The 288,358-nt window shown below is 40.3% G+C and overlaps 3 protein-coding genes, 1 non-coding gene and 2 pseudogenes across 8 annotated transcripts in view; 3 read left to right on the plus strand and 3 right to left on the minus strand.

Annotated features, from left to right (window-relative positions):
• DNAH9 (dynein axonemal heavy chain 9) overlaps positions 1–57,450 on the plus strand; it is a 376,337-nt gene extending 318,887 nt beyond the window's left edge. The window contains exons 62-69 of the mRNA XM_025361667.1: positions 11,512–11,639; positions 17,834–18,061; positions 20,024–20,215; positions 21,911–22,102; positions 24,724–24,894; positions 29,759–29,941; positions 49,453–49,842; positions 57,033–57,450. Coding sequence (XP_025217452.1) covers positions 11,512–11,639; positions 17,834–18,061; positions 20,024–20,215; positions 21,911–22,102; positions 24,724–24,894; positions 29,759–29,941; positions 49,453–49,842; positions 57,033–57,260 — 1,712 coding nt within the window. The 3' untranslated portion in view covers positions 57,261–57,450. The remainder of the gene's footprint in view (positions 1–11,511; positions 11,640–17,833; positions 18,062–20,023; positions 20,216–21,910; positions 22,103–24,723; positions 24,895–29,758; positions 29,942–49,452; positions 49,843–57,032) is intronic.
• A 2,493-nt stretch (positions 57,451–59,943) lies between these two features.
• Positions 59,944–80,597, minus strand: ZNF18 (zinc finger protein 18). 3 transcript variants are annotated; one of them, XM_025362168.1, is made up of 9 exons: positions 80,360–80,459; positions 79,915–80,198; positions 78,677–78,798; positions 75,530–75,998; positions 74,044–74,233; positions 73,543–73,631; positions 67,369–67,453; positions 66,554–66,664; positions 59,944–61,252 (listed from the first exon to the last, which is right to left on the minus strand). In XM_025362168.1, the coding sequence occupies exons 4-9, from the start codon at positions 75,914–75,916 to the stop codon at positions 60,465–60,467; spliced, it is 1,650 nt and encodes a 549-aa protein (XP_025217953.1). In that variant the 5' UTR covers positions 75,917–75,998; positions 78,677–78,798; positions 79,915–80,198; positions 80,360–80,459; the 3' UTR covers positions 59,944–60,464. The 3 variants fall into 3 exon arrangements, with proteins under 3 accessions (XP_025217953.1, XP_025217955.1, XP_025217952.1); XM_025362170.1 differs by lacking the exons at positions 78,677–78,798; positions 79,915–80,198; positions 80,360–80,459 and adding an exon at positions 80,518–80,597 and having other exon boundaries at positions 66,554–66,661; XM_025362167.1 differs by lacking the exons at positions 78,677–78,798; positions 79,915–80,198; positions 80,360–80,459 and adding an exon at positions 80,518–80,597.
• A 30,715-nt stretch (positions 80,598–111,312) lies between these two features.
• On the plus strand, positions 111,313–232,481 carry MAP2K4 (mitogen-activated protein kinase kinase 4). 2 transcript variants are annotated; one of them, XM_025362288.1, is made up of 12 exons: positions 111,313–111,490; positions 122,706–122,738; positions 144,898–145,000; positions 170,995–171,169; positions 184,619–184,738; positions 196,886–197,005; positions 199,469–199,520; positions 202,350–202,477; positions 215,426–215,503; positions 219,288–219,436; positions 228,514–228,559; positions 229,817–232,481. In XM_025362288.1, exons 1-12 carry the CDS (start codon positions 111,376–111,378, stop codon positions 229,928–229,930), a joined length of 1,233 nt encoding a protein of 410 aa, XP_025218073.1. In that variant the 5' UTR covers positions 111,313–111,375; the 3' UTR covers positions 229,931–232,481. The 2 variants fall into 2 exon arrangements, with proteins under 2 accessions (XP_025218073.1, XP_025218074.1); XM_025362289.1 differs by lacking the exon at positions 122,706–122,738.
• Positions 126,917–127,056, minus strand: LOC112610482. The gene has a single exon (XR_003116379.1). It is a non-coding gene; the product is annotated as a U11 spliceosomal RNA (small nuclear RNA).
• On the minus strand, positions 166,685–166,762 carry LOC112610530 (annotated as a pseudogene).
• LOC112609482 lies at positions 205,607–206,294 on the plus strand (annotated as a pseudogene). Its single transcript, XR_003116206.1, has one exon. The product of XR_003116206.1 is annotated as a dynein light chain Tctex-type 1 pseudogene (transcript).
• Positions 232,482–288,358: the final 55,877 nt, after the last annotated feature.

Raw genomic sequence — 288,358 nt, forward strand, 5'->3', positions numbered from 1 at the left:
CATCTTAACAATGTAAGTCTGATCAGTGAACATGGATTGTCTTGCCATTTATTTAGCTTTCTTTAAGCTCTTTTAACTATGTTTTGTTGTTTTTAGTGTACAAGTCTTGCTTTTCTTTTATTAAATATATCTCCAAGACTTTTTTCTTTTAGAATCTGTTGTAAATGGAATTGTTTCCTTAATTTCAGCTTCTCTTTACACACTGATCTTCTTTAAACTTGCTGAACTTCCTTGTTAGTTCTAATAATTCTTTTTAGTGAATTTCTTAGGATTTTCCAGATACAAAACCATGTTATCTGCAAATTCAGATATTTGTGTTTCTTCCTGTTTTATCCTCACATGTTCTTTTTTTTTTTTTTTTTGAGATGGAGTCTCACTCTGTCACCAGGCTGGAGTGCAGTGGTGCAATCTCGGCTCACTGCAACCTCCACCTCCCAGGTTCAAGTGATTCTCCTGCCTCAGCCTCCTGAGTAGCTGGGACTACCGGCACATGCCACCACGCCCAGCTAATTTTTGTATTTTTTTAGTACAGATGGTGTTTCACCATGTTGGCAGGATGGTCTTGATCTCTTGACTTCGTGACCTGCCCACCTTGGCCTCCTAAAGTGCTATCCTCATAGTTCTTATTTCTTTTTACCTAATTACCCTGGCTAGAATTTTCAGTACACTGTTAGGTAGAAGTAGCAAGTTCAGACATCCTTGTCTTGTTTCTGATCTAAGGGGAAAAAAATTCAGTCTTTACCATTAAGTATGATATTAGCAGTGGATTTTTTGTAGATGTCCTTTATTGGATTGAGCAAGTTGCCTTCTATTCCTAGTTTGTTGAGTTCTGCTTTGTTGTGAAAAGTTGTTGGGTTTTGTCAAATGCTTTTTCTGCATTTTTTGTAGTAATAAGATAGTTTTTTCTTTATTCTATTAATATTGCATATTATGTTATTGATTTTTAGAAGTTAAACAGACCTTGCATTCCTAGGATCTCAATCAGTACTAGTATATAATTCTTTTTATGTATTACTAGATTCAATTTGCTAACATTTTGTTGAGAATATTTACATGTATATTCACAAGGTATATTAAGCTGTTGTTTTCTTTCTTTGCAATGTCCTTGTCTGTTTTTGGTATCAGAATAATGCTAATAATCTATACATCAGAATTAGTTGGGAAGTATTCCCTGTGCTTTTATTTTTTATTTTTTGAAAGATTTTGTAGGCTGGGTGCAGTGGTTCACACCTGTAATCCTGGCACTTTGGGGAGGCCGAGGCGGGCAGACCACCTGAAGTCAGGAGTTCAAGACCAGCCTGGTCAACATGGTGAAACCCTGTCTCTACTAAAAACACAAAAATTAGCCAGGTGTGGTGGCACATGCCTGTAATCCCAGCTACTTAGGAGGCTGAGGCAGGAGAATTGCTTGAACCAGGCAGGCAGAGGTTGCAGTGAGCCAAGATCACACCACTGCACTCCAGCCTGGGCAACAGAGCAAGACTGTCTCAAAAAAAAAAAAAGAAAGAAAGAAAGAAAAAAAAAAAAGAAAGATTTTGTAAAGTGTTGGTATTAATTCTCATGAATGTTTGGTAGAATTCAGTGATGAAGCCATCTGGACCTGAGTTTTTTGAGTAGCAAGTTTTTAAATTATTAGTTCAATTTATCTTTACTAGTTATATATTTACTCAAAGTTTTTTTTTTTTTTGAGACGGAGTCTCGCTCTGTCACCCAGGCTGGAGTGCAGTGGCCGGATCTCAGCTCACTGCAAGCTCCGCCTCCCGGGTTCACGCCATTCTCCTGCCTCAGCCTCCCGAGTAGCTGGGACTACAGGCGCCTGCCACCTCGCCCGGCTAAGTTTTTGTATTTTTAGTAGAGACGGGGTTTCACTGTGTTAGCCAGGATGGTCTCAATCTCCTGACCTCGTGATCCGCCCGTCTCGGCCTCCCAAAGTGCTGGGATTACAGGCTTGAGCCACCGCGCCCGGCCTCAAAGTTTTTATTTCTCTTTGAGTTAGTTACAGTAATTTATTTCTTCCTAGGACTTTTTCCATTTCATCAAAGTTATATAACTTGTTGATAAACACCTCCTAAATTTTGGTATCTATTTTACAGTGTTTAGATCATCTATTGGATATGTTATAACTAAATGCTGTTAGAAAAACAATTTCTTATTCCATAAATTTTAGAAAATTCTTTTGACTTTCTAGGTAAGCTAAAGCTTGTGTCAGCTATGTCTTTATTTTTGCATAGTCAAGAATGAATGCATATTCATTGTACTCTGTTACATCATTAATTTCATGCATGCCTAGTTTATGAGTTAATTTTTAAAGCTGAAAGCCAATAAACAGCATGTATATCCTAAAATCTCTAGGAAGTCTCTAAAAGAAGAATGTTCTTAGCATAGAGGTTCAAAACATGTCAAATTTCAGTTTGCTTTATAAATGATGATAATTTTTGTAGCTTTTAGTTTTCTTTGGAGTTGCAAGTTGCCTTTTATTTATCTTGGGAGAAGAACTAAATGCCTCACTTATCATTGTGACTACCTTTTTATTCGTTCTATGTATTGAAAGACTGCACTTTATTCTTGAAGGCACTCTTCCTGGAGCTCACTGACATCTTCTTCTAATATAGATAAATTGTATTTCAGCCTTCTAGGAAGCTATCATCCTGGGACCTATTTTCTTTATATTCTAAATTAGTTCTACTGTCTTTATATCCCCTGTCTTTTATTTTCAATTTTTCATCCTTATTTTGCTGGCATAAATTATCAGGAAAGACTCATGAGAAGTAAAAATTCGGAATCCTTTGGTGTCTAAAAATGCTTTAATTTTGCTCATATAGTTGTCTGATGGTTTTTCAAGATCCAAAATAGTTTTTATCAGAACTTTGGATACATGATTCTGTTATCTTCTGGAAGCCAGTTTTGTTCATAAGATATCATATGCCAGTGAAATTATATTCTTTCTTTGTTTCTTTGTTGGTGGCCTATTTCTATTCCCTGAAAACTTTAGAATAATCTCTCTACCTTGTGTTCTGAAATTTCATAAGCTGTGCCCAGTTGTGGGTCCTTTTCATTCATCTGCTGAGCAGTCATCCTGTCATTTCAAGTGGAAGAGTCACTAAAACCTTTGAGCTCCAAAAATTTTTCTGTTATATTTAGTAAATGCCACCACCATTTACCAAGTTTCTCATGCCAGAAACCTGGGTGTCAGTCATCCTAGACACCTCTTCTACCACCTACACCACATTTAATTCTATTGATTCCACCTCCTAAATATGCTTCAAATCCATCTAATTGTCTCTATTTGCATGATTACCATCCAAGTCTGAATCACCATAGTCTTTCATCTGGCCTATTACACTAGCCTCCTAGCTCATCTCCACTCTTCTCCCTCTGCAAACCCTTGCCATTCTGCAGTCAGAGTCATGTTGCTGAATCTCAAATGTGATTGTATCACTCTTCTACTTACAACTTTCTAGTGACTTCCCGGCCAGGCGCAGTGGCTCACACCTGTAATCCCAGCACTTTGGGAGGCCAAGGCAGGCAGATCATAAGGTCAAGAGATCGATACCAACCTGTCCAACATGCTGAAACCCCATCTCTACTAAAACTACAAAAATTAGCTGGACATGGTGGTGTGCCCCTGTAGGCCCAGCTACTCAGGAGGCTGAGGCAGGAGACTCGCCTGAACCTGGGAGACGGAGGTTGCAGTGAGCCGAGATCGCGCCACTGCACTTCAACCTGGCGACACAGCGAGACTCCGTCTCAAAAACAAACAAACACACACACACACACACACACACACAAACAAAACAAAAAAAAACTTTCTAGTGACTTCCCATTAGTATAGTCCAATATTAACATGATCTGTGTGGCCTGCATGGCATGGCTTTTCTGTCCAGCTTTTAGATCCTGTCATACCATGAGCCTTCCTAACCTAGGACATTGGCACAAATTGTTCCTTCTATCTGAAATATTTTCAACCATCCAATGCCTACTCATCCTGCAAATTACCAGCCATTTCTGGCCTCCCTGGAAGACCATTTGATTCCCAACTAGAGATTCTTACAGCACTCTATATATTTGCTTGAGAGCATTTAATACAATTTTAATGTATTCATTTTATTATAATTGTAACATGTTTTGCTTACCTGCTTGTCACTAACATCCTTGATGATCATGTCATCTTGTTCATTTTTTTTTACCACTGCCTAATAGCTTAACTAGCACAGAGAATGTTAGCAGAACTGTTATCAGAGCTAAGTTATTCCTGACTTTCACACTTTATAATCTGTGTTCCTTCTGTCCCCTGGAGGCTTTGTTCCTTTTATACAGATAAACTTAGTTTCCTCATTTTTATTCAGTATTTTCCCTTTTGGAAGCTTTCATATACCCTGTTTATGAGCAATTTCCTATTGTTCTTAGCCAATTGACCTCGAACTACTCCATCATGTAGTTTGCAGCTTCCTGTCATCTCAGGCAAACTGACCCTTCCCTGATTTCTGTGCGTTGTTTGTCTCAGAATACGTTATCTCAGCCCTGCCCTTGGCTTAATCTTAATGGATATTTTCTTACCAGAAGCAATATTGCTGTTCATCAACTAGAGATTACTTAGGCACCTGTGCCTCTCTCTCTGTCTCTTCCTTCCTCCCTGCCTTCTCGGTACTTTGATTTATTTTCTAATTCACCTATTTAGGACATATATTCTGGTGACATCCACATTTCCCACATCTTGAATCTAATCAGCTTGCCTGATGGGCTCCTAGTCTCAAATCTGGAATCCAAATGGCTGATCTAAACACTTTCCCCATGTCCCCAAGCCCCAGTTTATTAAGTAAACTTACTGTTTTATTGCTTGTGCAGAGTCTGTGTATCACACAGTGCACTGTCTTCCTCCATTTAGACTCTTAAAAAGCTTGGAATCATTTCCCCTCTTTGCATATTTGATTTAAGTTCTTTACTCCATTTATGTATTCTTTTGCTTCAGCAAGGCCGTTCTTAATATTGGGTAGAGTTTTAAAACCCCTAGACTCAGATTCAAGATTTGCTCCTTTGTCCTTCCTCCACTCTCGAAAAAAGTGCACATACCCACAGACACACAACATTCTGTATACAATTTTGAGCATTTCTTCAGCCCCTGAAGTTTATCCATTGGCCAATTACTAATTCCCTTGATTAGGAATCTATAATTTGTAGGCACTTTTGTGGCACTCAGTCTCCTCCAGGATTCTTCTTCTTCAACAATTGTGAGGGAGGAGGAGGGGAAGGAAAGGAAAGTGGAGAAAGAAGAGCGGAGGAGAAGCAGGGATGGAGTGAGGAAGGGGGAAATTCCATCCACTCTTCTTGGCCTCTGTTTTCTTTTTTCTTTTCTTTTCTTTTTTTTTTTTTTTTTGTTTGTTTGTTTGAGACGGAATTTTGCTCTTGTCGCCCAGGCTGGAGTGCAATGGCACGATCTCAGCTCTCTGCAACCTCCACCTCTGGGGTTCAAGTGATTCTCCTGCCTCAGCGTCCTGAGTAGCTGGGATTACAGGCGCCCACCACCATGCCTGGCTAATTTGTGTATTTTTAGTAGAGACGGGATTTCACCATGTTGGCCAGGCTGGTTTGGGACTTCTGACCTCAGGTGATCCACCTGCCTCAGCCTCCCAAAGTGCTGGGATTACAGGCATGAGCCACCACGCATGGCTGGCCTCTATTTTAACACGAAAGCTGCCACTATCCACCCTCACTGCTTTCCTTCTTGCCATCTCTGATTAAGCCTTTAACAGAGCTTTCACTGTACTCGCCTCTCTTTTCTCATCATCTTTTTCCCTAAAGGAGTCACACTTCCTTATTTGCTTGTTTATTTCTGCTTTTGCTTCATCTACTTCCCCCTTGTTCTCAGTCACTCATGATACCTGCCTCCTTGGGTTACTGGGAAGATAAAAACAAAATCTCAGATATGCAAAGGCTTTGAAAAGCCCAGAGTACAGTAGCATTGCACGGCGTTACGATGTTGATGATGGTGCATCTGTTCTTTGGGGCAGCTCAGTTTGCCCTTCCTTCACATCTTTTTGTCACATCCTCTCAAAGAACAGTCTCCTCCTCGGCCCTCCCCTTCCTACCCTGACGCCAGCATCTTCTCTGGTCTTTCTTTCACTTGTCTGCAGCATGATCTCGCTTGGTCTCCGTCCTTCTTTGCCCAGTTACCTGACTTTAGCAAAATGAGTTCTGTCTTTCCGTTTTCTGATCAGAAAGAAGCTGTGTATCCCGCCTTTGCCTTCTACTGTCTCCTTTTCTCTCCAACGTTCTGAGATTTTTGTAGGCCTGCTACCAGATATGTTCAAAGAAACGGTTTTCCATTCAGTGTCTTTGCAGCCGATTATCGAAATTTTGCTTTAGGCCTCATTTTCATTGTTCCTGGCCCCATTCTGTTTTCTTGTATTTGGTTGGGTTTTTTGTTTGTTTGTTTGTTTGTTTGTTTGTTTGAGACAGGATCTCACTGTGTTGCCCAGGCTGGAGTACAGTGGCACAATCTTGGCTCATTGCAACCTGTGCCTCCCAGGATCAAGTGATCCTCCCACCTCAGCCTCCTGAGCAGCTGAACTATAGGCATATGCCACTATGCCTGGCTAATTTTTTGTATTTTTTGTAGAGATGGGGTCTCACTATGTTGCCCAGGCTGGTCTTGAACTCCTGAGCTCAAGCAACCTGCCCACCTCAACCTCCCAAAGTGCTGAGATTCTAGGCATGAGCCACCACACCCAACCCTCTTTTCTTTAAAAGGCAAGTAAAAGATAGATAAGCTGAGGCAAGTACAGTCTTTAGAGAGAGGATTCAGGATTCATGGAGTATTGTGTTTTTGTGATGAGTGAAACTGATTTGTGGATGTGCTGGGGAGCAGAAGAGTGAATAGAGATAAAGGTTAAAGATACAAAAAGAGGGCCGGGCGCAGTGGCTCATGCCTGTAATCCCAGCACTTTGGGAGGCCGAGGCAGGTGGATCACTGGAGGTCGGGAGTCTGAGACCAGCCTGGCCAACATGGTGAAACCTCATCTCTACTAAAAATACAAAAATTAGCCGGGAGTGGTGGCACGTGCCTGTAATCTCAGCTACTTGGGAGGCTGACACACAGGAGAATCACTTGAACCCAGGAGGAGGAGGTTGCAGTGAGCCGAGATCTTGCCACTGCACTCCAACCCGGGTGACAAGAGAAAAACTGCGTCTTAAAAAATAAAATGATAATAGTAATAAAGATACAAAAAGAGGGATTTAAATGACAGATAACGTGACAGGCAGGAAGGGAGGAGGACATCTTTTCCATTGAGAGGGCGGTGTACAGAGAGGCAGACAAAATGGCAGTAAATGGAGGAGTGTCCACCAGAGGGCGTACGTTTTTTCAGGGAATTAGTAGAGCAAACTGCTGAGCATAAGAAGAGAGGTCCATCAGGAGACATAATGACAGAGAGAAATGGGTAACACAGCCGGCTTCTGGACACATCGAAAGAGTACCAAATCGCTTCGAAAGAAAGAGTACCAAATCGCTTCGAAATTGAGAATCACAAGCTTGTGATGGTGCCAATCCACCAAACATGTGAATTACCCCTTTCATTAATATTTAAACCCAGAGTTGGGGTCTTAGAAAGTTGAGTAGTCAGTGCGGAAGTAGAAGGAGGCAATGAAGTTGAGGATTTTGGCTCAAATTAAGGATTATTGGGTCCATATTAAAATAAGAGGAGGTAAAGGTGAAATTAGAAAAAAATGAAGGGACCAAAGGACTCAACATTTCACTGAAGTAGAAAAATAGATGGGGAAGAAATAAGAAGGTAAAAATCTGGGAAGTAGGAAGTAAAAGTCATGAGTGGACTTGGAAGAATCACGTTTCAGACACAGGACAGATTCTCATGATGGGAGAGCCCTGGGTGTGGCCACTGGGAGTCGGCAGCAGAAATGAAATGGAGTTAAGTTCTTTCTTTCTTTCTTTCTTTTTTTTTTTTTTTTTGAGATGGAGTTTTGCTCTTGTGGCCGAGGCTGGAGTGCAATGGCACAATCTTGGCTCACCACAACCTCCGCCTCCCGGGTTCAAGCAATTCTCCTGCCTCAGCCTCCTCAGTAGCTGGGATTACAGGCATGCGCCACCACACCCAACCCTCTTTTCTTTAAAAGGCAAGTAAAAGATAGATAAGCTGAGGCAAGTACAGTCTTTAGAGAGAGGATTCAGGATTCATGGAGTATTGTGTTTTTGTGATGAGTGAAACTGATTTGTGGATGTGCTGGGGAGCAGAAGAGTGAATAGAGATAAAGGTTAAAGATACAAAAAGAGGGCCGGGCGCAGTGGCTCATGCCTGTAATCACAGCACTTTGGGAGGCCGAGGCAGGGGAATCACAAGGTCAGGAGTTTGAGACCAGCCTGGCCAACATGGTGAAACCCTGTCTCTACTAAAAATACACAAATTTACCAGGCATGGTGGTGGGCGCCTGTAATCCCAGCTACTCAGGAGGCTGAGGCAAGAGAATTGCTTGAACCTGGGAGGCAGAGTTTGCAGTGAGCAGAGATCACACCATTGCACTCCAGCCTGGGTGACAAAGCGAGACTCTATCTCAAAAAAAAGAAAAGAAAAGAAAAAAAGAAAGATGAGGAAGCATGAGTCTGGCTGTTGTCTGAGTCATCCATAGTGCCATTAGAGTTTACCAACATGATAATGAAACAGGAACCAAGTTCCAAAGCCCCTAATACAAATGAGACTCACTGAAAAGTTGGTAGAAGGCAGAGAACATAAAAGTCAGTAAATTATAAAACCAGATGACATGCGCTTTCAGTGAGAAAGGGACTTTTGGTCGAGCGCAGTGACTCACACCTATAATCCCAGCACTTTGGGAGGCCGAGGTGGGTGGATCACTTGAGGTCAGGAACTTGAGACCAGCCTGGCCAACATGGTGAAACCTCGTCTCTACTAAAAATACAAAAAGTCAGATGTGGTGGCGGGCACCTGTAATCCCAGCTACTCAGGAGGCTGAGGCAGGAGGATCGCTTGAATCTGGGAGGTGGAGAGTGCAGTGAGGTGAGATTGTGCCACTGCACTCCAGCCTGGGTGTTATCCCAGCTACTTGAGAGGCTAAGGCAGGAGGATCGCTTGAATCTGGGAGGTGGAGGTTGCAGTGACATGAGATCGTGCCATTGCACTCCAGCCTGGGTGAAAAAAAAGAAAAGAAAAGAAAAGTGTTTTTGTTGTTGTTTCATTTTGTTTTGTTTTGTTTTTATGAGGGCAGAGAAGAAATAGCCTCCAGGTAGCAAGAAAACACTAGAAAAAATGTTCCCCTTCCAACGCCAGCACCATACGGGTATGGAACTAGGGAGAGGACTGTTGAAGTTGCACTGTCCTCAGAGAGACTAGAGGTCGGTGACACACACTGTAAAGATGTTAAAAGAGGTTGACAGTGGGGCACAGTTCCAGGTGACACCACCATATGTAGAGCTGGAAGGAAAGTCAGAAATGGAGAGATGAGTCACAAGCAGTAGGGGTAGAGGCATGGAAGCACCAACATAGAACAATCTGAAGGTGAAATCCTGAGAAACTGGAGGGACTTGCTCAAGGCCCAACAAGCCATCTAAGAGCCTCACAGTTGCAAAGGGAAAGACCTCACAAGGTTACCTCCGCACCCATGAGGGTCACATGGGATGCGGCCACCTTTGGCTGAGTGTTCAGTCTGTGAGAATCCCATCCATTTTTCCCCTTCTCAATGTTTCCAAGATCTATTTCTTTCTTTTCTGCCTCATTGTCATGCCTCAAGCCCAAATTAATGCAGACTGATCCCAGCCGGGCTCTGCAGTGCTAAGCTTTGCCCAGGATGATCCCTCCAGTCTGGAGTTTTCAAACTAATCTTTATTAAATAACCTCTTTGCCCATATCCTTCTGTTGCTAATAAACAAAATAAACAGGCCCTTTTGTGAGCAGAAATGTCACAGAAGACATCTAAAAATCCCCACACTTTTTATCCTGGTATTTTCTCTGGAATGAATTGTTTATCTCCCCACTTCCAAAGCTGACATCAAATGTTTTGCCAACTAAGATTTATAATTTAATAACGGTGTTTCTTGGGTTCATCTCAGTTAAGTCTCCAATATCTATTTCTTACTACAAAAAAGCCATCATCTTGCATTGTCCTGTACATTTCAATGACAGTCTATACACTTTTTATATTTAAAAGAAATATTCAATATTAACCTTTATTTCCAAAAATTTTCTTGCACACGTATCAAACTACACGTTCAGTTTTAGTTCCTCAGAAACTAAATTTTTTTTAAGTATGGATTTTTATTGTTCCTCTTTTTCCATTTCTCCCCTTTTGTCTACTTCACCTTGCTAGAAACGTTGCTTAGTGATTCCTTCACGGCATTATACATTTTTATGATTCTTTTATCTAAAGAATATTATGTAATTTCTCTACACTTTATTGGATTGTGCCAAGAGCTAATATTCTCTGTATTAGGATCATTTCTTTGGGTTGTTTCCCTTGGGCTTGGAGAGCAGCTGAAGCCCATTGGCCTTGCTCCAATGGTATGGCTGCCACGTTTGTGTGTATGGTCATTCCTCAATCCATCTGCAACACCAGCAACCCTGATATACATCCAACAGAAAATTCACACCTACACAACTAAACAGCTTTGTGTCTTGCCCCTCTTCACTCTAATTCGTGCAAAATGATGAGATAACACTTTTCTATGTGTTAGGAATGATAGGAGAGGAAGTTAATAGGGCAAAAAGTACAGAAAGCCAGAACTCCCTGAATCCTGCCCCTACTGGCCACACCTCCCAGTAAAGTTCCAGAGAAGACACAACATTTATTCAGAGGACAAGGCAAGCCACAAAGGACCACACCCACATGCTTGCTACTCTTCCACCCTTCTCTCATCAGCACTCCCTAGAATCGTGGATCAATGTCTGGTCTGCAGATAAGACACGTAAAGAATAGCATCAGCAATCCTACCCCTCTTTGGGGATTAAGTGCAGAGGGAAGAGTGAAGTGATTTTGGTCTGAACAAGTGCTTCCTCTTTTTTTTTGAGACAGAGTTTCACTCTTGTTGCCCAAGCTGGAGTGCAATGGCATGATCTCGGCTTACTGCAACCTCCGCCTCCTGGGTTCAAGTGATTCTCCTGCCTCAGCCTCCCAAGTAGCTGGGATTACAGGCGCCTCCCACCATGCCCAGCTAATTTTTTGTAGTTTTAGTAGAGATGGGGTTTCACTGTGTTGGCCAGGCTGGTCTCGATCTCCTGACCTCAGGTCATCCACCCGCCTCAGCCTCCCAAAGTGCTAGAATTACAGGCATGAGCCACCACGCCCGGCTCAAGTGCTTCCTTTTATATGAGAACCAAAAGCTAGAAGAAGTAGCCTCCTGTGAAGGAAAAGGGTCAGTATATGAGGCTTGGGTTATAGATTCGGGCATGCCTGTGTTTGAGAGGTGATCTGAGCGTGTGCATTTCTTTATGAACGTCAAACATCCATCATTAGACCCAAGAAATAATAACGACGACTCCATCCCCCTTGCAGGAAGAAAACTTGGATACACCTTCAACAATCAGAACTTTCACAACGTGTCTTTGGGGCAAGGACAGGAAGTGGTGGCTGAGGCTGCGCTGGGCCTCGCTGCCAAGAAAGGTCACTGGGTTATTTTGCAGGTATGTTCCTCTACCCTGTGGTTATCTCGACCCATACTTGCCTCATCCCACGCTCACTGGGCATCTCCATCCACTCTTAGCTTCTCCCCACCTGTCCTTTCACACTCTTGTCTCCTTCATTTCTTCATCTTCTCTCTTGCCAGTTCTCCTCACTCATATGTTCTCTTCCCCAGACCACATCCGGGAACAATCCTTCTCCCCTCACCTGCTCTGCCACTCTCTCTAGTTTAAATAGCTCTGCTTATAAAAGGAACAGATTCCCACTCTGATAGGCATTCAGGAAGTTAGCATTTACGTTGAAGGCCCTGGCAGCTGGATGCTTTCAACAGCTGGTTTCTTCCTGTGAATTTCATGGCACGTTCCTCTGCTGTGCCTTTCTGTTGGGCTGTGTGTCATATGCTCTTTGTCACGGGCATGACTAGGATATGGGAGCAACCTTAGCCTCTTCACTGAGAGCTCATGTTGGTGTTTGGAAATCTGGAACCCCTACTATGGATAATTTCACCAAACAGTTACAAGGAAAAAAAGCCTACCTCTCTTCTATCAGAAGAGAGGGTTAAAGAATTTAGCCCTCTCTATTAACCCCTATTACATTTTATTTAACCCCCTTTAAATTATTTCATTTAACCAATTTTCATTTCAGCAATTACTACTAACTCTTTTTTTTTTTTTGAGATGGAGTCTTGCTGTGTTGCCAGGCTGGAGTGCAATGGCGCAATCTTGGCTCACTGCAACCTCCGCCTCCCGGGTTCAAGCTATTCTCCTGCCTCAGCCTCCTGAGGAGCTGGGATTACAGGAGCACACCATCACGCCCAGCTAATTTTTGTCTTTTTAGTAGAGACAGGGTTTCACCATGTTGGCCAGGCTTGTCTCGAACTCCAGACCTCAAGTGATCTACCTGTGTCAGCCTCCCAAAGTGCTGGGATTACAGGCGTGAGCCACTGCACCCAACCTAACTACTACTAACTCTTACATAGCATTTTACAGTACACAAAACCTTTTCAGATCCATCTATGAGGGCCTGCCTGCCTATTCCTCTTTTATGCCACTTGTATAGATGCTGGAGTTGTGGCAGAATACACAGCTTGCTCCTCTTTTCTCCTAGAACATTTTGGAATCTTCTATTAGAGCTCCATTGCTATGTTGACATGATTTATTTTATGATTGTATTCTCCACTAAACTTTTTAGGTAAAGAGATGTTCCTTCTTTACCTTTTATCACCGAGCCTACTGCCTTGAACATAGCAGACACTGAAACAAAAGGCTGGTGGGTCAAGGAATCCATGAGGAAATTTAAAAAAGAATAAATGCAAAAGCCAGTCACTCCCATTCTTCCTGGCTTTCACTGCCATGAACCTCCCCCATCTCCTGATTACTGGTGACATCACATCTTGCTGCTGGGTCTTTGTCCTTAATTATTCTATTATTTATTTGGAGCCTAGCAACTGAGAGATCTGCCCCTCCAGGGCCTCCTTTTCCAGAAACATCAGGAAGTTCAGGAGAAAAGATAATAACAGCTGAGTTTCCTCCTTCCTCCCTCATGGGTCAGCACAGTGCTTGAAGATATGACCTCCCCACCCTCTCAGGCACATTTGCCAAGAGACCTCTCCAGACACCAGTGCTGGGAACCCAGGCACTTGTCATGGACATCAGAGTCTGTTTCTGAGACTGTGGTGCTGCCTCTGCTGCACCCATTGCCCCCCAGCACCTACTGGCCTTGCAGGGCACCAAAATCTTGTACTGATGTGGTTGCTCGGAGCTCTCCAACACTGAACTCGGTGTTTCCTCTTTATTTCCTGGTGATTGGACATTTCCAAAGGAAAATTGTGCCAAACAGTCTGGAGGCCTGCCTTTCCCCCTGAATAGAGCATTGGAGTATTGAATAGACATCATCTGTCCAAACTGTAAAGTGCTATCAGAAACGAAAGATCCTCACTGGTTTGTGAAATCTCTTGTAGGAATCATAGCTACCTGGTTCTAAGAATTTCCTGACATACTGAACTAGACTGGACCGGAATCCTACCCAGCAATGTTTCCCGACCTGTAAACCTGAGAGATTATCTGAAAAAAAAAAAAAAAAAAAAAAGTTGGGGAGGAATACACTTAAATTCCTATTTCAAACATTGGAAAATACTACATACAAATTCGTTTTAAGGATTTTTTTTTTTTTTTTTTTTTTTTTTTTTTGACAGAGTCTCGCCCTCTGGCCCAGGCTGGATGGAGTGCAGTGGCGCCACCTCGGCTTGCTGCAAGCTCTGCCTCCCGGGTTCACGCCATTCTCCTGCCTCAGCCTGCCAAGTAGCTGGGACTACAGGCACCCGCCACCATGCCTGGCTAATTTTTTGTATTTTTAGTAGAGACAGAGTTTCACCGTGTTAGCCAGGATGGTCTCGATCTCTTGACCCCGTGATCTGTCTGCCTCGGCCTCCCAAAGTGCTGGGAGTGCTTGGCCTCCCAAAGTGCTGGTGTGAGCCACTGCACCCGGCAAGGATATTTTCAATGATATCAATAGGATAATGGTTCTGAGAATCCTTTGGTATAGAAGTCTTATTCCATCCAGTATCTCCCAAATTCCATTGAACACAGACCTTCTTTTTTTTCTTCCTCAACTTTTGTTTTGAGTTCTGTGGTACATGTGCAGGATGTGCAGGTTTGTTCCATAGGTAAACGTGTGCCATGGTGGTTTGCTGCACAGATCAACCCATCACCTCGGTATTAAGCCCAGTATCCATTAGCCGTTCTTCCTGATGCTCTCCCTCTCCCCACATCCCGCAACAGGCCTCAGTGTGTTTGTTCGCTACCCCATGTGTCCATGTGTTCTCATTGTTCAGCTCCCCCTTATAAGTGAGAACATGCAGTGTTTGGTTTTCTGTTCTCCCATTAGTTTGCTGAGGGTAACGCCTTCCAGCTCCATTCATTTCCCTGCAAAGGACATGATCTTGTTCCTTTTTATGGCTGCATAGTATTCCATGGTATATATGTACTACATTTGCTTTATCTAGTCTATCATTGATGAGCATTTGGGTTGATTCCAAGTCTTTGCTACTGTGAATAGTGCTGCCATGAACATACGTATGCATGTATCTTTATAATAAAATGATTTATATTCCTTTGGGCTTATACCCAGTAATGGGATTGGTGGGTCAAATGGTATTTCTGCTTCTATATCTTCCACAATGGTTGAACTAATTTACAGTCCCACCAACAGCATAAAAGGGCTCCTTTTTCTCTGAAACTTCACCAGCATCTGTTGTTTCTTGACTTTTTAATAATCCGTGTTCTGACTGGCGCGAGATGGTATCTCATTGTGGTTCTGATTTGCATTTCTCTAATGATCAGCAATGTTGAGCTTCTTTTCATATGTTTGTTGACCGCAATGAATATCTTCTTTTGAGAAGTGTCAGTTCATGTTCTTTGCCTATTTTTTAATGAGGTTGTTTGTTTTTTGCTTGTAAATTTAAGTTTCTCGTAGACTCTGGACATTGGACCTGTGTCAGATGGATAGATTGCAAACATTTTCTCCCATTCCGTAGGTTGTCTTTTCACTCTGATGGTAGTTTATTTTCCTGGGAAGAAGCTCTTTAGTTTTAGATCCCATTTGCTAATTTTTGCTTTTGTTGTAATTGCTTTTAGCATTGTTGTCATAAAATCTTTGCCCATGCCTATGTCTTGAATGATATTACCTAGATTTTATTCTAGGGTTTTTCTAGTTTTGGGTTTTACATTTAAGTCTTTAATCCGTTTTGAGTTAATTTTTCTATAACATATAAAGAAGGACTGTAGTTTCAATTGTTTGCATATGGATAGCTAGTTCTCCCAGCACCATTTATTAAATAGGGAATCCTTTCGCCATTGCTTGTTTTCATCAGGTTTGTCGACGATCAGATGGTTGTAGGTGTGCAGGAACACAGACGTTCTTTATGGATCTAACATCTTTTAACATCCCATGGCGCACTTTTGGGAAATGCTGCCCGAGGACCCTGACCCAGATGAGCTAGGGGTTCTATTTTGGGAGAGTTGGCTTCTCTGGTCCTCGGTGAGAGAGCAAGGCTCACAGTCTTCCCGCTCTTCCTTCCTGGCTGTAGGAGCTGTTAGGTGGTTTTCCCAACCCAAGCCCATCAACCCAGTGGGGCAGCCTCGAGGATCTCTGAATCCACCCCAGGGTTCTATACACAAACAGCAGACATTCTTTCTGCCAGACCTGCCCAGTAGCAGAACTTGGAGTTTCGAAAGGAGGAGCCAAATTACCCACATGTGGGTTGCTGGTGATGCTGGCCACGAGGAACCCTGGATCTCAAGTAGCCCACTAAACACTCTGCTCCAATTGATTTGATTATAAGTAAATTCTTTAATTTAACCAATTTTCATCTCAACAACTACTACTATCCTTTACATTGCATTTTACGGTATACAAAACCCTTTCTTTTTATTTTTATTTTATTTATTTATTTATTTAGTAGAGTAGGGTTTCACTGTGTTGGCCAGTCTGGTATCGAACTCCTGGCCTCAAGTAATCCACCCACCTTGGCCTCCCAAAGTGCTGGGATTACAGATGTGAGCCACTGCACCCAGTCCTACAAAACCCTTTCAAATCCATTTCTTTGGTTATCTGCAGCCACTCTGTGAAATAAGTATGGCAGATGTTATTGTTATTTCTCTTCTTATAGAAGAGAAGGCAGAACTCAAAAGACCAAATTACTGTGGACCAAGTGCTGGGCTCAGCTCTGATCTGTGTATTTAAGGCTTTGCATGCTTACTTCCTCAAATATTTATCAAGGAGCTTTTATCTATCCATTATAATGAAACACATTGCAATGAAGCCAGGTGACTCTCCTAACTACAGTGAAAGGTGCATTCTGCAAAGCAGTGGTAAGAAACAAATGTAGGTTTTGACAGATAGACAGATAGCAATCAAATGTCGGGGGAGGAGACAAGCTCAAAGACCAGACGGAGGAGCTTGGGATTAGAGTAGAGAGCCTGGTTCGGTCTTTGAGCAGCAGTGCCTCAGTGTGTTTTAGGAAGATAAGTTTGGCAACAATTAACAGACTGGTTTGGAGAGTGGAGACAGAAGACAAAGGAAAGCTAGCTGGAAAGAGTTTAAATCAGTGCCTTTCAAATGTTAACGTGCGTACGAATTACCAGAGAATCTCATTAAAATGCGCTAATTCAGTAAGTTTGGGCAGAACCTAAGCTTCTGCATTTCTCACTAGCTCCCAGGTACTGCCAGCAATGTAGATCCATGAGCTCCAATTTGTACCATCAAGGTTTCAAGTAATCTAGCTGTCGGTAATGGGGAGTTAGACTTGGAACATTACCATGTGTTACATTCTTTTTTATTATTATTTTTATTTTTTATTTACTTATTTATCTATCTATTTTTGAGATGGAGTCTCGCTCTGTCGCCCAGGCTGGAGTGCGGTGGCGCCATCTCGGCTCACTGCAAGCTCCGCCTCCCGGGATCCCGCCATTCTCCTGCCTCGGCCTCCCGGGTAGCTGGGACTACAGGCGCCCGCCACCACACCCGGCTAATAATGTTTTGTATTTTTAGTGGAGACGGGGTTTCACCGTGTTAGCCAGGATGGTCTGGATCTCTTGACCTCGTGATCCCCCCGCCTCGGCCTCCCAAAGTGCTGGGATTGCAGGCGTGAGCCACCGCGCCCGGCCGTGTTACACTCTTAGTTTGTGGTCTCCGGACCAGCAGCATCTGCATCACCAGGGAGCTTGTTAGAAATGCACATTCTCAGGCCCCATCCTGGACCTGCTGAATCTGAAACTCTGGGCTGGGGCACAAGAATCTGTATTTTAAGAAGCCCTTCAGGTTATTCCCATGCACAGGCAAGTTTACAAACATGATGCTGGAAAGCCTTAGGCTAGTGAGGGATAGAGTTTAATTGCAGAATACTAGGAGATCCTCACTACTGGGCATCCCAGAACTCTTTTCTATGATGTGGTTTAAGACACTTCTGCCTTTAAAAGTCATTGAGTTGCACAACATGTGAGTGCATGTAACGCCATTAACTGTACACTTAAAAAGGGTTTGAGGTGGTAAATTTTATGTTATGGCTTACCACAATTTTTAAAAATTATTTGATGCTAAGACCAGTCCCCATTCTGGCTGCCTTCCTGACAACTGTTTACTGCTAACAGAACTAAGCAGATGCCTGTATTGGCGGGGCCTCCTTCCTTCCCACTAGAACATTCACCTGGTGGCCAAGTGGCTCAGCACCCTGGAGAAGAAGCTGGAGGAGCACAGTGAGAACAGCCACCCAGAGTTCAGGGTCTTCATGAGTGCAGAGCCGGCACCCTCCCCTGAGAGCCACATCATCCCCCAGGGCATCCTGGAGAACTCCATTAAGATCACCAGTGAGCCCCCCACGGGCATGCATGCCAACCTACACAAGGCCCTGGACAACTTCACTCAGGTACTGCCCCGGGAGGGAGGCAAAAATAACAGCCCACCTCGCAATCAGCTGATGCAACCTGGTGGGGGGAGAGCATGCAACTCAGAAGGGAGTGGGGTGCTGGTTAGGCTACGGAGCAATGCTGATGTGGGTAAAATGTTCCCACCTGATACCCACTCAGGGCAACCCCACTCTCCGTTGCCAGATAACCCCAGAGGAGTAGAGGTCAGGACATTTCTTTGGCAAGAGATGTGGGGAAGCCTTCTGCAAGTTTACTGTTACCTAATATTCCAAGATGAAAAAGGGCGCGTTGCTATAAATGTAATTGATAAGATACACTGGGTCACACACTGGCGGGCTGTCTTCAGGTAAGGGGATGACACTGTCAATCAGATGATATCACTTGACATCTCCATGAATCTTGAGTATCAAGGGTTCAAAGAATCCAGGTGTCAAGTGGTGGGGATATGGATTTGAGATGTAACTGCATGTTAGACCCCTTCAAATATGGCCCCTGGACCAGCAGCAGCAGCAGCACCTGGAAACTTGTTAGAAATGCAGATTTTTTTTTTTTTTTTTGAGACAGAATCTCGCTCTGTAGCCCAGGCTGGAGTACAGTGGCGCAATCTCGGCTCACTGCAAGCCTAAAGTAAGATGAAGGCCGCGTTAGCCAGGATGGTCTCTGTCTCCTGACCTCGTGATCCGCCCACCTCAGCCTCCCAAAGTGCTGGGAATATAGGCATGAGCCATCGTGCCCGGCCAGAAATGCAGATTTTTAGGCCCCGATCTGAAACTCTGGGCTGGGGCCCAGGAATCTGTTTTAATGAACCCTCCAGGAGATTCTTATACACAGTCAAGTTTGAGAACACTGCTCCAGGGAGACCCAGAATACGAAGGCACGGTGTTCAAATGCAGACCGCTACATTTCCATGACTGGGAATTCCAAGGCTTATGTTGTAGCATATTTATTTAAAGCCAGGTCCAAGCCCATGGTGGCCAACTTTGTATATGAAGTTGCACTGTCAAAGTCTGCGGCTCAGGCTTCTTTCATCTTCTCAAGAAGGCACTATTTCTTGTTGGTTCTCTTTTGGGAGTTCCACCTCCCTGGGCAGGGGAGTACCCAAAGGCATGAATCGTAGCAGGGTGGGGGCCATGGGATCACCTTAAAAGTCCATCTGCCACACCACGCTTTGGGGGAATCCAAGGAGAAGGTTCCAGCAGCTGCTGCGGAGGTTTTCTTCTCGGTTGTCGTCTTGTAATAGTACCAGTGTGTCTCAGGTTTCCCAGAAGCCCTGCCAGCTCGCATGTGTCAGATGGGGCATTCAACAGGATGACTGTGCCAGCTAAACCAACATAAACCTTTGGGGCCTGGTTGAAACCTAAAGGAAGATGAAGACCACGTGGCAGTCAGAGTCTCAGAAGATTTTACTGACTGCGTGACACTCTCATAGTGTAGGAGTCCAGCAGCCCAACTCTGGGCCGGGGGATGTTTCCACAAAGATTCGAGAAGCAAAACGCATTCAGTCCCCTCTGTACTCTTTTTCCAAGCTTAACTCCAAGGCAGTGATTACACCTGCTAAGGTTCCACAACAGGCAAGAAAAGTGTGGTAGGAAGGGAAGATATTGGAGATGTCGCCATGGGATGTGCACCCACACCCCACACCCCGGTACACAACATTCTGGTTGCATGTCGCCCTAATCCCCATCAGCTACAGTAGTGAACCTTATTAGCACGTTCATATGCACAAACTTGAACCCTAAACCAAACCCCATTATAACCTGAATCTAAACCTTAATTCAATGCTCAACTAAAGCCTGACCCCTCCACACGTTCCCCCCAGGCTGTCGTCTCACTGTAACTCAAACCCAAACCAGAATATATGGTAACGTTTTCCAACACGAACCCTGATTGTAACCCCACCCTAGCCAGCCCCGTATAAGAGAAGCTATGTGTGAACATTCAGAGCGATGCTGTCATTTCAGGACACTCTGGAGATGTGTTCTCGGGAGACAGAGTTTAAGAGCATCCTCTTTGCTCTTTGTTACTTTCACGCGGTGGTGGCGGAAAGACGGAAATTTGGGCCCCAGGGATGGAATCGCTCGTACCCCTTTAACACCGGAGACCTCACTATCTCCGTGAACGTCCTCTACAACTTCCTGGAGGCCAACGCAAAGGTAAAGGCCATGGACGTTCAGGAACTAGCCAGGTTGGGAAAGGGTTAAAATTATTTGATTTTGAGGGGTGAATCAGAGGGGTCTGGGATGGGGCTTGAGAATGTGCATTTCTAACAAGCTCCCCGGTGATGCAGATGCTGCTGCTTCGGGGACCACAATTTAAGAGTGTAACCCATGGTCAGGTTCCAACTCTCACTCCCCATTACCTGACAGCTAGATTATTTGAAGCCTTGATAGTACAAATCAGAGCCCATGGATCAACATCATTGGCAGTACCTGGGAGCTAGTTAGAAATGCAGAATCTTTGGTTCCGCCCAAACGTACCGAATCAGCGCATTTTAATGAGATTCTCTGGTAGTTCGTATGCACGTTAAGGAGGGCCACCTCTCCCGAGGGTGATGCAGTGCCATCCCACAGAAGGGGCATGTGCACACTGAAGGGCTGCGCGCCTCACAGCTGGGATGAGGCAGTGCCAACCCCAGGACTAGCCCAAAGGCTGAGGATAGTAGAACTGTGAGGTGAGAGCCATGGATGCTCAGGTCGTCTAACTAGAGACTCACACAGTGAGTCAGTCCCATGAGAGAGTGTCCTGGGCCCCAGCAGACCACACCTGTGTCCTCACAGCGTGGCAGGTAGGCTGTGGATCGGCAGGAAGAGACCACATTCGCCTAACGTAGGTTCCCAAACTGATGCTAACAGTCACTGCTCTTCCAGTTAAGGGACTATTCACCTCATCAAGGTTATTCTAGTTCAGGAACCAAACACAGAGTCAGCAGGGCCACCACCTCTTCCTTGTGTGGAAAATGAACCAGGCCCAGATGCCCTGAGAAATCCTTCTGTCTCCAGCCCTTGGGCCTGGGAAGCCCACGCCTCTCAACAGTATTCTTTCATTGCTGGCTTTCCTCCAGTGACCTCCCTCCCTAAGTTTCACACCAATGAACTTGTGGGCTTTGTTTATTCACTTTGAACTTCCAAAGGGGACAATTAATCTTGCCATTAAATGCAGAAAATTAGAAAAGTACTCTGGTCCTCACTTTTCTCCTTTTGACATTCACCTATTTAAATTGTTTCTAGGTAGAGCCTGACTTCATTTTCACAGTTAATGATCATGAAAGAGGGAAGGCATATCTATATGTGGGGCGTGAGGCTGGCATCTTTCCTCTCTTCACTCTTTGATGTAATTATTCAAGCTTTTTTTTCTCTCTCTTTTTTTTGAGAAGGGGTTTCGCTCTTGTTGCCCAGGCTGCAGTGCAATGGCGTGACCTCAGCTAACCACAACCTCTGCTTCCCGGGTTCAAGTGATTCTCCTGCCTCAGCCTCCCGAGTATCTGAGATTACAGGCATGCGCCACCACGCCCGGCTAATTTTGTATTTTTAGTAAAGACAGGGTTTCTCCATGTTGGTCAGGCTGGTCTTGAACTCCCAACCTCAGGTGATCCGCCCGCCTCGGCCTCCCAAAGTGCTGGGATGACAGGCGTGAGCCACTGCACCCAGCCTTCTTCAAGCTTTTAATGAACTCCCCAAACACCCCTAACCCTGCTGGGCACTGGGGGTATGAAGATAGATAAGACATCACTCCCAATTTCAAGAAGCATCCCCTCTTGTGACTTTCTGTGCTGCCCAGATGGCAGGCCAGCCCCAACGCCTATGTGGAGATCTTCCTTCCTTCCTGTCTTTCCTTCCCCCGTCACTCAGGTCCCCTATGATGATTTACGCTACCTGTTTGGAGAGATCATGTATGGAGGCCACATCACAGATGACTGGGACAGAAGACTCTGCAGAACCTACCTGGAGGAATTCATTCGACCGGAAATGTTAGAAGGAGAACTGTCTTTGGCCCCAGGGTTCCCACTCCCAGGCAACATGGACTACAATGGTTATCATCAGGTGAGGCTCTGCTCTGTGCTTCTGATGGCGTGAGGGTGCTCACAGGGACCTGGGTGTTCCTCCCACGCGGACCTGAACCACCAGGGAAGCTTCTGCCGGGCCACCACCATGGCTGCCAGCAGGGGCTGGGACAGAGGGGCTTAGACAGCTGAGCTCATGCCAAATCTGGTCCTATGCCCCAAGCCTGCCCTGTTTAAGTTGAGAGATACAGGATTTCTGGCCTCAAATTAATAATCAAATGGAGCCTTTGGAGAGCTTTCCATTCTTGATGTTTGCTTCAGTCGTTCTCTGTGTTGCTATTTTCTACAAATAACATCTGGGACAGTTATTTGGTGGTTTTTACTTGGAATGTTGACAAAGCCATTTGTCATGGAGCAAAATTTCAGGCAAGACCTTAGCCAACTTTTGGTAAAGTTTCTGTCGGTGATTCTAAATATCCCTGGAGGAGAATGATCTTGTGCCAAGATCACTCAGATCACTCACCCCTCCCACTCCCTGTTGGTGGCTGTGGGCACAGGCACATACCACATGCGTATGCCACAGTCAGCATTCTCATGAAGGTTTTCTTTTTTTTTCTTTTTTGGGACTGAGTCTTGCTCTGTCACCCAGGCTGGAGTGCAGTGGCGCGATCTTAGCTCACTGCAACCTCCACCTCCCGGGTTCAAGCTATTCTCCCTGCCTCAGCCTCCTGAGTAGCTGGGATTACAGGCGCCCACCACCACACCCGGCTAATTTTTGTGTTTTTTAGTGGAGATGGGGTTTCGTCATGTTGGCCAGCCTGGTCTTGAACTCCTGACCTCAGGTGATCCACCTGCCTCGGCCTCCCAAAAAGCTGAGATTACAGGCGTGAGCCACCGCGCCCAGCCTCTTGGAGGTTTTCTTACTATTACTTCGGTCTTTTATGTTACTGTTACCACAGCTGTGTTTAAAGTATTCATCTTTGCCTATTTCACCTACCATGGAAAACATTCCGAAAGATATTTTTTAACAGTTTTTATTGGTAGGCTTTTGAACATGCCTAGAAAAACTCTTGAATATAAAACATAAGGGAAATATTGATCATAGGAATATTAACTGTAAGTTAAAAAAAATTTTTTTAATTCATAAAACTTAAGGGTAAATTGTAAAAGTCATTTGATCCAGAAAAATTGGACCTATAAGAAGAGATTTAAAACAATAAAGCTCTTTAAGGAAAATAAGAGGAAATGGTTTTTAACTACTTCACCAAAGGCAAGAAGGCTTTACCCAGGAAAATTGTGCAACAGCGTCCCCTAGTGTCCGTGGGATAATTCGACAGGCGGCTGGAGCAAGTAACAGGCAAAGTCTGGTTCTCTTTATTCAGCAAGAGTGCAATTGATTTGCACATTTCCAAATGACGGAGGTACACTCTCTTTCTTTATACTTCTCTTTAATGTGTCAGTTAATAGATGGTTCTAGGGCATCCACATAGATTCCAGACCTGCACAGAACGCTGGAGAAAATACAAAAATGAACATACAAATCGGCCTTTGAGGAATGAGCAATGTATTACATTAGGTGTTAACAACACCAAGGAATCATCAAAATCATATCAGGGACAGAACTTGAGGGATATTTTCCCACCATCATGAAAAGAGTCATGAAGAGGCACTCAACGCATTCAGAGCCAGGCACGGTGGCGCCCGCCTGTAATCCCAGAACTTTGGTAGGTCAAGGCTGGAGAATCATTTGAGCTGACAAGTTAGAGACCAGTGGGCAACATAGTGAGACCTCGTCTCTATAAAAAATAGAAATAAAAAAATCAGCTGAGCGCTGCTTGGGAGACTGAGGTGGAAAGCACTTGGGCCTGGGAGGTGGAGGCTTCAGTGATCTGTGATAGTGCTGCTGTACTCTAGTTTTTTCAACAGAGTGAGAGCCTGGCTCCAAAACAAACAAATGAACAAATAAATAAAAAAAACTGAGCCTTAGCCGCTGGGGAGGATTTTTAGGCATTAGGCATGGCAGACTCTGGCCAGTAGCACTGACCACAGAAAGGAGTTGCTTGGGTGACACACAGTTTGAAAATTTGTTTTATTTGAATACCTTTCACCAGGGGCGCAAACTCTCCGGTTCGCAGCCAATCTCACCTCCCTCGTCCTAAGCCCAATTCACTAGCTTATTTTGCATGTGCCATCCCATGTATGTGTTCAGGTTTGTCATGTCTGATTTAGATGGAGGGGAGAGAAAAAGAAGAAGGAAAGGTCTGGAATCCTAGAAGAGCTTAAGTAAAATCACTAGGGAGGGAGGGATGCGTATTTTTGAAAGACTAGGAGAAGTCCTCCTCTGGTCTGCAGGAACAAGAGTCATCAGGGAGCAGTGGGAGGCAGCGGGACTGGAGATAGATAAAGTCATCTAAGCATCCCAGAAAAGAAAGAACGATAGAATGAATGTGGAAGTTCTGGGAAACAGGTCCAGCCGACAAAAACAGATGATGTCAAGGTGCACTAATAGGTGGAGAGGGTGCTGAAGTCAACCAGGGATGGCGAGCAGTGTCCCTGGAGGGAGGACACCAGCCCATGGACTCCCTGCAGCGGACAAGCCGGTGTGGGAGATGGGAGGTATGTGTTGGTTGCTTTTTAATCGAGCTTGCCCTTGATTTTCAGTACATCGATGCTGAGCTGCCCCCAGAATCCCCCTACCTCTATGGCCTCCACCCAAACGCAGAGATTGGCTTCCTGACCCAAACCTCAGAAAAGCTCTTCCGCACTGTGCTGGAGCTGCAGCCTCGGGACAGCCAGGCCGGAGAAGGAGCGGGGGCCACAAGAGAAGAAAAGGTGTGTGTGGTGGGGGCTGCCTGAGGTCGTTCTGGGGGAGCCTGAGGATCAGAGATGCACATCTTTCCCCTGCTGGTCATTTTGGCAGTACACAGCATAGACAACACACAAGGCAGCAACCACCTGCAGCCTGGAGATGCTTGCCTGACACCACCAAGAGCCTCTGCCCTCCCCCGTCATCACCGTGCTGGCCATCAGTTAAATCATAGGAAGTTCCTGCCATTGGGTTCAGCAGTTTGCTTTGCCAGTCCACCCAAAGTCCACTTTTATTCAGCTTCTCTGCCAAAGTGAAGAAAGGGCAGGGCTGAACAGTGGTGGCTTGGGAAATTTGAATGCGACTTCCTGATTCCCTGGCAAACCAAGCAAGGATGGGGAAGGGGCTGCCCCTAAGCACCCCTACCTCAGTTCACCAAGCAGATGCTGGTGGGGAAGAACACGCTCCTTCACAATGCAAATGCCTTCTCTTTGTGTGAATGGCTTGTAGTCAGAGAGTCTCTTAACACACAGTTACCTGCTACTAAGCATAGGACCTCCTAAAATTTTAGGAAGGTGGAAGGGAATTATGGAGTAGAAAGGCAGACCAGGGTGAGGTGTGGGTTTCAGGACAACCCAAGGCAACATGGGGGCTCTGATCCTGGTATGGGGGTAGCTGAGGATAAAGAATGGTCCTCACGCCTGTAATCCCAGCACTTTGGGAGGCCGAGGCGGGAAGATTATGAGGTCACAAGTTCAAGACCAGCCTGGCCAACATGGTGAAACCCCATCTCTACTAAAAATACAAAAATTAACTGGGCATGGTGGTGGGCACATGTAATCCCAGCTACTTGGGAGGAGGCTGAGGCAGGAGAATCACTTGAACCTGGGAGGCGGAGGTTGCAGTGAGCCAAGACCGCGCCACTGCACTCCAGCCTGGCGACAGAGCAAAACTCCATCTCAAAAAAAAAAAAAAAAGGACACCAAAGGGAGATTTCTCCATGAAATTTTTTCTGAGACAAGCTAACCAACTTCCTAAAGACGTATTTGTACCAGCTCACATCCACCTCATGGCACTGCCTGGATTTTTTTTTTTTTTTTTAATTTAAATTTTTCTGAGTAAGATTTCACTCCATCACCCAGGCTGGAGAGTTCAGTGGCATAATCACAGCTCACTACAGCCTCCAACTCCTAACCTCAGGCAATCCTTCCATCTCAGCCTCCTGAGTAGCTAGGACTGCAGGTGTGTACCACCACGCCCTGCTAATTTTTTAACTTTTTGTAGAGACAGGGTCTCACTGTGTTGCCTAGGCTGGTCTTGAACTCCTGGGCTCAAGAAATCCTCTCACCTTGACCTCCCAAAGTGCTAGGATTATAGGCGCGAGCCACTGCACCCGGTCCTACTTAGGTTCTTTAATTTAGAGATACCATTAGGTTTACAAGTAAACATCCTTGGGAAGATTATCCAACTTTTAGGCTCTAGAGACCGATTTTAGGAAAGCAAACTGATACTAAAAGAGTTGGACTTTTATATAAAGATACGGAGTCATGTCATCAAAATAGTATTTCTCAAATTTTAATATGCTTAAGAAGGTGTCAGAGAGATTGCAATTCTGACTCCGAGGCCTGGGGTTAGGTTGCACTGGCAACCTAGTGATTTTGATGAGGTGAGCATACTTTGAGAAAGCTGCTCCATATGACCCTCCTCAGTCCATTCCACTATTTGATGTATAATTTGAAAATAAAGAGTGAATGAATCATGTTGCTAGATCTAAAACTGAAAAAGGCTGAGACTGTATAAGTAATAGACTTAGTACTCTTCAGTCAAGGTTCAAAGAAGGTTCTAATGCTTATCATTTCCTTATCCCCTCCCCAAGCTAACCCAAGAAATGGGGTGTGTGTATGTGCTCATGTGTGTATTTCGAAATGATATAAACTGTGATTCCTTGCCATGCACAGTGCTGCATGGGACAAGTGGGCAAGTTACTGGGTGCACATCTGATTGTGCAGTATCCCAGTATTTGGCCATGGTGGTATTTCTCACATAGCTCACATGTTCCTCTGAGCTATGTTGCTTCCTGTCCACAGAGCAGTCCAGCTCAAGATGAGGGACAAAGAGTCAAAGCCCAGAGAGTATTTTGTTGTTAAGAAGTAAATGACCAAGAGGTTGCACACTCCCATACACTCATGAACTCTTAATTCTGCTCCCATGTTTACATCTACATGAAGGGAAGCTGGGGATTTTTAGTATATAGCTAAAGAGAAGGAGAGAGAAGAGAGGCTGGCATGATAGACACATGGATGGATGGATGGATGGATGGGTGGATGAATGGATGGATGGATGGGTGGATTGATGGATGGGTGATGGATAGATGATGGATGGATGGATGAATGGATGGATGGATGGATGGATGGGTGGGTGATGGACAGATGGGTGATGATGGATAGATAATTGATGGATGAATGGATGGATGATGGATAGATGGGTGATGATGGATAGATAATTGATAGATGGATGAATGGATGGATGGGTGATGGGTAGATGGCTGATGGATAGGTAGTTGATGGATGGATGGATGGATGATAGAGGAATAGAGTTATGTACACTCAAGGGCATCTGCAGGAATATACACCAAAAAACTAATAGTCGAACAGTGTTTTTCTCCCACTGGGGGAAGAGTTAAGACTGTGGGAGGACTATGCTTCTCATATCATGTGTATCAGAAATGTTTAGATTTTTCTGATAAGCATTTATTACTTTTCCGAAAAGGAAGAAAGCAGAAGTGTTGGTCTGTGGAAATAAAGTGGACCCCATCCCTTGGAACCCACTCTTCCTATCTGAGAGTCTCTGGGTTCCTTGAGCAAAAGAGGGCCCTGCATACATCTGCGGACCTGGGCCCTTCCCTATCAGCCCTCTCCCTCCTCAGGCCCCCACACGCTTGACAGTCTGATCAGAGATGAAAAGAACTCTGTGTCCCCACATCCTGTGTATTTTGGAACAATACCTCCAGATGATCTTTTCATCTTTTTGTGAAGCATGTCCAAATGGAAGCTCACTGATATAGAGCCGTTTTTTCAAACTCTGCTCCAGAGAAAAAATATATATATATAATTTTAGCCGTTTGTCTTCTACCCCAGCAGCCGCTCTCAGGTACTATTAAAATCCGATTCCAGTTTTTGCTATGACAGCACCAAAGACCCATTCGTGACAGAGTGATTGGTTTTTACTTTCTTTTTTTTCCCAACATCAGCTCTTTTCCTGGAGATGGCATTGTATGTTAACAATACAAGGCAAGGTGAATATTTATCATCCTTTACACTTACACAGTTCTTTATAGCTTTCGGAGATGGCCACACTCATCAGCTCATTTGATTTGATCTTCACATCAACTCTGGGAGTTGGGAAAGGGGACAAGTAGAAAAAAAGGCACTCTTGGAAGTGTTTATTTACAGTTGGAGAAAATTGAGGCCTAAGCAACTTGCTTACGTTCACATGGGTAATGCATGGCAGAACTATTAACTCTGTTAGGCCTCCTTGGTTGCAAGCAATAGACACCAACATTGCTTAACTAGGCAAGAAATAGCTCATTCTATCAAGGGAGTCAAGCTAAGAACAGATAAAAATCACGATGGCTCTAAGAGTCCCAGGTAAAAGAAGGGTAGACCGTCCTTTCCAGGCACCTCCATCCTGCCAGTGGTTCCTTGGATTCCAGGCTTGAGATTCAATTTGTTGTGCTCCTGGGAAACATAATCTGATTGGCCTAACTTGGTTCAGGGGAAACTGGGCCCAGTGACTAAACATAAACATCAAACAATGAGGAAGACGTAGTTTCACAAAGGAGATAGGGAATTGTTCCTAGAAGGGAAGAGAGAGAATGAACAGACAAAAACAACAGATATCCTCCACAGGCACCTAGAGCTCAGCTCTCAGGACTCCAGAAAGGGGCTGGTGCTCGCTCGCTCACTCCCTCCCTCCCCTCTCTCCCTCTGTCCCAACCTGCTGGCTGTGTGGTCTATTATGTCTGCAATGGTTTCATCTTTCTTTCTCTGCTGACAGACCTCCTGGGCTTACTCATTTATTCCACAATGGCAGACTCAACCTCCAAGTGCCCCAAATTAACTCAGAATCTCTGAGCCTCAGTTCCAATTTTCCAAGAGAGAGACCCTAGTTGTCCCAGCTCCCCTCATCTAATTAGCTGACAGTTTGTGTGGGGAAAAGAATTGTGGGGTACAACAGGAGGTTTACATGATAGATGAGGGTGTTTCTTTCAGAACTCAAGGATAGAAACTGCAGTGTTGCCTCATAGAAACTCAGAACTGAGTGGATGGCCAGATAAATAGATACGTAGGTAGGTAGATAGATAGATACATAGATACATAGATACACAGATGATTGACAGATTATATAGATGGATAGATGATTGATAGATAGATGATAGATATTATTTGTAACTGTATATGGATATACCGTATCTGGATATAGATAGATTTGTCATTGCGGCTCATCACTTCAGCTTCACATGGCCCACGGGGACCAGCTTTTGGCCCAAGTCTGTCTTATGGCTTTCTAGTTCAATTCCCACAGCCAACTGGGTCAGCCTCTGAGTTTTTCAACTCCAAATTCTTAGAGAGGTATCTGTGTTCATCTTATTACGCCAGCCATGCAAGTCCCAGCAACTTGGCCAGCCTATGAAGAGGTCCTGCTGTGATCAGTCAGTCCTCAGCCCTGAACTAGTTGACCTGGACAAGCAGGCAAGCGTTTGGCCAGGTCATGGGGGGAGGGGCAGCAGATGATGGATGATTGGCATCTCTGGTCCCACACTGCAGGAAAATGGATTCCTTCTGGAGAATAGAGCCCCTTCTTAACGCTGTGTTTCCTTCTGTGGGGCAGGTCAAGGCACTTCTGGAAGAAATATTGGAGCGGGTGACAGACGAGTTTAACATCCCAGAACTGATGGCCAAAGTGGAGGAGCGCACCCCCTACATTGTAGTTGCCTTCCAGGAGTGTGGCCGGATGAATATCCTCACCAGAGAGATGCAGCGCTCGCTGAGGGAGCTGGAGCTCGGCTTAAAGGTGAGTGCAGTCTTGTAAGGCATGGAGGTGACGTAGCTAGAGGACACAGCTGGAAACCTATGGGGAAGAAGGAGCACTGGGGGACCTGGAAGCTGGAGAGCAGTTGTCCTGCAGCATCCTAGGTGCCCAAAAGGTATTACTCCCCAGAAACCGAAGTCTGGCCATGAGGTTGTCTGCAAGAACTGGGCGCGGTGGCTCAAGCCTGTAATCCCAGCACTTTGGGAGGCCGAGACGGGCGGATCACGAGGTCAGGAGATCGAGACCATCCTGGCTAACATGGTGAAACCCCGTCTCTACTAAGAAAATACAAAAAACTAGCCGGGCGAGGTGGCGGGCGCCTGTAGTCCCAGCTACTCAGGAGGCTGAGGCAGGAGAATGGCATAAACCCGGGAGGCGGAGCTTGCAGTGAGCTGAGATCCGGCCACTGTACTCCAGCCTGGGCGACAGAGCGAGACTCCGTCTTAAAAAAAAAAAAAGAACCAAGATGTTATACAATCTTGGACATTTCTCGTCAACAAGGAAAGAGTCTACTATTTCTACTACCAGTTTTACTTTCCTCATCATGAGATGATGTAAAATGCCTAGCACAGAGCCTGTTAATTACTGTTCACCCAGATGACAGGTAGATGGGAGCTCTTTCTGCCTTTGAGGAGCTGAGAGGGTGACTGCTGTCGGTTTACATTGCCTTGTTTATTAAAAGAATTGTAAATGAACACTCAGACAAGCCCTGGAAGTCCAGGTGTGGAACACGCGGGCACCTTCATCATGTCTGGCTCTTGGGGTTAAACAGCCAGGGTCACATGTGGATAGGAAAAACATGTATGAGTTTTTTCACACAGAGTCACATAGATGATGAAACAGACTGCAAAATCTAGGTTAGGGCCGGGCGCGGTGGCTCATGCCTGTAATCCCAGCACTGTGGGAGGTTGAAGCGGGCGGATCACAAGGTCAGGAGATTGAGACCATCCTGGCTAAGACGGTGAAACCCTGCCTCTACTAAAAATGCAGAAATTAGCCAGGCATGGCGGTGGGCACCTGTAGTCCCAGCTGCTGGGGAGGCTGAGGCAGTAGAATGGCGTGAACCTGGAAGACGGAGCTTGCAGTGAGCTGAGATCGCGCCACTGCACTCCAGCCTGGGCGACAGAGCGAGACTCCGTCTCAAAAAAAAAAAAAAAACAAAAAACAAAAAAACTAGGCTAGGTTTTTTGTTTGTTTGTTTAATCTCTTAATGTTCTTTCTCCTTCCTCCACCCCACCTCCACATGGGTAGAAGGAAATAAGGAAGGAGAGACAGGAAGGGAATGTTGAAGATGGACAATGTTTGGTAACGTTTCCAAATTCTGTGCCGGCTTGTAATCAAATGAAGGACAAAATTCCACAGAGTAAATAAGAACTCTGTCTGTCGTGTAACGCAGTTCCATTACTTAGGTACGCAGCTCTATATCAGTAATTATCTTGAGCAGGTGTGCTGCCATTTTAAAGGCTTATGGAACTTGTGTGATGTGGTGCAGCCTGTTTACCCATTAGATTTCCAATTCATTCACTCATTTTTCTTCCGAGAGCCTTTGCTGCATTTGGAGTCATGAATCTCAGAGCTTGCCTGGGCAAAGATGAAGGGTGCGGGAGGCAGCTGTCTTGTCTTTCAGTCTGAGTCAAGCAATGTTGATTGATGAGCCTCTTGGGCAAGTCTCAGCACTGCCTGCTGGAGGGTGCAAAGGAGATTGGAAAGGGAGCCTTCCCTTGAAGGACAGTCTTGTGGGGAGACACACACACACTGATATAAAGCAGGGTGGAATTAACTAAGAGCCACATAGAGAGACGTGGGAGGAGAAAGAAGAAAGAAGTATTGTATGTGGGGTAAGGAAAGCCCCAGGGAAGAAGTGGCATTCATGGGGTTCCGGAGGAAGGGGAGGATTGTGACAGGTGATCATAAAAGGCAGGGGCTCCTAGAGGCACAGAGCAGAGCAGCCCACGGTCTGTGCTCAGAGTTAACACGGTTTGGCCGCAGCTACAGGCCCACTCAGGTGAGCAACAGTGATAGGATGAACTTCCAAAAGGTGACAACACAATGACAGCAAAACAGCCAGGACCTTTGTCTACTGGTCCCACTGTGAAAGGAAGACAGACAGAGCAATCTGCATTCAAACTTGCTGTCATGAATCCCAGACTCTACTTAGGACCGTCCCCCAAGCTGGCCTGGTCCTCAGACTCTCCGGAAGTTCTATCACATGTTCCCATCTCCACGCTCCAGTCCTACCAACCTCTGGGGGTGGGGCCTAGAAATCCGTAATGTTTCATCACCGGCCAGGAAATTCTTTTGATGACTCAAGTTTGGGAAGCACAGCATGAAGGTAAGAGGCAGAAGAAAAAGTTAGGACAGTGGTATTCGTGGCAAAATGAAGGTGCAAAGGGGATGGCAGCAGAGTTCAGAGAAGAGAGTTTTAAGTCTAGGGAAGGGATGAAGCTGAGCTGGCCAGAAAGGAGAACAGCAGGGAAAACAGGCAAAGCAGGTGACTTGGCAGGAGGAGTTCACAGGATGGTCTGGCCTGTGAGTGAGAGGTGGAGCGCCCGAGTGGGGCAAGTCCCTCAGATGGCGCAGTGAGGAACGTCAGCTCCGAGTTCTTCCCGGAACACTGGTGGAAGGCGTGCTTGGCTTTGCTGACCAGCTTACCTGGCGGGGGGAGGGGGAAGAGGAAATTCTGATTGAGGTTTTCCTTCTTCACTTTCTTTGTTTAACAATCACTTTATGCTGGGTGCAGTGGCTCACGCCTGTCATCCCAGCACTTTGGGAGGCCGAAGTGGGTGGATCACGAGGTCAGGAGATCGAGACCAGCCTGGCCAACATGGTGAAACCTCATCTCTACTAAAAAATACAAAAATTAGCCAGGCATGGTGGTGGGCACCTGTAGTTCCAGCTACTTGGGAGGCTGAGGCAGGAGAATAGCTTGAACCCAGGAGGCGGAGGTTGCAGTGAGCCGAGATCGCGCCACTGCACTCCAGCCTGGGCGAAAGAGCAACAGTCCATCTCCAAAAAAAAAAAAAAAAAAGAGCCAGATTAGATCCCCGGTCAGCAAGCCAGACTTTAAACCTGAACAGCTGCACATCTTTAGAAACAGATTTTATCAATCAAGAGGGGCAATCAACCACCGAAGCTTAGAAAAAAAAGCCTGATGTCATCACACGTTTGAATGATAAAAATTAGTTCCTGGCCAGGCGCGGTGGCTCACACCTGTAATCCCAGCACTTTGGGAGACCAAGGTGGGTGGATCTCAAGGTCAGGAGTTTGAAACCAGCCTGGCCAATATGGTGAAACCCCGTCTCTACTAAAAATACAAAAAAATTAGCCGGGCGTGGTGGCGGGCCTCTGTAGTCCCAGCTACTCGGGAGGCTGAGGCAGGAGAATGGCGTGAACCCAGGAGGCAGAGGTTGCAGTGATCCAAGATCATGCCACTGCACTCCAGCCTGGGCAACAGAGCAAGACTCTGTCTCCCAAAAAAAAAAAAAATTAGTTCCCAGCCCCTCCCAGATTCTGGGCTGGCCATGGCTCCATCTAAGATATGCAGTACCTAAATGAAATAGAATGCAAACCACATATGACAGCCACATAGGTAATTAAGATTTTTCTGGAATTCACATTTTGAAAGTAAAAAACCAAACAGGTGAATTTAACTTTTATTTAACTCAGTATATCTAATTCTTGAATTTTTTTTAGTAGAGACGGGGTTTCACCATATCGGCCAGGTCTCAAACTCCTGACCTTGTGATCCACTCACCTCGGCCTCCCAAAGTTCTGGGATTACAGGTGTGAGCCACCACACCTGGCCAGGAACTGATTTTTATCATTCAAACGTGTGATGACATCAGGCTTTTTTTCCTATGCTTCGGTGGTTGATTGCTCCTCCTGATTCACAAAATCTGTTTCTAAAGATGTGAAGTTGTTCAAGTTTAAAGTCTGGCTTGCCGACTGGGGATCTAATCTGGCTTTTTTTTTTTTTTTTTTTTTTTTTTGAGATTGACTGTTGCTCTTTTGCCCAGGCTGGAGTGCAGTGGTACAATCTCAGCTCACTGCAACCTCCACCTCCTGTTCTCCTGCTTCAGCATCCTCCCAAGTAGCTGGGATTACAGGCGCCTGCCACCATGCCCAGCTAATTTTTGTTTTTTTTTTTTTTGAGACGGAGTCTCACTTTGTTGCCCAGGCTGGAGTCTGCAAGCTCCGCCTCCTGGATTCACGCCATTCTCCTGCCTCAGCCTCCAAGTAGCTGGGACTACAGGTGCCCGCCACCACGCCCGGCTAATTTTTTGTATTTTTAGTAGAGACGGGGTTTCACCGTGTTAGCCAGGATGGTCTCGATCTCCTGACCTCGTGATCCACCCGCCTCGGCCTCCCAAAGTGCTGGGATTACAGGCGTGAGCCACCGCGCCCGGCATTTTTGTATTTTTTAGTAGAGATGAGGTTTCACCATGTTGGCCAGGCTGGTCTCGAACTCCTGACCTCAAGTGATCCGCCTGCCTCAGCCTCCCAAAGTGCTGGGATTACAGGAGTGAGCCACCGCACCCGGCCTACTCTGGCTCTTTATTCTGATGCACTGTGTGTTGACTTAATAGTACAGATCTGGACGGGTGGCCCGTGCTATGGCCCTTTAATCCCCACCCACTGGGCAGCTATCCTGGCCCATATGCCTTTGGCTTTCCAGTGCTCTACCAGAATACCTGAATAGAAAGGCTGCTGCCAACCCAGCCCGGAAGCCAGCCTGGAAGGAGTAGGACCCTTATCACTTTCACTTCTTCCCATACTCTCAGCTCCCAGTGTCTTAAACAAATGAAAGCTCCTTGCAAAGAACATCTTCATAGAGAAGAAAAAGCAGAGAGGAGCTAAGCTTCAGGACAGATTACAGCATGGAGCCCCTCCAGGAGGGAGGCCCTGGGTGCTGCTGCCCTGGCCCCTGGCCCTCTGTGGACTGAACGCCCGCTGCACGACCGTGAGCCCAGGGCAACAGCCGCTTCAGACACACCAGAGGCGCCCTTTTCATCCGGAGGTTCCTGGCCTCACTCCCAGAGGTATGAGTCCTTAGTTTGGACTACAGCCTATGAATCCAAGCTTTTAACAAGCTCCCTGACTTAAAAAGAATGAAGACCTACAGGAAAAATGAGGTTTTAACTCTGTATTATGCCAAAGAAAGATTATGAAAGCATTTATTGATAGGGATGAATGAAAGGGTTAAGGTCACAGCCAGATAGCCCTCCTATCCTGAAAAGGGGTCACCCAGCCTGTAGTTCTCCCTGCAATGCCAAAACCAAGGAAGCACCCTGTAGACCCTGAAATGCAGCATTTTCTTGAGCAAAGGGTCCAGTGTTTTAAGTTTTCTTTTTGTTGACTCTTGACCTGTGAACAAGTAAGTGTGACTATCAATCGCTGTTAAACAGGATTCAGGCCAGAGGAGTTTAGGAAACTGGTTGAATGAACATAAGTAGGTGTCTTTGCTTAGTATAGCTTGGGACTTTTTTTTTTTTTTGAGACGGAGTTTCGCTCTTGTTGTCCAGGCTGGAGTGCGATGGCACGATCTCAGCTCACTGCAACTTCTACCTCCCAGGTTCAAGCAATTCTCCTGCCTCAGACGCCTGACTAGCTGGGATTACAGGCGCCTCCCACAACACCCAGCTAATTTTTTGTATTTCGTAGAGATGGGGTTTCACCATGTTGGCCAGGCTGGTCTTCAACTCCTGACCTCGTGATCCACCCGCCTTGGCCTCCCAAAGTGCTGGGATTACAGGCCTGAGCCACTGTGCCCAGCCAATGATTTTTTATTTTCTTCTTTTCCTAAATGACTCCTGATTCTCTTCTCCAGGGCTGTCCCTGCTTCATTGACAAGCTGAGAGACAGAACATTCTTTAGAGTTCCATCACTTGCACATTCAATTAGTATGTGTAAAATTATTGTCAGAATACATTATAATCTTATTATAAGCAGATGTGAGAAATTTTTAAGAAAGCCAAGTTACACGTATTATGTCCTCTGCTTTCAAAATGATTTTAGATTTCTGCAGGGTGTTAAAAATTAAGTACTGCATATATTTCTAAATTTATTAGATCTTATTTTCAGAGTCATTTTAAGTTCACAGCAAAATTGCACAGAAGGTGTGGAGATTTCCCATATACCTGCTGTCCTCAAAGACAAATTATCTCCCCTCGACTCTCAAATTCAACACCAGAGTGGTACATTTCTTATAACTGATTAATCTATACTCATACATCATTATCACCCAGAGTTCATAGTTTACCTTGGGGTTCATTCTTAGTGTTAGACTTTCTATGGATTTGGACAAATAAATAATAACTTGTGTCCACCATTAGAGTATCATACAAAGTAGTTCCACTGCCCTAAAACCCCTTTGTGTTGCATATATTTTAAACTGTTTTTTGTTTTCAGAGATGGAGTCTTTCTCCATTGCCCAGATTGGAGTGTGGTGCTGTCCTCATGGTTCAAGAGATCTTCCCACCTCAGCCACATGCGTAGCTAGAACTACGGGTGCACACAACCACACCTGACTAACTTTTTGGTTTTTTTTTTTGTAGAGATGGGGTCTCACTATGTTGCCAGGCTGGTCTCCAACTACTGGCCTCAAACGATCCTCCCCCCTTGACCCAAAGTGTTGGAATTACAGGCATGAGCCACTGTGCCTGGCTATTTTAAACTTTTTTCAAGCACATTATCTCTTCCTATAACAAAACTTATAGAAACAGTTTGCATGGCTTCACTGTTTTCAGAAATGGCACATCTCTGTATGAGGGATAGTAACAGAGAGTGCGCTGTTGACTTAGCCCACGGAAATGACCAGAAACAAAGGACTTCTGAGTCCAGGGCTCCATCTGAGTTCATCTGTATCTGCCTCGGTCTGGCCCAGTCCTCAAAGCACATCCCAAACGACCAGGACATTTCCGTCACGCTTAGTCCGGTGTACCACCAGCAGTCCACAACCTGACACCTTAGGAGTTCTGTTGAGTCATGTTACGAGGCGACTCCAGAATGGGGCCTTTATTCCCCTATCAACTCACAGGACAGATGACATTCACAGTATGTTTCCACAGATGCACCCAAATTTCATACAACCCCAACCAATTTTGTATAGAAGCAAATTTAGTAGAACTATATTTTGCTGTATTGTTTGTAAAGGCATTTTATAACCATGGAAGTTAATTGGCCATTGAAACTTCTTGAAGTTTTTATTCTAAAGGGAAAAATGAATACAGTATGGCCTGTATTTTTTTAAAAATGTCCATTGGACTCATTTCACTTTTGAAGTGAGTCATGACTTTTCAATGCATCTTCTTAACCAAAGGTTGGCAAGCAAGTAGTGGATTGTATGCACATAAAAATTTGTATTAAAACTGTCATTTGTAGTTTTTAACGTAAGCCAGGCACGGTGGCTCACACTTGTAATCCTAGCACTTTGGGAGGCCTAGGCAGGTGGATCACTTGAGGCCAGGAGTTTGAGACCAGCCTGGCCAGCATGGCAAAATCCCATCTCTACTGGAAATACAAAAATTAGCCAGGCATGGTGGCTCATGCCTGTAATCCCAGCTACTTGGATGGCTGAGGCACAAGAATTGCTTGAACCTGGAAGGTAGAGGTTGCAGTGAGCAAAGATCATGCCACTGCACTCCAGCCTGGGCAACAGAGCAAGACTCTGTTTAAAAAAAAAAAAAAATTAACGTAGCTTTGGCAAAAACATGCATAATAGTTTACATTACCAAACAGAAGACTTAGCCTTTCTGCCCAAAATACCATCATCCCCCAGAGCTTCCCGGGATGGTAAAGACATTCTATATCTGTGCTAATAAGATCACATGTGGCTATTGAGCACATGAAATGTAACTGATGTGACAAAGAAACTGAATTTTTAATTTTTTTTTTTTTTTGAGATGGAGTTTTGCTCTGTTTCCCAGGCTGGAGTGCAGTGGCGTGATCGTGGCTCATGCAGCCTCCGCCTTCAAGGTTCAAGTGATTCTCCTGCCTCAGCCTCCCGAGTAGCTGGGATTACAGGCGCCTGCCACCAAGCCTGGCTAATTTTTGTATTTTTAGTAGAGATGGGGGTTTCTCTATGTTAGTCAGGCTAGTCTCAAACTCCTGACCTCGTCACCCACCCACCTCAGCCTCCCAAACTGCTGGGATTACAGGCATGAGCCACCGTGCCCAGCCGAATTTTTAATTTTTTTTTTTCTTCAAGATAGGGTCTCACTATGTTGCCGAGACTGGTCTACAAACTCCTGGCCTCAAGCAATCCTCCTGTCCCAGTCACCTGAGGAGCTGGGATTACAGGCGTGCACCAATACACCCAGCTAATTCTTTATTTTTTTGTAGATACCAGGCTTCACTGTGTTTCCCAGGCTGGTTTCATATTCCTGGGCTCAAGTGATCCTCCTGACCTGGCTTCCCAAAGGGCCGAGATTATAGGCATGAGCCACTGTGCCCAGCTCTCAATTTTTAATTTTATAATTTTAATTCACTTGCACTTAAATAGCCACATGTGGTTAGTGGCTACTGTATGAGACACTGTAGACCTAAAGTATATGTATTTGAGTCCTGTAATGTAAGGCCAGGGACAATGGGTAAGCACTTGCCTTGTAGCTGTGTTTGCTAAAGAGAGTATCAGGTAGTTTCCCTGTAAAGCACAATACTTCATCCTCCCCCTAAAGGTGAATTTCAGCCCCTCTCTCCTAAAATGGCTTGTAGCCCTTAAAGGCCTTTTTTTTTTTTTTCTATTCACGGCAATTACTTTTCCCACTGACCTCTCTCCTGGTTCTCTTCTCCAGGGCTGTATTAGTCAGGTACGGCTGCTGTAACAAAATACCACAGATGGTGTGGCTTAAATAACAGACATTTATTTCTCACAGTTCTGGAGGCTGAAAGTCTAAAGTCAAGCACTGGCAAATTTGGTTTCTGGTGAGGGCTCTCTTCTGGGCTTGTAGAGAAGTGTCTCCTCTCTGTGTCCTCAAATGGCAGGGAGGCGGAGCAAGAAAAGGGGAAAGTAGGAGAGAGACTGAGATTTTTTCCTCTTCTTATAAGGCGAAAGTCCTATCAGATTAGCCCTTCATCCATATGATGTCACTTAACCTTAATTACCTCTTTAAAGACTCTGTTTCCAATACAGTCACATGGAGGGTTGGGGCTTCAGCATATGAATTTGCCAGTGACACAGCCCAATCCATAGCAAGGGGTTTTCTCAGCTGTCCACCCTGCAGCTTCTCCCCTAAGAGAAGTTGCTGCATTAGTCTGACTTACCGTTGGAGCCTCCTGTACCCAGACTCAGTGGTTCTACCAGCCACCAACCCACAGCCCTCACCAACCCTGAGCCTACTGCTCAGGCCTCAAGGGGCATCAACCTATGGCATCGTGGCTTTACCTTGCTTTTGCCCCTTCTTATCACTCTCACTCACCTGATTCCGATTCTCGTTCATAAATGGGAGAAGTGAAGTGGTATCAGAGCTACTGGACATTGGGAGTATGTCCTGTTAATGGACATAATCCATCATGTTTTTTAGAAAAGAAGTGCCGACAACCACTGATCTGGGATGCCTCCCGCCTCCCTAGAAGGCAACGCGCTTCAGCCACTGCCGCCTCTGCCGCAGTGCGGGCTCCAAGGCTGTCTTGGCACGTGTCTGCAATAGCCATCCCCTAGCGTCTTTCCCTGGCTAAGGCTGTTTCTTTCTTAAAAACACACCTGCATTCCCAGTTCCCACTGAATGCAGGTGCGTTCTTAAGAAAGAAAGAGCCTTAGCCAGGAATGTTTTTAGCCGGTGGTAGAAGGCTGCCTACACTGGGCACTGTTTTAGGTTCTCCTATAATTTAAATAGCAAGGAGGTTCAGGGAAGAATAACCGTAACGTTGGGTAATCCACTAGGGCTTTTGCGAGTGGGAGAGCTGATACCTCACATTCTTAGCAGGTGAAAACTTGCCATGATGGAAATAGATAGTAAAGAGTAACTGACGTATCCCAGATTATTCGCTGTGATATGAATTCCCAGCATGCCCAGCCCTGATTTCTGAGTTCATAAGTAATTCTAGTGAACCTTAGTAGGAATTCTGGGTAAGAAAATGAGGTTGCCATTGGTCTTGTTTGCATCACCAAGCCCAGGCATCCAGAAGAGCCCCTCACCTTGAAAAGCAGACAGATTTTAAATTAACCCCCGCCTTCCCACTTACCTTCATCTCCCTAAGAGTTTTGGCCATTTAGTTCCACATTTTGAAAGGAATACATGGGTGCAATTTGGGGAGAGAATCTGTGCTATGCAATGTTTCATTAAAATCTTCAGTTTTTCAAGTCTCTCTAAAAAAATAAAATAAAATAAAATAAAAACACACCTGCAAATGTGTCATATGTAAGCCTTTCCATGACTGATCCAACTTGACTGCGTTTACTTACCTCTTCTATACCTCTGCAGTACATAGATCCAGCATTATTCCTGGGTTAATATGTACTTATGCCTTCATTTCTTTATGATTGCTATTAAGTTATCTCCCAAGCCTTTTCCATGAATACAAACCCTCCTTCCCCAGCTAAACTGTAAACTCCTCAAGCAAAGACTCTCTCTTCTAATTGCTATGGATTTCCGGAGGAAAAAAGGCTGGTATAGCTCTCTCTCTGTTTACCATGGGTCTGAGCAAAGGGAGGGAGGTCAGCTACATCTGTTCACTCCTCGGGATGTGTCTTTCTGTTTAAAATAATTTGTTTGCTCACCAATGCAAATACTCTGTAGCTTGAAAAGGATTCAATGGGCTTCCCTTTTATAAATCAGGGATTTGAAAAGTTACACACACATACATTATAATCAGTCCACTAAAAGTTAGTGCAATGGATTCATGGTGAGTTTTAAGTTTTTGAATAATTCCATTTACATACTTAGATTTATTTTTTTTGGCCTAAACAGAGAAAGGAGCAAACTTTAAAAGGAAAATTTATAATTGTGGTAGTAACTCTGAAAAGTATTATTGAAGCAGTGCTTAAAAGTAACTCGTGGCCTTCTGCTTATGACCAACAAGCCAGATTTACCTTTCTACCTTAAACTGCTAGAAAATTAGACAAGCTATGAAAAATATCAGTTTTCAGATATGAAACAACAGGCAGAATAAGACTATGATACTTGAGAGAAAAGAAATAAGAGATGTGAGGCCTTCATTCTACAAGTTATAGGTTACAGTTCAGGAACCCAAAAGAGTCCCACAGTCTTGCTGAACTGGGAAGATGTAGAATTTGGAGAGTAAAGTACTAAGGTGGGGAGCTGCACAGAGAAAGAGCTCAAGAGATCCACAGAAGGAATCCTCTTGAGACTGTGGCTCTGCACATGAGTGAGAGGAAACTAACCAAGGCTGAGAAGGAACCACCAGAAAAAAAAGTACAGAGAGCAATTCTCAGAGTTCACAAAGCGCTGAGAATAGTTTGTGTTCCCACTAACCAGAGCAGAAATAACTCAAAAAATAGGAGGTGTCAGGGAGCATTCTCCGAAGTGTATCAGCTTAGTAATGGGGCTACATTGAACCTAGACTAAAAACTGGTCTGACCCCACCCTAACAAACTTAAATGCAAGCCACCAACAGATCCATTGATTTCAAGTCAATTAACTGCAGGCCAAAAATAAATTCCACCACTGTTTAAAGGAGTATAACAAAATTCAGCATGCAATAATGTACAACTCACAGTGCCTGGCACAGAGTAAACAAATTACAGCCACGTAAAAAAGTAGGAATACATGACTCACATCCAGGAGAAAGTGTGATCAGTTGAAATGGAGCCAGAAATGACAGAGACAATGGAAGACAAAGATGTTAAAACAACCATTTTAAGTTTGCACCATATATTCAAGAAGCTAGAAGAAAACAAGAGTATGATAATGTAAAACATGTAAGATATTTATTAAAAGACCCAAATGGAATTTGTAGAGATGAAAAATACAATATTGATATGAAAAATGAACTTCAGAGAATTCACAGCTGAGTAGGCACTGCAGGAGAAAATATCAATAACCATGAATACACAACAATAAAAATATCTAAAATGATGAAAAAATTGAAAAAAGTAAACAAATCACTAGGTCCTGTAGGATAGTATCAAGTGATCTAACATACATGTAATTGGTGTCCCAAAAGGATGGGGTTGGTGATAGGGAAGGGGGGCCAAAAAAACTATTTGAAGAAATAAGGGCCACAGTTTTGCAAATTTGATGAAAACCACAAAACCTATAGGTACAAGAAGCTCAACAAGCCCCATGCAGAATAAGCCTAATGAAAACATTGTAAATACACCTTGTAATAAAACTGCTGAAACCCAAGGATAAAGAAAAATTTTAAAAGCAGCAAGAGGAGAAAAATTAAAATTATATTTAAAGGATCAAAGAAAAGAATGATGGCAGACTTCTTGTCAGAAGCTGTGCAAGTCAGAAGAAAGTGGAGAACTATCATTAAAGTACTAAAAGAAAAAGAAAAAAACTGTAAACTTAGAATTCTTTGCCCAGGAAAAAATAGCTTTCAAAAAAGAAAACTAAGTAAAGATGTTTTCAGACAACTGAGATAACTCATAGCCAGCATGCCTGTGGTACAAGAAATGTTAAAGAAATTTCTTAGAACCCGGGAGGCGGAGGTTGTGGTGAGCCAAGATCATGCCAGTGCACTCCAGCCTGGGCAACAGTGCAAGACTCTGTCTCAAAAAAAAAAAAAAAAGAAAGAAATTTCTTAGAAAGAAAGAAAATGATATCATATGGAAATTTGGATCTGAACAAAGAAATAATCGTCTCCACAGATGGTAAATATATGAGTAACATGAAAGACAGTTTTACTCATCCAAAATCTTTTTTTAAAAATAATAGACTGTTTAAAACAAAAATAATAAAAATTTACTGTGGGCTTTAAGCATATGTAAAACCAAAATGTATGCCAACAACAGCATGAAAAATGAGAGGAGAGAAATAGAAGCATATTGTATACGATTCTTACACCATATGTGGAGTGGTATAATTTTGAAGTTAGGGTGTGATGAGTTAGAGATATGTATTGTAAATCCTAGAGTAGCATTCAGCAAACTATTGGCCAACAGGCCAAATCTAGCTCACAACCTGTTTTGGCAAGTAAACATTGGAACACAGCCACAATCATTCATTTATACAATGTCTATGGCTATTTTGTGCTACAATAGCAGAATGAGTAGTGTCAGTAGAGACCAGGTGGCCCACAAAGCCTGTAATATTTATTTACTATTTGACACTTTACAGGAAAAAAAAAGTTTGTCATAAAAGCAGCCATAAAATAAATTATCTACAATTATTATAGTTACTGTATTGGTAACTACATTAAATATAAATGGCTTAAGTGCCCAGGGTACTGATTAGAACTGCCAGATCCAATTTTAAAAAGCAAGAACTAGCTATATGCTGTTATGTCAGGAGTCCTGTCTCCAGACCACTCCTACATTTGGAGATTTGCTAGAAGGACTCATGAGTTTCAGCATATGATTGTATTAATACATATGGCTAAAATTTGTTATGGTGCTTTAGTAAGAATACACACATAGCCAGATCATAAAGGAAAAAGACATAGGTGGAGTCAGGAGAAATCCATGTACAGGTCTCCATATGCTGCCTCCCTCTCATGAAGGATCACATAGAGTGCATCCTCTCTCCAGCACTGGAAATGGAGTAACATTTGTGTAACATTTCTGCCCAGGGAATTCCATTAGAGACCCCAGCACCCAAGGATTTTATAAGGAGCTGGTCACATAGGCACCCTCTGTCTAGCACATTCCAAAATCCCATGCTTCCAAATAGGAAGTAGGTATTCAGTGTAAACCAAATTGTTTGCACAGTCTGCATATAGTCAACCACCCTTTTCTATTAACTGTTAACGAGGCGCTAAGTTTCTAGATGCCAGCCACAGGCCAACCTTGCTAGCAGGCATTTCTAAGGATAGCAGTCTCAAGCTTGCCTCTTAACTCTTTCAGCACAGATGACCACCAAAGCAAAGAACAAAAAAACTTCACATATCAAGCTAAACACAGGTGAGAAGAAAAAGATGAGAAAAAAATATAATATAAAAACTAATCGAAAGGAAGTTGTAGAGACTATATAAAAATCAAACTATATTTTTAAATAAGCAATATTACCATGGATGAAGAGGAGTATTATGTAATAAGTCAATTTGTGAAGAGCACATAACAATCCTTAGTGTATAGGCACCTCATAACAAAGCATCAAAATACATAAAGCAAAAAAAAAGATGATAGAATCAAAAGGAGAAATAAATCCACAATTATAGTTGGTTTCAAAACTCCTCTCTCAATAATTAGTAGAACAAGTAGACAGAAAACCAGTTAGGACAAAAAATGATCAACCAACTTCCCAATTTTACAGACACTCCAACAATGGCAGAATACGCATACTTTTCAAGAGCACATGGAACATTCACCAATATCAACGATATTTTATGCCATAAAACAATATGAGAGGATTAAAATCATACACAGTATATCAACTGACCATAGCATAATTGAACTAAAAATAAATAACAGAAAGATAATCAGAAAATCTACAAGTATTTGGAAATTAAATAGCATATTTCTAAATAATTCTAACATATCAAATAAAATAAAAATAAAAATATATAAAATTGGTAACATGTAGCTAAAGCAGAACTTAGAGGGAGATGTATAGCATGAGATGCAAATATCAGCAATGAAAAAAGTTCCCAAATCAATTATCTAAGCTGCACCTTAAGAAACTAGGAAAAACACAGCAAAACAAATCCAAAGTAAACAAAAGGAAGGAAACGATAAAGAGCAGAATTAATGAAAGTGAAAACAAAAAATTATAAAACTTTATGAAACCAAAAGCTAGTTCTTTTTAAAAATGAATAAAATTAATAAACATTTGCCTGAATTTATAAGAAAAAAGAGAAAAAACAAAAACTTGAAAAAATCAGGATGGAAGGGGAGGTATCATCATAAATCCTATAGACATTAAAAGCATTTTAAGAGAATATGAATAATTTTCTGCGATTAAATTCAACCACTTAAATGAAGTGAACCAATTCCCTATGAGACTCCATCAAAGCTCACCCCAGTAAAATGTATAACCTAAATAGCCCATATCTATTTTAAAAATTGAATTCATAATTTAAAATTTCCCACAAAGAAAACCCCTGATCCGCAAAGTATCCTTGGTAAATTTTACAAACATTTAAGGATGAAATAATAGCAATTTTACATAAACTCTTCTACGTCCAGGAAGATGGAGTAGACATATGTTTCCGTATTCCTCCCGCTAAGTATAAATAAAAACCATGACCAATTTATATAGAAGAAACATAAGACTCTGAAACATGTAGAGAGGAATGAAGACTATCTAGGAACCTCAGGACCCAAGAAAGGACATGATAGTGAGTTTCTTGGATTTTCTTTATGCCTCATAGACCTCAGAATGGGAGAAAAAAAAAAAAAGCCAGCAAACCAGAAATGCCAGTGGATGCTGACAAAACGGCAACAACAACAAAACTGTTCTCTTCATCAGAGAGAGAGATGAACCAGCGAAGAGACAGCCTAGCAAGACAGAAAACTTTTAGACAATAAACATGCTGCTTCAGCCATACACCACAGAAAAAACAGGAATCCTTATCGTGATTGAAATGTTTTGTGTCTTGACTGTATCAGTGTCAATATCTTGCTTGTGATACTGGACTATAGTTTTGCAAGCTGTTACCATTAGGGGAAACCAGGTAAAGGGTACACAAGATCTGTCTGTATTATTTCTTACAACTATAAATGTACCTATAATTATCTCAAAATTGTAAGTTTAATTTAATGTTTTAAATCACCATACAAAACCTGCAGATGTTTATAACAGTATTATTCATAACTGCCAAAACTTGGAAGCAACCAAGATGTAGCTCAGTAGGTAAATGGAAAAACTGCAGTACATCCAGACAGTGGATTGTTATTCAATGCTTTAAAAAAAAAAAAATCAGCTTTCAAGCCATGAAAAGAAACCGAGGGAACTTAAACGCATATTACTAAGTGAAAGATGCCGATATGGAAAGTCTACATACTGTATTATTCTAACTATGTGACATTCTGAAAAAGGTGAAATAATGGAGGCAGTAAAAACTCTGGTTGCCCAGAGTTAAGAGTGACGATGGCATGAGTAGGTCAAGCACAGAAAAATTTTAGGACACTGAAACAATAATGATGAATATGATACTATAATGTTGGACACTTGTCATATACTATAATGACACAACATGATACTATATTTGTACGATACTGTAACGGTGGATACATACAATTATACTGCAATAAGATATAATACTATAATGGTGGATACTTGTTATTACACTATAATAATACAATATGATACTATAAGGGTAGATACATGTCATTATAAATTTGTCCAAACACATAGAATGTACAACACAAAGGGCAAACTGGGGTAACCTAGGGACTCTGGGTGATAATGAGGTGAATGCAGGTTCATTACATGTAAAAAATGTACCGCTCTGGTGGGGAATGCCGATCGTGGCGGAGGCTGTGCATGTGTCCAGGGAAATCGCTGTACTTTCTGCTCAATTTGCTGTGAAACTAAAACTGCCCTAAAAAAAATAAAGCATATTTTTTTAAAAAAAAGCATAGAGAAAACTTCTCAACAAATTTTATGAAAACAGAATTAACGTGACACCAAATACCTTATGAGCAAATGACAGATGAGCTTTCCTCATAAACACAAATGCAAAACTCCTTAGCAAAATGTTAACAAATCAAATCACACAATATAAGAAAAAGATGATATGTCATGGCTAAATGCGGTAATCCTAGGAATACAAGATTACTAATCACACAATATAAGAAAAGGATAATATATCATGGCTAAATGCAGTAAGCCTAGGAATACAAGATTACTTTTAAGATTCAAAAATCAGTCAGTGAAGTTTACCATATTAATGTGCTACATTTAAACATTGTGTGATCATCTTCATAAATGCAGAAAAGGCGTTTGATGAAATTGAACACCAAATCTTCATTTTAAAGTATCAAAAAAAAAAAAACAGAAATCAAAGGAAATGTCAACTTAAAGGAAATCCAAAGAAAACAGATTTAATGGTGAGGGACGGCCTGCTTTCTCTCTAAGTTTGGGAACAAGGCCAGGTTTTCCACCGTCATCACTTTTGTTCACCACGACCGTGAACGTCCTTGATAATGCAGTCAGGGAAGACATGGCTACACAGAGGGTCTCCTAAGACAAAGGAATGATCTTTTTTGACCATTGATTTTGTCCTTTGCACTAAATTTAATCTTTACACTTAATGTTATTTTATTAACTAACCAGTTAAAGGGAAACAATTACTACGTAAGCTATACAATGCATGTAGCAATGAATTATCACATAACTACAGATATGAGGAAGACCATATTGTCTGAGAAGCTTGATTTGGGCTCAGAGACATAAGCAGCATTTGAAATCCTTTTCTCAGAAGCCTGTGTACACTAAAGCAGAGATTCCAAAGAAAGGAAACAGTTTTTTTCTATTTTAACCTAATAAGGATACTCATTTTAGCAAATCCTTAAGGAAATCTACCGGAACAAACTTGCTTATCAAATTCGGGTTTGTTTGAAACTTTGGTGGCACATACAGGGCTCTTTTACATCCCATTGAGCCTTGATGTGGCCTCAGATTCATCACAATGCCCTGCTCTGGTCATCCACCTCAAAACATCTGGATAGATACATGGAATGAAATCTATTTTCTATCCCTGTATAAAGTCCTGTTACTTGGGGGGAAACATTTGTAATTCACACTGTACTCATTCAGGCTGGTCCATCTGTCGCCGGTCTGATGAGGGATATTTGTCTTTTCTTTAAAATATTAAGGTTTTTATGTCTTAAAATAGTACGGCCACCAGACACTACAGTCTAGAAAGTGAATTCGTAATAATTACACTCCATGTGGGAAGTTCATAAAAAAGTTACCAGTGTAGTGTATTTCTTATAAATCAGGAGCCTCTGGCTGTCACTCAGGAGACTGAAATATGTTCATCTTAAGGTAGGTATGCTTAACTGCTTTTAAGAATTCCAAAAGTGGGCCAGGCACGGTGGTTCACACCTGTAATCCCAGCACTTTGGGAGGCCAAGGCGGGCAGATCACAAGGTCAGAAGTTCGAGACCAGCCTGGCCAACATGGTAAAACCCCATCTCTACTAAAAATACAAAAAAAATTAGCTGGGCATGGTGGCACGCGCCTGTAATCCCAGCTACTTGGGAGGCTGAGGCAGGAGAATTGCTTGAGCTCAGGAGGCGGAGGTTGCAATGAGCAGAGATTGTGTCCCTGCACTCCAGCCTGGGTGACAGAGCAAGATGCCATCTCGAGAAAAAAAAAAAAAAAAAAAGCATTCCAAAAGTTAAGAGGAAGAGTTAGACCTAGAATTCTATGTGCCAGTCTCCTTTCCCACAGGCCAGGAGACTCCAGGCCCTATGGAGGTGAGAACATCTTACATTTTAGCAGTCTGCCCTTGATGAAACAGCCAAATGCTGTCAGGTGTCCTAACACCTGTTACAGAAACCACAACCATAGAAATGGGGTCTTCAAGAAATTGCCACAGATCACTGGCAGAGCCAAAGTTACAAAGTTTGCTTTTAAAGATGGTGTTCGGGCCGGGTACGGTGGCTCACGCCTATAATCCCAGCACTTTCGGAGGGTGAGGCAGGCTGATCCCTTGAGGTCAGGAGTTCAAGACCAGCCTGGCCAACATGGTGAAACCCTGTCTCTACTAAAAATACAAAAATGAGCCGGGCGTGGTGGCAGGTGCCTGTAATCCCAGCTACTCAAGAGGCTGAGGCAGGAGAATCACATGAACCCGGGAGGTGGAAGTTGCAGTGAGCAGAGATTGCACCACTGCACTCCAGCCTGGGCAACAGAGTGAGACTCTGTCTCTGAAAAAAAAAAAAAAAAAAAAAAGATGGTGTTCAGTGTAAACCTTTCTTTACAAATCCTATCTAGCTGTTGAAAGAGTGTCCCTTAAAGTTGATTACATATCCAATAGCTCGATTTCTGAAGGAAATCCCTGATTTGGGGTAATATAGATCTTTGCAGGCGTTGGCTTCTTGGATTTCTAAGCTGCATGCAGGAGAGTCATGGAATTTGAGCTTTAGGGTAGGGTCATGTGGCACTGAACCCACAAATGGTTTAAAGCCTGCAATGGGAAGGAATTGTGTTTTTTGAAACACTGTCAGTAGACAGTTGAGACTCCGACATCAGAGCAGGGAGGATTTTCAAGGACCAGCTTCTGTGAGACAAACTTTCCAAAGCAAGTACTAAACAGGACAGTCATTATGTCACCCAACCCGGAGTCACATTCAAATGACATGAACAAGGATGGATAACTCTTGTCCGCCTGGGTGCCATGAGCCAAGGGTCTCTGGGGCCAGTTATTTGGAGGGACTTCCCGCCTTCTTACCCGTTCCCCCTCCCATTCTTTATCTTCAGGGGGAGCTGACTATGACCAGCCACATGGAGAACTTACAGAATGCCCTGTACTTCGACCTGGTGCCAGAGTCCTGGGCTAGACGGGCCTACCCTTCCACAGCAGGCCTGGCAACCTGGTTTCTAGACCTCCTCAACAGAATCAAGGAGCTAGAGGCTTGGACGGGCGACTTTACAATGCCCTCCACTGTGTGGCTGACAGGCTTCTTCAACCCCCAGTCGTTCCTGACTGCCATCATGCAATCCACGGCTCGCAAGAATGAGTGGCCGCTGGACCAGATGGCCCTGCAATGTGACGTGACGAAGAAGAACAGAGAAGAGTTTAGGAGTCCTCCTCGGGAAGGGGCCTACATCCATGGCCTCTTCATGGAAGGTGCCTGCTGGGACACACAGGTAAAGCTTGGGATGAACCAAAGGGTATCTTTCTGGAGGCTGATTAAATACACATTGCTTCCTATGAAGTGTGACTACTAAAAGAGATGTTCCTGAATCTTTTTCTCTAGATAACCTTTCTTTGCTTGAGGCCATCAAGCCATTTTTATTTAGCCAGGGATGGTGCAAAGAGCATAGCCTTTGCAGAGGCAGTAGAGTGGAGAGGTTAATAGCAAGGTCTTTGGAACCAGACTGGCTGGATCTGAATCCCAGCACCACCATTTATTAACTCTGTAGCCTTAGATATAGTTTCACCTTTCCAGACCTCACCTGTTAGATGGGAGAATAGCGTCATTGTAAAAATTAAACAAGCCAATATGTAAGACAGTTGAACAGGGCCTGGCACATAGGCAGTGCTCAAAATGTGTTGGAGTCAGCTATCTCTGCTGCTGCTGCTGCTGTGTGTCTGTCATCCAGGCTGGAGTGCAGTGGCACGATCTCGGCTCACTGCAACCTCCGCCTCCTGAGTTCAAGCAATTCTCCTGCCTCACCTCCTTGGTCCGCTTTCCTCATTCATGAGCTCTCAAAGGGCAGGAATCTTCTGCCTTTTATGTTGTCCTATGTCGGCGAAGAGGAGCCAGTAGATATCCCTTAAAGTGGCATTTTGAAAGGATTCCTCATCAAAGGCTAATAAAAACGTGAGTCACATGAGATTGGAGATGTTTTGTCACCGGTAAGAAACTAGCAAACAAGCACAGATGGCTGGGATAAATGTAATGAACAAGAATGGATAATTCTAGAAGTGTACACTTGTACGCATAATCTGGAAAGAGTCCCTAGTCAAATATCCCACTTGACAGGTGACACTAAACTATTCTTAGCAGTCAACATAAAGCTAATGGGGCAAAACTGTTAGAAGATCCAGAAGATCCCAGGAGGCCATGTGAATATGCAAATAGAAATTTACTTGGTTAAGTAGTACCCCCAAAAATTCATGTCCAGGCATAACCCCAGAATGAGTATTTGGAAATAAGGTCTTTGCAGATGTCATTAGTTAAGATGAGGTCATACTGGATTATCATGAACCCTAAATCCAATGACCAGTACCCTTACAAGAAGACCACACAGGTTGGGCACAGTGGCTCACACCTGTAATCCCAGCACCTTGGGAGGCCGAGGCGGGCAGATCACCTGAGGTCAGGAGTTTGAGACCAGCCTGACCAACAGGGCGAAACCCTGTCTCTACTAAAAGTACAAAATTAGCCAGGCGTGGTGGTGCATGCCTGTTATCCCAGCTACTCGGGAGGCTGAAGCAGGAGAATCGCTTGAATCCAGGAGGCAGAGGTTGCAGTGAGCCGAGATTGCACCATTGCATTCCAGCCTGAGCAACAAGAGCAAAACTCCATCTCAAAAAAAAAAAAGAAGACGACGACCACCTAGATGGACACAGATATGGGAACAATAGACACTGTGGATTATTAGAGGGTGGAGGGAAGAGTAGGGGTTAATAAAAACTACCTATCTGGTACTATGCTCACTAACTAGATGAGGGGATCCATACTCCAAACCTCAGCATCATACAATATTCCCATATAACAAATCTGCACATGTACCCCCTGTATCTAAGAGCTGAAATTTTTTTAAAAAGAAACTAAAAGGCAAAGGAGATGGAAAATTTTGTTGAGACATGTTTTATAATGCTTACCATTTTGTTGGATATAGCAAGTAACAGTCTCCTGGAGTACTATTAGCAGTAGGAAATGTATTCATTCCATATAGGCTTTCAGTTAAACAAATAAAAAACAAAACAAAGAAGACCATGTAGAGACACAGAAGAGAATTCCCTATGAAGAGAGAGGCAGAGATTGGAGTGATGCATCTACAAGCCGAGGAATTCCAGGGATTGCCAGTAACCATCAGAAGCTAGGAAAGGTATGGGATGGTTTCTGCTTCAGAACCTCCAGGAGGACCAACTCTGCCCACACTTTGACTTAGGACTTCTGGCCTCCAGAACTATGAGATAATATGTTGTTTCAAGCCATCCAGTTTGTGGCATTTTATTATGCCAGAACTAGGAAAGCAATTCAAGAGCCAACAGAAAGGACAGTAAAGTAGAATAATGTTTAGATATCCTAAATCTTGAAAAGGAAGTTGACTTCCCTCTCTCCACTTGAACATTTGCACAAGATTGTGTCAGTGGAGATCATATATGGATTGCATTAGGTATAAGGTGGCCTAGAGCAAGCCACAGCTATTAGTAGAATCCTCCAAACCACCAAAATGAGAGAAGTACCAAAAGGAAGGTAGGCAAGAAGCTCAGAAGGAAAGTCAGTGACACTGGAGGTGGGGGAAGGATATCAGTTTAAATTGTCAACCTCCCATTTTTCATACCTCATTGTAAGTAATAATAAAAACTTCCCCCAAATCAATACTTGTTCACCATAAGCTGTTGTTCTCAAAGGTTTTATCCCAGAAAGATGTCAGCAAAAATGGAAGAGTCAGGACCTCCTAAAATCCTCTCCTCCATGAAACAATGAGAACATTCACAAAAACTGAGTCAGAATCAACTTTCTTAGAATTCTGGAAATTAACCAAAGGCTTTCAGCAATCCAAGAAGTGTTTATTCAAGCAAAACAGCTGAATCTCAGTAGGAAGAACAGTCTATGGCCTTTTAACTTGTCTATTCTCATCTCTACCCAACCCCTAGCTTGGAGGTTGCCTATAAAACCAACAGACCGCAATCACAGTGAAAACCAGTAACCTAGAAACCACTGAAAGGGGCAAAATGGGGTTGGAGCACTTTCAAAGCCCTGTTAACCCCACAAAAAACTGTCATTATTTTGCCTGTCCATGGATTCCCTGGACTCACAAGTCTTTCTTATTTCACCTGAGTTGGAACTCACCCAGAGCAACAGCCTTTCTCCCCAGGGCATTTGTTGAAGACAATCAAAGACAACTGCTTAACACTGCAGTTTGTCTGAAGTGGTAGATAATAGCAAAGCAAACAATAGGCTAACCAAAAAGCTTACAAGGGTAAGCTGGAGAATGAGATGGCTACAGGGGGCTTTGAAAACCGCTGACATGTTCCTGGAAATCTAGGCCATGCCTATGTGCAGATCTGTGCACACACCCACAGCTGTGGACATGCTCAAGAGAGTTGAGAAGGCTGTACACTGTAGCTAACCTTGAGGTTCTAGGAAAACAGGGGAGTTAAATCTAAGTTAAATTGCCTGGCTAAGCATTGAAGGTGTGCTCCAACACTTGCACACAGCCACTCAGCCAAGACTTTGTGACTTACTGGTTCCGGGCATTTAAGAAAATCTGTCCAATTATTTGGTGACCTCTAAGCTAATAGGGCAGGCCACTTCAGTTGCCATACTTGACAAAGAATATAGACTTTACAGAATCAGTTCAGAAAAGTCACTAAACAAACCCTGAAGAGAGAGAGAATATGATTTGCAGAGTGGCCACATTATTTAAAATGTCCAAGTTTTCAACAAAACAAATTATGACATACAAAGAAACAAAAATGAACGGGCCATACACAAGGAAGAAAGCAATCAACACAAAGTATTCCTGAGGGGGATCAAATACTGGACTTGCTAGACAAAGACTTTAAATCGGCTATTTTAAATATGTTCCAACAACCAAAAGAAACCATGTCTAAATAACTGAAGAAAATTGTGTCAACAATGTATTACTGAATAGAGAATACAGAGAGGAAAATTGTATGTTTTTAAAAGAATAAAGTAGAAACTCTGGAGTTGAAAAATATAATACCCTAAATGAAAACTCAATAGAGGAATTCAATAGCAGAATTGAATAGGCAGAAAAATCAGCAAATTTAAAATCAGGTGGATTGAAATTATCGTTAGAATAAAAAAAATGAGAAAATGAAGTGTCTCAGAGACGTGTGGGACACCATCAAGCATACTAACATATGCACAATGACAGTTTAGAAAAGAAAAGAGAGATAAAGGGCCAGGATAATGACCCAAAACTGTCCAAATTGGAAGAAAAACATTAATTTACATGTCCAAGAAGCTCAATGAAATTCAAGTAGAACAAACTCTGAGATCCATACGGAGACATATTATAGTCAAATTGGTAAAAGATAAAGACAAGGAGAAAATCTTAAAAGCAACAAAAGTGGCTCATCACTTACAAGGGGTTCTCAGTGAGAGTAATAGCTGACTGCTCATCAGAAACCATGAAAGAGAAGGCAGTAGGATGGCATAGTCAAAATGCTGAAAGAAAAAGACTATCTGCCAAGAATCCTACCTGCAGCAAAACTCTCTTTCAAAAGTGAAGAAAGTTAGATATTCTCAGATTTTTTAAGAAGAGAGAGAGAGAAAGAATTCATCACCAGTAAACCAGCCTTATAGGAAATACTAAAGGGAGTCCTTCAGGCAGAAAGGAGAGGACACTAGACAGAAACTCAAGTCCACACAAAGATATAGAATATGGATAAAGGCAATTACATATGTAAGTATAAAAGATAGTATAAATGCATAATTTGTAATTTTTATTTCTCTTCTATCTAATTTAAAGGACAACTGCATAAGGAAATAATTATAAATCTGTGTTGATGGATAGAAATGTATAAAGATGTAATGTAAATGATGAAAACAGCCCAAAGGAGGGAGAGGAGACGGAGCTATACAAGATTAGTTTTTGTAAACCATTGAAAGTAAGCTGGAATTAGGCCAGGCACAGTGGCTCAGGCGTGTAATCCAAGCACTTTGGATGAGTTGGTTGGATCACTTGAGGTCAGGAGTTCGAGACCAGCCTGACCAACATGGCAAAGTTAGCCAAGCATGGTGGCACCCACCTGTAGTCTCAGCTACTGGGGAGGCTGAGGCAGAATTGCTTGAACTCAGGAGGCAGAGGTTGCAGTGAGCCGAGATCATGCCATTGCACTCCAGCCTGAGCAACAGAGTGAGACTCCATCTCAAAAAAAAAAAAAAGTAAGCTGGAATTAATCTGAAATAGATTGTTATGTACATTAGAATTTTTTGTTTGTTTGTTTTTTTAAGACTGGGTGATTTGCTTTGCCACCCAGGCTGGAGTGCAGTGGCATGAACAGGGCTCACTGCACCTCAACTTCCTGGGCTCAAGCAATCCTCTTGCCTCAGCTCCCAAGTAGCTGGGACTACAGGCATGTGCCACCATGCCTGGCTAACTTTTTTGAATTTTAGTAGAGATGAGTTTTCCCTATGTTGCCCAGGCTGGTCTCCAACTCCTGAGCTCAAGAGATCTTCCTGCCTTGGCCTCCCAGGGTGCTGAGATTACAGGTGTAAGGCACCATGCCCAGCCTTGGAATGGTAATTGTAATCCCCAAGGCAATTACTAATAATTTAAAAAATAGTAAACAAGGGAAATTAAAATGATACACTAGCGTATGTCTATTAGTACAAGAGAAGACAATAATGGAGAACTAGAGAAATAAAAAAGACATAGACATATGGAAAACAAATAGCAGATTCTACTTAATCAGTGATTACATTAAATGTGAATGGATTAAGCACTACCATTTTAAAAAGGCAGAGATTAGCTAAATGAATTTTAAAAAATAAACCACGAAACCCATCATGATCCAATTATATCATTTCCACAAAAGACACGTTTTGGATTAAAAGATACCAATAGGTTAAAAGTAAACAGATGGAAACAGATATGCCATGAAAACAGTAACCAAAAGGCAGCTGAGAGGCTATACTATATCAGACAAAATGGCCTTTATAAGATACAAATTATTACCGAAAAATAAATAGGATAGAAATTATAGAGAAAAAAAGGACATTTTATGAGAATAAAAAGATCAACCCATCAAGAAGATACAATTGTAAATATGGAGGCACCTAACAAAAGAGCCCCCAAAAAATACAAAACAGAGACAGAATTAAAGGAAGAAATAAACAATTCAACCATAATAATTGGAGCCGTCAATACCTCCTGCTAATGTGACTGCTAATGATTATAGAGTTTCTTTTGGGGGAGATGAAAATGTTTTAGAATTAGACAGTGATCATGATTGTACAACTCTGTCAACATACCAAAAACCACTAAATTATACACTTTAAAAGGATTGGTTTTGCAGTATGTGGGGGAAAAAAAAGAGGTTCTACTTCTGTTCCTTATCCTTGCCATAAACATTCATCTCTGTGGGGCAAGGAGGTCCCCATTGTTTACCTTAATTCTGTTATTCACCATCCCTTACCTCATCAGCCTCTAAAAGAAGTGAAGAGGTACATCCTTCCCTTTAAATAAATTTAACACAAATAAACCAGATTTTGTCCATGGCATAAAGGCCTCAGAGTCACATGGACACAAAGAATCTGTGAAACACTCTGAATCAGCATTTCCCAGAGTATGTTCCATACAGCACTAGTGCCATGGGAAATGAACAGGTTGCAAAGAGAAAGGTTCTGTGGTCAAATAAGTTTGGGAAACATCAGGTTAAATAAACTGTTTTCTTTATTCCTAGGACTTCTTGTCTTCAGTGTGGTAGTGTATGTTGTAAAATGTCAAGTCCAGAGTATGGTAAGAACCACTTCCCAAATTTATTTGACCAAGGGAGACTTTGGCTCCGCAGAACATTTCTCGGGACTAGTAGGAAAAATTTCTCTGTACAGCTGTATTGAAATAGCTCAGAAAATCATACGGAGGCCTCATCTGGAAAGCTACAGAAGAGTCAGGTCCACGTTACACGAGTAAAGATAGAATGTAGCTCTCTCGACTCTAGAGGATGGAGGAGGTTGCATATGAAACAGAAAAGAAACAGAAACAGGACATAACAAAAGCCTTAAAAGCTAAAGCATTTGCTGGCAGAAACTGTGTCTTAGTCATCTTTAAATCCCCAGCACCTAGCCTGACATCTGACAAATATACACATTCGATATGCTTGTGAAATGAATTAATGGAAAAACAAACTAGGGGAGAATCAAGCTCCAAAGGGATTCATTTGTATATGATAAATAATGGCTTTTGGAACTCTGCTTCACCTGATTTAGGCTGAGAAAAATAGAAACGTGTTTCTACATATCAGATGCATTCCATCACAGGCTGCTGAGAAAACCTGGAAGGGGGCAGGCATAAAGGCAGCCATGCCAGCCCGGTCTTTCCTCCCTTGGATCTGCTGACAAGAGCAAGGCTGGTTGGCTGGGCTCTTCGTCTGATCTCAGGTGCCTTTTCTCATGTTTTATCCTCAGGCTGGGATCATTACAGAGGCAAAGCTGAAGGATCTGACACCCCCTATGCCTGTGATGTTCATCAAGGCCATTCCTGCAGATAAGCAGGACTGCCGCAGTGTCTATTCCTGTCCTGTGTACAAGACCAGTCAGCGGGGACCCACCTACGTGTGGACTTTCAACCTGAAGACTAAGGAAAACCCATCCAAGTGGGTTCTGGCTGGAGTAGCCTTGCTTCTCCAGATTTAGCTTCCTGCAGAGCCACCGAGAAAATAAAAAGGCTGGGCTTGGAGGCTGCCCAGAGGGACAGGTGGGTGAAGGGTGACCACAGACACTTAGAAAGATAAGAAACCATGAGCACTCACAATTCTGTAGAATTCCTCTAGGGAACTTGGAGAGGTGTGCCTAAAGTGAGGTTGAGCTGGAGGAATATGGGCCCAGGAACCAAAGGAAGATAATTTCATGATGCTAAACCTTTCTTAATAAATGATTTACTCTTCCACTGTGTCTGGCCTAGGATTTGAGAGCTGCTGAGTCATAAATGATCATGTAGCAACCGAGAGAAATAAGCCACAAACACCTGGGCCCTGACCTTATTACACAACACTCTCCCAGGTGCTCTTTTTCCAGGCCACCCCACGCAGTCCTTGACCAGTGGTACTGGCATCACCCATGAACCAGAATCTCCATTTTAACAATCTCTCTGGAAAATCTGTACGCACACTATAGTTTGAGAATCACTACCCTGGGGCAGGGGTCACCAAAATTTTTCCATAAAGAGCCAGTTCGTGAATACTTTACGATTTACCATGCCTCTGTTTGAACTTTGCAACTTTGCCATGGTAGCCCAACAGCAACTATAAACGATGAGTAAATGAAGGGGTGTGATTGCATCCTAACAAACTTTATTTACAAAAACAAGCAATGGGCCATATTTTGCTGATCCCTGCTGTAGAGGATAAGGGATGTGTATACTGATATTTATCCTTCATTAATTCATGCATCCACTCAATACATTTTAATCTAACACCTACTATTTGTTGTGGATACAGTGTGAACAAGCAAACAGGAAGTATCTCCATCATCCTTTAGATCATTTAAGAGGAAGCCAAGAAGAAACATTTACTCTAAAGCCTTTTTTTTTATTTTCCAGATGGAGTCTCGCTCTGTCACCCAGGCTGGAGTGGCACTGGCGCGATCTCAGCTCACTGCAACCTCTGCCTCCCGGGTTCAAGCGATTCTCCTGCCTCAGCCTCCTGACTAGCTGGGATTACAGGCGCCTGCCACCACGCCTGGCTAATTTTTATATTTTTAGTAGAAATGGGGTTCTACCATGTTAGTCAGGCTGATCTCGAACTCCTGACCTCAGGTGATCCGCCCACCTCAGCCTCCCAAAGTGCTGGGATTACAGGCGTGAGCCACCGCGCCTGGCCATTCTAAAGCTTTACCTCTGTGGAACAAATTTTCACTGGAAGTCCAATGGGTTCCACAGTTTTGATGAGTTTTAAAAAGCTCTATGAGGCAGCTTGTTTAGTAAGAAAAGTATGGGAGGACCCAGTACTCCTTCTGTGACGATTCCCCCTAACCTTGCAGAAACTTGATGTTTTGATTACTGTTTTGAACAGTGGTTCTTAAACTTCAACAGGCATCAGAATCCCCTGGAGGGCTTGTTAAAACAGAGATTGCTGGAACCCACCCTTCAGTATTTCTGATTCAGTAAGTTTAAACAAACTGCCAATGCTGCGGGTCTGGAGGCCACAGTTTGAGAACTCAGGATTTAAAACCTCAAATCCCACCATGCTATAAATCTCTGCTATACAGAATATGGACTCTAATGCTAATTCCTCTATGATTTTCCTGCTTGCTTCCTTGAGGTTCCTGCACCCCCTAAGTGGGGCCTTCTCATCTTCATGATACAAGGGAGTTAATAAATTTTACTCCTGGAAGCCCAGAACTCCAGCTTGGGTGTTGTCCCTCCTCTCCCATCGAGTAATGCACTTGCAGTTTCCTGACTATAGGCTAATCTGTTTTCAGAGAGATAACTCTGTCCACATTAGCATCATCCTTCCTGAGCCTCACTCATAGTAGTATAGTAAGATCAGGCAGGCCGGACATGGTGGCTCACACCTGTAATCCCAGCACTTTGGGAGGCTGAGGTGAGCGGATCACGAAGTCAGGAGATCGAGACCATCCTGGCCAACATGGTGAAATCCCGTCTCTACTAATACAAAAATTAGCTGGGTTTGGTAGTGCGTGCCTGTAATCCCAGCTACTCGGGAGGCTGAAGCAGGAGAATTGCTTGAACCAGGGAGTTGGAGGTTGCAGTGAGCCGAGATCGCACCACTGTACCACTGCCCTCCAGCCTGGCAATAGAGCAAGACTCTGTCTTCAAAAAAAAAAAAATTCAGGCAAAAAGAAGGAAGTGGAAGACGGTGGGAGGGGGAAGTCTCACTATACAGGCAGGACACTTTGAGGCATGTAACTTGTGGCGATAAGGACAATTGGACAGTTTAGATACATGTGTTAATAAACTGCTAGACAGTATTATAAACTAGATCAATACTATTGATTTCTTCCTAACACTCACAGACAAAATGAGATTAAAACAAAGGTAATTTTAAAGCATAGAACACACTTTGGCAAAAATGATAGCCCATGTGAGATGCCAGGAGGAAGAGGGGCGGCTTGAGGCAAGAGATCAAGTGGAAGGTTGGCTCAGAAAGAGGACACCAAAAACAAACTTAGCTGAGACAAGCCCTGGCCAAGCTCTCATCATCTGAACATCAGCCTAGGACTTTCCTATTACTGTTCTGCTACATCATGAACTGGATAGGTTTATAGGGGCTGACTTTGGAGCTCAACTGCCTAGGGTCTTCTATGAAATCATGTGCTTTGAAATACAGTCAAACACACAGTGAACACTTCAAACAAGTAAGATAGAAAGTGACTCTAAGTTTATTTCAAACAAGGGACGCTTGAAGTGAGTTTTTCACCCCGATGACAAAGAACGCACGTGAGCTCACTGGCCCTCTATGCTTCTCTTCCCCCCTTCTGGAACAGAAGACCTGCTCTAGAACCCATTTTAAGGGGCTCATCTGAGGTTCTTCCCATAAGCAGTGACTACAGCTAATCCCATTAAATGCTTCCCAGAAAGCACTTCTAAAACTGGATCTCCAGTTTAGACTTTTTCCCCAGTGGGTCCAAAGGAAGGATGAGTGGAAACATGAAGACTATTCTTTCTCCTGAGGCAGAATCAAGAATTTAAGCCATTGTGAAATCCAATCCAAGATATCCTCCAAGTCCAAAGCCACGTCCAGATTCTCGCCTCTCCAATCCATGAAAAGAGGAGATGAACAGGGGTATCCTCTCAGAGACACAGTTCCTCTTGATGGAGCTGAGTATATTTTTAACGGGCTGGGAGACAGAAATGGGGAAAGAGGGTTTGGTTACTGGCTACTTAAAGGGCTTCTTTCCTAAGTGGGATCTTTGATGTTTGTCAAAGCTTGACCTCCAGCTGAAACTCTTCCCACAGTGTGAACATTTATAAGGCTTCTCTCCTGTGTGAACCCTCTGATGTCTATTGAAGTTTGATCTCTGAATGAAACTTTTCTCACAGATGGGACATTTATAGGGTTTCTCACCCGTGTGGATTTTCTCATGGTGGCGCAATCCTGAGAAGTCACTAAAGCCTTTCCCACAGTAATCACATTTACAGGGCTTCTCTCCTGTGTGAGTTCTCTGATGCTTCACAAAGTCTGAACTCCGCAGAAAGGCTTTTTTGCAGATGGTGCACTGAAAGTATGTCTCTCCGTTGTGAGTTCTTTGGTGAAAAACAAGCTGAGAATTCCTATAAAAGGTCTTCCCACACTCCCTGCAGGTGGGGAGCTTCTGGGCCATGGGGGCCCTTGGCTGCCCCTTCTGGGAGGTCTCTCTCTTCTCCTCAAGCCACATAGTGGACATTTCTCCTGAATGAGGATTAGGCAAATGCTGACCTAGTTGTTTCTCAGAAATCCTTTCTGGAGGAGAGAGCTGTTCCCCTGTTCCCTCATCCTGAATGTTTTGCAGAGCCTCAGGGAGATTCTCTCCTTCTCCAAAGCATCCTGGCTCATCCTCACTGAAGAAGCCCCTCAAGGAAGCCTGAGAAGGAACCTCTCCTGAGGCTTGACAGGAAGCATGCAGGAGCTCCTGGTCCCTGTGATTCTCCAAGTTTAGGTTCTCCTTGTCATTCTCTTGTCTGTCTCCTAAAAGAAGAAAGAAGATTTGAAATGGTTCAAGTGCTGTGCCCTGTTTACTAACTCAATGTCAAAGAGAAGGTCATCATAAAACATTCATTTTTTTTTTTTTTTTTTTTTTTTGAGATGGAGTCTCGCTCTGTCACCCAGGCTGGAGTGCAGTGGTGCGATCTCGGCTCACTGCAAACTTCGTCTCCTGGGTTCACGCCATTCTCCTGCCTCAGCCTCCCGAGTAGCTGGGACTACAGGCGCCCACCGCCACGCCCGGCTAATTTTTTGTATTTTTAGTAGAGACGGGGTTTCACCGTGTTAGCCAGGATGGTGTTGATCTCCTGACCTCATGATCCACATGCCTCGGCCTCCCAAAGTGCTGGGATTACAGGTGTGAGCCACCGCGCTCAGCCTCTCTTTTTTTTTTTTTAAGGGCATTAGTAAGTGATGAAGAAAACTACCATATGCCTGAATGCTCAAACTCACTTCCCCTGTCCTGGGTTCAAGGCTAAATGGTTCGGCTCTGGAGCTGAGGATTTTTAAACAACACAGGAGCGCTCATAAAGTGATCACTCCATAAATAAAGCCACATGTATTTCTTAAGGTCCAGGAAAGGTCCAGTATTATAGGCAATTACTGCTTTTAAAATGATTTTTATCTGATTATGTATAAAAGATAAATATGGTAACTTAAAAAAAAAAACTCAAGAGAGAGAAATATATACAGAAGAAAACCAAATCCGCCTCAGTCTTACCACCCAGAGATGACAACTATGAGTATACATTTCCTTTCAGTCTTTTTAATTTAATCTATATGTATGTAGGTATATGCTATTTTCTGACATAATTTGTGTCATATTGTACATATCGTTCCATATCCAGCTATGTAGTATTTAATTGTGAATGGTGGCATTAATCAATGTAATATGGAGTCTCCCTCTCCCATTCATAAGACGCCCAGAATTTGTGAAATGCACGTGTCATTTTACCACAGTTGCAGTGCAGCAAGGTTGTACTATAAAAGTGAATCCCTTGATCTGTGCTTGAATCTAGTATTTACATGTGCTTTATTAAATCACACTAGCAACTGGAAGTTTGTTTTTCTCACCATAACTTGGGTTTTTGGCTATACTACTTAATGATGCATATAGAAAATTTTTATTTTGATGGTAGGATTTTCAACTTTTATACATGATTTTAACTATATAGATCTAAAGATGCAATTTACCTTTCTCTTTCTAAAGATCTCTAACTAAAGATCTTTCTAAAGATCTCTTTCTCTTTCTAAAGATCTCTAACTAAAGATCTAAACATGCCATTTACCTTTCTCTTTCATACATTAGTGTCTTTTCAATTGTCTGCCAGGGATCTAGGCATCTTCTAGAGAGCTAGATCTGAACTTGTGAAGTCAAAAAGCCTTAGAATGTCCCTGAATCTAAAAATAAAATAAAATAAAATAAAAGCCTTAGAATATACCTCTCCAATGGCAAAGGTACTTTCTCTTGTCTTTAAAAAAGCCTTTATAAATATCATTTTATTTTTTATTTATTTTTTTTTTTTTGAGACGGAGTCTCGCTCTGTCGCCCAGACTGGAGTGCAGTGGCCGGATCTCAGCTCACTGCAAGCTCCGCCTCCTGGGTTCACGCCATTCTCCTGCCTCGGCCTCCAGAGTAGCTGGGACTACAGGCGCCCGCCACCTCGCCCGGCTAGTTTTTTGTATTTTTTTTAGTAGAGACGGGGTTTCATCGTGTTAGCCAGGATGGTCTCGATCTCCTGACCTCGTGATCCGCCCGTCTCGGCCTCCCAAAGTGCTGGGATTACAGGCTTGAGTATAAATATCATTTTAAAGAGGTGAGTAATGGCCCATCAAGAAGATGCCATAATAAACACAAAATTTGTTCCCCTACCATGAAAATCTAATTTGCTTATTGTGTTTTTGCTACAATAAATAATGCTGTGATCAGCATTTTTCTTCGTAAGTTTTTGCCCACATTTCTCATCAATACCTCAAAGGAATTTCTCAAAGTGGAATTCCTGTGTCAACAGGCATAAACATTAAGGCTCTTGACAGCTACTGGTAACCCAGCTTCCAGAACAAGTCTGCCATCCTCTCCTATGTGAAACTGGGCAGAGGGGGAAGTAGGTATTCAATACTTCAATATGGAATATTTTTAAACATGCCATTTAGATGGAGGAAAAATGGTTTTTCATTGTTTTAAATTTTAATTCTTAAGTTATGAAAGGATGAATCTTTATCACATTCATGAGCTATTTTTCATACTCGAGGACTACTGCTCATATTTTACTGGGAAAGTACATTTTTCGTATCAACTTTCTTTAACTCTTTCTATATTAACAAAAATAATCATTTATCTGTCATGTTCATGAAAACTGTTTCTTGTTGTTGTTGTTTTTTTTTGAGATGGAGTTTTGCTTTGTCACCCAGGCTGGAGTGCAGTGGCGTGATCTCGGCTCACTGCAACCTCTGCCTCCCAGGCTCCAGCAATTCTCTTGCCTCAGCCTCCTAAGTAGCTGGGATTACAGGTGCCCACCACCATGCCTGGCTAATTTTTGTAGTGTAGTTAGATGGGGTTTCACCATGTCGGCTAGGCTGGTCTCAAACTCCTGACCTCAAATGATCCGCCTGCCTCAGCCTCCCAAAGTGCTGGGATTACAGGCATGAGCCACCGCGCTGGCCTGATCATGCTAAATTCTTATACAGACCAGCATCTCTTTCTATGCTCCCTTTTCTGTTCCATTGATCTGTGCATCTACTTTTATATCAGCATCACACTATTTTAATGATTTTTACCTTTATAATACAAGACTTAATATTTTCAGATCTAGCATTCATGAAACATTCTTCTTTCAAAACTTTTTTAAAAAAACTATTCTTGCATGTTATATTTTTCCAGAAAACTACTTTAAAAACTTTAATCCTTTGGATTTTGATTAGAAGGGGAAGTAGATGACTTTTTGAGACTGCCCCCTGCTGGCCTGTTTTAACTAGGAGCTGTTCTTCCATACGGTCAACTGTAACAGCATATTCACTCTCGACATTGATTTTTGCCCCTGATCTGAGTCCAGATCTGGTAAACTAGCACACTGTTGTAGTTTTCAAACCAGGCCTTTCCCATCTGGTTACTGTGACTTCCACAATTATTCCACGTCTCTTCCCCAGACAGCCGGACTCCTGCACTGACTTCCTGCAGACTTCTTTCCTCCAAGTGTTCCCTTCCTATCTGTCCTACACGTTGCTGCCAGATTCATCGTCCTAAACCTCTTTCCACATATCCTTCGTTTTTTTTTTGTTTTTTTTTTTGAGACGAAGTTTCATTCTTGTTGCCCAGGCTGGAGTGCAATGGTGTGGTCTCGGCTCACTGCAACCTCCGCCTCTCAGGTTCAAGCGAATTCTCCTGCCTCAGCCTCCCAAGTAGCTGGTATTACAGGTGCCCACCACCATGCCCAGCTATAAATATATATATACACACACACACACATATACACACACACACACATATGTATATATATATTGCATTTTTAGTAGAGACAGGAACGTATAATAGTTTTTTTGTTTTGTTTTGTTTTGCCTATCAAGGCGGGATGACCCTTGTAGACTCCTCACACCTGGTTACAGGCAGTATCTAATGGGACCATGTCAGCAGAGGTGGGATGAGGGAAAAACAAACAAACAAACAAAATGAGTAGGAATATAGTAGCTATATATCACAAATAAGATCAGACTACTAGGAGCTATATGAGAAGTCTCTGTAGCTTCCATTCCATTCTACTATGAACTCAAAACTGCCCTAAAAAATAGTCTATAAAAAAAATCCTACTGCAACAACCTCCAAAGCAATATTTTCAACCTTCTCTGACTACAACCCACAATAAGTTCTACGGACTAAACTGTGATCCCCCCAAAATTCTTATGTTGAAGCCCTAGCCCCTAATAAAAATGTATTTGGAGGTGGGGCCTGGGGCCTTTGGGAGGGATTAGGTCTAGATGAGGTTCTAAGGGTGGAGTCCTCATGATGGGATTAGTTTCCTGTCTCCCCTTCTCCCTCTCTCTCACCTCCCCCTCTCCCAGTCTCTCCCTGCCTCTCCCTGTCTCCTCTCCCCAACCCCCCTCTCTGCTCTGTGATGACACAGCAAGAAAAGCGAGGTCAGCAAACCATGCTAGCACCCTGATCTTGGACTTCCCAGCCTCCAGAAATGTGAGAAATAAATGTTCGTTGTTTAAGCAACTTTATCTATGGTATCTTGTTACAGCAGCCCAAGCTAAGGCAGTAATCAATATATTTATATTGAAACACAGTACACACACACACATTTTAAACAAGTATTTCCTGAAATATTACCCACCCCTACATCTGATATTTCCTCTTCAATCTTATTGTTTGGTTTTTTTGTTTGTTTTTTTTAACGCTGGTTGTAACTCTACCATATGATTTCACAACTCACTAACTGGTTATGCAATGCAGTTTGAAAAATACTGTTCCAGAAGAAATCCTTGTGAAATAGCGTGATAAATATGTTGCATAAAATTAAAATCAAATATCTCAGCTAATGATCGCTCTCTCTGTGGTATACTAGCAAAAGAAAATAATTAATTAGATGCCACTGGGGAGAAAGAATGGCTTGCCTTACCATTCCCATCCTTGGTCCTCTTCTTCCTCTAAGGTGCTGGGATTTACTGTGTATGTAAGTGTGTGTATGTGTGGGGGCGGGGCGGGGAGGTTTCACAGTTAGGTTTTACATCACTTCAGTGTTTTAGAAAAAGTGTAGAAAGCAAAGAATGACTGCTATTTTACAAGAGAACAAGTTCAGATTTCTTCTTCCCTAGTCTTAAATAAATTATTTATATGAAGTATTTGTTGATGTTGCTGTTTTAAAAATGTGAGGTGCACAGGGATTAGATAAAACTTTTTCCTGTTTGTTTTATGTCTAGATACTCTAACTTCTTGCTAGGCTGCTACATAGTCCTTTTCAATGAAATTCTACTCTATTTGTATTGGTCTCAATTTGTGTGAATCTTAATTCTTTCTGAGAAAGAAAGCTAAAACAACAGAAAAGATTAAAGGCAACAGGTCTGATGTGTGGTCTTCCTTCCATGGTTAAATGTGTGTCAGCAGCCCTATAGCCAGAGATAAATAGACTCAATCTCAATAGTCGAATCAAACCAATCAGATCATGGCTACTTACAACCAATGTAACAGAATATTCCATCTCCCCCGACCTCCTTCACCACCTCCCCAGTCACCTCCAATTTCATGAGAGGCAGTCAGAAATGATTCCAGACCAATGAACGATTACTCACCTATGCAGGTGGGTCTTGGGACCTTCTCATTGACATGAAGGTACAGTCCTGCCAGCTCTTCCCCATATTCTATTGAATTAGTCAGGTCAGGTTTGGAATGGGAAATGCCTGCTATAGAGAGAAAGATGTATGGTGGGCCTGGATGAATGGGGAAGACTGGGAGCTCAAGCTGTGTCTTTCAAAGGAGTACCCTACGCATTAGAGACAATATGAAGGCTCTGGACGCTTGCAGAAATTCACCTTAGAACAGCGTGTGGAGCTTGTAAGACACCAGTACTCACAAGATGACCTTGACTGATGGTAAAGGCCATGAAAACAAGAGTCTAAGGAGGTGGACAGAAAGGTCTGTAGACTACCTGGCAGGCTGGTGTGAGCATCACGACTGGGATCCCACCAATGGTTGGCTGACAAGTGTGGCTTAGTAGAAAAGAGCGTGGACTCAGAGTCAGCCACAACTAAGTTCCGTCATGACTCAGCCCACTTATGAGTTACATGGCAGTGGGTAAGTATTTGATCTGACATTCACTTTCATCAGGTTTAAAATGAGAATACCATCATCAATTTCATAGATTAAAGAAGTTACTCCGTGCAATGTACCCACAAACAGTTCCTGGCACACTGAATACTTTCAATACAAGGAAGTTCTTACTGTGATTCTGCTATCTCCAACTTGCCCCAGTTCCCAACTGTGTCCCTAATGATTTCCTTCACCTGGCAATTTTATGTTCAGCAGACGTCTCTATGAGTGCATGGAAAATGCCTCACAGTTTTCCAGTCCTTCCACCTCCTTCCATCAGGCTAACCCACGCCCTCACCTCCTGAGACCATTTTCCCATAGGTCTCCAGCATGAGATCCCAGTATTGCTCCTTTTGAGTGGAATCCAGGTGTCTCCACTGTTCCTGGGAAAAAAAAAAATACAATACCATGACTCCAATGAAGGTGTTTGAACCTGCCTTCCCGGCCTAAAGGAAAGCTGAGAAGAAAGAAACGTGCCACAGGATCGTGGCCATCCCAAGACCTGAGAAATCCCAGCAGAGTGGTTCAAGGGACAAAGAGGCCAAAGGGAAAACAACAGTCCCTATATCAGTGTTTCTTTCCTTGGTGAGAAAACATCTAGGCTTTACATTCTGCACTTTTTCAGCTGAATTATTTAAAAGTGGAGAATATAGAGGGCAGGAGCCTTTTCCATACTATTTTTTTTTTTTTTTAGATGGAATCTTGTTCTGTCGCCCAGGCTGGAATGCAGTGGAGCAATCTCTGCTCACTGCAACCTCCGCCTCCCAGGTTTAAGTGATTCTCCTGCCTCAGCTTCCCGAGTAAGCTGGGACTACAGGCACACGCCACCACGCCTGGCTAATTTTTGTATTTTTAGTACAGAGGGGGTTTCACTGTCAGGATGGATGGTCTCAATCTCCTGACCTCGTGATCCGCCTGCCTCGGCCTCCTAAAGTGCTGGGATTACAGGTGTGAGCCACCTCGCCCGGCTGGTACTATTTGTTTTTTTGTTTGTTTGTTTTTTAACTCAAGTGCTTGTACTAGAGGTCTTTGAAGAGAAATAGCCTGATAGTCCCACTATTTAATTAAAATCAGGAATTCAAAAAGCAAAAGAAAGAAGTTAAAAAGGAATCTGTTGGAAAAGCAAGTGCAAATCAGTAAAATGTAGTTAGAGTCAACTGCATTGTAAGCTTTACCCTGAAACAAAGATTGGTATATTCAGAGAAGAGAGAGAGGTTATAACCATACTTGAAATCTCTTATAGTTCTGCATTTAGAGTCTAACATTAAATCAGTTTTCTTGCCAGATAGTGGAAAACTGGTGGGTTCTCTGGAGCAAGCTGTCCCTCCACAATCTCCAAAAGAAGCCCTGCTTTTCCTATGAAACGACAGACTGGAGACTCAAAACTGGGAATACCATACAGTTAGGGTCTGCTTTCGTGAATTCAAATTTCAGTCTTCCACCAAGAAGCTGACTATTACAAACTCAGACTGTATAGCAGAGGGATTAGCAACCCATTTTTTTTGGAGTCAGACATACTGAGTTTTAAGTCCCAACCTTGCCACTTTCTAGCTGTGTGACCTTGAGCAAGTTACTTAACCTTCCAGAGTTTCAGGCCTCACCTAATGATGGCACTGAACTCACAAAAGAGTTGGGAGGTTTGAGATAAATAATGCAAGTGTCACCTAATTTCATAGCACACTGTACTTTTTTTTATTCACAGCATTTATCTGTTTATTAAATATTTATGTGTTTGTACATATGTATATGCACACATGTAAGTATTTGATTAACTGCTGCCTCTACTAGCAACATAAGCTCCATGAGGAAAGGACTCTGTCCTACTCTTATACCTTCCCAGGTCCCAAGAGCCTGCCCAGAACAGAAGAGCCACTTGATATATGTTGCTGAGGTGAAATAGAGCCCTTAGCAAATAGGTCCTCAGTAGATAATATATATTCTTACTATGACATGCAGTCTCCTAGAATCACCCAAAGGGTCTGCAGAGAGAATTAACGGATTCTGCACACTTTCAGAAACCCCAAAGTTGATAGACATGAATAGCCAGGCTTCAGGGAACAGAAATGAGGAGAGGAATTACAAAGTCATCCTCCTACTGTATACAATATACTATTCGGGGAAGGCACTCTCTGATATGGTTTGGCTCTGTGTCCCCACCCAAATCTCATCTTGTAGCTCCCATAATTCCCATGTATTTTGAGAGGGACCTGGTGGGAGATAACTGAACCAAGTGGGCGGTTCTTTCCTGTGCTGTTCTCGTGATAGTGAATAACATAACATCTGATGGCTTTAAAAACCGGAGTTTGCCTGCACGCGCTCTCTCTTTGCCTGCCACCATCCTCGAAAGATGTGACTTGCTCCTCCTTGCCTTCCACCATGATTGTAAGGCCTCCCCAGCCATATGGAATTGTAAGTCCAATTAAACCTCTTTCTTTTGTAAATTGTCCAGTCTCAGGTATGTCTTTATCAGCAGTATGAAAAGGGACTAATACATTCTCAGTCCTAAGTCAAGTCTGCCCCCAGCACATCAAAGAGAAGTGGAAATGGCTCAAGGAGAAAGGAGATACCAAAAACTGTTTAATTAGCAGGTGCTAACCCAAACAAACAAACGAAAGAGGGTTTGGACTTTTTTGGGTGGGAAGGATAGGAAGCTGAAAAGCGACCTCAATATACCTAATTACATAGTCAACTATTAACTATCACCACATTTTTCATGTGAATTTAAATTTAAATTTTTTTTAATGTTTAAAGTATAAACAGCTAGCAGCTTATTCTGTTAATCTCCTGTGAATGCAGCTATTTTAACAACCTCCTGAAAATAATCACTTGAGCAAACACTTGAGCTGAATACAGGAATTCTCAGTCTTTGTGGTCAAAACACAGGGACCCTGGCTTCAGTGCCAGCAGAGGAAAGGATGTACAAGCACAGTAGCATCTGCCTGGCTGCCTGGCTTGCTGACACAGGATCTACTCCATGAACACAGTAACTACCAAGAAGAGGACAAGGCAGAAAAGGATACAGCCACCAAAACCCCCAGGGGTCAAAGTCAGCTCATTCAAAAACCAGAGAAGTTGCTTCAGGAGCACTGACAGGGTACCTCCAGCTTAAAGACACAGATTTACTCAAGGAACTGCCAAGAAGCTGGGTGCATTCGAATAAAACCTCCTACTGAAGAGGCAAGACACCAATGGCAGCCAGCTTGCCTTTTTCTCATATTTAGAAGAGACGGAAAAACCTAACTTTCTCTCCTGAAAGACAGAAGCATGGGATTTGATGAGAAAATTCTATTTTTGTGTGGAACTGGCACCATCTTGTGGGTTTATAAAATATTACAACTGACTTGCACTGAGTTACTTACACGCTGTTCCTTTCCTTTAAGTTTGAAAACAGAGGAAGGTGAGTAAATGCATTGCTGGAGTACTATGTAAGGTTCCAACTGAGTCATGGTTTCTACTAATGAAATAACTACTGTGTACTGGGAGTAATACCATATCATCATTCTGGCATTATTTATGAAGTTCCTCACTTACTTGAGATTAGAGGGAGTGATTAATTTAAAAATTCCTTTTACTTCCAAAGGATTCCATTAAATATCAAAGTCTTCCTGATGCAAATAACTGCTGTTAGTTTGGAGGGGATATTCAGATTGGGTAGGGATGAGTTTTGTTCGTTTAACTTAAATGGTTGCTAACTAGTTATCTTCTGAAGGTAGGGAAATACAGACACATGTATATGTAAATACAGTTGTAAAACACAAATTGGTGCTGATGAGCATTTTAAATCTTCTGACTTTAAGTTATCCAGAACAGGTGAGAATACTCTGTACATACTGCAGAAACAATAATCCTCCAAGCCTGGTTGACGTATTCCACAGAACACCCACAAATCTTTCTCACCAAGCAATGTCTTGCTTCACAATTTGGTTTCTGGACACCTTGAAAGCAGGCAGGAGGGTGCATTTGGTTCACTAAAAAGATATGTCTCTCCCCTGCCACCTCCCCATCCACGTTCCCCCAGAGTAAACTATGAAACGGATATTCTCTAGTTTTTGTATCTCTGAGCCTGGAGAGCCGAAGCTCAGACCCTGGTCTGAAACACAGCATTAAGCACCACCTCCTGCCGTCTCTATTTTCATCTTCACTCTACAGTAGACTGCAAGGCAAGTCCCCGGAGGAGTTCCCTCGACGTTGTAAATGATGTTTTAATGAAGGTATATAGGCTCGTGAAAAAAAAAATATTTTTACAAAATTCAACTTTTCAAAATTGTTAACTACATATCAACATAAATCTGTCCCAGAGACTTCTATATACAGCAAAAATGAAGTATTAGGAATTGCTGAATGTACCTCCTGCCTGAAACAACTAAAAATGGGACAAAATGTATGAAACAATTGTTTTCAGACACTGCACATTACCCAAGCAGAGCAGAACAAGATCCCTGGAAGTGGGAAAACAAACTCAGTGAGCGCTAGTTATCCAAACGTACTGCCTAGACAGAGGATCCAGGCAGCAGCACAGGAAGGGAAAACCCAGGCTGAGCCAGGCAGCCTCCCTGAGTTGAGCAGAAGGAGCTCAGAGTCTGGAAATGCCAAGGTGCTTAGAGTTGACAGGGCAGAGAAATCAGAGGAGGAAGCTGCACAAAGAGAAAGCTCCAGAGATCTACAGAGCGTACCCCCGAAGTCTGAGAAATAACCACCCAAAAGAATCAGAGGGAACAATCCCCTGAGTTCACACAGTGCTGGAAACAGTTTGTACTCCCACCAGGCAGAGTGGAAAACCTGGTATATGAAGGGGCATCAGATTACTCAGAATACTCAGAAGGGAGGTGCCTTAGCATGGAAAAAATAATACTAGACTAAATGTTTCTCTGGTGCCATATAACCAACCAACCGTGTTCAAATAACTGCATCCCATAGCAAAGTTCAAGAACATTTACAGTAATACAAAAATATACAGCACCCCACCAATGTCTGATACCCAATCAAAGATTACCAGGCATGGGCAACATAGTAAGACACAAAAAAATTTAAAAATTAGCCAAGCATTGTGGCACATGCCTGTAGTTCTAGCTACTCAGGAGGCTGAGGCAGGAGGATGGCTTGAGCCCAGGACGTCAAGGCTGCAGTGAGCTATGACCGCACCACTGCACTCCAACGTGGGTGAAAAAGTAAAACCCACTTGTTGTTTGTCTCAAAACAAACAAACAAACAAAAAAGACAAAGATTACCAGGCATACACAGAAGCAGGAAAACACATCTCATAATGAGAATAATCATTTGATCAAAACTGACCCAGACCCAATACAGGTAGTAATCAGTAGGTAAGGATATGAATACAAATACAACTATATTCCACATGTTCAAGAAGCTAGAGAAAAAAGTGAACACATTAAGTATAGACATGAAAGATATAATAAAGCCCAAAATCAAACTTCTAGACGTGAAAAATTCATCCAAAATGAAAAATATACTGAAGAGATTAACAGCAAATTAGATGCTATAAGAAGAAAAGACTAATGAACTTGAAGACATAAAAATAGAAACTGTCCTAAATGAAACACCAAGACTTCAAAAACAGAATGAAAAATATACTGGATGAGATTAACAGCAGATCAGATACTATAAAAGAAAAGATTAACGAACTTGAAGACATACAGAAATTGTCCAAAATAAAACACCAAGACTTCGAAAACAGAAAAAAAAATCAGTAAGCTTGGGACAACCTGAAGAGCTCTGATACATGTATATACATTATCATTATACACATTCCACAGGTATTATTTCCCAAGTTCTTAAAGGAGAGGAGAAATAAGTGAGACAGAAAAAAAAAATGCTTTAGAAATAATGGCCAAAAATTTTCCAAGTTTAGTGAAAATCATACACCCACAGATCTAAGAAGCTCAATGAATCCCAATTATGAGAAATGTGAAAATGACTCTAAGGCACATCAAAATCAAATTGTTTCAAAAAATGAGAATACATAGGCAGATCATGAGGTCAGGAGATCGAGACCATCCTGGCTAACACGGTGAAACCCCAGCTCTACTAAAAATACAAAAAAAAAAAAAAAATTAGCCAGGCGCAGTGGCGGGCGCCTGTAGTCCCAACTACTCGGGAGGCTGAGGCAGGAGAATGGCGTGAACCTGGGAGGCGGAACTTGCAGTGAGCCGTGATGGCGCTACTGCACTCCAGCCTGGGCGACAGAGCAAGACTCTGTGTCAAAAAAAAAAAAAAAAAAGAGAGAATATACGGAAATAAGCAAATATATATACACTATATGCATAAGAACAAAGATAAGAGTACATTTGGCATGATTCTATTTTTATAAAACTCTAGGAAAAGTAAACTAACATATGGTGACAGAGAGCATATCAGAGGTTTCCTCAGGATGGGGAATGGGGTGAAGAGGCAGGAGGAAGAGATTATAGAAGGTAAAAAGTTTCCTTTTCACCGTTTTTGTACCTCAGCTCACCTGCGGTGCTGCTGGGAGCAGTGAGGCTCCGAGGTCCTGGTCTCTGATCAGCCTTTCCTCTGGTCGGGCAGGCTGGGAGGCAGCCAGGGCTGAAGTGATGAGAGGAAGTTTTCAGAATCTGGATGTCTGCCTTAACCACTCCCCAGAGGGCGCAGATAACAATCTTCACAAATCAGAACAATACCTGTACTGTCATCTATATTACAAGACTTCTGTTTATCTCTCTGACAAACTCCAACTCCCTCCAACCTTCCAGTCTCACCCGTATTTTCTCCCACCTCCTTCCTCAGAGCCAAAATCCAAACGGTCTGGCCCAGTCATAAAGCAGTTTAAAACACAGACGTTGACTCTCCAAGCAAGAGTGGTTTATTTAGGTCTAACCTGTTGGCAAACCTCCCAGGGATATCCCAATCTGAGCAGCGTACCATTTCAACTCACTTAGGTCTACTAATCCCAATCCCAAAATCTCTCCAAGAGACCACCACACAGCACCATCCTCACCTAGTTCTGCTTCTGTGTCGGATTCCTCTTTCACGATGTGGCTCAGAAGCTCCCCAGGCCCTACCGAAGAATTCTCAAGTCCCAATTCCTGAGGCACCACTTCAAGATGGGGCTCCACTTCCCCCACGTGGCAGCTTGGAGATTCCATCTTCTCTGATAAGATGTCCTGTCCCAGAACCTGGATACTGATCTAGAGACCACATATTAATTAGTAATTACTGAAGAATCCAGAGTAAGGATCTCTAAAAGATACAAAGCTTACCCTCTGCAATAGATCATAAGACAATTTCTAAGGATGTGGAGAAAGAGAAAACCAGCTTTTATTTCTAGTCCAGCAGGAACCAGGGTAAGAAATGTCCCAAAAAGACACCAAAAGCTGAGGCCTGCACCAGGCGTGGGAGACCTTGGAGACACACCACTAAGGTGCCTCTACGGGATATGCCCCACCAATGAAAACTCCGGCAACTTTTGAATAACTTCTCAAACGTTCTAAAGGTGGAATATGCTGGGAGACTTCACCCTCAATCCTCGACAGCTAAAAAGTGTTGAGAGTCGGGGTGTTAGAATTAGGTGAGGTTGAGGGAACCTAGCTGTGGTATAACAAGAAATAACACAGTTAGTCTTTGTCCCCTAAAGCCCTGGTAATTTCCTGAGTGACAGAGGTGAAGGAAGAGGCTTTGTCATTCATAACGAGCCCTTCTCAACCACACCAGAGTTTATGCTAGGCTTCTAGATAGCTTCAGGGCGGGGGGGGGGGGAGCTGGTTGCCAGAGGAACCAACCTTGAGATTAAAAGGTTGGAACTTTCAGTCTCTCCCCACCCCCCACCACCCCCACTCCTCCCACCCCCCACCTACCCCCCGCTTCTGAGGAGGGGAGGGCAGCTGGAGATACTCAATCACCAATGCAAATGACTACGTCAAGTGTGCCAAAGCAGTGAAGCCTCCATAAAAATCCCTAAACCGTGGGGTTCAGGAAGCTTCCAGGTTGGTGACCTCAGGGAGGTACTGGTAACTAACGTAGCATGCCAGGAGAGGCAATGGAAGCTCCATGCCCTTTCCCCCACACCTTGCTCTCCGCAGCTCTTCTCTCTGGCTGTTAGTGAGTTGTATCCTTTATAGTAAGTCAGTAACAGGAAGTAAAATCCTTCCCTGAGTTCGGTAAGTCATTCTAACTAAGTATCGAACTTGAAGAGAAGATTGTGGGAATCTCCGAATTTATAGCCAATTTGTCAGAAGTTCAGGTGGCCCCTGGGACCTGTGACTGGCATCTGAGAACCGGAGCAGTCTTGGATTGGGCCCTGAACCTCCAGAGTTAGCTTCAGAACCGACCTGCAGGACACGCTACTGGTGTTAGAGAATCAGAGAACTGGCCGTTGGTGTGAAAAGTTCCACCCACTTGGTGTCATAAGAAAAAAGACCACACACCTGACGGGACCAGAGAGGAGCCCTGTGTTTCACTCGCCAATCATAATACCCTCTGCTTACCCATTGCCACAGTCTCTGCGGGTCCCCCTTCAAGCTCTCCACAAGGGTCACTGCCTCTTCTCCACTTCCTGGACACTGTTTCCGCACCCACATCTGGATCTCCCCGGGCAGGATGGTCAGAAACTGCTCCAACATGAGGATCTCCAGGATCTGCTCTTTGGTGTGAACCTCTGGCTGCAGCCACTGGAAACAGAGCTTCCGAAGCTGCTTCAGGGTCTCATGAGGCCCAGACATCACCTGGTAACGGAACTGCCTGAAAAGCTGGCGCGCGGTCTCAGGGCTGGAGAGTTCCTCTTGAAGGGCAGCATCTGATTCCGAGAACTGGGAGCCCTCAGCCTTCGCCAGTGATGGCAGCAGGCCTAGGGCCTGCCCCAAGTCAACGGGCATTGTCCAGCCTGGCAAGTCCTCTTAAGTAAAGTGCTTCTGAAGCGGAATTGTCTCCGGAAAGAACTAGGTCTTCACCAGGACACTAAAAAGGGAATGAGAATGAGTGCTATACAGAGGAGGGGGACACATTTTCAGAAAGAACAAATTCATATGCCCTACCTGAGAAGCCTTGGGGTCAACTATGGAGGTTTTGAAATTGTTCAATGGATATACGATTCTATTATGAAAGACTATAAACTTGAAGCCACAAAACAAACTACTGATACCGTATCTTAACAGCCACCATTTCCCTGCCCATTTTATAATGTTCTTTCTTGGTCTTCAAATGTCCAGACAAAATGAAGAATAAAATGCACCATATGAAGCATTTTCACTATAGGTTTCCAGGTAAACGGCTCTTCTACAAAACACTTCTACGTCTTCATCTCTATATCTGCATACTAAAAAATAAAGCTCGAAAAAGATATTAATGCCCTAGGAATAAAAGCTAATGCCTAGATGCTTCTGTAATAAATAGGAGGTTAAAGAAAACAAATTAAGTCTTCCCAAAAAGGTGTAATGAAATTTCCAAGACACGTCTTTTGAGTGCCATATTGAAATAGGTCTATTTGAGAATTTATGGAAAAAACCAGTGTCATAACTGACACTTCCAATCTTGGGGTTAAAGAGGGTTAAGAAGGCCGGGTGTGGTGGCTCACGCCTATACTCCCAGCACTTTGGGAGGCCGAGGTGGGCAGATCATGAGGTCAGGAGATTGAGACCATCCTGGTCAACATGGTGAAACCCAGTCTCTACTAAAAAAAAAATACAAAAAATTAGCTGGGCATGGTGGTCGGTGCCTGTAGTCTCAGCCACGCAGGAGGCTGAGACAGAAGAATGGCGTGAACCCGGGTGGTGGAGCTTGCAGTGAGCCAAGATTGCACCACTACACTCCAGCCTGGGTGACAGAGAGAGACTCTGTCTCAAAAAAAAAAAAAAAAAAAAAAGAGGGTTGAGAAGACTACCTTGAGAATACTCCTATGGTGTTGACATAAATAACCACTATTTTATGTGAATGGTATTGAAATTTAGAAGATCACAACTAAGACAGTAGAAAGAGAAATATTAAATGGCAAATAATATTAAGTTATTTTTAAAAGGATCATCCACTATTTCTAGTTAACTTTCTTGCAAGTAATCATCATATGGGATTCTTGGGTAAATCCTTAAATGTTATGAAGAATTTGGTGGTCATCATTTCTCCCTAAGACTAATTACAGCAATTTAAAAAAAAAATACCCCATCACTTGAGGATCTGGCTTAATCAGAGATCAGTACAATACTCTAGCTTTTTGTAGCTGCTTATCTCTTAAGGTGTGGGAAACAATGTCTTCATCCTTACCGTTTCACCAAAATAATTTATCCGACATTGAAAATCATTTAAAAACTAAAAAAGAAAAACCAATCTTTTCAAAGGCCCAAGAAAGGAAAGAGCGAGGTCCAAAGAACTGCAGTTGACCTTTGAATAATGCAGGAGATAGGGGTGCCAACCCCCACACAGCAGAAAATCCATATCATTTCTGATTCCCCAAAAGCTGGGCTGCCTATTGACTGATGCCTTAAATAGTGGATTAACATACATTTTGCATGTTACTGTATTTTTGTGAAAAAGTAAGTTAGAGAAAATATTATTAAGAAAATTATAACGAAGAGGCCGGGTGTGGTGGCTCACCCCTGTAATCCCAGCACTTTGGGAGGCTGAGGCGGGTGGATCACGAGGTCAGGAGATCGAGACCATCCTGGTCAACACGGTGAAACCCCATCTCTACTTAAAAAAATACAAAAAATTAGCCGGGCGTGGTGGCGGGTGCCTGTAGTCCCAGCTACTCCAGAGGCTGAGGCAGAAGAATGGCGTGAACCCAGGAGGCAGAGCTTGCAGTGAGCTGAGATCGCACCACTGCACTCCAGCCTGGGTGACAGAGTGAGACTCTGTCTCAACAAAAAAAAAAAAAGAAAGAAAATTATAAGGAAGAGAAACTACATTTCCTATTCACTAAGTGGAAGTGAATCACCATAAAGGTCGTCACCTTCATCAGCTTCACACTGAGTAGCCTGAAGAAGACAAGGAACAGGAGGAGGAGAAGGAAGGTTGGTCTTGTGGTCTCAGGAGTCACAGAGGCCGACGAAAATCCTTGTATAAATGAACCCTTGCAGTTCAACCCTGTGTTGTTTAATTAAGAGTCAACCGTAATCCAATACCAAATGTTTTTTATGTGGTCCTCATTAAATTTATTTTTCACTTAAAAGGAAACCCAGGACCGGGCGCAGTGGCTCACGCCTGTAATCCCAGCGCTTTGGGAGTCCAAGGTGGGTGGATCACTTGAGGTCAGGAGTTCGAGACCAGCCTGGCCAACATGGTGAAACCCCGTCTCTATGAAAAATACAAAAATTAGCTGGGCATGGTCGTGCACACCTGTAATCCCTGCTACGAGGGAGGCTGACTGAGGCAGGAGAATTGCTTAAACCCAGGGATGGATGTTGCAGTGAGCCAAGATCACACCACTGCACTCCAGCCTGGGCCATATAGCGAGACTCCGTCTCAAAAAAAAAAAAAAAATGAAACCCAGGCCAGGCACGGTGGCTCACGCCTGCAATCCCAGCACTCTGGAAGGCCGAGGCAGAGGATCACCTGCGGTCAGAGTTCGAGACCACCCTGGCCAACATGGTAAAACCCCATCTCTACTAAAAATACAAAAATTAGCCGGGCATGGTGGTGTGCACCTGTAATCCCAGCTACTCAGGAGGCTAAGGCAGGAGAACAGCCTGAACCTGGGAGGCGGAAATTGCAGTAAATCAAGATCGTACCACTGCACTCCAGCCTGGGCTACAGAATGAGACTCCATCTCAAAAAAAAAGTCAGTAAAGACAAAAAATCTGAACACTATCAACCGACTTGCTCTAATTGACATTTTCAAAACACTAGACCCAAGAACTGCAGAGTATACATTCATTACAAGTGCAAAAAGAGTATTCATCCAGACTATATGCATAATTTTCAAATGACTGGTATCTTAAAGTTAGGTCTAAAAATATTACACAAAGCGGTATTGCTAAAAAGCCATTAAAGCAATACCAAAAAACACTCAAAAACCCCATATCTGATAGAAAAGGAACACAAGAGAAACAAAAACCAGAAAGGTCAATGGAAAACTTTTTTATAGAGTTTCCTGGGTTCGAATATATTCTCTGATCATAGTACAATTCAATGAGATATCAATAACTAGAAAATCCCAATTTACGTAAATTATTAAACAAAGCTCTTAACCCATAGTCAAAGAAAAAAATCACAAAGGAAATTAAAATGTTTTCATACTGAGTGACAATGAAAACTGCTTATCAAACCACCTGGAAAGCAGCTAAAGGATTGCTCAGAGGTAAACCTACACTTTCAAGTGAAAGCTTAAAAAATGAATAAATATATTTTTTAAAATCCCTTGCTTTGTAAATCCAACCTATTTGGCTCAAGTGTTTCAAATAACAAGTGGCAAGATTTTACACAGCAAGATACCGACCTGTAAACTTACTCCAATTTATCTGTTTCCTAAATTAAGATAGCAGTTTAGATAATATTTAAGAGAAATGACATTTTGGAAAAACTTTAAGTACTTAAATCTTGTGTTAGTAATATTATACTCCCAGGTAGTGTTGTAAGAAAAATGTCTCGATTATTCAAAATTAAATTACTTTTATAGAGTATTAAAATACTTTAATAGAGAGTTTATATTCCAATGACCTCATGAGGAACTGACCCCATTAGTTATGAAAAAATTACGGTTATCTGTCATACCTGTTATTAAACCTTTAACAAACAGAATGAATTTTTAAATGTGCATTCTAGGCACAATAGACACACGTAGTTACATACATGGTTACATATACAAGTAACCATTTGTTAAGCACCTACTACGTATCGGCTCATTATCAGGCTCGGCTCATGTATTTCTAATTCTCACAATTACCCTGGTGTATAGATCAGGAACCTCTGAGGCTCACAAGTGGCAGCCAGATTAAAACCCAGGAAGCCCTAAAGCCTTTGCTTTGGGGAGAACTGCCAACGCCTGGTGATTTGTGGGGGCGTTTTCTGGTTGTCACAAGCAGCTAGGAGAACTGGCATTTAGTGTTCGAGGCCAGGTCAGCGCTGCTCCTCGGATACGTATTCTCCACCATGCGCCCCCCCAAAGAGAGGGAGAGACTCCAGGCATCATCCCATCGGGTTTCCTCTTCCCGAGACTCATTTTCAGCCCTTAGGGGAAGATGGCGGGGAGGAGCCCGTTTTCGGTCCCAGTGCAGAGACCCTCCGGTCCCGCGGGGCGCACAGGCACAGGAACGCATAGCCGGGACGGGGTTCACACATCCCCCCGCACCCAGGGTCCACTCCCAGCCATGGCTGCCCCGGCCCCGCACTCGCCACGTCCCCCGCGCGCTCCCAGACGCATGGGCGCGGGAGCCCGCTGGCCCCTCCGAAGCTCCGGGGGGCCCAGCTGAGTCAGGTGCGGACGCAGATACCGCCAGGCCTGGCCCCGAGCGGCCGGAGGCCGGGACCGCCCCGCACGCGCGCTCACCTCGGCCCGCGGCGCCGGCTCCGGGCGCACTTCCGGGAGCTGGGCGGCTGCGCGCGCCTCAGGCGGTAGGCGAGCGACGTGCGGCACCAGGCGAAGCTAGGGGCGGGGCGGGGCTGATACCGAAGTTCCTATTGGCCGTCGGGGACGCCCCGCCCCTCTCTGGCGCCGCGGCCCAGGAGCCTCCGCCGACACTGCAGTGCGCTTCCCGAGTCAACGCCACCCTCGGTTCCTTTCGTCACTCACTAGTCACTGTTCGTGAGTTCCTTCACTTCTCACCCGTCATTTATTGCGCGCCTATTCTGTGCCAGGCACTCGGCCAAGCACTGCGAGGCCTTCAAAGATCATTTCTTTGTCCTGCCAGTCCCCACACCCAAAGCTGCAACGCTCTGCCAGTATCCCTGATTCTTAACCGGCGCCTTTCTCCTTTCCGTTCTTGCCTCACTTGGCCTCCCTGAGACATTTGATTTGCCCTGACCTTCCTCCTCTGTCTTGATTCTCCCACTCTCACCAGCTCTGCATCCCCTGGGTCCTCTCCCAGTTCTCCCCATTCGGTTGGGGCTAGTCCAATGTAGTGCCATCCTCTTTCCACCTACATCTGTCTCTCAACAAATGTCATCCCTGACTCTTCCCTTCTCCTTCCCTTTCCCACACGCCGGCAATGGCTGAATCCTCTGATTTTACCTCATTGTCTCTCAGACACCTCACCCTCTCTTCTCACTACCCCTCCCTCGGCTCAGTTCCACACCATTTGTAATGGCCAAGGCTTTCTTACCCTTTCCCCAGTGTTGCCGGTTTTCAGGCCATCCTGTGCTGGGCCACGACAGTCATCTTGTGATACTAAGTTGCATTAATAGAAGTATCATGTCAAAGTTTGGGTGTTCCATCTTGGGCAACTGGCAAAGAGGAGAGTATTCAAAAAAAAAGAGCTGCCATGTTCCCCAATAATCTATGGAAACAAAATTAATAATAAATAAAAATTTTAAAAGGAGCTGTCATTATCATAACGTGTCCTATACTTGTCCCATGTTTACAAGAATTAAAGATATCTCCTCTGGAGGAATAAAGCTTGATGCGGGGAAGGGATTACATCTTCATGTACCTGAAAAACTGACCAGTGGAAAAGGGATTCGACATGTTCTCTTAAGTCCCAGGGTCTGAACAAGTTCCTGTGTGTGAAACTGTTTCAGCCTGACATAGGTGGAAGTTTCTAGTCTTTTTTTTTTTTTTTTTTTTGGTACAGACGGGGTTTCACCATGTTGACCAGGCTGATCTCGAAATCCTGACCTCAGGTGATCCACCCACCTCGGCTTCCCAAAGTGCTGCGATGACAGGCATGAGCCATGGCACCTAGCTGGAAGTTTCTAACATTCATGTGATTGATGGTGCTGCTTTGAGTTCCTGAGGACAGCATGGCTAACAATTTCCCAGGCACATTTAGAGGGACACCTTCATTGGGTGTGGCTTCCAACATCAATGTGCTCTGCTTCTAAGAAAGTCAAGAGACAAGGTGGTTTGGAGGGGAAGATTATATGAGTTTTATCTTCAATGTGTTCGCTTTTAGCTGATCAACACCCAAGGAAGATAACAAGAATTCAAAACCATTAATTGAGTCCTGACGACTCCTTTGTGAAACTGATGGAAGCTAAAACTTTTCCCAAGAAAAATGCACATACACATCTACATACAACACTTTGCCCTCAAATTCAGGGAGCTAACACAGCCTTGAAACCCATCCTTGGAACCCACAAACCTCAGGTTGAGAACTCTAATCCTGGTAGATGGTTCCTGATATGAAAATGACACTTTGAAGTTTAATAATTTCTTTATAAACTGGCACGTTAGGAAAAGGCATAAACACTTCTTTCGAAACAGGCTGAACCACCAAAAGGTTTTTTAAAATAGGGAGATATCTACCTCAGCTTAGGAAATAATGAAACGGTGTCATCTATTTCTATTATTCACTCACTCATTCAATAAATATTTACCAGATGATGTGCCCAGCACTCTTCCAATAGCTATCTAGGCAAGAATGAACTAAACACACAAAGTCCCAGCCCTCCCAGGACTTATATTTTGTAGGGTGAGCTGGACAACAAATAAATACACAAGTAGTAATTATAGGTGTTGTGAAGAAAATTACATTGGGGTAAGGAGGAGAGGTAGTATTAGACATGGAGTGCAAGTTATATAGGATGGTCAGGGAAGGACTAACAGATAAAACAGCCTTGAATCCAGACCTGAAGTTAATTAAGAAGGAAGTCTTGCGTGTATCTGTGGGAACCTCCAGGCAGAGGAAATTGCAAACGTTTTTATTGTTGTTGTTTGAGACAGAATCTCGCTCTGTTGCCCAATGCAGTGCCAGAATCTCGGCTCACTGCAACCTCCACCTCCAGATTTAAGTGATTCTCCTGCCTCAGCCTCCTGAGTAGCTGGGATTGCAGGTGTATGCCACCATGCCCGGCTACTTTTTGTATTTTTAGTAGAGACGAGGTTTCATCACGTTGGCCAGGCTGGTCTCAAATTCCTGACCTCAGGTGATCCGCCTGCCTCAGTCTCCTAAAGTGCTGAGATTACAGGTGTGAACCACCACGCCCACCCATAAATGTTTAAGCCCTGAGACAATGAGTGACAATAAAGAGAAGAGGTATAAAGACCAAGCCCTGGACCACACCAACATAGAGGGTCAGGGTAATAAGAAAAATCTATCAAAGGAGAAAGAGACTGAGGAGCCACTGAGGTAGAAGGAAAACAGAGAGCGGTATCCGGGAAACCAACTACATAAAGTGTTCAAAGAAAGAGAGAATCGCCGGGTGCAGTGGCTCATGCCTGTAATCCCAGCACTTTGGGAGGCCGAGGCAGGCGGATCACCTGAGGCCTGGAGTTTGAGACCAGCCTGACCAACATGGAGAAACCCCATCTCTACTGAAAATACAAAATTAGCTGGGCGTGGAGGTGCACGGCTATAATATATAAACTGGCACCTTAGGAAAAGGCATAGACACATAATCGCTTGAGCCTGGGAGGGAGAGGTTGCAGTGAGCCTAGATCACACCATTGCACTCTAAGCCTGGGCAACAAGAGCGAAACTCTGTCAGAAAGGAAGGAAGGAAGGAAGAAAGAAAGAATCATCAACTAATCAAATGCCATGATCAAATGTAAGACGAGTATTAAGAATTGACTATTTGTTGGAGCAACAGAATAAAATCACTGGTGACCTTGACTAAGAGTGGTTGGAAGTAGAGAAATCCTGAATGGAACAAGTTCAATAAGGAACAGGAAGAGAAGAGTTAGAGCAGCAAATATAGACAAGTCATTCAAGAAGTTTTGCTATAAAAAGAAATAGCAAAATGAGACAAATTAGGAGATCTTACAGCATGCTTACACACTGATTAGAATGATCCAGTAGGGAGGAAAAATTTGTATGGAAGGGAAGAAAAAGTGACAATTACTGAAAAATGTTCTTGAGTAGAAATTGATTTTTTAATTACAAGGCTTCTGGGCACTCGCATAATCTAGGCCACATGGAACACCCACAGAAAACAATCTCCACTGAAGAGGAGCTTAAAGTCAAAAGTTACAAGCCACACCAAAAGCAATTCCTCATACAGAGAAAATGGGGAATGGAGAGGGGTTGATCAAAGGGTACAAAAGTTCCAGTTAAACAAGAGGAGTAAGTTTAGGAATGTATTGCACAGTGTGGTAAACGTAGTTAATAATAATGTATACTTCAGGCTGGGCGTGGTGGTTCACGCCTGTAATCCCAACACTTTGGGAGGCCGAGGCGGGCGGATCACAAGTTCAGGAGATCAAGACCATCCTGGCAAACATGGTGAAACCCCGTCTCTACTAAAAATACAAAAAAAATTAGCCAGGCGTGGTAGTGGGTGCCTGTAGTCCCAGCTACTCCGGAGGCTGAACCAGGAGAATGGCATGAACCCGGGAGGTGGAGTTTGCAGTGAGCTGAGATTGCGCCATCGCACTCCAGCCTGGGGGACAGAGAGAGACTCTGTCTCACAACAAACAAACAAAAAAACAAACAATCAAAAAAAAAATAACGTATATTTCAAAATCACGAAAAGAATAGATTTTAAATGTTCTCACCATAAAAAATAAGTAGGTGAGGTGATGAATATGTTAATTAACTTGATTTAAACTTTTACAATGTATACCTACATCAAAACATCACATTATACCCCATAAATATATACAATTATTATTCATCAATTAAAACTAAAAATAGGCTGGGCGCGGTGGCTCAAGCCTGTAATCCCAGCACTTTGGGAGGCCGAGACGGGCGGATCACGAGGTCAGGAGATCGAGACCATCCTGGCTAACACGGTGAAACCCCGTCTCTATTAAGAAATACAAAAAAAAAACTAGCCGGGCGAGGTGGCGGGCGCCTGTAGTCCCAGCTACTCGGGAGGCTGAGGCCGGAGAATGGCGTGAACCCGGGAGGCGGAGCTTGCAGTGAGCTGAGATCCGGCCACTGCACTCCAGCCTGGGCGACAGAGCGAGACTCCGTCTCAAAAAAAAAAAAAAAAAAACTAAAAATAAATTTTTAAAACTCTATTATAAATGACAATCACTAGTTACTAAAACAATGAAAGCACATGCACTCCAAAATTCAGAGATAATAGAGCAATCTGAAAGATATTTTAAAATAAAAATTCTGAGTTGTTCAAAGAGGTTAAAAAAAAGTAAAAGCTGTAGACCAAAAGAACCATGTGGGGAAAAAAAGAAGAAAGAAAGAAAGAAATGATGAAGGATGGAAGGGAGAAAACAAAATAAAACTGCAGGATCAAGTCTATTTCTTACAGACTAAAAGACACTAACTTTTTGGCTGGGCACGGTGGCTCACGCCTGTAATCCCAGCACTTTGGGAGGCCGAGGTGGGTGGATCATGAGGTCAAGAGATCAAGACCATCCTGGCTAACATGGTGAAACCCCGTCTCTACTGAAAACACAAAAATTACCTGGGCGTGGTGGCGTGTGCCTGTAGTCCCAGCTACTCAGGAGGCTGAGGCAGGAGAATTGCTTGAACCCGGGAGGCGGAGGTTGTAGTGAGCTGAGATCGCGCCATTGCACTCCAGCCTGGCGACAGCAAGACTCTGTCTCCAAAAAAAAAAAAAAAAAAAAAGATATTAACTTTTTTAATTAGGGGAAAAAAATAGTCTAACATTGATGAGAGTCAGACATGGCAAATATCTTTGTTCCCATTGTAGAGATTAAAAAAAATTCGAGATCCAGAGTGTGTAAATGCCTAATTGAAAGCTGCAGACATTGTTACTGAGGCTGAATTTAAACTCTGCTTTTTCTGACTGCAGATCCCATGCTCTGCCCTCTCTCTGCTGCATTTGTCCCAGGATAAAGTAGGGCTCACAGGACAAGCTGTTCAAAGAAATTGTATAAGGTTTGGGCAAACTATCATGGGAGATATTGTGAGAACTTGAAATGAATATATGGTTGAAGTTGGCCGGGCGCGGTGGCTCAAGCCTGTAATCTCAGCACTTTGGGAGGCCGAGACGGGTGGATCACGAGGTCAGGAGATCGAGACCATCCTGGCTAACACGGTGAAACCCCGTCTCTACTAAAAAATACAAAAAACTAGCCGGGCGAGGTGGCGGGCGCCTGTAGTCCCAGCTACTCGGGAGGCTGAGGTAGGAGAATGGCGTGAACCCGGGAGGCGGAGCTTGCAGTGAGCTGAGATCCGGCCACTGCACTCCAGCCTGGGTGACAGAGCGAGACTCCATCTCAAAAAAAAAAAAAAAAAAAGAATATATGGTTGAAGTTAAATTGCGTGAGATTGTTGTGAGCCGGATCAGCTATTTCAACAAACATTCTCTGGAACCGAGGAGCAGAAAGATTTGGATTGACGCAAGGTGAAAGGAAGCTGGGCATCAGGGGAGCGTATCAGTGTAAGCCGTGTGGAAATGGCTGACCACATGGACAAGGAAGGGAAGGGAGACCAGAACAGAAACCACTCCCAACATCCTCCCTTTGCCGTCACGATGTAATTTGTATCCTGTTGACTTCAATATAGCAAAGAGTGATTTAATTCATGGCAGAAGGAACCTGAACTGTCTTTTAAGGACTATTGAGAGAACAGAGAATTAAACAAGATGGTAATTGCTTTTCTCTGGTTAGGAGAAATACTAACATATGTCACGTTTTATGTGGGATGTCCTGGAGGAGATCTTTAAGATGTTCAAGAGGCCGGGTGCAGTGGCTCACGCCTATAATCCCAGCACTTTGGGAGGCCGAGACGGGTGGATCACAAGGTCAGGTGTTCAAGACCAGCCTGGCCAACATAGTGAAACTCCATCTCTACTAAAAATACAAAAAATGAGCCAGGCATGGTGGCGGGTGCCTGTAATCCCAGCTACTCAGGAGGCTGAGGCAGGAGAATCACTTGAACCTGGGAAGGCAGAGGTTGCAGTGAGCCAAGATTGTGCCACTCCACCCCAGCCCGGGTGACAGCATGAGACTCCGTCTCCAAAAAAAAAAAAAAAAATAATAATAATAATAATAAAACTATTCAAGAAGGTTCAGGTGGGGCTGGGAAATGACTTCCTATAGTGCCTACAAGTGACACACAGGGCCACAAACCTGGATTGAGTCCTGGGGTGTATACCTTAAAAAAAATATGGTAGATAAATCCTGATGCGTCTCTCACCAAATGAAATCTTTTCCTGAAGCCATAAAATGTCTTTAAACAAGGTATTCTCTATCTGAGACTTCAGGATTTCAATGACTAACTCCCCTGTATGCAAGTGTTTGCAGGTATGAGCATTTTTTAAATTTAAAAAGTCATTGCATACTTAGGCAGACCCCTTTGAACTTTTAAATCCATGGGCCTGGAGACGTGTCAAAAAAAAAAAAAAAAAAAGAAGTTAAGCTTCACTGGTATTGAATACAATGGACTGGCCAGCTCCTTGGTTTGCTCGTATGTTGAACAGGCTTCAGTCAGGATATAGAAGGTGCCATAAGGGAATGTGAGGAGGCCCACGCCATGCAGCAGTTAAAAGTGAGGTCCTAGGCCGAGTGCGGTGACTCACACCTGTAATCCCAGCACTTTGGGAGGTGGAGGCCGGCGGATCACGAGGTCAAGAGATCAAGACCATTCTGGCCAACATGGTGAAAACCCATCTCTCCTAAAAGTACAAAAAAAATTAGCTGGGCGTGGTGGCGCTCACCTGTAGTCCCAGCTACTCAGGAGGCTGAGGCAGGAGAATTGCTTGAACCTGGGAGGCGGAGGTTGCAGTGAGCCGAGATTGCACCACTGCACTCCAGGCTGGCAACATAGCAAGACTCAGTCTCAAAAAAAAAAAAAAAAAAAAAAAAAAAAAAAGTGAGGTCCTGGGCCAGGTGCAGTGGCTCACACCTGTAATTCCAGCACTCTGGGAGGCCGAGGCAGGCGGATCACAAGGTCAGGAGTTTGAGACCAGCCTGACCAACATGGTGAAACCCCATCTCTACTACAAATGGAAAAATTAGCTGGGTGCAGTGGCACACGCCTGTAATCCCAGCTACCTGGGAGGCTGAGGCAGGAGAATCGCTTGAACCCAGGAGATGGAGGTTGCAGTGAGCCGAGATTGCACCACTGCACTCCAGCCTGGGCGACAGAGCGAGACTCTGTCTCAAAAAAGAAAAAAGTGAGGTCCTTACATTGTCACTTATTCAACATATTGAGACATATTCAAGTTAATATGTGCAGGAATCAGTGGATTTATGGATTATATTACCTAGTTTTAACTAAATTAACCCTAGCAAAAGGAATCCTAGTTTTAAGTTTCTTGCAAAATAATCTCAATTTGAAGAGAACAGTAATAATGCAGGCACATGTAAACAGCAATAAAACAGCATAGCTACACTTCTAACTTGAGTCTTTTTGCAGATACGTTGGAAAGTAATGATAATATCAATGAATCAGATCTAACCAAAGTCAGGCAAAATAATTTCAAATATTAAGAAATCTATTAGAAATGTGCATTTATGGCTGGGCACGGTGACTCAAGCCTGTAATCCCAGCACTTTGGGAGGCTGAGGCGGGCAGATCACCTGAGGTTGGGAGTTTGAGACCAGCCTGACCAACATGGAGAAACCCCGTCTCTACTACAAATACAAAAATTAGCCGGGTGTGGTGGCACATGCCTATAATCCCAGCTACTTGGGAGGCTGAGGCAGGAGAATCGCTTGAACCCGGGAGATGGAGGTTGCAGTGAGCCGAGATCGTGCCATTACACTGTAGCCTGGGCAACAAGAGCAAAACTCCGTCTCAAAAAAAAAAAAAAAAGTGCTTTATATCTGTATCACTATACTGAATGGCACCTTAACAAGATGTATATTTATGTGTATGTATTTACACTGAGTGTGTAAATTAGATTTGAAATGTTTAAATATATATTTATACTCACACTAAGTATAAATATGTGTGTCTATATATTTGTACCCATATATAAGTATATATAAATATATATGCATGTATGTGTGATGTATGTATATTTATGCAGGTTATGGATACAGAATTTATATATATACAGATTATATATACAGATAATAAGTATACACAGGTACTAATATATGCATATATATTACACATATAGAACATGAAGAAAATTTAACAAAGCTTAAAGTCATATTCTATCAAGTACTTTATGAAACTTCATCAAATCAAATGAAAACTGGTGGCCTCTTTGGAGGTTCTGATATATGAAAATCAATACACAAAATATTCCATATAAAAAGTTTTGTGCGGCCCGACGTGGTGGCTCATGCCTGTAATCCCAGCACTTTGGGAGGCCAAGGCAGGCAGATCACAAGGTCAGGAGATCGAGACCATCCTGGCTAACACGGTGAAACCCGTCTCTACTAAAAATACAAAAAATTAGCCGGTCGCGGTGGCGGGCGCCTGTAGTCCAGCTACTTAGGAGGCTGAGGTAGGAGAATGGTGTGAACCTGGGAGGCGGAGCTTTCAGTGAGCCGAGATTGCGCCACTGCACTCCAGCCTGGGGCACAGAGCGAGACTCCGTCTCAAAAAAAAAAAAAAAAAAAAAAAAAAAGTTTTGTGCTTTTCACTTTAAGCCCCGTGGTAAAAATTATGAAAATGCAATGTCTCTTGCAATTAGTTTGTAAGAGCTACTGACTCACATCAGAGACTACGGAAATTAGTAGCCACATTTCATCAAAATTTTTTGCTTAATTAGCAGATGGCATCGAAAAACAAATATCATTTTTAGTATCTGCTGCCAATGATGTACTTTATCCATTTGGAGGTTTGAGAGGTTTCTTTTTTCACTTTTGACAACCATTATAACTAAGTGTCAAAAACAAACTGAATTTAGAACTCAACTTTAAAACTCTCTGTATCACAGAGTATTAAAGATTTGCTCAAATAATGAGGTGTATTATATTTTTGGTGAGAACTTTATTGAATAAATAAGATGTATATTTTAAAATATTATTTTTCCATTTTTACCATAGCCTTTTTAACTTTCAGTTTTGAATATGTTCTATAATGTACAACATGTAGGCAAAATAATACATGTATATATTATTTATGAATAAATTCATACACAAACAGGGGATACATAGTCTCAAAATACTTTTACTAGAAAACAACGATTGATCAAAAAAGTGTAGATCTCCCTGTTCTAGATCTGGGCGCTTCTTAAATTGGGCTACAGATCAGACTCACCTGGAGGGCATGTTAATTCCACATTATTTTGACTTCTTTCCTGAATCAGATTATCTGAGAGGCAGAGTCTGGAAATATGATTTTTTAACAACTTCCAAAGTGCTGTTTTTGGCACTGATTGTGAGTGGCATTCAAATCCGTGTTCATAAATAATTGTCTATTAAATCAAACTTCAGGACACAAACAGATGTTAGTTGCCAAAACTTATGTGGGCAGGAAGGATGATAATACAGGGAGTAATACAATTAACTGGCAATCAAGATGGCTTTGGAAGAAGTTAAAATAGAACAAGGTTTCCGGGCTGATTTTTATCCAGGAACTCCTAACATAGATATCCCCAATATAATAATATATTATAGCCATCTTTATGCATCTCAATCCTCTCATTAGTAAAATGAGACATAACAATGCCACTCAATGCTCAGGACTGTTAAGAGAATTAAATGAGACAATATATGTAAAATACCTAGAACAGTGCCTTGGCACACAGCAAAATCTAGCTGTTATTGAGATATCGTAATTTGTATGTATCATCTGTTTTAGGATAGGTGATTCCTAGAAAGAATAGAAATAAAAAAATTATTAGAAGTGAGCATAAATTAACTGGGCACGGTGGTGCATACCTGTGGACCCTGCTACTTGGGAGGCTGAGGTGGGAGGGTCACTTAAACCTCAGAGGTTGAGGCCACAGTGAGCCATGATCTCACCACCACACTCCAGCCTAGGGGCCAAAGCTCAAAAAAAAAAAAAGAACTGAGCAAAAATATTACCACACCGGTTTTTTTTTTTTTTGCCACAGTGTTTCAACAGTATCCAGATATCCCAGAAGAAAGAAAGAAGCTGTAATTATCAAACATAAAAGTCTCAACTAAATGAACTTAATTATGTAAATTGTAAGACATTCTGTAATAACGTAATAAATATCATATTTTTATCTCAAAATTAAAAGCCAAACGAACTACGTGACTGTGGCCTCATAGAGATACCTAACGACCATAAATGTGGTTTTCTGTGTTAGGCCAATGTTTACTGTTTTATTTTATTTTGTTTTGTTTTGTTTCCATCTTTTTAGAGTCCTGCCTGTACCTGTGAGCTTAATCTCTGTTCTGGTAAGATGTCAAGATTCTGGCCTCCTCCGCCAAGAAGGCGGCCAGGGTTTCAGCCACAGAGCTTCACCACCAAATGTTGAGACATCATCTCCCAGTGAAGACTCTCTCCATGTTGATTTCCCTTTTGAGCTTCAGTTCCTGCCAGAAAAAGAGCGGCAGCCTTCAGATGCAGATTTGGGAAGGTTCTGAAGTCTTTAGGCTTCTTTATCTCATTAGCCAGGGATCCTTTAAAACTTAGGGCGTTCTATACAGGTAACAATCTTAGAGGGATTGTGGAAGAGGCCTCGTGTCCCCTTAAACCTTCCACCCACCCAGAATTCTTCAGTCCTCCGAAATGTCTCACTTTGACCCCTTGTTAGCTGAATTCTGATTTTTGTACAGTCACTTGATGCTGCCCGTGGCCTCCTTCACTTTCAAATGCCTGACTCGTTGCTGGACTGATGGCCCTGCTGACTTTGGACAGTCAGACTTTGCCCTTGCTGGGTCTGTGACATCTATCTCACCTTGAAAGCCAGGACTCCTGAAAATCCCATCAGTACTGAGCTGTGGGAAGCCTCATCTGTCCCTGCCGCCGGCTGCTGGGGATGGCTAGACGCCTGCCCACGTTGAGATTTTCTCTGCACTCGGTTTTTCAGACTGAACCTTTCTTCCTCTGACAGAAGCTTTCAGGAGCATGTGGTGGCTCCTGAAGGTCTCACGGATCAATTTTAAAAAAGCAAGCTTTTTCTTCCCCTGGAGAAACAGCAAGATTGGTGACTCGTCTGTCACTGCTAATTAGCACAAAGGGTCTGAACACTGGGGAACGCAGAGAGAGAAGATGATTGGAATTAACCAGACACCAGGGTTGAAAAAAAAAAAATCCTGAATGTAGTGGTGCTCAGAGAACAGAAAGAATAAAGTTAATCAGCAGCAGTGCTCTGCTCTAGAAAGTCTTGAGGAGAGCCACTGCAGAGTGCCTCTGGTTGCCCGTGGAGATATGAAGAAGCAGCAGCATGTAGCCAAAGGCACCAAACAGAAACCCCATCTTGGAAGGGGCTGGTTACCAGGAATTAAGCAAGGAATGCATTCATTTAAGCTTACAGAGTTCTATCCAAGGTCAGTTCTCTTCTCTGAGGCCGATATGGACACTTCCAACCAGGAATTGGAAACTAGCAGCATGTATTTTCTTTTTCTTTTTCTTTTTCTTTTTTTGAGACGGAGCCTCGCTCTGTGGGAGTTCAGGGACCTGATCTCAGCTCACTGCAAGCTCTGCTTCCTGGGTTTACGCCATTCTCCTGCCTCAGCCTCCCGAGTAGCTGAGACTACAGGCGCCCGCCACCTCACCCGGCTAGTTTTTTGTGTTTTTCAGTAGAGACGGGGTTTCACCGTGTTAGCCAGGATGGTCTCGAGCTCCTGACCTCGCGATCTGCCCGTCTCGGCCTCCCAAAGTGCTGGGATTACAGGCTTGAGCCACTGTACTCCGCCAAAGCATGTATTTTCTTTGGCAAGCACAATTTTAAAAATTTACTTGAACTGGAATGCCTTTTAGTCATGCATACAATTTGCAGTGGGTCATAAGTCTGACCATCCATTATTATTACTATTATTATTATTCAGAGATGGAAGGGTCTAGCTATGTTGCCCGGGCTGGGCTTGAATTCCTGGGCTCAAGGGATCCTCATGCCTCATCCTGCCAAGTAGCTAGGACTACACGCTCAAGCCACCATGGCCAACTTTGACCATCCCTTTAGATCATATGTCTTTAACATACTTACAGTACCATCTGGACCCTGAAGGCATTTGAGCAAGACTGCACTCAAATATTCTCCAGAAGGCAGAGGAGTTAAGGTTAATGATGCTCACCTCGGAGTCTGAGTTGTAGAGTCTACTGGGGATGCCCGAAGCCTTTGCTGGTCAGAGGGCCTAGGAGCTGACTATTGCAGATTGGGCAGGGTGCTGCCCTTGCTAAATCTCTTATCCCACAGTTCACTTGATACTTATTACCAGTCTGTGGCCTCCACCAGATGGTAGGCATCTAGGAACTGTTGTTCTCCCCAAGATCCTTATTATTCAGGGAACTCCCAAAAGAGAAATATGAAGGAATTTGGTCAAGGTCAACAAATAAGAATTTAGTCTAAGGCTGGGCACGGTGGCTCACACCTGTAATCCCAGCACTTTGGGAGGCCGAGGCGGGTGGATCTCGAGGTCAGGAGATCGAGACCATCCTGGCTAACATGGCGAAAACCCGTCTCTACTAAAAAATACAAACACTTAGCCAGGTGTGGTGGTGGGTGCCTGTAGTCCCAGTTACTCAGGAGGCTGAGGCAGGAGAATGGTGTGAACCCGGGAACCAGAGCTTGCAGTGAGCCGAGATTGTGCCACAGCACTCCGGCCTGGGCGACAGAGCAAGACTCTGTCTCAAAAGATTAAAAAAATAAATAAAAAAAATTTAGTCTAGGTCGTAACTATATCCCAAGAACCAAAATTTAGATACCACGGTCCAAAATTCAGAGCATAGCATTTGCAATTGTGACACCCCTGGCCAATTCCTGTCTTATGGGCACAAGCTATACAGATATCAGCCAGTGTTCACTGGAGGAAATGAAGGGAAGAAAGGAACTCAAATCTCAAGCCTGTGTGGGAGAAGGAGGCAAGTTTTCAGGGTTATACTCACTTATAAACTGGGATCTCGCCTTTTTTCCAGTGAAGAATCCACTGAATTATCTTAACTTTCCTTCACATACCTGAAAACAGATATATTCGAGGAGACATGGGTTGGTGTAGACAATGTTTTTTTGTTTTTGTTCTTTTTCCCCCCATCTTTTATCCCTACATGGCTACTTCTAAAACTGCCTGCTTCACTCGGGGTTCCAGGAGGACAGCCTTGGGTTCAGGGCAGCCACGTTCTTTTTCTTCCAAATTGTATCATTTGGACCCCTAGAAAACAGGGTCCTCGGGTCCTCCATGATCAATTTCCACCCATCTCTGTGCCATTCATTCCCGAGCTTTTATTTCTTTTTTTTTTTTTTTTCTTTTTCTTCTTTTGAGACAGAGTCTTGCTCTGTCACCCAGGCTGGAGTGCAGTGGCATGATCTTGGCTCATTGTAACCTCTGCCTCCCAGATACAAGCAATTCTCTTGCCTCAGCCTCTCGAGTAGCTGGGATTACAGGCTATGCTCGGCTAATTTTTGTATTCTTAGTGGAGACAAGGTTTCACCATGTTGGCCAGGCTGGTGTCGAACTCCTGACCTTAGGTGATCCACCCGCCTTGGCCTCCCAAAGAGCTGGGAGTACAGGCATGAGCCACTGCGCCCGGCCATTCCTGAGCTTTTCTTTCTTTCTTTCTTTTTTTTTTTTTTTGAGACGGAGTCTCGCTCTGTCGCCCAGGCTGGAGTGCAGTGGCGCGATCTCTGCTCACTGCAAGCTCCGCGGCCTCCTGAGTTCAAGCCATTCTCCTGCCTCAGCCTCCCGAGAAGCTGGGACTACAGGCGCCCGCCACCGCGCTCGGCTAATTTTTTTTTTGTAATTAAGTAGAGACGGGGTTTCACTGTGTTAGCCAGGATGGTCTGGATCTCCTGATCTCGTGATCCACCTGCCTCGGCCTCCCAAAGTGCTGGGATTACAGGCGTGAGCCACCGCGCCCAGCCTCCTGAGCTTTTAAATCATGCCTCCTTGCTCCTGCCTGCCTAAGACGTAAAAGAAACAACAAATACCCTAACTTCGCTTCTTGAAAAACCACTTAAAATACACCAAATGATCTATTAACGTATATTCCTAGAATTCCAACATACAGATTTGCGAGATGGTAGAAAAAGTGCCTAAAATATGGCTTATCTATGTAGTATTAGGAGACGGTAGTTTAGAAAAGATTACAGGAACATCACCTTTTCCTTGACTGCACATGTGGCTTGGATTTAACAGACCAAAACAGGGGTGAAAGCTTTATTGTGGTGCCTGTCGAGAATAGACAGTCGGAATAGATAGTCAGAACATCAATAGATAGTTAGAATAGACAGTAATGGAAAGGATAGTTTCACAAGACTTTATTCTCAGGCTTAATTACAACCAATAAAAACTTATAAGTAAAAAAAAAAAAAAGGTACTATCAATGAATTTCACTATATAAATATAGTATGAAATGTTTACTAAATGAACAGGATTTTTCATTTATGTATCTTGTAATTCTTCGCTCTTCTAATTGAATCTGAGCCAAGAATAGAAACTCAGTACATTTATTTTCTGGTGCCTTAAAGAGAAAAAAGGAAAAGTTTTGTGTAAGTAAAACAGAATGTATTTATAAGAACAGACTGCTTTTCTGTAAAACAGCTTCCAAAAAATTTGTTTCTGAATCTTTTTTTTTTTTCTTTACTTTTTTTTTTAGATGCAGTCTTGCTTTGTTGCCAGGCTGGAGTACAGTGGCACAATCTTGGCTCACTGAAACCTCCGTCTCTCGGATTCAAGCAATTCTCCTGCCTCAGCCTCCCAAGTAGCTGAGACTACAGGCGCCCGCCACCACGCCCAGCTAGTTTTTTTGTATTTTTAGTAGAGATGGGGTTTTAGCATGTTGGCCAGGATGGTCTCGATCTCTTGATCTCATGATCCACCCGCCTCAACCTCCCAAAGTGCTGGGATTACAGGCGTGAGCCACTGCGCCTGGCCAGTCTTTGATTTTTTAAACACTTATTATGCCATGAATTCATAGGGAATAGGTTCCAGTAGCCCAGGCTTCTTCCCATTGGTTCTCACAGTGTGCTTCTCTGGGTAGATAGAGCAGGCTGGCACTTCAGTTGAACCCAGGTACTTTTCTCTTTGTCTTCTTTATTTTTCTGATAATTTTTCTTCACTCGTTTCAGGAAGCTATCTTGGCTCTTCATGTGCTTCATGTGCTCAATAGGCACATTAATTCTCTTGGCAAGAATCTTGCCCTTAACTTGTTTGTTTACAACAATGCCAACAGCGTGCTGGGGGACACTGTAGACTCTTCCAGTTTCACCATGGTACACTTGTGGGACATTTCTTGTTGAACAGTACCCATTCCCTTGATGTCTACAATATCGCCTTTCTTTTAGATTCGCATGTCCATGGCCAAAGGAACAACTCCACATTTTCTAAAAGGCCTGGAGAACACACGTCGGGTGCTTCTCCTCTTTCCCTTTGTGTTCATCATTTTGGTGAATTACTGGAAGATGGCGGTTCCCCTGAATCATATTTTTAATGAAACTTTAAAAGAATATAAATGTATGGTAATAAATATTTTCTGTTTCATGTTTATTTAACAACAAAAGAAAGGACATTCATCATTCCTGATTTAGTTACCTTTTTTTTTTTTTTTTTGAGACGGAGTCTTATTCTGTCGCCCAGGCTGGAGTGCATTGGTGTGATCTCAGCTCATTGCAAGCTCTGACTCCCGGGTTCAAGCAATTCTCCTGCCTCAGCCTCCCAAGTAGCTGGGACTACAGATGTCCACCACCACACCGAGGTAATTTTTGTGTTTTTAGTAGAGACGGAGTTTCACCATGTTGGCCAGGATGGTCTCGATCTCCTGACCTCATGATCCGCCTGCCTCGGCCTCCCAAAGTGCTGGGATTACAGGTGTGAGCCACCATGCCCAGCCAAATGTTCTTAATTATTTTATTTTTTTGAGACGGAGTCTAGTTCTGTCACCCAGGCTGGAGTGCAGTGGCACGATCTCGGCTCACTGCCACCTCTGCCTCCCGGGTTCAAGTGATTCTCCTGCCTCAGCCTCCCGAGTAGCTGCAATTACCAGCATGCACCACCACATCCAGCTAATTTTTGTATTTTTAGTAGAGACAGGATTTCACCACATTGGCCAGGGTGGTCTCAAACTCCTGACCTCGTGATCTGCCCACCTCGGCCTCCCAAAGTGCTGGGATTACAAGCATGAGCCACCGCGCCTGGCAGTTACATCTTAATTCATTAATTTTCTTTAGGAATTATGTTCATGACATTTACAGTCCATAAGCTACCAAGGAATATATAACGTAAAGTGTCTCTCTCAATCCTGTCCACCAATCACCCAATTTCTCTCTCTTGAGACAACCAACATTTTCATTATTTTAAGTATCTTTCCAAATAAATTTACAAGTAACTAAATATTACATATATATTTCTCCTTCTTTAATACAAATAGTAGCAAACCATGGTGTTCTTCATCTGGCTTTTTAAAAATGTAACAATATATATTGACAGTCATCCCATACCACTACAGGAAAAGCTTCCTCTTCTTACAGCTGCGTAGTATTCTCTCCATGTTTATTTAATTGCCCACTAAAGGACATTTAAGTTGATTCTAATATTTTGCTATAAAAATACTATATTCAATAACCTTGGACATATATCATTTTGCAAACATGTGGGAAGATCTGTAGGAATACATGTCTAGAAGAATAATTTCTGGGTTAAAGGGTATGTACATTTTAAATTTTGATAGCCATTGTTAACTTGCCCCCCATTGAGCTGTGCCAATGTTCATTCCCACCAGCTATGTAGAAGAATGCCAGTTGCCCACACTTTCATCAACATATTGTGTTATTAAACTTTATCTGCTAGATAACTGAGCAATTATATCTCAATGTGGTTTTAATTTACATCTTTTTTTTTTCTTGAGACGGAGCCTCGCTTTGTCGCCCGGGCTGGAGTGCAGTGGCCGGATCTCAGCTCACTGCAAGCTCCGCCTCCGGGGTTTACGCCATTCTCCTGCCTCAGCCTCCCGAGTAGCTGGGACTACAGGCGCCCGCCACCTCGCCCGGCTAGTTTTTTGTATTTTTTAGTAGAGACGGGATTTCACTCTGTTAGCCAGGATGGTCTCGATCTCCCGACCTCGTGATCCGCCCGTCTCGGCAAAGTGCTGGGATTACAGGCTTGAGCCACCGCACCTGGCCTCTTCTTTTTTTTTTTTTTTTTAGATAAATCTTCTTCTGTGGCCCAGATTGGAGTGCAATGGCATGATCGCAGCTCTTTGCAGCCTTGACGTCTTGGGCTTAAGTGATCCTCCTGCCTTGGTCTCCCAAAGTGTTAGGATTATAGGTGTGAGTTACCGTGCCTGCCCGCATCTTTGCATTTTTAAAGAGACATTTATATTCCTTTTCTGTGATCCACTTGTTAATTTTCTCGGCCCAATTTTCTATTAGGTTGTTGTACTTTTTCATGTTGATTTGTAGGAATTTTTTTTTTTTTTTTGAAACAGAGTCTCGCTGTCGCCAGGTTGGTGTGCAGTGGCGCGATCTCGGCTCACTGCAACCTCCCCGCCTCCTGGGTTCAAGTGATTCTCCTGCCTCAGTCTCCCGAGTAGCCGGGACTACAAGCATGTGCCACCGTGCCTGGCTAATTTTTGTGTTTTTAGTAGAGACGGAGTTTCACCGTGTTAGCTGGGATGGTCTCATCTCCTTACATCGTGATCTGCCCACCTCGGCCTCCCAAAGTGCTAGGATTACAGGCGTGAGCCACTGTGCCTGGCCAATTTATAGGAAATTTTTATTAGTGAAGTTAATCCTTTATCCATGTTATAAATTGAAACATATTTTCCCAGTTAGCAGTTTGTCTTTTGACTTTGCTTATTGTGTTTTTTGCCAAGAGAAATTTTTTAGAAATTTCATCTTTTGACTTGTGTCATTCTTAGAAATGATGGACTCATCTCATATCTTAATGATTTCTTATTTTTTTCTTTAATACTAAGATTTTTGATCCATTTTGAACTCCTCTAGATTTAAAGTTTGAGCTATGGATTCAAGTTCACTTTTTAGCAAATGTCTACCTTTATTTGAGATCTCACCTTTAATTGTGCTATATTCTCAAAACGATTTGAATCTATTTCTAGTCTTCCTAATTAGTTTTGTCACTCTGTCCATTCATGTGCCAGTTCCACAATTCCACAAAGTTTTAATCATTGTAGATTTAAAATATTTTACTATCCGGCAGAGCTAGATCCCCTTCTCTTCTTTCAGATTTCTTTCTTTTTTTTTTTTTTTTTATCATTTTGTCTTATTATTCCCTATGAAATTTATAATCAGCTAGTCCATATTTTTTTCAAACTAAGAATGGGAAATCTTTATCCTATAGATTGTGACTAATCCATAAAACAAGTAATTGTAAGTCATATAAAAAGTAAAAAGCAACTTTGTTTAGGTTTTATAGATAATAACAACATGTTCAAATTCATTCTCTTGAATTAAAGAAGTAACTTGATAAAATTTTACTTAGTAAATATAACAAATTTAGAAAATATATTTCAGATCCATTTTAAGGGTCAACACGTTGAAATTGGGCAATCTTGTCCCAGGAGACATTTGCCAAACTCTGAAGACATTTTTGACGGTCTTGGGTAGGGAGGAGATATTGGTGTTCTTGGCATCTACTGAGTAGGAGCCTAGAATCCTGCTAAGTACCCTCCAATGCATAAGACCCACCTCCCCAGACAATTGATCTGGTACGAAAACGTTAACAGTGCGGATGTTGAGAAACCACGATTTAGAGAGAGCAGCAGAAGGATAGTATTGGTTTGTTGTTTTTGTTTTAACTACAAAGGAGACAAAGATGGAGATGATCTATGAGAAAGAAAAGGTGAGCAAAGGATATAGGAGTGGTAAAGTTCTAGTTCTTTATTGGTGGTATGGTTTGGTTTTGTGTCCCCACCTAAATCTCAGGTCAAATTGTAATCCCCACATGTGGAGGGAGGGACCTGGGGGAGGTGACTGGATCATGGGAGTGGTTTCCCCGTGCTGTTCTTATGATAGTGAGTGAGTTCTCACCAGATCTGATGGTTTTATAAATGGTAGTTTTTTTCTGCGCTGACACACACTCGCTCTTGCCTGCCACCATGTAAGACATGCCTTTGCTTCTCCTTTGCCTTCTGTCCTGATTGTAAGTTTCCTGAGGCCTTCCCAGCCATGTAGAACTGTGAGTTAATTAAACCTCTTTCCTTTCTAAATCACCCAGTCTGGGGCAGTTCTCTATAGCAGCGTGAGAATGGACTAAAACAATGGTATTAGAATGTACCTACGTTTTGTGAGCTACAGGAAGCAGCCTGCCCATTTTTGGCTAAGAAGCAGAACAGAGTCAGGGAGACAATGATTTTGAATGAATGAGTTGAGTTTAGTTAAAGATGATCTTTCTTTGCCCTACTAGGAGCTTGTATCTGAGATACTCATATGTTAGAAAAGTCAGCAGAAAAAAGGTATTTTAAACATTTTATATTTGTCATTTTTTTTTTTTTTTGAGGCGGAGTTTCACTCTTGTTGCCCAGGCTGGAGTGCAATGGCACGATCTTGGCTCACTGCAACCTCCGCCTCCCAGGTTCAAGCAATTCTCCTGCCTCAGCCTCCCTAGTAGCTGGGATTATAGGCATGTGCCATCAGGCCCAGCTAATTTTGTATTTTTAGTAGAGATGGGGTTTCTCCATGTTGGTCAGGCTGGTCTCGAACTCCTGACCTTAGGCGATCCACCCGCCTTGGCCTCCCAAAGTGCTGGGATTACAGGCGTGAGCCACTGCGCCCGGCTTGTCATTTTTATAAGTAAAATATTATATATATATATCATTATTGGTTCAATGTGTAATACTGGAATTATGTATGAGACTTGCAATCGTAGGTTTATAAGACATTTGTATTTATCCTTTATTCTTTTTTAAATATTGCATTGTGAGTACTGCTTATTAGTATTGTATTACAGGTTTGCATATCCTTTAGGTATCAAAATAGTTAAAAGTTTTTCTGTCATTAATGTATTACAAACAAAAGTAAAGTGTTCCTGTAGTATTAATGGGGTATAATTTTCACAGCTATATTCAGAGTTAACAAAGCTCTTAGCATCTTAACGTAAAGTAAGTTACATTTTTCCTGTGTCTCTACTTTGTCTTTTTGTAAAATGTAATTTAGGTTTTTTCATTCTTATGAGATTTCTCTCCTGCTCAATTACATTTCTGTGCTGGGTATTCTTTATTTTGCTATTAATTCAAATGTCAGGTAACTTGATTCTTTTCAACATTCTAAAAATGGAGAATTTCCTACGTGTCTAACAATAATTTTTCAGTTATTCTATATTGCTGATAAAGTGCTTCATCAACTACGGACAGAATTTAGTCGCAGATATCTGATGGTTAGAGTAAGCCCACGAACCTGTATGGAACAATTTGAAAAAGAGTAAGGCTTTCTTGAGCTTTGATTGGTTGAATTTGATGTACTGGGACCAAAAGTGACTGACAGATGGTCACAAGAGTTCATGTTGTGGTAACTCCTCTTGAAATGAACATATGCTTCATTTTTAGCTTATAAAAAATACAATGTCTGCCAATGTCCTATTCATTGGATATCATAGATGAAATGCCTCAAAACATAACGTTGTTCACTAGGGTGGCTTTAATAGAAAAGCCAGAGAATAACAAGTGTTGGTGAAATTGCAAAGAAATTGAAACCCTCATACTCTTAGTGGGAATCTAAAATGATGCAGCAACTTTAAAAAGTCTAGCAGTTCCTCAAATGGTTAAACATAGAGGTACTATAAGACTCATCAGTTCCACTCCTACATGGATTGGAAGATACACAAGAGATCTGAAAATACACATCCACGGGAAAACTTGTACAAATGCTCATTGCAGCATTATTCATAATAGCCAAAAAGTGGAAGTGACCCAAAATGTCCATCAATAGACAAATGGATAAACCAAATGTGATATATCCATACAATATAATATTATCCAGTCATAAAAAGGAACGAAACACTGATACATGGTACAACCTGGATGAACGTTAAAAGCGTTATGGTAAGTGAAAGAAGTTAGATACGTATTGTGTGACCACACACTGTATGATTCCATTTCTATGAAATGTCCATAATTAGCAAATATATAGAGACAGAAAGTAGATTCGTGGTTGCTTAAAGCTAGGGGTAGGGCCAGTTGAAGTCCAATGGGGAGCAACTGCAAAGGGTATAAAGTTTCCTTTGGGGATGATAAAAGTGTCCTAAATTTGATTGTTGTGATGGTTGCATAAGTGTGAATGTACAAAAACCACTGAATTATACACTATAAGTAGGTGAATTATATGGTATATGAATTATAGCTCAATAAAACCTAAAAAAACACAGTGAAACAAAACAGTATTATTAAATTCAAACCCGATATTGTTACCTACTCTCGAAAGCAAAACCAAACCCACAATGCCCTCCCCCAAGTAATCATTAAATTCTACAGTCTTGGGTTAGCCAGAGATGCCTGTTGTGGTCTCACATTAGACCACATTTGACACATGCCTTTGCACGTGAGGCCTTTCCCTGGCTACGCCCTAGGTGATTCCTTTCTTTTAGATACATTTAAGTCATTATTTTTATCAGAACCTAACCAGTAAGATTGTATTAGTTGGAAAAATTCAGACTCAGTTGTTAGAAGTTATAGTACTTGGTTTGTTATTTTGTTCTAGGGACTAATACAATTTAGCAAAATGTTTAACTTCTGTGTGACATTTTTAGTTTTGTCATGCTTTTTTCTTTTTGGAGACGGAGTCTCACTCTGTCGCCCAGGCTGCAGTGCGGTGGCCGGATCTCAGCTCACTGCAAGCTCCGCCTCGCAGGTTTATGCCATTCTCTTGCCTCAGCCTCGCGAGTAGCTGGGACTACAAGTGCCTGCCACCTCGCCCGGCTAGTTTTTTGTATTTTTTAGTAGAGACGGGGTTTCATCGTGTTAGCCAGGGTGGTCTCGAGCTCCTGACCTCGTGATCCGCCCGTCTTGGCCTCCCAAAGTGCTAGGATTACAGGCTTGAGCCACTGCCCCCGGCCTGTCGTGCTTTTTATATTCCCTAATATTTTATTATAAAAAAATTCAGACATATAGTGGAAAAAATTGTAGTTAATAGCAGTCTATCCACTACCTAGATGTCACCATTAACATTTTATTACGCTTGTTTTAGCATATCTCTATCCATCTTTCTATCCCTCTATCCTAACATTCAACCATTTTTTCAAAGTAAATTGCAGATATCAGCATTATATCCTCTTAAATACTGCAGGACTCCTGTAATTAGCTAGAGTTTTATATTTGTATTTCTTTTTTTTTTTTTTTGAGACAGAGTCTTGCTCTGTCGCTCAGGCTGGAGTCCAGCGGTGCGATCTCAGCTCACTGCAACTGCTGGCTCCCAGGCTCAAGCAATTCTCTTGATACTCAGCCTCCTTAGTAGCCGGGACTACAGGCATGCGCCACCATGCCCGGCTAATTTTTGTATCTTTAGTAGAGACAGGTTTTCGCCATGTTGGCCAGGCTGGTCTGAAACACCTGGCCTCAAGTAATCTGGCCACTGTGGCCTCCCAAAGTGCTGGGATTATAGGCGTGAACCACCACACCCAGCCTGATATTTGGTTACAGGTTTTTCTTTTGATGTAAAATTTACATACAATGAAATGCACAAATCTTTAGCATATATTTGCTGCATTTCGACAGGTGCTTACCCTTGTGTGACCCAAACTCTTATCAAGGTATGGAATATGGCCATTACCTCAGAAAGTTCCGTTTTCCCCTTCCCAGTTAATCTCCAAGCTTCCTTCCCTCTATTTTAGTTTGTTTCTTTTTATTTTTTTAAAATTATTTATTATTAGTTAATTAATTTATTTATATATTTATTTTTTGAGATAGAATCTCCCTTTGTCTCCCAGGCTGGAGTGCAGTGGCACGATCTTGGCTCACTGCAACCTCTGACTCCTGGGTTCAAGTGATTCTCCTGCCTCAGCCTCTTGAGTCACTGGGATTACAGGCATGCGCCACCATGCCTGGCTAATTTTTGTCTTTTTAGTAGAGATGGGGTTTTGCCATGTTGCCCAGCTTGGTTTCGAACTCCTGACCTCAGGTGATCTGCCCGCCTTGACCTCCCAAAGTGCTAGAATCACAGGCGTGAGCCACCGTGCCCAGTCCTTTTTTTTCCCCCCCGCAGTGAGGTTATAGCAATGGAATACAGAATACGTGGACAGGTTGTGGGTGTAGTTCTTGCAGAATAGAATCCCATACTTTCGTAATATGTTCGTATTTGGTGAGACCACGGTATTCACTAGCATAAATGGTAGCATAGTATTCACTTTTGGTAATGCCTTAGAGTGAGATATTTACATTCTTTCACTCATATAAATAATGTTGTCATGAACATTTGCTCATAAATCTTTATACATCTGCATGATTATTAATAGTCAAAATTAGTAATATTGACCGGGCGCGGTGGCTCACGCCCGTAATTCTGGCACTTTGGGAGACCAAGGTGGGTGGATCACTAGAGGCCAGGAGTTCAAGACAAGCCTGGGCAACATGGTGAAACTCCGTCTCTACTAAAATTAGAAAACATTAGCTGGGCATGGTGATGTGTGCCTGTAGTGCCATCTGCTTGGGAGGCTAAGCCATGAGAATAACTTGAACCCGGAGGTGGAGGGTGTAGTGAGCTGAGATCATGCCACTGTACTCCAGCCTGGGTAACAGAGCGAGACTCTGTCTCAAAAAAAAAAAAAAAAAAAAAAAAGTAATATATTCTTTTATCTGAACCAGATGAAACTTTGGTTCTTTAATGGTGTGAACTGGTTAAAGTTTCTCACAGGCCCTGTATTTCCAATTAAATGCAATGCTCGAATGATATCCAGAAACCTGCACAGCTTGCAGCTCTCTGCCTGAAGAGGCAACATCCATCACTGGGTGGCCTGGTCCTGAGCCCTTGGCAATTTGAGGGTGGGCGTTTTGCTTAAAGACAATTGCTGAGGCTATATGGAATATCTGGTGACTGCTCCATCCAAATAGAGGTGTCTGACCTTGTTTCTTTCCCAGAGGCTGAAATTGGGGTCCTAAGGTGAAATCCAGTTGTAAATTATTTTTTCTTTATTAGGAATGTGAAGTGTCAAATGTATTCTTGAGGCGGGTATGGTGGCTCACCCCTGTAATCCCAGCACTTTGGGAGGCTGAGGCAGGCGGATCACCTAAAGTCGGGAGTTTGAGACCAACCTGACCAATATGGTGAAACCCCATCTCTACTAAAAATACAAAATTAACCGGGCGTGGTGGGGCATGCCTGTAATCCCAGCTACTTGGGAAGCTGAGGTAGGAGAACCACTTGCGCCCAGGAGGCGGAGGTTGCAGTGAGCGGAGATCGTGTCATTGTACTCCAGCCTGGGCAACAAGAGCGAAACTCCATCTCAAAAAAAAAAAAATGTATTTTTAATTTAACCATTGACATATGTATCAAAAAGAACAAGCAAGCTAGATTTCTCAACAAAGGTTCTCTAAGCAAGGAATACACAGACATTACTCTTTCTCTGCAGCCTCTTTCAGGATGGGGCACTTCGATATTGCCATACATCCTCTTAACAATCATCTTAATTTGTTATTTTCATCTACTCTAGTGGGAAGATAAAATCACTACATGGCAGAGCCAGGAGTTGCAGGCACATTTGGGGATTTCTTTAAGGATAACTTATAAATGTAAATTTGCTGTTTATTCATATGTGTTGCTTAAATGCCTTCTTGTCTCCCCAATGATTATGCCAGCTACCACTATAATTACTAAAAAGGTTACCTTTTTTAAGCAATTTATTTTTCTGAACTGCGTATTAGTTTGCTAGGGATGTCATAGCAAAGTACCAAGAGAACCAATAAACAACAGAAATGTATTTTCTCACCGTTATGGAGGCTGGAAGTACAAGGTGTAGGCAGAGTTGGTGTCTTTTGAGGACGCTCTCTGTGGCTTGTAGACAATCATCTTCTCCTCGGTCTGTGTGTTTGCATCCTAATCTCTTTATAAAGACACCAGTCATATTGGATTAGGGTCCACTCATATAACCTCATTTTACTTTAAAGATCCTATTTCCAAATATAGTCACATTCTGAGATGCTGGGGGTTAGGATACTCCAACATGTAAATTTGGAGAGGGAGCAGAATACAATTTAGTCCATAAGAAATCATAAAACACAAATATGTAAGAGAAATGTGAGCATAAGAAAAAGTTAAAAAGCTCATACATAGCTTCCTCAACTGGAACAAATCAAAGTGCATTCTTGTTTTTGTCATATGCAGATCTACTTATTGGCTCTTACCTTACTAGTTAACAATACCAACAGCAATGCAAGTATATGTCAGTTTTATCACAAACTCAGAATTAGGTATTATTAGACAAAAAATAGGATTAGTTATATATTTATTGTATTTCTTTTTAAATTCAATTTCCCAATTTCCCTTGATGAATTTGCTAGGTTTTCTCATATATATATATTTATTATTTTTCCCTATTTTTAATCCATCTTTTCTAATCATTGGCAAGCTGTGTTGATGTCCTGAAAGAAATATTTTATCATTTATTATATATATGTGTATATAGATATATATTTTATTTTATTTTATTTTATTCGTTAGAGACAGAGTCTTGCTCTGTCACCCAGGCTAGAGTGCAGTGGCACAGTCTCGGCTCACTGCAACCTCTGCCTCCCAGGTTCAAGTGATTCTCCTGCCTCAGCCTCCTCTAGTAGCTGGGATTATAGGTGCCCGCCACCATGCCTGGCTAATTTCATTTTTTTTCCTGTATTTTTAGTAGAGACAGGGTTTTACTATGTTGGCCAGGCTGGTCTTGAACTCCTGACCTCAAGTGATCCACCCGCCTTGGCCTCCCAAAGTGCTGGGATTACAGGCTTGAGCCAACACCTCCAGCCTTCTTTTATATTTGTTATTTACAATATTGGATATGTGTGTGTGTGTGTGTGTGTGTGTGTGTGTGTGTGTGTGTGTTTAAGTTAACTTTCTAGTAGTTGCCTAATCTGCAGTGTCGCTTCTAGGATTTCTATTAAAAGAATATATATTAAATTCTTATTAAAGGCCAGTCACAGTGGCTCACACCTGCAATCCTAGCACTTCAGGAGGCTGAGGTGGGTAGATCCCTTGAGGCCAGGAGTTTGAGCCCAGTTTGTGTAGCATGGTGAGATCCCGTCTCTATAAAAATTACAAAAATTAGCTGGGCATGGTGCATGCCTGTAGTTTCAGCTTTTCAGGAGGTTGAGGTGGAAGAATCGCTTGAGTCCTGGAGATCTCAGCTGTAGTGAGCTGTGACAGTGCCACTGCATTCTAGCCTGTGTGACAGAGTAAGACTCTGTCTCAAACATAATAAATAAATAAATAAATAAATAAATAAATATGTATAATTAGAAAAGAGGGCTTATAGCACATTATACGAGACTGTAAATATATCAACGGTGCACATTGAAGAATGGAAGTAAGATTTTCATGGTGTGTTTTTGTTTTTTTTTTTTTGAGACAGAGTCTTCCTCTGTTGTCCAGGCTGGAGTGCAGTGGCATGATCTCGGCTCACTGCAGCCTCTGCTTCCTGGGTTCAAGCAATTCTCCTGCTTCATCCTCCTGAGTAGTTGGGACTATAGGCATGCGCCACCATGCCGAGCTAATTTTTGTATTTTTTAGTAGAGCCGGGGTTTCACCATCTTGGCCAGGATGGTCTTGATCTCCTGACCTCGTGATCTGCCCACCTTGGCCTCCCAAAGTCATAATGCTTATGGGAATGGTAAGACTAAAGTCCTCCAAGCCATTTATTGGCACCATTCCAGTCCCCAAGGAAGCCGAAAACAGAACTGAGATGTACACACAAGTGACATGTAGATAAGGGAAATTGGAACCCTACTGGCAAGTACTGCAATAAAGGATGAGAAAATTGCTCCAGTGGAACTGGTTGGTATTTGATCATCCTGAATCTAGAGCCTGGTGATGACAGGATACTACATTTGAGACATTTGCCAGATGACTATGGGGCTGTTGAAGTCTTTTCCCTGTATGCCAAAGTGGACAAGCCAAAGGAAATATAAAACTGTTTTCCTGCTGCGGGTATGGAGGAGGCTCCCTATTTTCCTTCATGCATCTTTTCTAATCATCTAATCATCAAGTTGTGTGGATGTTTTGAAAAAAGTATTTTATTTGATTTTTTATACTTATGTCTGCAGGTACTAAAATATAAACTCTAAAGAAAATAAATTTCCTGGATCCCTTCCTTACACCTTATACAAAAATTAACTCAAGGTGGATTAAAGACTTAAATGTAAGACCTAAAACCATAAAAACCCTAGAAGAAAATCTAGGCAATACCATTGAGGACATAGGCATGGGCAAAGACTTCATGACTAAAACCCCAAAAGCAATGGCAACAAAAACCAAAATAGACAAATGGGATCTAATTAAACTGAAGAGCTTCTGCACAGCAAAAGAAACTATCATCAGAGTGAACAGGCAACCTATAGAATGGGAGAAAAATTTTGCAATTTATCCATCTGACAAAGGCTAATATCCAGAATCTACAAGGAACTTAAACAAATTTACAAGACACAACCCCATCAAAAAGTAGGCCAAGGATATGAACAGACACTTCTCAAAAGAAGACATTTATGCAGCCAACAGACATGAAAAAATGCTCATCATTACTGGCCATCAGAGAAATGCAAATCAAAACCACAGTGAGATACCATCTCGTGCCAGTTAGAATGGTGATCATTAAGAAGTCAGGAAACAACAGATGCTGGCGAGGATGTGGAGAAATAGGAACACTTTTACACTGTTGGTGGGATTGTAAACTAGTTCAACCATTGTGGAAGACAGTGTGGCAATTCCTCAAGGATCTAGAACTAGAAATACCATTTGACCCAGCGATCCCATTACTGGATGTATATACCCAAAGGATTATAAATCATTCTACTATAAACGCACATGCACACGTATGTTTATTGTGGCACTGTTCACAATAGCAAAGAGTTGGAACCAACCCAAATGCTCATCAATGGTAGACTGGATAAAGAAAATATGGCACAGATACACCATGGAATACTATGCAGCCATAAAAAAGGATGAGTTCATGTCCTTTGCAGGGACATGGATGAAGCTGGAAACCATCATTCTCAGCAAACTAACACAAGAACAGAAAACCAAACAATGCACGTCCTCACTGATAAGTGGGAGCTGAACAATGAGAACACATGGACACAGGGAGGGGAACATCACACACTGGGGCCCGTGGTGGGGTGGGGGGCTAGGGGAGGGAGAGCATTAGGAGAAATACCTAATGTAGATGATGGGTTGATGGGTGCAGCAAACCACCATGGCACGTGTATGTATACCTATGTAACAAACCTGCACATTCTGCACACATATCCCAGAACTTAAAGTATAATTAAAAAAAAAAAAAGAAGAAAGCTACTTTTCAACCTGTGCCTTAAAAGAAGAGAATGTTAGGGAGCCCCTTACAGCTTCTCAATTTCTTTGTCATTTATTGTTTCTCTTCCCATCTACACCATGCAGAAGATGTAGACAGAATATTTAGCCTGCATTCAGCAATTTTTTTTTTTTTTTTGAGACAGGATCTTACTCTGTGACCCAAGCTGGAGTGCGGTGGTGCTACCACAGCTCACACAGCTCACTGCAACCTTGACCTCCACAGGCTCAGGTGGTCCACCTCTGCCTCCTGAGTAGCTGTTGGCCAAGCTGGTGTTGAATTATTAGGCTCTATTGGTCTGCCCGACTCTACCTCCCAAAGTGTTACAGGTGTGAGCCACCATGCGTGGCCTGAGCTGAACAACTGGATGGGAATTTTTCTTTTTGGGTTCTTATAAGATTTCCTCTTCAAGGGCCTTACAATTAAGATGCCCCAGGAGCAACAGGAGCTGGGTGGGCTACTGATTTCCACATGAGGATCTGACCATATTTATAAGATCTAGACTTGAAGATACTGGGTAGTCAGCGAGGCCCATGGAGGAGAATTCTGGCATGCTCTCCACTTAAGTACACCTACCTGCTCTCACCTTCAATTTGTCTTTAATGCCTCTCCACTTGACATTTACGACTAGTCACTTTTAGGAGCTGAGCATTCAAGATGATGGATGAAGTTGGGTTTAGAACACGAAGGCAGGGCTATTTTGACCCAGGACACATTTCTAACATGCTGTGAGAAACTCCCAGCATCAAATAAGGTCTGGGTGGAAGAAGTTTTGGGAAAGAAGTCTAGGTGTAGATCACACGATGCTTCTAAATGGGAGAAAATGTCCAGCTCCATGGCTTACATTCTTTGGGATGTAGGATAACTGGCTATTCCATTTTAGGCAAGGCTGCCTGGCTAGAAACCCATGTCTTACCATTTCAAGTACATTGTGGTGGGCTCACAAATCCTAACCCCATAGAGAACTTTCTCTTCTTTTAGCTACTGTCTTCCTAAAAATAAAAGTCTCTGTGCAAAGCAATGGAAGAAACCTCATATTGTTTTTTGGGGTTGTCATTTTATGTAACTTACAATAACGACTATGGCTAGTCTTAAACAAGATGTAAAGGATTTGGGGGAGGGAATCCAGTGTGCATTTAGGAGAAGATGGTGATGTAGACAGCATATTTCAGGAGGCTGGGGAGCGTTGAGTACTTAAAGATATGCTTTTCAAGTTTAACGGGCGGTATTATTAAAATGTAGCCTCTAGTTCAGTAGTTTTGGGATGGGTCCATGGATAGCACTTTGGCTAGTTCCCCTTAGGACTCCCCTTTTCCCTCAGAGAAGTGTAGAGGGTTGGGGTATTGGGCTTAAGAGGAGCTCCAGACTGTAACCATAGCTATAGGTAACTCCTCTCTGGAAGTGATGTGTTAGCGACTGGAGAAGAAAGGGATCCCTGGGATCCTTTTCAACTTTACTATTCTGATTTGGGGTTCTGAGATTGCAAGAAAGGGGACTTTTAGGAGTCACAGACTTCCATGGGAATGATGAAAGCTGTGTACCTTCTTTCCCCACAAATGCAGGCCCACCTTTAATTCCGCAAACCACTTTAGGCCCCGCGGGCCCGCAGCCCTGGTCCAAGACAGCTGTCTGCTTCACAGGTCGGGCACCCTTAGCGGGGCGGTTCTGCAGCTCAGCATCTGGAGCCGGTAGCGCGTCGGGCTCGGGCGGGGGCGTGTCAGGAGGCGTGTCCTGGGCGTGTCGGAGGCGGGGCCAAGGCGGGGGCAAGCCGCGCCCCTCGGCCGTGCGAGAGGCCGAGCTTGCTGCATTGCAGCCGCCGCGGCGCCGCTCGGCTCCTCACTCCCAACAATGGCGGCTCCGAGCCCGAGCGGCGGCGGCGGCTCCGGGGGCGGCAGCGGCAGCGGCACCCCGGGCCCCGTAGGGTCCCCGGCGCCGGGCCACCCGGCCGTCAGCAGCATGCAGGGTAAGGAACGCGGCCGCGCCGAGACCCCGGCCCCCTAGCGCGGCAACCCGCGTCGTCGCGGCCTGCCCCAGCGGACGCCCCCGGACCCGGCTGAGGAAGCCACGGCAGCCGCCGGCTTCTCCCTCTCCCTCCCCGGCTTCCCGCCCCGCTCCCTGCCGCCTCCGGCCCGGCTTGGATCCGGGCTCCGGTCCGCATAGGCCCCGGCCGCGGCCTCTGCCTGCGCTTGGTCCCTGGGCCCTACCGGGCTCCCCGCCGGCCCCCGGGGCCCACCTGGTCCAGGACCGCCCCCGCGGCCACCCCCATCGCCCCCGCCGCTTACCTGGCGCCCTCCCGGCTCCCGTTTCCGGGAACGCGCCGGCTCGGGGCTGCGGCAGGGCGGGAGGGGCGTCGGGCCTGCCTCCTGGTCCCTGACGCCGCTCAGGTAGGCGGTGGAGACAGCGGCCCCGGCCGGCGCCCCTCGGCCCCGCCGCCGCAGTGGGCCCCGCTCAGGGCCATCTTGGCTGTCGCCGGGTACAGCTGGAGCCGGACCACCAAGCTGACCTCGGGCTCCGCGGGCCTCTTGGAACCTGCGTTTTCAAACTTTTGCAGGGTTTCTGTGCGCTGGAGGGGATGGGGATGGGGGTGGGGGGCGGGTTGCCCAGGCCTGTGCCACCTGTAAGGTAGGTAGGTAGGCTGCCATTGGCCTGGGAGAGGCATTTTGTTCCAGGCCAGGGATTTCTGTGTTAGCATTGCATGCAGGAAGAAAAAAAAAAAAAAGACTGAATTCGGTTTAAATGGAGAGATGCAGGAAATAGACAGGGGTCAAAGGGATACTGTAGTGTCTGGACATTTGAGGCAGCTCTGCTAATTAATGGCTTTCCCCAGTGGGAATGCTTATTAGCTCTGTATGGCTCTTGACAGGCGGTGTTTTGAAAATACCAGGCCCGAGCCTGTTAGGGACCATTTCCTTAAATTTACTGGGGAATTTTGAGTAGTAATGCTATTTTTAAAACAGGGAATCTCAGAAATCTCTTGACAACTTTAGCAAACTGCTTGTGTTGAATTATTAACAGATTAAGGGTCGGGGTACCCTTGGTAGTCAGTGTGACCATGGTTACTTTTTTATTCCATTCTTCTTAAAGGGCTTCTTGTCTTTAGGTTCAGCAGACATTTATTGAGTATTTCATGTTTATAGAGCATGCCGTATTTCAGGAAGAAGAGACAGGATTTTATTTATCTTTACATCCCTGTCACCCTCCCCATGAAATAATTTTAATGTACATAAAAACCAGTGATAGATATATAGACAGGATGATGTCAGAGCTTAGAGGACACTTTCTGTGCAGGCCCTAAGATCATTCATTCAAATTGAATTAGTTATTGGATGTCCACTGTGTTGCACAGCACATTATACTGATGAAGTATAAGACTGACTTCCTGACTGTACAGCTTTAGAATCTAGGTGGTGGGGGGCGGAAATGAAATGGCAAAATGACAATTTAGAATTGTATTTCTTGTTCCAAATGGGTGACTTATAAAGCTTATGAAAACAAGGTGGTTTGTTTGTTTTATTGGTGGGGAGGCTGACAGTTTGAAATAGGTGGATACTTTTTTTTTTTGGTTCAAAAAATATTTATTGAGCATCTGCGTAAAACGCTCATGCTGAGTTTATAGAGAATTGAACAGTCTCTAACTGTCCTCATGGAGGTATCCCCCTGTGAAGATGGGGGAGGGAAGGTTATTTAGCTCAACTTGAAAAATTACTAGTTGGGAAAGTAATAAAGGTAACAAGCTGGGTTTTGTGATAGAAAATAATAGAGGGCAGTCTGCTTGATAAGATGGTCAGAGAAGGCTTGTCTGGAAAGCCTAACCCTCTTTTACCTGAAGAGGGTTCTAGGCAAAGGGAACAGTGTGTATGAAGGTTCGAAAGCAGGGAAGAGCTTGGAGTGTTCTAGGAACTCTTAAGTCAGTGGTTAGGACTTTTTTTCTGATGCTCTCCGTTCTCCTCAGCCCTTGTATGTTGATACCCAGTTAACTAAACTTTCTAATAAGCAGAACCCATTTTAGAAGGAAAAAGGACCTAAGACCTCTCTTTGAATTATTGCCGAATTTTCTTTTCTTTTTTTTTTTAATCAATATTGTGTCTAGTCTTGATTGATTCAGGAATGTGTTGTATCTTGCTCTTGAAACTCTTTTCATTAGTCAGAATGAAGTGCTTGACATTCTCAGGATGTTGTCTAGCACAGTGTGAGTTATAAAGCTTGAACTTAAGCAGCAATTTAGGATCTTTCTTTTTGGTTTGTTTTGTTCTGCTAAGAGTCACACCTCCCATACTATACTTCATCTACCAAGGATCTTCTGCTTTCGATCAGACTTCACAGAGTGGGCCTTAGAAGATGTTTGATGTACTGCCTTCTCCCCCAATCCAGTTATACTTGCCACTCAAAAAACTTCCTTCCTGGGAGTTGTTAATGACCATGCTCTTTGAAACAGCAGGATTCAGTTGTGGGACATAAGGAATGTTTCATGCAGTAGACCTTGGCCATCCTCTTACGTGGTAAGCACTGTGGTGGGCACTGGATAACCTTGAATACTTTTTCATGGCTTCATGTTTGTGGCCCAGGAGTGGTCCAGGCTGGGCAGTATTGTTTTCTTAATAATACTGCTTAAGAACCAGAGCTCTGGAGTCCTGGGTTTGAATCTCTTGGCCGGGATTTAGGTATGCGTGTTGTGACCAGGAGCAATGAACTTAGCCTTTTGAAGCCTCAGTTTCTCACTTGCAAAGTAGGAATAATGCTTACCTCCCCGGTGGCTTTGAGAATGCATGTAAGCCTGGGACCTGGCATGTAGTAAGGATGCAATACACATTAGCCATCATTGTTAGTAGTGACAATATTGTTATGGTCTCATTAATGTTCCCTTTTATTATTGGTAAATGAGTCCCTAACCTCTCATTATTTACTACACAATTTCTTCAGCTTCATATTACTAGGTCCTGCTGTTCTCTCTAGCCTGTTGATTTCCCCACTTTTCATTATCGATCTGTCCTGTCAGAGTATCCTAGATGAGATTTTGTTCTACTTCAAACTCCAGATCTTTTTTTTTCTGGATCGGAGGACTCCCAAATGAATTACAATGTGAACGATATGAAACAGAAGTCTAGCTATCAATTTGCTCATTTTTTTCTTAGGGGATGGGTAGATGGTTGGAATGGGATATATAGTGAATTTGACTTTATAACAGTAATCAACAGACCTAGCTTTAGTTGCAAGTTTATACTAACAGTTGTGGCTTCTAATCTGGCCATTTGTGCCACACTGTCCCTTAGGTAATAGGGAATAACTGTTAATTTTGTTATTACTCAATAGATTTGAGTGTTTTCACTCATTCTGACTCATTTTTTTTTTTTTTTTTCATGTTCATTCACAAACACACCCAACCTTTATAAGTTGAGTGGTTCTTATGCTTTGGTTCTTTGATGACTAAAGCTAACAAAATGTAGATCTGTTTGCCAAGTTAGGTAAGTGGTTTTATAAAAGTGTATTTGGCATTAGGATGAGTTTGCATTTGAGAGAGGAAACAATACTCAAATGAACTACTCTGAGAAATGTTTTTTTTCTTAATGTTTCATCAATGATTTGTTAATGTAGATAGATTTAATGGGAAAATTTCTTGCATATTAGGGCTTCTTTCTGTGGAAAAGTATGATTCTTTAGTCAACCTAAAATATGGAATTGACTTGTAACATTCAAGAACCTTCCTAGCCATGGCTTGGACTTTCTCTTGTGGCAAATCTAAAGCCTTGTGACTTCAGCTGGGTTAGTGTGAATCCTGTAAAGAGAAGATCCCGTTACACCAGGTAATTAATCTTAGAGATGTGTAGCAAATAGTACTAGATAGTATCGTGGTTGGCATGTTAGAGAATAGCATATTCTGATTAATAAAGCTTGCCAGTTAGTTGAGAATTCAACAGCTTCTATAATGAAATTGCACAGGCAGGATGATTCCTTTTCCAGTAGTAGCTGTAGCAGCTAGTGTTCTCATAGCATGTAGTAATGTTTAAGAAACAGAAGGATGTTGAAGTGGAAAGAGCACTGGTCTTAGACCCAGAAAACTATGGTTAAGGTAACTGCTCTGATGTTTACAAATACTGTGATTTTAGGGAAATTACCTAACTTTTCTGAACTCTCTGTTTAGAAATTTCTCATCTGTTAAAATAGGGATAATGCCTAACCTGTAGGGCCATTTTAAGAATCACATTCTTAATGCACATGAAAGTGGTTTGAAAATTATAAAATATAAGTATATACGGATTATTAGACATTATTTGCCTGCTGTAGTTACTAGTCACTTAAAATGTAATAGATTTCAAGATCTCTTAGCTGAGAAATGTCAGTTTTCAATAGATGTTTTCTTACAATGGTTAGAATAGAATCTATAATTCATTAGGAAAAACACTGAGCCATTTGTAAAATACTTGTTATGAGAAATAGTTATAAAGTATATGTTGTAGGTGCCTCTGATTCTCTTAAAGTGCAGATCTAGGCAGTTTTTTTTCTTCCTCTTCTTAGGTCTTAATATAGGCATATAACAGAAAACTTAGGGACCAGTCCAGTCCTTAGCTACTTACTCTTAGCTGAGCATTTTTATATATCAATTTAAGTAAAAAGATGATAGCTTGATTCTGCTTTAGAAAACACACCCAGTACTTGAAAATGTAATGAAGTATATCTGTTAAGAAAAAGTTTAGGAAGATTTAAAATCAATGTAGTTATTTCTCCTAATAATATTTGAACATAAAATGTATATGAAATGTCTTGCTTTTGATTTTGTCTATTTTTACCAATTATTCTGGTTTCCGAAAACCATGGGAGACCTTTATCTTTAATTTTAAAGAACTGAATTGTGCAGTGAGGAGTTTAAAACCCCAGAACTGCTTGCCTTTCCCAGTGTGTTGCATAACGTTTCTTTCACTATTTAACATAACCTCATACAAGTCCACTTCAGCAAATTAATCCCCACTCAAAGCACAGATTGCATTTCTTTTTATGTTCCCTTAAAAATTAGAGCAACCCTGGTATTAAAGTAAAAAAGTGGAGAAACATTTCACCTCACTTTTAGAATGCATATTTTTTCACGTTTTCCTCTAAAATACCTTACTAGCGTAAATGTGTGCTGAAACTTAAGATGGGATATTAGTTAACCCTGTATTTTGAGTTGTTTTCTTTTTCGTAAATTTTTCTTCTTTCACTAATTTGAGAAGCTGGATTGATGTGAGCCCACAGAGTTTCCTTATTTTTAGGGGTCTGGATATCATAATCCTAACTCCATTCTACGTAATCCAGGTCAGTCTCCTTTGTAGTTTCTAGGAGATGGAGATAGCTCCAATGATTCAACCTGAGGAACTTTAATTGAGGCTTAAAAAAGAAAGGGAAACTAACAGTTAACAACTGTCTTTTCACTGTTCTTACCTAATTTGATGCTCACAACCACCCTTTAAAGGTAAGTGGGCATAGTCCCTTTCATAGTTTAGGGGGTAGACATTTATTTGTTCTGGTGGAGGTGGGTTTTAACCACCTGTGTGACTGGTAGCCTTTGCTCCTCTTACTGCTGTACGGCATGGTTCTCTGAGCCTCTTGAAGTCATTTCGGCCATTCAGGTCTGAAGGAAGAATCTTTGCCAGAAATGAGGCAGATTCAGGAATAGAGGAGAGAGATTATTTTAGGTTTCAGTCAGGGGGTGGAAGCTCCAAGCAACCAGCCACCTTTTGAGATGATTTTGGAGCCTTGGTGCTCCAAGAATGGTGCACTTTATGTTACAATGTTCTAAACTTGCTGGAGGGTTTACAGTGGCATTTTGATTCTGGGGACATTTCGATTGGGAATCTCCAAGTAAGTAGAAGACTTTTTAATTACAGGAAACCAGTGCAGATTTGAAAGGTAATACAATCCTTTTAACACTATATATAAAAGGAACTCATTTGGCATAACATTTAACAAATGTTGCCATTCTGGCTAAATTTGTAATCTGGGCAAATTACTATTTTTGCTAGTGGATGTGGGTTAGCTTCTAGCTGTTTCCTCCCAACTCCAGAAAATCTTCAGGTATCTCTTCACACGCTCGGTAAGGTTGGGAGTTTAACGTGTACTTACATTATTAGAAAGTATTCAAGTCATAAGATTGGCCTTGCTTGTAGCTGCACAGTGAAAAGGAGATGATTAGCCAGTGGTTTACCCAACTCAAGGTGGGCCTTTTGAATGAAGAAAACAGTTACATCATATGCAGCTTGGTTCTTTAAGAACAACACATTATTCTCCACCACGGAGAAAGAGGATTAAAATGGACATCACAGCAGCTTTTTCAAGCTATATTGTATTTCATCTTACCCAAAATTGCTCAAACATTGAAAAACGAGGAATCAAGAAAAGTGTTGCCAGACGTATATATCTGAACACACACACCAAATTGTTCAAACGTTTAAAAAAAGAGGAATCAAGCAAAGTGTTACCAGACATATATATCTGAGATATCTATATGTCAAGATGTATATATATCTGACATGCCTATGTCTATTTATTGCCTGACTTTGCTAAAGAAATCAGTGACATTAAGGAGCTCCCCTGATGATTTTGGCAGTTTCCCTGGAATCTAGTTATGTGCCTGTCGTGGGGAAGCATCCATCTTTTTGGGGTTGTTATGAGTCCTCAGGATGCCAGGCTGTGCCTAGGAAGGGTTGTGGCAGAGGTGTAGAGTGTGGGGTGGGGATCCCCAGGGCTGTTGGGAGTCCTTCCCTTTTAATTCTCTCAAGATGACTGTGAATGAAAGGAGAAAGACTGGTTTTGTGTAGGTTAAGCTGGTCTGGTGAGCCCCAAAAGATAGGGAAGGTGCCATAATCATTGCTCCCATGAGGGAGAGAACAGGAATAACAGCACCTATGATAATAACCTGCTTTAGTCCAGGCTTTTGGTTGGACTTTTTAGATTTATTTTCCCATTTAATCATCACAAAGCTCTTTTGGGTATTATTTTATTTTTCACAAATGAGGAAATTGAGGCTCATATAAGTTAGATACTTGCCCGAAGGAACATAATTGTAAGTTACTGCCTCAGTATACTGTGCTTCATTAAACAGTCTTGAGAAGGTAATGTGGCATTTAGTTTTGTGGCCAAAGAATAAATAAGGTGGTCATTGCCCAAAAGGAGAGAAAGAGCTGGCATTATGAGGAGGACAAGATCTTGAATTTAAGAAGTGTGGAAGGGATTTGATTAGTATTTTATCAACTCCTGACTGGTGGATAATTCTAACAACCTGGAATTGCCAACTTAGGGTGGCTCCCTTTTGATAAAGTTTCAGAAAGTTGAGGTAAGGAAATCTAAAAGAAATAAACCAGCAGGAAATAAATCTTGGGGAACTTGCTCTGAGTACAGAGAAAATACAAATTTAGGGTAGGTTTAGATAATGCCTTAGATGTTAGAGCCATAGTGATTTACTATGGGTAGCTGCGGTTTAAGGCATATGCCAGAATTTTGAGGTTGGAAGTTTGAAGGTGTCAGACAACTAGACCCTTCATGCATGTGACAGAGGAAAGACTTTGTAGCATGGTCTATGGGCATGACTCAGTAAGGCAGCTCTGATTTTCTTTACTTTAGTGTGAGTTCATACTGTAGTTCATAATGCATTTTCAGCAGTACAAAAATCCAGAATCAGGGAATCAGAAGCAGCTCCTGAGGAGGTAGGAAACCACTTATGTCCTGCCCCACCCCCTCTCTGATTTGTATCATCAACCTAGAGGAATGGGAATGGAGATAGCTGCAAAACTCTGTGATGGCCAAATGGCCATTACACAAGCAAAATTAGATTTAGGCACACTGTTTTCAAACCCTTGAGATAATGTTATTTATTTTAAAATGACACAACTAGGGCTCAAGTGAAATGACTTCAGTTTCACAGTTGGAACTAGAACTCTGCTCTCCTAACATGCTCCATTTTGTTTTTTACTTCATCAAAACCTGTTTGCTTTTTGTCTTTATAAACCCTTACACATCCTAAACAGCCTCTTACCTCACCGTATGTGGTAAGAACAGTAAATTGCAGGTTTCAAGTTATGGCCACATAAAATATCTTAAAATAGAGGTAAGAGGGTGAGAATGAGGGGCAAATGTGGGAATGAGGGTAGGAGAGACCTACAGAGAAAAAGGAGGAGGAAAAACCCCCATGGAGCTTTATTTCTCATATAGGCTTACTAGCATTCTGTCCTATGCATTTTGATACTGATTCATCAATGTGAAGAATTTAAATTCTTAAATAAATATTATTCTTTATATTTATTCTAAGGTTTAATTAAACTTACCTGGGGCCAGGAAAAATGAAAAAGACTCAAATTTACCCCTACTTGCAGTGGGGAAAATATAAATGGAGGATCATGTCAAATTAAGCCCCAGGGTACAGATGGTTCACCCAGATATAAAAAAGTGAGGCACACAAGACTTTTAGAATGTAGCCAATTACTATCAACAAGTTCAATCGATTATCTAGTACTTCCAGAGATAGGACTTAAAGTAAGTGAATAGGAAGTCAGAATTTCGGAGACAAGGGAGACTTCAAAAATTAAGCATATTGGCCAGGTGAGATGGCTCATGCCTATAATCCCATCACTTTGGGAGGCCGAGGCAGGAGGATTGTTTGAGACTAGCCTGGGCAACATGTTCAGACTCCATCTCTACAAAAAAAACCCAAAAAACAAAAAAACCCAAAAATTAGCCAGGCAGTGGCTTGTACCTGGTGAGATGAGAGGATTGCTTGAACCCAGGAGTTTGAGGCTGCAGTGAGCTGTGATCATGCCACTGCGCTCCAGCATGGGCAACAATAAGACCCTGTCTCTTAAAAAAAAATAAAAATAAAATAAAAATAAAAAAATTGAACGTATGTAAGTGAGTACTAATGAATATTATAGCATAACTAAGAACTTGCATTTTGTAAAGTTGAGGATATTGGAAGTTTTCCTCACTTTTCCTTCCCACCATCTTTCTCTTGTACAAGATTGTTGCTTGTCCCCTTTGCTCATCCTTACCCTTTTGAGTATGAGCTAGCGGAGCTATTTGGTACTTTCCCAAATCTGTACTGTAAGCACTAACTTTCTGACTTTTGCAGGTCTTAGACGTTTAGACAGACTAAAAAAGCTTCTTACCTAATTTAATTGATAATGTTAAGAAAGTTATAGAATTGCTAAAGAAAAGGTGAGCCAGTGTGTTCCAGTTAATTTAGCCCTTGCTTGTCAGCGGACTCTGGGCTAGTTACCAAGTATTTTCTTAGTGAGAAATAATGCGGAGAGATGGATGTTTGGATGAGACCCCAGAATTTGTTCACCTGGTCACTTCATAATTAGATACAAAGAACAAGTCTATACTTATGCCTTGAACATTTTAATCCCCTTTCCACCTCCTTTGTAGCTGCTTACATAGATTCTGCACTGGTGAGAGAACTTCAGGTTTTGAGAGTTTTTTAGCGCTTAAACTGGGGCTTAGCTTCTAATGTGTTAGAGCAGTCACTGGTGACGTTCTGTCATTCTCAGTCACATATACCTTAACATTTTTAATATGCACTTACTAAGCAATGTAACTTTCTTTTTTACACAACCTTACATACAGATCCAATTGATTTCTTTTTCATATACCTTACAAATTTGTTTTCTTGCTCCTTTCACCATCCGTATTACTATTTTGTTCACCTCTTATCTCACCTTTTCACCTCTTTCTTTTTGCTACCTAGTAAGGTATTTTGCTTTAAAGTTGTTTGTTTCCCCAGCCTCCTCCGCAGTTGTAGTAGAAGGTGAGTTTTACCTTCCCTTTTCCAGTGGGATGTGGGGAAGACTTGCCTGCTACTTCCAGAGGACCCTTTTCTTCCTGAATGTACTCAGTTCATTTTGCGTGGTAGGAGGCCAGCGGCCTTTAGTTACTTAGGCTTGTAAGACCCATACATCTCTGTTTTTCTTTGTGAATTCTGTTCCCACTGCACGTTTGGTGGGGCAGCATATTGACCTTCAGTGGTAGAGAGACCGGGGTCAGACCTTCTAGGTTTGCCCTAGTACTTCTTTCCCACGAAGTCTCCATTCTCACTTCTTCCTGCATTGTCGTTTGTGTGATAAGATAGTCAACAGTGGATTACTTTGGTGGTATACCAAAGATACTTTCATGTCAAAGTGGCTACATTAGCATTTTTCAGTTTTTGTACTTTATAGATGGTATCTTCTTAGAATCCTAAGAATTTTGATAACTGGATAGGAAAGACTACTTAACTATCCTTCCTTCAGTCCTGGCTCTTTTTTCTGTATGTTTTGATTGAATTTGTTTAAACACAAAGTTATTGTGAGTTTACTTCCTTCATTTTGTTCCCCGAAGCAGTAATAAAGACAAGCGTAGATAGACCACTAACAAAACCAGATATCCACTCGCTAAACTAGGGGTGAAAGAATATGTTGTGAAGGCTTTTGTTTTAAATGGCTTGTTTTACTGGGTGCCTCTTATTAAAAATTATATCTGTATACAATGTATGCATAAGGTGTAACCAGATCCAACTGGATTTGGAAAATGTGTTTAGGTTTCTAAGGGGAATTCACAGGTTTTCTTCTTATAACTTCTAAAGTACTCGGCTTTCTCATTCCTAGGGACACTATCTTTTTTTCAGGCCTGTTTTAGAAGAATCTCAACCCCTCTTCAGCAGTTCATTGTCTTATTGTTTGAAGTTAGCTAATTTACTAGGAAATGTTTTATGTGTGTAAGTTTCACAATTTATGAAGTGCTGAAACTTTTGAATCGTAGATGGTAATTAATCATGGGTAACTCTAAATCAGTAATTTAAGTTAAGTAACTCATATTCTGTATTTGTAGGTTGAAAACATTAAAAAAATGGACAGAACTATCTTAAAGGTTACTGTTAACTTCTAAGGGCTTATATTATAGTTCTTTTTATTAAATATATGTGAAAAATAAAGATTAAGACTGCAACACAATTTAAACTTGATTTCAGTTTCATGGAGTATATTACATCTACATCTGACAGAACTAAAGTTTTTAAAGAAAGCTCATGTGTTATTGTTGTCTCTGGTCGGGGTAATGTGATTTGACCTGTTCTTGAATTAGTTTTATTCAAAATTTAATATAAAAATGCAGTGTCATGTTCCAATTTTGGTTTGTTTGATTTACAGTAAATGAACTGGAACTTATCTTTTTTACTTTAGGCTTTCAGATAAACTTCTGTGAAAAGGCACAAAGTAAGCTACAAATTTTATGATATTATGCTATTTATTTTTTTCATATTCATCTTGGTATTGGGAATGTGTCCACTATTGTTTCAGCTAACTAGCCTTGGCAATTTTACATTCAAAGAGCTTCCATTTTTCATTCTTCCAAATATTAAAAAAATTATATTCTTGATTGTAAATTGTACTTTTTTCACTTGAAATTGAAATAGCAAAATATATATGGATATTTAGATGTATATAATATGGAAATATGTATTTAGGTATAGAAAAGTATATATAGGTATTCAGACTTAACCCTAATTTAAATTACAAATCAAAGAGAATTCACTTTTAAGATCGTGGCGCAGAAAGTATAGAGCTATTTTCAGAGATCTTATGCCTTAAAATTGAATTATTATAAACCATACATTGAATATATTTGTGATTTTTTTCTTTAAAACAAAACAGTGTTTTTCTCTTGCCTCCCTCACCATCCTTATTCTGTATTAGGACACTAGTCTTCATATAATACAAAATAGACTTTCTATATTAAAAAAAGTTATAAACCTTGCATTTTATTTTATTTCATTGAGACAGGGTCCCACTCTGTTGTTCAGGCTGGAGTGCAGTGATGCAGTCATAGCTCACTGCAGCCTTGACCTCCCTCAAGCGATCCTCCTGTCTCAGCCTCCTGAGTAACGGGGACTACAGGTGCATGCCACCATACCTGACTGACTTTAAACTTTTTTGTAGAGACAGGGTCTCGCTTTGTTGCCTAGGCTAGTTTCGAACTCCTGGGCTCAAGAGATCCTCCTTTCTTGGCCTCTCAAAATGCCAAGATTACAGGTGCGAGCCACTGCACCTGGCCAAAAAGAAAAAGCATTTAAGCTTAAATGTCATCTGTAGAAAGTACGGTTAAAAAAATCTCATCTCAAGGAGACTGCTCTCCAATTAACATAAAAATATACCAAAATGTGATATAGGTCGTTTTGTCTTCTGCTTATTTATTCATGAACTGGAGAAGAATGATGATTTGATATGTATCATTCTTGAGTAAATTGATTCAAAGGCAAAAAAAATTAACCTGGAAAAAACATTTCTATGTTTAAAATTTTTTTGGAATGAGAATATATAGTTTCCACTGGTTGATCGTTATGATGCCTTTGAAATGTAGTTAGCAAAAATTTATTTCTTGAATGGTTCACCCACAGTGTAACTGTAGAGATCAAGCAGTTAGACCCTAGGATAAAAGTTTTTTTAATTGGTTCGTTACTGTTACTCCTCCCTTGCCTTAAATAACGGACTAAAAATAATATATGATTTCCTGCTCATAGTGAACCTTTATATATGATACATATCTATATGTAATGAAGTTACAACTTCTATTTTATGTTTTTAATTTTGACATGTTCACTGTGATAATTTTTAGCTTTGACTTTTAAAAATGTCTACTTAATATTTAGCCAGACAGTGTTTAGCTTTTATTTGTATTTTAACCTAAAATCTAATTAATGAAAAAGACTGTCTTGTATTTTTGTTCATTTTGGAAACAGGGTCTCACTGTGTTTCCCAAGTTGGAGCCCAGCCTCGAATTCCTGGGTTCAAGTGATTTTCCCACCTCAGCCTCCCAAGCAGCTGGAACTACAACTGTATGCCACCACAGCCAGCTCATTTAAATTTTTTTTTTGTAGAAATGGAATCTTGCTATGTTGCCCAGGCTGGTCTCGAACTCCTGGCTTTAAGCAGTTGCACTTCGGCCTTCCATAGTGCTGAGATTACAGGCATGAGCTACCACACCTGGCCTGACTTTTTAAAAATTTTAACTTGTATTCACATTATTGTTCTTTTATTTAACTTAGTGCTATTGTAGATATAAAACAAGAGAAACATTGATTATAGTAAGATTGTATATACAGTGTTTATCAGTAGCTTTGTATGTGGATTACAAATGCCTTTGAATGTTCTAAATGGCTCTGTTTTTGTCGTTATAGAAATGATAGGTTTGCGGTTCGGCCTGCTTTGATACATATGGAAGAATTTAACAATGGAGGCTTGGGACAGCGAAACCTATTAGAACTTAATTATGTGGTGGAGGGGCATATGTATTCCCACTTTGATTATTCACCTTGATTGCCTTCACCGTCTCTTTATACTGTGGCTGCTTTCTCCTCGCTTTTCACATCTCTCTTTTTATTTCTGCCTCTTCCCGTTGGAAGGCTCCTCTTTATTTTCCAGCTTTTGGGATTCAACACAGTTACTTATATACATTCATTCACGAATCACATATTGGACACCTAGAAACCATACAGTAAGCGAGATTCTTGGTACAGAAATGAATACAGTACAGGAATAGGCCCCTGGCCTTAGCAAGCTCATAGTGTAGTGGACTAGAGTTGATCCTTCATTGATTACATAAGGGTTCAACCCCTGATGTTACATACTAATTGATTTTTAGCTGGAACCAGGGTGAGGATGGTGCAGGAGTGGATCTGTCCTGGGCACCTTTGATCCTGCTGTTATCTCATGAGAGAGAATGAGCATAAAGAGTGCTGAGAGTCTTATGATAACTGCTTTCTTGATTGAACAGCATGTCTTAGGGATCCAGCAATGGGCCTACCCTACTTTGGAGTTAAGCAGATGTGTCTGTGCTGGCTCAGACCTCAGTGAAAGACTCAGGGAATGGGAGTGCACACATCAGGGAGGGGAGCTGGAGACTTGATAGAGATGGCCAGCCCTAAGTTGACAGTGTGTGTTTTTGTACTATCAGTATCTATATTTTAGTATAAGTTCTCAGTTGCTTACATATATTAACACTTCTAAATCTGGCCCTGTGATTTGCATGACTTAAAAATTAGAAGTGCAAATCGGTAATTTTTGCAGACAATCTGCTGGTTTGCTCTGGAATACGGACATTAAAATGAGTAAAAGTGGTCACTCATTTCTTTAAAATTGGGCTTGGGCTGGGCACAGTGGCTCATGCCTGTAATCCCAGCACTTTGGGAGGCCACAGCAGGCAGATCACCTAAGGTTGGGAGTTCAAGACCAGCCTGACCAACATGGAGAAACCCCGCCTCTACTAAAAATACAAAATTAGCTGGGCGAGGTGACACATACCTGTAATCCCAGCTACTTGGGAGTCTGAGGCAGGAGAATCGCTTGAACCTGGGAGGCAGAGGTTGCAATGAACTGAGATCGTGCCATGGCACTCCATCCTGATCAACAAAAGCGAAACTCTGTCTCAAAATAAATAAATAACTCCATCTCAAAAAAAGAAAATACAAATGAAAATGAAGACTTGAAATCATCAAAGGACTGATTTCTCCACTGTTGGGCACACTGTATTTCTGGAATCTCCACTTTTATTCTAAGGATATTTCAGAATTGTCAGATAAACTTATGTTTAATTTATTAAAAAGAACTATATGTCATACAGTAGTTGTAGGAAGGTATGGGGCAAAAAGCACAAAATTAGATATTCAAGTCTGATAAGTCTTGAGTACTGGCTTCTTCAAATGCTCAAATCTATCACAAATAAAAAAGATTTATTGTAAGATGATTCTGATGACTAATGGAAGCTCTGAAGGATTAATTTTTTTCATTGTTTGACTTCACGTAGTTTTTGCTCTTTATATTGCTACATCACTCTCTTTTAATCCCTTTACTACAGTTGCCTGTTACGAGTCAGTGGAGTTTTATTGGAGTTGTGTGTGTATGCATTTACATGCACAAATAGAGATTACATATTTAATTTGGGAAACAGATTTCTATAGAAATTCAATAAAAATTCACTCTGCTCCTCAAAGTCTTCCTTTTATAGATTATGGTTTATGCATTTATCTACTCTTCAGTTTATTTTCGAAATACATGTTTATTTTAGATAAAATGAACTTCAAGTTATATTTATTTAAGACCATAGTGTCATGTTTTCTTTAATATTGTTGGATCATTGAATTTTTCTGAAGTCTGAATGTAAGAATACTTTAGAGAAAAAAATATTTTTCCATTTGTAAATGTAGAATTATAAGTGTAGAGGTCCTGTCTTAGAAGGTTGATAAATTTATCAGTTATTTGAAGATAATGTTTTTGTACATGTTTATGACCATATCTCACTGACTTTAATGAGCTAACCTGTGAACACAGTTGTTTAGAATATGACTTACTTGCTTTATAAAACCAGTTTTTCATTTTTTTTTTTTTTGAGGAGGGATGAGGATTTGCCTGAAAACATTTTTTTTCACAAGCTACCCAACTACCAAAAAATCGTTCTTCCAAAACCTCCTGATGTTGATTCCTCGTGAAGAGCAACTGAGTTGCCCAACGTGTGCCACTCATGACAGAAGCCCCCTTTTTTAGAAACATAGTTTTTGAGAAGTGCTTTTGTGAATTGAATTTACCTTAGTGTTGTCAACATTCTAATTTTTTTTTTTCAGATGAGAATCGTGACTCATTAAGGATCCTTGGGCATAGGGATTTTCCCCAGAAAATGCCTAACCGAATTGTGTGCTAATCAGAGTGATAGTAGCTAGGTGTTTGGCAAATACTCTTTTAATAATTTATTTTTCACCCAAAGGTACTTTTAGCTCTTTATCTATCACCATCCTCCCCCCTACCCTTTTTTTTTTTTTTTTTAACTGTAGTATATTATCAGTTCATGGCTGAAGAGTTCTGGAGCTCCAAGTATTTTGGGTAGCGTTAAGTTTCTGTAGCTTTGTCTTTTACATTTTTGGTGGCCTTAAAAACTTTGTGCTTTTAAAAAATTGTTTAACTTGGAAGTGTTTGCATAGCAACAGGATGTTTATTTAGAAGATTAGATGCTCCAGAGCTATTGTTCTGGATGCTACGAATTGAAATTAGAGTACAGGTGGTGGTGGGTTTTGGTGGCACTGCACATCAGTATATTTGGAGGAAAAAAAGGAGGCATCCTGGAGACTGATTTAAAAGTATCCCTAATTGTTTCTTAAATTGGTAATAATAAAAAGGAAACCATAAAGAGGAAGAAGGATGTTTTGTGAATCTTCCAAGAAATTTGGGAAAGATACGAAGTTTACTGACCCGTTAAGAAGTGTCTGTAAATGATGATGTTTTGACTTTATTGGAGTGGAATAGAGGAAGACAGGAAAAGTAAGGAGTGGAGGGAAGGTTAAGTTTTTCTGCATTTAAAACTAAGAACTTACAAAATTCAGCTGGTTAATTTTCTAATTCCTCATTTTATGTAGCAAAAATCTGCAGCCAGTGACAAAAATTATATTATTTGGAAATTATTAAATTCAACTGAATTTGTTAGCAATCCTAAGAAACAAAATGTCATTTACTGCTCTTGGAGGTTTATACCGTTTATATAAGTTTATATATATATAGATAATGAAGTTAGTTGAAAAATGAGACTTTTGTAGGATTAGCCATAAGCCAGACTAACATCTAATATTCATTACTATATGTTGTGGGGACCATGATAAATTGTCAATGGGAAGTCCATCTGCTTGGAAAAAAAAGTTTTTATACTAGTTAAAGCCCAGGAACTGTAGAAGTGATACATTCCAGAGTCAGGATTCACCTATTCCTCTCATACTTTATGCTTATACCTTATACTATTCTAAAGGGAATGTTGCTTAGTTGTCTTTGACCTTGGAAATGGTGGGAACTTGAATTTGTCCTGAAAATGCTTTTTGTTGCTAGGAGAAGGAAGGTTTCTAACAGCTATTGCACCTTAAAATAATTTGGGGATGCTTAATGTGTGACATTTTTGATAATTAAATAGTGACTTTCCCACATTGCAGAAAGTTTTCATTTATATGCCACTTGAACTTTACTACTAGCAACAAAGGGATGTTGACAAAACTTTCAGAATTGAACAGATACAGAGTAGAAATCATATGGAAAGTTTCCAGAGAGTATTCCCAACTGAATCCAGTTAAAGTGGTTTTCAATTTAGCTCATACATTTAGGGTGATGGTTTTCAGATAAGGTGTAGTAAATATTTGGATTACCACTACATGGTTTTATGAGTTCCGAATCTAGGCAAAAATGTCCAGTTAATAAGATGCACTAAGAAAAACTTGTGACTTCATCTTGTTGTTTATTTTCTCTAGGTAGAAATGCCAAATGAACATTAATCAGAAAGGAAAATCAAGTGCATACGAACATATTCACTCCCTTTTAGAGAAGCTTTTTTAAGGATAAGGAAAGAGAGGCACAAATGTAATAGTTAACAAATCTGTATCTGTATATGTCTTCAATAGATGGATAAAGATATTACCAATGATAGGAAGCACTGGGATCCTTAAAGATAAATTAAATCTAGAGCCTGCTCTGAAGAAGTGTATGTTCTTTGAGAGATTGAGCATGTATAGGGGCTGTGTGGTAGAAATAATAACTCTGAATGTGTGTCAAACCCTGCTCTAAGCACTTTATGTTAACTCCTTTAATTCTCATGACAACCTTATGAAATAGGTATCATAGTTAGTATAGATGAGGAAACTGAAGCACAGAGAGGTTAAATAAAATTTCCAAAGTCTTACAGCTAATAAGGGGCAGAACTGTATGACCTTTGTCTGGTCACAGTTTACACGTTGTAAACCTTAGTGTTTTACTAATTCTTGAAAGCAGTTGGCGCTTACAGGAATGATTTTCTAAATCAAACGGCTTTTGAGGAGTCTTCATTTGCACTAGGTTATGAGATCTGGACCTACCATTTATATCTTGGTCAGCCGTTTATGAGGCTTATTAAGGTTATCCAGTAAGCCTTACTGAACATTAAAGTAGAAAGATTTGTGTTGCTATGAAGTTAGGAACACCGGATCTGCCACTAGGGAAAAAATGTTTGGCGAAAACCTAAAACTCTGCTGGCCTAGAGAGATAAAAGGAATAAATTGCTCCAGGATTCTCAAATGACTAATGTGCCTGGGTACAGCTGAAGAAGATTAGTAGGAAGGAGACCTGTGAAGTTAGTGGACAAGGTGGCACAGCCGTGAACTCTGTGAGGACACACTGCGTACAGACTGTCGTAAGGACAAACTGACACTTCTAGCAAAATTTTTATGCATCCTCACCCCACTTTCTTTTTGGCAGGGTTAGAAGAAAAAACATTTAATTTTTGAAAACTTGTAATAGTAGAAAATTTCAAACATATACAAAAATAGAGTAGTATAATGAACGCCCATGTACCCATTATATAGCATCAACAATTACCAACGTATAACCAATCTTATTCTTCCTCCCTCCAGCTATCTCTACTGAAATACTTTAAAGCAAATTCTGATTATCATTATTTTATCCATATAAATGTGTTACATGTGTTCTAAGTGATAAGGACTCTTAAGTACATAACCTTGATACAATTATCTTAAATGAACAAAACAATATTACTAGATAGTTACTGAATGTTCACATTTCCCCAAAAACTTTGTTACTGCTTTATTTACAGTTAATTTGTTCTAGTTGAGACCTCAGCAAGGTCTGTGCACACATTGTGTTGGGTTGATATGTCTCTTGAGTTTCTTTAAGTCTATGGTATTTCCCTCTTCTCTCTTTTCCTTACCATTTATTCATTGAAAAAAATTTTTGTAGCATTTTATACATTTCAAATTTGGCTGATTGCATCCTTTTAGTGTTTAACATGTTCCTTCATGCCCTGTTATTTACCTTTAATTGGTAGTTACAGAAACTTGGTCAGATTTTTGGCAAGAACACTTACTTCATAGGTGGTGCTGTGTGCTTCCTGTTGTATCACATCAGGAGGCATATGATTTCTTGTTGGAGCTCTTGTTAAGATAAACCAGTGGGCTTAGGTGCTGCCAGTGTGATCCATATAGTGTAAAGTTCTCCGTCAGCCTTTCTTCTGGTAGTTTTGGCCCATTAACCTTGTCTACATTAATTATTTTCTTAGGAATAGGTTAACTGTCATTTTCAGACATTTGTGGGCTTTGCAGATAGTAGTTGTATCCAGCCAAAAAAAGATAAAATTGTGTTTAGGGCATACCACTGAAAGCAAATTGTAGTTAAGCCTTGATCATCTCTGACTTAACTGTGCCAGTAGTGAAGGATATGAAAGTATATTTATATGCACACATATGATATACAAGTATGTATTGGGATGCTCTGTATTTGGATAGAATGAATACTGGAGACCTGTCCTTTATACCCTGGAACATGAGTTGACCCATTCATTAGGGCTCATTAATCTTTGCAGACAATCAAAAGACATGTCAAGTAATAAGATGTTCTCTGGTGAAGTTGAGGAGCCAGTGGTTAGGCAAGACTAGTCCCGCCAAATGAAGATCAATCCCACATCAGAGTCCAGCTTTTAAAATTTGTGTTCAGTGCTTAGAATGCTCAGACCCTTCAGGGCATTGCCTTCCCAATCCTTGGGAATCAGATTGAGTCATCAGAAGTCAGTTTTGTGAGGATTAGAAGAGGATAGGATTTCTCATCCAAGATTGAATAATAAAAATCTGATGACCTACTTGTGTTTTAATTAGTAATTACCTTTTAATGACCAGTATATTGTTGTCCAGTGGTGTCATTCACCCTTTAGCGGTAATACTTTCTTAACCAGCTTTCCTTTTTTCCTACTCCTGTTCCTTCATGTAACTTCAACTAAACTATTAAAGTCGCTCTCATAATGTTCTACAACTAATTTGCTCTTTTGATTTTCTTTTTGGGTCTTTGTAAGGAACAAATTAGAAACATTTCAGTCGAGATTCTCTCATGTACTATATACACATGAAGTAGATAGAATGCAACATATCTTCTTTGAATTCCATTCATGCTCTTGATTATTCTTAATTTAGTCCAGCCTTTTAAAACTTTCAATTTGTAGAATACATTTATGGGCAGCAAATAGTTTTTTATTGTATCCACTAGGAAATAAAAGTGTCATTCACATGTTAATGTTTTTGAAATTGGGAGTTACTTAATGAGGGTCAAAAGAAGCCATTCGGATGGGAAGAGGAGCATGACATTGCTGATTATTACAGTATTACCTTTGTGTGGAAGATGCCTGCTCATTTTCTACCTCTGTTATTTGCTTTTGTAGTGACATAGTTGGATCTTGATTTAAATTTGACTGTGAATTGTTACCTAACATTTCTTAAAAATGATTATATAGTGTAATGCAGCACTGAAATGGAAAGTTGGTGGAGTATACAAAAGATCGCCACATGTCTTATGACTCATGGCAGTTAAAAATGCCACATATCTTTTTCAAAGCCAGAAGATGTCTGACTAATTTTTGTGTCATAAAGTTCTATTGTTAGCATTTTTCTACTAAAAGCTTCTGGTAACTTTTTCAGAGAACCTGCATAACATCCAGTTATACATATTTTGATTAATGAGGAAAAAAAAGAAACAACAGATTGGACCCATCAGGAAATACGGATAAAACACCCTATTGTGTCTCTTAGTGAAACTGTTTGTCCTCAAGATGTTAAATCAAACATTTGAGCTTCGATTCCTTATTTATTGAAGAAATATTTGAGTTCCTGTTAAATGACAGGTGCTGTTACGAGAAGAACTGAGTTGTCGGACTCATTAGAATGTTCTATCAGATTTCCAATGGTCGGAAGTCACGCAGATGGAGGCTGGGCATGGTGGCTCATGCCTGTAATCTTAGCACTTTGGGATGCTGAGGCGGATGGATCACCTCAGGTCAGGAGTTTGAGAGCAGCCTGGCCAACATGGCGAAACCCCGTCTCTACTAAAAATACAAAAATTAGCTGGGTGTGGTGGCGGGCACTGATAGTCCCAGCTACTTGGGAGGCTGAGGCAGGAGAATTACTTGAACCCAGGAGGTGGAGGTTGCAGTGAGCTGAGATTGTGCCATTACACTCCAGCCTGGGCAACAACAACGAAACTCTGTCTCAAAAAAAAAAAAAAAAGTGCCATGTAGTGGTAACAGGTTATTCGAAGCCTCTCTAAATGGTCTTAATTAAATTAAAATATGAACAAAATTATGTATATGACTTAATTATTCTTTTGCCTTTCTGGATTCCTAAGGACATGTCATGGTGAAAAACAGTTATTACAGGTAAAGTAGTGGTATGAATTGTTTGCTTTGAGGATAAAGTAATGGTCAGTTGGACAAGGTAGTCAGGCGTGTCCTGGAGGGTGGAGAGAAGTCAGCTTGGAATAAAAAATTCACTGAACCTGGGCAACATGGTGAAACCTCTTCTCTACAAAAAATACAAAGATTAGCTAGGCATGGTGGCCTGTAATCCCAGCTACCCAGGAGGCTGCGGTGGGAGTGTCACTTAAGTTCGAGAGATGAAAGCTGCAGTGAGACATGATCATGCCGCTGCACTCCAGCCTGGGCAACAGAGTGAGACCTTCTGTCAGAAAACAAACAAACAAACAACTGTGATTCTCTGTGGAGTCGAAAGGAAGGAAGGTAGACTCTCTAACTTTCCTGAGCGAGGAGGATGTGGACATACGTGCTCTTTCTTTGCTTTTAGAGGATGTTCTTGAAGTCAGGAGTCTGCTAGGTATTTGAAGGACATCTGGCTTGATAATCCTTGATAATATTTTCACATCAGTTTGTAAATCAACTATCGATATATGATGGAGAAAAATATAAACCGTGTCTTGCCACTTTATCTCTAATTCACTTGGAATTTGTTTTACTTGTTTTTAGGCTTGTTTATGTATTTGGATAGTTATAAAAACCAATTACCAATATTAATGGAAATAAGGAAATTTTTATTTTATATTTTCAGTATTGACACCTTGGGGTGTTTCTGACACCAAGCAATTCTCCAGTTCTCTGACAACAATCATGTATCCAACAATTGAATTCATTTCTGGCACTATTTACCTGGAGTTAGCATCAGATCTCACAAGTTAAAGGACTCAGTGCTTCGAGATTATCCTCACTTAGGAGGCTAGTCACAAATGGGGTGTTCAGGATACTCATACTCCTGCTTGGATGACTACAGATTTGGGGATTCCCATTATCAAACTTGACCACACCCCCCATCAAGTTTGATAATTTGCTAGAATGTCTTACAGAACTCAGGAAAGAACTTTATTACTGTTACTGGCTTATTATAAAGGTTTGAAGAGCCAAATGGAAGAGATAGGACCTTGTATAGGTCAAGGTATTGGGAGTGAGGGGACAGGGAAGTAGCACAGAGGTTCTGTGACCTTTGTGGGCACACTGTCCTTGATTCATCTACCAATCTGGAAGCTCCCCAAACCCTATTGTTAGGGGTTTTTATGGAGGTTTTATTAGGTAGGCATGATTGATTGTATCATTGGCCATTGGTGATTGAACTCAGTCTCTAGTCCTTTTCTCCTTCCTGGGGATGTGTGTATGGGGGCGTGGCAGCTGAAAGTTTTAACAGGCTACTCACTCGGTTGTTTTTTTCTGGTGACCAGCCCCTATCCAGAAGTTATATAGGGGCCTTGGGAGAGTTACCAGACACTTGCACAAACTCGGGTATGGCTGAAAGGGCCACATTTTTGGTAACAAAAGACACTCCTGTGTCACTCAGGAAATTCTAAGGGTTTTAGAATCTCTGTGCCCCAAACCTGAGACAAAGGCAAAATACAATTATATTTTTCATTATACTACAGGTACCTCTGTAGCAAAACTGCCTTGCACACAATTGGCCCACAGCTTTGAATCTATCTGGGAAAAAGAGTGGTAACCCATTAGTGTGTTGTCTACTGGATGGCTGGTTTTTGTGTTGTGAAAAGGATGAACATGTTTTGTTTCCTTGGAGCAAATGGGTACTTACGCTAGGAAGTTGTCTTCATCTTATAGCTTTCTTTATTCTAATCTGCTTGCTAATGAAATTCATATAGAATTGAAGTGCAGAAGAGTTAATTACTTAGACTTATGACCAGTCTGACTTTCTTGTATAGTTAATAACATTATTACTTACAATATTATAAACTTGCCAAGAAGGAGAACTCATCTGATTGTTTTGATGTAAGGAAAAAACTCAAACTTTTTTCCTCTGCTTTCACACCATACAACAACAATCAACATAGAAGACTTTGTGACCAAATGTGGGGGATTTTTCCCCACCAGCAAATACGCAATCACTTCTGCAGCAGATACCAGCTGGGTGTCCTCCAGTTCAATTCTCACACTGTTTACCTGGAGATAGTGTCAGATCCCACAGGTTGAGGGCTCAGTCCCGCAAGACTGCCCCCACTTCAGATACCAGTTGTTAAATCTGGGCCTTCAGAACTTCTGACCGTCCAGCTCCCAGTTAGGGTTCCCATAACCCTCCTTTGGGGTTAATTAATTTGCTGATCTTTCTGAAGCTGCTAGGTGCTGCCAGTCATCAGTCAACTCATTAGCATCCAAAAAATACATCACCTTGGAAATTCCAAGAATTTAAGCAGTTGTGTGTCAGGAAATGGGGACAAAACCAAAAATATGTATTTCTCAATACCACATTTGGTAGCTCCTCAATTTGTGTGCTGTTGTGAGTACTTACCTGTCAGCTGAAATATGGATCCCCTTAGCCCTGTGGCCACTCACTAGAGCTCTGTGTCTTTGTCCTTGAGTCAAGAACAGCCTTATATTTCTTTCATTGTGTTGTACACATTTTTTTTTTCATATGCACATATAAAAAAGGTTTGGAAGCACTGATTGGAAAAATGTTGACGTTATAGTTATAAAATATGGTTAATGTTTTTATTTCACTTACGGGTGGTGAAAAGTCGTTAAAATAGAGTGGTGATAGGCTGTTGTGGCATTTACCAAGCAGGAAAAATAAATGTGATGTGAGACCTGTGGGCACTTGGTTCCTTGCTAGGGTTGAAGCAAGCTGTTCTTCAAAGAGTATCTGATATGTGCCTCTGTCTGTACAGTGAGGTCAGACTAGAAGCCACTTTGTGGGCTCTGGGATTTAGATGGAAACCAGAACAAGCCTTATGACTTTTCTTGGCATAGCTTTCATAAGTTTGCATATTATATTCCTTGTTCCATTAGTAAGATCGCTACCAAAAAAATAAGCATCAGTTATGTGGATGGTTTTCCAGAAATCCGAGTATCTTGTTCTTGGTACATTGTGAAACAGTAACTTGAAACTGGGGTGCTCATGAGGAGCTTAGTTAGAATATTGAGTTTGATTAGGAGACAGAGGTTATCAAAGTGGCCTGTGTATTACGAAGTAAGAGACCACTGTTGACTGCTGTACATAGAAAATTTTGTTGGGGTTGATCAGTTTGGGTTTGTGTCTCACTTGTCTTCATGGGATTTCTGTTGATATATTCACAAGTTCGAGGCTTAAAAAACACAAATGCCCTTTGGATTTGCCAGAGTTTTAGGCATCCCATGGATTTAAAAATGGTCTGAGCACCTGGATAAAATGCTGAGTACCTTTACTGACTCTTGATATGCTACAAATGTTTCCTCTTCCTGGCTAGAACTCTCAGCACATGTATAGCAGTAGTGCTTCTATGTGAATGGAATCAGTGCGGGTATATAGCAGATTAGGCTGTTCTTATTAAGGACTGTGAAGGATGATGGTATAAGAGAACTCTTTAAATGAGCTAGGGACAAATTAAGGATTCAGAGAACTATTAATACATTCTCTTCTCCCTTGAACCAAAGGTGGAGATAACTGGCTGCCTCCTTGTGGGTATCCGTTTGGAACCTTCTCAGAGTGGTTGTGTAATTGTGGAATTCCAACTCTTAGGTTCCCATGAAGTCTACCTGCAAAATCATTGGAACATGGAGTTGGGGTTTAGGGGTTATTTTGGATAAGCTTTTTATATTTTGTTGGTGATTAAAATGTTGTTAAATTTAGCAGCAATTTAAACTACAGTAGGGCCTTCTTGGATTAGTGGCTCCCTGGGTAATTTTTATGGGGTTGTACTAATCATGACTTGGCCAGAGAGATTTTCAGTTTAGCGTGTGGAATTATATATTTGCTTGTTGGTAGTAGACATCTGGCTCAGAGTCTGATAGAAAGCGATGCTGTTACTGGCTTTAAGTGATAGCTCAAAGGTGTGGCTGGCTGTAGAATCCCGTAGTGATGGCACTGTGCTTAACTGATGTGAAATAACGGAGATCAGAGAGGGACTGTTATAATCAATGGCGTTGGTGGTTAGCTGAATCAGAGAATGGATGAATCAGTTGTGAGTTTCTGTTAATAGGTTTAAAAGGAATATAGGGTGTTTTGGGAGCTTCATTCCATGAAGCTTCATAAACCCCTGATTTTATTATAACTGAAATGAGTTAAATTTTTTTTTTCCTTGTTAGATGAACAGCTTGAAAGTGAGTTCAGGCTTTTAAGCCTTCAAACTCTCCCTGAAGACTTTTGTTAACCAAACAAGGACTCCATAGTAAGAGGTATTCTACAAGTAGAATGCTGCTTTTGCCTTTGTCTAGTGTTCTAAGAATCTGATAGGAGCTGTTAAGCCTTTTGTTGTCAAAGCAGTACCCTTTCAGGAACTGATAGAGGAATAACATAATCCTTGGTATTCTGGGTTAAATGTTTTTTTTCTACTCAAGAAAAGGACTATGAATCTTTTGCCAGAGGCCGGAAATGCTGAGGGTGAATTACTTTGTTTTTTTCCTTGGCAGCAGAGCCTCTGAGGCCCCAGCCTGTCAGATGAGGAAAATGTTTAATATTTAGGCAGCATGGCTGTTAGTAATCTACTTTTACCCTAGTTTAGGACTTGGCCATCATAAATGTAGACAACTATCATAATTGATAATAAAGCTGGAATTGATACCTAACTGACTCTGTTACGCATGGTAATGTCTTTACTCCTCACAGTGCCCCTCTGGGTATCCCATTTGGCAGGTATGGCACTGAGGCAGAGAGGTGAAGTCATTTGCCCAAGAGATATTATATAGCTAGTAAGTAGCAGAGTTGAGCTTCAAAACTAGGGCGATTGGCACTGCTAGTCTATATGGCTTTTTCTGGTTTCTAATTTAGTACAATTAGGAAGGATCCTGGTTTAGGATAGGAATAGGATTTTTATGGGAAAGTGGTTTTAAACAAATCTACAAAGAAAGCTGAATTCTTTGTTGCTAATATATTTTGTTGGTTTAAACGCTATCAAACATTTTCCAGTTTTCTTCTCTAATAATTTCTCAATTAGGTTTTAATATGTACTTATAACTAATATCATAGTAGTTTCTACTTTTCATGTCTACTGTTTGCCAACTGTTGTAGCATATTTAAGGTATATTGATCCTTATCACAACAGTACTGCCAAGTAGGGAATTGTTTTTATCCTGGTTTCACAGATGTGTAGTTTACTAGACCACAGAAATATTCCTGTTTTTATTTTTATTAGTGTTTCAGTGTTACTAGTATTTTCAGTGGTGATCATTTGACATCTAGCAAAAGAACTTTCTTCCCTATTCCTACCCTTTAACCTCCTTGTACTACATTTCTTTTCCTTTTTTTTTTTGTTTTGTGATAGGATCTCACTATATTGCCCAGGCTGCTTTTGAACTCATGGGCTCAAACAATCCTTTTGCTTTGGCCTCCCAAAATGCTGGGATTATAGGTGTGAGTCACCATGTCTGGCCTCACATGGCTTTTTAATTTTTTGGCAGAATGCCCAACGAAACAGTCTTCGTGGAGGGGTCAGCTGCCTTATCTATTGTTCACCTCCACTGCCTGGCATAGTAACTTGTTTGTAATTGTGGTATTTCTGTACTTGTTGTTGTGTAAAGTATTATATTGGGCTTTCTAAAAATCCATTTTACACACAAAACTGTAAAATGTGCTGAAAGTTGCTGTGGGGATATTTACTTGATTTCTTAAATAAACTCAGAACCATCTAGTTTCCAAAATGCTTAGCTGTGTGGATGCGTAACAGTGCTTTAAAGATGAGAGTTCAAAGTTCTGAGTGAGATTTTATGAGTGTTTTAGTAATTGCTCACTCTTAGGTATCAAGGGTTGCCGGCAGGGAGATAGGGGCAATATAATATTAGCTGATAGCAACTCACTTAATATGTGGATATATGGAATACCTGATATTGCGAGTGTAACATCTCTTTTTCTTTCTTTCTTTCTATTTATTTATTTATTTATTTAGATGCAGTTTCACTCTTGTCACCCAGGCTGGAATGCGATGGCACAATCTGGGCTCTCTGCAACCTCCGCCTCCTGGGTTCAAGTGATTACTACTGCCTCAGCCTCCCGAGTAGCTGGGATTACAGGCATCTGCCACCGCTCCCAGCTAATTTTTGTATTTTTAGTAGAGATGGGGTTTCACCATGTTGACCTGGCTGGTCTTGAACTCCTGAGCTCAGGTGATCCACCCGCCTCAGCCTCCCAAAGTGCTGGGACTACAGGCATGAGCCACCGCGCCTGACCTAACATGTCTTTTTCTTTTGAGCTTATGAAATGTTAGGTCTCTCATTACCGTAGTAATTTAGGGAGAAAAGAGAAATGAAAGTAAGTTTTTTTCTACCACTTTATTTCTTCATTTCTGAAATTGTTTGACTCTAAAGTTGCACAGTTGGAATTGTGTGTTACTCATTTCACAACCAGTGATTACAGATAATTAAAAAATTATTCCAGGTAATCTTTCTGTTTTGAAAATGAGATAGTGACAGAGAGAGCCAAGGAAGAAATGAGAATTTAAATGACAGCTCCCCTCTCTGCGATGTGATATTCTGAATACTTGCAGGTCAAATACCAATATTCTTAAAGGTATTCTGTGAATGACTTGTGCACTGCAGTTCCAGTTTCCTCTTTTTGGTGTGGTTGGTTCGAGGGAATATCCTGTGGTATCAGTGGGTGTTCCCTAAAAGGGATTGATTCAGATTGCTTTTTGATTATTCCTTCCTGGCTCCTTTCGCATGTGAGTAGTTGGCTTAAAAGAGCAACTATTTAATTTTTATGATTCTTTTCATTAGTTGAGTGCTGGTTCTGTCTCTCCTGAGCTTGCTTATATGTATTTAGTAGGTCTGTTAGGATGACTGGGACTGCTGGGCCTTTTGTTCCACATGGTCTTTCATCAAAGAGAATAGACTGAGCTGCTTCACATTTAAACTCAGGGTAGCTTTCCAGGAGGGTGAAAGTGGAAGCTGCAAGGCCTCATAAAGGGCTTAGATTTGGAAGTCATACAGTATTCCTTCTGCTATAATATTGTGGTTACATCAAGCCCCAGGGCCAGCCCAGATTCAAAAGGTAGAGAAATAGACTTTACCTGTTTATGTAAGGAGGAGCAAGGTCCCTTTGCAGATGGGTATGGACTCAGGGAGCTGTGATTCCTTGGTGGTTATTTTTGTGACAATCTACCAAATAACCCACAGTGAACTCATCACTGCATCTAAAAAGCTATACTCTAGAGGCAGCTATTGTAGGTCCGTCAGTGATCTTCATTACCATGAACAATAAAGTACTTTGCTATTACTACAACAGATGTTAAACAAGGGCTCTCGAATATGGTGATATCAGTGGTGTTGAAGATATGCAAATTGGCTAAAATGTTGTAGAGATGGTCTCCATTCTTACAGGCTGGGCGGGAGGATTCGAGTGATTCTAGTTCTCTGATTCTGACCATACAGGTAACAGAATCTTGCTTTCCTATGATATAATGAAACAAAGCAAGCCCATTAGATGGGGGATGGGGGAGCAGTGAAATGTTGATAAGAAAAACAATCTACTAATATTTGTAATTTAATAAATATTTGTTGAACTGCTATTTTGTCTGAGGTACCGTTATAGGTGATTTGCAGAGTTCAAAGATAAATCAAGGTAGTTAAAATTTTAAAGCAGAAAATTGTTTACAGTTTGATAGAAACAGACTTGAGGATGAGAGAGGATGGTAAGGTGAGTGTAAACAGTGTTTCTCCCTGAGGGACAGACTGATGTTTTTGGAAACTAAATAATGCTGATTGTTAGTAAAGGAGCTGACACCTTTTGCTGTTCTGTAAAAGGTAAAGGAAAGATGCTTTTGGTAACCTAGATTGCAGAGATTCCATAGATTTTGTATTGAGTAGTGAACTCTCAACTGCCCCGTTGGGGTTTTTGGCCAAGATCGAACCAAAGTATGCTCAGCTTAGCTGGTTGTGGAAAGCGATGTTAAAAAGGGTTGTATTGCTTGAGAAGTTGGTGGAGGGAGAATGTTTAGGGCTCTTTATCATCTTGTTTTTAAAGCTAAGTAAACCTGGAAAGTGTCTTCTCTCCAACTTCAATATTCTGTGAGTCAGTGAGTTGCTCACAGTTAGACAAAGGATATTCCTAGGCCTCAGTGAGTGTGGATACACTTGACCAAATCCCTTTCTTCAGGATTACAGTTCTTAATATTCTTGATGATTCCGTGTTTGGGAGTGCTTTTCTCATGAGAAGTTTGAGGAAGACACTGTGTGCAGATGCTGTGGAAAGCTTGTTTGAATGGTGCTGGCTGTTCTCTTAAGGCAGAGTTTTGAAACCAGAATTTCAAGGATGATTCTGACAGATTGTTCCCTTCAGCCTTGAAGTGACTGAGTGGGGACAGGACTGCTCAATGCCTAGGCCAGCCTCTGGGCCAGCTGCAGTTCTAATTTTCCCAGCATGTTGAACAAATGTTCTTATTTTCCAAACAAGCCATGGCATGAAAAAAGGTAGGCAGTATTGCTTTGAGGGGTAGAACAGTGCTTTGGAAGTGTGATGAGGACAGGTACTGTTTTCCTAAGTCAGGATCCTTGTTTGCAAACAACAAAGATTTACTCCAGCCAATAATCATATAGACTTAAGTTGTCTGAGGCTGTCCATGTCAACTTTATTCCCAAATCAATAAACATTTGAAAGTGTTTTCTGTATCAGGCACAGATCTAAGGTTTAAGGTATACAGAGAATCCTTCGCAGGAAACCCCTTCTGTATAGATATCTTAGGATGTTTGATGCCTCATTTCTTTCCTGCTATTGTCAAAGGGACGATGTTTATCTGTATTGACTGGTTAGAAATTGATTTATGACAGTCCCACCAAAGGGGTTATTATAATCACAAATTCATAATGTTTTTGATCAGTTATTTTAAACCCTGTTGTACAGATATTTCAATCTTTGTTAGCATCTAAAAATCTTCACAGGTCCTTTATAGTATCACTTCCCTCCTTTCTCCCTGTGAAAGTTGTTTCAGGTTTTTGAAAAAAAAATTCATATTAATGTCCTTTTTGCTTGTAATTTTTTGTCATTAAAAGTATCTGAATACATGGTGACAGATTGCCTTTCAGTTTGATTTTTTTGAGGGATCCTTGAAGTAAAGGAGAGAAGGACCCCGCCCCAGTAGAGGCTCTGGTACTTAGAGAAAGTGAGCGGGAGAGAAGATGCCTCCAGATAGCCAGAAATAGCTTCTCCTGAGTATTGTAAAAGCTATTTTTCTACTTTCCTTGAATCTCACCATCGGTTGACATTTTGGGGCCTTCCTTTTCCTCCTCAAAACTGCCTTAGAAGTTTATCTTAAACTGACTAGTATTTGAAGAGTTGGGGTACACAGATGAGACCCAGCGGTGTAGCTGGATCATGTGCCAGTCTCCTTGGCACTTGTTTTAGGCTCTGAGTGATCTTTGCTTGGAAAGCCTTCAAAACTTGCAGAATTATTTAGTGTATTTTGTTAGTAAATGATCAGAATATAAATTTGGACTTTTTCAAGATAATTGCAGATGTCTCTGAAGTGCAGAATGTGTTTAAATCTAATTTATGTAACTTAAATCACATTCTGTTAATCATGGTGTACATTTATGAAGTTAATGGCCTTTAAAGCTTTCAATTTAGTTTTTATTTAAATGTGAATGCAATGCTGAAAAAGAATCTCTGTGTATTCAGTATAAATATTTATGTTCAAGAAAACAGCTGAAGTTTTAATTGTTGTAATATATTTTATTGTTTATCTGGTAAGGTTAGCTACTATTCTGTCAAATTGCGCTTTTGAAGAAAGGACCAATTTTTGTTTTTCTTTCAATAGTTTTCACAATAGTTCTTTGTTCTGTCCTTGTCTTGCATTTTGTCTGAGTCTTATTTTCGTTTTTCTCACATGGAGATAATGGATGATGTGCCAGATGGTTTCAAACACAAACTACATGACATATGCTCAGTTTTTGATTTGAGGAGTTTGTAAAGATTGAGTTTCTTCAAATTATAATAGCAAAGTTCCTTAACTTAATCTTTTCTGTAAACAATTTGCCACATTAAGGTAATTCACAGGTTCAGGTTCCAGAGATTAGGGACTTAGTATCTTTGGGGACCACCATTCAGCCCACTACAGTCTGCTTTCCGGGCCCCAAATATTCATATCCTTCCCATGCGCAAAATACATTCACCCTACCCCAGCGCCTCCAAAATTTTGACTCGTTACAGTATTAACTCAAATGTAAATCTCACCTAAATATTATCAGCTCAAAAATCCTGAATCCCTTTACCAAAATCATTTAAATCAGGCATGGGTAAAACTGAGTATTACCCAGGGCAAATTCCATTTGGTTTCAAGACCTGGGAGTAATCCTCTGTATTTAAATATTTTCTAAAGAAAAGTTTTCAAGAAGTAAAACAGCATATTTACCAAAAATACCTTTTGTTGTGTATTGCTGAACCTCTCACAGAAAGTTTTTCTACCAGCAATATATCTTAATAGTGATTATTTTGCCTAGCCATTCTGATCATCATGTTATCATTATGTATATATAATATAAAATCTTCAAACTTTGCCATTTTCACATGAACAAAAGCTTAAAATTTTTTTGGTGTTAGTACCTTTTTATATTTTTTCTCTTAATTTGTCTTTACTGCTCATATTCTTATCACTTTTTTTCTGTTTTTCTTGGTTTGTATGATGTCTTTGTATAATTTAGAGCTACTTATTTTTGTATTGTCAGAATTTTCCCAAGGTTTAATTTTTTTAGTTTTGTTTTTTTTGGTAATATACTGAGGGTTTTTTTTTTTTTTTTAAATACAGTCATATCTGCTGTTTTTCCCAGCGTACCCTTTGCACATGTTGTTTGAATGTCCTTCCTCTACATTATGTGGAAAAGTCATAGTGTACTCTCCTTATTTCTGCAAATGGATGTGTCTGGTCTTCACGGGAATTCACATGATCTGGTAGAAAGGAGGCTCATCTTTGAAAGCTCATCTAGGAGCCGTGGCAAGGCGCTCTGTGCTCTTGTCTCTTTGCCATCTTCTCCATCCAGTGTGGCTCTGTCAGATTTTCAGATCTCACGTTTACATTTTGAACCCTCTAGTAAATCCTCATCCACTGAGGTCAGAAAGTGTTTGAATTGCAGAGATGTTTTTTAAGTAGTTAGTTAACTGTATAATAAACTCTAGAGAGTGAGTGCAGGAAAAAGTGTCCCTAAGGTGAATGTGAAACCAAGATATGCTGCAAATGCTTAAAAAATTCAATTCTGTTACAAAGTATCCTTATAAGTCCTAAAGAAATGATTCTGTAAGACTTACTGATACAGAAAGAAATGTCAGTGAATAAAGCATTTTACAAAGTAGTTTCATGGTCTGATTTCAGTTGTAGTGAAAAAATACATGTCTGTATCTATGTATAGAAAAAATCTGCAATAGAAAGTAAACTGATTATTTTGAGGTACTTGGATTGATAAGTTTATGTAAAATTTTAACCCTATGTATTGTATAGAAGTATATGTAACATTTTTAATATATTTGATCTTTTTTTGCATTTTCTGCTCTTCTACAATGGTGGTTTTACTTGGGTAATAAAAAACGTTGGTACCTCTTCCCTTCCTACCCCAAGGAAACAGCTTCGCGGAAATAATTATTTAGAATACTTGTGTTACTAACTTGAAGTTTACTCTACCATGATGTTTTTAGCAATTTTTCAGATTCTTCACTCTGTTAACAGTTTATATTAATTAAAATGAGGGAAAATGATATTTATTAAACTGAGGGCGTTAAGTATAACACTGGATAGATGGTAATATTTTTAGAATTTTTCAGTATATCTGCTGAGATCATTGATTTTTATAATAGTATTTTCATTTGCAAAAGTATTAACTTCCCTGAATAATGGAAACTTGAAGTGATAAGCATTCTATCTATTGTATCATACCTAGTGAATGATTTGTAGTTAGTAACAACTTTAGATTATTTTATTTTTTCTTAGTTCTGAGAAATTCCTCATTGCCTTTCAAAATATTGTCCTATATTAACTGTTTGTTAAAGCAAGTTCTCTTGCCTTTTGGTGTGACTTTCTTATGCCCTCAGAATAGTACCTGTTTTGTAGTACTTGAAACTTTTACTTTTTATTTGTTATTTCTCAGGTAAACGCAAAGCACTGAAGTTGAATTTTGCAAATCCACCTTTCAAATCTACAGCAAGGTTTACTCTGAATCCCAATCCTACAGGAGTTCAAAACCCACACATGTGAGTATTCTTGGTAATCAAATAAAAGGCTCAACTCAAGCAAATATTTTAAAGTTATTGTATTTTATGAATTTTTCCAATTATGAGATGTCAGTGTAATTTCTCTGACTAAACTCTCTGGGAATATTGTTTATTCTTTTCCTTCTGGAGTTCCAGTTAAATTGCAAGTTGCATTTAGGAAATTTAACTGTCTTCTGTCCAACTGTACAAATCTTCACCACTTAGTGACAAAATAGAGTCCCATCTTAATAAGCTAGATTCCTGCAAGATTTCCATGTCATAGTAAATTGAAAGAATTGTGTACATGTGAGTTACAGATATCAGTGGTTATTTCATTTACTGGATTTTTAAATTAAACAATAGAAATAATATTGTAGCGTCTTAGTGAAAATATTATTAGAGCATCTTAGTTAATATAAAACAGTACCTTCAGAACAGTATTTTACATTAGCCTTCAGTTGAATCTAAGTGATGTGAAATATTAAAAAATCTCTTCTTATTTCCCATCCTAACCTATCATGAAAATGAAGGCCAGTGACTGTACTTTTATAACCATGTCCATAAAAATAATTTTGAGCCAGTTTCGATATTGAGAACTGTAAAGCAAGTGGTGTAAGGTATGACTAAAAAGCTGACAGATACATTATTTAAAAAATAATAATAATTTCTCAACAATTTGCATCTAGACCTTATTAAGCTTAAAATACTTTTATTCTTCCCAAAGAGGCACTTTTATTGCTCGTTTCTTTCAGAATTTGGTATCCATTGTATTTACAAACAGTAACAAATTGGTAGAAGGTAGTGTCTTGCAAAAGAGATGCTTAAAATATTTTTAAAACAGCAATGTCCAGAAGGGAGTGGGGTGTGGTATGTGTATGTATACTTATACTTTCACTTGTAGCCTTAGAGGGAATGAAAGATATTTTAAATAAGAAGTGTAGTAACAATTTATTTTTCTCGATTATCTATCAATTTTATTAGATTAGTGTTCATAATTTTATACTTCTTGTTAGAGCTCAGCCTAGAGTCCCACCCTTTTTATCTTCTCTGAAACGGGGCTCTCATGAGGAAGGAAACTTAGTATTTATTAATTAGTCAGAATTTCAGCAGCAAGGAAACAATTCTTAAAAGAACCTCCTTCCTTATTTCTTAGAATTTGTAGTGAAAGCTAGTACAAAACTAATTATTTAACGTAGCTCATTTCTGTTACCGTAGTTACTAGCTGAACCATATGTTTGAAGTCTAAGAAGGAAAGGATGTAGCAGTAATCACCAAACTTACCAGATATTTCTTTTTCCAAAGCCTTTTTGGACAAGGAGAAAGACAACCTGACTTAAATTAGAACTGGAAAAACATTCATCTATTTGTACTGTCTTCCCTCTGGAGTCTCTTTATGTATGTGGAATTCATGGAGCAAAATTTTTTAAGCAATAGTAAACACAGGGTGGAAAAAAACTTTCTTCCAAAGTTGAGTTCAGGTTTTATTTTTTGTTTTGTTCTTAACTAATGTTTTATAATAAACCTATAGCCAGCTAGGTTTCTCATCCTTTGTTTCTTCTCAGCAAGTATTTAAAGTTTGAAAGGACATGGTGATAGGTATTTTTACCTTATGGTAGAATCTTTAGAGCTTGATTCTGGTATGTAAAAATTTGAGACCCAGACTTTGTTGGAAGTTTTTTATTGTACAGGTCAATTGTTCTGGGTTAGGAATAGGTAACTGCTAGCATTGTTACTGGTCAGAGATAACTGTTCTATTACTTAGAACAGCATTATCTCCTCTACCTTCCCAGCCCCTTCCAAAAGGTATCCTTTTGTACTCTTCCTCTGAGTTGTTTGCCATCAGCACTAAAAGCCATTGTTAGTTTCTGTTTAGGATGAGTACTTGCAGTTAGAAAAACATAACTTGTAGTTTGTGGGAGTTTTGAAGTAAGATATCTCTTACCATTTACATGTTTTTTTCTCCTAAAATTTCCTTGAACTTTAATAATTACGGATGTGAATATAAAACTTGTTCATGAATTTAGGAAAAGATAAGATGAAATAAGCAACCTAATGAAGTTAAGATATGTCACAGGATCTGGTTTCAGATCTCCTTGGCATTTGATATCTCCTGGATTGCAGGATCCTTTGCAAGATTTAAAAAAAAAATTGTAAGAGCGTTCTTTTTTTCTGAGAACCAACAGTTTAAATAAAATTCCAAGAAGTGCCAATTGGCTGTGGTAATTTTAGTAAGGCATAAGGTAATATGGAGTGAATGTCAGATTAAAGTGCACGAGGGGAAGTCATTTTAGATAACCTGCGTGATGAAATGTTTCCCAGAAGAACAAGATTTTACTGCATTTCGAAAGCCAGGCAGGGAAGGTTAAGTGAAGACAAGAGACAGTGGCATTCTGGTGAGCGCATATGTACAAGAGAAGTTTTGGGAACCATGTGTAGATGTGTTTAATTGTAGCAGAGATGTTATTTATAGATTACCTATTTCTCTCTCTCACTGAAAGCTTTTAGCATGTTTTCTTTATTCTTGATATTCTGTAATTATATGAGGATAAGCCTCAAATTGCATCATCTTCCCATGTATCAGATTAATCCTTTTAAAGATTCATGTATCTCTTTTTCTGGGAAAATTGCTGCTGCTTTCCTTTTGGTACATTCCTTCATGTTTTTCCTATCACCTTCTTCTGAAACGTGTTACTAGGATGCTGGACTGTCTGTATCCCCTGTATCTTAGACTTTAAAAAAAATGTGTTCCGTCTCATTGTTTTCTTACTCTGTATTCTGGGAGATTTTCTTTATTTTCCATCCCCTCTATGGAATCTTGGCAATCAGTTTTTTTCCAAGAGTTGATTGTGGCATTTTCTTAGGATTCTATTCTTAATTTATGGATGCAAAATAGGGAATTAAAAAATTCTTTTCTGTTGTTTGAATTATTGATTTCCTCAAGGGTCAGTTTTTCTGACCCTTTTCTTTCTCATTAGTTTTTTTTCACATCTTATAATTTTTTTTTTTTTTTCATGTCTTGTTCTTGATTGTTTCTTGAATGGGAGCTTTGGTTATGGATCATCACCTGGTGGGCTTGGCTTTACTTTTCTGTGAGTATTTTGAGAGCTAGCTCTTAGGCCAGGAATATTACCAATGCTAGAATTAGTAGAGCCAACATTCACCTTAGGAAGCCTGGTTCTCTCTAGATATGTTTGTTTTCTTTGAAAACATGTCCCCTTTTTATTTTAGGGGAAGAGTAAAGAGGAAAAGTGGAACTGACTAGATTTTCTAGTGTTTTTTGTTTGTTTGTTTTGTTTTTTTTTAAGTGGCAGAGTCTCACTATATTGCCCAGGCTGGTCTTGAACTCCTAGACTCAAGGGATCCTCCCTCCTCAGCCTCCCAAAGTGCCTGGCCTAGACCTTCCCTACAGAAAGAAGTTTAATTAACTCCGGTTTCTAGGCTTTCATTGCTTCTGACCATGAATTCTCTCTGATCCAGGGTTCCATTGGGACCATGATTTCTCTCTCATATTCGCTGCATGTCTGCCTCCTACCATCTGTTACAGGTTATAGTTTTTTCTCTCTGTTTATTTTTAAACCTTTTGTTATGGAAAATTGCAAAAGTAAAAGTAAAGTGGTAGATGAATCTGTCTTTACTGTCAATCAGCTTTAACAGCTTCAGCAGTTAGTAGCATGGCCATCGTTGTTTTATCTTTTCCTCCAACCCCTTAGTTTTAACCAAATCTCAGATGTTATGCAATCTATAAATATTTTAGTATGCATTTATAAAAGATAAGAGCTGCTTTTTAAAGACATAATCATAGTACCATTGCTACATCTAGAAGAATAAATAATTCTTTAATATCATCAAATAAGCAGATGACCTCATTAGTTTTTTTATTTTTAATAGTTTGAAGTAAGGTCTATACAAGGTCCTGCATTCTATGCAGTTAACTGATCAGTCTTTTAAACTAGAGTTCCTTCTCTTGAAATCAATTAGTTTTTCTTTGTGATACATTTTTATCTACTCTCAGGCATTCAGAAATTTAATTCTTTTAATTTGTTTGTTGCTTATTTCCTTAAAAAAAGGATTTTGGAGGGGGGGTTCTTGGAGGATGAGGAGACAACCTGAACAGGAAACCTTGATTTTTAATTACCATTGATTAAAATTATAAATATTTCTGACAGAAAATGCATATTATAATAGAGACTCTTGTACCTACTAACGTTTTGCCCTTTGGCTTTTAAAATGGAAGATTAAACTGGATAGCCAAAGAGTACAAAGAAAGAGCAAAGGAAAAATGTGTGGCTACCTTTTAAATTTTCATCAGGTTTGGATTCTACTAGACACTATAAGTCTTTTTGATACTCTAGGGATATTCTTATAAATGTGGCCGGCTTGTGTCAAAATCATGTTGTGTATATGAATTTGACAAACAGAAGTAGATATTCTGGTAAACATTCTGTGTTTTCATGATGGTGAGTTATGGTTGAGTGCTCTCAGTGTACTGAATCATTTAGAATGTATTCAGTACAATTGTTATTCTGAAAGAACAGCCCTTTTATCTTCATAACATATCACAATTGTCAAGAAGAAACACTAGCTTAAAAGTTAACACTGGAAATAAATAGTGATGAATGCAGATAACGTTTTGGGGCTTAAGCGTTTTGGAACCACACGTTTTAAGTTTAAAGGGCTCTCTTTAGACCAAAAGGATCTCTAGGATCTCCCATATCTTTGTTTATTGCATTGGAACAGACACTTAATTGTGCTGTAGAACATCTAGGAGTAGTTTAAAGAGGTTTCAAAGTCCCTAGTTAATAACTAATATTCCTCATATTTCTTGATGAGCCTTCTCAGTAGAACTTTATCTTAAAACTTAGAATTTCTTCTTCTGTTGGTTAAATTGTGAGAACTTTGTCTTTTAAACGTTGCTGTCTTAGAATTAATGATGAGGCCAGGCACAGTTGCTCACACCTTCAATCCCAACACTTTGGGAGGCCGAGGCAGGAGGATTGCTTGAGCCCAGAAGTTCGAGACCAGGCTGGGCAACATGGCGAAACCCCATTTCTACAAAAATAGAAAAAATTAGCCATGTGTGATGGCATGCGCCTATGGTCCCCCCAGCTACTTGGGAGGCTGAAGTGGGAGGGTCAATTGAGCCCTGGAGGTTGAGGCTACAGTGTGCCACTGCACTCCAGCCTGTGTAGGAGTAGAGACTCAGTCTCTATTTAAAAATACAATAAAAATTTGTTTTTTAAAAGAAATAGCAATGGGTAGAAATTTAGGAGTCTGGATTTCTATCCTTGCATTGTCGTTATCTCTGTGACCTTGACTTTATCACTTAATTCTGATCTCAATTTAGGCATTGAATTAGAATAGCGGCGTACACTATTTTATGTAATGAATTGGGAGGGGAGAGAATTAAGCCAGCTTTGCACTACTTTCTTTAAATAAAGTCTCATCTACAAGACTGATAGGCTAAAAAGGTAAAGGAGGACCTTCTGTGACTGACTTGTTTGTGAGGTGGGAGAGAGCTTGTAGCGTTGTCTGCCTTCATTCCCCAGAATAGTCCCAGGACATCTCTGGTGAATTTCTAAGTGTGAATACCTCTAATCTACATGAATTTGGAAGGTTTTTTCTATCTCTGAAATTTTTGAAGCAATCATGATACTATGAAATCTCTACATTTCTGTAGTGGAACACTTTTACAAAATAGCAGTAATGGTAGAAGTATTTATGGGTGTGTATTAGTAGATGCTGTTTAATCTCAAATGTGTTAAATACTATGGCGTGTGTGTGTGCGTGTGTGTGTGTGTGTGACTGGTTTGGCGCTACTGCTGCGAATCTTTTTTTCTTACTGTAGTAAATACACATAAAGTAAAAATTTTTATCTTAACCATTTTAAGTATACAGTTCGTTGGGATTAATTACGTTCACATTGTTGTGCATTTGTCACCATCATCCATCTCTAGAACTTTTTCCTCTTCTCCAGTTGAACTTCTGTACCCGTTAAACAGTAAGTCCTTATTCTCCTTCCTCCCAGCCCTGGCACCCACCATTCTACTCTCTGTCTCTGTGAATCTAACTGCTTTTTAGGTACCTCTTGTAAGTGGAATCATAACAATATTTATTTTGTGTCTAGCTAATCTCATTCAAAATAATGTCTTCAAGGTTCATTCATACTGCAGAATGTATCTTTCTTCACCCTTTTTAAGGGTGAATAATTATTATTTTATAGTTATGTGTATGCAGCATTTTGTTTAGCCATTTATCTGTTGTTGGACATTTGGGTTGTTTCTACCTTTTGGCTCTAGTAAATAATGATGCTGTGTTTGGGATAATCTTTAAAGCTTAGATCATTGTACTTCTTAAAGTTACGGTTTAGGGATATTCAATCTTATCTTTAGTCCCACATTGTACCTCAGCGTACCTGAAGCTGTGGTACATTTCCGTAAGTCAGCAATTCACTGGAGAAGTGATTCTCTACAGAGGTAGCAGTGGTAATAGAAGTGGTAGAACTGATTCTCTTTGTGGGCGCTTTCCCCCTTGAGATTCACATTCCGTTCAAGCTGGATGTTTATAGCTGAGGTGGTGGATGCTAATTCTGGAATATATATTTGCATAGATTAATGATACATGCTGTTGAGTTGTGTGCTTTTGGTATTATAAATTGTCTTTGTTCTTGAATGAAAGACCGAGGCAGACATTAGAAGATAGCCCTGGGTTTTTAACCAACAGTACTTCCAAGTGCTGTTCCTTGAAGATATAGCTGACTTCTTAGCTGTTGATGAGTGTTCCAACCATTTCTAATCAGGCAGTTATGTTTTTGAGTTCTGATTTCAATCAGAATATTGTAAGACCTTTTGCCTTTGTAGTATGTATATTTCTGGAAACTTTTATCTATTATTAAGGAAATTTTCTATATAAAGGTAACTTTTTTTCAGTGTTTTTTTTTTTTTTTAGTCTACAACTGAGTAACAGTATGATTATATTATTGTTCTTGAGCAAATTTGTTTTCCCCAGAGTAAATAACCGCCTCATTTATGGTTCACTGTGAATCTTCTCTGAACGTAATTAAATACATCAGTTGATCATTCAGTTCTTCCCCTCTCCTCCCCCACCTTTTTTTTTTTGAGTTAGCTATCTAACCATACTCTTGCTTTAGTCTGGAGTGGTTATACTTGAGGCCTGCTTCACAGGGCTGTTGCCATTGTTTTGTGAATGCCTGATTCTGATTCTCTGTTTCTGGGATTTTATCTTTTTGTTTTATTTTTCGCGTTCCCACTCTCATTTTGGTGGAGTGTATATTCTAAGTCTTCCTGAGATAATAATTCTTTCTTAGTAGTTTTTAACTATTTCTTAAGCTTTTTGGTGTTTGTGTGCCTGAATATGCCTTTGTCTTTTTTCAGACAGGGTCTTGTTCTGTTTCCCTGGCTGGAGTAAATGGTGCTATCATAGCTTGCTGCAGTCTTGAACAACTGGACTCAAGTGATTCTCCTACCTTAGCCTCCTGAGTAACTGGCACTACAGGCATGTGCCACCATGCCTGGCTCATTTTCGAATTATTTTGTAGAGGACGGGGTCTTGCTATGTTGCCCAGGATGGTCTCGAACTCAAGCTGTCTTCCTTCCTCGGCCTCCCAGAATGCTGGAATTACAGGCATGAATCACTGCTTGGCCTTGAAAATGTCTTTAAATAAATAACCCTCATAATAGATTAGCAGTTTTATTGGGTATAGAATTCTGGGGTAGAAATTTTTTTCCAGAATTGTGTTTGTATTTTGACAATGTTTTCTGTTTTCCATGGTTACTTTGAAACATTAGATGTGACTTTGATTCGAGAACCTTTGTATGTAACCTCTTTTTTCTTTTGTGATTTATTGTGGGGCTTTTTCTTTTTCCCCAGTGTCTGAAATCTTGATATATTTGCATTCTTCCCCCCGTACACCTCCCCTGTTCCCTTTTCCCAGTCTTCTCCCTCCTTCCCCTCCTCCCCTTACCTTTCTTTTTCCTTGTAGTTTGCTCTCAGTGGACTCTTTCAATCTAGAAACCACTCTTTCATTCTAGGAAAGACAATTTATTATTCTTTTATTCATCTGGGATGTGTGTTCTTCTTACATTGCTATATCGATTCAGTGAAATCCCATCAGACTTTTAAAATATGTATAATGTGACATTTTGATTCTAAAATATGTATGAAAATGGAAAGGACCTAGCCAAAAACAATTTTGTAAAACAGTAAGTTGGAGGACTTAAAACAACCTGATTTCAAGGTTGACTGTAACACGATCAGCCTACAAGTACAACCTACAAGGTGCAGTAATTAAGGCTTGGTGGAAGGATATTAAGGATAAACAAATAGATCAATGGAATGTAATAGAAAGTCCAGTAGACAAACACACATGTATAGTCAATTTATTTTTGACTTTGATGCTTGTACAGTTCAATGGGAAAAAAGATAGGCTTTTCATGGTGATGGAACAAACTGGAAAAAGGTTTGAAAGGATAAATCTTAATTTCTACTTCACACCATATGCAAAAATTACCTCAAGATGATTTATTGACCTAAAAGTAAAAGCAAAAACTCTATAAAGCTTCTAAAAGAAAACATGCAAAATATGTTTATTGTCTGGCATGGGCAAAAATTTCTTTGATAGGACAAATAAACTACTAAAAAATAATAAATTGGATTGTATCGAAATTAAAAATTTCTGCTCATCAAAAGTTTTTAAAGAAAATAAACAGGCAAGGCTAGGCGCGGTGGCTCATGCCTGTAATCCTAGCACTTTGGGAGGCCGAGGTGGGCAGGTCACTTGAGGTCAGGAGTTCAAGACCAGCCTGACCAAAATGGTAAAACCCCATGTCTACTAAAATACAAAATTAGCTGGGCGTGGTATTGCATGGCTGTAACCCCAGCTACTTGGGAGGCTGAGGCGAGAGAATTGCTTGAACCTGGGAGACGGAGGTTGCAGTGAGCAGAGATCGCACCACTGCACTCTATCCTGGGTGACAAGAGCAAAATTCTGTCGAGGCGGGCGGCGGGGAGCAAGGAGGAGGAGAGGGGTAGGGGGAGGGAGAGAGAGAAGAAAACATTCACAATGTATATATATCTGACAAAGGACTTTTGTATGTATAATGAACTACAACTCAAAACAAGCCAGTTTACTTTTTTGTTTTTGAGACAGAATCTCTGTCACCAAAGCTGGAGTGCATCATAGCTTACTGCAACCTTGAACTTCTGGGTTCCAGCGATCCTCCTGCCTCAGCCTCCAGAGTAGCTGGGACTACAGGCACATTCCATCACGCCTGACTCGTTTTAAAAAATTTTTTTGTAGAGGTGGGATCTTGCTATGTTGCACAGGCTGGTTTTGAACTCTCCTTAAGTGATCCCCCTGCCTCGGCCTCCGAGAGTGCTAGGACTACTGGCATTGAACCACTGGGCCAGCCCAAACAACCCATTTTAAAAAATGGTTTAAAGACTCTGATAGACAGTTTACAAAGAAGGTATTGGAATGGATAAGTATGTGAGAAACAGCCGTAAGAACATTAGTAATAAGAGAAGTGCAGACTGAAACAAAAAGGTGATACCACTACACCTCTACCCGAAGGGCTAGAATTTAAAAGACCAGGCCATATCTTGGCAAATATGTGGTGTAAGCAGAATTTTCCTGTATTGTTGAGGAAACAGAAAATGGTACAGCCACGTTAGAAAACTCTTTGCTAGGTTTTTAATAAAATAAATCAGCACCTGCCTCCTGACCCAGCAGTCCTGCTTGTTGTTATTTGCCTAAGATGAAAACACTCTCAGAAAGATTTGTAAGTGAATGTTCATGGAAAGTTTATTCGGAATAGCCTCCAAATTAGAAAGAACCCAGAGTGTTCAATAATGGAAGAATGAAGAAACAAATTGTGGTATATTATTTAATAAAATACTCTTCCTCAGTAAAGTGGAGAAAATACTGATACCTGCAACCATATTGATGAATCCCTGAAAATGCTGAGCAGAAGAAGCCAGACACAAAAGAGAACATACTGATTCTATCTCTGTGAAATCGAGAGAGGCAGGACTGATCTCTGGTGATTGAAATCAGATCAGTGTTTGCCTCTGGAGGAGATTGACAAGAATGGCACCAGGGAACCAGGGAATTTTCTGGGGTGATGGAATGCTCTATATCTTGCTATATTTTGTGAAATAGAAAGGTGCCTGCATTGGCAAAACTCATTGAGCCACATATGCTTATGTTTTGTGCATCTCACTATATGTAAATGATGCCTCAATTTAAAAAGCAATCCAGAACAATAACAATAATATATATACATTTATTATTATTATTATTATTATTATTGGGTTTTTTTTGAGACGGAGTCTCGCTCTGTCACCCAGGCTGGAGTGCAATGGTGCGATCTCTGCTCACTGCAACCTCCGCCTACTGGTTTGAAGTGATTCTCCTGCCTCAGCCTCCCGAGTAGCTGGGATTACAGGCCCATACCACTGTGCCTGGCTAGTTTTTTGTATTTTTAGTAGAGACAAGGTTTCGCCATTTTGGCCAGGCTGGTCCTCAGGTGATCCGCCTACCTCGGCCTCCCACAGTGCTGAGATTGCAGGCATAAGCCACTGGGCCTGGCCTAATTTTTGTATTTTTAGTAGAAACGGGGTTTTGCCATGTTGGCCAGGCTTGTCTCAAACTCTTGACCTCAGGTGATCTGTCCGACTCGCCTCCCACAGTCTGGGATTACAGGCTTGAGCCGCCGTGCCCGGCCAGTAACAATAAAAATTATATTGATAGTTTTTTTAGTCTCTCTGAACAGTATTTGTGGTTTTCTGTCCTTGTTCTCAAAGCACCTATACATTTCAACAATTTAGATGACCTGATACATATGTGAACACTGTGTTTTTATTGAATTCAGCTTTCATGCCTGTGGAACAATATTGTGATCAATTTTATTTCTGCCCATGTGGTTTCCCTTTTCATGATGTTTGGAAGAACCCTTCTCAAAAATTCAAAAGAGTGAAATTTTTAAGAAGGTTATCAAGTTTCTTTTGAGGATTAGTCTAGAGTATCTGTTGCACCACATCAGGTATAGTGTACCCCTAAGTAGCTAGAGTTCCCTAAAATGTGTGGGGACATGTTTTCAGTGTGCTTTAAAAATAACATTTCTTTCTTTTTTTAATACAGAAAAAGTATAAAGAAGAAAGCCAAAATGGCCCATTATCTTATCATCCAGGTAGTTCATGTTACCCTTTAAAAAATCAGTAGTACCTGCTTCTGGTAAGATAATTCAGTTGGTGCAGAAAGTTATAAAACAAAAAATAAGCTTCGTGCCCTTAATATTTATTTCCAAAGATAACCCTATTAAATGTAAAATGCCTTGCACAAAAGCTTATTATATGTCAGAATACATAATAATTTATATAGATCCTTAAAGAATATTTACACACAATAGCAGCTTTTTTTCTGCACTGTTTTGTAGCTTGAGTTTTTATTGACTTAATAACTTAGTACGTCTTGAAAATATTTCTGAATTAACCCATACCCTTTTCCTCCTCCTCCTCCTCTTCTTCTTCTTTTTTGTTTTTTGAGTTTTTCTCACTCTTGCCCAGGCTGGAGTGCTGTGGTGCGATCTCAGCTCCCCGCAACCTCCACCTCCCAGGTTCAAGTGATTCTTGTGCCTCAGCCTCCCAAGAAGCTGGGTTATAGGCATGCACTACCACACCTGGCTAATTTTTGTATTTTTTGGTAAAGATGGGGTTTCACCATGTTGGCCAGGCTGGTCTTGAACTCCTGGCCTCAAGTGATCCACCCGCCTCGGCCTCCTGAAGTGCTGGGATTACAGGGGTGAGCCACTGTGCCCCATGCACATATCCTATTCTTAGTTGTATAGTATTCATTTCATTGTATAGGTGTATTATGTTTCCTTATTGATAGCTATTTAGATTATTTTCATTGTTTAATTAAAAACAATGTTTTAGAGGACAACTTTGTGCTGGTGAAATGTACTTTTAAAAATTAACCAATGTTTACTTCTTCATAGATTGGTAATTTTCAGCCCTTGTCATAGGAGAGACTGGAAGTAGCTGTGTCTTCTCAACCTTGTTACTATTGAGATATTAGATTGGAAAATTCTTTGTTGTGGGAGGCCATCGTCCTGTGCATGGTAGGATGTTTAGTTTAGTGGCGTCCCACTAGATGTCAGTAACACAAGCTCCCTACTAGCTGTGACAGCCAAAATGTCTGCAGACGTTACCAAATGAACCTTGGGGTGCAAATTTGCTGCTTCTTAGGACCACTGGTACAGAGAGCACTGCAGGTTTACACAGATGAACCTTTTTCCTGACTGAGGAGCTGCAGAAGTCAGATATAAGAGGTGTATTCCTTGGGGTTTGAATGGATGCCAGAAAAGGGGAATTGGAGAAGGGCTATAGGGATATCTCATAGAGTCCAGGGAGAACATCAAAGCTTTGGGAGCAAGTCATAGTTGCCAGAAACCAAAGCAATCCAGTACGTGTTCTTTCATACATTTAGCAAATGTTTGTTGAATGTCTGCCTTCTGCTAGTTACTATGGTGTGGGCATAGGTATTTCATGTAGAAAAAAGAGATGTGATTGTTACTTCATGAAGCTTGAGATTTAGAGGTAGACAAAGGTGTGTGTGTGTGTATAAAATTATAATCACCTACGTGCTATTAAAGGAAGAGAACCAGGTGCTAATGAGAGAATGAAATATGGGCCTAATTTAGAAGGAGGGTGGTGAAAATGTAGTCAGTGAAGGCTTCTAAACCTGAGTGAATTTTACTAGATTTGGGGGAGGGATTGATGAGTGTTCCAAGTGGAAGGAATAGCATGTATTTGAAATTACCAAGGTGGGAAATATTCAACTTGTCATGGAATGGAAGGAATGGCAGTTCACATGGAAGATGACTGAATGAGAAAGGAAAAACAAATTTAGATTAAAGTTGTAGAGACAGTTAGATGTGGAGAGATGGGCCACATAATATAGGGCCTTGTAGATAAAGAGCTGGATGACATCCAAAGTGTAGTGGGGAGCTATAAGCAGTTGAGTGATTTACAATCTAAACTGATTATTTACAGTCTAAAGTAATTATTCTGGCTGCTGTGTGGCATATGTATTGAAAGGAGGTAAGAATATAGGGAGACCTGATAAAGCTGTGGTAATATAGCTAAAGCATAATAGTCATCTATTATGACTTTAATAATATTAAATTGATGACAGTTGAGGTAGAGACTGTGAAGAAATTTTGGAAGTAATTAATAAATATTGGTGATAATTTATAGATGATGACAAGGAGGAAGGTGTTCATAGTGACTTGTAGAATTCTGGCTTGAATTAATGGGTTCAGCTGCGATTACTGTGATGGAGACTACTGGGTATGGAGCATCCATAAATGGGGGTCATAGGGCAAGATTGAGTTTTAGATATACTGAGTTTGAGATACGTGTGACATATTTTATTAGTGATGTCAAAACATACATATATATAGTGTGTGTGTATATATGTATGTGTATGTGTACATGTGTGTCTGTGCTTATGTGCATGTATCACATACTGTGGTGTTGAAAATATGAGTCTGGTGCCAGAGGTGAGGTTGTAGATTGGAGATAAAAAGTTGAGAATTGCTGGCATATAGATGAAAGAGTTGCCTAGGAATAGAGAGTGAGAATGTATTTTGATGAGAAAATTGGGTCCAGGGCTGAGCCCCAAGAAAATCTAACATTTAGAGGTTGGATAGAAGAGGAGGGACAGGCAAAAATTAAAAGATGCTTGATAATTAGGAAGCAAATTGGTAGTATGTGATGTTATAGAAATCTAGCATTGTTTCAAAGTGCAGTTGGGAAGGAATTATGGTTGGCTATGTCTAATGTTCTGAGAATGCTAGTAAAGCTACCCTCTTGGCAAAAGCTCCCAAGTTACACTTTAAACTACTCTTAATTTCTTACATACTTGGGAAGAGGTTTTAGCTGTCACTGGAAATTGGAGCCTAAACAGGGAAAGGATATCATGAAAACATGTAGCCTATAGATTTAGGGCAGTTTTGCTTACCTTTTCTTGAAGAAGCATAGCCCAGAAAAACTGTTCTAAGAGTAAACTTTGAGTACAACTGACACAGGATCAGCTCTTAGGAAACAGTCAATAGCAGCGTGATGCAAACATGAATGTTTGTCTTGTCCTCTTTAATGTTACTCTTTTCCGTGGTGATAAAACATTTCTTTGTATTTTATAAATCAGTACTACCTCAAAATACTGCAGACTTATCTAATTTGTCTAATACATTCTGTTCACTAAATATGAATATCAGAATTTGAAATTTTCTATTTACAGTGTTTGAGCCATTCTTCTGGACATTTCATTTTTCAGTTCTTCCTTTTGCCTCATCTTAGATCACAGCAAAAATACTCATTTGTTAGTAGTGCCAGGAAGCAGGCAGTTTCCATGGTAACTGACAGACCGAGTTTACTGTGGAAATTTCCGGAATTAACAGAGCTGCATTGCAGAAGGATGCATAAAGCAGTATTCATCTAGAGATCGTAACAGTACGGACAAGAAGAACAGTTGCAGTGGTGTGCAGGGTATGTCTTACCTTTATTTTCCTGTCTAAGGAAGATTAGTCATATATATGTGTGTGTGTGTATATATATATATATATGCTGAGGAGACAGTAAAACAGCTTGGGGCATTTTAGTATATGCTGGCTTGATAGAGTCAAAGTTGCTTAGGAAAAAGAAGGAAGAAATGATTTGGGAAAAAAGGTATATTTGATAGCATTGGGAAGAAATCAAGATCAGATGATTGAGGTAGAAGAATGTGATAGTGAAATAAGAGGAGAAAACATACTTCAAACTAATTAAATAATAAAAGGTTCTTAGAGATAGCGGTTCTAGGCACAAGAAGATATTTATTGAAGGAAAATAGTAGACATTGTCAAGTTTGAGAAATCAAGTTCTCGTGTCCAGGAAGAAGAAATCTGTTAAGATAATTACCTATTACTTGCTGAAAGATAGGTAGATATGAGAGATGTCCAAGATATTAAACAAGGAAGTTTGCTGACATCTTAGTGTACTTACCTCAGTGATGAGAGAATCCTAGGAGGGTTTCTGCCCCTAATTCCACTCCCTGTTGATTGGTGGGGGATTTTCAAGAAAAATTCTGAAATGTATCTTGAGATTAAATTCTGGAAACAAAACTATAGGATTTGGGCAGATAATTGAAGGTGCCTGTCATACAGAGCATAATTATAAATTTAAAAGAAAAAGGATATAGAAAATATGATTTAGATTATTTGCATGATAGGTGCAATTTAGGTTGCTAGATATCATTTGGTATCATTTATATCATGTAGTCAGCAAACTACAGCTCATGAGCTGAATCCATCCTGTTTGCTTGTATTTGTAAGTAAAGTTTTATTGGAACATAGCCACACCCATCCCCGCAAAGCCTAAAATATTTGCTATCTGGTTCTTTACAGAAAAAGTTTGTAACTCGTGATTTAGATGGTGTACTGGATTTTTCAAGACTTCTGTGAGATTACCACAAACTTGGTGGCTTAAAACAACAGAAATTTATTCTCTCACAGTTCTAGAGGCCAGAAATCTGAAGGTGTTGGCTGGGCCATGCTTCTCCCAAAGGTTCTAGGGGAGGATCCTTCCTTTCTTTCAGCTTCTGGTACTGCTGCTCTTCTTTGGCTTGTGGCAGCGTAACCATAATCTCTATCGCCTTCTTCCCCTGTGTCTGTCTTGTGTGTCTCTATCTTCTCCTTTTCTTTGTTTGGTCTCTTATAAGAACAGTCACTTTATTTAGTGCCCACCTAATCCAGAATCTCTTTTTTGAGATCCTTAATTTCATCTGTAAAGATAGGTTACTTTCTGAGATTCTGGATGGACATATCTTTTTTGTGTGTGTGTGCAGATGGTATTGAAGAACTGGGTTTTGGCTTAAGTCACATTGTATATTAGGGATAGCCAGTTCTTAGTGTTTCCTTTGACCTGCTGGAGAAGATATTAAACCAGGTTTCAAAGGCAAGGTGATAGAGGCATAGTTGAATCATAGAAGATAGCTTTTGTGACACAAACATAACCAGTAGAGTAAAGGGAGTACTAGAAAATTCACAGGAGAAAGACTACTAAAATATTCTCAGAAAGCTGATGAAGACCAGTGCCTGATGCTTCATATCGTTCTCTTCTTGTCTCTTCATATTTTTCTCCACTTAACTCCCACCTCCAAAAAAACAACAACATGAATTTGAAATTTTAATGAAAAATAGTTGGCACGAAAACAAAAATCACAGTTTTGAGGGATGGCTCATGGCTAAATTATGGCACCGGGAAATATATATATATGATTCAAAAGAAATAGACTTAATAAGCAAGTAGAGGAGTGGCAGTGTAGAAAGTATACACCAATGTAAAGACCAGTGAACCTGAGACTTGGCTGTTGTTGAGAGCCTTCTTGTCATTGTGGGAGTATACAAACTGTTGGCCTAGGCAGGAGAGAAGGTCTGTGATATTTTTCCTCTTCTCATATGGGCATATTTGTAAACCTAAACCATAATAACAGTGGTAGATATCTATCTTTGCATTCCCTGGAAGTCTCATTTACCATATTTGGGTATATTCTGAAATGTTTAAAAAGTGATGAATTCACATGGTGAAGAATCAAATAGTAGGCAAGGGATTCCAGTGTAGGTGCTGGAGCTGCAGAGAAAAGCCACCTAATATTGCCTATATTCTCACCTGCACACTTTGAAATGAAACTTCTGATACAGACTTTACGGAGATGATCATCAGAAGAATTAAACAAATGGTTAATCCAAATTAGGGTTCACTAAGAGTAAGTAAGCAGTACCAAACTAGCCTAATATACTTTTTTGAGAGTGTTACTAGGACTGTAGAGCAGGAGTTTGGCAGAGACTAGGTGTATCTTGATTTCAACCTTCATGGGCACAGAGGAGGAAGACGAAGCCCAATACAGTATTTTCAGGAAGTTTCTTAGAAGGACAAGAGTGAAGTCTGCGTTTTCTTTCTAATCAAATTCTGTTAGTCTGTGACCATGTATATTCTGAACACCAAATTGGAAGCCATGGGAATGAAAGTTTTATTTTCTTGCTTTAGCAAAACATTTGAATTGTCTGCCTAAATAGCTACATAGAAAGACGCAAATTCCCTTGAATCCAACTACAACTAGACTTTAACTCTTAATTTTTCTGTTAGTATCATGAGTATATGATAACAATATCATAAGGAACTAGAATAAAATCAGGTGTAAAGCATAGATTGGGATTAAATTAAGCTGGTTGATCATAGTTCACATGTACAGGCTAAAATTTAAGCAGTATAAGGTACTCATGAATACCCTAGATTTCAAGTCTTTGTATGATGTAAAATAAATGTGTCTATATATAGAATTTATTTCTATAAAATTGTTTTCCTTTTCTCGTTGACATGTTTAGGTAAGTGTCTCAAAAATAATAAAAGTAAGCTTGAGGATGTTTAATAAGTAGGTGTTCAAAACACAACTCACATAGTAATAGTATTAAGAATTAGCTAACAGATCACAAATGAAAAGTCGTGAGACTCTTGGTTTTTAATTTGCTTTAAGAACTAAATTTCTGACTTTGTAAAAGCAATTTGAGGTTTGTAGTGCAAAATGATATATGAGTAGCAGTGTCCTGCTAAAATATTTGTTAAGAAACATAGATGAAAATATGAAACACTGAAAATTAAGATAACTTAACTCCCTATAGGATCTAATAATGGATTCTAATAGTAACACATCCAGAATAAGGAAAATTTTTACCTAGGGTTTCTTTTATAGCAGAGGCTTCATCCCTTTTCATGTTTATTTCTTCTCCTGCCCATACTAGTAACTACCAGAAAAAAACTGGGGAGGGATGGGAAGAGGGAGGAGAAATGGATGCTGACGAATTTTATCTGGGAAGTGTGGTCATTATGAGTAAAGTGTTCTAGGTGGAAGTAGAGAAGGATTGTAGTAACAGTATAGTGCTGCTGTGCTGCCCAGTATAGACTTAGGATTGTATTTTTATGTTGCTGTTGTCGGTTCAGAATACGGTATTAGAGACCAAGGAAGTTGGAGAGAGGAGAATTTACCATGGGAGCAATGAGTGCTCTAATTCGTAATATACTAGATCTAGATATCTCAAATCTGCCTTTGAACCATAGGCATGTAATGGGCAAATCCCTATCAGACAAGTAGAGTGCAGCCCAAAGATAATCTTCTTTTTCTTTCTCTCCTTCTCTCAACAGTTTTATCGAGGTATAATTGGCATAGAATAAACTGTATATATTTAAAGCATGTCATTTGCTAGGTTTTGACATATGTGTACATCTGTGATGCCATCACCATAGTCAAGTTAACATATCCATCATTCCCAGAATTTCTTCCTTCTCGTTGTAGTGGGTTTTTTTGTTTTTGTTTTTTGTTTGTTTTTTGAGATGGAGTCTCACATTGTCGCCTGGGCTGGAGTGCAGTGGTGTGATCTTGGCTCACTGGGAACCTCCGCCTCCTGGATTCAGGAGATTCTCCTGCCTCAGCCTCCCGAGTAGCTGGGATTACAGGTGCCCACCACCACGCCCAGCTAATTTTTGGTATTTTTAGTAGAGACAGGGTTTCACCATGTTGGCCAAGCTGGTCTCAAACTTCTGACCTCGTGATTCGCCCACCTCGGCCTCCCAAAGTGCGGGGACTACAGGTGTGAGCCATTGCGCCTGGCCTCTTGTTACAGTTTTTATGTTTAGACATTTGATTTGGTTATTCTTTCTCTCTTCCACGTCTATATTTAACATACTCTATCCATCCTTTAGTTTTTTAATATATGGAACGTAGTAAATGTTTCATTGTCTTTATTAATTCTAGTATTTTTGTCATTTCTGGGTCAGTTTCAATTGATTGATGTTTTCCTCTTCATTACGGGTCATGTTTTTCTGCTGTTTTGTGTACTGTGGTCATTTTAGGTTGCGTGCTGGAGATTATTGTGTGATGGCTGTTTTTGTATTTTCATGACTGTTTTTGAGTTTTGTTCTTTGGTTAAGTTACTTGGAGATACTTTGATCCTTTCAGGTCTTGCTTTTTAGCTTTCGCAGATGAGACTACTCTAGAGGTAATTTTGCTTCACTAGTAAGGTAAAATCCTTCTAACTACTTTGTTGGATTCCAGTCAGGAAGTTTTCCACTCCAATGGCTAAGAATAGGAACTGCCTTGTATGAGCCTGGGTATGAGTCCCTCTTAATCCTTTTAGGTGGCTGCTTCTTCAGGCTTGTATAGGTTCCTCACAATCATCCACTGATCAAGGAGGGCCCTCTGCATATCTGTGGGGTTCTCTTTCTGTGTAGCTCTCTCTTATCCTGTACTCTGCCATGTGAACTCTGGCTACATTGGTCTCCCTAGATTCCCAGATCCTTGTCCTCAACACAAGGGCACTGCCAGGATCTGCCTAGATCCCCCTCCCTGTATCACAGTTGGTGAACTCTTTAGGCAGTAAGCTGGGGACAATTGTAGGGCTCATCTTACATATTTCCTGTCTTTGTTTCCTGATGATTTCCAGTGTCTTCCAGATTGCCTGTACATTCTGTTTTTTTCAGTTGTTTTAGGTATGAGGGTAAGTCTGTCTCTTGATACTTCATAGTAGGACAAGTGAAGGTGCCACATTGACTCTCACTGTGAGACGGAAACAGGAATTGTGGAACTAGGGAATAATATCTTGAAGACTTTGAGAAAGAGCATCTCCAAACAAGATATCTTGCAGGATTCAAAATAGTTTCTTACAATAGTGACTGACATTCTTAATACAGTGAAAGAAGTCATGGCATTTATAAAAATGGATTGGAAAAATCTCAGGGAGAAAACAGACTGGATGGATAGGCAGCAAGATTACAGAAAAGGGACAGATGAGGGAAAGACATAGCTAGGGACCTGAAAAGCACTGGTAGAGTGAAATCCCTTTTGATGCGGTTGTGAATATAAATGATACTACACGACAGCAAAAGAATTTGAAGGCAGTCATTGAGTTGAAAGCATACCAATTACTGAATTTCTTAAAAATATAAATTCATAAACACAAGGGAAGGTAAACCACAAACTGGGAAAATATTTGCAATGCAGGACAAGGGTTGATGGTGTTAATAGGTAAGGAACTTGTTAGTAGAAGCAGCGATAACAAAACAAACACCTGGGCTAGGAAGGCTCAGGGGTGCTATCTTAGTCAGTTAATCATCAGAAAAAAAGACACATTTGTTCACCAGATAGCATAAGAATGTTCAACTCTAGCAGTTGAAAAGAATGATCTAACTCTTAACACTTTTCAAATTGGCCTGAGGAAAAAGGTGCTGTTGACTAAGTACAGTGGGCACCTTTTGGCTGATAGTACTCCTAAATCAGTGCAGGCTTGGTACGCAGCCATTCCAGTAGTGATACCAATTATTTAATGACTGTGTTAAAATATGTTAAGTGAAATCTGTAAGCAGTAGGTATAATACGCTATTTTTGCAACCTATTCCCATAGTATAGAAAGATACAAAGTAATATGTACTAAATTGTGAATATTGGTTTTTTTCTGGATTATGATTGATTTTTCCATTTTCCTTTTTATCTTCTACCTTTGTAGCTTTAGGAGGGATTTTAGATTCGGTAATCCGGTTGGAAAAAGCAGTTCAAGTTCTGGTCCTGCTGCTGAATTTGCACAGCAAACACACTGCATCTAATAGAGGGTAGGGGTGAAGGTAGACGACGTGGCTAGAGCTGTCCTAATAACCGTACTTGACTGGCCACTGTATTTCTTTAAAAAAGCAATGCTACCTGCCTATTTACGAAGTCCCAGGCAGCTTTATTAGACATTGTATAGAAATACAGCTTTTCTCAGTGTCCAGTCTGATTGATGTTCTGGGACATTATGTCACGGTTCTTTGTGTGTTTGTGTGTTTTTTTAATCTGTAGGATTTCAGAAATTTCAGACTAGTAAATTAGTCTGGGTCAATGAAAGGACAACTAAAAAACAATAATTTTAATTCAGTATTAAATTTAGGTTAACAGATACATTTGTCATTTCTAGCCAGAAGATAACAATCAGGAAGGATTTCAGTGCAAATATGTAGGCTTAAAAAAATTAGTTTTCAGATTTTAATCTAACAAGATAAATCTCTGATATCAAAATATAATTTCTGTATTGAATTGTACTTTTAATAAGGCCTGTATTATATGAATTCATGCCCTATATTAAGTATTCTATCTATAATCTTGCATGTTTTGAAAAAGTTAGGACCATTCATATTTCACTTCTTTTGAATGTCTGTGACATCTGTGGCAGTTTTTCCGGGTGTGTGTGTGTGTGTTTTCTCTAGAACGTGGAACTGCTAAGTCTCTGGGAACCAAGAATTATTAGATGTGGAATAGTAAGGCTCTGAAATCAGGGACACCAGAGTTAAGAATTTTTTGTGTGTGTGTATTTTTTCTGTGTGTGTATTTTGTGTGTGTGTATCTTAATCAGATTGTATTGCCTTATTCATGTGTTTTTTGTGGGGTACTGTGGTATGGACTAGAGAACTTGTAGTGACTCATGAAGAAACCTTGGAATGACACATGAAGGATGATAGGAAAGTCATTCTGAGGCAGGATGCTTTACTGAATTGTTTTCAACCAGGGTATCAGACATCAGGAATGAGTTCAGGAGAATGAAAACGTGTTAGGTGCTCTACAGGTTCAGAGACACTTCTCCAGTAATGAACTATAGAAATGACCCCTGAAAGTATAGTCTTAAGATTCTATTCAAGGAAATACTTTTGGCCTGTTGTCTAGAACTGCTCTGTGGATTTGGAGACAGTTAGCAGCATTGGCCCCCAGCCACTAAATGCTAATTGCACTTCCCAGTGATTGTGATGACCAAACTGCTGCTGACGCTGGAGGTGTCCGGGCACTACCTTCTTTGAGAGTCATTGGGAAATAAAATAATGCTAGGGGCTGTATTAATTACAAGTAAGTTTGTTTGCATCTAAACAACAACCAGGATAGGAACAAATAGTGGCTTAAACCAGATAATTTATTTCCCTTTTCCATAGAAAAGTCTGGAGATAGGAAGGCTAGGGTTGGTGTAGTGGCTTCATTGTTATTGGAGTCAGTGCTGTTTTCTGCTCCATCATTCTCAGGACATTATTTCACTTCTGCAGGGCATTGAGGGTGGCTGGAGCTCTAGTCATTACCTACATTCCAGGCAACAACAAGGAGGTTGGAGGAAAAGAACAAGAGTCTTTTTTCCAACTGAGTTAGCTCCTTTTAAGTACTGTGTTCCTATTTTCCACCTCTAACTGCAAGGAATGTTGGTGACTTAGCTCGGGCTGCAAAATACCACACACTAGGTGGCTTAAACAACATAATTTATTTCTCACAATTCTGAAGACTGGAGAGTCCAAGATTAAGGTGCTGGCAAGGTAGGTTTTAACCTGAGGCTTCCTCCCTTGGTTTACAGGTGGCCACCTCTTACTGTGAGCTCAGATGACCTTTTGCACATGTGAGAAGAGAGTGAACTCTGTGGTCTCTCTTCTTGTAAGGACACTAATCCCAGTGGATTAGGGCCCCACCCTTCATTAACCTTCATTGAACCTTCATTATCTTCTTATAGGCCCTGTCTTCAGTACAGTCACGTTTGGGGTTAGGGCCTTAACATGTGGATTTTGAGAGGGAACACAGTTCAGTTGATAGTAGTTGGGAAATGTAGCCTTTTAGCTGGGTGCATTGCTGCCCCAAGTAAACGAGGATCTTGTTAGGGAGGATGAAGAGGAGAATGGATGTTGGGTGACAGCTGATAGTTACTGCCACTGTGGCTGTTGTCTGAGTTTTCCAGGTTGGTAATGAGAACCTTGGGGTTGGAATCCTATGAAGTGTTCATTGGAGGCAGGTAAGGGTGATCTGTATAAAATAATGCACAGAAAATTATGAAGGGAAAGATGAGGGATTTTAGGAATTATTTTTATTTTGGGGAGTACATAGTAGGTGTATATATTTATGGGAGTACATGAGATGTTTTGATACAGGCATGCAATGTGTAATAATCGCATCATGGGAAATTGGGTATTCGTCCCCTCATGCACTTATCCTTTGTGTTACAAACAATCCAATTGTACTAGGAATTATTTTTGATAAAATATAGTCCCCATTCTCAAGAAAGTGCTATCCCGAGGAAAAGTCAGGGAACTTTTTTTTTTCTTTAAGAGTATAATTGTAGGGAAATATTTATCAGCAAATAAGGGCAACTTTGCATCTTTATTGCAAAGTTTCTATTTTTCACCAATCTTCTCATGAGGTGTGTTTTCTACTGTTTATGTTCTTTCTTTCCTAGGCCGCTTACATAGTTTAGGACAGAAATTGATTGACTGCAGAGTTTAATGGTAAGGTTCTGGTCTGGTTCCTGTATCTAGTCACTCCAGCACTGTATCTGTGTATAGCCCTTCTGTGGAAGCCATTGTGGTTGTACCAACTGTTAAAACAATTGCTGTGAAATGGACTCAGTTTTACTGGAAAGATTGCTAGCCCAGTATAAAGATGAATGTATGAACATGGCTTGCTGATGTCATAACCGTGGCATGTTTTTCTGTGTTTTTACAGCACTTTTTCTTTGTAAATGAGAAACTTGGAACTCTGGGTAGGAATCACATTCTCCTCTTTTAACAGCTTTACTGAGATATAATTCACGTTCTGCAATTCACACATTTAAAGTGTATAGTTCAGTTGCATTTAGTATGTTTACAGAATTGTGCATCTGGTACCTTATTCAATTTTTGGATATTAGCCCAAGTAGATACCCTGTATCACTTAGCTTTCAACCTGTTCATTTTCAAAAAGAAAAAAAGGGACTTTATCCAGGAACTATACAAAAAAACTACAGTGAGCTAAACTAATTAGTAGAGATATTCCATAAATACTAAAATTTGATCTTTAAAGTAATAGAGATAATATTGTAACCATTTTCATTCTGTAATTTCTGTATAGTAATGAAGTATCTTTCATTTCAGTTCTCAAGAATGCTAGCATAAGTATTATATAGCGGTGTAGTCATGAAAGTCATAGTACCTCATCTTTACCATATTCTCTTGGTTAGAGGCAAGTCACAGGTCCCACTCACACTCAAAGAGAAGTACCTACACAAAAATATGAACACTAAGAAGGTGGGGATCATGGGGACTTCCTGGAGCCTGTCTGCCACAGCCCCTCAATTAGCGAACACTTTATAAAATTTTGCTTCCGATTTACAAGTAATCTTAATTAACTTTTTTTCAGCTTCCCTCGGTGGTAGATTGGTGCTGTATATTTCACCAGTAATTAAACTATGCCATTGAGATAGTGTTTATTTGCCAAAGATTATAGAACAGTAATCATTATACATGGAACTTCTTCATGTTAGAACTTTTTTCAGGCTTAATCGTCTACTTCATGAAAAAGATTACCAAGAAAAGTTTCCTATTTTTGCCTAGACCTGAGTTCCTTCCTAAAAGATCAGTTCCGGCTTCATCTTCACCTAAATGGTCACTTATGCTACTGATTTCCAGGCTGCTTGTGACTCTGGATGCTAGAGTATCAAATAATATGGGTGAAAGGATTTTGAACTGAAAAGCACTTGAATGAATGAAAGCTGGTGTTATCACCTAGTATGATTTGAAAGTCTGTTACTTGGAACACTGATACAGTAAATTGTTATTTAGACCAAGTGTATGAATCTTTGAAGTGTAACTTTGAACCTTAATATTAGAACATACGATTATTCTCGGGGTGGGGGTAGATTTTAAAGTTCTAAGTTTTTGGGGAACCTTAAAAGTTGCTACAGAAAACCATTCTACTGATTGGAGAAAACATTCCTAAATTTTGCAAGAAGAAAAATAAATGACCAAGCACATAAACTTTTCCTGTTGGTTTCATAGGATCAGAGTTAAAAAGAAATCTTGATCATTTTGTATGAAACTGAAAAATGTAGTTGATATTTAATGAATTGTTTTCATTGTGTGTGTGGTTGATAGTTTGTTCCTACACATTGGGTTTGGGGTGTGTGTGTGTGTGTGTGAGAGAGAGAGAGAGCAAGAGAGAGAAACAGATTGGTTTTACATTTTTCATTGGATTTACTTTTTTATAAAGCATGGTTAGAAATTAATACTTTGATCTCCAGGTTGAGATTTTGGAGATGATTTTTTATTTAATGGAAATATGTAATGAGTGAGCTCTTTTGTCTATGAGCCACTTATTTTTTATCCCATTGCTTTATCGAACCAGGGCTGAAAATTTCAATTTTGAATAGCACATGGCAATTTTCCTCTTAGAGCCAGCTAGCTGTTCAGTTGACTGTTCTCCCACCTCAGCATGGTATTAACAAGAACGGGACAGTATACTAAGGCACTATTTCCCAAACATTACTGGAATCATCTGGGGGTCTTTAAAAATACTGTTTTCTGACTCCTGTCCCTGGATAATTCAGATTTAATTGCTATGGGATGATACCTGGGCATTGAGATTTTTAAAATCTCCCCCAGGTGATTGTAAGGTACAGCCAACTTTGGGAATAGTTGTACTAACTGAAGATTGAGGCACTGGAATAACTAATGTTGGGTAAGATAGGATAAGAACTGTTTCTCAATGAGGTTCGCAGCTCTTGGGATTCTCACTTGATGATGCTCTTTGGATAAATCCTTATCCAAGTTTGAATAAGATCTTATATTTAGAAATGACAACTGATCCGCAGAATTAATAAATGGGAATTGTAAGTCTTCTTGGGAATTTGTTTTTATGAATCCCATTGAAGCTATGTCTATTGACTACCTAAATCTAGATCATTCTTAATCCAGTGTGTAAAAAACCAGGATGACACAAACGAAAAACTTCAAAAACCTGGAGGTCAGACTATTTTAGTAATTTAGAAAACATTTTTCCCACACATTAATCAGTACTAAAAGAAAAAAGTTAAAACCTATTTAAAATGTGGAAAAATTGCTTCCCAATATTTTAACAGAGAGAGACTGAGAACACACAGCATTGAGTCATCAGGAAAACTGAAGATCTCCCCTGAACAACACTGGGATTTCACTGCAGAGGACTTGAAAGACCTTGGAGAAATTGGACGAGGAGCTTATGGTTCTGTCAACAAAATGGTCCACAAACCAAGTGGGCAAATAATGGCAGTTAAAGTAGGTGATGCCATGATTATTTTTGGTACTTTAATCCATTAGGTGAAATTTCATGGTGCAGTAATACCACTGTTGTTGTGTTCCTACTTTTGTGGTAAATGTGGGTGTTTAAAAACTTGTTTCTCCAACTCCTTTGAGGGTGTTCTGTGTAGAGGTTTCTTACTGGTGGCACATTTTCTATCTCTTTGGAAACATGAGTGTATGAAGTGTGCATGTTGATTGCATTTTTGGCATGATGCATTAACATGTTTTAAACTTCAGGCCCTTCTACTGCCAAGGTGAGTTCAGGCTGGGCGGCTGCACCCCTGGGAGCAGGGCAGTGCTGCACTGAGCCAGGCGGGAGCTGGAAGAAGACGCAGCACACTGGGTTGGGCAAGGTGCGGGGCTAGGGCTAACAGCAGTCTTACTGAAGGTTTCCTGGAAACCACGCACATGCTGTTGCCACTAACCTCAACCTTACTCGGTCCTGACCGGCTCGGCTTCTGTTTGTTTATTTCATCTCTACTCAGTACTGCCCTGTTCCCTGGTTTTAAAGTTGTACTGAAATGCATACCTTGTGATAATGTTGTCACATTTTGTCCTGATTGTGAGTGTCGTGCCACTTAATATGTTCATTAAAAAGAAAAAAAATGGCCAGAAAAGGAAATTTGATCCATAGACTATACCTGGCAAGCTTAGGCTGGTACCTGTAATGAATTGGTGGTTTCCATTTGACTCCTAGTGGTTTCATGTAATTGTAACTTATTCTTTTGTTTGTTTAGATGTTTAACAAATCTTTGCTGTATGTAAGATAGTTCAGGAAAATCAGCAACAGCGGGAACAACTTGCAAAAACAAAGGAAAAAAAACCTAGCTGTGGCCATACCCTCTCTGAGCTTAAAATTCCTATGGGAACAAAAATGTTTCAGTTTACAAGAATTGAGAATGGATTTGCATATAGTCCAAGCTAATCATCTTCCTATTAGTGTCCTATTTTGAGAGTTTGTCAGAGTGGTTGATAAGAGTCCTTAGTTTTTTCTTGACATTTGAGAATGAATTTATATTAAAATAAAATGCTTTCTGTGTAGAAGTCTGTTGTGAGCCAAACCTTACTGTAACTATTTTAGTATCCTTCAGTGTTGAGCATTTCTTTTTACTGGGTCATATGAAAGTAATGTTAAATTAGTGGTGGGGAAAATTTTTATGATTCTCTCTATGGGTTCTTAACATTGTTTTTGGCTGTATTTTTAAAATGTGGTGAGAACTATAGACTTTTCGTAGGCAGATGTATATATACACAACATTTTACATACAAACCACAGACCTCTGAAGATGCACAGGTGAAGAACTCTGCATTATGTGTTAAAATAAAATGCTTTCTTGGAATATGCAGTGATTTCCGTATTCCTGTCTTGTGCCACTGCAGTATAAGTGGAAAGAATCATTTTATTTAGACTCCTGGATGAGTGTTGTATTGTCCTTTTGTGCTACCTGTGTGTGACATCCAGTTTTAGTTGGCTGGATCTTAAGGGAAAGGTTTCCTATATAGTTAAAGTTGTAAACTTTTCTTTCAGGTACTAGGGAAAGTAATTTAAACAAATTATTTCCTGCTTTTTACAGTTTGTGTTATGTGTGCTTCAACTTTGTTGATGAACATTATAAACTGTTTTAGTAATACGGATTGATTTTAGCCATTGTTAAAGAGGTCATAAAGGTAAAAAGAAGGTACTTCATTTTGACATTTAAAAGGTTTTCTCACTGATTAATTTGATAATATTTTGGGTTGTATAATGCTTACTCAAGTTTTGTAGGAATTCAAGAATGAAAATAGGAAATTGTTGTCCATCGTTTGTAATTTTACCTTATCAGTGGCTACTGTGACAGCTCCAGTTGGGATGCTATTAAAAATCCCAGCTGTACAGGAAGAACTTTCAAGGCAGTCATGAGACCTACAAACTGGTTGCTGTCACATGTATACCCACCACATGGTACTACCTAGCTTTGTTTACCATCTCAAATTCTTGAACACGCGTAGCAGTTGGGGATGGGAGAGGATGGCAATACAACACATCAATTAACATATAGATGAGGAGTACCTTTGGATTCCGTGACTTTATTAATACTGAAAGAATAAATGTTTTTGCATTAATATGCATTAAAATTTGATACCAATTGATGACTGATGTATGCCATCTCTGAATTAAATAATATATTTATTGTTGGTTTCTTCAAAGAATAGTCTTTGATCACACTTGAGAGAGTTCATTCATTCCTCACTTAGGTACATTGACTGGATTGACAGGCACAAATATACAGAATCAGTATATGATTAAGGAGGAGTTTGATTTGAGACTTTACAGTTGAAGGAACCATGAGACAGTGGTTCACACAGCTGAGAGCTTTCCATTGCTGTTGGTGAAATGAGAAACACACTTGAAGTAACTGTGCTAACATCTTAATATGCACTTTGAGAATAAAGAAGGATTGCTTTATTAGATGCTTTATTAGATGTTAAACTGCAGTATTAGATGTTTACTTTCAGTATCTATAGAAAAGTGAACTGTGATATTAGCTTGATTTTTTTCTTTGTATTATTCCTCATTTTTGGTTTTGAGGAAATCCTCCCCCAAATTTATTTTGCCATATGTAAGAAGTATTTGAAAAGGTGACTTCTTAGTAACCAGAAATAATTACCCCAAAGACTTAATCTAAAAATCAGTTATGATAGAATCAGATTTAGTGAGGTAACATTGTAAGAGTTATACTTAAAACATGTTTTTGATCTTTGGTTTGAGGACAGTCTCCCAAGCTATCAGTGAGTTCCTGCATTAGGACCTAAGATGTGAACATTTTTTATCCATTAGTTTTAATTGCACATGCTTGGGGAAAGGGTCTGCTCTCCTGTGAGTGGGAGTAATTTGTATAGTTGTGCCTGAGTGACTAGTCTTAGGGCTGCCTAGGGCAAAGCCATTGTTGCCTCTGGGGTTTCTTAAAGCTCAGGAGGACAACCTTCAACTCTTACCAGGGATTTACTTCTGACTGTGATCAATATCCTTTACAAATAATATTTATTTAGTGTCCTGTTTTGCACAGTGGTGGGGTAACCACTGAATGAAAACATTATACATGAATAGTCACTGTCCTCTACATAAAGTAGGTGTTTGCTCCTGGCAGGGTTAAATGTAGCGGGGTAAAGCCCAGAGTTCAGACCAAATGTTTGAAGAGGCAATTAGGATTAGGTTTCTGAGCTAGGGTTAGAGAAATTCAGATCTGGGAGAAACACCTAGCATCACTGATCAGAATCAGGATCCCACAGAAAATCTAGGGACACAGGAGAAAAGAGAAAGAGTAAATGAAATGTCACAGCTTAGACCATGGGCTTTCAAGCTCAGATGGCTGACAGAGGGAAGAATGATTGTAGGCCTCTGATACCTGACAGTATGTTCTCCACCTGACTCTGCCTGCAGTGTAAAAAATCCTGCATGCCTGGAGTTCCAGCTTCCCTGCTGTTTTCTAGCAGACTCATGTCCAGATTGACTTCTTGAAGGTATGCATGCCCTTTTCATGTTTGTAGAATATGTGTGAAAACCCAAAGGAACGTGGAAAAGTAAGAATGAAAATGAGAGGGAATATAAGGACTGAAGTTCCTGTCACTAAAGATGATGGCAGGCAATGGAATCTGAATTGTTGTGTGAAGGGTTAATACTGTAATAAAGCTGTCATCTCATTGAAGAACTGAATAATATTGAGCAGGTAGGTGGGAATAAGAATGTGTCATGTTAAATTTGTCATTGTGGATCATTATGATGACTTTTCAGTCTTCTGCTTGAGAAATTATCTGGATTAATCAAGAAAAACAGATCTGTTGTTTGAGGGTAGGTGCATAGGCCAGACTAAGTTAGCAATGTGACCTGGTATGCAAGAGTTTCAAGTGTTTTCTTTCTGTTGGAGATCTGCCTAACTTGTCGTGTTCTTTTGAACCTCAACTCTACCCTTTCAACTCTGCTGTTTCATTGATGTGAGTCTTGCTGATCCTGGCCTGTTAACCTCATTTTGATTCCTGCAATCCTGCCTCTCCTTGGTTTTTGGATTTTGGCTTTAGTGTCCTTGACCTGGAATTGAGACCCAGCCTAATCCTGATGCTTAATAGTAAGGATGAGAGCCCTCTGCTGACAGTATCAGCAGCCCACAGCTCAGCTGTTCTCTGAGCAGAATGGAACTTTAATTTGCTGGTTGGATAGGCCTCCCTGGTGTAGATAATACGGCGACTATGGGAAGTCAGGTATCAGAAAAGTATGGCTTGGCTTGTTTTCCTGCCACTGGAGAGACCATGCCACTTCTGTCAAAAGTTCCATTACCAAATGATTTCAGTGGGGATTATGATGATGAATAATGATTTGAGGAGGTTCATTTTAGTGTTTAAACACTGGTCTTGCATGTTCTGAAAGCACTAGAATGATGCTGGGATGGCCTTCAGTTGGAAAAGTTCCTTTTTGATGGCATAGAGTGCTTTGTTAGGCCATTTTATTCACTTCCAAAGGGCCGCAGTGATCATATTTGAGTATCCAAATCACCTGTGGGATGCAGATGCCATGGCTCTTTTGTTTAGAATTGAGACTGTAGTCTAATATGCTGTCGTTTGGTCAGATCGTGTGACTTGACTAAGGCATCTGTGATTGACTGAGCTGTATTCTTTTATGCTTCCTAATATTGCTTAAAAGCTATGGTGGTCATATGAAAAGTGTAAGCAGAGCATTTCCAGGAGGAGGCACATTCAAGAGATGTGGCAGGGCTGTCCTCTTCGCAGCCTTGATTTTGAACTCAGGTTGCTTATTCCCAGTATACATGTATGTTTGTTTTGCTGTCACTCCAAGTTAGTGCTTTTCAGACTGTCAGTTTGTTGAACTAACAGAATTGTATGTGCAACCCAAGAAATAAATCAGTACTGTTTGGGGTTATGTGAGGGTGGGAAGTGGAGACTCTACCTATAGTCATATTGGAAGCCCTTGGGGCACCAGCTCCGAGGAATTAATAGGGGTACAATTAAGACAGTTTGGAAACGGTTGCTCTAGGTGAATTTTAGTCAGTCATTATGTGTTTTTGAACATTCTAGAGATCTGGTTTCTGAAACCTTCTACCATTACTTGGTTAACCTGAATGAATTTTGATGTTGGACTAAATCCCAGCTTATTTGGTTATCTGGAGAAAAACCTGGTTTTTGTTTGTTTTGTTTTGTTTTGTTTTGTTTTGTTTTTGAGACACAGTTTTACTCCATCGCCCAGGCTGGAGTACAGTGGCACAATCTTGGCTCACTGCAACCTCCGCCTCCTGTGTTCAAGCGATTCTCCTGCCTCAGCCTCCCAAGTAGCTGGGACTAAAGGCATGTGCCACCACACCCGGCCAATTTTTGTATTATTAGTAGAGGTGGGGTTTCGCCATGTTGGCTAGGCCGATCTCAAACTCCTGACCTCAGATGATCTGCCGGCCTCAGCCTCCCAAAGTGCTGGGGATTACAGGCGAGAACCACCATGCCCAGCCAACAACCTGTATTACCATACCTCACTCTGCATGGGTGTCATTTGAACCAGTATTTGATACATTTCCTGCATATTTTCTATCATTCTTTGTCATCTTATGACCATGCCTCTGAAATTTGTTGACTATATCAGATTTCTACTGTTACCTCATTTTATTGTCGTAAGTACTGAAGTGATGGTCTGTCATTTATGGTCTTTAGACCCTTAACAATTTCAGTGCTAAGATTGACATTGTTTCTTTAAATGTGGATGACGTAGTTAGGAAGAAGATGATACCACTCTTACCAAGGCATGTCAAACTTGTTCCATTAACTTGGTCCTCAGGGCAGCTCTTCCCATAACGTAATATAACACATGCTTTTGGAACTTATCTCTCAGGTGCTCTGATAATACGTAGCAGAAGGTAAGGTAAAAGGAATTAAGTGGATCTCAGTATCCCCAGTGAGAAGAACGGGGCATTACTATTAATTAATTAATGAGGCTGAGATACAACTGAGAGTTTATTAAATTGATTTTAAAAGATTTGAGTGATTTTGCAATTAAGAATTAGCATTGTTTCTTCTGCCCTTAGTAAAACCATATGTGCTTTCATAATTGAAAACAGTTGACTTAACAGACACTTATTTTTTCACAAGAAAGCAAGATTTACATCTGTGATCAGCATTCCAGATATCTTGCTTGCTTCTTTTACTGTTTGTTTTGGTTAATGTTGCCATCTGCTTTGACCTTATTAATGATGACTTTGTGAGAAATCATGGCCATTTTCGTGTGTGATCTATTTAGAAGACTGGCTGATAAGGAGGAACTCGTACCACAAATAAGGAAAATAAGAATACCCAAGATTTTCTGCAGCCCGGAGGAAGGTGATAGGATATTGAGGTGCTGCTATGGTTTCTAGGATTTTCCAGTTTTGGTTTCTAGGATTTTCCAACTTTGTATTACAATGGAATTCTGGACATTTTTGCTGGGAAAGCAGCAGATTTGTAGGGATCAGAATAGTAGGGACACTGTAGGAGTGTGATCCTTGCTCTCCTATCCTCTACATCACTGACTTCGGTTGATCTGATGTCAATCATTGACTAGCAGTGGACTCCCCTTCACATTTTATTTATAGACGGTAACCTTAAGAGGGATCTTTAGCAAGGATTACTTAATGAACAATTGAAGGGTATGTTTATGGCATAGCAGTATTGGTGTTTGTAGATCACAGAAACTGGATGCATTTTCAAAATATTACCACAGCTGTATTAAGATAATCTTTGTTCTTTTCTTCTTTTGATTTTTAATGCTGAACCTTTGCTATATCACTCTTCATTTTCTGTGAAGAGAAGGTCCCATGTATTGTGTTTGCTCATGTACTAGTTCCAGGATTTCTGCATGGGGGATAAAATACTTACTGATGTCTGCCTAGTACGAAAAGTAGACAGCTGTCATAGGGAGCTTTCGATTTGCTTCTTGTCTTGGCTGTGGTGGTTTTAGCCATCATATAATTCGACAGGACAACAACTGGCAATTACTTGACATAAGGAATACAGGTTCTTTTTTTTTGTTTTTGTTTTTGTTTTTTTTGAGACGGAGTCTTGCTCTGTCACCCAGGCTGGAGTGCAGTGGCGCAATCTTGGCTTACTGCAAGCTCCACCTCCCGGGTTCATGCCATTTTCCTCCCTCATTCTTCCCAGCAGCTGGGACTACAGGCACACGCTGCCACACCTGGCTAACTTTTTTGTATTTTTAGTAGAGACAAGGTTTCACCGTGTTAGCCAGGATGGTCTCGGTCTCCTGACCTCCTGATCTGCCCACCTCGGCCTCCCAAAGTGCTGGGATTACAAGCGTGAGCCCCTGTGCCCGGCCTGGAATAGAGATTGTTTTGGTAACCTTAGATGACAGTAGGTGCTTTTGCAGGGGAACAAGCCCCCTGCACTGAAGTATGGGCTTTAGCTAACCTAGTTATAGCAGATTCCACGTAGATTGCTGAAGAGTAAATACCTTCTGGTATTCTGATTTTGGTTGGTGGTGAATTGAAAATGATGCTTTCTCTTGCTAATGGCCAAATTACTAGTAGCTTGCACTATTTTATCTTGTGTCGATTTGTTTTAATTGATCCCTGGAATAATCTCTAAAGCCCTATACTGTGTTCTTGTAATGATTGAATTCATCACCTTGCTGAGTTTCATTGTGTCTGAGTCCTAATTTCTGATCCAGGAACTCACCTGTTTTTTACTTTGGACTACTCTACCCATTCCTAACTTCTCTAAGCAGCTACAGGTGTACCTGTGCAGCAGGGAGATCTGTCTCCTGCTCTGCTCTTACTGTCTTTTTATACTGCCCTCTGGGACCCTCAGCTGAGCCATACAAACACCTGACAAGAATTTGTCATGTGAGAATTTAGAGATCTGCCAGGACTGATGGTCATTCCTTTCCACGTCAATTTTCCCATTTCTTATGCCCCTCACAGCTCATTCCTCCATGCGTTGTCTCCATTTCAAAACAAAACAAAAATAGCATCAGTTAGAATTGGTAGCCATTTTGTAAGTTTATTTGATTATGATGCTGTTTTCAAGTGTCTGTGGCACCACTGCTTTCTAAAGTTGTTTTCTGGACTCCTCAGTTCTTGATTCCTTACATGTTTGCTGATGATTCATATCCTTTTCGCCTAGAATGTTCAGATCCTAGGAACTGACACCTGTCATGTCCTCTGTGGAACTTCTGTTTTAATGAAGTGCATATATGACTTGTCATCCAATCGATTTTTACTCTTGAGTCTTTTGAGTATATAATGACTTATTTTCCCTTTCTCCATGTAGGAATGGGATCAGGTAACCCAGAGTGCCTCTTCACACACATTGTTCAAGAGATAGCATTTGTTTTCTATCTAACAGCTTTCTTTCTCTAGCTTGACTTGGCAGGAAGAAAAACTGGGTTGATCTGGAAGAATCAGTAGTTGTCACATCAGGACACAGGCAATCACAGAATGGGTCATTTCAAGGCAGGCCCTGGTGCTTTGGGATAAGGTGTGTGTGCCTGATTTCTCTAGTAACTGAGATATCTTTGAGCACCCTAACATGGAGATGTAAGGGCTAACTCTGAATCAGGGTGACTGGCAAGGACCACTATCAGAATCAGCCAGGTATTTATTGAGCATCTAGGCACAATGCTACTTGGTGACCTGCTTCTTAGGACCTACTACATGAGCCTTTATTTTGCCTCGTCTGCAACTCCACCCTTAGCCATTTCGTTGTCAGCCTGCCCTCCTTTGCCACATTTGAGTCTTCCTAACCTTACCCCTTAATAGCGATCACTTCATCATCATGCTCTTTCCCACTATCTCTTCTCCCGGTCTCTTCCCACCCATGAAAACAAATTTAGAAAATGAAGGGAAACAAACAAAAAGTCACCATTTTGATGGGATTGAGGCATAATATCTGAGTAAGAAGGGAATCAATTAGTTTTCCTTGACAGTATCTACTGCCTGTTTCTCTCCATCCTCTTGTTGCTTCTTTTTCTTTGCTCTTCCACTCCAGTCCTTAAGTGAGTTTAGTTTTATTAGTTCCTCTAGTCCCTTTTCATTATAACAATGTGTCATAGTCTGCTTTAAAGTTTTTCATACTTACCGATGTTTTACTGCTAGTCATTCATGCCTGGTGAGCACCAACAAATCATATGTGAGAGATGGATTTGGTAGGGTTTGGATACAAGGCTGGAGAATTGTGTCAGTGTGAAGAGAGAGCTTCCCTGGAGATCTCAGTATAAAGTTAGAGGACACCTGGAACAGCACCACTTTTACATAGTTCTTCAGTATCAGTAAAAGGTTATTTATACTTTAAATTCAAGTTGTTAAAAATGGAGGCATTCCACATGAGGCTAAATATTATTCAAGATTTTGATCAATAGATGTTATAAGCTGTCAACATTTAAATATACCAGTGACTTTTAGGTGCCATGTTGCACCAAAAGAAGGAAAGCAACCTTTCAACAACTGGGAATTTGGGACATTTCTATATGATTGGGACTGTTCACCAAGTGGATGTTGCTGTGTTTTGCGATGAGGTGGAGTAGAGGGCAAGGGGATCATTTGTAACTGAAAATTTTTAGCTTGTCCTGTGGGACTTGTTAACTTTCAATTACTGCAGCCTAATCCATACAGAACTCCCAGCAACTAAATTTGTGGCTGATCCAACCAATGGCATGAGTTGGACTGGCAGTTACAGAAAAATTATGTTCTTTGGAATTTTTTTTTTAATTGGACAAGAACCATGCATAATGTTAATAGTCTTAACGCCAGATAACTGGGAATGTAATCTTTTTTCCCTGTGTCTCTAAGTGATTCTCAATTGGAGTCGATGTTGGCATTTCTGATGTGTATCTACCTGCTGTTTTTACTGGCATTTACCTGCTTTACTGGGCTTATACTCAACCTTGAATACAGATTTGGACACCAGTTAAAAAAATTAACTTCAAATTTATAAATTTCTTTACTGTAGAAAACTACTTATATATGTAGAGTAGTAATTTTTGTTTTGATTTTCAATGTTTTCTTTATGTTATATTCCAAATAAAGTAAAACTTGAAATAATCTGAAAATACTTCTTCTTATTGGGAAAGAGATATGGATTTTTTTTCAAGAAACACAATTTAATTTGTCCTGGGGGCATGTAATAACTTAACGCTAAGTTAGTAAAGTTGTGTTCAGTAAAAGAGCTCAGTAACCCCATAATGAAAAAGAATGATTTTGAAAATAATATAAAAAACTTAATATTCTTGAGTTGATTTTCTTAAGTATTTTATGGTTTCCTGTAGTTTTCATTCTACTTTTTACTGGCAGGGAAAAAAGGTTTGCTGAGCTCAAGTAAACAGCCTTATCTAACTTTTAAATTTATATAAATAAATGAAATTTTCCTGTTACTCAAGGTTTTTTAATCAATGGTTGTTGCTTCTGAACATTATGATTATGAGAATTTCAAGTCATATAGTTGGTGTCACCTTTGTACTTCCATTTTTCTGTGCTCTTAGGGACAGCTTTATAAAGGGAAGAGAAGTTTGTTCTTATTGATGTGTCCAATTTTTAGGTAGTTATGCTCCTTTAATGTTAGAAGATCCTGGACTCATTTGATTCAAATGTAGAAGTCTTTCCCGTAGATATTGTTCTGATGGTCGGTTAGAAAAACTTTCTTGGTAGTAGCTTTAGTCTCTAAGTATGCTCTGATTTGAATCGCTGATTGTCATTATGTCTTCTGCTTGAATTCTTTATTGAGTTATTAAAATCACTAATTTGAAGTTACTGCTATTAGAGGCATGTGTTTGCAGTTAATCCCCTTTTGGGGTCCTTTAGGCCTTTTGAAATAGTTTATTAATTGCTCACATGGTAAATGTTACAGTTTAACCCTAAAACATTAGTATAATTAAGAGTTAGCTGTTATTGCTCAATTCCAAACAATTCAGATGCAATACCAGCAGCTACTTTTCTACCCACTGCCAGATACTTCGACAAAATGTTCAGAGAGTGTGGGGAGGTGCTGATCTATTGAAAAGCACAATCAACTTCATGTTATACTAGTAGGCCATTCAGCTGCTCTATGTTCTATTTTGTACTAGAAGTGACATTAAAGAATATTTACAGTTGAATAGGTTTTCCTGCCAGTGATCTCAAAGGTTAGAGCTGTGCTGGGAACTCTCTACATTCTGGTTAATAACAGTTCTGTCAGAGATTGTCTCAGTGTTAGGTATCAGTAAGCTGTTGGAACTTCAGTTAGGCCTTTACATCATGTAATCCATATATCCTTTCTGTAGTAACAGTAGGGTTTTTGGACACTGGCTCACTCCCTAAAGTCAGTTCTTGATGATAACTATTGAGGTTTTGACTGTAATATGCTTTCTAATTGAAATATAAATATTTGTACAAATGTATATTTAGCATACCACACAACCAGTTTTGCAAAACAAAAAATAAACTAGTAAAGAAGATACCTTTTAAAATAGTAGTTTATGTGTATGAGTGTATTTCCATTTGCCAATATATTCATACTAGTAAAAATAGAAAAAAATACATTTGTTAACACCTTTTAATAGTGAGAATTAGGTAGAAATCTTCCCCAACCAAAGGGTTATTTGATTTTTCTTCCCTACTTGTCTCTAATTAACAACTCTTCGTCTATTTTAAATTTAGATATATAGGATAATTAAGATTCTTTTATAAATAATTTCTTGAATTAGCATTTTCACAGCTACACTTTTAGAGTTATTTTTTAAAAAACAGGTACAAAGGTAAAATATTTACAAAAATTATTACATCATGCTTTGTACAAATACAGATCACATCTATTTTGACTTTTAAAAAATATCCTTTCTGAGCAAACGTGCTGAAGTAGATTTAAAAGTAAGATTAATAATTCATAAACTATGAAAATAATCAAAATGAGAAGGGAAACTTTCCTTAACATTAATAGAACTAGTCTTATTTTGTTTCTATTTTTCATTCTTACTTTAGTCCTTGTTTATCTGAGTATTGATATTTAATATAAAAGTTGTAGATAAATCTTTGTATATAACATAGATGACAGTTAATAAATTTTATTTGCTTATGAAATACTGTAGCTAGCAAGCTGTAAATTTTAAGTAGCAAAATTAAATTTGTTTGGAATATATGGAATTCCTCAAAAATGAAACTGAGAGAACCTACTTCTATTCCTTAAACAACTGCTTATTCTCATGTCACATGAAATACATCTTTTGTATCTCTTTGTGCCTCTGGCTTTTCTGTAAAACGGGCTCGAGAATTTAATTGACTGCCTTCATCCCTTTCAAGATCATTGACAGATACCTCGAAGTCTTTGGAAGACAAAATGCCACCTTGTGTATTTTTTGATACTAACTTGCCTTGTAAGTACATACTATGTATTGTACACAGTGGCGTGGTGTGACATTGTGAACTTTTTTATGAGAACAGAAGTTGTTTGCATGCTTTGATGTTAATCTATAATTTTATTATTAATTTTTTATAATTTCTGAACATGATTCTTTCCTCTCTCTCCATTGCAGTGGGAACTGTCCCTCCCAACACCTCTGTGTTCTATACTGTTCCTGAATAAGAGGTGGGAGGTGGGGTACTTAATGTTTTCTGGCAGTCTCTTAGAAATGTGCAAAGAAATTGTTGTGCCGCTTGGTTAGGAATATATCCCTGGTCTGCAGTAGATGGAGGAGCGCTTTATCAGCTTAGGAATAGACGAAAAGAGCCCTCTGTTTCCTCATTTTTAGGTTTTCTTCCACAGGTTTATGCTGCCCTGCATGCTGACTCGTGGGTTGGAGAGTCAGGTAGAACTTTTTGTTTTTAATGTATAGAAAGTGCAGTTAAAGGACAGAGTCCCAGTCTAGGATTTTGGAGACCTGGATTCTTGTCTGTGCACTACTCCTATACTAGTATTCACTTTATCCAGTTCTGGACTATTTCCCATCTTTATGAATGAGGACACTGTGGTATGGGGATGCTAGTGAGTGAAGAGGGATGTTCTTGCATTGAATGCCTAGATTCCATACAATTTTGAAACGGTGATTAAAAGTATGTATAAAGCTACCTATAATTATTCATATGAAGCTGTTACAACTCATTATCATTTTCTTTATATTTGCGTATGGGGGTTAATTTTTACTGCCTAAGAACTTCGTTGCATAACTCCCAACATTGTTAGTAAATGCTCATGGTTAAATTGCCCTGTCTCCTTTAAAGGATTTCTGAGTGCTGTTTGTTAAACTTTCTGTGATAAAAGTAATTCTTGTGAAGTGTAAGGAAAGATGGTAATTTTCATATCTGGTATTTGTGAAGCTTGCTTGGTAATTCTTAGTCTCATGGTAGAGGTTTTTCTCTACCATGAGACTAAAAATTATTGTTTTTTTGACAAAAGTATTTTGGTTTTTTGACGTCTTTTGTCATTCTTTTCCAGAGAATTCGGTCAACGGTGGATGAAAAAGAACAAAAACAACTTCTTATGGATTTGGATGTAGTAATGCGGAGCAGTGATTGCCCATACATCGTTCAGTTTTATGGTGCACTCTTCAGAGAGGTAGGAATAAATTGGGTTTTAGCTGACTAATGAATATCTAATTGGGACAAATGAAGATGGCAGGATTTGATTCTATTCTTAAATGCAATATATTAGTAACAAGTTAATATCTCAGTATCTTAGTATGTAACCATGATAACGTACATATTAACTTCTGACTGTTTTTGGGGTGGTGGGTAAGGGGTGAATCACATACGTGTGTGTGTGTGTGTGTGTGTGTGTGTATTTTAGTATTTGTGGCTGTCATTTGTAAATCTCATACAAATATTTTATGTTCTTTAAGAACCTGAAAAATCAGCTGACTTCTAAATATCAGCGCTTTTGCTACAGTTTTAGATTTTCATTGGGCCTTGAGCAATGCCCCCCCCCACCCAACTTTATATTTTACCTTTTGCTCATCTGTCATCAAGTGTATATCTGCATTTAATATAAACACTTATGTGTCCCTGCCCATAATCCTGAAGTATACCCATCAGACATGGAAATGAACAATTACAATGTAAATTATTTTTTTCTAATTCTTTTATCCAGATTTTTGTGTAGAAACTAAAGCTCTTAATTTCTTGGTCTCATTATCCTGTTTCCTCTGGTTATTTTGTGTCCCAACTTGGGTTATCATTTCTGCTTCCAGCTCTCAATCCACTTACTCATTTCCAGTCATCCAGCTGCCTAAAATGTGGAAGTGAGTTTGGGCTAGGAGTAGAACTGAAGCTGTAAATGAAGCAATACATTATGGTGTCCTAGACTGCCATCAAAAATTGTGATACTTAGTAGGACTTGAACTGAACTGCTAAGCATTTCAAATACTGTTTTAAAAAAGTACCTTTCTCATTTTGCAAATGTTAGTATGAATAGCTGGGTTGTTATAAACTGGTAAGAAAAACCCTCCTACTCTCTTCTTTTTGGGATGGGATTATAGAGTGTATCCTTGGGGTTTGTATTGTTATTGGCTTTAAAATTAATATATATTTTTGAAACAGGGCTGAATGTAGCACTGAATAGAAATATATGAAATCTTATAATTGGAAAAGATGTTAGAGGTTAGTTAATTCTAAACCTAATTCTGAAATTTTTATTTGTTTTTCTGTACTCTTACTAGGTAACTAGTAACAACACATTCTACTTCATGAGAGATTCCCATTTCTTTGTTGAATCACTAATTGTTAGTTCTAGACTCATGTAGTTTCTTTCTATTCCTGTCTTTTTACTTTTTAATGATGAGAATATTCATTTTTATGACCAGATATACTGAATTTATTAATTTTCTTCCATCATTTCACATCAGATTCCATTACATCAGTATACAGTCATGTATTCATGTGCATGACTATAACTTGGACCTAAATATTATGTAATGTTATTCTAAATGTTTGGAACTTTCTTCATGTTGCACAAGAATCTTACCATCTCCTCCTCCCTTTATTCCCAAACTGTGAACTTTTTTCTTCACAATCATTGAGTCATCACACCATATGCAGAGCAATAATTAATTAGGGACTAAATTAGATATTCTCTCCTAACTAGATTCTGTGGTTAGTTTTTTCAGTGCTGTATTCATTTTCGCTATAGACTTTCCCCAGCTCTACCTGAACCCTAAATCACCTCCATAGTGCTGGAATATACCAATTTATTTCACTCGTTCATTTATTTAATCATTCAAGTACCATTTACATACCTAGCTTCGGGCTAGATAGTGTGGGAGTCTGACTATATGAAAAGAAAGCCGAGTAAGTCGTATTCATGATTGACAAAGGTGTAGAAACAAAGCACAGAAGCTTGGAGTAGTGTCTGAGCAATATTCTAACGGTTTTGTTATCATGGATAGCTGAGTCACATTTGGTTTTATGTCTGAGAAGGGTTGAAGGGAGTTGACATGTGCAGCTGTAAACACTAACATCTGTTGAATGCTTTGTAGTTTTCACATATATTTTCTTCCCAATAATCTTCGGGATTTGGTGGTATTATCCCCTTTTTTCAGATAGGAAAATGAAATCTAGTGTATTTGACAAAAGTTACACAGCCAACAAGTGGCAGAGATGGGATTCCAGAGACAGAAATCTCGCTGTTCCTTCTATTTTATTACAAGTGGTCCAGAGATGAAGATATATATATAGATATAGATATATATGCTTTTTAAATAAGATTTTTGATATGATAAGATGCGTGATAAGTTGAAGGCTTAGGAACTACACAGTTAAGCTGTACAAAGACCCGGAATGCCTAAGTAGATGAAACATGAACTTTCCCCCCAAATTAGAATGCAATCTGTAATAGGTACTTTCTGAATAATAAAAGATTAAGTTTTAAGAAAGCAGAAAGTAACAACTTTTACAATAGTATGTTTTACAATAAAAATATAGTTTTTCAATAGTTTTACAATAAAAGTGTAGTTTTACAAGAAAAGTGTTACTTTTATTATTTACCTTTAAAGAGTGAATAGTAGAAGTGTATTTCCCCAAGTTACAAAGGTTAAAAATATTAAAATGGCCAGGCACGGTGGCTTAAGCCTGTAATCCCAGCACTTTGGGAGGCCAAGGTCGGTGGATCACGAAGTCAGGAGCCCGAGACCAGCCTGGCCAATATGGTGACACCCTGTCTCTATTAAAAATACAAAAATTAGCCAGGCGTGGTGGTACATGCCTGTAGTCCCAGCTACTCGGGAGGCTGAGGCAGAAGAATCACTTGAACCTGGGAGGTGGAGGTTGCAGTGAGCCAAGATCTCGCCACTGCACTCCAGTCTGGGCAAGAGAGCGAGACTCCATCTCAAAAAAAAAAAAATAATAGTATGTATGTGTGTGTGTGTGTGTGTGTGTGTGTGTGTGTGTGTATATACAGTATATATATATACACACACACACACACACATACATATAAAAGAGATTTAATAAGAGTTTAAAGAAACATTTTTCTTTTGCAGTTGATGAGTTACATGTATCTTTTTTGGTGACATGACCTTCAGTTCCAATAATAGACAAAAAAAAATCTGAGTTCATGAAAGGAAATAGTAGAAATGAATGTATGTAGTCAGGACTTTTTACCTTACCTTACTAGCACTGTGAGAGAGACAGTGCTTTCGATTCCTGTTACTGTGAGACACTCTCCAGGGATTTCATTTCGCCTAACTTATACAACCACTGGACTTCAGCTCTGGGTTTGGTTCAGTCAGCCATCCATCGAGGAGCTTATGAGATGTTCCTTTTCTCATTCTTGCAGCAACTATTTATTTTTTTAATTTAAATGTTATTTAAATTTAAGGGATACAAGTGCAGTTTTTTTATATGGATATATTGAGCAGTGGTACAGTTTGGGTTTTTAGTGTATCTGTCACGCAAACAATGTAAATTGTGCCCATCAAGTAATTTTCGATCATCCACCCCTTTCAACTCCTCCCTCCCTTCTGTGTCTCCAAGGTCTCCAGTTCCATATTCTGTCCATGCGTGCACATGATTTAGCTCCCATTTATAAGCGAGAACATGTGGTATTTGTCTTTCTGTTTCTAGGTGGTTTCACTAAAAATGGCCTCCAGTGTATCCGTGTTGCCACAAAAAAAAAAAAAAAAACCATGATTTCATTCTTTTTTTAATGGCTGTCAGTATTCTATTGTGTATGTATGTCACATTTTTAAAAATGTGGACATTTAGGTTGATTGCATGACTTTGCTATTTTACATAGTGCTGCAATAAGCATACCAGTGCAGATATCTTTTCGATATAATGATTTATTTTTCTTTGGGTAGATACCCAGTAGTAGGATTGCTGGATCAAATGGTAGTTCCACTGTTTAGAGATTAATCTTGCTGTTGGGTAATATTGAGCTTCTGAAAGTTCCGTCACTTATTCAGAGCAGTGAATAATACTTAATACTGAAGTTGGTAACTTCTGTGTTGCCATTGTCTTCAACCATGCATAGTTCTTTCTAGGATGGAACCAAACTCAAAAAAAAGTCCAAAGTACAGCTTGGATTTGGTTTAGATAAGTTATTAGGTCACTCAATTGCACATGTTCCTAAGAGTCATTTTCAGGCTTTGTAAGTAGGTGGAAAAAAGAGCTTGATATTAATTGAATAATGGAAGTAACTGCTAGCCTATATTTTACAAAAAAGACCTAGCATTTATCTTAACAGTGCTGAAACCTAGTATCACTTAAAAATTTTTCTGATACATAAAATTTGAGAATTTCATAGCAGGTAAACTCTTAAAACATCTTTTGAGGTTGGGCAATAAATTCTAGTGCAGAAAGCACTGTTCTTGGGTAACTTCTAAATGTAGAAGTTCATCAGATTATAGAAGGCAGTGATGCTGGCTGAAGCGAGTTATCTCCCCCTTTTTTATCCTTACTTCCACCCCTCTTCTCCTTTCCCTCTTCTTTCTCCTTGCAAGTTTTAAATGCAGCTTATGGAGGTAAAATTGACATCTGATAAACTTCCCATATGTAAAGTGTACAGTTTGATATGTTTGAACAAACATATACGCCTGTAGAATTATCACCAAAATCAAGGTAATGAATGTACCCATCACTCACAAGTTTCCTTATACCACATAGGTAATGCCTGCCACCTCTCTGCTGTCCCCATCCTCAGATAACCACTGACCTGCTTTATGCCTTTATAGATTAATTTGTATTTTCTAGATTTTTATATAAATGGGATCTTACAGTATGTACTTCTCTTTTTCAGTTTGTCGTCTTTCATTCAGTATAATTATCTTGCATTTATCAGTAGTTTATTCCTTTTTATTGCCGAGTACTATATGTAATGTTCCATTATGCAGACATATCAGTTTGTTACTCATTTACCTGTTGATGGCCTTTTGGATTGTTTTCAGTTTTTGTCTATTACAAATAAAGTTGCTTTGAGCATTTATGTACAATTGTTTGTATAGACATAAGCTTTTATTTTCCTGGGGTAATTACGTGGGGGGGGAATGGCTGGATCATATTGCAGGTGTATGTTTAACTTTTTTAAAAATGGACAAACTTTTTTCTAAGGTAGTTGTACCATTTTATGCTTCCATCAGTAGTTTTTGAGAGTTCTGTTTCTTCCATGTCTTTTCCGGCACTTAGTATGATCTGTCGTATTAATCTTTAGCCATTCTAGTAAATGTATGGTGTAATCTGTTTGTATTTTTAATTTGCATGTTTCTGATGACTAACAGTGTTGAATGTCTTTTCATGTGCTTATTTACCAACTGTATATCTTCTTTGATGAAGATCCTGTTAAAACCTGTTGTACATTTTTATTTAAATTGGGTTTTTTTGTTATTCAGTTTTGGGAGGTTTTTAAAAATATGTTTTGAATACAAGTTTATTATCAGACCTATGATTTGCAGATACTGCCTCCTGTCTGTGCTTATCTTTATATATATATATATATATATATATATATATATATATATATATATATTCTTAACAGTGTTTTTGGAGAGCAAAAGTTTTTAATGTGGGCCATTAAAATTTTTGATATGGGCCAATTTTTAAATTTATCTATTGTACTTTTTATGTTGTATGTAAGAGCTCTTGTCTAACTCAAGCTCACTTAAGATTATTTCTTATGTTTTCTCCTAGCAGTTTTATAGTTTTAGGTATCACATTTATGCTTACCCATCTGGAGTTAGTTTTTATATATATCGAGAGTTATATAGTGATGGGGTTTTTTTTGCATGTGGATATCCTTTGCACCTTTATCAGATATCAGTTGTCCATACAGATGTGGGTCTGTTTCTGGACTGCTCTGTTCTGTTGATCTGTTGTTTGTCTGTCTTTGCACTAGTCTCACATGGCCTTCGACTACTCCAGCTTTGTAGAAAGTCTTCAGATTTGAGAGTGTTGGTCCTTAAACTTTGTTCTTTGAAAAGTTGTTTCAGCTCTTTCATATCCTTTCTATTTTCATGTGGATTTTAGAATCTTCTTGTCGATTTCTACCAAAAAAAGACCTGAAAAAAACCAGCAAAAAAAAAAAAAAAAACCACCTGCTGGGATTTTTGATTGGGATTTTGCTAAATTTGTAGGTCTACTGGGGGAGCATTGATATCTTAACAATATTAAGTCTATTGACCCTTTTCTGTGGCATCTCACTTTATTATTTTACATCTTCTTTAATTTTTCTCAGCAATATTTTATGGTTTTTACTGTATGTCTTTCATCTTTTTACTAGAGTTGCCTTTAAGTGTTTATTTGTAATGCTGTAATATATATTCTTAATTTTCTCTTGTGACTAATATGCACAAATATCGTTTGATTTTTTATATTGATCTTGTGTGCAACAGCCTTGCGAAACTCAAATTCCAGTTGCTTTTTTAGCTCCCTTCAGATTTACTACATAGATCATCATTTTGTCTGTGAATAGAGAGTTACTTCTTTCTTCCCCAGTTAGTTCCTTTATTTATTTTTGTCTTGCCTTATTGCACTGGCTAGAACCTTCAGTATGCTGTTGAATAGGTACGGTGAGAGTAGACATCCTTGTGTTTTTTTCTGATCCTAGAGAGAAAGCATTCATGTTTTCATCATTAAATATGATATTAGCTGTGGGGTTTTCATAATTTTTTTTTAAATCAAGTTAAAGAAGTCTCCTTTTACTCATAGTATGCTGAGAGATTTTGTCAGGAATGGATGTTAGACTTTTGTCAGATTCTTTTTCCAGATCCTTGAGATGTTTTTGAGATGTATGGTTTGTTGGTTGTTTTAATAATGGTAAGTTATATGGATTGATTTCTGATATTAAGCATAGCTTTTATTTCTGGGAGAAATTCAGTTGGCGTTATGACGTATTCTCTTTTTTATCTGTCATTGGATTCAATTTGCTAAATTACTAACATTTAGCTAATTTGCTAAAATTCATTTAAAATGTTTATATCTGTGAGAGACATTGATGTATAGTTTTCTTATTTTTGTCTGACTTGTATCAGTGTAATGCTAGCCTCGTAGAATGAGTTGGGAAATATTTCCTCTTCCTGAATTTTTTGGGAGAATTTATATCTAATTGGTATTTTTTTTTTGTAAATATTTGATGGAATTTACCAGTGAAGCCACTTGAACTTAGCAATGTCTTTGTGAGAATATTTTTGACTGAATATCCAGTTTCTTTCAAAGATAGAGTTATATTCAAGTTACATATTTCTTGTTGAGTGATCTTTGGTATTTGTTTCTTTGAAGAAATTTATCCCTTTCATCTAAATTATCAAATTTATTGGAATAAAATTATTCATAATATTTCTTTTTTATTATTTTAATATTGGTAGAGTCTGTAGTGTGTTACTTCTGTCTTCCCTGTCCCTCCCTCCCTGCCACTTGTTTCTGATACCGATAATTTATGTCTTCTTTTTTTCTTCCCAATTAGTCCAGCTAGAGGTTTATCAATTTTATTGACCATCTCGATGAACCAGCTAGCTCTCAGTTAAATGATTTTCTTTTCTTATCTTTTTTTTTTTTTTTTTTAAAGTCAAGGTCTTGCTCTGTGGCCCAGGCTGGAGTGGTGCAGTGGCATCATCCTAGCTCAACCCAACCTTGAACTCCTGGGCTCAAGGGATCTTCCCACATCAGTCTCCTGAGTAGCTGGGACTACAGGCATGCACTACCACCACCCTGCTAATTAATTTTTTTTTTTTTTTTTGTGGAGGTGGGGTCTCACTTTGTTGATCAGGCTAGACTCAAACTCCTGGCCTCAAGCCTTTCTCCCACCTTGGCCCCCTAAAGCACTGGAATTACAGGCATGAACCATTGCGTCCAGCCTCAGTTACATGATTTTCTGTATTGCTTTTCTATTACTATTATTATTTTTTGATGGGGGGGATTCATTCTGATTGTGGTTTCTTACTTTCTTTTACTTATTTTTGCTTGATTTCCTTTTTTTTTCTTTGTTTCTTAAGGTGGTCCATGTTCTTTTTAAACTGTGAAATATTTTAAACATAGACTAAATTACAGAGGAGGAATAGCTACCCAAATCCTATATTGGCATATTTACTCTTTATATGTCTTTAAATATTATAAATGCACTTAAAGCCCTCATCACATTTCCCTTTCCAAATCTCATCACTACTCTGAGTGTTTCCTTTAACTTGCTTGTTGGTTTAGGTCATCCATATGGGCATTTTCCCCTACATTTTACATAATATTGCTTTCTGTATTTTCACAGTTTAAGTAAATGGAATGCTAAATGCATTCTCTATTATACATTTTATTCAACAGTTTTATTCAACATAGTTTTCAAGATTTATGTAAATATAGGTTCATAATATATAGATTTAATTTATTTTAACTATGTAGTATTCTAATGATTAAATACACCCTATTTTGTTTTATTTTTAGAAATAATCCTAACATAGATTGCTTCTAATTTTTTACGATTATAAACAGCACAAAAATGAAGAATTGTTTTGCATGTCTCCTTGACAACTTAGGTTACAGATTATTCAGCATATGTCCCTGGAAATACAATTGCTAAATTTAATGATACCCATATCTCCAGCTGGAGTACTGACTTACATTTCCACCAAAGTTTCTGTATTGAGAATTGTATTTGGTATCAGTCATTCCTGACTGTTAGTAGCTTATGGTTTCAGTTGTTATGGTTACCTCTTGGTCCACGTTGGCTCCTAGAGTTCAGCTATCATGTCCACACGAAGGGGGAAAAAAAAGGGAAGAATGAAAAGGATTTTCCTGGAGTCATGAACCAATGATTTTGTGTTGATACCTCTGTGGCTGCCTTTCTTTACATTTAACGACTGGGAAATGTAGATTTTAGCTAGGTATATTGTGCAGAGGAAAGGGGGAGTGTTTATTGAGTATGCCATCAGCATTTACTGTCACAGATCTTTTACCTGGTCTGTACTAACATTTGATAATAAATGTTTAATTTTTGGCAGTTTGAAATGGTATCTCACTTTTAAAATTGCATTTCCTTGATTGGTGAGGTTCAGAATTTTTTACATATATTTAGGCTTTTTTTTTTTTAATTGCCTTTGATATAATTCTACTAAGTTTTATCTTTCCCTAATTAATTTAGCATAACTGTTTAATATTCAGGATACTGATCTTTTGTTTCTTTACATCCAAATAGATGCTTTTGTCTCTCATTTTTAAACTTTTGGTATGTTATCCTTGTTTATACAGAAGTATTCATTATAATGGGGTTAAATTTAACAGGTCTTATCCTTTGTGATTTGTTGTTTTTATGTGTGTTCTTGGGAAAAATTTTTTTCCGACATAAAAGTCATGGAGAACTCTTAGAAAAAAAAAACTTCTGCTTTTTTGCAAAATCCATTTGGGAGTTTTTGTATATATATTTGTGAATGATTTGATGTCAGAATTTAATTTTTTTCTATATGGAAGGTCAGTTGTCCCAGCGGCATTCATTGAATAATACATTCTTTTACTATGATTTGCTTTAACTTTTGTCATGTATCAGATTTCTGTATGTGCATGAACTTTTGCATCTGTTTCCTTGGTTTATTTACCTTTTATTTCTGACTGCTTCATAAAAAGTCTTTGTGTAGTAGGTCAGTATCTCTTCTTTAAAATTATCTTAGTTATTCTTGGTTCTAATATAAGCTTTAGGGTCAGTTTGTTCAGGTCCTTGAAAATTTTGATTAGAATTTAACTGAATTCTTAGATTAATTTGGGAGAATTTGACATGCTTCTCATCTTGAGTCTTCACATTTGTAATCATGGTCTGCCACTCCATTTGTTCAGGTTGTTGTTATGTCCTTTAGTAACATTTTATATTTGTTTTCATAAAGGTTCTGCCTATTTTATTAGATATATTTCCTGGTGACTTAGTTTATATTTTTATTGAGAATGATATCTTTTTAAATTTATTTTCTAATTAGTTATTATTGGTATATGTTATTGGTTATAAATGAATCTTTAGGAACCCTTATGTTACCTTAGTAGTTGAGTTTTTCATCATTCTCTAGCTTTTTTCCCCCCAGTAAACCCACATTTATTAACTTCTGCATTTCAGACCTGTGGTCATCCTGTTTTCTCTTTGAGCATGACAGTTCATGCTGCTGTCACTACTTTTTCAGACAGCTCAGGGCATTTCATTTTTTAAATTCAGCTCATTACCATTGTCTTGTTCTCTGTATGACCAAAAGGAACTGTCAGAGAGATAAGAAGGTTACATTAGGTTATGTTCCTTAAAAATTACAAAGATGTCTCTCTTTCTCGAGTTCATTGCTCTTTTCTGTCCCCACTTCTCATCTTCAGTTCTGAGTTTACTTCTTACCTTTATTCTCCCACTCCCATGCCCATCTTTCTGTTTTGTTTGCCCGTATTTCCCTTCCTTCTCCCTTCCATTTGGTAACTATAGTTTTTACCACCTGCCAGGCACTTTAGTTTGTGCTTTGCATATGTTAACTCATTTGCCCTTTATCACAGTCCACTGAGGATGGTGGGGCAGTCTCATTTCATAGATGAGGACATGAGGAGACCCAAGCTTATAAAAGTAGAAAGTAGGAGAGCTTGGATAATGTCAGGCGTTTCAGACTCCTAATGTCATTTTTGTTGTTGTTGTTGTTGTTTTCACTTTGCTGTATTATTGAGGTTCGTTCTTTCTACTGTTTTTATAAGTGGATGAGGTAAATGTGCTGTATGTCTCTAATAAAAATTTTTAGTAAACCTACTTAGATAGTGTCTCTAAAATAAAGCTATGTCTATTTTGGGTGGAGGGTGTTACTTGATCTTTCACGATAGCCATTCTCACAGGTCTCTCTAAAGAAAAAGAGGTTTACAGAGAAGAAAGACTTAAATGCAGAAATAATCAGTAAAAGTTTACTATGTCCAATATGCTTTACAAAAACATATTATGTATAGCCATGTAGCTAGCTATGTGAATGTCCTAGAAAGTGGTCCTGTTGTAAGAGTGCATTGTAAACATTCATAAAAGAAAAACATTAGGGACGCTGGATTCTATTCATGGGTAAGTGTATTGTTCTGGGCAAGTAATTTTACTTTTAACAGGCATTAATCTCCTATATAATCCAAGGATAGAATTGATTATATAATCATTATATATTTGAAGGATACGAGATTAGTGGGTAGAAAATCTTTGCTGTATTTATAAATAAGCAACAACATACAGAACTGTTTAAGGTAATTTTTAAAAATCATTTTGATAGTATTTTCATTTTTGTAAGGTACTTTGTAGTTCTTGTTCATCTGTGTGTCCTGTACTTTTATTATAATCATGGTATCTGCTTTTATTTTTTATTTTTTCATGACTCATGCATCTCTCTCATGAACTGTATTCATTTTCAGAAATATTGATTTTAGATAATCTCTTTAATGTTGTAGTATTCCCTTTTGTGAGATAGTTCATCGATTTCTAGTTTTGTTTTTTCTTTGTGTAATTTATGGAGCATTTGTTTCAGTTACATTCCCAGACATAGGATGATTCTGTAAAATGGTATCAACACATTTATTTCTGTTTTATTGTCAGATTGCTGTCAAATTGGTTTAAAACAGTCTATAATGCAAGAAATGTTTGAATGATTCAGGTTAATTATAGCCAGCATCCAGTCATTTAACAAGTATTTATTGAGTCTTTGCTCTGGCAGAGGTTACATTCTAGTGGGGAATATATGTGACAAACATAATAAATAAGTAAATTACACTTTACATTAGAGCATGATGATGACTTTACAGAACAGAGCAGGATGGGGGAGTGCCTGGTGGGATGACTTGCGCTTTACATTACTTAAAGTAGGCCTCGCTGAGAAGGTGGCATTTGAACAGGGTCTTGAGGCATGGGATTTACTTTATGTATTTTTGTCTTTTGTGGCTAATTTAAGAAGTTTATGTAGTCTCTTAAGATTACTGTCATCTATTTTCATTGTTAGTAAGAATGAATGGTTTTCTACATATTTCCTATTTTTTTTCTATTTTGGCAAAATTTGAAATTTTTATAAAAGCACAGAAGTTTTCTGTGTAAGCCTGTCCCTGTCCATACAATTAAAGAGTGGGGGAAATTGGCTTTAACTACATTGTTTGTATTTAAATCTGTTGAAGGCTTTAATAAGAAAACAAATATTATTACTAGTTTGAGATTTGAAATAAACAAGAATAAGATTGCTCCTTTCTATTATATTTACATTTTAAGTAAAGGCAAGGTGATATTTAAGATATGTAAGAATAACAGATATTTGTTATTTTATAGGGTGACTGTTGGATCTGTATGGAACTCATGTCTACCTCGTTTGATAAGTTTTACAAATATGTATATAGTGTATTAGATGATGTTATTCCAGAAGAAATTTTAGGCAAAATCACTTTAGCAGTAAGTACCTAGTCTTTAAATTATTCATTGTGTATATAGTTATATAGAGATGCTGCTGGAGTTTTGAATACACATATTTGAATGTCACTCACAGTACCTTCCTGAAAATAATTCGTAGTGAATAACCAGAGACAAAGTTACTTCTGTGGGTTAGTTAGCACAATAGTAGTCATAATGGTCTCGATAAATACTGCCAATGTTCTTTCCCTTTGAATCTCAATGAATCATAACAGACTGTTCTGTAAATAAAACTAGAAAAAGGAATTTTCTGTTCATTTTTTCCTGTTGCTTTAACTATTTTTAAATAGGCTATATTAGCACAGTTATCCCGAAATTAATCAGAATCACAGCCGTCTCCTTGAAGCCCCATAATTGAAGCCCTTGGACAAAGTATGTTTACTGTGATTTAAGATTTTGGTTATTCAGTCTAAACTATCTAAAATTTTGACTAGCAGTTTCAGGGACCAGTGTTACTACTAAGTTTGGTTAATTCATTTCACCAAAGGACCAAAAAAGAAAATAGGTACTTTTTTACATATGTGTTTATAGTTTTGAAAGTAAATTGGTTGATCACTTTGTTTCTTGCTCTGAATCTTTAAGTCAGCAAATGTATGTAGATTTTTTTCCTAAAGGAAAAAGATAATTTACTTTCATAGAGCAAAATTCATAAGATTCTTAGAAACTCCTGAGAATCTGAGCTAATGGCATGTTTTAGGTTAGTTGATATATAAACTAAATCATACAGGAAGTTGTAAAATAGATACTTCGGTTGCATGTAATTTCCCAGCTCTTCCTTACCTGCATGCTACCCCTCCAATGTAGTTCACCAAGATATATATACCCTTTCAAATAATTTCATAAAAAGATTTTATGAAAATCATTTTATTTTTAAATTTTATGAAAATAATTGTATAAAATGAAGCTAACTTAGACTAGAAACTTATTCATTATTTAGCTGGGTATATGAAATTTTACAATGATTAGTTTAGCCATCTCTCTCCAATATATTAAACCAGTGTTATCTTGAAACTTGTTACTATTCGTAATAATTATAATAATAGAAAAATGACAATAGCTAATGGTTATTAAATGCTTATTTGCATCAAACTGTTTGTGACATTTAATCTTCATAGCAACTCTCTGTGGTAAATAGTGTTACCCCATCTTTATGGATGATAATCTGAAGCATAGACAGATGAAATAATTAATGTGCTTTGAAGTGTATGCAGTTAGAAGTGGCAAATGATTTAAATCCAGGCAGCCTGATCCCAGAACCCTGCTCTTAACCACTCTATGACAGGATGACCATGAAATTAGAAAACAGAAAATTATTTTATATATTGCAATATAAAGAATATATACTGTAGAAAATGATTTATTCCATATTTGCGTTAGTCAAGACTTGGTGATCATTTTATATATACTAAGCACACATGTAAAATTATTTTGTGTTTAGTCTTTTCTTGCTAATTAATAAACCAGCAAACACACAAGCATAGCTATTCACAACAAATTTATGTGTTCTACATTTCTCGTACCTAGCAGCTTGACATCAGCAAAGACTTAATCTTACAGCAAATGGTTGGCCTGTTGTTTAGTTCTCCTTTAGTTTGAGGTTGTCTCTCTCTTCCTTCCCTTCCTGAATAAATGTGTAATATTCTGATCATGATCAGTGACCAGGCAACAGGATAAATTCCCACAGTGGTGAACAGAGTTACGCTAGCTCTTCAAAAATCACCTTGAAGGCTTAGCACCCAATGAGGGTGGATAATTGTGAGGAACTGAGAATTTAGAAAACTTTTTATGTACTATTGGACTTAGAAATTGAAATCGATTTTGCTGCAAGTTATTACTCTTAGTTGAAATGGAACCAACTCAGTGATCGTTGTTGTCCTGTTTTTATTTTTGAACATGTTAGAGGCCAGGCACAATGGTTCATGCCTGTAATCCCAGTAGTTTGAGAGGCTGAGGCAGAAGGATTGCTTGAGCCCAGGAATTTGAGATCAGCCTGGGCAACATAGCTAGAACCCTGTCTCTACTAAAAATTTAAAAAGTTAGCCAGGCATGCATCTGTAGTCCCAGCTACTTGGGAGGCAGTGGTGGGAGCGAGACCCAGTCTCAAAACAAAAAGGGAAAAAAAATACAAGGAAATTTTAGGTTGGAGATACAAAAAAAGATAAAATTTTAAATGAATTATTAAATTATAAGTCCTAAGTTACTGGGTGGGTGGGTTGGTTGGTTGGTTGGTTGGTTTTAGCCATCAGGGAACAGCATATAAAGACAACTAAGCTTTTAGATCTGAAATTATTCAGTATCTTTGGATAACAAGAAATGACAGAATATTGAAATATTAAGCTTAAAGTGTATGCAAAGGACTACATGGGATATTACTTCTTTTCAACTATTATACTGTTTGAATAAAAAGAAACAAGGTGCTTATTTCATCTCTTCTTTTCTCCCTAGACTGTGAAAGCACTAAACCACTTAAAAGAAAACTTGAAAATTATTCACAGAGGTGGGTATGGATTGGTATTTGCTTAATAGAAATTAACTTTTTTCTCTTAATTGATGAACAGTTACTGAAAATTACAGTGTCACTGTATAAACTTTCCTAAAATATTCATATTTTTAGCAAAAAATGATTTATGTACTCTAAAGCTCGTATTATTACTATTTTTTTCTTTAGGATTCAATAAATTTCAGTCTGTCTTAGTATGTTGGACTTAGAAACTGAAATAGATTTTGCTGCACATTGTTATTACTATTAGTTGAAAAATAATTATGCATTTGCCTGATAGATAATTAATGTTTTTCTGCATACAAATAAGGCATCGAAGTGGTCCTGTGGACATTCAGAGAAGAATCTGAGGGATAGTACTGTCAAGCATTTTAAAGGCACGCTATCCCTGTCTGTTGTTTCTTCTTCACATTAGAGGATGTTTCTAAATTGAGAGAAATCTTTTAATTGGTATTATAAGTTGAAATTTCTCTAAAGCATGTTGTATTTGTATAAACAGTGATCTTGCCCTTATTAGATACATATTCAAATGAAACATTTGATGTAGTTGAAGGCCAAACCTAGAAAAGTAGTAACCCTGTGGGAATCCCGAATTTAATCCAGCAAATAGATGAAATGCTTGCTTTTCTTATTACCTTATTACCATGCTAGACTCAGGGTAGTGAGGTGCTGGCTTTGAGGAAACACACTGGGTCACTACCCCTCAGCAAATTTGTAATGGAAAAACCTAAGACAGTACGTGGCAGTGTGTGATTTAGCCTGACGGTAAATAGGAAGAAAAGTGAAAGGTCAAAATCAAGAGAAGTGAAAAATTTCTAATTCTGGGAGACAATTTCTGGTGGTTAAAGAAATTAGTAATTGGGCCATTTTTTTAAGTTATTTTGTTTGTGGTTGACACTAGACCACTGAAATTAGTGAACCTTGAACATCAGTATATTTTATTTAATTTTGTTTTGCTTAATGCTTGTTAGAAATAATATCATTTTTTCTTTTGGCCTAAAATTATGTAGAGTTAGGTCCCTAGACAAAATTCTTTGTTTCTCTTGTAGTTGTTCTTCTTGTCTTGATTTTTTTCCCTTCTTCGTTAGCTGTGTTTTATAATTGTGAGAGTAGCACCTTTGAGACATTTGTTAGTTACCTTCGGGATACTTAGTGACCGCAGTAAAGCACCAAGGTACTGCCTGGGAAGTAGTTGAATAAAATAAAAAATCTTCAGAAGTAACTTTTGTTTTTCTCTTACTAAATAAAGTGATGAGTTTATAGCTGTCTTTTATCAGTTAGGATCAGTTAGCTTTTTTGTTGGAGTCAGTGCTTTTGATTACAAGTAATAGAAAATTCTGATAACTCTCGTTAAACTTCAAGGAAATTCATTATCTGTCATAATAAATCCAAAGATGAGGTGGCTGAAAGCACAATATGACTAGGGGTCATGCTTGCTCCTTTTGCTTCTGTCCTCCTTCATGTGTTAACTCTGTCCTCAGGGTAGTAACAACTAGAGCAGTTCCCACTGTCATGTCTAGATGTGACTGCCTCTTGAAGAAGAGGTGCTCTCATGCTGTGCAGCTCTGTGGGGAATATGGAAACTTTTCCCACATCTCTAATACCTTTTCTTGGCTCATTCACTAGAAGTGCCTCATGCCCTTAAACCAGCTACTATCAAGAAGCATGAGACTACCCTTATAAAACTTATACCAGCCAACAGCCAGGATTTGGAGGTATGGCTGTTGATAAGAAGAGATACCTCAATAAAACACAGGTTCTGTTAGAAGATATGGATGGGGCTGGGCGTGGTGGCTCACACCTGTAATCCCAGCACTTTGGAGACCAAGGCAACTGGATGACTTCAGGTCAGAAGTTTGAGACCAGCCTAGCCAACATGGTGAAACCTCATCTCTACTAAAAATACAAAAATTAGCCAGATCTGGTGGCGCATACCTGTAATCCCAGCTACTCAGGAGGCTGAAATAGGAGAATTGATAGAACTTGGGAGGCGGAGGTTGCAGTGAGTGGGGATTGCGCCACTGCACTCCAGCCTGGGTAAAAAAGAGTGAGACTGTCTCGAAAAAAAAAAGAAAGTATGGTTGGTTAGGAATGGATTTTTGATAGGCCCACAGCTGTTTCAATCATGGTAAGAGATCTTTACTGAATTTTTTTGTGGATCACCTTCTGAGTTACATTTAGATGTTTTCTGCATCCTATATTTTAAAACCTTATTTTTTATTCATCGAGCCAGGGTAGTGACAAGGACGTGGATGAAGGACTGACCTATGGATAGAGAATTAGTTGGCACATACTGGTAGTGACTTGATTGTCAGTGAGAAAGGGATTTGACATTCCTTATATTTTGACTGTTATGCAATGAATCTGAACTAAATAAATGAATTTGTAAGCCTTTTGAAAACAATTTAATGCCTAAATTTCTTCTGAAATTTTTTTTTGATATTCAGTTTTTAAGCACTGGCATTCAGAAAATTGTTTTCCTTTCTCATTTTCAATAGAAGAAAACCATTGTTTTTTCTGTGTTTTACAAATATGAAGATGTTAAGAGAAAAATCAATCCCTGTCTATATCTTATAGATTAATAAGATGTTTGTGAAATGACTTTTGCTGTTACATTTACACAATTATAGTTATTAAAGCTACTTGTTTAAAACATGAGTAATTATTGTATGTGATAAATGAAGATGCTTTACTTCTTATATATCTGAATTTAAGGACTTGACCACTTACGTTGTCGAAGGTTTTTCAATATTTTTGCTTAAAGTGAGGCCTTATGTAACCTAGGAAGAAGCTAATTGTATACTGAATGATATCTATGTCTTGCAGATATCAAACCTTCCAATATTCTTCTGGACAGAAGTGGAAATATTAAACTCTGTGACTTCGGCATCAGTGGACAGCTTGTGGACTCTATTGCCAAGACAAGAGATGCTGGCTGTAGGCCATACATGGCAGTAAGTGTTAAGTCCAGGCCTTCTTGTTTGATAGTCATCGCACAGAGAACCTATGTTCTTTTGTGCTGACCATTAGTCATGCGATTTTACCATGAAACTGCTAGAATATTTCCCTTACCCTTAGGCCCATGCTCAGGTCCTAGCATCTCCATGAAACTTTGCTAAATTATCCCAGTCAGCTCCTGTTTTCACTGTCTTGCTTTATTTCTCTTATTTGGTATTTAGCAGTTGTGGTCTTCTGATTATTGTTTGTTCATTATATTCAATTCAACTCATTAAGCAGATGGTAACTTCTCAGAAAGTTCCTACTATCCCTTAGTGAGACAAATGGGAAGCCTTGGGTTCATAGCAGAATTCACTATGTATTACAGAGTCTGAAGCTATATGTTTTGAATATTGTCAGTCCCTGTTTTAGGGGTAGATGAAGCACACCAACAAATGCAGAAGTTGAGGCCTTCAGTATTTTGCAACCTGGAGCCTCTTTTTCTGCAAAGAGACAGATGTACACTATCCATCCATAGATATCACACTCATCTTACCCAGTATATTTGCATACAGTGTTCCTACAGCCTTTATTTTGATCTATATTTGAATAAGAATTTAGTGTCTGTGTTTCAGACATTTCCCGAGGTGTTGATGTCTTTCTTTAATGTTGCCATGGTTCTTTGGGGACAAATGTGACACAAGCCAGGCGTGGTGGCTCACACCTGTCATCCCAGCACTTTGGGAGGCCCAGGCAGGAGGATCACGAGGTCAGGAGATCGAGACCATCCTGGCTAACATGATGAAACCCCGTCTCTACTAAACATACAAAACAAAATTAACCAGGCATGGTGATGGGCGCCTGTAGTCCCAGCTACTCGGGAGGCTGAGGCAGGAGAATGGCATAAACCCGCAGGGCGGAGCTTGCAGTGAACCGATATCGCGCCTCTGCACTCCAGCCTGGGTGACAGAACGAGACTCCATCTCAACAACAACAACAACAACAACAACAACAAAAAATGCGACACATAAGGTTTTATGGTTGTTTCTTGAGGCCTTCCTGCCAGCAGCATTTCTTTCCGTCTTTGTAGACTCTTTTCAACTAAAGATAAGCTTAGAATTGAATAAAATTTTTCTTTTTCTTTGTTTCCTCCTTGATATATATGTTTTCAAACCTAGTGCTATAAATAATAAAAAAGTAAGAGTCACAGGCTAGATATTATAGGTGTTCTATATTGTTTGTGATATATTGTTTGTGAATGGATAGGCTTAGTGCTACTACAAATTTCAACTTACTGCATTTTTCAGTCCTCTTTTGGTTTTGTTATATCTTCCCATATCACTTTTTCTTCAGATGAACATGTAAAAGGAGTGTGTGTGTGTGTGTGGGTAGACACCTAACCTGTGTGGTAAGACCTTCTTTTAAACTTTTGGTTTTATGGATGTTGACTGGCTGGGCAGATTTCTTGACTCAGTTCGGAAGATCATTTGTTATTCTGGATAACTAGGGACAAATGGCATAATAGTTTCAAAGGCAAGAAATAAAAATAATTGGCCGGGCGTGGTGGCTCAAGCCTGTAATCTCAGCACTTTGGGAGGCCGAGACGGGTGGATCACGAGGTCAGGAGATCGAGACCATCCTGGCGAACACGGTGAAACCCCGTCTCTACTAAAAAATACAAAAAACTAGCCGGGCGAGGCGGCAGGCGCCTGTAGTCCCAGCTACTCGGGAGGCTGAGGCAGGAGAATGGCGTAAACCCGGGGGGCGGAGCTTGCAGTGAGCTGAGATCCGGCCACTGCACTCCAGCCCGGGCGACAGAGCCAGACTCCGTCTCAAAAAAAAAAAAAAAAAAAAAAAAAAAAAGAAATAAAAATAATTAGACATGGAGCATTGGGAAATGTGATTTACATATTTATTAAGGATACCCTGAGAATGAACTGAAATTGTTATCTATAGTTTTAGGGCTTGTCTCAATACTAACAGTGACTAAATGTTTTTGTTGTGTGACACTAAGAATTATATTTGATGGAAGCAGGCTTTGAAAATGCAATTGAAGCCCAGATAAAGTAGAATACTTTTGAATTCAGCTTTTAAAGAAAGACGCAGACTTTCTTTTTTTTTTTTTTGAGACAGAGTCTCGCTCTGTCGCCCAGGCTGGAGTACAGTGGCCGGATCTCAGCTCACTGCAAGCTCCGCCTCCCGGGTTTACACCATTCTCCTGCCTCAGCCTCCCGAGTAGCTGGGACTACAGGCGCCCGCCACCTCGCCTGGCTAGTTTTTTGTATTTTTTTAGTAGAGACGGGGTTTCGCCGTGTTAGCCAGGATGGTCTCGATCTCCTGACCTCGTGATCCGCCCGTCTCGGCCTCCCAAAGTGCTGGGATTACAGGCTTGAGCCACCGCGCCCGGCCAAGACTTTCTTTAAAACAGACTTTCTTCATTCTTGTGCAGAGATATGCTTTGCAGGCCCAGGAGATGTAAGACTTCTGTTTTCCTGCTGACCTTCATCTGTGGAACACAAAGGCTGATAAACTCTTCGCCTCTAATCTTTACTGGACCAAACGAAATTCTTCTGTCCATTCTCGTCTTTCAAAGCCTATTTAGATAGACAAGAACTAAATGTTAATTTTAAAAGCCTTCAAGTGGTTTGACTTTTCTTCAAATATTGACAAAACATGTTGGAGGTATATCATTTTATTTGAGATTTATAATTGTCTTTAGTCTACAGGACTTAGGATTACTCATTAGATTGTGCAACATAAATAAATAAATAAAATGTAGAGTTTACACATAAATTTTCCCATAAATGGATTTCCTGTAAACATTTTCCCAACTCCATGCCCTCATATAGGTACACAGTCTTATGTTGCTTAACCATGGGAATATGTTCTGAGAAGTGTGTCGTTAGGCGATTTTGTTGTGCAAAATCATAGAGTGTACGTACACAAACCTAGATGGTATAGCCTACTACACACATAGGCTATATGGTATAGCTTATTGCTTCTAGTCTGTAAGCCTATACAGCATGTTACTCTACTCAATACTGAAGGTAGTTATAGCACAACAGTAACTATTTGTGTATCTAAATATAGAAAAGATAGGTCAAAATATGGCAAAAAGGAGGTAGGGGCAACACTCCGGAGGAAAGATGGAAGACTACCAGGCTGCCGAGGAGACTGCTTTTGTCGTTGATGAGTTGAGCAGATTGTAAAAGAGGCTATAGAAAGCGCAATTGGTGGTAACGCTTATCAACACAGCAAAGTGAATCAGTGGACCACAAATGTAGTAGAACAAACTTCAAGCCAACTCACCAAGCTGGGAAAACCACTGAAATACGTTGTGACCTGTGTAATTATGCAAAAGAACGCAGCTGGATTACACACGGCAAGTTCCTGCTTCTGGGACAGCTCTGCTGACAGGAGCTGCACCATGCGATGGGAGAATAAAACCATGTACTGCATCGTCAGTGCCTTTGAACTGGGTATTGGACCTCCTAGTCCAGCCTGTGACCTTCCTCCGGTAGTTCATCTTCTAACACCAGCTATGAATTCAGTGAACTCTTTTCTCGTTCTTTTTAATTCTGTTTTGTGGCACTCTCAAAATGTAGAGGAAAAAAACAAATGACTGCACTGTTACATGAACTGTGCACTAAACTCAGATGAGTATCCCTGTAGGTCACCTGCAGCCTGCGTTGCCACTTGTCACTCTGAATATTTCTTTTCAAAGGTGCTAAAATCTGAAATCTTCTAGTGTGAAACTTGCTATCCTCTCTGAAATGATTCAAATACACTAATTTTCCATACTTTATACTTTTGTTAGAATAAATTATTCAAATCTAAAAAAATATGATATGAAGAATAAATAATGGTTCACTGAGAGAAGGCACGTATCATGAATGGAGCTTACAGGACTAGAAGTTGCTCTGGATGAGTCAGTCAGTGAGTGGTAAGTGAATTTGCAGGCCTAGGACACTACTGTAGACTTTATAAACACTGTACACTTAGGCTACACATTTATAAAAAAATTTTTCTTCAGTAGTAAATTAACCTGAGTGTACTGTAACTTTTTTACTTTATATACTTTTCAATTAACATTTTTAAAACTTTTTTTGTATTAACACTTAGCTTAAAACACACACTTACAGCCATACAAAAATATTTTCTTTCTTTATATCTTTATTCCATAAGGCTATTCTGTTCACTTATTTTTTCTTTTTAAACTTTTTTGTTAAAAACTAAGACACCATTCTAGGCCTATACATGGGCAGGATTGTTAATATCATTGTCTTCTACATCCACGTCTTGCCCCACTGGAAGGTCCTCGGGGGCAGTAACATGCAGGGAGCTGTCATCTCCTTTGGTACCAATGCCTTCTTCATAATACCTCCTTGAAAGACCTGCCAGAGGCTGTTTGATAGTTAACTTTTTTTTTAATAAGTAGAAGGACATCAAGTGTAGTGTACTGTGCATAATTGTATGTGCTGTACTTTTAAATGACTAGCAGTGCAATAGGTTTGTGTAAAACAGCATCACCACAAGCGTGAGTAATGTGTCGCTGTATGTTATGAGGGCTATGGTGTCATTAGGAGATAGGAATTTTTCAGCTCCATTATAACCTTATGGGACAACCTTTGTATATGTGGTCTGTCGTTGACCAAAATGTTGTTTTGCAGCACGAGACAATTTCTGTATGTGGGTATGGTTGTGCCAAACCACCTGAAAGTAAGTTATATCATGCATTTTATTCTAAACACTTCAGTGCGTATCTCCCAAGAAAAAGACCATTCTTCTACATAACCACAATATCTTTACCACACCTAAAAAAACAAACAAGAATGTCATCTTTGAGTATCCCCATTCCAAAAATTCAAAACCCGAAACGCTCCACAATATGAAACGTTACCAGCACCAGTATGACCCAAGTTGAAAATTCAGCTGACCTTATGCGATGGGTCACATTCAAAATGCAGGTGCACCACACCTTGTTTATTCAGTGTTCCCAAGGTATAAAAGACCCTTGTACCCCCTTTAGCTGCAATATATCTTTTCCACACATGCCCAGATTTTCCCCACATAAGCATGCCTACAAAGGGTAATAAAATGGCATGTATGCAGGTCAGATATGCTAATGACAGATTCCATACTATACCCCACATGGGGTCAAGACCTACCTGTATTACTCATTATATATTTTTTGTTTGTTTGCTGATTTTTTGCTCAGTAGCTTAAAGATAATGTTGAAAATGTCAAAGAGGCCTGCAGATACCCCTAGAAAGACAGCAGTTTGTTAAAGGGGAAGTGTTTATTTTTATAGCACAGAAAGTCAAGCTGTTAGAGAAACTGGACAATGGTGTAAGTGCGAAATGTCTTACAGAAAAGTGTGGTGTTGGTATGACCACCATATATGACCTGAAGAAACAGAAGGAGAAACTGCTGAAGTTCTGTGCTGAAAGTGATGAACAAAAGTTACTGACAAATAGAAAAACACCACCTATAGCTGAAAATGAAGATCTTGATAATGAATTGAAAGAATGGATCTGTCAGACTCGCAGGGAACACATGCCACTTGATAGTATGCTCATCATGAAATGAGCATCTACCATGATGAACTGAAAACTGAAGGGAACCGTGAAGATTCAACAGGCTGGTTACAGAAATTTAAGAAAAAACATAGCATTCACTTTTTAAAGATTTCTGGTGATAAAGCATCTGCCGATCATGAAGCAGTGGAGAACTTCATTGATGAGTTCGCCTGGGATAGTGATGATGAAAATTCAACATCAGAACAGGTATAATGCTGAGGAAATACCACTGTTTTGGCATGATTGCCCCAGAAAGACACTACAGCTGTTGAGACAGCCCCTGCAGGATTTAAGGATGCCAAGGGCAGAAAAACTGTAACGGGATGTGTTAATGCAGTAGGCACGTATAGGTATAAATCTGTAGGAGGCAAAAGCTTGCATCCTTCCTGTTTGCAAGAAGTGAATGTCTTACCAGTGCATTATTATGCTAATCAAAAGGCCTGGATCACTCGGGATACCTTTTCTGATTGGTTTCATAAATGTTTTGTACCGGTGCCTTATGCTTATTGCAGGGAAGCTGGACTGAAAGAAGACTGAAAGATTTTGTTATCCATTGACAACTGTTCTCCTTATACTGCAACCGAAATTCTCCTAAAAAACAATGTTTATGCCATGTATTTTCACCCAAATGTGACTTCATTAATTCAGCCGTGTGACCAGGATATCCTTATATCAGTGAAGGGTAAATATAAGAACCCTTTCTTGAACATCATGCGAGCAGCAGTGAACAGAGGTGTGGGTGTGGGAGGTTTGCAGAAGGCATTTAGCATGAAGGATGTCTCATATGCTGTTGCCAGGACTTGGCCATCAGTGACGTAAGACGCAGTTGTGCATGCTTGGCATAACCTTTGGCCTGTGACTATTCAGTGGTGGTGGTGGTGGTGATGATGATGATGAAGAAGAAGAACAAGGTAGTGACTTGGGATGGATTCCATATATTAAAGTGAGAAAAAAATGATATCTGACCTCCTTTTATATGCAAAAAATACATCTTTCGAGTCTGTCAGTAAACTGAAAGAAGTGGATATCAAGGTAATATTTTTATTACCAAATAATGAAGCTTCAGTTTTTCATTTATTGACCAATGATGAAATAGCTGAAATGGTTCTGAATCAAGTGATGATGAAGATGACGTTAACACCGAGGAAGAAATGCCCATAGAAAGAGCACACATTCTGCATATCAAAAGAAACTGTCAACAGAGTAAACGGACAACCCACAGAGTGGAAGGAAATACACACAAACCATGCATCTCACAAAGTTCCAATATCCCGCATCTATAACGAACTTAAATTTATAAGAAAGAAAACAACCTCATTAAAAAGTGAGTGAAGGACACGAACAGACACTTTTCAAAAGAAGACATGCATGCATCCAACAAGCATATGAAAAACACAATGTCACTGATCAGTAGAGAAATGCAAATCAAAACCGCAATGAGACATGTCTCACACCAGTCAGAATGGCTGTTAAAAAAAAGTCGAAACAGCAGATGCTGGTGAGGTTATGGAGAAAAGCGAGTACTTATATACTGTTGGTGGAAATGTAAATTAATTCAACCATTGTGGAAAGCAGTGTGGTGATTCCTCAAAAAGCTAAAAACAGAATTGTCATTCAACCCAGCGGTTCCATTACTGAAACTGGGTATTTAACAAAAGGAATAGAAGTCATTCTGTCATAAAGACACATACACACATATGTTCATTGCAGTGCTATTCACAGTAGCAAAGACATGGAATCAACCTAAATGCCCATCAGTGGAAGACTAGATAAAGAAAATGTGGTACATATATACTGTGGAATACTCTGCAGCCATAAAAAAGAATGAGAGCATGTCCTTTGTGGTAACATGGATGGAGCTGTAGGCGATCCATTAATATCTAAGGATACTTAGCAAACTAATGCAGGAATAGAACCAAATACCACATGTTCTCACTCGTAAGTGGGAGCTAAATGATGAGAACACATGGACACAAAGAGCAGCAAAACAGACAGTGGGGCCTACTTGAGTATGGGAGGTGGGAGAGGATCAGAAAAAATAACTGTTGGGTACTAGGCTTAGTAACTGGGTGACCAAATAATCTGTACAACAAACCCCTGTGGCATGAGTTTACCTGTATAACAAACCTGCATGTGTAATCCTGGGCCTAAAATAAAAATTAAAAAAGAATAAAAATTAGGCCGGGTGTGGTGGTGCATGCCTGTAATCCCAGCACTTTGGGAAGCCAAGGTAGGCGGATCACTTGAAGCCAGGAATTCAAGACCAGCCTGGCCAACATGTGAAACCCCATCACTACTAAAAACACAAAAATTAGTCAGGCACAGTGGCACACGCCTGTAATCCCAGCTACTCAGGAGGCTGAGGCATGAGAATTGCTCAAACCTGGGAGGCAGAAGTTGCAGTGAGCTGAGATTGTGCCACTACACTCCAGCCTGGGCAGCAGAGCAAGATTCTATCTCAAAAAACATATATAAATAAAAAGGAAAGAAACTAAAAACTAAAACTAAAAATAAATGGAAACAAGCTCCCTCATCCACCTCCCTAAAAAAAATGCTCTTGATGAAAATGTGTAATGGACTTTATTAAAGGATTAGAGCAGTATGCATTCATAACACAACAGGAAATCGTGTCAGTTTATAAAGTTGGAGAGAGACTTCTAAGACAAAAACCATTGTTAATGAGTTAGATGACTTGGGAGGAAACATTTACAAAGCCATCTAGCAGAATGCCTCCTCATTACTAAAGGACCTACTTCTGGCCCCTCAAGATGCCTCTGATGTTTCTTCTCACCTAAAAAGAAAATAAAATACAGTGTCCAGTAGCCTTTTAATCAAAACACAGCATCGTAGTTGGAGGCTGAAAGCCTGCAGCTGTTTGTTGTTGCTGTTGTTTAACAGCTGATGCAGGTATTCTGGCGATGCTGCTGTGCTGCTTAGTTCCCCAGAACTCAATGTTTTTCACTGTATTAATGATACATCGTATTTTTTCCTGTTAAGTATTTATGTATGAACAAGTGTAACATAATGATTTCCTATTAATAGCATGTAAATTCCGAGTCCGGAATGATGGTGATGCCCAGCAACCACAGATTGTCTACCTGGGTGGCTGAGATAGTGACACTTTTGCTTTTTGGTGGTTCAGTGTACACAAACTTTGTTTCATGCACAAATTTATTTAAAATACAGTATAAAATTACCTCCGGGCTATATATATAGGTGTATATGAAAGGTAAATTTCATGTTTAGCCTTGGATCCCATCCCCAAGATATTATGTACATGCAAATATTCCAGCATTTGAAAAAATCCGAAATCGAAACACTCAGGTTCCAGGCATTTTGGATGAGGATTTTGGATGAGGAATACTCATTCCATATTATCTAATACATAGTTCATACTCAGATTTCCCATATGTCAAAAAAACTATTTTTTAGCTGTCAATCCAGGGTCACGTTAAGATTCCACATTGATTTTAGTTGTTACATTCTTTATTTTAATACATACTGAGCTTGATCAGTCTTTTTGTTTTCTGTGACATTGGTGGTTTTGGAAGTGTTTTCAGAAAGTCTCGCATTCTTATAATATCTGATTGTTCCCTCATGATTAGATTCAGACTACAACTATTTTTAGACATGCATTCTTCATGTATGAGGAGTGCTTTTTATTGCATAACATTGCAAAGCACATAATGGTTACTATTTGTAATGTTTACAGACATGCCTTTTTTTAAAGCAGTTAAAACAGTTGCAGAATAGAAACTGGTATGTTCCTCTATTCGTTTAGGTCTTCTTGCCATCTCTCAGCAATGTTTTGTAGTTTTCAGTGTGCAGCTTTTGAAGACCTTTTACATTTATTTCTAAGGAATTCATGGTTTGTGATACTGTGAAAGGAAAATAAAAACTTGGGACCCCGATTTACTATGCCAAAACAAAAAATTCAGCTGAAAGCTGAGTGATGTTAAAAAAAAAAAACTGCCTTTCCTTTTGTTCTTAAGCAGATAGCTACAGATAAAGTGTTAAATATCTCCACAGGTAGTTACTCTGTTCACCTTACCTTATTTAAGTGCTGACTTACTAAGGATGAGAGAAATACATAATCGACAATTCCCGTACTTGCTCCTTTTCTCTTGCAACATACGGATTCAGTAATGTGACTACACCCTCCCTCTTCCCCCTGCTGCCTGCTTTTCCCCTTTAAATATTGAAGCCCTCAAAATCATATTTGGAGAAAGGCACAAACTTCCCTCTCAGGCATGTCTGTTGTCCTTGGCAAAATAAACTTTTAAATTGATTGAGACCTGTCTCCGATTTCTTTTTACCTTAGAATACTGTTATTGGGAATGGAATTAAAAATATTTTCCAATATGTTGCTATTATTATATAGAAATACAGCTGCTTTGCGTGTGTTAACATTGGATGCTGTGACCTTGCTAGTTTAGTTTTACTATTAGTTTCAGTAGGAATTTTCTGTGTCTGTGAATAAAGGTAATGCTTGTTTTCCCCCTTGCCTTTCTATACTGGCTGGGTCCTCCAATATAATGCTGAATAGTAATAATGATAGTTAACATATTTGCCTTATGCCTAATATTAATTAAAAAGAAAGTGTTCTATGTTTCACCAGTAAGTATGATGTTAACTCTTGCTTATTTTAGATGCCCTTTATGGAAATAAAATGTTTTCTTAGTATGTTGTTATTCCTGTTGTTATTAGTGGGTTTTAAATTTTGTCAGATGCTGATTCTACATTTATTGAGATGATCACATTATTTTCCTCCATTCTATAAATAATGGTGCCTTGCATTGATTTTCAAGTATTAAGCTAGTATCGTATTCTTGAGATAAACTCTACTTGGTTATGATACATTACCTCTTTGTATGTTGCTGTATTAGATTTGCTCCTATTTTGTTACTTTTGTGTCTTTGTGTACAAGGGCTATTATCTTGTAATGACTTCGTCAGGTTTTCAAAAATGGTTATGCTGGCCTCATGAAATGAGTTGGGAAGCATACCCTCTCTCACTTTTTTGAAAAAAAATTTTGTGTAAGACTAGTATTACTTCTCGCATATTTGAAAAGAGTTCACCAGTGAGCCCATCTGGGTGTGGACTTTTCTTTCTGGGCAGGTTTTTAATAACATTCATTAAGTAACATGGTTTAAAGGTTATTCACACTTTGATATTCTTTTTGGTAGGTATTCATTTTCACAAAATACTTCTATTTCATCTATTTCTGTAAGAACAGTAGTAATGTCCCCTCTTTCATTCTGATTTTAGTAACTGGAATCTTTTTCTATGGGTCAGTCTAGCCAAAGTTGTGTCAATTTTATTGATCTTTCCAAAGTACTGTTTTGGTTTTCTTGACTTTTCTCTATTGTTTTTCCATTCCTGTTTTACTTGTCTTCACTTTACTTTTTCTTACGTTCTTCCTCCTGCTTGCTTTGGGTTTCATTTGTTCTTTTGTTCTAATTCTTTAAGCTATAAAGTAGCTTTGATTTGAGATGTCTTCTCTTCTAATGTATTCATTTTACATTATAAATTTTCTTCTGAGCACTACTTCTGCTATATCCCACAAATTTTGATAAGTTGTAGTTTCATTTTCATTTACTTCAATTTTTTAACTATTTCTTGAGACTTTTTTGATTCATATGTCATTTAGAGGTGTGTTGTTAAATCTCCAAATATTTGAGGACTTCGCAGATATCTTCCTGCTACTGATTTCTAATTTATTTTTTTTGTGATCTGAGAACATGCCTTGCATGCTTTCCATCTTTTAAAACAAGGTATGTTATATGCTCCAGAATGTGGTCAGGGTTAAGGAATGTTCCATACTAGTTTGGGGAAAATGTTGATTTTGATGTTGTTGGATGTGGTATTTTTTCTCTTGGTTGAATATCTGGGATTTTAATGTGTACCTTATCAGGCAAATACATATATGTACAACAAAAAAAGTAAATAGCTTACAGTGAATTGTATGCAGCACAGTACTCATGCTCAAAGCAATATACAGAAGTCTGTAAAGTAGTTGGTGCTCACAGGCAGAGAATGTAATACAGCCAACTGTTATGCTTCTGTGGACATTTCTTTCAATAGCAGTTACTCTCAGACTTGGCGAAGGATCCATTGTCAACTCTGTGCCACCAAGACCTTCTCTCTCTCTTCCCTGTCCCTGACACATCATTTAGATGGTCCCTGATTTCAAGGAAATGTAAAGCTGTTCCTTTCACAGAAATTACTAAAAATGATTTCTACTGGACATATGATAGGATAATATATTACTGTCTTGGTAGTGCTTTAATTTGGCTACAAATGACTAACAGACAAATATCTTTACACATATGTGTAGTGATAAATTTAGCTTTATTGTGAAGTATGGGTGGAATAATTGTGATAAATTTAGCTCTTGTTTTGCTTTTGTGTCTCAAATATATTGTGGTATGGCCTCATCCACGGAACAAAGTCTTTTTTTTTTTTTTATACTTTAAGTTCCAGGGTACATGTGCACAACGTGCAGGTTTGTTACATATGTATACATGTGCCATGTTGGTGTGCTGCACCCGTTAACTTGTCATTTACATTAGGTATATCTCCTAATGCTATCCCTCCGCCCTCCCCGCTCCCCACAATAGGCCCCCGTGTGCGATGTTCCCCTTCCTGTGTCCAAGTGATCTCATTGCTGAACAAAGTCTTTTAAAAATCAAAGATAGTCTTTTTTGTTTGTCACTCATTGCCACAAATGTGACCTTGTAATTCTTTTTTTTTTTACATTTTTAAAATTTTTTAATTTTTTTTTTTTGAGACGGAGTCTCACTCTGTCGTCCAGGCTGGAGTGCAGTGGCCAGATCTCAGCTCACTGCAAGCTCCACCTCCCGGGTTCACGCCATTCTCCTGCCTTAGCCTCCCTAGTAGCTGGGACTACAGGCGCCCGCCACCACCCCCGGCTAGTTTTTTGTATTTTTGGTAGAGACGGGGTTTCACCATGTTAGCCAGGATGGTCTCGATCTCCTGACCTCATGATCCCCCTGCCTTGGCCTCCCAAAGTGCTGGGATTACAGGTGCGAGCCACCGCACCTGGTGACCTTGTAATTGTTTATGTTTTCAAGTTTTCTTCCTTTCTCTCCCTCTTCCCTCAGCTTCAGCTTTGTAAATGCCTTTGAGTCTTTGGGGGGAATAGTTAAATGAATTGCTTGGTGTTCTCTTTATGGAAGTAGCAGTTAAGTTTTTTGTTGTTGTTTTTATGATAATGATGACTTCCTAATACTTCCAGTCTGACCCTAGACATGGATTTCTCTAGGAATATACTGGCATTTTGGCTATCTACCCAGCTGTTGCTTCCATTTGCTTATTCCTTGAGAGTAAGGCAATTAATAACTTACGCTTGTCTTTATGTTCCAGCCTGAAAGAATAGACCCAAGCGCATCACGACAAGGATATGATGTCCGCTCTGATGTCTGGAGTTTGGGGATCACATTGGTATGTTTATGCTGATTCAACCTTGCCACAGTAGTGTAACAATAAGAAATTTAGAAGTGAAAGAAAACTTAATGAGACTTTCCCCCCTCATTAAGAACTATAATCACAGATACTATGATTTTAAGTTGCTGGAAAAAGAAAAAGTGTGTATTTATTTACCTTAAAAATCAAATCAGACTTGATTATTTCCCTTGAAGTTATGTGAAGTGTCTAGAGCCCTTTAATGTTTTAGCTGGATCTCTTGGCCACAGATAATAGGAGTCAACTATTATCTGCAACTGCACTAAGAATTGGAAAAGGAGAAGCCAGCTTACCTGCAGTCAATTCTTTGATGAAGGCACATCGGCTTCTCCCTTTTCAGGCAAGGTGTAGTATGTCCAGTAGTACTGTATATAGTGCATATATTAATTATACATATTTTTATATGTAGAAAATAGTTTCTACTTGGAATTTTCTATTCACTGAATAGAGAAATGACAAGTGAATGAGCTGAAAGTAATTCAGTTTTTGAGGGACAGTATATTAGTCCATTCTCACACTACTGTAAAGAATTACATGAGACTGGGTAATTTATGAAGAAGAGAGATTTAATTGCCTCACAGTTACGCAGGTCATACAGGAGCAGGGGAGAGAGAAAGCGAAGGGAAAGGTGCCAGATGCTTTTAAACAACCAGGTCTCATGAGAACTCTATCATGAGACGGCACTAGGGGGATGGTGCGTTAGAAACCACCCTCATGACCCAGTCACCTCCCACCAGGCCGCTCCTTCAACACGTAGGGATTACAATTCGACATGAAATTTGGGCGGGGACACAGAGCCAAACCATACCAAACAAGCACTACCTAGGTGATAATTCTAAATGAAAGTTCTACCTTAGAACAACACTGAGAAAGACTAATAAGAAAACTACTTAATTTGCAACAAGCAAACGCAATTATATAAACTCTTCCTTCTTACCTATGGACTCTATTGAAATTTTGGTGTCATTTAAAATATCTGTATCAGTTCAGGCTGCTCTAACCAAATACTGACCTCTGGGCTATAATCTTACCAAGAACAGAAATTTCTCACAGTCTCGGAGGCTGGGAAGTCCAACTTAGGCACTGACAGATTTGGTGGCTAGTGAGGACTTGCTTCCTGGTTCATAAACAGCCATCTTCTTGGTGTGGTCTCACATGGTAGAAGGGGCAAGAGAGCTGTCTGGGGTCTTTCTAATAAGGGCACTGATTAGATTCATGAGGGTTCCACCCTCGTGACCCCATCACTTCCCAAAGATCCACCACCAAATACCATCGCATTAGGGATTAGGCTTCAACATATGAATTCGTTGGGGGGTGGGGACACACACACATTCAGTCTCTAGCAGTATCTTTGCTCATTTCCTTTTTACCAAATTTTGTTTTGAGGTCTTAGGTTTGTTTTCTTGTGCTTGCTGTTCTACGAGGACTTGCTGGGTTTTTCTGATTTGGGGTAGCTTCTTTAGCTGCTTCTACATTGAAGGTGAATTTTGTATCCCTAGATGAGGCTGTCCTGTAGGTAGGCAGGCCAATCCTATTCTTTCATTTTCTGCCATTTTCAGTTTTTACTACCTAAGACTCTGTAGCCCAGAAATACACAGGTTCAGAGCATTGAGCTTTTTTTGTAGCTTATTAAATAATCTTCATGTGTTCATTGGTGTTACATGTTTCTAGGATCTTCTCTGTCATCAGAAACACATACCCTTGTTAGTTATTCTTGATGAATCATATTGCCAGGCCTAGAGAATTCTTTGTATAGAGAGTTGAAGGCTGACAGCTCACTTCTGCAGAGGACTTTGTTTACTTTACTTTGTGACCAAATATAGGAAATACCTTCTGGAATCTTTTCTCATTGTGAAGCCAACCAGCTAAAGAAGAGATTCTTTCTTCTTTAGACAGGAGCGAACATGGATCTTGGGCATCTTTTAGGTTTGGCAGCTGGTCCCAAAGACTGCAGCAAGACCTAGAGCTTCCAGCTGAGGCAACTATTTGCATATACAGGATATTTACAATTCAGAAATACTTATCTATGACTAAACAATTACATTTTAAAAGCAAGTATGTACTTTTTTACAGAAAGAAAATTTTGTTTTGTGAAAGGTTTTAACAAAATTTTTTAGCAAGTTTAAGTACTTTTAGCTAAACCTTGTTGTTTGAAAGGTATTCTGTACTTACAGTTGGTTCATAATTTATTTTTCATAAGGATAATCTTATAAAAATTATGAAATGTATGAAATTAATTTCTAAGATCCTAAGTCCTTTATTTTATGATATGCAGCCAATTTTTCTTTCTATTATTAAAACACAGGAAGGAATCTAATGAAGTTATTCCTAATTCTGTGAATAACCAGGAAGGTTTACATCTTGAAAAGAATTTATATTTTTAACAAAAAGAAACCTCAGCTGAAGGAATACATTTTTCTGTGTGTGTATGCATGAATGCCTGCTCACTTTTGTGCACACATGTGTGTAATTAGAAACAACAGTGAGCTGACAGAGGCATCTTTTAGGAAGGAAACGGAATCAGTGTTCTGAGAGTTCTGTCTCTCTTCCTGTATGCCATCTTCCTCTGTAATATGTTTGGAGCCTCATCCTCATGTATCAGTCCCCTGTCAGTGCATGTAAAATGGGATTCATTATGCGATGGTGCAGATTTAGATACGTTTCTTGGAAAAAAAACAAAATTTGTAGTGTTTTGTTTTGTTTTGTTTTGTTTTTGAGGCAGAGTCTCGCTCTGTCACCCAGGCTGGAGTGCAGTGGCATGATCTCGGCTCACTGCAGGCTCCGCCTCCCAGGTTCATGCCATTTTCCTGTCTCAGTGTCCAGAGTAGCTGGGACTACAGGCGCCTGCCACTACGCCCGGCTAATTTTTTTTTTTTTTTTGTATTTTTTAGTAGAGATGGGGTTTCACTGTGTTAGCCAGGATGATCTCGATCTCCTGACCTCGTGATCCACCCGCCTCGGCCTCCCAAAGTGCTGGGATTACAGGCATGAGCCACCGCGCCCAGCCTAATTTGTAGGTTTTCATTATTTTTCAGAGCAGAAAGGGAGATAGATGAGAATATGATTCACTGGTTATTAGAGAATATTTTTGACCCTTGATGGGATTGGGACATACGTAAGACACTTCAGATCTCTTCTGGTGTGGCTTAGAAGTACTGTCCAGAGCCCTTTACTGGGGCTTCAGGGTGCAGGGTTTGACCCTGACTTGATTTCTTCACTACTTGTAAAATTTGGTTATGGTTGAAATTGCAGTAGTTACAGAATAGCTGTAGAGCAGGATTTGCACATTGTTTCCTCGAAGCTCAGATTGGGCTTTTGTTTGTTGGATGTTCTTTTGCCTTAAAAAAGAATCTAACCACTATTCTGGACCAAGGCCTTCCTCTAAGATGGCCAAAAGTTGTGCATATTCTATACTAAAATAGTTCTAAAACCAGTCTTCCAGACTTTCTCACAAAGAAGTCAGACCCAGAGGCCGCCCTGGAGCATGCATTGTAGGGACATTGTCTAGGCTTAAGTTTTGTGTTCCCATGTATTCCAAGTCCTTGAATTTGGTTAATTCAGAATTCTCTATATGATCTTGATTTCTAAACATAACTTCTACTTAGCCTTTATGATTCTAAAGATTCCTCCCCAGACTAACCTGTGTTTAATTCAAGGTTTTACAAGAGTATTGCTTGTAGTTTAGATTTTTTCGTGGCCATTCCAGTGGAGAGTAGTAAATAATGCCTCGTATATTTTGCTCTTTCCTCTTTGTTCTCTTTAGTATGAGTTGGCCACAGGCCGATTTCCTTATCCAAAGTGGAATAGTGTATTTGATCAACTAACACAAGTCGTGAAAGGAGATCCTCCGCAGCTGAGTAATTCTGAGGAAAGGGAATTCTCCCCAAGCTTCATCAACTTTGTCAACTTGTGGTGAGTACCTGATTTATGAATGGTCAAACATGCATGGTGAGAATAGTGAGATTTACTTGGTCTTAGCAGCACATGGAGGAAGGGGACCCTTGGTCACATCACCGTGCTTTTTAAGCTGGGACTCTGGATCACTGTGGCTGTATGGAAGGTTACAGCTAGCTGGGAGAGGCATCACCTTCTTATTCTGCTACTCAGGTATTGGTGAAAAACAGCCATGAGTGGTGGAGAAGCTGCTGTCTCCAGACTTCCAGTGCCCTGGTACAAGAAATACCAGGTTAAACTTCTAGGTGAGACTGATCATCTTACTCTAATGTGGTTCTCACAATGCAGTTGCACCAAAATCACCTGGAAGCATTTGCTGAATCAAGACCTTGCCAGATGAGACTTTCAGGGCTGGATCTGTGTTCTGACATAACATAGAAAACAGTTGGGTTTATGTAGTACGGTCACGTCCACATGCAAAGTGTAGTTGGTAGAACTATGTATCTTTGCTCTCTGAAACCTTACTCCAAGGAAGGTGTGAACCCCACACCTGTTGTTGTTTGTCCACCTTTCTAATAGTTTGTTGTGTGTTTGTGTATATGCAGCACCTAAGAATAAACATATGCATATATGGAAGAAATATAATCATGCTTTATACTGTTTCAGTCTCTATTTTAAATAAAATATTTCTGTGTTATCATTTGAATATTTTGACATTTATTTTGTTTATCCAACACGATTTAAATGTAAGACATGGTATGAACAAAAAGCCTCAGAGCATTTTGTGTATCTTCTGTTTATTCCTGAAAATACCTTTTTGTTTCTCATAATTTTTTCCTGCCAAGAATGCGATTTCTCTCTACTCATTTTAGGTCTTACAGACTTATATTAGGGAACATTGCCCTCCTCTGTATGAAAAATTTAAAAATATTTGTTTGACTATAGTTTTTAAGTCTCTTTCATCTTCTGTAACCAAATTCTACTTTTGTGTTGATTTTTCAGAGGGGAGAGGAATACTTCAAGATTTTCTAGGTAGAAGAAGGACATAAGGATGACTCAAATTGGCTGCTTCCTCCTTTTAAAACACAATCCTTTATTAATTTGCACACAATATGGATAGTTTATAATTGCATAAATGTGATCATTTTATGTATTTCATTTTTATGAAATATTTGCTTAAAAGGATCTGTATAAGTCTTAGAGTATAATTGCTTTCTTTTTAATTCCTTGATATCTTTATTGGTTTTGTTCTGTATGTGTTGGTACTTGTACATATTTATTTCTGTTTCCCTTGATGCCATAGTAGAGTGACAGTTTTAGACATTAGAGTCTCATTGTTTTCCCTGAGTAGGTTCATAGTTCCATGTCATTGCAAATCGTTAACGTCTACATTGAAGGATACTTATGTTTATAATATGCTCATATTAGCTCTCCGTATTTGTCCATTCTTTCTGCCACTCTTTGTCTTGGACATTGCCTGTAATCTCTGACCTGGATCATTCAGATTTCTCATAATCCAGTATTGCCTTATTCCAAATTATTCCCCTTTTTATTAGAGTTGAATTTTTTATGATGTATATCTGATCATGTTACTTCTCTGTCTAAAGTATGCATTCTTAACAGGGTGATATTGACCCTAAGGAGGCAAAAATTGATTTTGGAGAAATGAAAATCTTGGATTGTATAATGGTTTTTAGTCCTCCAAAGGGCCATAGAATATAAACAGATATGCACTATATCTGTCGTATTTAAATTTCATGATGGGGAGGATAAGTAATGAAAAAAAAATTGAGAAATATTATTCTAGAAACTTCATCTTATCCTTAAAATTAATTAATTTAGGCTTTCAGAACCCATAATGATCTGGACTTAGTTTATTGCTCTGGCCACATTTCTTTTTTTTTTTTTTCTGAGATGGAGTCTCACTCAGTTACCCAGGTTGGAGTGTAATGACGTGGTCTCCGCTTACTGCAGCCTCCACCTCCTGGGTTCAAACGATTCTCCTGCCTCAGTCTCCTGAGTACTGCTGGGATTACAGGCACCTGCCACTGCACCCAGCTAATTTTTTGTATTATTATTACTATTTTTTTTAGTAGAGACGGTTTTCACCGTGTTGGCCAGGCTGGTCTCGAACTTCTGACCTCGTGATCCGCCCACCTTGACCTCCCAGAGCGCTGGCATTACAGACATGAGCCACTGCACCTGGCTCGCTGTGGCTGGATTTCTTATGACTTCCCTCTCCTTGAATGGTTTTTGCCAAACTGAATTTCTTCAGTTATGTAAATTAAAAGCACATAGAGGATAATATGGGAGAATATTTTCATTACGTTTGGGTAAAGATTTCTGAAACAGAACGTAGAGAAAGATTGGTAAAATTGGATTTCATTAAAATTAGGAACTTCCATTGATTAAAAAGACAGCACTGAATGACATGCCAAGCCACACATTAGGAGTTATTTTTCATACCTATATTCGACAAAGGACTTACACAGAATATGTAAAGAATACTTAAAAATGTAGAACACTTATGAAAAATAACAACCAAAAATAACAAAATACTTGAAAGGCACTTAAAATATTCAGGAGGCCAGTAAACATATTCAGTGTGCTGCCTTCATTCTGCATTATTAGTAATCAGGGGAAATGCAGGTCAAAACTACAATGAAATACCACTATAATCACCAGAATGACCACAGTTTAAAATACTGACAGTGGCAAGTATTGATGAGGATCTGAAGCAACTGAAAGTCTCATACATAACTTGTAGGAGTATAAATTAGTACAGTTCCCGTGAAAAACAAGCAGTAATCCAGTATAGCTGATCTAATATGGTTGATGTATACACCATGGTTCAGCAATTCAGGTTCTAACTATATACCCAACAAAAGTGTGGACATAAATACACTAAAAGACATATATAAGAATGTCCAGAAAAGCAGATTTATAACCTACTATTGGAAACTCTTTGTACAGTAGAACAGATAATAAGTTGTAGCATTATGTATACAGCGGTATATGGCATCGAGAAGATAGAACCATTGCTTCACTCAGCAACTTCAGTAAATCTCACGACTGATGTTGAGTGAAAGAAGTAAGACAGAAAGCAGCATGTATGGTTCTATTTCTATATGAAAGTTAAAAGCAAACAATATAAGGTATTGGAAGTCAGAATATTGTTACTTTTATTTTAGTTCTGCACTTAGGAGTTGTGTTTTCTGTGTGTCTGCTTCAATTAAAAGTTTTCCTAAGATAAAAAAAAAAGGATAAGACTTATGGTTCAAAAGGAAGACCTTGCCGGCTGAGGTGTCTGAGCCCCCGGCATTAGGAAATGGTTGACTCATGGGTTGATAAAAAGAATTTACAGACAACAGTATAGGTTTGAAAAAGGAAAGTTTATTAGAAAGAAAGCATGCTGCAGAAGAGTGCAGCGGGGCACTGAGCATGCCACAGTGGATTTTTCCTTAGGGGTATTTATGGACCTTAAAGCTTGAGGGTAATTTGGACCATATTATCCATGTAAGTCACAATAAATGATCACATTTGTAGTAATTTTTTCCTTAAAGTCAGCAAGTGTTGCACAGTGAATTTCAACATGGCATTCTGAAGATGTATAGAAATTCTAGTTACTTATAAAGTTTTTTGGGGGGAAAAAATCTGAAACCAATGCCTGCTTTAGATAATAGGGAAGTCTAATTACTTTTTGGTTTTTTTGGTTTTTGTTTTTCATATGGAATCTCGCTCTGTCGCCTAGGTGGGAGTACAGTGGCGTGATCTCAGCTCACTGCAACCTCCACCTCACAGGTTCAAGCTATTCTCCTGCCTCAGCCTCCCAAGTAGCTGGGACTACAGGCACATGCCACCATGCCTGGCTAATTTTTGTATGTTTAATAGAGATGGGGTTTCACCACATTGGCCAGGCTGGTCTTGAACTGCTGACCTCAAGTAATCCACCTGCCTCGGCCTCCCAAAGTCCTGGGATTACAGGCATGAGCCACTGCACCGGGCTGGGAAGTCTAATTCTAATTTTCCCCAGATGAGGAATTTTGCCTCCAGATTGCCTGTTTGATAGTCATTGGGTGGTTTTTGCTCCCTTCTAAATTCCTCAGATAAGGAGTTTTTGTCTCTGGGTCCTGTTCAGTGGTCACCAAGTGATTTTGCTCTCCTCAGATCTCAGCCCACATTTTAAACTGTGACCCAGATTGGAGTGCAGTGGCATGATCGTAGCTTACTGCAACCTCAACTTCCCAGGCTCAGGCGATCCTCCCGTCTCAGCCCCCCAAGTAGCTGGGACTACAGCAGTGTGCCACTATACCTGGCTAATTTCTTTTTTTCTTTTTCTTTTTTTTTTTTTTGAGACAGAGTCTTGCTCTTGTTGCCCAGGCTGGAGTGCAATGGCACAATCTCGGCTCACCGCAACCTCCACCTCCTGGTTTCAAGCGATTCTCCTGCCTTAGCCTCCAAGTAGCTGAATTACAGGCATGCACCACCACACCTGGCTAATTTTGTATTTTTACTAGAGTTGGGGTTTCTCCATGTTGGTCAGGTTGGTCAGCTCCCGACCTCAGGTGATCCGCCCGCCTCGGCCTCCCAAAGTGCTGGGATTATAGGTGTGAGCCACTGCACCTGGCCCACCTGGCTAATTTCTTAAAACAAATTTTGTAGATACTGTATTTCACTGTATTACCGGGTTGGTCTTAAACTCCTAGGCTTACGCGATCCTCCTGCCTCGGCCTCCTGGAGTATTGGGATTACAGGCGTGAGTCACTGTACCTGGCCTGGATAAGCATTTTAAAGTGCCATTTATTTATTTAGGACAGAGTCTGGCTCCATTACCCAGGCTGGAGTGCAGTGGCGTGATCTTGGCTCACTGCAGCCTTCACCTCCTGGGTTCAAGAGATTGTCCTGCCTCAGCCTCCTGAGTAACTGGGACTACAGGCACGCACCACCACGCCCAGCTAATTTTTGCATTTTTAGTACAGACAGGGTTTCGCCACGTTGGCCAGGCTAGTCTTGAACTCCTGACCTCAGGTGATCCTCCTGCCTCAGCCTCCCAAAGTTCTGGCACTACAGGGATGAACCACCATGCCCCACCTAAAGTCCCTTTTAAAATGTAAAAGAGTTGGTGCAAAACTGAGGAATCCATGGAGCTCTGAAATTGACTGAAATTCAGGGAGGGAAAATATGGGAGAGAAGGAAGAGTCATAGTAAATTATGATAACCCAAGCAAATGTAGATTTGCTGTCTAAATTCATATTGTATATGGTAAAAATACTTAGAGAATTTAATTTTAAGAAAAATTACTTTTCAAAGTCCCTGGTTGGAAAGATACCCTCCTCTTGCCCCCAGTTGATGGGCAGAAGCAAAAGCAAATCATTCAGCCTAGGACTAAATGATTCCGAAAAATAAAGTTAAGTGGAATATGTAGTCCACAAAAAAATTTCAACACTCACAAAAGAAATGAGAATCAGAAACAATGGATAGTAGGAATAGATCTGCAGAGACTTCAAATATTGGAATGAAAGGAAACAAAAAATATATAAGTGTAAAGAAAAACAAAGAGGCAGCTGAGAAATATAAGCAGGGAACACATTTATAAAGAACCAAATAGAACTTCTAGAAATAAAAAGCATAAATTAAAACAATAGCTGGATTCAACAGATTAGATATCGTTGAAGAGAGATTAATGAGCTAGAAGATAGAGCTGAAGCTCTCCCAGTAGAACTTTTTGAGGTGATGGAAATGGCCTATATTCTGCTCTGTCTAGTGTGGTAGCTGCTAGCATTTGAAATGTGGCTAATGTAACTAAGGAAATACATATTTTATTAGAATTAATTTTGCTAATGGCTACCTTATTAGTCTAAGGGGAGCTAATATAATTATTGATAACAGATGATGTCAGCTGTAATTTAGAAACAGAAGATAGTCAATGTTAATAGTTTAAGATTTCCACCCAAATAGCATCATAGGTTTATACACTGACATAATTTTCTGCTCCAGTAGATGGAATAGAAAAACACAAAACCAGAAAGGTATGGCAGCTTTACAAAGAAGGCAAATATCTGTGTGGGTGAAAAATGCAACAAAAATACTTACAAAATGCTGTGTAGATCTGAAGCCATGGGCTTGCTGTATTCCAGGTCATTTTTCATTCTGGAAAATGAAAAAAATGATTTCAGTTACTTCCTGGGCCACAGCTTTAAGCAAGCTATGGTACTACACAACAACAAGGCTTTAGATACCGATTTTGCAACCAGAGGACTGGAACTGTAATTATCCTAATACCAACATAGGAGTGGAACTTGAAAGGTCCATTATAGGACCCTGTTCAATACTGGTGGCCCTGTGAAATAGAGGCAACTGTAAAACTGCTCTATATGTGTATCCCTAGCTCCCAGTTCAGTTCATAGTGATCAGTAGGGCACTCAGACATTTGTTGAACAAATGTATGGATATGTGTGGAGGGTAAGCATGTTACTTCAAAATGAGTCTGCAAATCAAAATTCCTAAATACTGAAGGGTAATGCTAAGAAAGCATTTAACAAAATGGAACAGAAACTTACTTTAAGTTGAAATAGATATCTGAAATTGTCTGAAATATGCTGTAAAAGAAAATCAGTATATTTAGGTTGCTCAAGGAAAAATAAGGGCATAAATTCAATTAAAACTGAGGAAGAAACAAATGAAGCAGTTGGAAATAGAAGTCTTGGAAATGGAAAAATCATAGCTGTTGATATGAAAGACACAACAGACTTGATGTACTCTAGACTGGAAATAATCAAAGGCAAAATTAGAGAAATAGAAAATGGAGCTGAGAAGTTCCCCCAGCATGACACAGATTATATGAAAAGCAGTAAAGAATCGGAATAGAATACCAAGTAAGAGGTTCTAAGATGCATGTAATGGAAATAGAGAAGGCAACTCTGAAAGTGCAGAAGCAATATTTACAGAGATCATAGGGGAAAGAAAACATTTGAAAACTGATTTAGTATAGGTTTTCAGATTGAAAATGAAGTCTTTATCATGTAGGATAAACAAAGGTAAAAGCTTAAAGGTAAATTTAAATATAAATTTAAAAGGTAAATTTTAATTGATATTGTGCAATTTTGCTTCAATGCATAAATGATGAAAAAGGTATAAACAAAGGTATAAGGTACGTAAACTTATACCTTTGTTTCTCATCATTTATGCATTGAAGCAAAATTATCAAACAATATCAGGAAGAGAAAACAGATGATCTGTTAAGGATTGATAGAACTGACAGCAGATTTGTTCCCAGCCACAATAGTTGCAGGAAAAAGTGGAGTCACAGCACCAGAGTGCTGAGGGAAAATAATTGTCAACCTGGTCCTAAAGTTTTATACTCAGGCACTCAAATATTCACAATAAGGAAGAAATACAGACATTTTTAGGAATGGGAAGACTGTGAGCTTACAATTCATAGACTGTTTTGATCCTTGAATGGTGTGGAGGTTAGGGATGCTGACCGCCTGTTCAGTCAAAAATCTGCATATAACTTTTGATTACCCCAAAACTTGACTACTAACAAATAGCCTACTGTCGACCAGAAGCCTTGCTGATAACATAGTCAATTAACATAACGTTTTGTATATGTATTATATACTGCATTGTTACAATGAAGTAAGCTAGAGAAAAGAAAATATTATTAAGAAAATCATAAGGAAGAGAAAATATATTATTCAGTAAGTGAAAGTGGATCGTCATAAAGATCTTCATCTTTGTCTTCACATTGAATAGACTGAGGAGGAGGAGGAGTTGGTCTTGCTATCTCGGGTGGCAGAGGCAGAAGAAAAATCCACATTTAAGTGGATTTGTACAGTTCAAATCTGTGTTGCTCAAGGGCCAACTGTACTTGGCCAAGAAGAAGAGTTAACCCAGAAGAAGGATGTCACGAGTTGGATACCTGGAAAGCAGGCTTTTGAGACAGAGATAAGAGTGTAGACTAGGTAGTGATCTTGGGATCAACACTAGCAATGAGAAGGAAACGAGATTGAGCAGAAGAAGCTGAGTTGCAGCGCCATGTCAGTGAAAGCCTCAGGCAACTCTGGGAATCTGTGAAGCTGGGAGGGCCTTTAGTATTGATCCGCCTTGGAATGAGGACCTTGGATTTTTATACACTTTTGTGGCTCAGTCATTAGAGACGGACTGTCCCAGGTGGGCTAAGGTGGCTCTCTTTAGCTGTGGTAATTCTGAAGAGGCCGATAGTAAAGGGTTGTCAGCTGGTAGCATGCCCCACAGTGGAAGAATAAGTCCTTCCTCCTCAAAGAGGGAATCTACATAGCACATTGCAGTATCCATTACAGAAAGTGGGATATGGAAAACAGCAATGAGTTTAGAAAGAGGTGAACTATGTTACCCATATTCATGTTTGATAGTAAAATACTGAGGTTGGAAGGGAATGGTGATTAAGATACGGGCCAAGATAGATGAAGTAAATATAAACAAAATGGAAATACTTTTGGCAGCTTTAATTAGGCAAGGTAGAATTCAAGGAGACAAGGAGAAAATGTCAACAGGGCAGAGATTTGTATATACTGATGTAGGCTTTAGTGAAGTTATATTGTTTTAGACTTTTGGACCAAAGAACATATTGAGATACAGAGTATAAACTTTTTAAAACTTAAGGATAAATTGATAAAAATGTATATGTAATTTATCTCCCAGAATTACTTGATTGCTGGTTTCTCTTGGGTAGTCTCTGCATAAATACCTGTCTACTTTTTTATTTACATTTAGAAAAGCATATATGTACACAAATAATTTTATACTTGTACAACATTTATATATTTAACTAGTGTTGTGTAGCTATGCCATAATTTAGTCAATTTTCAAGAATTAGTAGTTTTCTAATTTTTAACTAATCATCCTACACTGACTATCCTAGAGATAAATCTTCAGATTATAGACTGTCATAATTTTTTGTATGTGCTTTACTGTGTTTAGCAGGCTGTCTGCATTGTTACTTTGGATCTGAAGGAAAGAACTATTTCATCCTTTGTAATATTTCATCTGTGAAAAGAAAAATACTTAGGCAAATGAATCTACATTTTAATAATGTTATTTTTCTGTTATTTTAGCCTTACGAAGGATGAATCCAAAAGGCCAAAGTATAAAGAGCTTCTGGTGAGTGTGGGACTGTGGGGATTGTAGGTACATCCTCACACTGGAACTCTCTTAATGTGCTGGTTCACTAAGCAAGCAGTGGGCCTCTCTGTCATAAACAAACATCTCAACTTTATTGAGTTTTTTTTGTTAATGTTTTTAAACAAATATTTGGAAAGAGAAAATTTGTAGTTATAATTTTTCTACTAATACTAGCTAAATTCTCATGGAAAATTTTGGTCTTAACATGTTATAAAAATTACCCCCAGAGAATTCTGACTTTCACTTTAAGAAGCCATTTTCCATTGCATAGTCTATGTGATGCAGCCATAAGAAAAAAATTAGTGAAAAGTTTGTGTTTATTCTGCCCTTATAAAAACTCACACAAATTTACATCATACGGCCTATTCCCATTTCTTTGAAAGTTCTCATTCATCCCATGGAACTTGGGTGTTTTAAGCAGTCTGCTGGGTGTGGCATTGGTAGGGCAGTGGAGAAAGTATTGTGATCTAATAATGTGGGAACATTTTAAGAAAAGATCCATTTGTTTGTCACATTTAACTACTAGCTCTCCAAGGATGTTGTGACAAACTTCCGATATTGCAGTCCATCAATGACTGTAAGAACATCCAGTCAGCGTACTTAGGCTATTAAAGAAAACTGTTGATAGAGGTGGAGTTGAAAAGGTGAAGCAGATGCTGGGGCCCTGGCTCTGGAGAGTACAGGGAAGAAGCTCCTGGGGCAAATTTTTCTTAGGCCTCTTTTGGTCAAAAGGATTACAACCTTTTTGTTAAAAGGTCAAAAGAAGAGGTCAAAAGGATTGCGACCTTTTTGTAAAAAGGTCCTCCTGTTGTATATGGGGGAAATGGAGGTTGAGATTTATACTGGTGTCCCAAGAGGAATAGCGACTGGTATTTACGTCATTCTTCTTAGCTCTTAGATGGTGTGGTGGAGACTCCAGCTATGTTTCGTGCTGAGTAACAACTTAGCTGTCTCCCTCAACAAACACTCCGTGGTACACAGATAAGTTTCCAGACCTCGTTGCCAAGGTGGCACCTTCAAATCATTACCACGTATCCTCTCCAGGCCTGCCCATGCCCATTAGCATATCTGCATGGAATAAAGGCTGAACTCACCTCTCTGAACTTGTGGTGTTGCAGTATTTCACAGCTGTGTGTGGTTGGGAGCCTGGAGTTCTGTGTTCTATAAAAATTGGAAAATGTTCAGTTTGGGCTGTCATACAAACTTTTGACTTTTTTGTTTACAATTTTCTTACAGAAACATCCCTTTATTTTGATGTATGAAGAACGTGCCGTTGAGGTCGCATGCTATGTTTGTAAAATCCTGGATCAAATGCCAGCTACTCCCAGCTCTCCCATGTATGTCGATTGATATCGCTGCTACATCAGACTCTAGAAAAAAGGGCTGAGAGGAAGCAAGACGTAAAGAATTTTCATCCCGTATCACAGTGTTTTTATTGCTCGCCCAGACACCATGTGCAATAAGATTGGTGTTCGTTTCCATCATGTCTGTATACTCCTGTCACCTAGAACGTGCATCCTTGTAATACCTGACTGATCACACGGTGTGAGTGCTGGTCAGAGAGACCTCATCCTGCTCTTTTGTGATGAACATATTCATGAAATGTGGAAGTCAGTACGATCAAGTTGTTGACTGTGATTAGATCACATCTTAAATTCATTTCTAGACTCAAAACCTGGAGATGCAGCTACTGGAATGGTGTTTTGTCAGACGTCCAAATCCTGGAAGGACATGGTGATGGATGTACTATGTCTGAACTTAGAAACTCGGGCTTGAGTGAGAAGAGCTTGCGCAGCCAACGAGACACATTGCCTTCTGGAGCTGGGAGACAAAGGAGGAATTTACTTTCTTCACCAAGTGCAATAGATTTACTGATGTGATATTCTGTTGCTTTACAGTTACAGTTGATGTTTGGGGATCGATGTGCTCAGCCAAATTTCCTGTTTGAAATATCATGTTAAATTAGAATGAATTTATCTTTACCAAAAACCATGTTGCGTTCAAAGAGGTGAACATTAAAATATTGAGACAGGACAGAATGTGTTTTCTCCTTTACCAGTCCTACTTTTCATTGGGAAGACTCAGGAGTCTGCCACTTGTCAAAGAAGGTGCTGATCCTAAGAATTTTTCATTCTCAGAATTCGGTGTGCTGCCAACTTGATGTTCCACCTGCCACAAACCACCAGGACTGAAAGAAGAAAACAGTACAGAAGGCAAAGTTTACAGATGTTTTTAATTGTAGTATTTTATCTGGAACAACTTGTAGCAGCTATATATTTCCCCTTGGTCCCAAGCCTGATACTTTAGCCATCATAACTCACTAACAGGGAGAAGTAGCTAGTAGCAATGTGCCTTGATTGATTAGATAAAGATTTCTAGTAGGCAGCAAAAGACCAAATCTCAGTTGTTTGCTTCTTGCCATCACTGGTCCAGGTCTTCAGTTTCTGAATCCCTTTCCCTTCCCCTGTGGTCTATTGTCGCTATGTGACTTTCGCTTAATCCAATATTTTGCCTTTTTTCTATATCAAAAAACCTTTACAGTTAGCAGGGATGTTCCTTACCGAGGATTTTTAGCCCCAAATCTCTCATATGCGCTGGTGTTTAAAAGGCTAAGAATAGTGGGGCCCAGCCGATGTGGTAGGTGATAAAGAGGCATCTTTTCTAGAGACACATTGGACCAGATGAGGATCTGAAATGGCAGCCTTTACCTTCATCACCTGCTAGAACCTCTCCTAGTCTGCCACCATTTCTTGGCATTGGAATTCTACTGGAAAAAAATACAAAAAGCAAAACAAAACCCTCAGCACTGTTACAAGAGGCCATTTAAGTATCTTGTGCTTCTTCACTTACCCATTAGCCAGGTTCTCATTAGGTTTTGCTTGGGCCTCCCTGGCACTGAACCTTAGGCTTTGTATGACAGTGAAGCAGCACGGTGAGTGGTTCAGGCACACTGGAATATAAAACGGCCATGGCCTGAGATGCAGGTGATGCCGTTATAGAACCAAATCGTGGCAGGTATTGCCGTGTCTCCTCTCAGAGTGACAGTCATAAATACTATCAAACAATAAAGGGAGAATGGTGCTGTTTAAAGTCACATCCCTGTAAATTGCAGAATTCGAAAGTGATTATCTCTTTGATCTACTTGCCTCATTTCCCTATCTTCTCCCCCACGGTATCCTAAACTTTAGACTTCCCACTGTTCTGAAAAGAGACATTGCTTGATGTCTCCCTTCGACCACAGCAAGCCATCATCCTCCATTGCTCCCGGGAACTCAAGAGGAATCTGTTTCTCTGCTGTCAACTTCCGGTCTGGCTCAGCATAGGGTCACTTTGCCGTTATGCAAATGGAGATAAAAGCAATTCTGACTGTCCAGGAGCTAATCTGACCGTTCTCTTGTGTGGATGTCCACATAAAAAGGCAATTTTAGTGTATTAATCATAGATTATTATGAACTATAAACTTAAGGGCAAGGAGTTTATTACAATGTATCTTTATTAAAACAAAAGGGTGTATAGTGTTCACAAACTGTGAAAATAGTGTAAGAACTGTACATTGTGAGCTCTGGTTATTTTTCTCTTGTACCATAGAAAAATGTATAAAAATTATCAAAAAGCTAATGTGCAGGGATATTGCCTTATTTGTCTGTAAAAAATGGAGCTCAGTAACATAACTGCTTCTTGGAGCTTTGGAATATTTTATCCTGTATTCTTGTTTGAATTCCTCCTCTATTTAAGATATATACATGGAATCGAAGTGTTTATGTAATAGTTCTATCCTTTTGCCTGCAGGTCAGTTGTAATAAATCTAGGATGTGATGATGACTTTGTAATTTGATTTTCTGAAATCAGACCCTGAGAGGGGAAAATCAAGTAAATTACATTAAATTATCTGTGCAATTCACACCGGGGAAAATGACCTCCTTTTGGAAGTGTTTCATGGCTGCTTTCTTTTTCTTCTTCTCATGGCTACCCTTTTTGCTTATCCTTCTTGAAACCACAGATGTATCTGTTAAGCACAGCTTTGCTTGAACAGGCATCACAGTCTCTTGAGTTTCTTTGCCTGCCCCAGCTTTCGTAATGCTAAAGGAAGTGGGTACAGTTCTTCAACCTGTGTCATGGTGGAGAGGTACAACTTGGAAGGCTATCTGGGCCCCGCATATGGTTTCCAGTCATGCCCTTGGCTCTTGGTGCTACAGCTGCCAGGTGAGCATTAGATGTCAGGTTACTTACTGGGTTGGAATCACTCACTGTTACCTTAGAAGGGTAGGGAAGATTGTGGGTAAAAGACCTCTGGAAGGTCAAACCTGGGATGTTTATGGATGAGAGGACAATGGAAGTGAACAGAAAACCATGGGAGCCTGGAAACTGTTGGAGAAAAGCACTTTGCAGCTCCAGCACTGTATGTATCTGCTGTACTCTACCTCCTACCAGTGACTGATCGGATAACAGATTCATTGATATTATGGTGATTCAGCACCTTACCCTTGTGCCTGCTCCAAACGGAATCTGAGATACTATTACAGAGCCAGATGTGGTATCAAACATTCCCCTGAGAGGGGTGTGAAAGCAGGAATTCTGGCCTCTCCAGCTAAGCCTCAGCTGCTAAGGGAAAGGGTACTCATTGGGTTTCAACACTGGCATGAGAGAGAGACTACACACTCCTGTGTTTCATAGGACACTGCCTTGTATTTGTTCATCTCATTTGATTCCAAATGCAGCCCACTAAAATCAAATGGCTGTATCCCCTTTTAGATATAAGAAAACCAAGGTCCAGAGAAGTGAAGTTCTGGCCCAAATAACAGTAGGGAGCAGAGCTGAGATTCAAATTCAAGGCCATAACACGTACACTAAGAAGTTACATTAATTTAAAAACACTGCTATTAAAGAAGTGGTGTGGAGTTGAGAAGTAGAAGAATGCATATAGTTGGGGACACTGTGTTCATAAACCTGACCAGGGCCTGCTTTGTTGTTTTGGAAACAAGTTGAAGGCAGAGGTTCTGAGGACCACAGTGGGGTTACATACAAAGTGATCCATACATAGGCAGCTGTGTAATTACCTTAGAATTAACTAGAGGAACTCTAGGTTGTAATTCTTAAGTGCAACACCTGAGAATTCAGTGTCATGGACTGAACGTCTCCCTTAGCATGAGAATGTGGCAATCACTGAGAATGAGTAAAGTGCCCTTTCGTTTATTTATTTTTTATTTTTTGAGACAGAGTTTCGCTCTTGTTGCCCAGGCTGCAATGCAATGGCACGATCTTGGCTCTGCACCCTTTGCCTCCCAGGTTCAAGCAATTCTGCCTCAGCCTCCCGAGTAGTTGGGATTACAGGTGCCCACCACCACGCCCGGCTAATTTTTTTTTTCTTTTTTTTTTTTGAGATGGAGTCCCGCTCTTGTTGCCCAGGCTGGAGTGCAATGGCATAATCTCGGCGCACTGCAACCTCTGCCTCCCAGGTTCAAGCAATTCTCCTGCCTCAGCCTCCCAAGTAGCTGGGATTATAGGCACCTGCCACTACACCAAGCTAATTTTTTTTTTTTTTTTTTGTATTTTTAGTAGAGATGTGGTTTCACTATGTCAGCCAGGCTGGTCTCGAACTCCTGACCTCAGGCGATTCACCTGCCTCGCCCTCCCAAAGTGCTGGGATTACAAAGAGCCAGCATGCTCAGCCTCCCTTTAACTGATTTGATCCAACTGTCTTAGCTGCAGGAGAATAGAGAAAGGACACATAAGGTCTTAAAAGTACCCTTGGGACACTGGTTACTTGTCGTGGCAGTGTGTAGTGATTATGTATCTCCATCTCTTGTGCAGGGCTGTATGCACCAGTCACATCCATTGCACCTGGACTTACTGCTTGGGACGTGAGGGACAGATAATCTAAAGGCTTGGTCTTAACCTTACTGGCTTGGTTTTAAATACCTCATTAAGTGGTTGAGAGAAAATGTAATCAGCAGTCATAACTCTTAGGATGAACGGTAAGAACCACGCCATTGAAAATTGACACTAGACAACATCATATAAGGAACACCTGTAGAAGGGGAAACAGCTTGTCCTCTGGTAATTTAGTGCAGACTGGAGTTATCATCTTTATTTCTTGTTTCTTCCTATCCGATACGTGAATATCCAGAAATTCTCATCTCAAACCTTGAAGTCGTAAGGATAGTGGTTCAGTATCTGCTTTTGATAACATTCTGTTTTGTTTTTCTGATATGCCAAAGTGTATTTATACGTCTGAAATGTAAAATGTAGTCCTGCTATTGAAAACTTGTTAACCCGTATAGCATATAGTCACTATTCAGTAATTGTTATGCATAACGAATCGAGTTTCTGTCTGCATTTGAAATTTCTATCTACATATGCATTTTGCTAAAGAATAGTGTATTAAGACTTCCAGTTCTTCCTAATTGTTATACAGATTTAATGTGAACACCATTCTTCAAGGTAGAAAGGGAGGGTATTTTGTTGTTTCAGTTCTACACATGGGTTAACAGTACTAAATAATTAAGTAATTTGCCTAAGGTATCATCAAGAGGGTATATAGAGCTCAGGTCTCTTGATGGCTTATTAGGATTCTTTTTTGTGTGTGTGACAGGGTCTTGCTCTGTTGCCCAGGCTGGAGTGCAGTGGCACGATCTTAGCTCACTGTAGCCTCCGCCTCCGCCTCCCAGGTTCAAGCAATTCTTCTGCCTCAGCCTCCTAAGTAGCTGGGATTACAGGCACCTACTACCATTCTTGGCTAATTTTTTGTATTTTTAGTAGAGATGGGGTTTCACCATGTTGGCCAGGCTGGTCTCGAACTCCTGGCCTCACATGATCCATTTGCCTCGGCCTCCCAAAGTGCTGGGATTACAAGCGTGAGCCACCACACCTGGCTTGTTAGGATTTTTATGAAACTGTGCTTCCTGTTTGACAACGATGAATTACAAGGTGTAAAAGCAAAAGCTTGTTACTTACATATGACTCCCGCCTGCTACATTTATTCTAACCCCTGGAACCATTTTCCTTTGGAAAATTGCCTTTAGCACATGATTAGAAGCAACATTACATGATCATCTGCTCACTTTTAATCCTAAATGGTATTTCACAGTTTCTTGCTTAGTTCCTAAGACTTGATCTCAACCCACTTTTGTCTGTAGAAAGTAAATTCATCTTCAAATCACGAACAGTAGTTTCATTCAGAAGCAGAAAATATTAAGAACTCATTAGGATCAGTTTTTGTTCCTGAAGGTGTCCGGCCCTTTCTTTAAAACATGCTTTCTGATAAGTCCTTTCTCTTTCACCTTCCACTTCTAATTAGGGACCAAGTTCTTTGATTACGTTTCTTAATTTTCTCTAGTTCCTTTTGTTCCTGTTTCCATTGACGCTGTGTATTCATTCCTCACCTCTGGTTTTGCTCCCTTCAGACCCTTCCCCACTACTGTCCTTAGCCTTTCTGAAGTATTTCTCTAATCATGTTCTTCTGTTTAAATTCCTTAATGAATCCCTGGAATACCCAAAATGAAGGCCAAACTCATGGTTTTAGATGTAGTGTTATTTAGTCCTGAACACATAGATAGGACGTATTATCTTCATCTTAAAGATGAGGAAATGGGTTCACTGTGATTGGTAACTTGCCCACTATTTCACAGCCAAGGAGGAATCTAGAAGGATCAAGAATAGGGCATGATAATCAATGAGTGGATAAATAAATTGTGGTGTATATATACCGTGGAATACTACTCAGTCATAAAAAGGAATGAAGTAATGGCATTTGCAGCAACCTGGATAGAATTGGAGACCATTATTCTAAGTGAAGTAACTCAGGAATGGAAAACCAAACATCATATGTTCTCACTCATAAGTGAGAACTAGGCTATGAGGATGCAAAGACATAAGAATGATACAATGGACTTTGGGGACTTGGAGGAAAGGGGAAAGGTTGGGAGAAGGGTGAGGGATAAAAGACTATACACCGGGTACAGTGTACACTGCTTGGGTGATGGGTGCACCAGAATCTCACAGATCACCACTAAAGAACTTACTCATGTAACCAAACACCACCTGTTCCCCAAAAACCTATTGAAATAAAAAATAATAATCTAAAATAATTTCTGTTACATTTGAAAAAAACAATAGGGCATGAGTCTGAAAAGGTAGACAGTCATACTCATATAGGAAATGGTGCATTGTGCCAATAATGTTGAACTTTATCTCTTAATTGCTTGTGAGCCATATGGGATTTTAAGCAAGGAGATTGTTTGATCTGATTTGTATTTTAGACAATTCATTTCAGTGACTATGTAGCCTAAAATGGAAGTGGGGAGACTTGGACACAAATTAGAAAACTTGTAATATTTTAGGCAAAAAATGTAAAATGTTAAGAGAGGTAAAGTGGTAGAATTGGGAATGGAGAAGAGAGAATTTTACGAGCTACTTTATTGGTTCCCAATCAAAAGTGTGGGGTAAAGAAGCCTGGAATAATGTTTTCTGGTTTGAGTGGTTTGGGTTGTTTTATACCATCTGTTGCACCATTCATAACCTTTCATGGTTTACCAAATCTGCTTTACTCTTTTATGCCTTCTAGTTGCGTAAGCTGGTTCCTTTTGTCGGGAATTCTCTTTTTCTTTCTTTTTCTTTTTTTTAACTTGCCTTTTGAAAGCACCTACTCATCTTTTAAGACCTTAGGTTAAATGTCAGACACTTTAGGAACCCTTTCCCAAGTCTATTCTTTGAGCTCAAGAGAACAGAATATGTGTTTTGACATATATTTATGTTACATTTGATCCTGTTGAGTTATGGTCATTCATACATTTTCTTACTTGGTGTTAATTTGAAGTCAGTCTTAGTCATATGTAAGATCCAGTCCTCTAGTCAGCCGAGGCTGTCATATTATGATACTGATTTTCTGTTAGAAAGGCCACATACACCTGATTTTATCACACTTGTTGAAGATGGTATTTTATTCTGTTTAGCTTAGATGATTTTCCCCTAGAATGCAAAATAAATTGGATTAATGTATCCATGGCATACTTCTGTTAAATGCAAAGTGAATGTGACTTGTAATTGGGGCTATCCTACCACACAGTCAAAGGTTAGCAATCAAATTTTAGGTATTGTATAAACAAAAGTAGTCAATTATCAGTAGCCATTAAGAAAGTACTAGTGTGTTCCATTTCTGACAGAATGCTAAGTTATATAGCATTAATTATACTCCCAATTGGAGTAACTACACTGGCAATTACAAAATAAAAATATTTATTTTAAAATGCTTTTCTGAGCTGGCACAAAAATAAGGAATCTGTCAAGCTCCCACATAAATAGAAGCAGGGACTCTGAATTCCAACCTGCTTTTACTTTTTTCTAGAAATCCATTTCCAAATCATGAAGAGTTGCTTCAGTTGAGGACAGAAAAAAAGTGTTAAGAATTTGCTAGGATCAACTTTTGTGTCTGAAGATGTCAGGGCCTTTCTGTGAAACTTGCCTAACCAAGTGCCGATAAGTAGGTCTTTCATGCTGAAAGTTTCTTCTGAACCCTGGGAACTTTGAGCTTTGGGGGATATCTAACAGGAAATCCTCCAATAAAGCTGAGACCCCAAAGGGCTCCATACAAAGAGTAAAATAGGAAAATAAATGAATATGCCAATCTGTTGGAGATGAATTGAAACATCTTTGCCTTCATCTTGGCACACGTTGGAGGAAATTTCCAAGAATCCATAACCATATGATGAAAGGTAGGGGTTCAGTTTTATTCTTCTGAATATGGCTAGCCAGTTATCCCAGCACCATGTATTGAATAGGAAGTCCTTTCCCCGTTGCTTATTTTTGTTGACTTCCTTGAATATCAGATGGCTGTAGGTGTGTGGCTTTATTTCTGGGTTCTCTATTCTTTCTCATTTACCCTGTATTTTATACTGAGAGTTTTAAAGTGCTATTCCTGAGTTTAAGTCCTGAATCCATTTGGAATTGATTTTTGTAGACGGTGTGTGGTAGGAATTCAATTTCAATTTTTTCCACGTAATAATCATTTTTTCCAGTTCGATTTATTAAACAATCAACCTCTCCTTTTCATATTGATCATGCATTCCATATTTATCATATGAAAATATTCCTAACATACATGCTTGTTTAGGCTTTCAGTTTTATTCCATTGGCCAATTTAATCATCCCAGAACAAATACCACACTGTCTTTATTACGGCTTCATAATAAATCCTCATATCTGATCCCCTCTCTCTGCTCTTCTTAACAGGTATCTGGGTTATTCTTGACCCCGTTTTCCTCTATATGTATTTTAAAAATAGCTTTATTGAACTCTAATCCACATACCACATAATTCAGCCATTTAATGTGTACAGTTTAATAGTTTTTAGTATATTCAAAGATATGTACCACCATTGCTACAGTCAATTTTAGAATGTTTTAATTACCTCAAAAAACCTTCATACTCTGACAAACTCTCTCTGACTCTAACCTTTTCCAGTCCTAAGTAACCACTAATCTACATTCCCTTTGTAGATTTCCCTGCTCTGGACTTTCACACAAATGGGATTAGATAATATGTGGACTTTTATGGTTGGCTTCTTAATTAATTTTCAGAGTTCATATAAGGACCATATATTAGTACTTCATTTCTTTTTATGACTACATAATATTCCATTGTATGAATATGAATATGACTAAATAATATTCCATTATATGAATATACCACATTTTTATCCATTTATTTGTTACTGAACATTTGTGGTGTTGTTTCTACCTTTTGGCTATTATGAATAATGCTGCTATGAATATTCATGTGCGAATTTCGGTGTGGACATATGTTTTCATTTCTTACGAATATTCCTAGGAGTGGATTTTCTGGGCCTTATGTTAACACTATGTGCAACCATGTGAGGAGCTGGCAGACTGTTTTCTAAAGCAGTTGTACCATTTCACATTCTCACTAGCAGTATATGAGGATTTAGATTTCTTTACTTTTGTTGTTCCCCCTAAGAGTTTCATAGTGTAAAACTATAAAGAGCAAAACTCTTACACTTACTTACTTGACTCATTTTGAGTTACCTTTATATCTGATGTAAAATAAAAGACCAACTTCATTCTTTTGTATGTGGCTATCCAGTTGTTCCTTCTCCACTGAACAGTCTTCGTACTTTTGCTGACAATCGGTAGGCCATAGATGTATGAATTTATTTCTGGACTCTCAAGTTTACTGTACTTGTTGATATATTAGTCCTTGTACTAGTACCACATTGTCTTGATTATCATTGTTTTGCAGGAGGTTTTGAAATTGGGAAGTAATAAGGGAGGAGACCACCCCTCATATTATCTTATGCCCAATTTCTGCCTCCAAAGAAAGAAAAAGTAAAAACTAAAAGGCAGAAATCAAATCCACAAGTAGACAGCCTGGTGCCACACCCTGGGCCTGGTAGTTAAAGATCGACCCCTGACCTAATTGGCTATGTTATCTATAGATTACAGGCATTGTATAGAAAAGCACTGTGAAAATCCCTATCCTGTTTTGTTCTGATCTAATTACCGGTGTATACAGCCCCCAGTCACGTACCCCCTGCTTGCTCAACTGATCATGACCCTCTCACGTGCACCCCTTAGAGTTGAGAGCCCTTAAAAGGGACAGGAATTGCTCCGGGAGCTCAGCTCTTGAGACAGGAGTCTTGCCGATGCCCCCGGCTGAATAAACCCCTTCCTTTTTTAACTCGGTGTCTGAGGATTTTTGTCTGTGGCTCGTCCTGCTACGGTATGAGTCATCCTCCTTTGTTCTTTTTCAGGATTATTTAGTGTATTAGTTCATCTTATGTTGCTATAAAGAGATACTTGAGGCTGGGTAATTTAGAAAGAAAAGAGAATTGGCAGTAAGTGGAGTAAACTTGAGAGTCCAGAAATAAATTCATACATCTATGGCCTACCGATTGTCAGCAAAAGTACCAAGACTGTTCAGTGGGGAAGTAACAACTGGATAGCCACATACAAATAGAATAGAATAGAATAGAATAGAAATTGGCTCAAGTTTCTGCCAGCTGAACATAAAGGAAGCACAGTGCCAACATCTGCTTCTAGTGAGGCTTTAAGAAGCTTATAATCTTGGCAGAAGGTAACAGGGAGCAGGGAGCCAGCATGTTCCATGGCAAGAGGAGAGCAAGAAGCAAAGGGGGAAGGTCCCAGACTTTTAAAAATAGCCAGATCTCATGTGAACTCAGAGCAAGATCTCACTTATCACAAAGAGGATGGTGCCATGCCATTCATGAGGAATCCACCCCCATTATCCAATACCACCCACTAGGCCCCACCTCCAACATTAGAGATCACATTTCAACATGAAGTTTGCAGGAGGCACACATCCAAATCATGTAATTTTTCCTCCGCTCCCCCTAAATCTCATATCCTTTTCACATTGGAAAATACAATCATCCCTTCCCCAAAGTTCTTCAAAATCTTAACGTATTCTAGCTTCAATTCACTCAAAAGTTCAAAGTCCAAAGTCTCATCTGAAACTCAAGTCAAGTTTCTTCCATCTATGAGCCTGTAAAGTTGAAACCAAATTATTTGCTTCCAAGATACAATAGTGGTATACAGGCATTGAGTAAACATTCCCATTCCAAAAGGGAGAAATTGGCCAAAAGAAGAGGGTTAAAGGCCCCATGCGAGTTTGAAACCCAGCAGGGAAGGCATTAAATCTTAAAGCTCTAGCATAATTCTTAACTCTGTATCTTGCATCCCAGTGCAAGGGGTGGGCTCCCAAGGCCTTAGGTAGCTTCATCCCTGTGGTTTTCCTGGGCACAGCCCATGTGACTGCTCTCATGGGTTAGAGTTGAGAGCCTGCAGCTTTTCTGGGCTCAGGGTGCATGCTGCCAGTGGACCTACCATTCTGGGGTCTAGAGGGTGGTGGACCCTTCCCACAGCTCCACTAGTAGGGACTCTGTGTGGGGGCCTCCAACCCCACATTTCCCCTTGGCATTGCCCTGGTAGAGTTTCTCTGTGGGGGCTCCAACCCTGTAGCAGGCTTCTGCCTGGACACCCAGGCTTTTCCATACATCCTCTGAAATCTAGCTGGCAGGTGCCAAGCCAAGATTTCTTTCATTCTTGCATTCTGTGTTTCTGCAGGCTTAACATCACATGGAAGCTTCCAAGGCTTATGGCTTGCATGCTCTGAAGTGGGAGCTCAAGGTGTATCTGAAGTCCTCTGAGCCACAGCTGGAGCTGTAGCAGCAGGGTTATGGGGAGCAGCCTCTAGAGGTAGTGCAGAGCAGCAGAGTCCCAGGCCTGACCTTGAAACCATTTTTTCCTCCTAGGCCTTTGGGCCTGTGATGGGGGAGCTGCCTTGAAGATCTCTGAAATGCCTTTGAGACTATTTTCCCATTGTCTTGGATATTAGCAGTTTGCTCCCTTTTAGTCATGCTAATCTCTCTAGCAAGTGGTTACTCCACAGCCTGCTTGGATTCTTTCTCTACCACAAGGTCAGGCTGCAAAATTTCTAAATGTTGATACTCCGCTTCCTTTTTAAATATAAGTTGCAACTTTAAGTCATTCCTTTGCTCCCACATCTGATAACAGATTGCTAGAAACAGCCATACCACTTCCTGAACACTTTGTTGCTTAGAAATTTCTTCTATGATATTCTAAGTCATCACTCTTAATTTCAAATTTCCAAAGATCTCTAAAACATGAACACAATGCAGCTGAGTTCTTTGCTAGGGCATAACATGGGTAACTCTCATTAATAGGGCATAACTCCAATAACTGGAGTTATTTCCTCATTTCCATCTCATCAGCCTGGACATCACTGTCCAAATTTTTATCAGCATCTTAATCACAATGATTTAACCAGTCTCTAAGAAATTGCAAACTTACCCTCATCTTTCTATCATATTCTCCAAACTCTTCCACCTCTGCCTATTACCAAGTTGCAAAGCCACTTTCACATTTTCAGGTATCTTTGTAGCAATGCCCTACCCCTTGGTGCCAATTATCTGTATTAATTCATTCTTGTGTTTCTATAAATAAATACCTGAAGCTGAGTAATTTATAAAGAAAAGCTTAGTAAAACTTCTTTATAAAACTTATAAAGAAAAGTTTAATTTGCTCACAGTTCTGTAGGTTGTAGATGAAGTATAGTATCAGCATCTGCTTCTGGTGAGATCTCAGGAAGCTAACAATCCTGGTGGAAAGTGATGGAGAGCCGGCATGTCGCATGGCAAGAGCAGGAGCAAGAGAGAGAGTGAGTGGGGGAGGTCCCAGACTCTTTTAAACAACCAGATCTCATGTGAACTCTGAGCAAGAGCACATCTATCACCAAGGGGATAGTGCTAAGCCATTCATGAGGGATCTGCCCCAGAATGTAACACCTCCCACTAGGCCCCACCTCCAACACTGGAGATCTCATTTCAACATATTTGGATGGGACACTCATCATATCCTTCGGCTATTCTAGATAACTTGCAATTTTATACAGATTTTAGGATAAAATTTTCAATTTATACAAAGAAGTCAGCTGAGATTCTTACAGGGCATGTGTTCATTCTGTAGATCAGTTTGGGAGTCAGTTTGTCATTTTAACAATGTTAAGTCTTCCAATCCATAAACATGGGATGTTTTCCCATTTATTTAGTCTTCTTTGATGTCTCTCAACAATATTTTATAGTTTTTAGGGTGTAAGATCTGCACTTTTTTGGTTAAATGTATTCCTAAATATTTTATTTTATTTATTTTTTATTTTACTTTTTTATTTTATCATTTCATTTTATTTTATTGAGACAGAGTCTTGTTCTCTCACCCAGGCTGGAATGCAGTGGCATGATCTGGGCTCACTGCAGCCTCCATCTCCTAGGCTCAAGCAATTTTTGTGCTTCAGCCTCCCAAGTATCTGGGATTACAGTCATGCACCACCATGCCCGGCTATGTTTTTGCCTTTTTTAGTAGAGATGGGGTTTCACCATGTTGGCCAGGCTGGTCTCGAATGCCTGGCCTCAAATGATCCTCCCACCTCGATCTCCCAAAATGGTGGGATTACAGGCATGAGACACTGCACCTGGCCTTATTTTATTTTTTGATGCTATTATGAACAGAATTATTAGGTCGGTCCTTCCTTCCTTCCTTCCTTCCTTCCTTCCTTCCTTCCTTCCTTCCTTCCTCCCTCCCTCCCTCCCTCCCTCCCTTCCTCACAGTATCACTCTGTCCCCTAGGCTGGAGTGCAGTGGCACAATCAGCTCACTGCAGCTTTCTCTTCCCTGGGCTCAAGAGATCCTCCCACCTCAGCCTCCTGAGTAGCTGGGACTATAGGTATGCACCAGCACACCTGACTAATTCTTTTTTTATTTTTTGTAGAGACAGGGTTTTGCCTTGTTGCTCGGGCTGGTCTTGAACTCCTGGCCTCAAGTAATTCTCCATCCTCGGCCTCCCAGAGTGGTGGGATTACAGGTGTGAGCCACTGTGCCTGGCCCAGAATTGTTTTCTTAATTTCATTTTCAGATTACACTGCAAATGTATAGAAATACAATTGATTTTTATATAGATACTGTATCTTGCAACCTTGCTGAGTTCATTTATTAATTCTAATATAGTTTTTAAAAAGTAGATTAATTAATATTTTCTATATACAAGATAGTTTACTTCTTCCTTTCCTATCTGGTTTTATTTATTTATTTATTTATTTATTTTTATTTTTATTTTTTTGAGCCAAAGTCTAGCTAGACATAGTCACCCAGACTGGAGTGCATTGGTACCATCTTGGCTCACTGCAACCTCTGCCTCCTGGGTTCAAGTGATTCTCCCACCTCAGCCTCCTGAGTAGCTGGGATTCAAGGTGCACACCACCATGCCCAGCTAATTTTTGTATTTTTTGGTAGAGATGGGGTTTCACCATGTCAGTCAGGCTGTTCTCAAACTCCTGACCTCAAGTGATCTGCCCGCCTTGGCCTTCCAAAGTGCTGAAATTACAGGCGTGAGCCATTGCATCTGGCCTTCCTTTCCTATTCAGATGCCTTTTATATATTTTTCTTGCCAAATTTCTCTGAATAAAATCTCTGGTAAATGTTGAACAAAAATGATGAGTGGGTATCCTTTTCTTGTTTCTGATCTAAGGAGTAAAACATTCCATCTATCATCATTAAGTATGATGTTTGCTGTGGGTTTTCATAGATAGCTGTTTTCTGGGTTGGAGAAGCTATTCTTAGTTTTCTTAGTGTGTGTGTTTTTGTTTTTGTTTTTGTTTTGGAGATGGAGTTTTGCTCTTGTTGCCCAGGCTGGAGTGCAGTAGTGTGATCTAGGCTCACCGCAACCTCCGCCTCTCGGGTTCAAGCCATTCTCCTGCCTCAGCCTCCTGAGTAGCTGGGATTACAGTCATGCGCCACCACGCCTGGCTAATTTTGTATTTTTAGTAGAGATGGGGTTTCTCCATGTTGGTCAGGCTGGTCTTGAACTCCTGACCTCAGGTGATCCACCTGCCTTGGCCTCCCAAAGTGCTGGGATTACAGGCGTGCGCCACCATGCCCGGCCATGTTTTTGTTTTTTTAATACCATAAAGGCATGCTGGATTTTGTCAAATGCTTTTTGTGCATCCATTGGCATGATTGTGTGATCTTTATTTATTCTATTGATACGTATGACATTAACTGATTTTCAGATATCGAAATAACTTACATTCCTGGGATAAATCCTAGTTAGTCATGGGGTGTAATTCTTATATGTTGCTGGATTTGATTTGTTAGCATTTTGTCAAAAAATTTTGTGTACTTTCTTTTTTTTTTTTTGAGACGGATTCTCGCTCTGTATCCCAGGCTGGAGTGCAGTGGTGTGATCTCGGCTCACTGCAAGCTCCACCTCCCAGGTTCACGCCATTCTCCTGCCTCAGCCTCCCGAGTAGCTGGGACTACAGGCACCTGCCACCTTGCCCAGCTAATATTTTGTATTTTTTTTAGTAGAGACGGGGTTTCACCATGTTAGCCAGGATGGTCTCGATCTTCTGACCTCATGATCTGCCTGCTTCGGCCTCCCAAAGTGCCAGGATTACAGGTGTGAGCCACCACGTCCGGCCATGTATGTATTCTTAAGAGATATATAGTTTTATTTTCTTGTGATGTCTCTGTCTGGTTTTGTCATTTTATTCTAAAATAATTTGGGAAGTGTTTTCTCCTCTTCAATTTTCAGAAAAGTTTGTGAACTAAAGAACTGGCATTAATTCTTATTTAAATATTTGTGGAATTCATAGGTGAAGCCCTCTGGGCCTGATATTTTCTTTGTGAGTAATTTTATAACTACTAACTCAGTCTTTCTACGTGTTACAGGTCTTTTCAGATTGTTTATTTCTTCTTAAATTAATTTTGGTATTTTGTGTCTTCCTGGGATTTTTTTTAAGTTATCTCATTTTTTGGCATATAATCATTAATTAGTACTCCTTTCTAATCCTTTTTATTGTTGTAGGTTTATAGTCCTATATCCTCTTTCATTCCTGATTCTAGAAATCAGAGTCTTCTGTATTTTTATTGGTGTCAGTTTAGCCAAGTATGTTAATTTTATTGATGTTTTTCAAGAACAAGTTTTTTGTTTTATCGATTTATCTCCATTGTTTGTCAGTGCTCTGTTTCATTTATTCCTGCCCTGATCTTAATTGTTTCCATACCTTCACTTGCTTTAGGTTCAGTTTGCTCATCTCCTAGGGTCTTAATGTATTAGGTTATTGATTTGAGATCTTCATATAGGTATTTAGAGCTATAAACTTTTCTCTGTGTATTGCTTCGGCTGTATCCCATAATTGCGCCTTCATTTTTATCATCTTAATGTATTTTATGATTTCCATTTTTATTTCTTCTTTGACCTATTGGTTATTTAGGAGTATGTTATTTTATTTTCACATATTTGTAGGTTTCTCAATTTTTTTCATGTTATCAATTTATAATTTATTTTATTTGTATTCAATGAATATTCCTTGTGTTATTTCTGTCCTTTTACATGTATTAAAATGTTTTATGGCTTTGTATATGGTCTACCCTAGATGATATTTTATGTGCATTTGAGATAAATGTATATTTCCTTGTTGAATAACAGACTCTCTTCTTTCTTACAGAAGTTTTGCAGGTTTTCTTGAATAGATGTTTCTTCATTTACTCTTTGCTGTCAGAACCATTTCTAGAGGTTGTTTTATTAAAAAAGTAATTTTTATTCTGACTAACTAAAATTTTGTACACTTTAACCATAACTCTCCATTTCCTCACATCTCCCCCGACCTCTGTTAAACATTTTCTATTCTACTTCTATGAATTAATTTTTTTAGATTCCATATATAAGTGAGATCATGCAGTATTTGTCTTTCTGTACCTGCCATGTTTCACTTAGCCTAATGTACTTGAGGTTCATCCATGTTGTCCCAAGTGACAGTTGTATTATTTTTAAAGGCTGCATAGTATTTCATTGTGTATATCTACCACATCTTTCTTTTCTTTCTTTCTTTTCTTTCTTTCTTTCTCTTTCTTTTTTCCTTCTTTCTTTCTTTCTCTCTCTCTTTCTCTCTCTTTTCCTTCCTTCCTTCCTTTCTTCTTTCCTTCCTTCCTTCCTTCCCTCCCTCCCTCCCTCCCTCCCTCCTTCCTTCCTTCCTTCCTTCCTTCCTTCCTTCCTTCCTTCCTTCCTTCCTTCCTTCCTTCCTTCCTGCTTGCCTTCCTTCCTTCCTTCCTTATTTCTCTCTCTCTCTCTCTCTCTTTCTTTCTTTCGATGGAGTCTAACTCTGTCACCAAGCTGGAGTGCGGCACTGCCATCACAGCTCACTGCAACCTCTGACTCCCTTGTTCAAGTGATTCTCCTGTCCCAGCCTCCAGAGTAGCTGGGATTACAGGCATGCACCACCATGCCCAGATGATTCTGTATTTTTAATAGAGACGGGGTTTCACCATGTTGGCCAGGATGGTCTCAATCTCCTGACCTCGTGATCACCTGCCTTGGCCTCCCAAAGTTTTGGGATTACAGGTGTGAGCCACCACACCCGGCCTACTGCATTTTCTTTGTCAATCCATCTGTTCATAGACACTCAGATTGATTACATATTTTGGCTATAATAAATAATTATGTAATGAACTAGGAATTGTAGATATCCCTTTAACACATTGATTTCAGTTCCTTTGGATATATTCACAGAAGTAGAATTGCTGGATTATATGGTAGTTCTATTTTTACTTTTTTTGAGGGACCTCCATACTGTTTTCTATAATGCTTTACTTCAGTTTTTTCTTAATCTTTAAGTCTTTATTTCTCCCTCATTCTTAAAAGATAGTTTTTATTGATACAGGATTTTTGGATGACAGTTTTGTTTCTTTCTTTGAGCACTTTAAATATGTTATCCCACTGCATTCTGGTGTCCATAGTTTCTGTGAAAACATTAGCTGTTAATCTTATTGGAGTTTCCTTGTAATTGATGACTCCTTTTTTTTTCTTGCTGCTTTCAAGACTTCTTCCCTTCCTTCTTCCCCCAACCCCTTATTTCTTTTTGGAATTGCAGAATTTTTACCATATCTGTTTCTAGATTTGTTTGTGTTTATCCTGTTTAGTGTTCATTGAGCTTCCTGGATGTGTAGGTTATTGTTTTTCAATACATTTGGGAAATTTCTTCTCACTATTACTTCGAATAATCTTTCATATTCTTTCTCTCCTCTTCTTGTTACTCCCATTACATAAATGCATGTGATTGGTGGTGTCCTACATTTCTCCGAAGCTCTGTTCATATTTTTCATTGTGTTTTTTTCTGTCTTTTTCTGGCTTGCATAATCTGTTTGATCAGTCTTAAGGTTTGCTAATTATTTCTTATGCCAGTTCAAATCTACTGTTGGGCTCCCCTAGTGAATTTTTTAAAATTTCAGTTGTACTTTTCAACTTTATAATTTCCATTTGTTTCTTTTTCATACTTTCTTTTTATTGATCTCTTTTATTTGATGTGACTTTGTCATCATACTTCCTTTACTCCTTTAGTTATATTTTCCTTAGTTCTGTGAACATATTTATAATGACTATTTTGAAATCTTATTGTGTTAAATCTAATATCTGGTTGTAATCATGGGAAGTTTATGTTGGCTGTTTTTAATTTTATTTTTCTGTTGTATGGTTTATACTTTCTGATTCGTTACATGCCTTGTAAGTTTTTGTTGGAAACTGGACATTTTAGATACTGTAGCAACATCAGCACTCATCCTTCCCCTCTGGGGTTTTTTATTAGCCTGTTTCATTTTTAGCAACTGGTTGGATTAGTTTAGTGAAGTTTACTTCCTTTGTACTATCCCCCCACCACACACAGTGTGTTAAGCCTCTGATGCTGTTCCTGAAAAGGTGCAGCATATGGTGGCATACCCAGCCACCACAGCTCCCTACAGCCTTGAACTTCTGGGCTTAAGTGATCCTCCCACTTTGGCCTCCCAAAATATTCTGGGACCACAGGTGTGAGGTACTACATCCAGCCCTGCTTTATTTTTTTAATAGGATGATTTATGAAATGAAAAATTTTCTTTTCCATCCATTCTCATGTTAATTTCTCTATATCATCTAAGTTGTTACATTTGTTGGCATATGAATATTAATATTTTTTTTCTTTTGAGATAGAGTCTTGCTCTGTCATCCAGGCTAGAGTGCAGTGGCATGATCTTGGCTCACTGCAAGCTCTGCCTCCCAGGTTCACACCATTCTCCTGCCTCAGCCTCCTGAGTAGCTGGGATTACAGGCACATGCCGTCACGCCTGGTTAATTGTATTTTTAGTAGAGACAGGGTTTGACCGTGTTAGCCAGGATGGTCTTGATCTCCTGACCTCGTGATCCGCCTGCCTCGGCCTCCCAAAGTTCTGGGATTACAGGCGTGAGCCACCACACCTGGCCAATACTTTTCTTTTTAATAAAATTCATCAGTTCCCTTTTTTCATTAGTGATATTGTTCTCATCTTCTCTTTTTTTCATTGATTAATCTTACCAGAGATTTGTCTACTGAGTTAGTTTTTCTGAAATCACCTTTTGCTTTTCTTTTCTATTTTATTTGTTTCTGCTGTTATTTTTACTACCTCATCATCTACTTTCTTTAGGTTTACAGTGTTGTTATTTTTCTAACTTCTTAACATGGACATTAGATCCAATAATTTTGAACCTTTATTCTTTTTTATTTAAACATGTAAGGCTATACATTTCTAAGAACAGGTATTGATGCATACCATACATTTCAACATATAGTGGTTTCACTATATTTCTGTTTGAGGTTTCCCTCAAATTTCAATTGTGATTAATTTTTTTCTCCAGGTGTTATTTAGCATTATGTTTTAATATTCTCAAAAATATTTTGTTATTAAATTGTCAATTATATTGCAGTCAGAGGTATTAGTACATATAGTACGTATTCGAAATTGAAATTTTTTAAGAATAATAAATGATCATTAAAAAAATACTCTGGCCAGGCACGGTAGCTCACGCCTGTAATCTCAGCACTTTGGGAGGCCAAGGCTGGCAGATCACCTGAGGTCAGGAGTTCAAGACCAGCCTGACCAACTTGGAGAAACACCATCTCTACTAAAAAAAAAAAGAAAATGTTAGCCAGACGTGGTGGCACATGCCTGTAATCCTAGCTACTTGGGAGGATGAGGCAGGAGAATTGCTTGAACCTGGGAGGTGGAGGTTGCGGTAAGCTGAGATCGCGCCCTTGCACTCCAGCCTGGGCAACAGGAGCAAAATTCCATCTCAAAAAAAGTTTTTTTTTTTTTTCTCAGTGCTTGAGAAAAATGTACATTCTCTAATTGTTAGGTTCAGAACTTTCTATGTGTATTAGATCAAGCTTGTTTACTTTGTCATTCAGATCTTTTATATTTTTGCTGATTTTTGTTTGTTTAATGGCAGAGTAAATTTAAAGAAAACAGAGAGAAGGACAAAGAACTTAAGAGTTGAGCTACCATTCAACACAGCAATCCCACTACTGGGTATATACCCAAAGGAAAATAAATCATTTAACCAAAAGGACACATGGACCTGTGCGTTCATTGCAGTACTATTCACAATAGCAAAGACAAGGAATTAACCCAGGTGCCCATCAATGGTGGATTGGATAGAGAAAATGTCATACGTATATGCCATGAAATACTACACAGCCATAAAAAGGAATGAAATTATGTCTTTTGCAGCAACATGGATGCAGCTGGAGGCCATTATCCTAAGTGAACTAACACAGAAACAAAATCAAATACTTCACGTTCTTACTTATGAGTGGAAGCTAAACCTTGGGTACACATGGACGTAAAGATGGGACTAATAGACAATGGAAACTGCTAGAGTGTGAAGAGGAGAAGAAATAGGGGAAAGACTGAAAAACTACCTACTGGGTACCACGCTCACTACCTGGATGATGGCTTCGTTCACACCCCAAACCTTGTACCACACAGAATACCCATGTACCAAACCTGCACATGTACCCCTGATTCTAAGATAAAAGATGAAAACAATTAATTGTAATAAACTGATTCACTGTTCCATTTATGCTCTATGCCTTGCAACAAAAGGTTTGTAGACTCGAAAGGAAGGAGATATTATAGTTTTGATCTTGTTAAGACAAGGATGTATCATTGTTTTGGAGGAAATGTGATTCCCTGACATAGCAACATGTCTGTTAATAAGTAGGCCCTGTCATCTCACTGTGTACCCTTTCTTCATAATACTGACCTGTATGGAAAGAATAGACTCTTGATAAATATTTTTAAATAAATGAACAAATAAAAAGTAAAAGAAAAACAAAAGAAAATAGAAGGAAGTTATTATTATTATTAGTAGTAGTAGTAGTAGTATTTTTTGAGACGGAGTCTCACTGTCACCAGGCTGGAGTGCAGTGGTGCAATCTTGGCTCACTGCAACCTCTGCTTCCCGGGTTAAGCAATTCTCCTTCCTCAGCCTCCTGAGTAGCTAGGATTACAGGCGTCCACCACCACGCCCAGTTAATTTTTGTATTTTTAGTAGAGACGGGGTTTTATCATGTTGGCCAGGATGGTCTCGATCTCCTGACCTCGTGATGCACCCACCTCGGTCTCCCGAAGTGCTGGGATTACAGGTGTGAGCCACCGCGCCTGGCCAGAAGGAAATTATTAATTGCAGAAATAAATGACGGAGAATCCAATGACAAAATTTAATAGGGAGGATCAATCAAGAAAAAAATGTATTTATCTGGAAGGGGTGATGAAAGGATAAACCATTGGTAAGATTTCTATTTCTATATAAAGAAGGAAAAGGTGCAAACCACACTAGGATTGAATAGGGGTCTGTAACTAGACTTGTTGCAGAGACTAAACAGTGGAATGTTAGGGGAAAAATGTATGCTGATAAACTTGCAAACTTAGTGGAAATTGAAAAAAAAAATGAATAGAGAACTATAGTTTACCAAAACTTATTCAAGGAGAAATAGAAAACATTAGTTCTATAATTATGAAAGTCAATGAAACATAGTTTTAAAATATTAAAAAACATACCATACCTTAATGCTTGGTTTTAGTGATAGTTCTACCAAATATAATAAAACAGATAATTTCAAATTTTGCCAAATTTTTCAGAGAATAGAATAAGAGGAGGACATGATGTGACTCTTTTTTTCTTTTTTTTTTTTTTTGAGACAGAGTCTTGCTCTGTTGCCCAGGCTGGAGTACAGTGGTGCCATCTCGGCTTACTGCAAGCTCCGCCTCCTAGGTTCACGCCATTCTCCTGCCTCAGCCTCCCGAATAGCTGGGACTACAGGCGCCCACCACCACGCCTGGCTAATTTTTTGTTGTTTTAGTAGAGACGGGGTTTCACCGTGTTAGCCAGGATGGTCTTGATCTCCTGACGTCGTGATTTGCCCGCCTCAGGCTCTCAAAGTGCTGGGATTACAGGCGTGAGCCACCGCGCCTGGGCCTGTGAGTCATTTTTTTATGAAACTGAGTAGAACCACAGAAATAAACTCATGCATGCATAAAAAACTTGATTTTTGGCAGAGTGGAAATTCTTTGTAGAGAAAGGTATATTAATGGTTCTGTGCCAGTAAGTCTTTCAAATGGGGGGAAAAAAGTGATCTTAGAGTCCTAACTTTATAGCATATATGAATATCAATTACATATAGATTTAGAATGAAAATGTGAATGGCAACATTTTAAAACTTTAGAAGGCAATAGAAAACAATATCTTGAAGTCTTGGGGCACCTAAAATATATATATATAAAAACTCCTGTGAATCAATAAAGGAAATACAAACAAATCAGTAAAAAAAAAAAATGTGTAAAAACATTTATGGGCATTTTTTTTCTTTCTTTAAGGCAGAGTTTTGCTCTGTCACCCAGGCTGGAGTGCAGTGGTATGATCTCAGCTCACTGCAACTTCTGCCTCCTGGGTTCAACTGATTCTCCTGCCTCAGCCTCCTGAGTAGCTGGAATTACAGGTATGTGCCACCATGCCCGGCTAATTTTTGTATTTTTAGTAGAGACGGGGTTTCGTCATATTGACCAGGCTGGCCTCAAACCCCTGACCTCAGGAGTGATCCGCCCACCTCAAGAATGATCCGCCTGCCTCAGCCTTACTGGGATTACAAGTGTGAGCCACTGCGCCTGGCCCTTTTATAGACATTTTAACAGGAGACTAATAGCATATGAAAAGATGCTTGTTCTTACTGATATGCAAATTGTAGATACCATTTTCATACTCAACTATTTGAAAGTATTTTAAAAGCTGGGCAAAACCAAAGTTGGGAAGGATGTGGAACTCTGAGAACTCTCATCTCCTGTTGTTGGGAGAGTCAACTGATATAAATACTTTGGGGAGAAAGTGTTGTAATCTAGTAAGTTTGAGAATAATGATACTTTATGATCCAGAAACCTGCCCTAAGTATGTACGCCAGAGAAACTCTTGCCAATATATAGGAAGCATGTACAAATGTCTATAGTGCTTATAAAAACAAAGCCCAGAAATACTAAAATGCCTACTAACAGTGGAATAGATGTATAATTGGACATCTACAAGTGTATAATTGGACATATATTATAGAATATTAACAAATGTATAATTATACATATTTAGCCACATATACATATAGAATGTTGTAAGGAATTAAAAATGAAAGAAATATCCCTCCACACATCAACATACATGAACCTCCAAAGAGTAATGTTGAATATAGGAAGCAGGTCATAGAAGGCTTTTGAGCTATGAATCCATTAATAGAAAGTTCAAAATCAGGTAAAACTAAAATATATTTTAGGAATACATTTAAATATATTAAAACTCATAAAAACCAAAAGAATGATTAACTCAAAATACAAGATATTGGTTTTCTCTGGAGAGAAAGGAAGAGAGGGGCATAGAGGAGTTTGCCTCTAAGAGAGTAATTAGAGTATTAAGCCTGTTTCTTGTTTTTGGTTTGTTTATGTTTTTGAGATAGGGTCTCACTCAGTCACCTAGGCTGGAGTGCAGTGGTACAATCTCAGCCTGCTGCAACCCCTGCCTCCCAGGCTCAAGCAGTGCTCCCACCTCAGCCTCTGAAGTGGCTGGGACTATAGGTGTGCCACTACACCCAGCTAATTTTTGCATTTTTAGTAGAGATGGGGTTTCACCATGTTGCCCAGTCTGGCCTTGAACTCCTGGGCTCAAGTAATCCACAGGCCTCAGCCTCCCAAAGTGCTAGGATTACAGATGTGAGCCACCGTGCGTGACTAAGTCTGTTTCTTAAGCTGGATGGTGGTAGGTACAGTGATGTTCGCTTTATTTGAAAAACCGTACATATATCTTTTACATATGCTTATTTATCTGAACTATTTCACAGTAAAAATTTTTAAAATATTCTAGAGAGAAGGAGTCTGAGAAGATGGAGGAGTAGAAAGCCCCAGGGATCTGTCTCCCCATCTAGACAACAATTGCACTGTCAGAATCTGTAAACAGGCCGGGCCCAGTGGCTCATACCTGTAATCCCAGCATTTCGGGAGGCCGAGGCAGGTAGATCATCTGAGGTCAGGAGTTTGAGACCAGCCTGACCAACATGGTGAAACCCTGTCTCTGCTAAAAATACAAAATTAGCTGGCATGCTAGTGCACGCCTGTAGTCTCAACTACTTGGGAGGCTGAGGCAGGAGAATCACTTGAACCCGGGAGGCAGAGGTTGCAGGGAGCCAACATTGCGCCATTGCACTCCAGCTTGAGCAACAAGAGTGAAACTGTCTAAAAAAAAAAAGAATCTGTAAACAAAACATTTACATGCACTGGGAAACCAAAAAATTTGTGTGGCTCACTTTATTGCAACATTGGTTTGGCTTTATTGTGGCTGTCTGGAACCAAACCCACAACACCTCTGTGTTTGCCTGTTTGTTTATACACAAGGTTTATTTATACACAAGGTTTCACTCTGTCACTCAGGCTGGAGTGCAGCCGCCCAGTCGCAATCACGGCCCACTGCAGCCTCGACCTTCTGGGCTCAAGTGATCCTCTCACTTCAGCTTCCCAAGCAGCTGGGACTACAGGCACACACCACCACACCTAACTAATTTTTAAATTTTTTGTAGAGGTAAAGTCTCCCTATGTTGCCCAGGCTGGTCTCAAACTCCTGGGCTCAAGCCATCCTTCCACTTCAGCCTCACAAAGTGCTGAGATTGCAGGAGTGAGCCACCACGCCCGACCTCGCCTGTATAATTTAATACCACTGAACTGTACACTTAAAGATAGTCAAGACGGTGAATTTCGTGATATGCATATTTTACCACAATAACAAATTACGAGAAAAAGCTGTTAGAGAACAACAACAACAAAAACAGTAGAGGAAGAACATTGGCAGCTCTACTTGTTCTAGATAGGGCGATGACAGGAACAACCTCAGGTCACCACAGAGTAACAGGTGACAATGCCTTCTACCCTCTCCCGCTGGTTATAATTTACTGGACCATGGAGAATCAATTGAGCCATAGGCGAGGCTATGACAGGGCTGATGGAAAACGATGAGTGGACAAATTATTCTTTGTCAAGAATTTGAACTGGGAAGTGCTGAGATAAGCAGGTGGCGGTGGGAACTGAGGCTGAAAGAAAACACGGAAATACGGAGCCCCTGAGTAGGGGTAGCATGACGTATAAGTCACACGTAAGTCAAATTCCAAGGGAACAGAAGCCATTTGTGAGCGGAAGCTACAAGGTGGAGAATGTTCATAGAGAAGAAAGCCCATTCGTGTAGGAAGGGAAATGGACAGACTTCAGGCCTGGAGGCATAGAGTGAAATTCCCTCAACCGCCCAGACAACCTTTGCGAAGGCCTTGGGTCTGGGCATCCCTGAAGGTCCAGTCTGAGCCCCGGGGCTACCTGGCTCTGGTTCCTGTTTCCTTCTCCTTGGGACTTCTTCATGGACCAATCTGCGACCTGCTCCCCAGCCAGTAAGGAAAGCTCTCTCTTCCTGACATACTAAGCCCAACTACTGTACAAATAGATTGTTCTTTTCCAAATGTTAAAACTATCTAGAGGGCTCCGGGGCTGGCAGAGATGCAGGGAGCCCACTTCAACTCTCTCTCCCATTAACAACAACTAAAGACTCTAGACAGAATACAAGAGACCACAGTCCCTGAGGGTGCTGAAAAGTTAACTATAGCGGGTGGATTGGGGAAAGAAGTCAAAAGTTGAAGAAATGGCTATGCTTTGTCAAATCTCACAGAAAGGTACAGCGGAAAGGGTAAATTTTCCTGAAGTTAAAAAATTATTTTTAAAAATAGCAGGTGAAAGAGGAAAAAGAATGGGATATGGGTCCAGAAAACCTGGATTCCACAGGCTCAGCTAATTATTGGTTGCTTATCTTGGTCACTTTACTGAATCTTCAAACCAGAAAGCTCCCCTGAACTACGTGGAGGCAAACAAGCAAAGCAAGGCAAGTCAATTTCTAGGCGGTTTCTAATTGTGCTGTTGAAGACATTGACCTAAGGATACTGCCTCGAGAGGAAGACGCTTCTTCCAGTCCTGATGGATTTTAGAAGCCTGCCTTCTTTCCTATAGCACTGGGGGCCTGGACAGCATGGATAGCAATGGTTTTTCAAGGGGACCTCGACTGGCTTCTGAAATCCTTTCTGGCCTCAGGAAGTGAGAAGACAGCCAGACAAGTCTCTCCACAGGCAGGTAACCATTCATAACCTCTCCAAGTCAAGGGCCAACACCCCAAAAGCTTCTCGAGCCTTGGCTGTTTATCCGTTTTTACCCCTGAACAGTGACTTGTACTGGAGAGTTGGTTGTTAAGAGTTCACACTCTGGATTTAGACTGCCTAGGTTTCAATCTCGGATCATCATTTCCTGTTGCTATGTGGAATCCTATGTCTCAATTTCTTACAGATGAGGATATACACAGTAACTGTCTTATAGTATTTTGGTGAGAATTTAATGAGAAAATGCACCCAAAATACTTACTACAGTGTCTGACGCGTGATGAACGATCAATAAATGAACTCAATTATTAATAACCACTGCATAAAACACAAGGCGTTCATTTCAGTTACATTCATTTCATTGGTCACTTGGGGGAGCCATATAGCTGGAAAACAAGCAGGTTTCAGGAAAGATTTATTTTAGAAAAGATTTTAGTTGCTGACTATTAAGAGAGGGAGAGTTAAGGGTCATCTAATTCCACTCGTTTACTTTTACATACGAAGAAATAAAAGTTCAGAGACGAGAAATGATTTGTTCATAGTCACACAAGTAACGGGTAGTGTGAAGGCTAGAGACCGTCTTTCCCAATTCATTGACAAATTACTTAATAAAAATCAAGTGTAGTTAAATGCCTACTAGGTTCCAAGCACAGCTAAACTTGCTGTCTTTGCTGTGTGTCTGTGTAGAGTTTAAAATAATCCTGCCGTTCTCAAATTCTCTGCTGATGAACTTGTGTTGTGCTTTTCATTTTGTTGAGGTCTGTGCTTAACAAGTAGCAGGGTAACAGATATGTGCAATACATACCATGACATTTGTTGCCTTGTTGTATATATGGTTCTTACGAAACACAGGCAAACAGGCATTGTTTTCAAGAAACTTACTTATACGTCGAAATAAGGACACACACACGCATACATGTACATACTTGGTTGATGATCCCATTCAATTTCAAAGCTTTCAGTGGCACCTGTAAGAGAATAATTCTCAAATTTATGTTGGCAACCTGGATCTCTCCCCTGAACTTCCAGCTTATTTGTCTAACTTCTTATGCAACATTTCCACTTGGAAGCCTATGAGAAATATCTCATGTTCTCGATATTTAAAGCCAAGTTCCTATCTTCTCTCTTACTTGGTCCTGCAACAGATTTTCCCATTTCAGGTAATGGCAACTCTGTTATCCATTAACTCAGCCAAAACCTTTGCGTTTCCCTGAAACCTCTGCTTTCTCTCATACTGCACTACATTCAGTATCAAACGTGTTGGCTCCAGATTCAAAATAAATCCAGGATCCACCCACTTCTTGTTGCCTCCATCGATCCCACCACCATCTTAAGATGGTTATTGCAATCGCCTCTTAATTGGTCTCCTCCGATCTAACCTTGCCTTCCCTGCACAGTGGCAGAGTGAAGCTGTTAAAAATCTTAATAGGGCCGGGCATGGTGGCTCACGCCTGTAATTCCAGCACTTTGGGAGGCTGAGGTGGGCAGATCACAAAGTCAGGAGTTCGAGACCAGCCTGGCCAACATAGTGAAACCCCGTCTCTACTAAAAATACAAAAAAAAAAAAAAAAAAAAAAAAAAAAAAGCCAGGTGTAGTGATGGGCGCCTGTAATCCCAGCTACTTGGGAGGCTGAGGCAAGGAGAATTGCTTGAACCTGGGAGGTGGAGGTTGCAGTGAGCCAAGATTTCCCCACTATACTCCAGCCTAGGTGACAGTACGAGACTCTATCTCCAGAAAAAAAAAAAAAAAGGAAAAAAACATCTTAGATCAGGCAGGCTCCTGCTCAAAAGCCTGCGATGGCATCTGCTACAGTCTGAATGTTTGTGTCTCTCCCAAATTTGGATATTAAAATCCTAATCTGTAACATAATAATATGACTAGGTGGAGGCTTTAATAGGAAATTTAGGTCATAAGAGTGGAGCCCTCATAATGGGATTAGTGCCCTTATCAAAGAGACCTTGGGATGATCCCTGGCCCCTTCTGCTGTGTTAGGACATGGCAAAATGATGGCCATCTATGAGTCAGGACATGTGGCCTGTTTTAGCCTGAAACGTTGCTATGTGATGCATGACTATATTTCTTTTCTTGTCTAGTTGCCTTGGCTAGAACTTCTGGTAAAATATTAAGTAGAAATGGCTAGAGTGGACATCCCTGGAAGGCAGTGGCGTGATCTCGGCTCATGCAACCTCTGCCTCCCAGGTTCAAGCAGTTCTCCCTGCCTCAGCCTCCTGAGAAGCTGGGATTACAGGTGTGTGCCACCACGCCTGACTAATTTTGATATTTTTTAGTAGAGATGGGGTTTCACCATGTTGGCCAGGCTGGTCTTGAACTCCTGACCTCAGGTGATCCTCCCACTCAGCCTCCCAAAGTTCAGGAATTACAGGTATGAGCCACCACGCCCAGCCAGGAGCTGTGGGTTTTTAGATGCCATTTATTAGCCTGAAGAAGTTTTCTTCTATCCCTAGTTTGTTTAGTATTTTTATCATGAAAGTGTTTGATTTTGTTGTATGCTTTTTCTGTGTTAAAAGAAAAAGCTGTGTCTTCTACACTCACGTTTCTGACACCAAATATGTGAAGTTTTTCCTACACTAAGCAATTCTCCAACTCGCCAGGTACCAACAGGTGTCCTACAATTCAATGATGACACTAATTACTCAAAGTTAGCGCAGACCCCACGGGTTAAGGGATCGCCTCCACAAGACGTTCCCCAATTCACATGCCAGTCTCAAGCCCAGATTGTCACTCAGACATCTGACCAACGAGCTAGAAATTGAGAGTTCCCACAATCCCCTCCTCATGTTTAATAATTTTGATAGAACGAGTCACAGAACTAAGGAGGGTGCTTCACTTATGTTTACGGGTTTACTAGAAAGCCTACTCAGGAACTGACAAGTGGAAGAAATGCACGGGGTGAGGTCTGTGGGAAGGAGTGTGGAGCCGCTGTGCCTTCTTTATGAAGGCCACCCTCCCACACCTTCCTGTGTTCACTCACCGGGAAGCTTTCCAAACCTCATCATTTAAAGATTTTGTTTTGTTTTGTGTTTTGAGACAGAGTCTCGCTCTGTCGCCCAGGCTGGAGTGCAGTGGCGGGATCTCGGCTCACTGCGAACTCCGCCTCCTGGGTTCAAGTGATTCTCCTTGCCTCAGCCTCCCAAGTAGCTGGGACTATAGGCACGCACCACCATGCCCAGCTAATTTTTGTATTTTTAGTAGAGATGGGGTTTTGCCATGTTGGCCAGGCTGGTCTTGAACTCCTGACCGCAGGTGATCTGCCCACCTTAGCCTCCCAAAGTGCTGGGATTACAGGCATGAGCCACTGCACCTCAAGGAGGCATCATGGAGGTTTTCTTACTATTACTTTGGTCTTTTGTGTTACTATTACCACAGCTAGGTTTAAAGTATTCATCTTTGCATATTTCACCTACCATGGAATACATGGACTGGGTGCGGTGGTTGACGCCTGTAATCCCAGCACTTTGGGAGGCCGAGGTGGGCGGATCACCTCAGGTCAGGAGTTTGAGACCAGCCTGACCAATATGACGAAACCCTGTCTCTACTAAAAATACAAAAATTAGCCAGATGTGGTGGCAGGCACCTTTAATCCCAGCTACTTGGGAGGCTGAGGCAGAAGAATCGCTTCAACCCGGGAGGTGGAGGTTGCAGTGAGCTGAGATCATGCCACTGCATGCCAGCCTGGGTGACAGAGCAAGCCTCTGTCTCAAAAAAAAAAAAAAAGAAAGTTTATATAGAGGCTTCATGACATAGGCATGATTGATTGATTATTGGCCACTGGAGATGAAGTCAAATTTTCACCCCCACTTCCCTCCCTGGAGGCTACAGTTGGAGCTAAAAGTTCCAACCCTCTAATCACATGGTTAGTTCCTCCAGCAACCACCCTGCTCCTCCGAGGGTTTCCTCATTAGCATCAATTCAGGTAGAGTTGAAAGGGGCTTATTATAAATAGCAAAGCTTTATTTTTACTCCTATCACTAAGGAAATTCCAAGGATTTTAGGAGCTCTGTGCCAGGAACAGGAGATGAAGACCAAATATACATTCCTTATTATATCACAATATCATATGTATCTATTGAAATAATCATGTGCTTTTGTCCTGTATTTTATTAATGCGATGTATTATCCTAATTGAATTTGGATGCTATGCCAACCACATTGTGGGGGTAAATCTCACTGGATCATGCTGTATAGTAATTTTTATACCTTGCTAGGTTTGATTTGATAGTACTTTTTGGGAGACAGATTTTTTTTTTTTTTTTTTTTTTGAGACGGGGTCTTGCTCTGTCACCCAGGCTGGAGTGCAGTGGCGCGATCTCGGCTCACTGCAAACTCCGCCTCCCGGGTTTACGCCATTCTCCTGCCTCAGCCTCCCGAGTAGCTGGGACTACAGGCGCCCACCACCACGCCCAGCTAATTTTTTTGTATTTTTTTAGTAGAGGCGGGGTTTCACCATGGTCTCGATCTCCTGACCTTGTGATTCGCCCGCCTCGGCCTCCCAAAGTGCTGGGATTACAGGTGTGAGCCACTGTACCTGGCCTGGGAGGGAGATTTTTGTAAGCAATTTATAAGGTACATTGATAGATTGCTTTCTTTTCCTGTCATGCCTTTGTCTGGTTTTGGTATTAGGATAACACTAATCTCATTGAATGAATTGGGAAGTGTTTCCTACTCTTATTTTTTGGAAGAGTGTCTCTCTCTCTCTCTGTGTGTGTGTGTGTGTGTGTGTGTTTGTATTCTTGGGTCTATAACATATAGAACTATAGTATATTTGACAATAACAGTACAAAGGAGATGGGTGATAATGAAACTGTGTTGATATTAATTCTTTAATTATTTGGTTAAATTCACCAGTGAAATAACTTTGTCACAAACTTTTCTTTTTGAGAACTTTTTTTGATTACTAATTCTATCTCTTTATCTATTATAGGTCTACTCATATTTACCATTTCTTCTTGTGTCAGTTTTTATAGCTTGTATCTTTCTAGGAGTTTGTCTATCTCATTGAAATGATCTAATTTGTTGGCATACATTGTTCATCGTATTCACCTACAATCCATTTTATTTTGGTAATGTCATTGGTAATGTTGTTTCTTTTATTCCTGATTCTACATGTCTTTTCTCCTTTTTGAAAGTCAGTCTAGTTAAAGGTTTGTCAATTTTGTTGAACTTCTAAAGGGCGAACTTTTGTCTCATTGATTTTTCTCTGCTGTTTTTTGTCTTTATTTGTTTTGATTGGGCTCTAGTATTTATTATATCTTCCTATCTGCTTGCTTTGAGTTTGGTTTGATCTTCTTTTTCTACTTCTTAAGGTGGAGGCTTAGGTTATTGATCTGAGATTTTTCTTCTTTACGAATATAGGCATTTACAGTTACAATTTCCCTCTAAGCCTGGCTTTAGTTATGTCACATAAGTTTTCGTATGTCATGTTTTTGTTTTTATTCACCCTGAACTATTTTCTAATTTGCATGGTTTCTCCTTTGACTCATTAGCCATTTAATAGTGTTGTTTATTTTCCATGTACTTAGGCATTTTCTGTCTCCTTATGTTATTGGTGTCTAATTTCATTCCACTGTGTTCAGAAAACATGCTTTATATGATTTCAATTTTCTTACATTTAATGAAGCATGTTTTATGGGCTACCATATGGTCTATCTTGGATAATGTTCTATGGGCATTTGTGAAGAATATGTATTCTGCTGTAGCTGGATGCAGGAGAGTTCTATAAATGTCTAATGAGTCTAGTTGACAGGTTTTTCTTCGTGTGTTTTGGGGCTCTGCTAGGTGCATTGTAGGTTTATAATGGTTATATTTTCCTTTTGGGTGGATGTTTTATTATTGTAAAATATCTTGTTTTATCTCTGGTAACATATTTTTGTTTTAAAGTCTATTTTATCTGTTGTTATGTGGCTACTCCAGCTCTCTCATGGTTGCTATTATATGGTGTGGATTTTTTCATTCTTTTGTAAACTATTTGTATTTTTGAATCTAAAGTATGTCTCCTGTAGTTGGATCGTACAGTTAGATCTTGTTTTTTAAAAATCTAGGCTGTCAGTCTCTATCTTTTGATTGAATTGCTTAATCCATTTTCTAATTATACACTTATTAATATAATTTAATTATGTCTGATATTTTTCTTATTTTTATTCGATACAGGGTCTCACTTTGTCACCCAGACTGGAGTGCAGTGGTACAATCTTGGCTTACTGCAGCCTTGACCTCCCAGGCTCAAGTGATCCTTCTGCCTCAACCCTCAAAGCTGGGACTACAGATGCATGCACCACACATGGCTAATTTTTGTATTTTTTTGTAGTGGCAGGGTTTCACTATGTTGCCCAGGCTGGTCTCAAACTCCTGAGCTCAAGCAATCTGCCCACCTCAGCCTCCCAAAGTGCTAGGAATACAAATGTGAGCCAAAGTGTGAGCCACTGTGCCTGGTCTTATTTTTATTTTTTATTCTTGTGGGTACATAGTAGGTCTATCTGTTTATGGGTTACATGAGATATTTTGATACAAGCATACAATGCATAATAATCACATCAGGGTAAATGGGTTATCCATTACTTCAAGCATTTATTTCTTGTGTTAGAAACAATCCAATTATATTCCTTTAGTTATTAAAAATGTACATTTAAATTAATTTTGACTATAGTCACCTTATTGTTCTAGCAAATACCAGGTCTTACTTATTCTTTCTATTTTTCATACCCATTAACTGTGTCTGATATTTTGTGTTCTATATGTTTCATGTATTTTTTCTTCTTATTTCTTGTTTACTGTTTTGTTTTTCATTGAGTGAATATTTTCTATTGTAACATGTTAATTTTTAACTGACTTTTAAATCTGTGTTTTTGAGATATTTCCTATATTTTTGAGATATTTTCTTAATGCTTGCTCTCGTGCTACAATATAAATCTTAAATTATCAAAACCTACTTCAGATTTCTGCTCTTTTAATTCCAGTGAGATATAGAAATACTACACCTATAAAGTTCCACTACATACTGACTATTTGGTGCTATGTTACATATATTATGTTTATATATGCTACAAACCTATCAAAACATTGTTATAGTTATGATTTTCTATGAAGTATGTCTTTTAGAGAAACTAAGAGAACAGAAAAGAGCAAGTAAATATTTACAAAGTTTATATTAGTCTTTTTATTTAAATTTCTGATTCTCTTCATTTGCCCTTGGATTCAACTGACTATATGGTGCTATTTCCTTACTACAATACAACTTTATTATTACTGTCTCCTTTGTACTGCTGTTGTAAAATATATTACATTTCTATGTGTTACAGGCCCAATAATACAAATATGTAGTATTTGTATACTACGTAGACACGTAGACACACAGACATGTGAACACAATGATATGCAATTGTTATTAAGTAGTTAAGGGAAGAAAGAATACGTATACACATATACAGTATTTTATATTTACCTGCATAATTACCTTTAGCAGAGCTTTTTGTTTTCTCTTGTGAATTTGAATAATTATTTTGTGTCATTCACAAGAACCATCTTTACAATTTCTTTTAAGATGGGTCTGCTAGCAATAAATTCTCTCAGTTTTTGTTTATCTTGGAATGCTTTAATCTCTCTCTTGCTTTTGAAACATAGTTTTGCTGGATATAATACTTTTAGTTGACAGTTTCTGTTTTCAATACTTTGAATATGGCCAGCTCACTGCCTTCTGGTCTCTGTTGTTTCTGATGGAAGTCAGCTATTAATCTTATTGGAATTCCTTTGTATGCAAGGAATTATTTTTTTCTCTTGTAGGTTTCCTAATTTTCTCTGTCTTTTAACATGTTGACTATTACGTATCTTTGTGTTTATCCCACTTGGAGTTTGGTAAGCTTCTTGTAAGCATATATTAATTAAAAAAAACATATTTGGGAAGTTTTCAGTGATTGTATCTTCAAATTTTTTTTTCTGGATCTCTCACTCTTTTCTTTCCTTCTGGTACTATCACTAGGCATAATGTGTGGTGTGCATAATGTCTCATATTTTCTCTGAGGTTTTGTTTATTTTTCCCTAGCCTCTTTTTCCCTCTGTTGATTTGATTCTTTCTTCTGACAGCTGAAATCTACAGTTGAGCCCCTCCAGTGAATTTTTCATTTCGGTTTTTCTAGTTTTTAATTCAGAAATTTCCATTTTGTTCTTTATTAAGTTCTATCTTAATTGCTATTTTTGATTTAATGTGACATTGTTATCATATCTTCTTTTAATCATTTAAGCACTGTTTCATTTAGTTATTTGAACATATTAATAGTAGTTCCTTTAAAATCTGTATCTACCAAGTCAGCATCTGGACCTCCACTTAAAGGCAGTTTCTGTTGGTTGCTTTTATTCCTGTGTATGGATCACACTTTCTTACATCTTTGAAAATCTTATTTGTTATTTCTTTTTTTTTTGAACACTAGGCATTTCAGATAATATATGGTAGCAACTCCAAATACTGATTTCCTGTCTACTCCCACCCCCATCCCAGGAAGGGCTTTGTGGTGTTGTTATTTGATAGTTTATTTGCTTAGTGACTTTGTTGCACTAGTTCAGTGAAGTTTATTTTTCATGCAGTGTGAAACCTTTCATGTTTTTCCTCAAATGGCACAGACTTGGGCATTCTCATTTTTAGGGATGACAGTGATTTTAGGCTCTCCCTGACTTTCTCTTTTTCTGATATTCCTGTAAGTTTCTGGCTGGTCTGCCTCTATTGTTCTCTACGGATGGCTAGCTGATCGTTCCATTATTTTCAACAACGCTCCTGGGCATACATTGCTCTACAGTCTGATCCAATTAAGGTCAAGCCCTGCAGGGATGAGTTTTTGAAACCAGTCTTTGAGGCTCTTATTACTCCCAGGATGGCTCTTCTTAGCTGTCTCTGTCTTCCCTGGTTCTCTCTGGTAAACTAGCTGATCTACTATTTTGCTTATTTATTGCTATTCTGGAGCTACCAGCTTCCTCTAACTGCTCACCAACAAAATCCTTCTTATTAATGATGCAAGTGCCCTTATGCCTGAACTTCCATACCCACTGCTGAAGATAAAATCAGTCTCCTCTGATGTATGGAGTTCAGCTCTCTGTTCTTATGGCCTGCCTTACCCACTGGGCAGAACCTTTGCATCATTGCTCTAGAGCTGGGGTTGGGGATTGTCTTAGTCCATTTGTGCTGCTATAACAGAATACCACAGGCCGGGCAATTTATAAAAAACGGAAATGTATTTCACAGTGCCTGAGGCTGGGAAGTCCAAAATCAAGGTGCCAACAGGTTAGGTGTCTGTCAAGGATCTGGTTTTTGCTTCCACGATGGCACACTGAACACTGCATCCTCTAGAGGGGAGGAATGCTGTTCCTCACATGGCAGAAGAGTAGAAGAGAGACAGAGAATCCACTCCCACAAGTCCTTTTTATAGTGACATTAATCCACTCATTCAGGCAAAGTCCTCATGACCTATAGACCTCATATAAGGCCCACCTCCCAACACGGTTGCATTGGGGATTAAGTTTCTAATGCATAAATTTTGGGGGACACTGTCAAACCATAGCAGGGCAACGATCCACTTCTCTTGGTGCGATACCCCTGCTTTATGAGCATAGCTCTGGGCATGGGTGGTAATCTCTGTTTTTTTTTTTTTTTTTTGAGATGGAGTCTCGCTCAGTTGCCCAGGCTGGAGTGCAGTGGCCGGATCTCAGCTCACTGCAAGCTCCGCCTCCCGGGTTCACGCCATTCTCCTGCCTCAGCCTCCCGAGTAGCTGGTACTACAGGCACCTGCCACTTCGCCTGGCTAGTTTTTTGTATTTTTTAGTAGAGACGGGATTTCACCGGGTTAGCCAGGATGGTCTCAATCTCCTGACCTCGTGATCTGCCCGTCTCAGCCTCCCAAAGTGCTGGGATTACAGGCTTGAGCCACTGCGCCCGGCCATCTCTGGTTTTCTTGGCTCATCTCCTTCACTACAGAGTCTTGACTCCGTAAGTGAGCTTGAGTAAGGGCAATCTGAACCAAGTATTTTTGGCCTGCTGTGTCTAGCTTTCACCCTCTACATGTGGGCTGGGTGGAGGAAGGGAGCCCCCGATCTCTGATATTAACCTCCTTTAATAGAGTTTGCAAAACATGGAGCTGGAGGAGAGGGATGAGAACTGCTCGCAATATGCTTCTCCCAGGGGGAAACTGTATCCCCGGACTGAGAGCTGGAGGAGAAAGAGCTCTGTTCCTGGTGGCATCTGCCCAGAGTTGCGTTTTTGTCACACTGAGCTGCCCGGGGGAGTGGCCTCTAAAGAGCTGAGTCACAGCTAAAATACCAGATTCTCACTGTTTTACTGATATTTAGCAGATTTTTTCTAAAGAAATGTTTCTCCATTTGTTTTTAGTATTATTTCCGGAGACTTTAGTTGGTCGTTTTATAAATTTCACCCATTATGGTTGTTTCGTTGGGAGGAGGTCCTGTGGAGTTTCTCAGATTGCCATTCCAGAGGAGTTCTTGAGTGCTATTATGTTTATGTGCTGATCTTGCGTCAGGAAATCTTGCTGCATCATCTCATTCATTCATTCATTCATTCATTCATTCATTTTCTCATTAATTCAAAAAGCATTCATTAGTTTGATTGTTTTGAGATTTCTAAGTAAATGAGTTCAAAGAATTGCAACTTTTACAATCGTTCTGGGCCAGTCATGGTGGCTCATGCCTGTAATCCCAGCACTTTGGGAGGCCGAGGTGGGCAGATCACTTGAGGCCAGGAGTTCAAGACCAGCCTGACCAACATGGTGAAACCCCATCTCTACTAAAAATATACAAAATAGCTAGGTATGGTAGTACATGCCTATAATCCCAGCTACTTGGGAGGCTGAGACCCAAGAATCCCTGGAATCCAGGAGGCAGAGGTTGCAGTGAGCCGAGATCATGCCACCGTACTTCCGCCTGGGCGACACAGAGAGACCCTGTCTCAAAAAAATAAAAATAAATGAATAAAAAATAATTCTGTCTTCTGGAAGCTGAGATTTTTAAACAATTAAAAAAATTATGTCTTTAAATAATTGCAAGTTTTCTCAATCTTTTCAATCTTTTACTTTTTCTTTTTTTATTTTAATGAATTAGACAAGACTTCTCAAAGCTTGATGAAAGGAGTGATTACAGCAAGTATATCTGCTTTCTTTTCTGTCTTCTAAAGTGCCTCCATTATGTGTGTTTGCTATAGGGTTTTTGTAGGTAAGCTTTATCAGTTTAGAAACCTCTGTTTCATAAGACTTTTAAATGAGAATGTATTGACTTATAAAAATGCTTTCCATTGTCTACTAACATAATCTTCTGAGTTTTCGGGGTTACTTTATCTTTGTGAATAAGATTTATAGATCTTCTAATGTCGAATCATCCTCTAATATCTGAGATAAAGTCTGATGATGATGGCTTATTTCAAAATATATGTTGGATTTTAGTAGTCAATATTTTATTTAGGATTTTCATTTATATTCATAAGTAAAGTTGGCCTATAATCCTCTTTCTTTGATGTGCCCCTGTATGGTTTTGCTATCAAAGTTATACTTTTTTCATATGAGTAAGACAGCTTTTCTTCTTTTTCTGTTTTCTTTGTGTGTGTGTGTGTGTGTGTGTGTGTGTGTGTGTGTGTGTGACAACTTGTTTAACATAATGATCAGTTTTTATTTGAAAGTTTGGTAGCAAACCTGTAAAACCTAGACCTGGCTTTGTGTGGGTATGAGGTTTAGAGATAAGTCTTTTTATTACTTTCTAAATTTCTTAAGCATTACTGGTATAAATACATTTTCTATTCATTTGTATTAATTTTTTTTTGTATTTTGTACTTTTAAAATTATTCATTCCTTGCTTCTGGGTTTTGACATTTGTTGGTGTTTACTTGTTCATAATGTCCCTTTAAATTATTAAAACGTCAGTTGTATCTATAGTTATTTCTCCATTTATATTCTCTATTGTGTGTCTCTGCATCTTCTTTTTGTCCCTTGCTCATTCTTTCCAAAGTTTTATCTTTATGAGCCTTTTCTATAAACCAACTTCTTGTTTTGTTAGTTGTCTATAATTTTCTTTGTCCTATGCCTTGTTGACCTTTACCTTTTTTATTCCTGTTCTCCTTGTTTTTTTAAAGTTTTCAACAATAGTCCATCATTAACACACAGCCAATGAGGTCATCAGACTCTTTCATACATGGACAGGTTTTGAGATGTGCCCCTTGTTGAAGAAAACCACAGATGTTTTAGAGCACTGAATTCTAAGCATGCTCTAGATGATTTATTCCATTAAGGGCAAATATTTAACGTGCTCATTTTGAATGCATGGTTCACATTCATTTCCCCCGCCCAATGAGGTCAAATGCATCCTAGTACTCCCAATACTATTGGAGATGGCACTGCAGGTGAGGATTCTTTGCCATCCACGATTCTTTCTCCTACTTAAAGTGTGGATCACATTGCAATCACCTGGGAGTTCTTTTTAGCGATGCAGACTACTGGGCCCTAGCCCAGGCCTACTAAATTCACAATCTATATTTTAACATCTTCGGATGAATCATTAGGCATTGAAGTTTGCGAAACACTTGGTCTAACACCTTTATTTTGCAGGTGAGAAAACGAAGAGCCTCAGAAGTAAGGAAATTTACTCAAGACTATGTAGAAGAAGGAGGTTTTCATAGCAACATTAGGCGGGGGAAGAGAGGGAAAGAAAGAGAAAGAGAGAAAGGGAGAGTAAGAAAGCCAAGAGACAGATGAATGCAATGGAAAATGAGAAAAATGAGTGAGGAGAAGGCAGATGGGGAGGCAGTCTTCCCCCCGGATACAGTTCATCTGACACCAACTGCTGGGCGTGTTGAGTAGCCGGAAGTTTTATTCACCGTAATAGAAGCTTTTCTCAGTGTCGTTGGTATCAGGCTTGAATGACTGTCAGAAAACACACTCACATTTCAATAAACCTCAAGTTCTTTTTCTGGCAGTGGAAGTAGCAGTAACAAAGGCTAGGAAATGAAATCATCTGTCCAATGGCTCTTGAGGTGCCAGGTGTCACAGCCCTAGGGCCAACTGTCCCTTTGCAACATGGCTTCCTTGGACCTCCTACCTGTCTGCAGGCCCGTGCCCTGGGCTGTGGATAGCCTGCTGCCTCAAGGATGCAGTCGTAAATCTGCAGCGACCCTACCCTGTCTGTTCACAGAGCCCCTTTCCAGGAAGATCAGGAATTATTTATTGCAGCCCATAGAATTCTCTGTAAGGTTTTACCCCCAGATGCAGGAGATGCATGTTCTATTTCTGTTTGACATCCCATGTCAGAACTGAGCCCTGGAAGAGGAGTAAGTAATTCAGCATTATACACAGAGAGTAAAGTTATGTGGTTATATATCAACACAAGGCACTGGAAGTCCTTCGAAATCAGGAGAGTATAATTTTAGAATGAACGTAATGAAAATGTCAAAGGAGATCCATTTTTCTCTTCTACCTCTAAGATGTGCTAAAAATAATTGAGACAATTTTCCGAGCGTGGATGCATGCCTTATACTAGAGTTACCACCTGGGGAGGACGCTGAGCTGGGAGAACAGAACTCCAGGTCACCAGTCCTGATCTCTTTGGACTTTCAAGACCTGAATGTCCAGCTGCTTCTCAAATGTCTTCCCAAGACTGTCTTGACAATAGCACCTCAAATTCAACATGTTAGAAACTGAACTCATTATTTTTCCTTCCAGATTTCTTCTTCTTGATTTTATCTTTCCTTTTGTGCAATGCACCAATGCAAGATCTTCTCGGCTTCATATCCAGGTTATTAGCATCACTCAGTTTCCTGTTGCTCAAGCTCCAAGAAGTTGCTATCCTTGACTTCTCGCATTCCGCTACTTCTCCTATCCAAAGGGTGAGTGGTTCCTGTCAATTCTGCTTTCCGAGAGGTCCTCAGATCCATCTTTCCAGTCCGGCGGCAGCTGTTCTAACCCAGGTCATTGTTTTTCACTGTATTATTGTGTATCGTGATGACCTCCAAAGGTTAATCTCTGTCCACACCATCATGAGGTTCATCTTCTGAGAGCATCAACACAGCCTGTTTCTTGCCTCCTTAGAGGCCTCCTCTCTCAGGCAGAATCAAGAACTCACTTAGATACTTGCACATGCATTTTTATAACAGCACAAATCGCAATTGCAAAAATGTGGAACCAACCCAAATGCCCATCAATCAACGAGTGGATAAAGAAACTGTGGTATATATATGAAGGAATACTACTCAGCCATAAAAAAGGAATTAATTAATGGCATTTGCAGCAACCTGGATGGGATTGGAGACTTTTATTCGAAGTGAAGTAACTCAGGAATGGAAAACCAAACATCATATGTTCTCATTCATAAGTGGCAGCTAAACTGTGAGGAGACAAAGGCATGAGAATGACACAATAGACTTTGGGGACTCATGGGGAAAGGGTGGGAAGGGGGTGAGGGATAAAAGATTACAAATATTGCTTGGTGTATTTATATAGTGTATACTGCTTGGATGATGGGTGCACCAAAATCTCACAAATTACCACTAAAGAATTTACGCGTGTAACCAAATACCACCTGTTCCTCAAAAACCTATGGAAATTAAATTTTTTTTTTTTTAAAGAACTCAGAAGCATCTCCTGTCTTCCCTGGGAACTGGCCCCACCACCTTCTCCATGCCATCTGTCACCATGCCCCTCCACACAGCTTGGCCACGTCAGCCTGTCTGTTCTTCCTTCATTCACTCACACCTTAGACCTTTGTGTATTCCCATTGCCAAGGCCGGGAATGTCCTTTCCCGCCTCCTACATATCAAAAAAACGACTATTTGAAGAGTGCTATTCTTTCCTCCTCAGCTCTCTGGGGATAATGTGTCGTCTGCCTTTTGATGAAATCGCCAGTGGTGGAGTCTACTAGCACATTCTTCGGAACTAAAAAGTCCTCCAGTCATTTTTTTTAACCACATGATAATTCTTATTTTAGTAATTAATATATCTAGCCCAAGGCAATGTTTAAGGAAAAAAAGGCACCCAACTTTATTCAAGGTAAAATGTTTTGTCCCCTCTTTCACCCCAGCTATGCCTATTGTCAAAGTTATAATGCGTGTGGATGTGTGTATATGTGTATATGTGTGTATGTGCATGTGTGTGTGTATATGTAGGTATGTATGCCTAGGTATGTATGTGTAGGTGTGTATGTGTATTTATGTGTATGTGTTTATGTGTAGGGGTGTGTGTGTGTCTATGTGTATGCATGCAGGCATGTGTATACTATGTGTGTGCATGCATGTGCATGTGTGTGTGTGTATGTGTGCACGCATGTGTACATGTGTATGTGTGTATACGTGTGCATGTGCATATGTGTGCATGTTCGTGTGTGTGTGTATAGTGTGTATGTACGTGCATGTCTGCATTGGATCAGATGGGGAGTCGGGAGCAAGTGGGAAGCTTCTTTTCTGTTTCCCATCTTGTGTTTTCCTTCCTCCTGCTCTGCCACCAGCTTATTAGCTGAGATTTCTGACCTTCCAGGTCAGAATGGGGGTGGGGGAATGGGGATAGGTGAGGGCTAGGAGAGGTCTAGCAGAGCTGGTATTTACATAAACGTGAGTTGACTGCTTCTGGCCACAGCAAGTTAGTAGACGCAAAACTGACTCCATTTGTTGGAGTACATTTGTGGGCTCTTTGGGGTCTGCACTGGGAATATTTGACAAAGTTTCTTATGGTACATGTCATTTCTGTTTTCTGCTGCTGTTCTTAGGAATCCAGGTCTAGCGTTCCACCCCAGGCTGGGGGTCCTCATTCTTCCCCAGGCAGATTTCAGGGACAGTACTTGAGTGTTTCTAGAAATGTCCACTCTCTCCCATGGCCCATACCTGATCCATTAGAAACAGTTGTGCATCTTTGCCGCAGATGTGGGTGGACATGTCTACCTCTTCTGGCTCATAGTGACAGCTTCTGTTTAGAAACAGGCACCATTATAGGGAGGCTGAAAGTTCCTGAGGACAGTCCATTGTGCTAGCCAAACTCCGGGATGCAAGGGAAGCACCCTGAACGGTGCCTGTAATTCTTACTAGACTTGGGTGAAGAGAAAATATCCCACCAACAAGGGACCTAACCAGCCCTTCTCAAAGACAATTTCTCCAGCTTTTCCAACTTTAACTCTTTAGATTTTGGGTAGGTCAAGGTGGGCTACGGGCCACAAAATCATTCCATTACTTCCTTTGTAAGTCCTGTAGAGCTGGTCAAAGGGAAAGCCTGTGTTTGCTATTTTGGAGCACCTGCTGAAATTGACCCTGCATTGATGTCTGTCTACACTGTCATTCAAGATTGTGCTCAAGTGTCTCCTTCTTAGAGGGCAGTGAGACTTCTATCCTCCTCAAGGACGAATGATGATAGTGAGGTAGGAGGCGGGACTCAAATCAGGAGGTAGGACCTGACTCTGGAGGTGGGGCTTGGAAACTGGACCAAACTGAGGACTAGCTAAAACAGGGACAGGGTGGAAGCACCTTTTCATAAGACACACCCATCAGTGTGCCATGACAATTTACCCTTGCATGGCAATAATTGAAAGTTACTGTCCCTTTCCAGGGCAACAACCTGATGACCTGAAGTTGCCACCTCTTCTAGAAATGTCTCCATAATCCACCCCTGAGTTTGCGTATAACTAAAAGTGAGTATAAAAAGGACTGCAGGCCAGGTGCGGTGGCTTCTGCCTGTAATCCCAGCACTTTGGGAGGTGGAAGCGGGTGGATCACATGAGGTCAGGAGTTTGAGACCAGCCTGGCCAACATGGCGAAACCCCATCTCTACTAAAAATGCAAAAATTAGCTAGGCATGGTGGCAGGTGCCTGTAATTTCAGCTACTTGAGAGGCTGAGGCAGGAGAATTGGTTGAACCCGGGAGACGGAGGTTGCAGTGAGCAGAGATCGCGCCATTGCACTCCAGCCTGGGTGACAGAGTGAGACTCTGTCTCTCTCTCTCTCTCTCTCTCTCTCTCTCACACACACACACACACACACAAATGTATATATATGACTGCAAAACTGCCTCTGAGCTGCTAACCCCTCACACTGCCTAAGGGGTAGCCCTATCTGCAAGAACAGTGAAGGAGCTGTAACCCTGCTACCTCAATAAAGCTTCTACCACTGGCTTACTCTTAAATTTTTTCCTGAGTGAAGCCAAGAACTATCCTGGGCTAAGCCCCAATTTGGAGCTTGCTTGCCCTGCATCAGTGGCAGAGGGTTTCCTGGCATGAACCACAAGTTACTTTTTCCTAAAAATGCCTGGGAACTGAAGAGGGGTGCCTTTGACCAGCAGAGCTTCAGCCTGTCTTTTAAAAATTATTTGCCAGGCCCGGCGCAGTGGCTCACGCCTGTAATCCCAGCACTTTAGGAGGCTGAGGTGGGCGGATCACGAGGTCAGAAGTTCAAAATCAGGATGACCAACGTGGTGAAACCCTGTTTCTACTAAAAATAAAAAAGTTAGCCAGGTGTGGTAGCAGTCGCCTGTAATCCCAACTACTCAGGAGGCTGAGGCAGGAGAATCACTTGAATTCGCGAGGTAGAGGTTGCAGTGAGCCAAGATCATGCCACTGTACTCGAGCCTGGGCAACAGAGCGAGACTCTGTCTTAAAAAAAAAAAAAATATATATATATATATATATATATATATATATATATTTGCCAATATCTAGAAAGATGCACATGTGTAAAGAATACCCACCCAGGAATGATCTGTTCCCACATCTGTGTCCTTCCAGCTTCACTCTGCCTTCTGAGCACTAGCTGTCTCTGAAGGAACAGGTCCGTCACCCCGGAATATTAGAGCAAGATGGGAGATTAGTTTGGGATCTGAGTCTTATCTTGGTGCAGAGAGAGCCAGAAAAAAGTGACCCAGTTAGTCATTCAAGAAATATTTGTGCACCAAATATGCCAGGCCCTTGGCTAAGTACTGGGGATTTAATGATTAAAGGAAAATAAAAGGAAATAGTTCCTACCTTCATGGAAGGTGGGAACCCAAATAATGGAAAAGTATTATCATTTGTAATATTTTTCCAGACCGGAGCTAGTTGGTGACCTAGAAGGCAAATCCACGTCATTGATGTGCATTTTTGTGCATTATTTTAGAATATTCTAAAATAAGCTTCATTGGTTGATGACATTTAATAATTGAGAGATTTTACATAACAAAATCTGTTTTTCTGGCTTCTCCTGAAAATCAGCAGATCTGACAGCCCTGGATTCTGATTTTCTCAGAGCAACAACCTGCTAGAGTTGATTACCAGCTATCTTTGAGAGGAAGCATTCCCGTGCCAGTTTGCCACAGTCCCCACCACTCCCTTTTGTACGTTCCTCAGCCTGCTTCACTCATTTAGATTACCAACCTGCCCCTGTAGGGGTTTGATTTTTGGATCTGGCTCTGATCTAGTAATTTTCAAGTTTTTTTTTTTTTTTTCAAGAAAATGCCTTTACAAAAAAAGAAAAAGCAAAATTTTATGCAAACCCGAATACATAAAATACTTGAAAGCAGAGCTGCTTTCGTTGAAGGGAAAGAGAGCAGGGAACCTCATCTTCCCTCATGTCCACTGAGGGGAGTCTTGGGGCTCTGAAGTATATATTAATAGTTTGGAATCCCTTGCCCCTTGTTCATACTCTGACCCTGTAGCCATTTGCTGCAACAATCTATAACCATGAGTAGCAACTAAGTAGACCTTCAGGTTTGCCGTGCTCCCTTTGCTACCTGGAGCCCCGTCTAGCTCACACTGCCCTCTTTGCTCTCTTGGGCTTAACAACCTGTGTGCCTGGGTCTGAGTGGCCCTGAGGCTGATGTGGTCACTGCAGGACTTGCCAGGAGGCATTTTCACAGAGGGCTTCACTGCTCTTTGTACCTCCTTTAGCATTTCAGCAAACTATTGGATTTCACTGTGACTTCAGCTCCTGATGAGTTTAAACAAATGAGGCAAGTACGAATCAAATCCTCACCTATAATAAAAACGATTCAAGAGGAGGGCCCTTGGTCTTTATGTATATACAACAGTCCGCAATTTCTTGTTTCCTAAATATTTGCAACTCTCTCTGCCAAAGGGTGAGCCCACAAGTGAAGAATGTGAGCTTGGAGGGTAAGAAAATAGTCTTCTTTTGCATTTAAGAGGTTTTGAGACTAGGCCAACATGAGGCCCTGCCTTAGGTTTGGGCTTGGACAATTCTGCCTCTGTCTTCCTGAGGTCCTATTTTAGAAGTAAAGATTGCTCTTTTTCTTGGTCTGTCCCATAGTGTGTCTTGTCAGAAGGTCAGAGGCCAGGTCAGGAGTCTGCATGTCCTCACTTTCCCCCCAATTTGTCTTAGAGACTGGGGGAATTCAAAATTTGATGACCACTTTGGAAAATAGTTTGGTAGTTTCTTGTAAAGGTAAACATTTTCCTACCTTACGAATAGATTTTTACTCAAGTGAAAAGCAAACATGCCCACTCAAGAGGTTGTACCTCAGTGTTCACAGCAGCTTTTCACGTAATTGCCAAAACCTACAATAGTATGGGTGTTTATCAGAATGTGAATGGATAAGCACTTGTGGTACATCCATACCATGGAATCTCACTCAGCAGTAAAAATGAACAAGCCTTGAAACATGCGAAAACATGGATGGATGTCAAAGGCATTATGCTAAGGAAAGAAGCCAGATACAAAAGACTAAGTCTTGTGTGATTTACTTCAGGTGACATTCTTAAAAAACAAGCAAAGCTGTGGTGACAGAAAGCAAGCAGATAATTAGCCGTCTGGAGTTCAGGCTGGGGGAAGAGGATTGACTATAAAAGGATGTGAGGGAATGTTTTGGGATAAAGTTTTGTGATTTTAGCTTTTTAAATTAAATTTAATTTAATTTAATTTTTTGAGGCGGAGTCTCGCTCTGTAGCCCAGGCTGGAGTGCAGTGGCCGGATCTCAGCTCACTGCAAGCTCTGCCTCCCGGGTTCACGCCATTCTCCTGCCTCAGCCTCCCTTGTAGCTGGGACTATAGGCGCCCGCCACCTCGCCCGGCTAGTTTTTTGTATTTTTAGTAGAGACGGGGTTTCACCGTGTTAGCCAGGATGGTCTCAATCTCCTGACCTCGTGATCCGCCCGTCTCGGCCTCCCAAAGTGCTGGGGTTACAGGCTTGAGCCACCGCACCCAGCCGATTTTAGCTTTTGTATTTAGGCCTGTGGTTTATTATGAGTTAAATTTTGCATATAATGTGGGTTAAAGTAGGTTTTTTTCGTTTGTTTTGTTTTGCGTTTTTGTATGTGGATATCTGTTGTTCCAACACATTTGTTGAAAATGTTCTCATTTTCCCATCAAATTCTTCTTGCATCCCTCAAAAATCAACTGGTCATATATATGTCTGTGGATTGTAATTATTTTTTAAATGATAGATTTTACTTTAAATTTGCAATGAAAGAATCTGCCTTTCCCTCTAGCTGTAGACTCTGCCTTTGACATGACTGCTTCCTCATAGTAATAACTGGTGTCATAATAGCTAACATTTACTGAGGACCTACCACCTGCCTAGCACTGCTCCAAAACTTTTACATCTATTAACTATCATAATCCTCACAACTAGCCTGTGAAATACGTTCTATTATTTCCATTTTACAGAGGAAAGAACTGAAGCTCTGTAACGTGAAGTAGTTTGTGCAAGTTCCAAAGCTAAAATCACAAAGCTGGGATTTGATCCAGGCAGTCCGACTCTCACGGCCCGCTTAAATTCAGCACTGCAACTGCCTCTCCGTCTCTCCCCAGCTCCTGGCATACAGTAAGTGCTCAACAAGTGTTAATGGAGTCAGTAAATATAATAATAATTTATAACAGCAAATTGTGATTATTTACCTGTTTCTCATTGCAGCTTGATGATGGGCTCTTTTGTTACAGAAGGAAATGTACCCTTGACTAATTCGAAAACATTTAGTGAGGCTTAGTAATGTGTTAAACAGTGTGCCAGACGGGAGGAATACAAGGATTAAAACACAGACAAATGATTAAATGAATGAACAAACACGTTGGCTTAACCTGGTAGATTCTGTTCCCAAAAAGGTTGACTTAACTTACAAAACTATCCCTAGGATTTAGATTTGGAGTGGGAACCCCATTGCTTGCTGTAGCTCCAACTTTCTGATCTTCAGTTGGATCATCCATGGCGTGGGGCTAATAAAACCTGCCCTGCATACCTCTTAGGGTTATTGTGAAGTCAAAATAATACTGCCCATAAAAGAATTCAGTAAGCTGTACAGAGCTAAGCAGATGTCAGAGGCTGTTACCTTGACTTTAAACTTGTTCCAGGTGGTTCGAGGCCAAATATGTGATCTACTCATGTGTATGTATTGCAGCCTCCGTCTCAGGGCAGTGGAGCGGGTGCAGAGAGCAAATCTACAAATGGTGCACAAGGAACCAGAAGGTAGGAGTTGACTGTGGCCTGGAAAATGTTCAGCGGATTCTGTGTTGCTCATGGGGGGCGCTGACAGTTTATCCTCACCTCCTGGCTTGTGGCCTGAATAGAATCTCCACAGATTGGAGTACTGGGTGTAAGCCTGTGTTAGGTGCCTGTGTGCCTGGTCTTGCATGGCAGGGCGGCACAGAGAAAAGCCCTGATGCAGGAGAGTGACAGAGAAGACTGGACAGAGGCCTGAAAGTCCTTTGGATGTTGAGGATGAGCGTTAACTTTGTCAGTATCAGGAAACTGGGGACTTCTCTCTCGATAAGAAAGAACGGAAAAAGAAAATCTCCCTTTTTATTCAATTCAATTCAATAAATGTTTATTGAACACCTACTGTATGCCTGGCATTGTATTAAGTACTGTGGAGTCCCTAAAGATGAACAAGATCCTAACTTTATCCTCTAGGAGCAAGTGTGCCCTCAATAAACCGAGGTACGAAAGGACATGGCTTGTAAAGAAGTCAACCCACTGAAGGTTGCCCTCTGAGCCTCATGGGCTCTCTTGGTTTTGGCTGCATCTGGATTTCCACATAAAGCTCATCTCCTTCCTTGGCCTCCACTTGAAAATTAAACACTCTAAGCAGGCATTGCTGAGTGTCACTGAGTATGTCTGATGCTTTGCTGGAGCTGTGGGATGTGATGGTGGAGGGGGTAACACTCTGAGCTCTTACGGTTTACCTAAAACATGCCAGTTCTACAGGTTTCTCCCTAATCACCCCTCCCAGCCCCAGCCGTGAGGCTGAACCTCTTCCAGCCTCCACCTAGGCCTCTCCCTGACTCCCGCCATTTTCCTTTGGCAGATTCATTTCCTCCCATAGAAACCCGGGGTTCCAAACAGGACTGGGAGATTCTTTCCCCTTCTGTAGATCCCTCGTCAATACCAAGTGTCTTTTTTACCAAGAAGCTCATTCTCTGAAAAGGAATGCTAAGAGCAGTGCTTGGAAAATATACACAGACATAGGATTTACCGGTTGCTATGGTTGTGTACCCTCAACTTCACATGTTGAAACCTAACCCCCCATGTGATGGTATTAGGAGGTGTGGCCTTTGGGAGGTATTAGGTCATGAGAGCAGAGCCCTCATGGATGGGGTTAGTGCTTTTATAAAAGAGACCCCAGAGAACTCCCTTGCCTCTTCTGTCATGTGAGGACTCAGTAGGAAACCATCACCCGTGAATCAGGAAACAGGCCCTCACCAGACAATAAATCTGCCAGCAACTTGAGGTTGGACTTCCCAGCCTCCAGAACTGTAAGAAATTTCTATTGTTTATCAGCCACCCAATTTATGCTATTTGGTGATAGCAGCTTGAATGGACTAAGACATTAATTAGTCACTAGTTTTTTTTTGATTGAGGTAAAATATACATAACATAAAATTCAACATTTTACCCATTTTAATGTGTGCAATTCAGTGGCTTTTAGTACATTCACAATGTTGTGCCTCATTGTCAAATTCCAGAACATTTTCCTCACCCCCAAAAGAAACCCTGTACCTATTAGGCATTTACTTCTCATTTACCGCTACCCCAGTGATCAGTAATTATTTGTGTTGACAAAACTCATTCCATTTACATGGCTGTATGATTTAATTTTCTCACTTGAGACATCAGAAACATCCCTTTCAGTTTAAAAGTCGATTGTTTTTTTCTTGTCTGCAGTGCGATTTTGTAACTTGCCTATACCACAACTAGTGGACATTTTCTTTGATGATCTGTTGTTTCCATCTGAGCCCCTTCAATGATCCTTGTTTGCATGTTCTCAGGTTCTGCTACTTAGTTATTTTATTTTATTTTATTTTATTTTATTTTATTTTTTTAATCACTCTGTTGCCCAGGCTGGAGTACAGTGATGTGATCATAGCTCACTGCAGCCTCAAACTCCTGGGCTCAATCTATCATCATCCCACCTCAGCCTCCCGAGTAGCTAGGACTACAGGTGTGCACCACCACATCTGGCTAATTTTAAAAAATTGTTTGCAAAGATGAGGCCTCCCTTTGCTGTCTGGGCTGGTCTTGAATTCCTAACCTCAAGTGATCCTCCTGCCTTGGCCTCCCAAAATGCTGGTATTACAGGCATGACCACATGCCTGGCTTGCTACTATTAGTTGTTGTTGTTGTTATTTTTCTTTGAGATAGGGTCTTGCTCTGTTGCCCAGGCTGGAGAGCAGTAGTATAATCATGGCTCGCTGTAGTCTTGACCTCCTTGGGCTCAAGTGACCTCCCACCTCAGCCTCCTAAGTAGCTGGGATTACAGGCATGTATCACCATGCCTCGCTAATTTTTGTATTTTTTGTAGAGATGGAATTTTGTCATGTTTCCCCAGCTGGTCTTTAACTCTTGGCCTCAAGGGATCCTCCTGCCTCAGCCTCCCAAAGTGCTGGGATTACAGGCGGGAGCCACCACAGTTAGCCCTATACTACCAGTTTTTAAAAGCTGATTCCCCAAATGAAACTGCTTTGTCAAGGGCATAAGTATTTTTAAATGTAATAGATATTAGAATATTACTTTCCTTAAAGGTTTGTATAGTATTTTTTTTTTTTTTTGGTATCAATGTCATTTTATTCTCTGTTCAGAAAGGCCTTGCACATGACTCTAGTGTCACACATCCTTCAGTGTCTGCCTTTGTATGGTATCTTCATTTTCACATATTCGAGGAGGTCTGGGCCCCTAATGCACTTGGAGCCAGGATGAACAAGAAGGATTTGCCCCCAGGGACCTGTTCCCAATGCTCTGGGCTTTTCTCTATACTCTCCTGGGGCAGATGAGGTTGGCAATGACTGTCTGTTGATTTTCTAATTTTTAGCAAGTTTAACTGTGGTGGTCCTTTCTGTTCTTCTGTAACAGTGACACAGTAGGCTGGCTGGCAGAGGTGTGTGTTTTTGTTTTTTTTTTTTCTTTTTCAGACGGAGTCTCACTCTGTTGCCAGGCTGGAGTGCAGTGGCGCGATCTCGGCTCACTGCAACCTCTGCCTCCTGCGTTCAAGCGATTCTGCTGCCTCACCCTCCTGAGTAGCTGGGATTACAGGAGTGCCCCACCACGCCCAGCTAATTTTTTTTTTTTAGTAGAGATGGGGTTTCACCATGCTGGTCAGGATGATCTTGATCTCTTGACTGTGTGATCCGCCCACCTTGGCCTCCCATTTTTTAAAATTTTTTTTATTTTTAGTAAGCATTTTCTTTTAGAGCAGCTTTAGATTTACAGAAAAATTGCGACGATAGTGCAGGGAGTCCCCATATCCCCCACATCCAGTTCCCCCATTATGAACATCTTACACTGGTGTGGTACATGTGTTACAATGAATGAACTGCTATTGATACATTACTATTAGGCAAGGTCCATCCTCTACTCAGATTTCCTCAGCTTTTATCTATTGTCCCTTTTCTGTTTCCGGTTCTCATCCAGGATACCATATTAGATTGAATTGCCTTGTCCCCTTAGGTTCCTCTTGGCTGTGACAATTTGTCAGATTTTCCTTGCTTCAGATGACTGGCATACAGCACTTTAAAAGATGAGATTTCGGCCGGGCATGGTGGCTTATGCCTGTAATCCCAGCACTTTGGGAGGCCGAGGCGGGCGGATCACCTGAGGTTGGGAGTTCAAGACCAGCCTGACCAATATGGAGAAACCCTGTCTCTACTAAAAATACAAAATTAGCCGGGCGTGGTGGCGCATGCCTGTAATCCCAGCTACTTGGGAGGCTGAGGCAGGAGAATCACTTGAATCCAGGAAGCGGAGGTTGCGGTGAGCCGAGATTGTGCCATTGCACTCTAGCCTGGGCAACAAGAGTGAAACTCCGTCTCAAAAAAAAAAAAGGAGAGAACATTTCTTCTCTATCATTATAGGCATTATATAAAGACCAGCAATAGATGAATTCTGCCTGGGATGGTGTGAGAAGACTTCTTGGAAAATGCATGATTTGACCCAGGCCTTAAAGGGTGGCTCTGTAGGCAGAGACGCTGCAGAAAGCTTCTGGGCAGAAGCGATTGTGGGAGTGAAACCACAGCCGTGGGAACGTGTTGATGCGCTCTGGGAGTGGGAATTAGTGCAGCAGGGCTAGGGCGTGTGGGGGTCCTGAGCAATGCATTTAGTGCAGTAAGTGGGCCGTTCGGGATTGCAGACATGGCTAGTTTTAAGAAGAGCTCTCACCTGCTTTCCCTATTTCTTTCTTTTCTTTTCTTTTTCTTTTTTTCAGACGGAGTTTCGCTCTTGTTGCCCAGGCTGGAGTGCAGTGGCATGATCTCTGCTCACTGCAGTCTTTGCCTCCCGGGTTCAAGCGATTCTTCTGCCTCAGCCTCCTGAGTAGCTGGGATTACAGGCACGCACCACCGCGCACAGCTAATTTTTGTATTTTTAGTAGAGACGGGGTTTCACCATGTCGGCCAGGCTGGTCTTGAACTCCTGACCTCAAGTGATCTGCCTGCCTCAGCCTCCCAAAGTGCTGGGCTTACAAGCATGAGCCACTACACTCGACCTTCCCTACTTCTTTCTTACCTCTTTTTCTAGCATGACAAAAGAAATAGCTTATCAGAGAAAGAAGAGACCCTGCCCAACACGGCCTGAGCGTGGTGTCTGTTGGAGGGACTTGACACACAGATGTACTCGGATCTTGCCAGTCTCAGGAATCAAGAGTCTCCCTCTATTATTGCAGATGTCTGTAGCCTTTGTGGGGTTAATAAGGGACACCATTTCTAAACTATTTTAGAGATTACTTTACAAAGTCATAAAAATGCACAATTCTACCAGCATTATATTACGGTTGCTAAAAATATCACATGACCATTGGTTAGTTCACAGCAATAGATATCCCACAGACTAATTTAATCACTGGCAGGAGGCCACGCAGTCTCCAGACAGGATCGGAATCAAACTGGGGGCTGCTAAATTTAGAAATATAAATTTGGGTTTGTTTAGAATGATTTGAAAACTGAAAGAACACATAAGCCAGGATGCAAGCATGGTTGTCTGTGCCGAAGGCAGAGTCCTTGTGGCTTTCCTTGATCACCTTACACTTGGGTCTGTCCTGCAGGCCCAACCCTGCTTTCGGCTTTTCATTGGAAATATTAGGTCAGGGAACCATGTCTGAAAGTCAGAGCAGACCTTTGATGTCGTCTGGGCTGGACCTACATTCTTCTTCTGGATATGACGCCATTTTCATTGGCTTACTATGAGGCCTCTATGACAGATTGATTTTAGAGATGACTGGAACAATTCTCCTATTCCTCTCTTTGACGTTGTGTCAATGCTACCTACTTTTCCCACCCAGATGTAAGAATGAGTGTCTGCAGAGTCGCCTTGAGGTTTCATCGGGGGCCAGGAGGCTAACGAGTCCTGCAGGGAATGACTGAAAGGGAAAGGGGGATAAAGAAAAATTGTGCCCTACACGCTCCTCTTGTTCAATGTTTATTGTGAAGAGGATTTTTTTTTTTTGTTTGAGACGGAGTCTCGCTCTATTGCCCAGGCTGGAGTGCAGTGGCGCGATCTCGGCTCACTGCAAGCTCCGCCTCCCGGGTTCACGCCATTCTCCTGCCTCAGCCTCCCGAGTAGCTGGGACTACAGGCGCCCACCACCACGCCCGGCCATTTTTTTGGTATTTTTTAGTAGAGACGGAGTTTCACTGTGTTAGCCAGGATGGTCTCGGTCTCCTGACCTCGTGATCTGCTCACCTCGGCTTCCCAAAGTGCTGGGGTTACAGGCGTGAGACACCGCACCTGGCAGTGAAGAGGACCTCAAGACACAGATGTCCTTAGCCACAGGAACTCTGGGTAGGTGGGGATTCAAGTGGGTGATGGCCAGGTATGGAAAGGGGAGAGAGGCTCACTCATGTTACTATTTGGGATGTGGTCCCTAAAATCACTGAGGAAATCAGCATGGTTGAGTCAAAGGGCTGTTGAGTGCATATCAGCACAACCAGCCCGCTTATCCAGTCCCAAGTACTTCTCAGGTAGCCTTCAGGGTATCTGTGGCTCCCCTCTTCCTTGCTCAGGATGCAGGAGGAAGAGCTCTTACCCATTGTCACTACTTCCCGTTACATATCCTTCTTGCTGTCCTTCAAACATGCCAAATGCTTCCATATCCAGGCTTTTGTCTTCACACCCTGCCTGGAATGCTTTTCCAGCAGATACTGCCATGAAATTCTCCTCTCTTTATTTAGGGGTCAGTTCAAATGTCACCTCCTCCGAGAGGTCTTCCTGGAAGTCATATCTACAACAGCTCCTTTATAACCCCATTCTCTCTTCCTGCTTTATCTTCTTAGATATAAGCCATTACTCTGTATTATACACATATATATATACACACACACACATCATATTGTGTATATATATACACACACACTATATATATGATGTGATATTGTGTATATATATAAATTAAAATAAATTAAAAATATATATATTTTAGAGATGAGGTCTCCCTCTGTCACCAAGGCTGGAGTGCAGTGGCATGATCTCAGCTCACTGCAGCCTTGAACTATCCGGCTCAAGCAATCCCCTTGCTGGGACCACAGGCACACACTATCATTCTTGGCGAATTTTTAAAATTTTGTTAGAGACGGGGTCTTGCTATGTTGCTTGGGCTAAATATTACACACTTATTTGTTTATTATCTACTTCTTCCACACAAATGCACACTACGTAAGAGTGCTCAATAAACAGTTGTTGAATAAATAAATGAGTGAATGAGTGATGATAATGTCCATTCCTTATACTTGGATAAAACTTGACTACAAATATGGCTGTACATTTGCATGCAAATTCAATCAGGAATTCACATCCTCATTCTTTTAATATGGTGTTTATTTCTCCCTTGGTGTTGTAACCACCCTTGTAAATGTGTAATTACAGACTGAGATACAGGCTCTGAAGGGAGGCTACATAGACTGAGGCCTCCTAGAGAGAGCACCCTTTGAGCTGGGAACTGAACGGCAGTAGTCTATTGACTGCGTGAAGTGCAGGGAAGGACACTGCAGAGAAAACAGTATACACACCGTAGTTCCTCAATGTTCTGGCACATGTTTCTTCAGATCTTCACCTTTCTGACTTTGGAATAGCCTTAGAATCGATATCCATCTCATGATCACTTTTGGTCAGGTGGCAGCCGTGACATATTGTCATTGCTTGGACTCATGAGATCTCTACTGTTGTTGGTGATGGCATGGCTAGACAACTGAAGAGCCATCTGAGGGAGGCTTATCAGTCTCGATTGCCATCTGAAAAACTCCCACTGGTATCTTCTGGTTAGGCCAAGAAAGTGCCAACATCAACAATTTGAGAATGCCTGTCCAGGACTTGGGAAAAAAAAGTCTAGAGGGCAGGCCAGGCGCAGTGGCTCACGCCTGTAATCCCAGCACTTTGGGAGGCCAAGGTGGGCGGATCACCTGAGGTCAGGAGTTCAAGAACAACCTCAACATGGAGAAATCCCGTCTCTACTAAAAATACAAAAATTAGCTGGGTGTGGTGGCGCATGCCTGTAATCCCAGCTACTCGGGAGGCTGAGGCAGAAGAATTGCTTGAACCTAGGAGGCGGAGGTTTCGATGAACCGAGATCGGGCCATTGCACTTCAGCCTGGGCAACAAGAGTGAAACTCAGTCTCAAAAAAAAAAAAAAAAAAATCTAGAAAGCAATAGAGGAGATGGGAACTGAAGATACCGAATCATCAACACTCTTGAAGGCTCAGAGAAAGAAAGCTCCATGGATGTGAAATAAGACAGACACCGATGCCTCAGAGCTGAAAGCCATTCAGAAGTGCCAGTCTCTCAACGTGAGGAGATTTTAGAAATACCATAATCAATGAGTTCAGCATGTATTTTCATTTTTATGTAGGCACAAGAACAATAAATGATTCAGTCCTATGTCTAAGGAAGGCTACACGAACTCTTTTGAGAAGCATGAGATAACAATTCTGAGCATTAATCGTTAAGAAAGCATAGTGTCAAAATTTCATTGGCAGAGATTTTTATTTCTTAAAGTTACATAAAGTAACGGTATGTTTAGAATCGGTGAGATCTTGGATTGGATGGAATACGGTAAGATTGGTTTGAAGATCTGAGGGTTGGGTTGGACGGTGCCAGCGCACGTGGGCAAGCGGGTGGTGAGGAGCACCCACGTTGGCGGGAGGAGGCTGATCAGTGGCCCGTCATGGTGTGCCCTGAGAAGGGATAGCTTCTTCGAGATTGAACTAATGGGCTATTTTCTGCAACATCAATGCATTGTCATCTTAATAGCCCTCAGTACAGTTTAAGTGTAAGAATTACTTTGCTACTGACATTGAGAAGAAACATATGGCAGATAGACACAATACTCACTCTCCAAATCACCCCAAATAAATAGAACAATGCCAAAGGCACCCCTAGGGATATATACGGAAGAGAAAAGGCAAGGCTGAATTAACATCTACGGGGCGGGAAGAGGAGGTCAGATGTCTGTGGAAATAACTGTTTAGCTCTCCAGGTCATTCAGTATTTGCAAGCCGTAAATGAAATTGTCCAAATTTGTTTTCTCATGAAAATGTCAGCTTGAGAGCTTAAAGTGAGTAATTCTTTTCTTATGGTCTGAAAAAAGAAGCCCATTTTATTTTGTTGCCCTCAAGACGAAAGAGGCTTTTTGTTCTTGTTCCATGTTTCCAGTTTGCTGGTACTTTTCAGATTTGCTTACATAGAGTGATGATATAAATTTTCAGGTGGAAGAAACTAGATGCTGACATGTTTGTTTGGTTTAAGCCAGAGCTGTCATCACCAATCTGCTGGGCCTGGAAGGATGGGGTTCTTGGTTTCCCCTTTGCCTCTTCCCCAGGTGAGATCCGTGACCCACAAATGACTTTCTTTGCAAGACATGTTAATAGGATGGTGCATAAAAGGGATATGGCTACATAATTCTTGTTAATAAATGTCCTGTTTAGTTACCTCATGTTAATTAATCTCAAAGCAAAGACAGTTGTCAGATTTTGTTTGGGTTCAAGCCTGAAAATAACTTGTAGCTTTTAAAAAATACCTAGTTTTTCTTTTTCTCTTTCTTCCTCTCCCTCTTGTCCTCCTCTTCTTTTCTTCTTCTCTTTCTCCTCTCTTTCCTCCTTCTCCTCCTCTTCCTCTTCCTTCTTCCTCTCTTCCCCTTCCTCCTCCTTTTCTTCCCCCCACCCTTAATGTTTCTTTTTCAAAGAATAGAGCAGAGACCAATATGTAGTCATTTGGCTTGAGAAGGAATCATTAGCTGTCATAGCTGAAAAGGATGTCAGAGTGCACAGAAACTAGTGGTTTTCAAGCTGCCCTGAGGATCTGAAGGGTTTTAATACCCAATGTATGGGATGCAACTGGAAGGTCTGATGGGCGGAGCTTCCACCCCTTCTCTGATTCAGCCACAGTGCCTTGATTTTCTTTTTGGTTCTACATATGTGATTTCTGTCTCAAGTTTTGCAAGGAGAAGAAGATTTGAACTCTTGGAAAGGTCCGAAAGCTGCTGGTGCAAATCAAACCTCTCACTCACAGATGAGGAAGCTCATGTCCGGTGACGCAAAGTGATTTGCCTAAGATTGCAAAGCTTCTGGGTAAGGGAGTCGGAGCTAGGAGTCCTTTACTTTCCCTGTTGTCTGGGGCTGAGTACAGAGAGGTATTATGCTGAGAAGCAGAGAGAAAATGGAACATAGGAAAGTGTACTGTGTTTCCATCTCTCTGGGATGCAGAGTAAGACAGGTCTCTTGAAACACCTCTTGGGTGACAGAAGATGACATCTGCATGATGATCAACAAGAACAACATTTCATGTGTGAATCGCTTCTTTGGCTTCTGGCTGAGATTAAGTGCAATGCACGTGTGACTCCTAGTCCTCCGGTGTCTCTGATGATTGGAGGAAGACTGGTAAGGTCTGCTACAGTCTTCAGAGTCTGTGCTGTGGAACGGTTGTCATGTCCCAGTTGCATTGCTAATACAATTTTTCTTCTATACTCTTTGGTTTATTTTTTGTTATTTTTGGTGGGTTCCTAGGAGTGATTTATAGAAATGTGCACCAAGTCAGCCATATTTCCCAGAAAGATTTAGAGTTGAGTCACACTTTGATTTATTGACCAAGGGAAAGTTTTAAGGTAAATAGACATAAATAAAAACATTCCACGTATTTATTATTTTTATTTTTATTTTTTTGAGATGGAGTCTCGCTCTGTCAAATAGGCTGGAGTGCAGTGGCACGATCTTGGCTCACTGCAACCTCCGCCTCCCGGGTTCAAGCGATTC

The sequence above is a fragment of the Theropithecus gelada genome, chromosome 16 (genome assembly GCF_003255815.1).
Source record: "Theropithecus gelada isolate Dixy chromosome 16, Tgel_1.0, whole genome shotgun sequence".
NCBI lineage: Eukaryota > Metazoa > Chordata > Mammalia > Primates > Cercopithecidae > Theropithecus > Theropithecus gelada.

Excerpts from the sequence above, each read along its gene's own strand:
- ZNF18 (XM_025362167.1), bottom strand. The coding sequence starts at position 75,916 with ATGCCCGTTGACTTGGGGCAGGCCCTAGGCCTGCTGCCATCACTGGCG. Across the intron at positions 67,454-73,542 it reads TGCTCCCAGCAGCACCGCAG|GAACAGTGGAGACACCTGGA; the intron begins GTGAGCTGAGGT and ends TTTTTTTCCCAG. Across the intron at positions 61,253-66,553 it reads CCCAAGACCCACCTGCATAG|GAGACAGACAAGAGAATGAC; the intron begins GTGAGTAATCGT and ends TTCTTCTTTTAG.
- MAP2K4 (XM_025362288.1), top strand. The coding sequence starts at position 111,376 with ATGGCGGCTCCGAGCCCGAGCGGCGGCGGCGGCTCCGGGGGCGGCAGC. Across the intron at positions 184,739-196,885 it reads ATGGTGCACTCTTCAGAGAG|GGTGACTGTTGGATCTGTAT; the intron begins GTAGGAATAAAT and ends GTTATTTTATAG. Across the intron at positions 197,006-199,468 it reads TAGGCAAAATCACTTTAGCA|ACTGTGAAAGCACTAAACCA; the intron begins GTAAGTACCTAG and ends TTTTCTCCCTAG.